A 286,875-nucleotide genomic window follows, 5' to 3' on the forward strand; every position below is an offset into this window, starting at 1 on the left:
TGAGTTTAAAATTCTTAATTCTAGGCAAAGCAAACTCTTTAAGAATAAAAGGTTCTGTGATACACACCTTACCATACTGTTCAAAAGGAAAGAACATATTGCTGGAATGTCAAAGATGTAGACTTAATCCAGCTGTTAACATGAATTCACTATATCATTACACCGGACGAATTTGTACAAGTCACATAGCTTCTCTGGTTATCTGATAAATTTGCAAAATAAGGGAAATTTGCAATAACATTCCTAATATCCACTCAGACTTCAAATAATCTAAAATCCTATTGTTCTATGATCAGTCTCTAAGCGTACCACTCTTTATGACTATCCAGATGCCACTATTAACTGATTACATTTACCAGAATAAACAGTAGCAATGAAGAGTATCTTAATTCGAATAGCTATGGCAGACTTTTCAAATTAAAAAGAAAAAACTATTGAGTGAAACTGAAAGAATCCTACAAAACAACCTTCTAATAGATGAGAATATAATTGCATGCTGCAATTATATACATAACAGCATTTCAGCTGAACACCTTAAAATCATTTGATTCTCTAAAATAGACTAAGTCAATAAATCTAGTTTTTCCTGGAAATTTTATTTATTTTGTACCAAGTGTTAAATTGCCATATCCCAGTAGTCTGAAAAATACATTATTAAACAGTATAAATCTGCCCAGTGCCTTAAAAAGAGTGATAAAAATTAACTCCATTTGACCTTATGATGTTGCATAGAGTTCTTGGAATCCAAGAATTTAATTCCACTGGCATGTGCAGTCTATAGGTTCCTGGAGAGTGTGCAGGACTTCAGTGCCATTGCCTGAGCAATACAGCGGCACAGTCAAGTTGCGCACCCCATTTTCACGACAACACTTACAGAATCTTAGTTGGCTCTCAATATTGATGTTAAATATGGTAGCTGATGGGCATCTTCCATCGCAAGATGCAACATTTATCTGTAAGAAGAGATGAGAAAATTGTTTAAAAAATTTTAAGACAGTGATATTGATTCCACTAAGGTAGCATATTGTTTGTCCAAGATGGCAATCTGACATAACTCAAAGTATGAAATGTGCACACAAAACTAGACAGATCTATGGAATATAGTAATCACAATCTAATGATTCTATTGTAACCTGTATTGTATCACAACTAAGTAGACTATAGAATCAGACAGGTCTTATTAAAGTGGGAAAAGTTAGAACTAAGACTATTTTTGCTGATTAAAATTACACACTTAAGACAATATGTGGTCAAATATATTTAGGTTTAAATTTCCATCTCTCTGTATTGCAATTAACATTCAGAACTGTTGATTATTTATGCCAAGAATAATTCATACTTCTTCACAAACAGAATATTTTAATATTAGAATGTAGGAATAATCTCCAGAAGTTAAATATTTTAAGTGTTGGCATTTTGTTGGCTTACAAACTTACCAGTGCTGTGACACATATACTTCTGGAAAGACACATACGCTTTATGTAACAAATGATATTTTTCCACTTACAGAGGTTTGACTTATACAGTCCTGTTTCCTTATGATTGATCTAATAATCACTTTCTGGCATATTCTTTCGTCTCGTTTGCCTGATAAAATACAGAATATATTTATTCATCAAAAGTCCATATCAAATTGTTTCTTAATTCAATTAAACATATGAATATATTTATAATTGAAAACTGATATATTTATATAAAACATATTTCTATAATAAGAGATAGTGAGAATTTTACTCTTACATAGTGTATGTTAATATTTATTTTCAACTTCTTTTCTCATATATTTTCTAGCTTTATATTTATCTCTTTATCTTATTGTCTTAGAATAATTATCATAATCATAAATCAAACATATTCCACACATGGAGTAATGCTAACATCAACCTGTGTCAGGTGTATATTTATTATTATATTTAATGTAATATTTATACATTATATTTTAATGTAATACATATTTACCTGTACATGTACAGGTAAATATACATGTACATAATTAAGACATACATACATATATATAAATCAATTTTAAAATATAAACTGATAGATTTAAAATCACATTATCTTAATGGATATTAATGTAAAATTCAAGAATGTAACTGAATTATTATCAACCATGTTGAAATGTATGGATGACTCATACTTGATTTTATGGCTCTGAAATGATGTCACAATTTCTAATGAAAACACTTTTATTAATTAATCTATTAATATGCTTCTGTGTGCATGATGTATTATCACTTGATAATACACCCAATAATATATAGTTAATGCTGTATGATAGAGAATGTAATCCCTGAATCAGGATACAAAACAACCAAGGTTCTCATCTCACTCTGTTACTAATTTGTTCTGTCATTTTAGGAAAAAGACTCAATCATTCTGAGTTTCCTTGTTTGCAAAAAACTGGAATTAGAGCTCCAATCTTCAAATGAGTTCAGTCGCAAAATCTTTATTTAAAATAAATGCTTGAGGGCTTCCCTGGTGGCGCAGTGGTTGAGAGTCTGTCTGCCGATGCAGGGGACAAGGATTCGTGCCCCAGTCCGGGAAGATCCCGCATGTCACGTATCGGCTAGGCCCGTGAGCCATGGCCGCTGAGCCTGCGCGTCCAGAGCCTGTGCTCTGCGACGGGAGAGGCCACAACAGTGAGAGGCCCGCGTACCGCAAAATAAATAAAATAAAATAAAATAAATGCTTGTATGAAATCCCAACATGTGAAGTATATAAAAGTTAAGCCACTCTGGTTGAAGCAGAGATGGGTAGCAAAGACTGCCTGAAATTAAACTGTTCTTGTCAAGGTCATCCATGACTTTCAATTACTATTTTCAAAGATCACATCTCAGTTCTCATCCTACTTGACTTCTCAGCAGTGTTTGACTCAGTCCATCACTCTCTCCTCCTGGATACACTTTCTGCACTTGGCTTCCAGAGCGTACTCTTTGCTCTGCCTCCCATCTCTTTGTGGCTCCTCCTCAATCTCCTATGCTTGTTTTTTCTCCTTTCCCCGACCTCCCAAATACGGTGTGGACTGAGGCTCAGTGTTGGTGGCAGAGGGCAGGCTATTTTGTTCCTTATGATGCTTTCACCCAGTGGTTACTGCATTAGCCCTTCTATTCTCATAAGTTTTAAAACAAAGAATAGTCAAGAAGGAAACCATCTTTGACATGACCTATAAGGTCCTTATCTCCTTCTATCACTTTCATCCCTGTGCTGTGACTGTACTTTGCCATTTCCTCCACCTTGAACACTCTTCACTCTACCTGGCTGGCTCCCAAGGACATTCAGTCCCTATTCAAATGACACCTCATCACAGAGGCACTCTCTAATCACCCACTTAAATGAACAACCCAATTTCCCTCCCTCTCCATCACTTTTATTCTGTGCTATTGTTCTTTATACCATTCATCACTACCTGACATAATAATGTATATTTACCTCTTATTGTTTCTTCCCCTTCTTGATAACATACACTATGCATGCAGATATTGTTTCATCCTCTATCATGGTCCCAGTGCCTAAAAGGGTATCTGGTAACGTGAGAGGCACTCAGTAAAAATCTGTTTGTGTTAACTCATTCAATGAATGAAACTGGGACAACATAAATGTATTGTTAGTTGGCTGGATTTGTTCGTGCCAAGAGCCATTTCCTATTTATTCCTCAGAGACTTTATTGTAACACATTTTGTTTAGCGTAGCACCTGCAACAATACACAATATCCACAGTCTCTCTGATAAAGCCTGGTCACCCAAAAGCAAAGACTACAGACAGGGGTTCTCTAATGCCAAAGCAGAAACTACTTCACAAGGGCTTATACATCAGATGAGAGAAAATGAGGAGGCTTGTTATTATTCTGTACTTCAAAGAGCTTGGCAAAATTGAAATATCCTGAGGCCAGGCAATGGAGAGGCCTAAATCTATTGAGTGTTATTGACTAGTGTGATACACTTTTCTGAACCTTCATTTCCTCACCTGTAGGGAAACCATACCTACCTCCCCACCTACCTTCCAGAACTGTAGTGAAGATTCATTGCAGTACTGTCTGCTATGGGTTTAATAGAGTGTTGACACGTGATGGACAATCAATAGTAGCAATACGGTCAAGTCTGACAGATCTTCCCCTGTCTGCCCTCAGATAACATAAATACACTCACTTCTCTAATAATTAAAATGGGGTTACAGAATTCAAGGTGTTTACATTGCAATGTGATTCTATTCCTATATCTCATACCTATGGAAGAGTCTAGAATCTAAAGAAGCAGAAGGAAAAAGACATGAGAGCATAAAAATATAAACTTCCTTAGATTCTGGAGCCTAAATTTCACTCATTGAGTTCTTGATACAATGACTATTTGATACACATTAGTTTACATTTGATTCAGAGAAAACAATGAAAAACTGCTCATTTCTAATGAGCAAAAATTTTCATTAGTATGTGTCTAAGAGCCCCAGTAATTAAAAAGCATTAAGTGGTACTCTATTACCCACTAAAATGCTGGCAATATAGCTGTTATGGGTTGACTTCTGTCTTCCAAATACTCCTATGTGCCTCAGAATGTTACCTTATTTGGAGATAGGGTTTTTTTCGGAGGTAATCAAGTGAAAAAGAGGTCATTAGGGTGGGCCCTAATTCATATGACTGGTGTCCTTATGACTGGAAATTTGGAAACAGATCCACTTACAAGGAGAACACCATGTGAACGTGAAGATGGCCGTCTAACAAGCCAAGAAGAGAGGCCTGGAGGAGACCCTTCCCTCACAGCCCTCAGAGGGTATCAACCCTGCTGACACCTTTGTTTTAGACTTCTAACCTCCAGAACTTTGAGACAATCAATTTCTGCTAAGTCACCCAGTTTCTGGTATTTTGTTAACAGCAGCCCCAGCAAATGAATACAAGAACAAATTGGACATCAGAATGTTTGTTGTGGGTGGGTATGAATGTGTTGGATTTTACTTTTCACACCTCATGTAAATAGACTCTGTCGTTCCAGCCCTGCACTGATGAGCAGACATCATCAGTCGGCCTCTGCCCTCTCCTAAAACTTATACTGATGATGTTCCAGAATATTACTAGCGGTTAAGAAGCAGGCTGTGAGATCAGGCCTGGAGGGAAATCCCACAAGAGGTATGACTTAGATGAGTTACTTAAACTCTCTAAACTGAAAATCAGGATAAATGCAGAACCCATCATTGGAATTTTGTGAGAAATAAATTGTCAGTAGAAAACAGGTGAGTTTCTGATTTATAAGCTGTTATTATGTTCAATAATATATATTTTACTTATGTTTCATCAAAATATTAATTTATTTTATTTTTTTAAAGATAATTATTTTATTTTATTTTTAATTAATTAATTTATTTTTCACTGCATTGGGTCTTCGTTGCTGCGCACTGGCTTTCTCTAGTTGCAGTGAGCGGGGGCTACTCTTCGTTGAGGTGCACGGGCTTCTCATTGCGGTGGCTTCTCTTGTTGTGGAGCACAGGCTCTAGGCACGCGGGCTTCAGTAGTTGTGCCTCGCGGATTCTAGAGCGCAGGCTCTGTAGTTATGGCAAACAGGCTTAGTTGCTCCGCGGCATGTGGGATCTTCCCGGACGAGGGATCAAACCCGTGTCCCCTGCATTGGCAGGCAGATTCTTAACCACTGTGCCACCAGGTAAGTCCCTAATACCTTTTAATATTGTTTTCAATATGACTAACACCTCTAAATAGACAAGACTATTCTTACATATTTATGGGATTTAGCCCTTCATGAAAGAAGTTCAGAAATCTCCCTTGAGAGGCATGATAATTTGTGTCGAAAAATCCAACCCTACACAGTGGCATTATTAACCTGAATTGTGTTGTAGACTTTTTTCCCAAAAGCTTCTCTAAACAATGTTAAAATTACTATTTATGCCAAGTTTCCTAAAACTTTTTTCTTTTTTTTTGTTTTAGTATTTTCATTGGATTTTAATAACTTTATTATATGTGAGATTGAACATTTTTTTCTATTATTAAATGAAATTTGCATTAAAATAAAACTAACCATTTTTAAATACACAATTTAGTAGCATTTAATACATGCAGAATGTTGTACATCTACCACCTTATCCAATATCAGAACATTTTCATCACCCCAGAAAGAAACCCCATACCCATGAAGCAGCACTCCTCCGCTCCCCTCTAAAACGTTTTTCTTGACATAAATTCATGAACACAAAAAATAAAATCATAAACACATAAATAAAAATGGTTGCATGAATACCCCTTTATTCTATTTCAGTCCTTAAAATCATTAAAACACACTATAAAATAAACCTTATAATTCAAATAAATATATTGCATGCACATAATTTTGTCAGAATAATTATGGGAAGTTTTATATATATGATTTAAATATAATTGACTAAATTGGTATTTCTCAAATGTATTATACAGAACCATAGATTTGTTCAAATAGGTTTGGAAAATATCACACTTTCTATATCCTTATTGACGTCTCATCATAACCTACTTTGTGTAGTTCAGCCTCTTCAAAGCACATTTCACCATAGGGCACTTTCAAACTTAAAACCTACTGAAATCCTGTGCAATACCTTTTGAAAAATGCAACAATAAATTTCTAATATTTAAATTAAAATTCATCTCAATTAAAAACTTATGCTCCAGAAGATAAAATTACAAAATAATCAACCGCATAACAAAAACATTTAAATAATAAACATTATAAAATTTGTTTCCCTCATTGCAACATAGGAACTGAATTTTATGTGAAAAAATAATAATCATGAGCAATTAAAACTAATCAAATTAATGTATGTAATTTGTCTTCACTTACAGATCTTGCAACAGCCTTCATTATAAAGCTTTACAATCCCTTCATTCTAGGAAGAAAAAAGGAATAATGTTAAAATTCAGTGTTTTGTCATTTCATCCTAAACTAGAAATAAAAAACCAACTTTCTCAATATTTTTACTAAACATCACAAAGACTTTATAGAAAGATGACTGAAATTTAACAATTTCTAATAAGAATTTTTGTTTGTAAAATTAGGAGCAGATATTTTGTTTAAAATTTGTTATTTCTTCATTAGTAATATGAAAAAGTGCAAAAGGATTAACTTACTTAAAAGAACCCATTTTAAATACCACAAAAGATTTTCTTACCAAATCAAAGTACTAATAGGGACTCTAAATAGAGGCCATTATATCTTTTAAACTCCTTGAAACAAACTGAACTACTTTTTTGAGACTAGACTGAGTTCCTGAATATAACTGAATGTTAAAATGATGTCTCTTTTTCTTTAATGTTTTATTATTCAAAAAAATTCCCCAATTCAGGATGTCTCTTGACAAAGGCTAAATTAAGAAAATTTCATCTATTTTGGAATTCTTACAGTAAGTTGCTAATTGCTTTTAGTAACTTGCTAATTGTAATTCAAATAAAAGAATTTATTCTATAAAAATGAATCTGTGAAATAAGATGATGCCTAAGATTCCTTCAAGAGCTGAAATTCTATTACTTTAGTACATATTGTATCTCACTAGCCAGCCAACTAGCTAACCATCATCACTAAAATGGCACATCATGAAAAAAAAGTGAAACTGTGCTATTTCTCCACACTTAAAGAAAAATATTGCCTCGCACAACAGAATAAAGCTTACTTTTCATTAGGGATTATTATCTCCTAAATAATTAAGGCTACAAAGAATCTTTTTTTAAAAACTGTTTGACTTTCGAAAATCTACTCTCCCAATAGGCTCTTCTACGAGAGAAAAGGGAATTGGAAGAGCAAAACTAAAGAATCAGCAATGCTCTGGCATGTGCTGAGTTTCACAGTGGCCCATGCTCAGAGAAACTATGACAAATTTCACTTAGGCTAGTATGCTTTAAACAGAGAATGACAGCATAAATCTGCTGTGTGTTTAAGAAAGAGAAATTTGACCAAGTTCTGATTGATTCGTTTATTAATCCATATGGAAAGAAGAGGCTAAGTTGGCTGATCAAAGGATTTTTCAATAATCCTTTGGTCTACATATTAAAAACCCAGACATAGCATCATGTCCATTCAGGGAGACTCAAAATTATTTGGAATGCCATATATAACTCAGTGTCAAACTGAGAAAATATAATAGAGCTTTTATGTATACATGAAAATAAAACATTTAGCAAAATAAATAAGCCATAATGTATGTATGTATGACCTTCGAAAACATATTAATGTGATTTTCTAAATTATATTTAATGCCAAATTTTCTTAGCTATAACAAAGTACAAACCATTTTGCATTCAGTCTCATTAAAAGGGGGACAGACCATACTGTACTTCAGAATTGTCGTCCCTTCATCAGTTTTAACACATTCAAATGTGGTACAATTATAGTTCCAGGTACTGCCCTCCTAAAAATAAAAGAGAAAGTTACTGTTTGCTTATTAAAATCTGCTATATTTCTTAAGTATAATGTTTCCTATCCTACTGAATCAAAAGTCTAGATTCAGAGAGCTTCTTGTAACATAAAATGTCCATCTGGCAATGTCCCCAAACTTATCTAAAATAATTAAAAATACATATATGTGGTATGTGTGTGGGGGGGTGTTTTGGTTTCATACTAGAACCAAGATGTAAATGTGAAACAAAGCAACAGAGAGGAAAGAAGCAAATAGGTATCTTTTTCTACTACAAAATTAATTATCTAACGTGGCCAAGTGTCAAAGGTCTTGCTCTAATATTCCCTTACTAATTATAAAACAACAAGTCATAATACTTAGTACACCTCCTCTCTTGAGGTTTATTTTTCCTTCTACTCCCTTATCACCAAAAAATTTAAAAATCTTTGGATGATAGTGATTATTCACCTGTGGTTCTAGTTTTCTATACCTTCTGGTTATTTTTAAACATATCCCTATTCTTTTAACAACTTTTTCAACATACTAAGTGTTTACTTCATTCTTTTTTAAAAATTTTATTTATTTTTGGCTGCATTGGGTCTTTTTTGCTGTGCATGGGCTTTCTCTAGTTGTGGCGAGCAGGGCTACTCTTTGTTGTGGTGCGCGGGCTTCTCATTGTGGTGGCTTGTCTTGTTGCGGAGCACAGGCTCTAGGTGCCTGGGCTTCAGTAGTTGTGCCACTCAGGCTCAGTAGTTGTGGCACAAGGGCTTAGTTGTTCCGTGGTATGTGGGGTCTTCCTGGACCAGGGCTCGAACCCAAGTCCCCTGCGTTGGCAGGCAGATTCCTAACCACTGTGCCACCAGGGAAGTCCCTAAGTGTTTATTTCATTCTTGATTTCAGAATTCCTATTTAGAAACAAAATCAGCTGAAAATAACTATTATATAATTATTAGGCTGTAATTGTTGATATATTTTTTTATTTTATAACCTGCATTTTAAAATGCTAGTCAGACTCTGACTTGAAGATTCCTTGTGAACCAGCAAAGAATTCTGACAAACTTTATTTTCTGTAGATTCTATTTTAATGTATAAATATCATCAGGTCTTCTATGAATCTCAACTGGAAAAGATCTACAAGTCCAGGTATAAAAGAAGATAAAACATTCAAATTTGAATATTAATTCTAATATTCAATTCAAATAGTACTAATTTATCTGAAATCAAAAATTACTTGTTCCATAAGAATTAGATTTCTAGATAACTAAAGCTTATCTTTGAAAGAGCCAAGAGTTAACAATCTTCATATATGTTTACCTATATTACATTACTTGTTGTGTTCTCAAAAAATATTCTAAACATAATTTAATCTTTCATTTAAATTTCAGGGCTATCACAGGATTACTGACATCTATAGAGTTTATGTTGCTCTTTTACTAAATCCCCACATGACTGTATATTTTCAAGTAGTCTCTGATTCATTTTCTTTCACACCTATGTCTCCTCATTTTATAAGCTTCCTTTTTCAAGTCTCCCTCTTTAAAATGATATAATATGAAACAAATATTGCTATGATTAAACAAATAAACAATATCAACAACATTATTTAAATCAATAACACTATTTTTCACATAATTATAAAACAATAGACTATGAAACAATAAGATAATTGTTCACTTTTCTTATTTAATAAAATGCACAGGATTGGAGAAATCTCTTTTTCTTTTGGGTCTATGAGTAATCCCTTGTACTTAAGAACAACATAAATAAGACCTCCATATAATTAAACTACTAATGGAAAAAATTTAAGGATAGCAATAATAAATTGGAACTACCTTCAGGTAATGTAAATTATAAACAGAATTTGTGAGCCTCCTAAATCTGATGACATCACTAACAACTGTACTAATACATGGTTCCATTCTTCTATTCTAAAAAAGGAAAGGAGTAGGTCAGTCTTCAAACCTCCATAGAGTTATTATGAGATAACAGAAGAATTCTGAATAATAATTTTATTGTTTTGGGCAGAAAGATGTGGTATAGCATTCATTACTCTTGGGATCTTCTTTTTAAAAGTTTTTTCAAATATTCTTAACCTTTTGTCATATTTACCCACTGAAATCTTTGATACCTGAAATAATAAAGTGCTAACAACTTAAGTTTCAGATTTCCATCAAAATGTTTCATTTCAAATGAGTGAATAAAATAACATTGTTCTTTTCCTTTGTTCTAATTATTAGAAATCAACATTTCTCAAAGTCCATTCCTAACATCTGGGGAAAAAAGTAAGGATCTATGATAAAATAAGTTTGAGAAACCATTTTAACATGCTCCTTTACAACAGAAATCAGATACTTTAAAATGTAACTATGTCTTGTGTGTTGTAAGCATGCTGTATATGGGTGTGCTTATTGTATGTAGAACACTACGTGTGTGTGTGAGTGATATTTTTCAAATTTATGGAACAGCTTCTTTAGAAAATAGCACAGACAGCTACCCGTGGAGCACATTTTAGGAACGAAGAAATTCATACCTCATATATAACTGATGTTCCATTTTCCATTTGAAATTTGCAGGATACATTTTTGCAGGTACCACAACAATCATAATCACTTGGCGATGGAGTGTATACCTGGTGCTGTGCATAATAATAATTTGAATTAGCCAATAACAATACTGATATTTTTAATGAATTCATTCTGAAAGTGCTTCCCAATACAACCTATGCTGTCTCAGAGCACCTGTAAAGCATTTCTGAGGTTGAATTTGAAGCACTTCAAAAAATAACTGACTTTATATAGCTGTATTAGAAGTGAAGTAGATGTTAACCTTTACATCTAGCAGCCAAGATTCATCAAGTAGATTTAACAAGCTCAGGTCAAACAAGCTGTATAGGTAATAAGATTCCTGAAGCTCAAGGTTATACACAGGAAAAGGAAACTGCATTATGTAGATAAGTTACAAATTAACAGATTATTAAAGAACTATTCAAGTGTATATTTTTAACTTATGGAGTATTCACTCATTCATATTCTACAGCTGCCATTTAAAGATTAATTAACTCTCACCAGAATGACTTACAAAGAATACTTACAACATCACATTCTTTTGAACAATTCAACATTGTAAAATTCAAAGTGTGGAAGCCTGTAAGGTTATCTTTCTCTTCTAGACACTCTACCATGTAACAAAAGTCCCCTTCCAAATACTTTATCATAGATTGGCCAGGATTCAATACTGATACTTCTTGAAACACACACACATCATCCTTTTCTAAGAAAACAAAAAAAGTCAACAAAAAGTACTATATTAAGTTTTTTATTAACTGATCATTTGAACTTTTAAGTTTATGTTTTTATTGTGATATGCAATTTTTTCAAAACCAGTAAAGATCTTTACCTTTATATATTGTTAACAGCTCGAGTTCACTTAATAATGAATGTAGCATTTATTCCTTAACACAGAGTAAGAAATTGATTCCTAAACTCAACTGCTATACACTGTTTGAACTGCCTCTAAAAACTATACTTTATAGCAGATTCCAGAATTTTAGCCCAAAGTGATCATCAAGCTACTTGCTGTTCCCTCTTCTGGAAACATAACATGACAATTTTGGGGAGTGGATATAAATGGAGGCAAAATCTAAATCAATAACAGTAGGTCTCTTCATGAAGGGATTGTGTAACATTTCATGTTTTTTGTTATTTTGAGAGAAATTTTTCAATTTTTTGTGTTGCAAAATAAAGTCATATAAATGATACTTTATGATGAAGGTAGGTGATATAATGTGCTATCACATCATTAAAAGTGGCTTATAGTAGGCTAGAATAGTGATGAAGAATGCAGCTCAGAAGCTCTTTGTGCCTTGCGAACGTAGGATTGAACTCTTCTCTCATATAAAAATACAAAAGTTTTAAGCTATTAAACAAAAGTTTATTTTCTATTAACCTACTAATACTTAATATGAAGATTTGTTATTTCATAGAAAAATCAACCTTATGCTTTGCAGTGTTAACATCAATAATAATAAAACAGTGAGCAAAAATCTCTTTTAGATGTTGTCTAATTTTAAATTAAATTATATACACTAAAAAGAACCCTGGCATCAACTTTAAATTCTGTGAAGCCTCTGAAAATGAATCATTTTTATGTCCTGTTACCAAGTTTCTCAGAACATTTAGGAATATTACAAAAGAGGAAATTGAAAAATAAAAAGTACACTTTTTATACTTAAAAACTGGCCAATGGCTTAAAATGTGTAGTACATCTCAAAACTTATTTTTAATTTATTCATAGTAAACAACAGATATCAATAATATTCATTATCATTTAAAAGTTTCAAAAAACATAGTTACCACAGAGATACTGTACACATCCACAGTCACTCTGAAAGTTGAGGTCTATTGCATGAAATTCTCCCTATTAGAAAGATATTATTATATGACTTATCAATATGGCTTATTATATTACCATTGTAAAAAAATGCACAATATAACATCTAATAAGTTTCCTACCCCACAGCCACATAGCAAGTTCATAAAAATATTTGACAGTGAACAAGCTTTGATTAACCCAGTGGTCATTTAATTAGTAGCCTATAGAAAATACTCACAATAAAAATGTGATCATAGACCACTCAATCTCTCTAAACTTAAATTTCCTTATCTATTAAATGAGTGAAGGTGGATAAGATGATCTTTATGATTTGTTCTAACTTTAAAATTATATTGTTAGATTCTGAGCTTCTAGTGGGCAATTAGAGATAAAAGGATGCTTGCTAACCCTAGAAAATTCTCTTGATGAAAATGTTCTTGATCTGCTCTGTAGAGCTGGTCCAGAACCCTGATGTCTGCATCAGAGCAAGGCTTCTTTAGCATATAAAACAAGAGCAGAAGAGTGTAGTACAATGATTAGTAGCACAGGCACAGGAACAAGACTGCCCTTGTGCCAATCATGCTCTGCTACTTAATAGCTCTGTCATCTAGGGCAGATTACTTAGCCAGTCTGCTCCTCACCTTCCTCATCTGTAAAATGGGGATAATAATACCGTCTGCCTCAGAATTGTTGAAAGAAATAAATGGATCAACATATGTAAAGAGCTTAAAACAAGCTGATGTACAGAAAGTGCTGTAACCTTTAGCTGTTAGTAAATTGCTGTTATGACCAATGCTTAAACTTTTCCCTACTAGGGAAATGGTATAGGTTCTTCTCAAGTGTAGGACTCAGGCTTAAAGTTTCAAGGATTGTATTTTAAACATCAACTTTTCCTGGGTGTGTTTAATTTTCATATGACATCAGTAATAAAAACTAATTTGATTCTTGACACAAAAAAACCCTCAAATTCATAGTAATATATAAAAGGCATTTTTCTCCATAAGCTAATAATATCTCACTTTTTATAGTGCTTTATGAGATGTAAAGTAGTTTCATAGACATTAACGCCTTTGTTGTTTTATGACTTTTAGTCATTATACAATTCTAATGGGATTGGAAATAAAATATTGGAATACAGAGTTAAAAATAGTAATAAATCAAACTCCCCCACTGCATAAATTACTCCAAAAGATTAGATAGTACTTTTTAAAAATATATCATCTTAGGGACTTCCCTGGTGGTGCAGTTGTTGGGAATCCACCTGCCAATGCAGGGGACACGGTTTCGATCCCTGGCCCGGGAGGATCCCACATGCCGCGGAGCAGCTAAGCCCGTGCGCCACAACTACTGAGCCTGTGCTCTAGAGCCCGCGAGCCACAACTGCTGGGGCCCGCGCGCCTGGAACCTGTGCTCCGCAGCGAGAGGCCACCGCAATGAGAAGCCTGCATACTGCGGCGAGGAGTGGCCCCCACTCTCTGCAACTAGAGAGGGCCCACACAGCAATGAAGACCCAATGCAGCCAAAAATAAATAAATAAATAATAAATTTAAAAAATATATATATCATCTTAGACACTGAAACAAATATTTAGCAATTTCAGGAACAATGGGTCAGGTCAATACCTTTGTAGAACAAGGAATGTTAAAAATAAATTGCCTTACATGGGCGTTTAGACACAACCCTTGGTCTAATTCCCGAAGATCTCAGTCTATCATTTACTCTCTCTAGACCTCAGTTTTCTTACTTATAAAATGAGCTAAATATATCTACTTTGTAAAGATTCAATGAAATAATATACAAAACTTGTTATGTAAACTGTGAAGAACTTGAGAAAAATACAATATCAGAATTCCACTCTTTTCTGTAGGTTATGTATATAGTGTATACACAAAATAATCCAAGAGAATTTTTATGAAAGTTAATTGTAAAGCTTAAACATTGTATGCAAATCACAGATGGTAACTCATCATTAGAGTAAATGTTAGATTAATGCTTTTTTTTTGCGGTACACGGGCCTCTCACTGTTGTGGCCTCTCCCATTGCGGAGCACAGGCTCCGGATGCACAGGCACAGCGGCCATGGCTCACTGGCCCAACCGCTCTGCGGCATGTGGGATCCTCCCAGATTGGGGCACAAACCCATGTCCCCTGCATTGACAGGCGGACTCTCAACCACTGCGCCACCAGGGAAGCCCAATGCTTTTTTAAAATACAATTTAATTAATTTATTTGACATACAAAAAGCTGTACATAATTGATGTATACAACTTGACATATTTGGAGATAAGTATACATCATGAAATATCACCGTGCCATAGACCTATCCATTAATTCCAAAAGTTTCCTCCCACTCTCTTATTTATTATTATTATTATATTGTGGTAAGAACACTTAGCAAATTTTGAAGTCTACAATACAGTGCTGTTAACTATAGTCACTATGCTGTACAACAGTTCTCCCAGCACGTATTCATCCCGCATAACTGAAACTTTGCACCCTGCTTTTTAAATGAAACAATGGTATCCTAAGAAGGGTTCTGTTACTTTAAAAACTGCCTCATTTATTCCCCTGAATATAGCCTTTGCCTGAAAAGTCTGAATGAGTTTCTAATGATACACATTGTTTGAGAAGGAAAAGAAAAAGAAAATCTTTGTGAAAGAAAACATGTCTTCTTTGATAAATAAGGCCAGGAATATATTATCTTTCTCAAGTCTTAGAGGCATACCATGGAGGTAAATATTTAAAGAAAAAAAAAAAAGACTTGTAAAGCACCATAACCTCCATCTAATGGTTAAATAAGTGATACCAGAGTCATAATTATTATTTCTAAAAATTAAATTTTTGGAATTTCTGTAAGGTTTGCATGTTCATACATAACCCCTAACAAGGTACAGACAGTTACATGTTTATACCCCCTCCTCCTCTGAAACAGATGCATTGTTAGTGCACTTTCTTAAAGAATCATTGGAAAACCTTTCATTATTGAGGTAATATATTTTCAATACTGTGCTTATTTTAAGACTAGTGAACTTACGTAGATATAAGACTGGTAGATTCAGTCACCAGTGGAAAAAAAAAAACATATTGATTGTACTTTCCTGTCTCAAGTATAATTTAAAATGTTGACTGCTCCCTAAATATCAGAGAAGATTTAATCTACTTCAGTACAACTTAAAGAGAATAATTCCATTAACTCTGAAAAGAAATCAGAAATGAAAGCAATAAAGGAAGAATAAACTGATTTAAATTATATTAAAATTCAATAAAAATATGTGTTCTTACCACTTCACAAGTTGGCACAACAAGACTTTCACAGCTACATTCTAAAAGGCAAAAACCAATGTATTTATATTGATCGTATATATTAATACATTCTAGTAAAACTTTAAAATATGAAAATTAGTTACCACAGTGCCATGTTGGACAACATTGACCAGATACATTTTCTTTCACAAGTTTCATATCTTGTGCACAGTCGAGTAGTGGCGCAGGACAGAGATTTGGCTCACACACTAAATAGAAAAATAACATGAGTAAAGATTAACTTCACGTAGTTGCTAGTTTTCACTAGCTACCATTTAGTTCACCGCCATTACTGATGTGATACATGGACTTGGATCTCCCCAGAGCTGCCTCTTCCACCACCCAATTGCAGTGTGTTGGTAAGGACCGAACAAATGACTCACAAGCACATACAACAACAGTAGTAGAAGAACTAGGACACACTTATCAGGTTAAGAGCCCTGAGAAATGGCAGGGGGGCAAGAAGAGAAAGGAGGTGAAGAGGGTATGGAATCACGTGTATATCTAGAAAGTCTAGGATGATGAGAAAAGTCATAGCTAATCTATTTTGGGGAGGTAACAATACTGTCCAAGAAGCACTCTTAGATGTATGAAAACATTACATGTATTTAATATGCTAGAACTCAACTAAGGTCTCATATAACAGTACAATTAACATGCACTGGCCTTCTTAAATATTGAACATATCTAGATAATTTAATTAGTTAAAATATACTTACCACAGTAATACTGAGGACAACAGAACTGTGTAGTATTAAGATCCACAGTGAGAAATTCTCCGTCAGTACATAGTGGAATAGGTTCAGTGCAGGATTTGCAAACTAAAGGTGAAACAAAAAGGCAAAGTCACAGCTGAGCTAAAAACAAACTAGTTATCAGTTCAGATTACTGTACACATATAAAATCAAAATCAAAATACATTATGTAAAACAAAATAGGAAGCAAGGAAAATAAGGATTTAATAAACGGATCTCCTTATTTAGTCATAAAAACAATAATACTATCTGAGTGTATTGCTTTATACTTTCCAAAGCACAGTGACACAGAAGAGCCATCTTACCAGAAATATAAGGAGTATATTTTGAAATATTATTTTTTTAAATTATTATTATTTATATTAATTATATATTAATATAAATTATATATTAATTATTATTATTTATAATAATAAATTATTTTTTAAAAATTATTTTTAAAATAATATTATTTTTATTTTTAAATATAAGGAGTGTACTCCTGAACAAATTCAGGAGTAATTTGTTCTTACTAGAATCAAAATACCATTGATATACTTATTTTTCTTAATTCACTACTCTGGATCACTCCCATGAATGAACAATGTAGTAGGCACCTGTTCTTCTGAGCTCTTAGCATCCCTCTTCCAACTTTGATAACAACTCTCTTAATGCACTTGAGGAAATGCCTCACCTACGCAGCCTTGGAGTGACTCTTAATAAAGGTGCCTCACTCTTACCAGGCCCATGTGTAGGAAAAACCCACTTTAGACGAATGAGAATGTCTTTCTATAGCATTTGAGTCATAAATAGAGGCACATCGAGACAAGAAACGGATGTTGCTGACTCAATCATTAGTGACTGACACCTAGAGAAGCTGGTTTCCCTTATTCCCAGGGCTTGGCTGAATGCTTCATCTTGATTCTACAAAATCTTGATTCCCCAATTCTCCCAATAATTGGTTGTGCTTAAGCTAGCCAGAATCACTCAGTTGTTGCCACTGCAGTCAAAGAACCTTAAATGATACAAAAAGAAGTGTTTTGATCTACATAGGTTTATCTGAAACCTACATTAATCAACAGCCTTTGATATGATAATTCCTCAGTGAAATGGTAAAGAGACTTCTTTATTTTTCAAAGTCTAGTTCGTCAGAATATTTAGCTCAAATTCAGTCATTTCCCAGGCACCTTTCATTTATTTCTACCATTCTCTTTTCAAGATCATCTGCTTACACAGGATATACAGGAGATGAAGTTTTAAAGAGGTGAGCTGCTTAGCCGTCGTTTATTTCGTTGGTTATTCAGGAAAGCCAGGGCTAAATTTTTCTCTAAAAAGAACTAGGTGCTAGCCTTATTTTTTTTTTTTTTGATTATATTACCTTGATCATATTTTCAATGATATACATAGTCTTTGTCGATAGGGAAAAGTAGTACTAATTGAAATAATTGTCAAGAATCATTTAAAATGCTGTACTTTCTTTTCTGCTATTCTTGTTCAGTTGAATTTTAAGAGTATATCAGCAGAATATTGGTTACCATTGAGTCCCATGAAATTCACATGAAATGAGAGATTTTCCCTAGATCCTCCCTCTTCTTCCAGGAAATGACCTCACAGAATGCTTACCACAGGCAGGAGGAAAGCAGCAAGTCTCTTCCTCTTGAACCTGAAGCATGAACTGGTCTTCTCTGCATTCTGGCACTGCAATTTCGGGGCATTTGAGTGGGTCACATTCTGCAGAAACATTCCAGAGATATTTGGAAATGTGTATAGAGTGAGACAATAAATAAATGAAATAGTGTGGCTCAGTTCTCTTTGAATTTAGTGATAATTAGCTCATTAAAACAATCTTAATCTTAGCGGAAATATATAGGAAATAGCAGGTTATTTATATATAAAATAAATACTTTTACATATAAAATATATGTAAATAGACATTTAAAAAATATATATAACATTCTATTAATCATATATATGATTAATCATCTGTATGTATGTATGTGTGTGTATATATATATACATATATATATATACACACACACATATATGTATATATATATGTGTATATATATATACATATATATGTGTGTGTATATATATATATATGCTAAGATTTTATGGCAGGAGATATATATATAGGATATATGCTATATCTATATATGCTATATGCTATATATATATGTGCTATATATATATGCTATATATATATAGCATATATATATATAGGATATATGCTATATGCTAAGATTTTATGACAGGAGATATATATATATATATATCTCCTGTCATAAAATCTTAGCAGAAATATATAGGAAATGGCAAATTATTTACATTTAAAATATACAAATATATACATTCAAAATACATATTTCCACTGAAATTAAGGTTTTTAGAATGAGTTAATTATATATATATAATAAATAGGTTTAAAGTTCATATATATACATATTTATAAAGAAATTGCAGGTTTTTAAAAAGCTACCTTTAGCAAGACAGCTCTGCAAACAATCTTTTATAATAAATTTCCTTGTAGACACAAAAATGAGAATTTAATCCACTACTCTGAACAGTGAACCTCATTCTTACTTTTCCTAATTAATTACTCACCACATTGGTACTGTGGACAGCAAGAAAGAGGGCTATAGCCAACGATCAATTTTTGACTATTTGTACATGTTGGAATGGCAGTTTCACACAAAGTCATGTCACAGCCTGGAAATAAACAGAAGTATTAAAAAATTTGTGAACACAATTAAAATCCTGTGTTTCTAACTCAAAGCAGGGAAATGATTCTCACTATGCATGTTTTTACACTACAATTAAACCATTCAGCTCATAGAATGGTCATATGTGAAAAGGCAGCAGAGTTAAGGTCACCTATTGTTGTCTTTGACCCCTGATTGTCATAAGTCAAAGATTCCCAGATCTTTTATCTTCACGTATTTCTGAATATTATTATTTGATAATAGCCAGAGTTTTGCATGTCTATTTGCAAAATCAACAAAACTATAATGAGGTAAAACTTGCTTTGAGAAAGTGTAGGTGACATTTATGGCAATACTTTCATTGTTACTTTAACCCCATACATTTTTTTTTTTTTTTTTTTTTTGCAGTATGGGGGCCTCTCACTGTTGTGGCCTCTCCCGTTGCAGAGCACAGGCTCTGGACGCGCAGGCTCAGCGGCCATGGCTCACGGGCCCAGCTGCTCCGCGGCATGTGGGATCTTCCCGGACCGGGGTACGAACCCGTGTCCCCTGCATCGGCAGGCGGACTCTCAACCACTGTGCCACCAGGAAAGCCCCAAACCCCACACATTTTTTTTTAACACCAAGCATCATGCCTGCCCTGCTTTTTCACAAAGAGTATCAACATATTTTGTGGCATTAACAGACTGTTAAGGCTTCAGCCTGCATACATACCGCAAACTTCCTTTGAACAGCAGGTCCACTTATCAATGAAACCCAGGACGACTTCAGCTTCTCGTTCACAAATTGGCGAGGGCTCTTCATCACAATCAGGTTCTATGGGAATAATGCTTCCATTCTCCAAACATTTGTACAGGGCACATTCGTCAATGCCCCCATTCCAAACTTCCCCAGCAGTTCGAGGCTGGTCTTCACTATCAGTGCACGCTTAAAAAGATGGTCAATGTTATATCACTTAGAACCTGGGCACGAAAATAAACCAAGCTGTGATGTTTTGATTTCAGACTGTGACTTGGCCCAGTGACACAGGTAACATGTCACATTATCTACCCTTTCTCAGCTTCTTCTTTTTGTTCATCAGCTACTAGCTTACATTTTTCTTTAATGAAATTTTTATATTCCACAGAAAATATTTTTCCCTTCTACAACTATCTGTAAATTTGCATGTCCTCTTCTATAAATAAGATGATTTGTTAATTTTTTTAATTCATTTTAAGTCTTGTTAATACAATTTATTTAGCTTGAACAAACTTGGTAACATAAATTTTAATTGGTTTTAAAATATCAACTGTTAAAACTGGTATTAGAAAACAAGGTAGTCTCTACCTCACATTAACATGTTTGTCATATCAAAATTCAAAACATTTCAGCTTTAAAATCTAAATGTAGAGAGTAGGCAGTCAAGCAAAATATTATTTAGTGACTCTATTACTTTTATTATGAATGTTTTACATAATGATAAATATGGCCCTCTAGTAGTTCTTTTAAGGAATAATAAAGATAAACGAAGTGACCACCATATTCCCAGCCTCCAGTGAATTTCTCTTACTTTATTTACTACCAAACCAATCTCACAGGTCCCTAAAAACAAATATAACCATGTATATTCTCAAATTCTTCCACAAATACTTTCTTCAGTGGCAAACACAAACTTTTTTCTGAAACAATATATGCATTTCACTTCTACTTGCCTTTCCCTTGAATTACTAGCGTTACTTCTGACCATAACAATGAGCCCTATGATAGATAAAGTACTGCACTGCAGTTTTCTCAGTTGGGCCCTTTTTCATCCACAACCACCACGGAGACAATGTGTCAGGATAAAATGGTTTGAAAATGAAAGTAGAAATACTCAATGTTTTCTCCCAGATAACAACACTTTCTGAAATTTCTTGAGTGTTTATTTTTCTCTAGGCATTGTTACAAAACTCTTTCTATTATTTTATGTATCCCCACACTAACCTTGTGGGATAAGTCCTATTATTTTCCCCATTTTGCAGATGCATAACCTCAGGCTCATAGAGGTAAAGCTGAATCATTAATACGTGAAATAATTGAACTTTCAATTCAGTCCACACACTATTCTCTTCATTCTTAATTTGCCATATTCTTTTCCAGTTATTATAAGCATAAGTAGAGATTAAAACATATCACCACCGAAGTCCCTAATTCTGGTAACTTCAACTGAAATCATATTAAAATCAAATTACCTACTCTCTTCCTTTCCAACACTTAAGGTGACCTTTAATCAGTCTTTCTCAGCACATCTCTCCAAGTTCTAAAAAAGTATTATTTATTTGCTGGGTCCCTAAGATGTCATTTTGTACTTCTCTGCTTACCACATTCTTTCTCTGGAATGCACTGAGTTGACTCTGGCCTGTGAAGAATGGTTCCGTTTTTGCACACACAGTCTTCTCTTAAATCCAGACATGAAGAGTGTCCATAGAACCATCTGTTCAGACATGTTCTTGCTTCACAAGGTCGCACGCAGGGTTGATATTCCTTCCCCTCTGGGCAACTCAAAGCTATAAATAATAGAGGATTTGTGGAATTTGCTAATGATAAAAGTGACCTACTTGAATTCTAGTAAAAGGAAGAAATGTTAGTTTTCTTTCTGAAAATAAATTTTGCACATTTTCAGTCTCCTCAAAGTCCACTTTTCATGTATTACTTAACTATAAATTAGAAACAAAACAATCAATGAATATTTTTGAGCATCTTCCAGGTGTCCAGCTAGTATTATGTTATAGCAGGAAAAATTCATCTGATTTATATCAAATAAATATGACCAAAACACAGCCCAAATTTGGTTGGCATAAATATAGAGTCAACTATTATGAAGTTACTGCTCTGTGCAGTAGGAGGAGATACAACAGTCCACACAGAATAAGCACAGAAACATGTTTTAAATATGCAACTCAACCAAGTCATAGAAACAAAAAATCCCGCGTATTTAGGCTTAATCCTTCACTGTCAAAAGAAACTACCATTGCTGAGCAGTTTCTAAATTATGTTTCAGAAAATTCTTGTTGATTTTCAGTGATCTTAAAAAGTCATACTGTTAAAAAATGAACATGCAGCTGGTGGAGGTGTAAATTGGTAACATCTCAGCAGAGAACGATTGTAATAGTAAAACTGAAGATGTCATATGTTCCCAGTGAATCAAGTAACCCCACTCTTGAATAGTGAGTACCTCTGGGGGAGTAGAGAGAGGAAAGGGACAAGAGAGGGTACACCATGAGCTGCTTTATTTCTGAAGCGGAGTCATGTAGCTGGTGTCTGTGATATATTATTCTTTATCTGTGCATTTTATTCTTTTGGGGGGGGATGAAAACCTTTTATTTTGAGCATTTTAGTAACATTCATTTTGAAAACCTTTTACCATTGAATGGCTATAATTAAATTAACAATATTTTCTGTAAAATGTGCCCAAGATTGTTGAAAAGTTTAATAAAAAATTTGTATGAAGTTATAACTTGATGAGAAAGCTTGAGCCCTATGTATAAAAATGGGCAAAGGATAAATATAAAAGAAAAAGGAAATACAAACATGTATCTGGAAAAATATTGAACCTAGATATTAATCAAAGAAAGCCAGAAAGACTGGTTTCTAGGAAGTAGATATTATGTTAGGAAGAAGGAAAAGGGGGAAGAAAAATCTCCAACCTCTCCACATACAACATGTAAGGACAAGCATGGGAAAGAGAGGCAGGTTGAATGAGGACCAGCAAAGTGTGCTGTAGGATATAAGATTAAAATCCCCTTCAAACCTCTGTGATTTCTTAAACATTTCAATCTATTTTGCTAACTAACATTTGTGGACTAGGTTTCCTTTTGGGAGAATTGAGGCCTACTTTAAATCCATTCATTCATTTATTCGAATTGAAATATGGTTGACGTACAATATTACATTAGTTTCAGGTATACTGCATAGTGATTTGACACTTGCATACATTACGAAATAATCACCACAATAAGTCTAGCAACCATCTGTCCACATACAAAGTTATTACAATATTATTGACCATATTCCTTATGCTGTATATTAAACCGCCTAGGCTTATTTACTTTATAACTGGAGGTTTGTATCTCTTAATCCCTATCACCTATTTCACCCCTCCCCTCTGGCAACCACCCATTTGTTCTCTATTATCTAAGAATCTATTTTTGTTTTGTTTTTTGGTTTTGTTTTTTAGATTCCATATTGAGATCATACAGTATTTGTCTTTCTTTGTCTGACATATTTCACTTAGCGTAATTCCTTCTAGAGCCACCCATGTTGTCGCAAATGGCCATATTTCATTTTTTATGGCTGTGTAGTATTTCACTGTGTATATACCACATCTTCTTTATCCATTCATCTATAGATGGGCACTTAGGTTGTTTCCATTTCATGGCTATTGTAAATAATGCTGCAATGAACATAGGGGTGCATATTTCTTTTTGAGTTAGTATTTCTGTTTACTTCAGGTAAATACTCAAAAGTGAAATTTCTGGACCATATGCTATTTCTAGTTTTTTGAGGAAACTCCATACTATTTTCAATAGTGGCTGTACCAGTTTACAAACCCACAAACAGTGCAGGAGGGTTGCCTTTTCTCCACACCCTCACCAACACTTGTTATTTTTGTCTTTTTGATGACAGCCTTTCTGACAGGTGTGAGGTGGTATGTCATTGTGGTTTTGATTTATATTCCTCTGATGGTTAGTGATATTGAGCACCTTTTCATGTGTCTGTTGGTCACCTGTATGCCTTCTTTGGAAAAAATGTCTATTTAGATATGCTACACGTTTTTTAATTGGGTTGTTTGTTTTTTGATGTTGAATTATATGAGTATTTTGGATATTTTGGTTATTAACCCCTTAGCAGACATATATTTTGCAAACATCTTCTCCCATTCACTAAGATGCATTTCCATTTTGTTGATAGTTTCCTTTGCTGTGCAAAAGCTTTTTAGTTTCATTTAGTCCCATTGTTTATTTTTGTTTTTATTTCCCTTGCCTGAGGAGACATATTCAAAAAAATATTGCTAAGACTGATGATGTCAAAAAAGCATACTGCCTATATTTTTGTCTAATTTTATGGTTTCACAGCCTACATTTAAGTCTTTAGTTGTTTTGAGTTTATTTTTGTATATGGTTTGAGAAAGTAGTCCAGTTTGATTCTTTTGCATGCTGCTGTCCAGTTTCACCAACACCATTTATTGAAGAGGCTTTCTTTCCCCAAATACATCTTGCTTCCTGTCATAGGTTAATTGACCATGTAAGTGTGGTTTTATTTCTGGGCTCTTTATTCTGTTCTGTTGATCTATGTGTCTGTTTTTGTGCCAGTAGCATACTATTCTGATTACTATAGCTTGTAGTATAGTTTGAAATCAGGGAAGGTGATATGTCCAGCTTTTTCTTTCTCAAGATTACTTTGGCTATTTGAGGTCTTTTGTGTTTCCATACAATTTTAGAATTATTTGTTCTAGTCCTGTAAAAAATTTCTTAGGTACTTTGATAGGGTTAGCATTGAATCTCTAGATTTTGGGTAAATGATAATTTTAACAATATTAATTCTTCCAATCCATGAGCATGGCATGTTTCCATTTGTTTATGTCATCTTCAATTTCTCTTATCAATGTCTTATAGTTTTCCAAGTACAAGTCTTTTACTTCTTTGGTTAGATTTATTCCTAGGTATTTTGTTATTTTTGATACAGCTGTAAGTGGGATTGTTTTCTTAATTTCTCTTTCTAGTAGTTTGTTATTAGTGTACAGAAACACAACAGATTTATGTATATTAATTTTGTACCCTGCAACTTTACTGAATTCATTTATTAGTTCTAATAGATTTTGGTGGTGTCTTTAGGATCTCTATGTATAGTATTATGTCATCTGTTCCTTTCCAATTTGGACACCTTTATCTCTTTTTCTTGTCTGACTGCTGTGCCTAGGACTTCTGATACTATGCTGAATAAAAGTGGTGAGAGTGGGTGTCCTTGTTTTTTCCTGATCTTAGAGGAAATCCTTTAGCTTTTCACTACTGAGTATGATGTTGGCTGTAGTTTTCTTATATGTGGTCTTTATTATATTGAGGTATGCTCCCTCTGTACCCACTTTATTGAGAGATTTTTATCATAAGTGGATGCTGAATTTTGTCAGAAACTGTTTTTGCACCTATTGAAATGATTTATATTCTTCAATTTGGTAATGTGGTTTATCACACTGACTGACTGGCAGATACTGAACCATCATTGGCATCCCTGGGATAAATCGCACTTCATCATGACATATGATCCTTTTAATGTGTTGCTGAATTCAGTTTACTAATGTTTTGTTGAGGACTTTTGTTATCTATGTTCCTCAGTGGTACTGGCCTGTAATTTTCTTTTCTTTGGTGTCTTGCTCTGGTTTTTGTTATGAGGGCACACTCCTCTCTAGTCACCAGAGCTGCATGCTCTAGGAGTGCCCCCTATGTAGGCTGTGTGCACGCTTCTGTTGTGGCAGTGCCAACTAATGTGGGTGCGCTGGTAGGCAGGGCTGGCCCCTGGCCTGGTTAGCTGCAATGCCGCAGTGACTAGGGGCCCCTGGAGGGTGGAGCAGGCTTTCTGCATGGCTGTCTGCACAGCCTGGAGGGCTTGCAGCTGGTGCTGACCCACTGGAGGGCAGAGAATCCCTTGGAACTAATAGGCTAGTGGGAGGATCCCAAAACAGTCTTTTGCCAGCGCCAGTGTTATTGCAATAGAATAAGCTCCCAAAAATGGATGCCTCCAGCATCTCCATCCCCAGGGCGAGTCTCAGTTGCCTCCTGCCTCTCCAGTGGGCTCTCCAAGATCAGCAAGTGGTTCTGACCCAGTGACCTTTCAAACTACTTCCTCTGCCCTGGGACTTGGAGCATGGGAGAATTTGTGCACGCCCTTTAAGAGCAGAGTCTGTTTCCTATAGCCCTCCAGTTCTCCCAAACATAAGCCCTACTGGTTTTCAAAGCCAGAAGTTCTGAGGACTCATCTTCCTGGTGCAGGACTTTTAGGCTGGGGAGGACAATGTGGGGCTTGGACCCCTCACTTCTTAGGAAGGACTTCTACAATTGTGATATACCTCCTGTTTATAGGTCACTGACCAAAGGGTGTGGGTCCTGACTATACCGCATCTCTGCCCTTCCTACCCATCTTGGTGTTGTTCCTTCTTTATGACTTTTGCTGTGGAATATCTTTTCTGCTAGTGTTCAGGTCATTCTCATAGATGGTTTCCCTGTAAGTAACTGTAATTTTGGTACGTCTGTTGGAGGAGGTGAGTTCAAGGTCTTCCTACTCCACGACCCCCACCCTTGCTTTAAATTTAGACCAGGATAAAAACAGAAGCTGCTTAAGTGGGAGACCTAACTATAGGTTACACTTACATTCGTTTTATTCTTACAAAATTATTTTGTGGACTTCCCTGGTGGCGCAGTGGTTAAGAGTCCGCCTGCCAATGCAGGGGACACAGGTTCGATCCCTGGTCCGGGAAGATCCCACATGCCGTGGAGCAACTAAGCCCGTGTGCCACAACTACTGAGCCTGTGCTCTAGAGCCCACGAGCCACACAACTACTGAAGCCCACATGCCTAGAACCCATGCTCCGCAACAAGAGAAGCCACTGCAATGAGAAGCCCACGCACCGCCACGAAGAGTAGCCCCCGCTCGCCGCAACTAGAGAAAAGCACGCGTGCAGCAATGAAGTCCCAACACAGCCAAAAATAAATAAATAAATGAATTTTAAAAAATTATTTTGTGCTGTAAAGGAAAAGAAAGAAGTAAATGCAAAAAACTGGACTGTTATTTGAGTGTTGGAAAATATTGTTTGAAGTGTACTACTTACAGCAGTAATCAGGTGTTCTCCATGGAATGCAAATGTCAAACTTGTTACATAGAGCCACATATGCAGAAAGGGCATCACATTCATAGTTCCAAAAATAGGTGTAATTGATCCACATCTTTTCACAAAAGTCTTGTGGTGAAACCTAGAGATACATTGTGCCTTGGGATAAGTTATGTTGTTTTATTTCTCTGAAGGCCCTAAGCTAGACTAAACTATCTGGAGAATCAAAAGGTAGCAAGTTAATATTCATTATAGTTCCTCTTTGACCTTAGATTTTCAAAGCTTCGTAATATTAGATGTCACTTCTGAATTTATAATTTTTTAAACACACAGTTTTAGATAAGATAAATATTGTCTGTACTAATGTACATAAATCTATCTTATAAAGATGGAAAAGAAACAGAGTACGTGGATCTAGCAAAAACCTATTTCTGATATTACATTTTGGGTTACAATCATGTTTTCTATATACTGAATAAGACTTTGATCTATTACAGATAAAACTGGAAACTCCTAAAGCTTTCTGTAATGATACATGGCACTGCCCATTAAATGAGGTTATAAATGCTTCTCAAAAAATTGTGTACTAATATTGAACATTAGTCAAATAAGTTATATAATTTGTCATGCCTCAACTTAATTAGAAACTCATTTTTTCTACAGATTATGTTTCATTTTGATCTAGAGATACCTGAAATCTAAATAATTTAACTTGAAACAACATTCACTCCAATTTTTCTCTGCTCATTTATTCAGCAAACATACTAAGCAACTACATTCAGATGTTAAATTTGGACACAGGTCAAAGTGTCAGATAAAAATACTTAATATTTTTCATATCCTATCATTTTTTCTTCAAGGTCCATATCTATAAAAACTAAGATATTACTTCCTTTTTAGTCTCCTCTGTTGAATCTCCTCAGTTTCCAACCATTTTACTTTTCATGGAATACTTGCTATGATCAACAAGAGCCCCCTACTTGTCAAATCCAGGGAACACCCTGATATTCTAAACCCTCGCCAACCTCTCAGAGGCGTATGATGCCATGCACGGCCTCTGTGTCTTAAAAGCCTCTCCCTTGACTTTGAGAGCACCACACTGGTGCCTTTCCATCTGTTCATTGCTGTCTCCTCTTCCTGATTCATTCTGAGTATTTGTCTAGACCCCTTCCTTGATCGCCCTGTCTACTCACTACAAACGCTCTTCCTGGGCTCACCCATTCCCACAGTTTCTACCGCCATCTTGGGCATTTACATCTTCACCTTGGTTTCTTCATAAGTTAAATAGAGTTAATAATAAACCTACTACTACTTTAGATTGCTGTGAGCTAATATATGGAAAGTATAGAGAGCAGACTCTGGCACATCATACATGAGTTACTGTTATTTTTTAAAACTCCATATACTAATAACTCCCCAAACTTGACCTCTGGCTTCAACTGGTCTCCTCTGAGATCTAGAATAGCTTCAAATTTTTTCTGGGTATTTTTGCCTTGAAGTCCCACATGACTTAATTTTTCCAATATAAAAATAATTGTAACCCTTCTCTACTGAACCCACAAAAGCTGATTCTCCTGTATCCTCCATTCACTTATGCATCCTTTCACGGTTTATTGAGCACCTAACTACTTATCAGGCACCGTACTATTCATGAGGAATATAAAGGTGACTAAAACAGACCTGTTCTCTGCCTTGTGGATCTCATAGTTAAAGCCTATGTGTTGAATCAAGAGGAGTCACCATGCTAAAATAGATCAGAGGAGGGAAGTATTCTAGCTTAGGACACTCCAAGCATAAAAGCCCATTTGCAATAGTGCAACAGTTGAAAGGAGACTGGAATGCCTGGAGCTTAGCCAGTAAGAAAAGTGTAGCACAAGAGGAAGCTGGAAAAGTAGGCAGGCCAAAGCACAGAGGAAATTATAAGCCCTGATAAATTTAGAGCGTATTCTAAGGGTAAGTGAAAGACACCGAAGGATTTTAGGTAGAGAAATAATCCAATTGTGTTTCCATTTTCAAAAGATCATCTGCCTGCTATGTGGAGATTTGCAAATGAGGATGAAGATTAGAAGCGGAAAAACGAAATGTCAAGCATTCCTTCCTTTTGCCATCAGATTCACTGGGAGGAACCTAAGGGAAAGCTGGAGCTATCATAGACTAAATGGTACCCTATGTTGCCTCACTATGCCTTGAATAGTCAAGCTGAAAAGTTTCCTGATGTAATCAACCTTCTAAGTTACCAGTTAAAAATGCAATTTTTGAAGGTCCTTATGCTTTAAAAAGAGATTACAATGACACTGAAATGAGTTAAAAAGTATTTGATTTTTTTTTCATTTTTATATGCATGCATTTTAAAATGTAAACATTTAAAACTTACTTTGTTGCAAATCTCTGAGCAAAACTGAAGCTCCAGAAAGATACACCATTTTTATCCCATGACTTCATATCCTTTGTCTTTTCCCTCAGAGAACTCATAGAGGGCAGGCTGAGAACTATGGCGTCTACGCTTGATGGCCGAACACAGAAAGTCCTAGAGTGAACTCCTTCTGCTTTGACAATTCACTCACTCTCCTTCCCAGACTTCGCCCCTCCGTAAGTCTTGCACTAAGCTATTTCAGTGTTTTCCTAACATGGCCTTTTCCAGCAACCCTGCTCTTGTCATACTGTTTTCTTGGCCTAGGTCTCCCTTCCTCCCTCTTCTCTCCTGGCAAACTCATCCTTCTAAATAATTAAGATGTCTGAAACCCTGGGAAGTCTTCTCCCGACTTGGGTGCCTATGCATCTCCATATTGTATATGTTGATTAATCTGTTCACAGACTTGCCTTCCTTCTAGACTCTTCGAGAGCAAGGAGAGGGTCTTACTCATCTTTGTATCATAGGAGTTTAACACAGTGCCTAGTAGGTACTTGATCTCACTAACTTTTCATTTAATGATACACGAAATGCTGTATTTGTCTGTCTTTTGTCTCTAACAACAGATCTTTTTTTAACGATGCAGATTATTTAAAATATCTACTAGTCACCTAAAGTCAGAAAGTTAGAGACTAATAAAGAACAATTAAATTGTTCTCCTAAGAGGCCAGGAATTGATTAAAGCCTCACTGTCTTGGTTTCTATACTGGGTTATCAAATGGCATTCATCTCTTTCTCCTAGAGGCATTTATTCATAGGACAAAATTTCACTTTTCTTGAAAGCTGTAGATATAGTTCAGAAAAAAAAACATGGGGGGAAAAAGATAATTATCCTTCCTGTTCTATAAGTCAATAAACAGTAAATGATTTTGAATTCCAAAGCGTACTGAGAGGACGTTTGGGGATATACTATTCTCAGTAGAAGAACATCACGGCAAGAACAAGAAGTTATTGGCTTTTCCTCTCAACATGTCTAACATGACAGTTCTGATTTATGGTTGCTTTCAACTTACTTCATTATGGCATGGGATGAAAACTCTTCTATTTAATAACTCAATGCAGTGACTGCAGTCGTGCTCAGTACAATTTCTAAAAGGCCTCCTCGTTGTTACTTCAAATGATTTCTCAATTTCCCAGCTCTCAATAAATAATTCTATGTCTTCCATATTCGTAATGATTGTGCCATTTTGCATCCTTAGATCATCATCTGGATCTTCATTGCAAGTTCCTAAAAAGATGTGTGACATTTAGAAGGAAAAATTTTTTTCCCTTAAACCAAATATAGGCAGCAGAAGTAAATCATCTCAATAACTGATTTAAAATGAATAAATTATTTACTGAATCAGGCACCAAATTTATGTCCTTTGACTTTAACATTGATTGATTTTTTTTTAATTATGTGTCTGATTCTTTGATAAAATAGTATAGAACTGTCTTAACCAGATAAGAAAGAAATTATAATCCTAGAAGTCAAGATATGTTGAAAGATCATAGAAGAAGAAAGAGGAGATTGATTCTGTCCCTACACTCTTCCACTATTACCACTATCTCATAATTTAAGAACTAGTTCTTAAATCTGACAGGGTATTCCCCAGAATAGTAGACATTTTGTGATTGCCTCCTAAGCATCTATTCCCCCAGGAAAACCCTGCCTGAAAACATTAAATTTTTCTCTTCAGGAACTATCTCTGCCCCATTACCTAGCACATGACGCCACTCCAGCAGAGGGCCCTGGTAAGCATAAAGGTAAGCCTTACTCCCTTTCATTAACAACTGTTACAGGTAATCCAGGCATAAACCAGTCAGCTTGTGGCAGTCACTTAGACACACAGATTTGTTCAACATTAGAACAACCATTGTTAAGCTCAGGATTTGACCTGGGGAATTCTAGGACATAGACAATCTCTCTTCCTTGCAATGACATGGCCGATTGATGGCTGTGATGCTGTGACCTGCTATAGCCTCTAGCTTCCTTCAGGGAAGCCAAACTGAGGACAGAGCTTACTTTTTATCTAGTGAAGTGAAAAGCCAAGGGAAGTACAGAGAAATGGGCCTAGGACCCTGATCATACCTTACCTGAATCCCACCCTACTTTAAGACATAATTTTTTCTTAATTCCCAAGGCTCCTAGCTATAAAAGATACGAGTTAAACATTTTTTTCAGGTATCAAATCTTAATCCTCAAGCAGTTATAACAAGATCAATAAAGGTTTCTGCTGCCATAGTTGCCCCACACTTGTAAATATACAGGAGACTGAGTACAGTACAAATAAATAAATAAAGCTCAAGCTAAGTGAGCTATACTGTAAAGCAGCTATGTTTAAAGTCTAAACTCTTCTGGGAAGAGGTATTGGTAGTAAAAATATGTTTTCATTGCAACTCTAGCCACCACTCCTGTGACTTCACAGTGCTATGGAGAACAAGTTGTCAATATAGACCTCCCATTCTGGTGTCCATACTCAGTTTGGGTCACACTCTTGTCCACTACAACTCAATCAGCCAGCACCCTGATTTCCTTTTAACAAACCACCGCTCTCCCATTGTGGAGGTCAGGAAGTTTAGGGGGTGACCCTTGTTAGCAAAAAGGTGACCCTAGCCCCTTCTCTATAGTGACTAGTTAAGAATCCAGTTAGCAGACTGTCTCCATAAAAGCATGAGCTGACAGTAGAGGAAAAGAACCAAACAAACATGAAAATCAAGCAGAAGTTATAGCACACAGAAGTGATAAATCAGAAGAGAAAATATGCATTCTCCAAATCCCTGAGTTATTACTCAATAATATCTATTGGGTTATTATGTATACCCAATACCATGTATATACAATAACTATTTCCACAATGATAACCTAAGTCACCACAGAAGTCTGTGCTGTGTTTAGCATGCTCTAAACAGGCAAGGAAATTGTAAACCATTTTAGCCAAACTTTCCACTAAATGCTTTACATTTTTGAAGAAGAAATTTGGGTATCTCATATAATTTGTTGAGAGCAAGGACTTGGTCTATTTGTTTTGAGTTGTCAGCACCAAGCATAATGCCAGACACTCAGAAGCTGATCCATTAACTTTTACTCAATTAATATTTAGTGAGTTTAAAATAGATGTATTTGTACTAAGCTAATATTTATTGACTGTATTAAGCAATGTGTTAAGTGTTTTACGTTAACTTTCACATTCAATTCTAACAACAATTTTGAAGGTAGATTTTACTATTCCCATTTTAAAGATAAGGAAACTGATGTTCACTTAACCATCTGTAAACGGGATAGCTCTGGCAGACACCAGAGCCAGAATTGTTCTTTTTATTTTGTTATGTACCTAGAGATATTTCTAATTTGTTTCCTTTGGCTTATCACTATGTATCTATGTAACATATTGTGATAAGGAAGTGTAAGATGTACCTTTACACTTAGGTTACACTTATGGAACCTAAGTGTAAAGGTACGTCTAGGCTTTACACTTCCTAAGAAAACTGGGACTAATATTCAGAACACTGTGTTCCCTGTATATAACTTTCAAGATGACTTAACTAAATTTTCTTTGATTTCAAACTTAAAAAAATAAGAAACAAAGTTATTTAAGTCTTTAATCATTCTATGCCTAATTTTTATCACTTATAAATTAACACTAGTGCCTACTTATTGAGGCTACTGTTAGAATTAAATGAGTTAAAGTATGTAAAATAATGCCTGACACTTCATTAATGCGTAATAAAGATGAGCTAGTAGGAATACAAACAGTATTGTAGAAACAGTGGTAAGCATATATTTCCATAAAATACCCAAGTTGAACTGTTATTTCTTGCTTCTAAGTCCATTTACGGAAAGACATTGCTTCCTTCACTATTCACATGGGGAACTGAAAGTTAACATCACTTCTCCAACCCAAAAAATGGGGCAAGAGGGGTCAAGACGGTGTAATGTGAACAGAAAAAAAAAAGAAGAAATAGAGATTTGAAAAGCAGTGCTCACCACAAAGTCCTTCTGTGTAGGATGACAAGTTAAATTGAGAGCCAAAATGAATGTCTATGATCCCTGTAAGATGAGCCCATTTTATGATTAGTCCAGCTGGAGTAGTAATCACATACACTGAACCAGAATCCTCTATGGACAGATCTTGATTTGAAAAAGGCAAAGGTACAGCAATAGAATCCACTTCTACCTAAAATTACATAATGCATTTACACCTATTAGAACAATGTTTATGTTTTAATATACACTCATAAAAATTAGGAAAATTCAGATTATTCCATTTCTTCTGATTTAACGTAAACTATTTTTAAATGCTTAAAAAGCTACTTCTCTGCTGCTGCCACAGTTTCTCACAACTCCTAAGTTCTTTTATTGTTCTTTTGCTGTCTTGCTATAGTCAATATTTGTTCTAACCTCATTGCCCTTTATTTTCTTCAAAACCTAACTTTCTTCTAAGTTATATATGCTTTTTTATGTTTCCCCCAATATATGTTGATTATACCATTACCTCCTAATATAAATTAAAGATAATAAAGTTTTTTTCAGGATGTTTTCTTTAATCTGGGTCCTCTATTTGATCTTCTAAATCAGTGTTTGTTTAATTATAATGTTCATAATAACCATCTGTGAAGCTTGGTAAAGATTAAGATTACCAGAAATTCTACTTCCAAGGTTTGGATTGGATCCTAGATCTTATATTTTTAACACGTTTTCTTGGTAATACTAATATAAGGAATCCAAGGATTTTTACTTTGAAAACAGTGCTTTAAATAACAATGATGACATGGAACCATGAGCTGTAACTAGCAGTAAATTTCTCAGAGTTCTATCTGACTAACCATCCAATTTCTCATCTTTATATCTTCCTCCTCTTGCCACCCTCAAGCTGAAACAGCCTTCTTTGCCTGGTTAATTTCTACTCATTCTTTAACATTTATCTTAGGTGTCACCTCCTCCAAAAATATCCACTTGACCCTCCTATAAACTGCATTTTTCAATGACCTGTATCTCTGTTTCCATGATATCTTGGTCATCACTCTATCACTATAGCTCCTACTGCCTTTTAATTGGCAGATAATGACATTTATGCACCCCACACACAACTGCAAGTTACTTGAGATCAGGACCTGTGTCATTTTATCACATAAACTCACTAAATGATTTTTTAAGTTAACAAGTTTTCAACTGAATACATGACCAGCCATCAGTTCAGCTGAGGCCAAAAATAAGCCCTTCCAACCAAATGTTCACAACAACAGCACGGACCAGGTTTGAGTTTAATTTCCCACCCACTTCCTGTTAATATACCAACCTCATTAAAATCAAAGGTATATATAGAAATTCTCATGTCCAAAAAAGTAACACATTCATATATTTTAAGTTTGACTTAAAGTTAAACTTTCTGATATCTTACTGCATTTTAGGCTTGCTTTAACACTGTTTCCAGTCTAGAATGTATGGCCTGTGCTAACAGAATTATTTCCAGAAAGCATATAACATCTCAGCCATTTTGAGCAAAATCTTTATAAATTTTTTTTTTTATGTTTTTGAGAGACCATGTAGACCTGAGTGAAGCATCCAGCTTATAACTCACTCCTATTTGGTAAATATAATTCCTTTGGATAAAGGTTTTTCCTGTAAAATCAAATGGCTCCTTTCCAACTTTTTAATGGTGCATTGCTCTTCTTCAGTTCATTTCAACAAATTTAAATATTCCTTCATTTTTTTAAGCTATCAGTTAATGGTGTCAACATTTCAAAACTACTCTTTCCCTCTGTTTTTCTCTCAGTAGTCTTCCTTCGGGTGTTCTTGGCTGCTACCCTTTGCAACCTTAGGATCCTCTCTTTCACATCATTTCCACTTTGTCTAATCTGAAACACTAAACATTAACTCTGACACTAAGAAGCTTGGCCACTCATATGATCCAAGAGAGCTGTAGCATGTTTAACATGGCTGTTTCAGTTAACCTCAAAAGGGGAGAAACATTTGCAACAGTTGGCATGTTATGGTAGGAGACATATAACAGTATGAAACACATTTTCAACTGTCCATGAAAAGAATGATTAGACATCATAGCAATGAAATTCCACTGATGTGTTTAATTTCCCCTCTTTTTGGAAATAACTGTGCTTATGGAATTTCTCAATTTCATCCATTATGAGGATATGCTTTACTTTGTGTTCCTACCTTTCTTGCTGCCCGATTGACAAGTACGTTATGTAGAGGTGTGGTCAAATTTAACTTCTTAAAACAAAGTGCAGAGATTCTTCCAGAGGAAGCCTTAATTTGAAAGAAAATTGCAACTTTATGTAGTTAAACATAATTTTAGCAATAAACATAAGTAATTCACTAGACATTTTGCAGATACTCACTAGCTTTTTAAATGAGTTTCCATTCTGAAAGAAAAAACATTTAAAAAAAATACATTACTTGACTTTTAAAAACACTATTTGGATTAATACTATATGCCTCTAAATATATTCACATGAAACACGTTTTGTTTTAAGTACCAGAAGATAAACCTCAGTGAGTTGTTGAGTCCTTTCTTACTCTGGGAATACCTAATGTTGCAACATACTTCTGCTACTAGATTTATGAAGAAATGACAAAAGAACAGATTATGACTTACCTGATTCATGGAACATTTTTCAATATGAGCAACTATAACTTCTCCAGGAATTCTTACTAAGATATAAGAAGCCATACTATACAATGCTGCATTATTTCCATCAAATGTAATAATGCTGAGCTCTGACAACATGGAACACCGACCTAAAAAGTGGTAGAGAGTAGATTTAGTCTATTAACTAATTATTTGTATTACAGTAATAACTGCTCCTTTAAAAACATCTTTTAAATTAGTCTCCTTATGTTTGACAAAAAGCAACTCTAAAAGTTACTGGGAATCAAAATCATAAATCAAATGAAGAAAGTTCAACAATAACTTTGTCTTGATGAGGTGATTGCTTCAAAAAAAAATAATAATCTCCCCCGATTAAAAATTCATTGCCATGTAAGGAATGCAGACTTACACGGACATTCCCACTCAGGGCAGCAAATATCTCTGTTCACTTGAACAGCTCTTCCCCGGAAACCACAGTCAGGCATTTCTATGTCCTTTGGGCAATTAAGAGACCAGTTGTACAATTTCCATTCCATATCAAGGCATATATATTGGGTACAATTATAAACAGGATCAAATTCTTGAGGCTGTTAATAAAAAAGAAAATTAATGCATATTTTTCCATTTTCAACTAATGTTTTAAGTTTCCCATTCACATTGCTTATAGTGTACATTTCCTAAATACAAAAGCTTTTGAAAGATGAACAACTAAAATCTCACTACAGCTTTTTGTTGAGGTATCCTCTCTGAAATATTCAGTATGAACTTCATTTAAACTTTACCTTAATATTGATTTGACTATCAGAATTGTCCAGATACCCAACTTCTGAGCAAACTGAAGTCTTGTCCTAAATTGCCTAGATTAGTGCTTTGCAAGCAGACTTATACAGTGGCAGTCAACCTTTCGTATTATGTTGTATAAAGCTAGTATATGATTAAGACTTCTGTTGAGGTCAGTTTTAAAAAAATTACAACTTAATATTATCCATATATTCCATTAAAACTCAAATGTGATATCAGTTTGACAGCACCTGGGTAGAATCATAAATTACTTTTTATATATAGCTCACAGACTTCTAGATAAATAAATAAAAAAATAAATAAGTGGTAGATTTTTTTATAAATTACATTCTATATAAATTATAGTAATAACTATAGCAATGATAAATAATATAACACTTATTACGCTCCAGACGTTGTTCTAATTAGTCTATTTTATTCCCGCAAAAACACCCTCTGAGGTAGGAGCTAATATTTTTCCCTATTTCTCAGATAGAAAATCAGGTTTAAGGTCAAATTAACTTGCCCTGAGTTTCACAGCTAGTAGAGTCAGAACTTAAATTCAGGCATTGTTGCTCTGAAGACCAGGGCTCTTAACTACTACTCTATACTGCATCTCAGGGGATGGAGGAAGAAAAATTAACATCTATTTAGCACCTATTATATATCATGCACTAATAAAGTAGCTTTTTTCATTTAATTCTCCCTGAATTTTGTGGGTCAGTTTATATCATTCCAGTGTTATACATGATAAAAAACAAGAATAAGAGAGGGTAAATAGTTTTCTAAATAGTGAGACTATTAAGAGAGGACTTCTCAATTTAAAAGCCAAAAGTAGGCAAATAGTCAAGTTCAGTCTCGCAAAATTTTCTGTGTATAAGTTGTATCAACTCCCAGAAAATGAAAGGAGATAGAGGAAAACTGAAACGCCTAAACAACACCTAAACCACCTAAAGAATCTATACCTTCCACTCTACTGAAAGAATCTTTAACAAGGTCACCAATGAACTCCACATTGCTAAATTCAATGATCAATTCTCAGACCTCATCTGGTTGACCTGTTAACATATTTAGTATAGCTTATTACTCCATCTTGCTTAATATTTTCTTTTCTTGGCTTCCAGATCACCTACAATCTCCTCCATTTTCTCCTAGCTCAGTGGTTAATATCCTTTGCATGTTTGTCATTGTTTCTCAATCTGTTGAAGTTGTAGTGGCCCTTCTCTCTTCCCTGTCTTCACTCAATCCCTTTGTGATCTCATCTAATCCCACAATTTTAAATACCCTTCATCCACTGAGAATTACAAAAATTTCATCTTAACTTGATTTCTACCCTAAACTCCACTTGTGTTCACCAGATCTGTGTACCCATAGCTTTTTGATGTCTAAGAGGAATCTTAATCTTTACGTGGCAAAACTGAACTCCTGACTCTACCCACCCCAGACCTTCACTTCCCACAGTTTCCCCATCCTGATCAATGCCCACTTTAAACTTCAGTTGTTCAAGGCAAAACTCTTAGAATCCTTAATGCCTCTTTTTCATTCACACCTCACATCTAATTCTTCAGTAATTTCTGTAGCCTCTACCTTCAGAACAGATCCAGAACCCAGACATTTCTCACCATCTCCAATGCTATCACCTGGTCCAGATCACCATCAGTCTCTTGCCTAAACTCCTGCAATAGCCTCCTAACTGGTTCTATTGTCTCTTTACACCGTACTCTCAACACAGCAGCTAAAATGATCCTGAAACAGATCAGATGATATAATTCCTCTGCTCAGAAATCTCCCTTTTCTCTTCCTGTGTCATTTAGAATGAAAGCCACAGTCTTCACAATCATCCACAAGGCCTTACATAATCTAGTTTATTTCCTACTATTATTACATAATCTAATTTACTTCCTACTATTTTACTCCATACTATTTTACTCCTTGCTATTCTTTTATTGTTTTAAGATGTTAGGTACATTCTCAGCTCAGGGCCTTTGCACTTGGTTGGCCCCTCTGCCTGGAATGCTGTTGCCCTGGTTCTTTGCGTGGTTCACTCTTTCACTTCTTCAGATTTTCTGCTCTAAAGTAACAGTCACTTTCTCAGTGAGGTTCAGTGAGGATCATTTCATTGAAAATAGTTTTATTTTTCTCCTGAGCAGCAATCTCTAGCGTTTTACATAACTTGGTAATTTATTTTGCTTATTGGCTGCTTCAGAATCCAATAAAATGTAAACTCCATAAAAGCAGGAAATTTGCCTGCTTTTATATTGCTTTATTTATGGTACCTGAATAGTTCCTAGCCAGAAATAGTGCTAAATAAAAATTGGTTGAATAAATCATTGGTTTATCAGAACAAGTAGCATATTTGGAGTAAGGAGATAATTTCTCAAGTTTCAGCCAAGACAATTACTAGCTCTGGGATTCAATGACCTTATCTTTTTTTGCTTACTAGTATATATTTGTCATCTTGCACAGTGCCCGGCATATAGCAGCTGCTTAATAAATATTTTTGAATGCCCGAAGAGAAGCCCACAATATGCTCTTTATTATTATAAAGAATTGTTATTATTAAAGAATTATTAAAGAAACATAATTATTATTAAGTTAATAAATTATCCAATAAATAAATCAATAAATAAAAGTATTAAATTATCACACGTAATTATTATTACACCTATCACACAATTACTACTATTAAGGAATCATCCTTAAGACTTCATTTGCATTTTATTTGTTTTTCTTAGTGTGACCAGAGTCTAATTACTAAGAAATATCTGACAGTTAAGGAAATAAAATTGCTAAAATGTAATGCTTATTTAATTTAGCAAAGAAAGACTAGAGAGCATACCAAAAGAAGTTTAATAGCATCTGGATAAGTGATACAGAAACATGAATAGACACAATAAGGAAATGACAAACAGCTGAAGAGATGACTCAGTCATACCTCACATTCCAAACCTGGCGTAGGTGTTAGCTTGTCAATCGCAGTGAAGTCTGATGGAGTAATCATTTCTGAAGGAAATGAAGAGGTCCCCTGCATTAGTGGAGTGGTATTGATCATATATAAAATTCATTTGTGATAGAGACCATGCTAAGAAATTTTAGATAGATTATTTCATTTAATTCTAACAAGAACCCTGTGAAGTAGATAATAATATTATTGTCATTTTACAGATAATGAGACTAAGGTTGTAGAGAGGTAAGCTGGTAAGTGTCAGAGGCAGAATTCGAACTTGGCAATTTTGATTCCAGAGCACTGGCTTTTAAGCACCATCCTAGAAACATCTTCAGTGCCTTGTTGGTGTCAACACAATTGTTTGAACAGGTAGAAATATCAATAGTATCACTAAAGATTGCTCAGGAGTTACAAATTTTGTTGCATTTCTAAAATGAGTAGTGAGGTTGATTCATTTCCCTGGTGAATCTCTAAAATGTTTTCCTTGCAAGCAGAATAGTTGATGCTGTGGATCATTGGAGACCTCAGTTGGGTGTGGCGAAGGAGTTACCCATGGAAAGGGAAAACACAACTGGTAAACACATTTGTAAGAGTTCTTCCAAAGCTTTTTGTTAGTACTAAAGGTATCTCTAAAATATTCAAAATCTGAAGGACTGTAGAAGAGTGAAAATGAATGGCTGAAATTTTGTCTAGCTGTAACTGCAGTGTCCATTGTTGATACCATCTAAAAATGACTATATTAGTTTCCTATAACTGCTGTAAACAAATTATTACAAATTTAGTGTTTTGAAACATCACCAAATTATTATCTTGTGGTTCTGGAAGTCCGAAGTCCTAAAATCAAGATATCAGCAAGGGCTGTACTCCTTCTGGAGCCCCTATGGAAGACTCTGTTTCCTTGCCTTTTCCAACTATGGATTGCCTGAATACTTTGACTCATGGTCCCTTCTTCCAACTTCAAAGCCACAGAATAATATCTTCAAATCTCAATTTCTCTCTCTCTCTCTTTCTCTCCCTCCCTCCCTTTCTCCTTCCCTGCTGATTCTGACATCTGACATGTGACACCTTCTCTGACTCTGACCCTCCTCCTTCTCTTTTATAAGGACCCTATGATTACATTGGGCTCACATGAATAATCCAGGATAACTTCCCCATCTCAAAATTGTTAACTTTATCACATCTGCAAAGTCCCTTTAGCATGTAAGGTCCCATATTTATAAATTCTGGGCATTAAGACATGGACATCTTTGGAGGGCCATTATTCAGCCTACCACAATGACATTAGACAAAACTTTTATTTTTTTGTTAAATAAATTCCATAAATAACCTTAATTTTGTACTTATTTTATGGCTTCTAACTTACAAAATAAATGAAGTAGAATAAAAATTCCCATTGCTTGGTCCTATAAACAGTGTTCATGGTATATTAGATGTTGTATCTTCTAGAGAATATGAAATTTTTACAGACTTAAATACCTTCATTTCCATCATCATAAATGTTTGAGCAAAGTAATAGGAGACAAAGTTCCAGGCCAGAGCAAGCACAGAGTCATGAAAAATTCTGATAACTGGGGGTCTGAGTGGTCTCAGCGATAAAGTAGTCCATTGTTTTCTAAAATCATCAATGGGTTATAAGCACTGTCTTGGGGTAGAATTATAATAATCAAGCTTGTCATAATAACTATAGCTTTGTAGTAAGTTTTAAATTGCAAAGTATGAGTCCTACAACTCTGTCCTTTTTCAAGATTATTTTGGCTATTCTAGGTTCCCTGCATTTCCATATGAATGTAGGGTCACTTTGTCAATTTCTGCAAAGAAGTAACTGGGATTTTGATAGGTATTGCATTAAATCTGTAAATAAAATTGGGGAGCATTGTCATTTTAGCAATATTAAGTCTCCCAGGAACATGAGACGGCTTTCCATTTATTCTGATCTTCCTAAATCCTTCAATAACATTTTGTAGTCTTCATTGTACAAGTCATATACTTCTTTTGCCAAATGTATTCCTACATATTTTATGCTACTGTAAATAGAATTGCTTTCTTCATTTCATTTTTAGATTGTTCATTGCTAGTACATAGAAATACAATTGATTTTAGTCACTGGTCTTTTTTTTCTGTAAGCTTGTTGATGTATTACTATTTGCCCATTAATTAGTGCTAACAGGTTTTAGTGGATACTTTAGAATAATCTGTATACAGGATCATATCATCTACAAATAAAAATAATTTTACAGGGTAGTTTTCTTACTTCTGAGGGTCATGGAGTAAAATCTATCTCCCCAATATAGTGACCACGGTACTTTAAATTGTTTTAGATGTTTAAAATATACAATGACTATTGATTTGGGGGGATATTACAGAATGCAAAGTAGACAGCAGTACTTAGAGGAATTAACAGTGTATGTCCCAGATTTAGTACATGCAGTGTTATTCTAAACTTATTCACTCCGTAGATTATACAACACAGGGAAAGTACTACCAGCCCCTCTCAAAATATGCTTTAAACTATACTAAATTCACTGATGCCTAAAATTTTACAGCAGTAGAGTAATTCCTCATCTCTACAGTGCTAATAATAAGACCTCTCTCTTAGCTTTCTCATAAAGATTAAATACATGCAAAGTCCGTACTCCAATGCCTGACACATAGTAAGTACTCAGTAAATGGTAGCTATTAAGAATAGGAGTAATGAGTTGGGGAGGAACCAAGATGGCGGAGTAGAAGGACGTGCTCTCACTCCCTCTTGCGAGAACACCAGAATCACAACTAGCTGCTGGACAATCATCGACAGGAAGACACTGGAACTCACCAAAAAAGACACCCCACATCCAAAGACAAAGGAGAAGCCACAATGAGACAGTAGGAGGGGCGCAATCACAGTAAAATCAAATCCCATAACTGGTGGGTGGGTGACTCACAGACTGGAGAACACTTATACCACAGAAGTCCACCCACTGGAGTGAAGGTTCTGAGTCCCACGTCAGGCTTCCCAATCTGGGGGTCCGGCAACGGGAGGAGGAATTCCTAAAGAATCAGACTTTAAAGCCTAGTGGGAATTGATTGCAGGACTTCGACAGGACTGGGAGAAACAGAGACTCCACTCCTGGAGGGCACACACAAAGTAGTGTGCACATCGGGACGCAGGGGAAGGAGCTGTGACCCTGGGGTGACTGAACCACACCTACCTGCTAGTGTTGGAAGGTCTCCTGCAGAGGTGGGGGTGGCTCTGGTTCAATGTGGGGACAAGGACACTGGCAGCAGAAGTTCTGGGAAGTACTCCTTGGCGTGAGCCCTCCCAGAGTCCCCCATTAGCTCCAACAAAGAGCCCAGGTAGGTTCCAGTGTTGGGTTGCCTCAGGCCAAACAACCAACAGGGAGGGAACCCAGCCCCACCCATCAGCAGACAAGCGGATTAAAGTTTTACTGAGCTCTGCCCACCACAGCAACAGTCAGCTCTACCCACCACCAGTCCCTCCCATCAAGCCTCTTAGATCTAGCCTCATCCACAAGAGGGCAGATAGCAGAAGCAAGAAGAACTACAATCCTGCAGCCTGGCATGATATACAGTGGCATGATATACTCTACCCGGCAAGGATCTCATTCAGATTCGATGGAGAAATCGAAAGTTTTACAGACAAGCAAAAGCTAAGAGAATTCAGCACCACCAAATCAGCTCTAAAACAAATGCTAAAGGAATTTCTCTAAGTGGGAAACACAAGAGAAGAAAAGGACCTACAAAAACAAACCCCCCCAAAATTAAGAAAATGGTATTAGGAACATACATATTGATAATTACCTTAAATGTGAATGGATTAAATGCTCCAACTAAAAGACACAGTCTTGCTGAATGGATACAAAAACAAGACCCATATATATATGCTGTCTACAAGAGACCCACTTCAGACCTAGGGACACATACAGACTGAAAGTGAGGGGATGGAAAAAGATATTCCATGCAAATGAAAATCAAAAGAAAGCTGGAGTAGCAATACTCATATCAGATAAAATAGACTTTAAAATAAAGAATGTGACAAGAGACAAGGAAGGACACTAAAAAATGATCAAGGGATCAATCCAAGAAGAAGCTATAACAATTATAAATATATATGTACCCAACATAGGAGCACCTCAATACATAAGGCAACTGCTAACAGCTATAAAAGAGGAAATCAACAGTAACACAATAACAGTGGGGGACTTTAACACCTCACTTACAGCAATGGACAGACCATCCAGACAGAAAATTAATAAGGAAACACAAGCTTTAAATGACACAATAGGTCAGATAGATTTAATTCATGTTTATAGGACATTCCATCCAAAAACAGCAGATTACACTTTCTTCTCAAGTGTGCATGGAACATCCTCCAGGATAGATCACATCTTGGGTCACAAATCAAGCCTCAGTAAATTTAAGAAAATTGAAATCATATCAAGCATCTTTTCTGACCACAACGCTATGAGATTAGAAATGAATTACAGGGAAAAAAACATAAAAAACAAAAACACATGGAGGTTAAACAATACGTTACTAAATAACCAAGAGATCACTGAAGAAATCAAAGAGGAAATCAAAAAATACCTAGAGACAAATGACAATGAAAACACGACGATCCAAAACCTATGGGATGCAGCAAAAGCGGTTCTAAGAGGGAAGTTTATAGCTATAAAAGCCTACCTCAAGAAACAAGAAAAATCTCAAGTAAACAATCCAACCTTACACCTAAAGGAACTAGAGAAAGAAGAACAAAAAAAACCCAAAGTTAGCAGAAGGAAAGAAATCATAAAGATCAGAGCAGAAATAAATGAAATAAAACAAAGAAAACAAGAGCAAAGATCAATAAAACTAAAAGCTGGTTCTTTGAGAAGATAAACAAAATTGATAAACCATTAGCCAGACTCATCAAGAAAAACAGGGAGAGGACTCAAATCAATAAAATTAGAAATGAAAAAGGAGAAGTTACAACAGACACCGCAGAAATACAAAGCATCCTAAGAGACTACTACAAGCAACTCTATGCCAATAGAATGGACAACCTGGAAGAAATGGACAAATTCTTAGAAAGGTATAACCTTCCCAGACTGAATCAGGAAGAAATAGAAACTATAAACAGCCAAATCACAAGTAATGAAATTGAAACTGTGATTAAAAATCTTCCAACAAACACAAGTCCAGGACCAGATGGCTACACAGGTGAATTCTACCAAACATTTAGAGAAGAGCTAACACCCATCCTTCTCAAACTCTTCCAAAAAATTGCAGAGGAAGGAACACCCTCAAACTCATTCTATGAGGCCACCATCACCCTGATACCAAAACCAGACAAAGATACTACAAAAAAAGAAAATTACAGACCAATATCACTGATGAATATAGATGCAAAAATCCTCAACAAAATACTAGCAAACAGAATCCAACAACACATTAAAAGGATCATACACCACGATCAAGTGGGATTTATCCCAGGGATGCAAGGATTCTTCAATATACACAAATCAATCAATGCAATGCACTATTTTAACAAATTGAAGAATAAAAACCATATGATCGGCTTTCCCTGGTGGCGCAGTGGTTGAGAGTCCACTGCCGTTGCAGGGGACATGGGTTCGTGCCCCGATCTGTGAAGATTCCACATGCTGCGGAGCTGCTAGGCCCGTGAGCCATGGCCGCTGAGCCTGTGCGTCCGAAGCCTGTGCTCCGCAACGGGAGAGGCCAAAACAGTGAGAAGCCCGCATACCACAAAAAAAAAAACCATATGATCATCTCAGTAGATGCAGAAAAAGCTTTTGACAAAATTCAATACCCATTTAAGATAAAAACTCTCCAGAAAGTGGGCATAGAGGGAACCTACCTCAACATAATAAAGGCCATTTACGACAAACCCACAGCAAACAACATTCTCAATGGTGAAAACCTGAAAGCATTTCCTCTAAGATCAGGAACGAGACAAGGATGTCCACTCTCACCACTATTATTCAACATAGTTTTGGAAGTCCTAGCCACGGCAATCAGAGACAAAAAGAAATAAAAGGAATACAAATTGTAAAAGAAGAAGTAAAACTGTCACTGTTTGCAGATGACATGATACTATACATAGAGAATCCTAAAAATGCCACCAGAAAACTACTAGAGCTAATCAATGAATTTAGTAAAGTTGCAGGATACAAAATTAATGCACAGAAATCTCTTGCATTCCTATACACTAATGATGAAAAATCTGAAAGAGAAATTATGGAAACACTCCCATTTACCATGGCAAGAAAAAGAATAAAATACCTAGGAATAAACCTACCTAGGGAGACAAAAGACCTGTATGCACAAAACTATAAGACACTGATGAAAGATATTAAAGATGATACAAACAGATGGAGAGATATACCATGTTCTTGGATTGGAAGAATCAATATTGTGAAAATGACTATAGTACCCAAAGCAATCTACAGATTCAATGCAATCCCTATCAAATTACCAATGGCATTTTTTACAGAACTAGAACAAAAAATCTTAAAATTTGTATGGAGACACAAAAGACCCCAAATAGCCAAAGCAATCTTGAGGGAAAAAAAAACAGAGCTGGAGGAATCAGACTCCCTGACTTCAAACTCTACTACAAAGCTACAGTAATCAAGACAATATGGTAATGTCACAAAAACAGAAACATAGATCAATGGAACAAGATAGAAATCCCAGAGATAAACCCACGCACCTATGGTCAACTGATCTATCACAAAGGAGGCAAGGATATACAATGGAGAAAAGACAGTCTCTTCAGTAAGTGTTGTTGGGAACACTGGACAGCTACATGTAGAAGAATGACATTAGAGTGGCTTCCCTGGTGGCGCAGTGGTTAAGAATCTGCCTGCTGGTGCAGGAGACACAGGTTTGAGCCCTGGTCCGGGAAGATCCCACATGCCGTGGAGCAGCTGGGCCCGTGTGCCACGACTGCTGAGCCCATGTGCCACAACTACTGAAGCCCATGAGCCTGGAGCCCGTGATCCGCAACAAGAGAAGCCACCACAATAAGCATGCACACTGCAACTAAGAGTAGCCCACACTCTCCACAACTAGAGAAGGCCCGCACACACCAACGAAGACCCAACATAGCCAAAAATAAATAAAATAAATAAATTATTTTTTTACAAAAAAGGAATGAAATTAGAACACTCCCTAACACAATACACAGAAATAAACTCAAAATGGATTTGAGAACTAAATGTAAGACCAGACACAATAAAACACTTAGAGGAAAACAAAGGAAGAACACTGAAATAAATCACAGCAAGATCTTTTTTGACCCACCTCCTAGAGTAATGGAAATAGAAACAAAAATAAACAAATGGGACCTAATGAAACTTTAAAGCTTTGGCACAGCAAAGGAAACCATAAATAAGATGAAAAGACAACCCTCAGAATGGGAGAAAATATTTGCAATGAATCAATGGACAAAGAAGTAATCTCCAAAATATATAAACAGCTCATGCAGCTCAATATTAAAGAAACAAACAACCCAATCAAAAAATGGGCAGAAGATCTAAATAGACATTTCTCCAAAGAAGACATACAGATGGCCAAGAAGCACATGAAAAGCTGCTCAACATCACTAATTATTAGAGAAATTCAAATCAAAACTACAATGAGGTATCACCTCACACTGGTTAGAATGGGCATCATCAGAAAATCTACAAACAACAAATGCTGGAGAGGGTGTGGAGAAAAGGGAACCCTCTTGCACTGTTGGTGGGAATGTAAACTGATACAGCCACTATGGAGAACAGTACGGAGGTTCCTGAAAAAACTAAAAATAGAATTACCATATGATCCAGCAATCCCACTACTGGGCATATACCCAGCGAAAACCATAATTCAAAAAGACACATGCAGGGCTTCCCTGGTGGCACAGTGGTTGAGAGTCCACCCGCCGATGCAGGGGACATGGGTTCATGCCTCGGTCCGGGAAGATCCCACATGCCACGGAGTGGCTGGGCCTGTGAACCATGGCCGCTGAGCCTGCACGTCCGGAGCCTGTGCTCCACAACAGGAGAGGCCACAACAGTGAGAGGCCCGTGTGCCACAAAAAAAAAGATTGATGACTAATAAGAACCTGCTGTATAAAAAAAACAAACAAACAAAAAGAGAAACAACTAATACTAAACTTTCTTTGGGTTATTTGTATGGAAATATGTTAATATAAATGATTCAGACATTACATGAAATTTCTAAAAATCTTATATGTTCTGGTATAATGTTATGTCATAATTCTAGTTATTACTTTAAAATGTATATCTCAGAAATAACTAAATTTCCTTGTCAATTGCATTATTATGAACTTTCATCAAATCTTTAACCGTGGTAATTTTTAAGTCTTTTGTCATTTACAGACAGTTCTGGGTGTACTCTGATGCTTTTGCAAAAATGTTCCTATAAAAGGGTTTCATCCTCAAGGAATTCATGGAAAAGACTCTGACAAGTACAGGTTTCTGGTAACTGACTATACTGCTGAACTGAATGAATAAGCATTTTCAGAACTCTAATGGAAAACTGATGAATTCATAAAAGTCCTAACAAAAGATCAAGATGAAAAGAAAATTAATTACATGGGACTGAGTGAACTGGTGAGGATGATTATAATCTTTGTGACTTTCTGTTTGAATAAAAAAAAAAATCCCACAAGGACTCAGAGACAAAAACTATATAAATCAATTTTCACTGCAAAGTAAAGGAGCTGTTACAGTGGAGGATTACTGGACTGAATGTCAATATTATGACATAGTATGAGCGTGTTTTGTGTTTGGTAATTGCAATCATTGTTGCTTTTGTTGTGGTCATGCATTTACAATGCTTGGTGTCAGTTTATTTATCTCTTGTAAAAATAAAATACAGTGTGTGTGTGTGAAAAAAATAAAAATAAAATAATAAATATCATAATTAAAAAAAAGAATAGTAGTAATAGCGATGATTGTAGCGAGACTATTATTTGGAAGATGTCACAGGACTTATTAAAATCCTCCAGTGATTCGCCATGGCCTTCAGAAAAAAACACAAACCCAACAACTTTCCTCATGGGCCGTTTGTGATCTGGCCTCTAAACATCTCTTCCAGACCATCTCTTGGCACAATTCCCCCACACCACACTCTCAGGGTGCGATGACCTGCTTGAAGCCCCTGTGTGACGGGTTCCCTCTCGGCTGCAGGCCTTTGCACGTGCACACACTTCCTCCTTCTAGCTATCCACCTCTGACCTTCTGTTAGCCAACTGAGACCACACGTCCAGAATAAGACCCCTCCTGCTTACCGCTTGGACTTACTCCTACCGTAATATCACAACAGCCTATGGACTATTCGCTGTTTCAGGGTTGGAGCTGTGACTTGTTCACCATTCTCCCTTCCTCCCCCCTCCCCACCCCCAGTGTCAGGACAGTACCTGGCAGTGTTGACACTCAATGAAAGCTTGTCAAACATATTTAAAGAATAAATATCTGAATTTTTCTAAATTATAACCCCAGGAGATATAATACATTAGGTTTGTCAAGCCTCACTGTGAGTGGATTTATTCAATCCTTTCCTGAGGCAAGTTTCACAGTGAGGGAGCGAAGTGAGGGTTTGAGCCCAGAATGCCTCCTCCAGAGGCTGTGAGAGGACACAGGAATGAGAATAAAAGTGCTTAAAGGATGACTTCATTTGCCTTAAAGTCTCTTCAGCGTCAACTTAGTCACTGTGAAAATTTAATCAGGATTTAGCAAAAGCTAAATTCTAGGCAAAAACGTGAGGGAAGTTCTTATTATCTATACTAACTGAAATGGGACAGGGGTGGACCAAATGTAGAAGCCATTCTGAAAATGTGGCTTGTTGATCCAGTGAACAGCTACTTAGTGAGACCAAAGTGACTGCTGGGTTCTCTCATGGATGGGATAGTACTAACAACACCAGTAGCTGTTTAGGAGTGCCAAGATTTAAATTACATGATGCTAAGTTTAGTGTCTAAAGTTGTAACGATACCTGTAAACATGGGTAGAGATGGCTTACCTGGAGAAATTAATGCTGGTTCTGTGGGAATCAGAGGTACGCCTACAAAGAAGCAAAGATACTCTTCTTTAATCTGTTTTGCTTAAAGTGAAGCCCACATAGTTCATATAAGGATGTTTAGCTTTAAGGAAAATACTTTGGGAGAGAGGTTGCAGAAGGAATGTGAGAGCAAAGACTTACATGGTTTAGAAAGTAATTCAGAATCCAAAAACTTTGAAAAGGACAATGAATAAGAATCTCATGAAGGTTTATTGTCTGTCTAAAACTTCTGTTTATAGTCACTTGCCATCATATAAAAAATATTCAAGTATTTTACTTTTCAGAATAAGCGAAGTAAGGTTCACACTTACAGTCTTCTGGGTAAACACATTTGAGAGTGACTTCATCAAGGATCATAGTTTTAGGGCAGTAGGGCAAGCATCCTTCAACCCTTTAGATAAAAAACAATTAAAGTAAGAAAAAAAATTAATATAAAAATATATTACATTTAATATAGGAAACTAAGATACAGTTTTCCTAAAATTCTTCTATTCTCCTTGTCAAGCACTAAGCAGTGCTCTGCTTGCTGTTATTCCATCATACCTCATTGTATGAAATCACAAGCTAGTGGATGATAAAGAAATATTCATGATTGAGGCAGAATCTGAACACAGAATTTTCAAAACATACACTTATGTTTGGGACACACTACGGCCATGTTCTATAATTGTGATTTTACTCTATGTTCATCATATCGTTACTTTCCTATACTCCCCAACATATAAGCAGAGAGACACACTCTTTGAATATCCATAAGGATGTTGGTAGAACAAAAACAGAATGTTCAGGGGCTCTCCCTGCTTATTATTAAGCCCTGAAGTCATTGAAAAGTAGTTAGAAATCTCTGGGTGGCAGAGATGGAGGTGGGACATGGTTGCTCTTCTCTGAGAACAGGGAAGGGGGATGGCAGAGGCTGCAGTTCTCAAGAGCCTCAGGGCCTGTGCCCAAAATAGTGGCCGTGCTCTGGGAGGAGGTGGTTGTATATGAGCCTAAGGAGACTGAATTTGAAGCCCCAAAACGTCTGGTCTTGTGTGTGGCACATGAAATCAGGAGGCCCACATTTCAAGAAGCATGGGCTTGGGAATCGGGGACCAAAAACAGGCAGGACCATCCTGAGTGCTTATCCTCTAAGGGAATGAAACCAAGATAATGACTGAGGTAAAGTCTTCCTTCTCGTCCAGTTGGGGCTCAGAGTCCAATTTATTCTGATGCAAAAGAAATATATCCTTCATGTACAACCAATTATTAGATTCATACCTACTAGAGAGAATTACTGTACATATAGTTTTCAAAAGGCTTGCTTATCTGCCTCTCAAATACACCAGCAGGCTATGATACTATTTTTAATATTTTAAAACATTTCCATTTGCCTTATCTATAAAGTAAAAGATTTGGACCAAAATTCCAATTCCAATTCACTTTCCAATTCACTTGACACTAGAGGCACGTGTTGCCACCAGAGGGCACTCTTTCATGGAAGGAAATCCAAAACCAAGAAAAGCTAATTTCTCTTTTTAACAGAGACCCTTTGGCCATCTCTTGGATACTTCCTTCACAAATTTTTTAAAAAAACATTAACAGCTCAGCTTATAAGACCAATTATTTATTTCATAAAGTGAACTTAAATAATAAAATTTTAACCAGTATATGATATTCCTATCCTACTCTAAACTCTGTCAAGCAAAAAAGAAAAAGTTACTAGATTACTGAAAATACTAGGGCCGGTTGATTATCCTCACATTAAATAAACATCATTTTTTATGCAACTCAATTATTCTGCAGTTGCTTTATGCAAGTCAAAACCACAGCTATCGTTTTAAAATCATCTTCCAAAACCCAGTAACTTGTTCCTTTAAAATGTCATCATGGGACTTCCCTGGTGGCACAGCGGTGAAGACTCCAGTCTCCCAATGCAGGGGTCCAGGGTTTGATCCCTGGTCGGGGAACTAGATCCCACATGCATGCCGCAACTAAGACCCGGCAAAACCAAATAAATAAATCTTTAAAAAAAAAAAAAAAAAAAAAAAAAAAAAAAAAAAAAATGTCATCATGGTTGCACACAGCAGGGTCCTCTTTATTTTGTCATACGACTGGTAATCTAGTCAACTTCTGACTGATAAATATGCCTCAGATGTAGAACAGTTCTTATAATAGGTATATTATGTAATAGGGATAGCTCTGCTTACATATGGGCTCTGTGGTATGCTAGTTGGCATCTTTTCTCATAAAAGTTCTCATTTCCACTAGATATTTTTATTTTCAACACTTGCTATGTGCCAGAAACCGAAATCATCTAGAACAAGCAGGGTGGTTCTGCTGGGGACTTGAAGGAGGCGTGCAGGGCTATGTTGACACGCCAACTCAGTACTTGAGTCTCCCCTCAGGACGGCAAGTACCAGGGGGAGCCATAATGAGGTGCCTCAGCCCAGGGAACCGGAAGAAGTAGAAAGAAGTAGTGGTGAAGACAGAGATGAGAAACAGTTTGGCAGGGGTGAAGTTTCATGCCGAGTCTCTTCTCTGCGTTCTAACTATACCAAAAAAGAAACTTCGGGGGAGCTACAGACCAAACAATGGAAGCACTGAGGATCTGGGTTCAACCACCCTGGAGACTGGGTATGCCACAAGAAATAAACTAGCCAAATGCCCCTTCAAAATATAGCTCCATTTCCTCCCCAGTGCCAGGGCTGGCCTTGCCCCTCTCTCTTTCTTCCTTCCTCCCCCACGTGCTCTCCTTCCTATGGGGCCCCTGCTATTTCCCCTCCTCCCGATGGCTCCCAGAAGAGACAGGAAATAGGTTTGTGAATGTGGGAGGTCCAAGTGAATGGTGAAGACTTCTTTTCAGAAAGAACTGGTTGTTTTTATTTTTAAGAAAATAAACAGAAATATCATTTCCTTCTCTCTGTTCCCATAGCACCTGTTACCCAACAGGATGTAGTTGTTCAAACTCTGGCTCTGCTGCCTGCAAACTGTGTGGTCTGAGGCAAGTTGCTTAACTTCTCTGTGCCTCGGTTTGTTTTCTCTTCTGAAAATGGGAATAATGAGATTACCAATTGTACAGCACTTAGCACAGAATGTGTCATGCTGTAAATACTTCAATGTGCTTGTTGTTGTGGTGGTTATTCCTCTAGCCCTCTTTCCCCTGTATTGTCAATTATTTGCTATTGTTCCTGTCTTCTTCCTAAAGACTGTGAGCTCCTTGAAATAAGGGCTACATCTCATTTACTCATATGTCAGAACCTTTTCTAGTGCCAGTGTTTGTTGTAGAGCAGAAGCTCATAAATGACTAATAGAAAATGATTCTTTCAAAAATATTCCCTCCTACTACTGTTGCATTTCTCTGTTCTCCTTTACAACAAAACTCCTTAAAAAAAAAAGTTGTTACATTGCTTATCTCCATTTTGCCTCTTCCTATTCTCCAGATCACCAAATCCAACGAACAATTTTCAGTTTGAAATTTAAAATCCTCAGAACCAAATTCCTGGCTTTTCCTCCAAACTGCTCCTCCTAACATCTTCCTTATCTTAGTAAATGGCAACTCAGCCCTTCCGTTAAATTGAAATCATTCGAGTTTGTTGATATTTGACCAGTTTTGACCACAAAAATGGTGATTTCATATGATTCTGAAACCTACAAAATGCTGAGACCTTAACTGGAGTCCTTAACTCCTCTTTCTCTCATAACTGACCTTGACTCTATCAGCATCCCTTATGGCCCTAAGTTCAAAATATATCCAGAATCTGTTCATTTCCCACATAACCTCCAGGGCTACCAACCTAGTCAAATCCCCTTCATGTCTGTATTACTGCCCAGTTCTGCCCCTGTTCTTCCCCTCACCAAAAGTCAGTGCAATAGCCAGTATAAACATTTTAAAAGATCCTGTCACTCCTCTGCCCAAAATACAACAGGACGTTACTCACAAAAAGAGTCCTCAGGGCTTCCCTGGTGGTGCAGTGGTGAGAGTCTGTCTGCCGATTCAGGGGACACGAGTTCATGCCCCGGTCTGGGAAGATCCCACATGCCGCTGAGCGGCTGGGCCCTTGAGCCATGGCTGCTGAGCCTGTGCGTCTGGAGCCTGTGCTCCGCGACGGGAGAGGCCACAACAGTGAGAGGCCCGCGTACCACAAAAAAAAAAAAAAAAAAAAAGAGTCCTCACAACAGGCTACAAGGCCCTATACGATTCACCCACCACTATGATTCTCTGCTCTCTTCTCCTACCTCTCAATTCTGTTCACTTTGCTCCAATTAACTGGCCTCCTTGCTCATCCTCAAGCACACCAAACACATTCCCATCTCAGGACCTTTACACTTTTCTCAGATTGAAAGGCTCTTTCCCCAGATATCTACATGGCTAGTCCCCTCACTTCCTTCACATCTCTTACTAGATGTCACCTTGTCAGCCTATTCTTCCCTGACCACCCTACATTAATGAGCAAACACACACACACCTGCCTTATGCTCCCTTACCTTCCTTTATTTTTCTCCAGAATACATAAGTCCATCTAACAATATATTAAATTATATATTTACATTTTTATTTTTTATTCTCTGCCTCAATGCAACAAAATGTTTAAGCTGCGGAAAGGTAAATACTTTGTTCAATACTGTATCCCTAACAGCTAGAAGAATTGCTGGCATATAGCAGACCCTCAATAACTACTGCTTGAATAAAACAAAATAAATTCGTGAATGAGTATCTAGAACAAATTATTGTTAAGAATTTTTTTAATCTAAGAAAAAAAAATCACTGACAGCAGAATCTACTAATGCTAGAATCTGTTCATGAATGGTTAAACATGACTTACGGTGGAAGAAATTTACATGCTAGAGCTGCAGGGTCACTACACGTTTTAAAACAGGGAGTGGCACAAGGTTCATATCTCCATTCACACATCCTCCTGTAAGGCACTGCTGCCTGGATTTCTGGGGAAAAATGAAATTTAGATTGTGTACGAAAATGGACAGCTTGAAAAATAATGTTTTATGATAGTAAACCTTTAGGGTTTGACCTTTCTTTGATTTTAATGCTGTGGAAAAGACAGGGCCTATGGGGAATAAAAAGCATTGTAATTGCTTGCTGATCAAAGCATTTCATACTCAGGTTGAATATCAAAATGTTAGTTTATCTTCCAAACATTTAAAAAAGCAAGAGGTGCAGGAGGCCAAGGAAAATTCTAAATCTTCTTCCTTTCTTTATGTTTAGTGGGTGTTCATTGATCTATGTATCATGATAATAGCATACACTTGTTTGGAATTTTATTTTTTGCAAAATAATTTTTTGTCCATAATTTTATTTTATCCTTGCAACAATCCTGTTGAGTGGGTATCACCTCCATTTTATAAATGAAGGAATTGAGGCTAAGAGGAGCCAAGTGACTTGCCAAATTCAAACAACTGGAAAAATGACAAGACCAAAGATATTTATTGCCTGACATCAGACGTAAGGAAAACACTCCATCTTTGTTCTTCTCATAGAATTTAGCTCATTGCCTTGTACACGGTAAGTATTATCTAATGACAAAAATGAATGAATAAGTTTTAATAATACATGCTTGTAGCTAGAAAAACCTTCCTTGACTGAAGATTTTTCTCCTGCACACTCTGCTAATATTTTCCCCTTCCCACATCATAGACCAGTCCTTCTGCAGCAGTCCAGAACTATCTCTGAAGGAGACAGCTCCATAAGGGAGAAAGTTCAGGAAGCAGGTTATGTTTCTTGGACTTCAGATATGGAATTCAATTCCAAGGTATGAGAAGGAAAATAAGGCTTTCTGGAAGGCATCTATGCATCTAAATATTAAAATACTCATTAGACCTGGGTTACTAGGATCATGGGGCATGAGAGAGGGTTGGTTCCAAGACTAGAATAAACCCCTAGTGTATCCTAGGTTTGGGAAGCCCACAAAGATGAGTTTCTGAGATTTTGATGATGCCATTGGCTGCAGTTGTCCAAAGCTCAGGTAAGGCCACTGGGTCTGGTTCTAATGCAGCAGATTTGTGTATTGGAGAGGAAATAAAGGCTTGCAAAATTCAACTTTTAAGTAAATTCAAGTAAAAATATCACGCTCACTCTACAGAATGTTGTATAGCCATGTCAGTGACTCTTTTTCTCATGAGTCCAGGAGCCCCATTCAATAGGCAAAAATTTGAAGCTTAGTTTGAATTTGCTAAAATCCAAAGAGATTTATAGAAATGTATCCACAACAAAAAAAGGCAAATGATTAGCTCTCTTAGACTGACTTAGAAGAGTCTGTTAGAATGAAAAAAATTTGTTTGGGAGACCCAAGGCAGATATCGAGCTCTTAGGTTTTGAAAATAAAGCATGACTTTTAAACACTGGATAAGGCAGTAAGGATTCCTCTCTGAAATTTAGAAAATTCAATAGCTATAGAACAGCAAGGATCTCTAGAAATAAGACCAGGATTCTGCTGAACCAGAAAAATCTTCTAGAGGTCAGTGGAACCAGACTCCATAGTATTCAAAGAACAGAGATAAACACATTGTCTTTATCATTAAGAATCAAACTATATGAGAAGTTGCCTTCTAATGAAGGAAAAGGTAGATACAAAACTGGACAACAAGGAGACATGGGTAAGTTCTGTTTCCAAAGCCCAGACAGCACTGAAAGTAATCATTGAGGCAATCATAAAAATAACATCATTTAAGGCTATTCTAAACAATTTACCACATTAACTTATGTGATACTATAACCCTATGAAGTAGGTATTATTATTTCTCCCATTTTACAGATGCATAAACTGAGAGGCAGAGAGGTTAAGAAACTTACTAAGGTCATGCAACTAATTAAAAATGATTTTTAAATTAAAACCTAATAAATATTCTGTCATTATTTAAGTTATCTACTTAATCTGTATTTGAAGATCTCAGGAAACATACCTTCTATGCTGAAGCTACTTAAATGTTTAAATTCTTCAGAATCATCATATTTTGATGCTTTGGCACTAGAATCTGTCAATATGATGAAAAAGCCTTTCTTGCTGCATAACTCAAAAGCACTGTAACCAGGAATCCAGAGGCCCTGATGGTGAAAAAATGTGGCTCTCCGACGAAAGGCTGAATTCACCTCCCACAGTTTCAGAATAAGAGTGTCATCATCATGGACATAGAGAAAGTAGTTTGGCCTTTCAGCAGATTCCAAGGAAACAAGTGCCAATGCTGTAAAACAGAGCAGTGTTTGACAACCCCCTGGGTTCTCTGGAGAAGGCAGATCATCAGCACTGGCATCATAAAATTCATTTATAAAGCTGACAAAAACAGAACTGCACAATTGTCATACATAGTTAATGCCAATCTCAAAGATTTCAGAAATGATTTATAAGATCTCTAAAGGAAAAAATAGTATTTTAATGCAATGCATAAAGTGACAGCTCCAAAAATAATCAGTCTTTGATAAGTTCCATTTTTTAAATAATTGATCATGTCTTTGGGAGAAAGAAAGAAGTATCAACTTAGGACCCCAGAATGTGCGATTCCATACAAATAGTTGAACAGTTAATTGGACACACATTTGTACTTGCAAGCTTTAACATTTTCAAATGTACAAAATCTACCAATGGTTAATTGGATGGTAGAAAAGAAAACGAGAATAGAGAAACAGATCAATTTAAACATGGTGCTGCATTTCAATATCACTGGATTCTTAATGAGCAAATGTTCTTGCAAGTGATTTTACTGCATTAAGAAAAGACTATTTGCTCAACATTATTGTCTATTTCCCAAGAGATGACGAGAAAGCTAACGAACAACTACAAAGCATTTGAGAAGTGCCATGCTTTTTTGTTATGCACTTTAAAAGTTTCCCTTATATTTATAAAACCCATGGCATAAGTTTCTTCATTGAGATTTTAGATTTAATCTCTTAAACCTTAATTTCTTTAGGTCTTAATTCCTTAATTTAAATGTACTAGGATTTTTCTATTAAAAAAATTATTTTTGTAAATCATACAATGAAGAGCTCTCTCAAATCCAATAAACGATTCCAAAGGCATTTATTGTGTCCTAAAACTTACAAACCCCTCTGCTGAGCATTGGAAGATGCAAAGAAAAATAAAAGATATTTTTATAAGAGAAAAAATATATAACTAATATATAAATTAGAACTTTAGACTGTGATAGGTGTTTTCACAGATTAAAAAGAATTAAAGGACCTTTTTTTACAAGAATGGAGCAATTTATTTTAACTGGAAAATCAGGATATTTCTCTGAATTAAGTGAAACTTCAGTCGGATTCATTCATTCAATAAATATTTCCTAAGTTTATAGAACACACCATGCATGGTTCTAAGCAGGGTAAGAATAGTAACAATGTAGCCTGAACATCATGGATCAGAAGGGGACACTAACCACCAGGCAGAACAGGTGCCAAGTGGATACGACCAGTATAGATCTACAGGGGCAGACCAGTAAGTGTGGTGCCAGGTACCACGACAGACAAGGCCACGTAAGAAAAACAGACCGTCTCAATGACTATCTAGACTTTGATTTACGGTCTTAATTTAACTTGCTTGATATTAAATCACAACTTTTTTTCTTTTACTTTAATCTGGCATTAAAATCTTTCACATGTTAATTATCAGCAGACTATTTTTCAAAAATTTCAAATTAAGTTCTGTGATTAATGCTATGAAAACTGAAGCTGTGCTTTATTTGGGACCAAAAACTCAACAAACAATTGCAATTCTAATTGCATCTATATATGCCAATAGATAAACAAAGAAATGATTTTATATACAAAAGAGAGAGCTAGTTCATATACCAGTGTCTTATTTTATTTCAAATCCTTTAGAGCACCTAGAAAAATGTCATAAACATATTAGATTCCCCAATTAATATTTACTGCATGAATAAATGAAAAAAGGTCAATGGAAAACTAAATTCTTACTTTCAGTTGGAAATTATACTTACATGATGCCTTATCTTTGAAAAGGCCTGGAGTGATCATAAAAGTAAAAAATAAATTGCCATGAATACTACTTCTTGGCAGAGAGAAAATGTTTCTACTGGTCATATTGACCCCCAGCATAAGGCCAGTCTGCCCATAACTTGCCAGCATATATGGTCCTTCTCCAAGCCCTAGTTAAATGCAAATGAGAGAATCATAAGTTGGCATAGGATTTTTACATTTCAAGCCGTCATTTCAATGGAATAAATTCTAATACCAAAAAACACTCCGAAAATTATTGAGCATTTAAACATTCATCAGTAACAAAATAACAACTCTTTTCAAAAAGAATATATTATATTGATTTGGAATATATACATATTTAGAATATGCAGTTTAGAATATATATATACATGACTGCGTATGTATATATGTATATGTACATGTATACCTAGTGGTGATGGATAAAAGGTTGACTTAAGCTTTCTAGACCTCAAATTTTCTCACCTATTTGAAGATGTTTGTCTAGGTAACCTTTCACTCTAATATTCCAAGACTCTAATCTACTCTCAATAAACTTAAGCTTAGTTCTATCAATGGTAAGGTATTTTGATAGTCTTCTAAAAATCATCTCTCCTTAATAGGTTGCATTACATTAACACAGAATTCACAGACATGATATACAATATTTTACTATTTTGGGGATTACTGAATTTCATCAGTGAGGTATGTCTATAAAGAAGAAAATAAGATGATGCTGAACAGAGAAGTCAAATGTCACTTTACTTATGCTATCATTTCCATACACTTCAATGGTTTCATATAAAGTGAAAAATATATACTATAGTAAAAAAACTACTTAGTGTAGAGCCAAACCTGAAACTCAGTCAAAGTAGTATTCCTACAAACTTCATCTTATAAAGAAAACTATATAAATTAATTTTAAAATTCACTAATATTAAAAATAAATTGATGCGTTAAGTTTTGTGATAATAACGTCAGTTTACCTTCAACCCAATCTCTACGACGTTTAATGTTATAAAGTAAGTGAGGTACTATAAAACTTTGAGGTTTCTTCTGAATTATCTAAATTACATAATTATTAGCTGCGTACTTTTACAGATATATGTAGATATTTACGTTGTAGGTTATGTAAAATGCTAATATAGGTGCAATAGGTGGTTTCAGAAAAGAACAATCTGGTTGCTCTCAGTGAATTTCACTTTTCCTCTTTTCTCCAATTTTTATCTCAAGGACAGTCTTCCTTTCCCAGACTACTCTTAAGGTGGATGGGAAAAAATTCAAAGAAACCCACAACCTGGGCTTTTTCCCCTTCAGGATGAAGACCAAGCCTAAGAGAAGGGGAGAAGATAATTGGATTAGAGGGTTACAAAGTCTTCCAAACAGGAAGGAGAGCAAGAACCAAAATTTCCATCATGAGGAACAGGAGGAGGTAGGGATTATAGGATGAATCTTCAAGTGCTGTCCCATCCACTGAGTCATCAGCTGAGACACTTCATCACTGAGCAGCTAGGGACACCTCTAAGCCATGGGGAAGGAGCTTTAGGCGGGACTCAGACACCCTGAGTGCACATGGAGCTTTGAAAACCTCTGCCCCCCACACCAAGATGGAACTGAGCAGATGCAGTGAAGAATTTCACTATGGGCCTGGCAGCAATGGACTCCCCACCACTGTTACAAATATATACCCTGCACAGTTTCTCTATGAGCCAAAGTCTACAACACCCAAGAAAACCATATCATTAGTCTCCACCACCTACTAGCTCATTTTCTAGGGAAGACAAGAGCAACATAAACTTCCAAGATGAAAATATACACCAATTTAGATTTGTGTGAATATGTAAATAATGTACAAATAGGTATATAAACATGTAAATCATGAGATTCAATTCAAAATGAAGACGACATATACAACTACAGCTTGTGGGCTTCAAGCACCCTCACAGATGTCCAAGAGAAGAACAGGAGAAAGGAGATAGACCACTAAACAAAATATTCTCCCCCTACTGCACAAGTACCTTCCTACAGCAACCTGAAGAGACAGCTTCATCTGAGAAATCCATTTGTATAAAAATCGAAAGCTCCTGAATTGATTCCCAGTCGATGGATATCTTGTGTCTGAATTGTTTACCTGCATTTTCACTAGCAATTGAGGGACAAAAGTCACTGCCTTTATCATTAATTTTCTGCAGGGAGAATTATAATTTCACTGTCTACTAAAAGCAATCATTTCCTGTAGTTATTATTTAAGCACAGTATTAAGAATATCTGATCTAATAAATCACTCTGAACTTAAAATTTGAACAGCAATTTTTAGCAGGATCTTGAAGTCTTAACTCCCTACAGCAATGGAACCTTTATATTTTTAGCAAATGCCATAAAAATGAAGATACTAGAGACAGTCATTGTGTGAAGGATTATTGAACTTATCTCAGTAGTAATCTCTGAATTTTCCTACTTAAAAAATTTTTTTCCTCCTACAGAATCACAATCATTTATCTCTGCATTTGCTTTGAATAATTTAAGTATTTTAATAACATAGTGTCCAGAGAAAAATGCCAGCTATGAATGTCCAAAGAAGACTAGGTAAGTTTACAATAGTTGTGAAATTATTTGAGATGAAACAAATTAAGAATGCTCATTTAAAACTTTTTTTCTTTTTATTACTATCAACAACTTCCACAATTCTTTATTCCCGTTCAATTATCTACCTTGATCACGTTACTTTCACAACTCTTCCTCTCCTTGGCAGGTTGACTCTGTTCCCTATTACTTTGATCATAGGAAACAGAATCTCTGTCTTTCGTGGGTCTCATGAAGGCCGAACGCCCCGTGTTCACCCTCTGAATACTACCAATACAGTATTACACATGAAACTAGAGGAACTGGTTTGAAGAATCTTGTAACACATTAGGGAAACAAACCATCAGTAGAAGTGCAGCAGACTTATTGACAAAAAGCAAAATGTACCAAGCAGCAAGAGGTAGAAATTCAATATTCATAGAAAATTCTGCTTCTGTTTCCAAGGGCCTGCAGAAGGAACGCCAGAAAGTACAAAGGCACAGATGGAGATTTTCACAGCAGAACTGTGTGAGGAAGGAATTCTTAAGCGAGGAAGTTATTGGAGCGTTTCCTCAACTTGCTGTCTGTGTACGTTGTGTAGAGCATATGATAACGATGTGCGGTGATCATTCCTAGACTAGGATGTGCTAACCATAACTAGGCAGTGTAGCATGGAGATCAAGCTCGTGGGTTCTGAACTTAGATTGTTTATAAATCCATTTACCACATTTTAGCTAAACGACTTTGACCAAGTTATTTAATTCACCTATGCCTCAATTTCCTCCTTTGTAAGTGTTAATAATGATAATAATAATGTTATGTCTTTCAGGCATATTTTGAAGCTTAAATTATATGATATAGGTATAGTTGACACAACAAAAGCTATTTTTATTATTAGGTACTTAATATTAGGCAATCAGTCTCATCTTAAGCATGGAATCCAGGATTGATGTGGAGTGGGTGTGGTGCGGGAAATACGTTTGGTTTAGATTTTCTTTAACAAACACAGAATTTTTTTAATGTGGGATTTTTCTCCTCTTCAAACTTCCAAAGATATAACAGAAACAACCAAAGACTAAAATGTCCATTTCCTTTTTAATTCGTCATCTCTAGTTTACTAAAATTTTCTGGCTTTCTTTGTACTTTTACAGCTGCCAGATTTCTTCCTGGCTCAATAAGTCATGGAAATTACTTTGCATTGGTTGTTTGGTTTTTTTCTTTAATGGATCAGCTTTCCTATAACTATTACTCTAACCTACTCATCATGGGTTTTTGTCCAGTTACCGTCAAAGTGGACACTTCCCTGGATCATCTTATTTGTCTGAATTAGGTTTAAGTGGCTATGCCTTCCTCATTAAATAGGTTTGACAAAAAGCAGGCTTCAATTCCGCTAATGTCTGGCATTTTCATTGAGGATATAATTCTCTGTCTCTTACATCTATGCCTTAGTTTAGGCAGCACCTCCTCTTAGACTTCCCATTGCAAATCTGAATGCTTGGGAGACAGGAGATTTTCATTATTACTAAATCAGTAAGTTCTCATTCTGATAAGATATAAATAATTATTTCGCCTAAAATGATGGCTAAATAAATTCCTATATTATAGTTTGTTTCTTTGATTTCCACAACGTAATAAAAGTATGAATAATGTCCATATTTATTCATAATGGTAAAAGGTATACATTTGGTATATATCTTTCATCCTTTTAACCTAAAAAATTAGCTAGCTTTACTCATTCATTCATTCACGTTATTCAAAAACTACTGAGAGCCTCCTAGGTGCTGAGAACTTAGTTACAACACTTTTATTTTACAGGGAATAAATTTTAGCACAAATACTTAGAAATTTAGATACATTTTAGAAGGCAATGGCTTTCATTGAGTCATACAGTTGGCACTTGAACAACATGGGTTTGAACCGTGCAAGTCCACGTATACGCAGATTTGTTTCAAGAGTAAATACTACAGTAGTACACAATCCATGGTTGGTTGAATCTGAAGATGCAGAATTGCAGATACACAGCGTGACTATAAACCATACGTGGATTTTCATTTTTTTTTTTTTAGTTATCATAACAGCACCATTTAATAAGGCTTTATTTTGTTCCAGCAGTATAGGTGACATACAGTGTCTCATCTAAGCTCACAACAAACATAGAAATAAACAAAATAATTAAACTTAAATGACTTAACCAGGTTCACAATGTTTATACCTGACAGAGAGTGGACTCTAATCCAGATCTGACTTCAGCTGCAGTTAATGACAACCACACTATAGCTTTTGGTTCCCAGCAAAGGTAGTGCGTTATTAGAAGACCACTAAATCTCCATTCAGAAAGTCCTGGAAACTGTCCTGTGACTCAGCCCAGGGGACTCAGCTCTACCTCAGTTTCCTTCTTACGTCTCTAATCCTTCCTGGATCACTTGCCATTCCCTAAATGTATACGTTCCCAACTTCCTACCTTCAGACTGCATCCTCTTCTCCTGAAAATCATCTTTTCCTCTCTATACAGCCATACATGGATTTTCAATTGCACAAAGGGTTGGCGCCCCTAGCCCCCTCCTTGTTCAAGGGTTAACTGTATGCCAAATTATGAACTCTTCATACCTTGTTCCCAGCAAACTTGTTCAAGAACTTTGAATCTGAAGATATATTTAACAGAATACTATAGTGATATTCTTTAAATGTCACATACCTTCATTGTAATAGTCACAATCGAGTGCTAAAAGGAAAAAAGAAGAAATGTTAAACTAAATAAGGATCTCACCACTTATCTGAATACATGCAAGATATGGTTTATCAATGACAAAGTGAAAGCACTCAGAATGACATCATTATTTGGGAGTTTTCTCTGAGCAAAGAGGATTCTTTAAGAGTACTCTGTAATAATTCATTAAATTTCCTAAGATTATTTTATAGGTAGGCAAATATATCTGCCAATTTATAGATGTCCACTGAAAGTGTTAAAATCATAAGCTGTTCATCAGATGACTTACTATCTACACAAGCAAATGAAAAGTTTAGAGTCAAATCTGAACGCATATTCAAAATGATGTTTTTAAAACTATGTCTCTTATCATTAGAACAGTGGAATTTCATAGCCATAAGAGAAATAGTCATAAACAGTATCTCTGAAGATGGTATGTAAATAATTTGTAGTTCAAATGTTACAGTCATAACAGTCTAACACAGAACAGAAAAACTTACTTCAAAGTTTCTTTTATAAATCCTTTAGCTATACTACAATTTATCTGCATTGTCAAAAGAATATAAAATTTATTCATCTTAAAGAAATTCTATTTCCATGGTATCGCTTCTAAGATAAGACAATATGAATCTCTTCATAAGGTTCCCACCTAATGATGATGCCCTGAGAGGATACTTACAACAAATAGTAGATGATCTCCAGTGAACAGAAACCCCTTCCTGACAACACCTGTACGCATACGCTGCTACACTTGTGCATAAACATTCACAATCCCCACCAAGGTTACAGTTACACGTGTCTTCATGACAATTTTTGGCAAAAGAAGTAACATCAATCTGAAAATGAAGTGAAAGATAAATTTCAAAAAGTACTAACTACAACTGATTAAAATTCAACCTTCTAAAAGAAAACTAACTGGTAGATTTTCAAAATTTGCTATTATCAGCTTAACACTGCCACCTAGAGAGTTCTCAATATCTCAAACTTCTACTCATCCAAAGGAATTTATTAGGCAAGTGTAAGATCAAAGAACTAGCAACACAGGTAACGGGACTAACAAATATAACTTCAACATCTGCAATACAACAGATTAATATCTGTAGAAGCTCATTGTTTCTTTATTGACATATTCGCATGGCATTAAAAGAATGTTCTACTTACAAATGTACTTTTGCTTAGTTTTTAATAATATCTTCAACTATTTTTAAAACTTCTATTGGAACCTAAAATTATTATGTTGGAAAGACATTTAAAAAGTTAAATTTCTAAATAAATTACATTTAATCTTGGGATGTGCTTCTAAAACCATTTTAAATGTGTCACTAATAATACTTTTAAACTATACTTTGGGTTAAGGAGAAGAATGCCCATTTGGTAGTGTCCTCTGAAGAAAAATAAGCATTTATGGCTTTGATCAGTCATTTATGGCTTTGATGATGGACGTAAAAATGTTTCATAAACTGAAACAGATCATTAACAAGCATTATATACGCTGTTAAATAAGATGGAGTCAGGAAGAATGTAAATCAACTAAATGTGTCAGTGCCACAGAAAAACAAACTCCCAAATTTGTCTTCCTAACAAGGGTTAGGTAGTATACCTGAAAAGCCAATGGGTAGCTAAATTATTTGTCCTGTTCATCTCAATATTATAAATACAGCAGTACTTGTTTAAATTGGAAAGTTTAGTAAAGCATTCATTTACCACATTGCGACAAGGAGCAAAAACATCACTGTACAAAATGGAGCATTCTTTCTTGGCATAAGGAAATTTGTTTTGATGTGCCTCACAGGGTTTAAATAATTCACTTGGGGGTTCACACTGTGGAAAAAGAGAAAAGAATGTTTTTAAGGGGTGATTTCTGAAGCTGAAACCAGAGTAACCTAATCTGACTTCATCTACCACAATCATACCTAATATATTCTCATTCTTTTAGACAGACTTTACCAAAAGCACCTGTGCTCAGCCAACTCAGTGTTAATAGTATATATTATTTTTGAAAGCAACTAAATTTACTATTAAAATCATGAAAATATTAGAGAGTGAAGGTAAATCTTTTTTAAACTGTCAAGTGCAGCATTACATGACTAAAAAAATTGCCTAAGCAAATTATTCTTTCCTTTAATTTTCACGTCCTTCATTTCTGTCACAAGCCATCCTCTGAGGAGTTGCATACACTCAAGGGTCTACAGGCTCACCTCCCACATACTAAACAATTCGGTCTCTGCCTCTTCTAATCCACCTCCCTGAAACTGGCCTGGAGAAGGCCATCATTGATCTCGTTACTAAAAATAAAGGCAACTTTTCCGGCTTCATCTCACTTGCCCTTTCGCTGTCTTTGATTCTGTTTCATACTTTACCCTTCTTACATGTCTCTCATGTGTTTCCAGTGGCACCACTAGGGTTTCCTCCTAGTTCATTTGCTGCCACTCTTCATCTTCCTTCCACCTCCCTTCTCTGCAAGACTTGATCTTCAAATCTCTATTTTTTTCATTCTATACACTTCTCATGCCTTTAGCAACCTGAATATGATAGTAACTACCAAATCCATATTTCCAGCCCATATCTCTTTTCTGAGATCTCAAAAACTGGGACATTTCCACATAAATATCTGTCACTTCTCTCTCAACACATTCTAAAATGTACTTATCTTACACCATTGTCCTGTCCCCACTGTTCCCTACCACCCACTTTCCTCTGTGCCCTGTCTCCTGGAAGAGCACCAGTGTCTATGCAATAAGCCAGGAAGATGGGAGGCATTGCTGAATTCTCCAAATTCATCTTTCCTTATGCAGTCCTTTCAACAGATGCTGATGTTTCAGATGTCTCTCAGACTTAGATAGTTTTCTAAATCTTCACTGATTTAACATTTCTCAGCTGGATTATACGAGCCTAAGTAATTTAGGGCCTTCGAGTCCAGATCCTAGCACACATATCTTGCAGCTTCATATTTTGCATTCCAGCCATTCCCTACTTCAAACCTTCCACCACAGTCATATTGAACTTCTTAAAATTCCTGTTAAGCACCATACCCACTCCAGTCTTCCTGACACGTTCTAAAGGAATGCTCCCTCCTTTGCTGCTGTACTCTGTCCCATCATCTTCACTTGTATAGCTCTTATGAGTCTTGTAGGAGTCAGCTCAATGGCACCTTCTTGGGGAACCTTCCTTTGACCATCACGAACTCCATGTTGTATACACCTCTATCCAAGCACCTGTCTCGTATTTCCATTGTTAAAGTTTTTGTACCTCGTCTGCTAAACTAGACACTAAATTCCTAAGGGCAGTGGCTATATTTTAATAATATTATGTGTTCATATATCCTGGAAAACATTAAGTGCTAAATAGAACTTACTGAATGAATTTTTTTTTTATTTTCAGCTTTGTCCATTAGGTATTAATGAGTCTAAAATTCTTTGATGAGTCCAAATATTTAAGTATTATTATAAATTAGGTATTCCTTAATTCATTTTATATTTTAAAAAATAAAATCTTTATACTTTCCAACATAGACCACAATGAAATATACTGCTTAAATTTTACTAAATTGGATGAATGTTTAACCCCAATCCCCTTTTATTTTTATAAAAAGATTTAGATATATTAGTAAATTAGGCAAAATAGTAAGGCAACTAACCAAACAGTAACCAACCAGGAAATTGTAGTTGCAGATACTACTTTCGGTTAGAAAAAAAATAGGTTAAAAAAAAAGTAGAAGAAAAGAGTAGAACAAATTTCCAGTTTGACTGTTTTCTGAGTTCAGCATTTCTCAGGTTGTGTCCCATAGAAAACTATTTCCTTGATAACTAATACACAAAAATGTAAGCTCTGTGTCAGTCAGTTTGGGAATCCCTTCAAACATATCCCTCCCTTAGAGGAATATAATGCCTCAAGAAATCCTTCAAAAAAGAAATATGCCTGACTTAATTTATTCTAACTGCTCCCAAAGGTAAGTTGGCCACAAATCCACTCCCTACCCCTCCCCATCCCACATCCAGCCATGTCTGGAGAGCAAATGTTAAGAAATACTGCCTTCATTTATTCATTACTTTGAGTTGACAAAAGATACATCATTAGAAATACAAATAAAGAGAATTTTGCAGTGAAAGGAAAAGCATGAGATTAGAAGATGTGAATTCGAAAGTCACTCCAGTGGCTTTCTGGATATATAATATTAGACAAGTCATTTAACCTTCCTGAGTCTCAATTTCTTCATCTATAATATGGAGTCAACACCCTTTACATTACAAGACTGTCACAGGATTATGTGAGAAATTAAATGTGAAAGTAGTTTGAGTTTGTCAACTATGAATTACTGCACAAATATTACATAAAATAGTATTACCCAAATAAATTTTTCTGCAAGGATAAAATGTTTTAGTGGATAAATACAACAAAAAATATTTGTTTAGTTCTAAAATACATATATTCCACTTACCTGTCCTAATGCCCAACTATCTCCAAATACCTGGGCATTTCTCACTTCTAAGTTATTGGATGTGGTCATATCATTTGAAGTACATTTGTCAAAGTTTCCACATAATCCTGATAATTTGCCCTAAAGTAAAAGAAAATTATCATGAAATATTCTATATTCATTTTAACATTTAAGGACTAATATTCACTGAAATTTTCAAGAGATTTAAAATAGACATTTTAAGAATTTCCACAATTACCATTTTAAAAATGTTTCAAGAAGGTGGAATTTCATGTCTATTTAATTATATATAACTGTTATTTTAGATTCTCAAAAATGTTTTTCCATCCCCCAAAGTTTATCTATTCACACTTACCATTGTATTAGCATTGGTATAACTAATAATACAAGTAACTTGGAAAAGTATAATACAAACACTACAGTATTTGTACAATACAAACATTACAGTATATGTCTGAGTGTGTATATACAAATATGTGTATATATATACATATTCTGTGTATATTTACATATTTACATTTTAATGATGAAAGACCCACTTCCTATTATGTTTAAGGTTTTCTAAGACTATAAATGTTGAAACCATAGAAATAATTTATCTTTCTTTAGGTCGTACTTTGAAAAGTCAAAACATTCAAAGCATAACTTTTAAAGAAAACGTTAACTCTATATTCATATACCACGCCACCATGAGACACAATAAATGAAATCCACATCTTACCTAATTTTTATAAAGTTTGTTATGGGTTATGCAGTGGTTACTGCAAGTGCCGTATGGATTATCCACATCAACAATGTCCACTGCATTTTCTCAAATAATGTGAAAAACTTTTCTCTTGGGGAGGGAGGTGGATTAAGAGTACAGAGAAGAATGAGATTCCAAAAGCAATGAAAATCCTCCTTAAGCTTTGAAATTAAACAGACTGACCTCTCCCCTCATGTACTGAAGAATGGAACGCAGCCCTTTGTTAATGGTAAAGTTGGCTGCCCATGCCTCCAGCAAAGCTGACAATAACCTTGGGATTGCAACTGCCAAGGCCACTGCTTACCATGGTGCCTCTGCTCGCAGAAGCTGCAATACCTATTCAAAGACAGTGGCCTCTTCTGCTACTGCTCACCCCAAAATTTAAGGCAGCAGTAAAAGTAAGGGAAGATGTAGAAGAATAAATGGTTAATTTGTTTTCAAGAAAGTAAGGAAGGGAGGATACATGGTAGACAATGGCAGAAAACATAGCTGAAGAAGTATGGCAATGACTAAATTACTTCATCTTCATCAAAGAAATGCAAGATGCCAGCAAACACCTAGGAATAGATTTGGGGGCTTTATTTTGCTTAGGGCTGAAAGAAAATGACTTCAATGTACAATCATATCTTAAGTTTATAACATTTTAAAATATTTTAAAATATGTATATTTTCTAGTTTTATAAGAATTTGTTATTACTATCCCCATTTTCCCCTAACTTGCCACAGATTATATCCATGAGTCTCAATTTCAATTTCAGATAAAGTGGATTTTTAAAACTATATCAACGTTTCAAAAACAACCTTAACATATAAATTTAAAATGTTTAATAAAATTTTAAATATCTAAAATAAAAATATTTAATAATATCTAGTACAATATTTAACAGTAAACAATAGTTAAAACAATGTAAAATATAAATTGACAAAAATTGCAAACAACCCAGATTGAATCTTCAACCATTAATGGATAATACAAACTAATACATCCATACAACAGAGTACCACTTAGCAGTGTATAGGAACAAACAATTAATTCATTCAACAATATGGATGAATCTTGAATGTATTTTACCAAGTCAAAGAAGCCAGACCCAAAAGGCTATAGATTGCATGATTTCATTTCTACTGTATCCAGAAATAGATCAATGGTTGCCAAGGGTGAGGGGTTGGAAGTAGGAGTTGACAACAAAGAGACAACATGTGAGAAATTTGGGAATTGATGGATCTGTTCTATCTAGAACTGTGGTGGTGGATACACAACTCCACGCATTTGTTAAAATCCATAGAACTGCAGACCACAAAAGTAAATTATTTTACATGTTTTTTAGAATTTTACTGTATGTAAACTTAAAAAAAATATCCAGAATATGGAGGAAAAGATGGAATGCAAACTGTAATAAATGAATCTAACTCTACTACAAACATATCAAATAACCATGCTGCAGGGAATGGGAAAAAAAGAACCTGACCTAAGTAACTTTGAAAAACTGGATACTGTAAGGTTGAAGTAAAAAAGAACTGTATATAGCACTTGGTAAAGTTGTTCTTCTCTGGGGTCTGAGTTAGTAATTCTGAAAATATAACTTATTTCTTAAAGGAAAGCATCAATCATTTTATTTCTGCAAAACATCAAAAGGTAAATGTAATTTCATTTTTTGCACCTCATTTGGATTGACCTACCAAATAGGCTGACTTACCCTCCACTGTGGTCCAACTTTGATATGGATGGTTGTCTTTTTATCCCAAAGAATAGTGATGTCTTTCTCTGGAAAGTATACTACTATGTAGTACCCTGCCTTCCAAAGCTGGTATGTTGGTTTATTTTCCAGAAAAAAACCTGATCGTTTCTTTAAAAAAAAAAAAAAAGAAAATAAAAAGCATAATAAAGAAAAAAATGAATTTCTTGTTTTCTCACCAAAATGTAAACATTAATTATATCCATCAATAATTATCTACGTACTAGTGTTTCTGCTTAGCCCTGTCTTTCCTGAATTTTGTAGTGAAAGACAGAACAAGTGCATAAAATAGGAAAATCATAAAATTGGTAACAAGATACACACTGCTAGATAGGCTCAACATGGATAAATGAGCAAAGGGAAAAAGGTATTTCAGTTATAGAGAAGAGCACAAACAAGGCGTGGACATAGAGTACATTAGGGGGATATATCTGCTGACCCAGAAATTCTATATTGATGGTGAATAAATATGATTGAGTACTAAAAATGTATGACTTTACCTGAATAATTGAAAAACAAAAGCACAAAGTGTGTGTGTGTGTGTATGTGTGTGTGTGTGTGTGTGTGTGTGTGTGTCTATAGAGAGAAAGAGGTGTTAAGGAGGACAGGGAGATGAATTTCCATAAAAGGAACTTAGGAAGGCTCTTTGCAAGAGGTGGAACATATATACTGATATGTAAGAAGCCATGATAGGAAGATATAAAGGGCTGGAAAAGAGAATGAGGAAGAAATCATCCCAAGAAAAGGGAATCAGTTTGAACAAAGGCTTAGGGGCAGGAAGTTTAAGATTGTTCAGTACTAAGGAGAGCACCAGAGAGCTACAGCATGGATTCCATGACAAGCATAGTCTGAGACCCTTTACCATCAAGTTACCCATCACAATCAATGGCTGTTATTCCATGTGCAAAATGTCCTCGATAAAGGCTTTTGAATAGTAAAATGACAGACCATGTTTGTATATTAAAAGAAAATAATGTGTGCGCTAGAAAGGATAATAGGGAGAAACTAGAGACGGAACCCACTGGGAAAATTTAGAGTACCTTTAACCTAAAGTGAGAATATGCAATGTTCTTTATGGGCAAGGGCTATACCCTATAAAAGATTATGCTGAATCTGACATTGAAATTAACTCACATAAAAACTTTAAAAGTACATGGTTAAATCAAAGTAAATAAAACAAATTTAACCAGAAGCAAAATAAAAATTGTGAAGGAGATATGAATTCCTTTGGTTATTTTTCTCCCCAAGTGAGAACAAAAGCATAGTTTGGAAACACTGTACTATAGTGTACCGTTTTATAAATATTTCATAGGGCAAATTAAATAAACTCAGTCACATCCATAAGAAGTTTTCAGTCTCCTAGATCAAGGTCATACTTATAAGCGCTCGGTATATTGTATAGGACAGTATGAATTGTTAATGGACTCTACCTAACCTCATTTCCTTCTACTTCCAAGTGCCAAGTTGGAGTTACAGGGCAATGCCCTCAGTACCTGTGAGGGTCTGCACTCAACCTGGAGGTACCCTGTGCCTAAGTGAGCAAGGCATTAAATAATAAAGAAAAAACACCATGGCAGGTAAAGAAAGACTAAAAAACAAAGGAAAAAAATTTTCCCTGTTTGATCAAGGGCTCTACATTTTCATTTTTCACTAGGTCCATAAAATGTGTAGCCTGCCAGGCCCCCATATCACCCTCTGCTATAGAACCTATTTTTATCATTTTGATTACACTTTTCAGGACCTTTCTATTATCTGATTTGTCTTTGGCATTATTATCTGTCTTCCCCCCTACATGAACGTTAGCTCCTAGAAGGATGCACTTTGTCAAGTTCATGGCAGTATCTGCAGCTTCTAGATCAAGGGTAACATATATTTTTAACGCCTTCCTGCACTGGCCTGTTCTTAGTTCTCAGCTTCCAGCCTGAACAGCAATAATCAAAGTAAGTAAGTGCAATGTTTGTAGCTTATAGCTCCTTTTCAATCCATGAAATACCTTCTTCATGTATTTTCCTATTAAACTTCCCTCAGACTGGTTGACATATCACTGGAACATAAAATAAATTTTTGGATAAGATTATTGGACTTCCTTCAGGTTGGCTTTGTATTAGTTATCCTGATGTAAAAGCACATCCTCTCTATTTGCCTGTAGAGCTAAATCCTTCATTTTTATTAGACAAGGCAGTTTGCTACAAGAGAACAATGGTCAAAAGGAGATGATGTACTCCTTACTTTTCAGATTAGGAAGTAAAGATGTTTCTCCTTATAAGGTTGAGGTATTATGAATTGGACCTCCACTTCAGGGGAGAATTACTGCACTTTAAATAAACTCTAGTGATGTTAGAAAAGTAAGTTATAAAAAGCAGAGAATTAAAACTTTTAAAATACAGCTTCAACTCATAAAATGTTTATATGCTACATATTTGATAAAATTAGAGTGGTACATTTATTGAAAAAAAATAACAGGTTTTTTTCCTTCCCCTGAATGAGCGATCCATCTGCCATAAAACAAATGGTACTTATTTTCAATTTTGATGCTCAAGAAAAAATATTAGCCAGAGATTTGTTAGGGTCAAACTATCTTCATGATTTTTCTTCATCTTACTTTATACTTCACAACTTATATGAAGGAGATTCATCAGCACCTGCGTTCAGGTGAAAATTGGAAGATGAACATTACACAGAACTGCAATTACCACTTCAAACATGTGTCAAACAGTCTTTATAAAAGCATTTACTATTTTCAGTTTTTCTTTTTTTAACACATCCTTTCTCTTAGAGAGAACCTTCACCTATAAATGAATATCCAGCTGATGGCTACACCAAACTGCAGTAATTACTTCAAAAATATGTTAGCACGACTTGTACAAACTCTGTTTTGCTCAAATCTTGATTGCTGCCTGGTTGGTCTCAACATTTCTTACTGAGACATGAGCTAAGATCTAGGGCACCGATTCTCAAACTTTAGTGTGCAGAATTTGGGGAAACCATTGAAATATTGATTGTCATCAACTTCAGCCATTCTAATTCCTGAGGTGGAATCCAGGAACCAGCTCTTATAATAAATATTCTAGATGATTCTAATGCAGAAGTTTTGCAAACCAAACTGAGAAACGCTAGTCTAAAAACTCAAAAATAGGCCACTTTATAAAGGCCATATGTCACATCATATCACTTAATTCCAAAATTTCTTCCTTGTAGAGTAAGTTCAAATATTATATTACACAGCCTCCTTGTCTACTGCCCTTGTCCCCAAGCTTCCTGCATGAAAGTCAATCTGGACGCTCCTCCCTGAATCTCTTTGCCTCACCCTCTCTCCACTATCCCCATCCACATCAACCAAACTAAACTGCTTGCAGTTCTCCAAACGTGCCATTTTATATTTGAACTCTGCTCCTTTCAACATGACTGTTCCTCTGTACTGATTGCCTTTCTACTCTCTCTCTTCACCTGCCTAATACCTACTCACCCCTTAAGACTCAGTTCAAACCATTTCCCCCAAAGCATGTCTTCTGAGCCTTCAAAAATAAGGAGGGTGAAGGAGAGGAGGAGAGCCATTTCCCGAAATTCATTCTTTCATTTAATCCTCATGTGAACTTAGGAAGTAGATTCCATAATCATCCCAAATTTACAAATGGGAAAGCTGCAGCTGGGAGGGGTTAAATAAAGTTGCCCAAAGTGACACAGTTAGCAGGTGACAGAACAGAGGTTCTAAGTGAGTACTAACTGACGCCAGTCTATGCTCTTCACAACTACCCTGAACATCCCAGGTTGGCTTAGGTCTTCTTCTTAGGGATTCTCCTGATTTCCTAAACACACTCCTACCATAGCACACCACACTGCACAGCCTCATTTACTTGAAACGTGTCCCTCACCTCAGTATAAGTTCCTTAAAAGCAAGCACAATGAGTGTCTTTTCACTGTTGTAGTCCCAATAATTAATACATAACTTTGTACAAAGTAGATATTATGAATAAATGATTGAATGAATGAATTTTATTCATTCTTTCAAACTGCACAGGCTCCAAGTTTACAAGAATAAACAAATAAGACAGCGGTCTCAATCCTCACAGAACTCACAGACAAATAGAAAAGACACAGACCACCACACAGGGGTCCCCAACCCCCAGGCTTTGGCCTGGTACCGGTCTGTGGCCTCTTAGGAACCAGGCCACACAGCAGGAGGTGAGCAGTGGGCGAGAGAGAGAAGCTTCATCTGTATTTACAGTCGCTCTCCATCACTTGCATTATCACCTGAGCTCCGCCTCCTGTCAGATCAGCGGCAGCATTAGATTCTCATAGGAGCGTGAGCCCTACTATGAACTGCGCATGTGAGAGATCTAGGTTGCCCGCTCCTTAGGAGAATCTAATGCCTGATGATCTGAGGTGGAGCTGAGGCAGTGATGCTAGCGCTGGGGAGTGGCTGAAAATACAGATTGTCATTAGCAGAGAGGTTTGACTGTGCGGAGACCATAATAAATCAATTGCTTGCAGACTCATATCAAAATCCTATCAGTGAGTGGCAAGTGAAAACAAGCTCAGGACTCCCAGTGATTCTGTATTATGGCGAGTTGTATAATTATTTCATTATATATTACAATGTAATAATAATAGAAATAAAGTGCACAATAAATGTGATGCACTTGAATCATCCCTAAACCATCCCCCACCCCCCTAGTCCCTGGAAAAACTGTCCAGTCCCTGGTGCCAAAACCAGTGTCTGGTGCCAAAAAGGTTGGGAACCACTGCCACCACACAAGTAATTTCACTAAAGTGTGATGCATGTCCTGACAGGGAGCTTGAGGGCAAGAGGAGGAACTCCTTGAAGGAGATAAGATGAGACTTATCGCATAAGAATAAGTTAAATGGAAAGGCTGATCCAGGTAGGAGCAATGACATTCATGAAGAACCAGAGGTGAGAGAAAGAATATAGAGCATTTGAAGAACTGATAAAAGCTCCAACTTCTGGAACACGGGCTTGAAGCAGAAAGCGATGAGAGGTACAGCAGGAGAGGCAGCAATGGCCAGATTGGTGAGGCCGTGTAAGGGCAATGGGAGGTCACTTGAAAGCTTTGAAGCACTAAGGTGTCAGGAGATTACATTTCCGTTTTAGGAAAACCACTCTGGCTGCAGCGTGGCAGGATGGGTCAGAGGGGAAAAACTAAGACAGGAGGCCAGGTGTCTAGCTTGGAGAATGTTGAAGTACTCCAGGTAACAGGTGACAAGGAAAGAATCAGCAAATGGAGAAGTGGAGTATAAACAAAAGAGACAAATCACGTATGATTTACTGAAGCTACATAAAATGACAAAGAAAAAAATTCAAACCTAGTAACCACTTATAAAGAAAAGTACCCCCACAATGTTTCTATTTTATTTTCAGTATCCTCAGGACAAGTTAAAATGATTTACGAGAAATAATTCACTAACCTGTTTGTAAGGAGTATCATTCAGGTAAATGTCAGTGTCCCCAACTGAAATCAAAACACTTTTAGAACAAACAATATCGTTGTCAAAGCATTTCTTGTTCTGGCCAATGACAGATATATCTGAATCATCTGTACTCTGAAATGTCAAAAATATTATATTAATACAAATGTATATTATATATAACTTTTACTTATTTTTCATTAACAAATCTTAAAGAAGTCCAAGATTTACAATGAATTGTATTGAAATTGAAATACAACTTACCTCTAAAATAAAAATCATTTTGATCTAATAATGTGAAGAATTTAATAAAAGTATACCAAGATAGCTCAATCTTTAAACATTTATCTATAATATCTCCTGTTAAAATGTTGTTCCAACAAGGATTTTTTTCCATTTTATTATTACAGCTCAAATTTATCAACCAGTTTCTTCTTGTCAAATACCCAACAAGACATGTCATGTAGGGGAATTTTAAAAGAAATATTTTCATTTTAGACAACATCTTTTGTTTTATTTTAAGCCAGTTTTCTGGCTAAATAATTATCTGCCTACAAGATAAAATTGCAATAAATATAAAACTTTGACACTGTATTAGTAAATAAAATGATGCATATCATTTGAGGGCTTCCTTCCAACTTTACATGCATTGTCTCATTTAATTCTTATGATAATTCTTGAATTATGTATTATCTCCATTTTACAGATCAAGAAACAGAGGTTAAGAAGGATTAAATGAATGTCCAAAGTCACTTAGGGAAATAAGGGCAGAGACAGAGTTCAAAACCCTCTTTTTTAATGCCACTTGCAGAGCAATTAGGAAGAGTTTAGTAACGGTTGAGGAGAAAATTCAGTTGTAGGTTATAGGAAATCCTTAGTTCCAGAGACTATTATTTAGTCCCACACACTCTCAATCTAACCTTTTCACCAGTTACCTCACCCTCACCTTCCTTCAGCCACTCCTCTCTCCATCCACTAAGAACTCTCTCTCTGGAAACAGGGTTTTTAATTTTTATCCCAGTTTAATAGATGGGCTTCAATAGTTCTACAGACTCTGGAATTTCATTGTAAAATGTTGTTTTTGAGTATCTGTATTTTTCTAGGAAGAAAGTCTATTATTTTCATCAAATTTTTGAAGTGGTCTTTTTCACCCCAAAAGTTAAAGCCATACTGCCCTGAGTCCTTCCACTACCTAGTGGAAGGTGGGAATTTCATCGGAAGGAAAGTGACAATTCTCTTAGAACTCAAATTCCAATTTTCAAAGGCTCACATACATTTCCTGAATCCTTTTCATTTTTAGATATAAGGGGCAGTGTTTATTTTCAAAGTGAGAAGAGTCCTTAAATGTTTGGAAATCATATAGGTCTTGATGTAAATTCTCCATACTTAGTTTTTTATACCACCAACAATATGAACACTAGCTCAATATAATTCTTGGTTTGGCCAAATTCTTCCTGTCTTATTAGTAATCACTATAACACAGTGCCTAGAGGATAGGTTTTCAATGAATGCTGTTGACAGAGTAATTAATTTGTTCCTCTGTGACCCAATTTTCCTTACTTCATAGGAACCGAGAGCTTTTTCTTCTTAAACAATTGTTTTCCAAAGCATTGCCTAAACTTTGAAAAGGAGAATAATAAGGGTCATCAAGATGATTACGGCATTGTATTACTCAAAAAATAATGCCACACTTTTCTGCCTTTATGAACAATTTTCAAAGAAGAAATATACATATAATTTAGGGTTTTGTTTTCCTCTTCCTCTTGGAAAGAGTTATTTAGATTAAGGGATGTGAAAAGCTGGCTGAAAGGATTCCTATTGCCATTACATTTCTATTACTATTAATTAAAGTGCCTCAATGTTAGCTTTAGTCTTTATATTAATTCAGAAATGCCAAGAAATATTCTATATTGTATCGTCTGCCTGGTAATATCATGCTATGCTGACAGTAACTTGAAACTATCAAGTCCTAAGAGTCACATTTCTCCAATTTCCGTTTCTAATATATATTTCAAGTTAATATTAGGTTTGGAGATAATGCTACAGAGTTGCTAAGCAACACAGTAAGTAACACAAAGCTAGAGGAAAAAGGTCAACAGCAATGTGCCACATAGATTCCTCAAACCCTTTATGCTCAGGTACTGAAAACACTGATAGAGAATATTCTCCCAAGTGATTCCAAAACATAAAATGTCAGCACCTCTCAAGGTAGTATATTATTTTACTTGCTATGTCAGTCTAAGACCTGTCATAGTCCCAGCCCCTTTTAACAGTAACTATCCCACAGGAAGTCCCTGCTGATACAGTAGCCTCAGGCAGCCATGGTTTATGTTCCACAGCTGAATGGCCCCAAAGCAGCACATTCTTTGATGGGCCAAGGGATTTTTTAATGCAGGCAAAAAAAAAAAAAAAAAAAAAAGACAACTCTAGACAATTAGATTATCTCCCACATCTGAACCAAAAGGAATGGAATGTAAACAAAAGATAGTATACTTATCATTTTTTAAAAGAAATGCTTATTATCTCAACTCTATAATGTATCTTGGGCTTTAATTTTTTCCTTAATTTTACCATTTCCTTTTTCACTTACTTTTATTCCCTTAACATACATTTAAATTCTTATTAGTTAATTCCATCATCTCTTTCATAACTTCTGGAAGGCAGAAAATATTTTTATTTTATGGGGAGTAAATTTTATTCAGAGTGAAATCTTCATCTAATTTTTACATGTTACTTCTTTCTTTCCTTCTTTCTTCTCTATCTCTCTTTCTTTTTTTCCTGAAGTGCCACACCATTGTATAATTACTATGCCATTAATTTGCATTTTACTCTTATTTGACAGAGAAAGCTCTATCTAGCTCTATCTAGATCTTTACATTTGCCTAAATAGGGTGTAATGATTTCCTTTGACTTCTTTTCCTCTCTGTTTTCACTTCCTGTGGATGGATGGACAGATGGATGGATGGATGGATAAATACATACCTACGTACATACATAAATGCATACAGGGTTTATCCTTCAAGATATTATGAGATTACAAGCAACTAAGAGTTTTATAGAGGAGATAGGCATGAAAATATGGAACTTGTGAGTCCCAGTGTTGTAAGAAACTCTTGGAGAAAGAAGCCACCAGAGGAGACTGAGGAGTGGTCAAAGACCAGCAGAAGCAGTAGAATTACCTCAGAGAAGACAAAGCAAGAACCACTTCAAAAAAGGAAGATAAAAATTTAAAAGGTTTAGGGGCTTCCCTGGTGGCGCAGTGGTTGAGAGTCCGCCTGCCGATGCAGGGGACACAGGTTCGTGCCCCGGTCCGGGAAGATCCCACATGCCGCGGAGTGGCTAGGCCCGTGAGCCATAGCCGCTGAGCCTGTGCATCCAGAGCCTGTGCTCCGCAATGGGAGAGGCCACAACAGTGAGAGGCCCGCATACAGCAAAAAAAAAAAAAAAAAAATTTAAAAGGTTTAATTGGATTTTGCATAGGTCATCATTAACTTTTACAGTGGCAATTTTATATGAATTTTGTGATTCGGTGATTAATAACCACCAGCCTAAGTTTCAAAGGACCCTAAACTGATATCTATGTTTGCACATTCTGTACCTCCACTTCTCAGTATAGGGCCTGACACACAGAAATCACACAAGAAATATTGACATGAAAAATGATGATATGATACAAGGTATAAAAATTTGAGAGCGATGAAATTAGAAGGGTTTTCAGAGACTTAAGGAGAGCACCAAACATTTGAGCTATCAACTGAACAGAATGTTGAAAAACCTAATCTAGAACAAGTTACAGGAAGAAACCTAGCAGTGACAGGGGCCTGTCATAGATAATGGAAGTAGAGTTTGGCTCTGAAATCCGGGAGTTGGAATATTAAATTTACCACTTTTGCTGAAAACATCCAGTGTCCTCTCTTTCTTTGAGCTTATAGCAAGTCAAGTTGCTGTTTGGTTTCTCAACTCCTTTTACTCTTAAAAAAGTCTTACCTCAGGAAATACAATACACACTTAAAAAATAATGTGCTATATTCCTTGTGCTATTTAAAGTATAGCATAAACAGCCTCCAAAATGAATAAAATATCAGAGAACTTGAATTTTTAAAGTTCTTTTTTTTTTTTTTTTTTTTTGCGGTACGCGTGCCTCTCACTGCTGGGGCCTCTCCTGTCGCGGAGCACAGGCTCCAGACGCGCAGGCCCAGCGGCCATGGCCCACGGGCCCAGCTGCTCCGCGGCATGTGGGATTCTCGCGGACCGGGGCACGAACCCGAACCCGCGTCCCCTGCCTCGACAGGCGGACTCTCAACCAATGCGCCACCAGGGAAGCTCGAATTTTTAAAGTTTGATAAACATCAACAAAGATAGGGTAAGTATTCGCTGGAATCAGATTACATTTAAAACTCCACAATCCGGGGACTTCCCTGGTGGTCCAGTGGTTAAGATTTTGCCTTTCAATGCAGAGGGTGCAGGTTTGATCCCTAGTCAGGGAGCTAAGACCACACATGCCTTGTGGACAAAAAAAAAACATAAAACAGAAGCGATATTGTAACAAATTCAGTGAAGACTTTAAAAATGGTCCACATTAAAAAACAAAAAAGCTCCACAATCCAGAGATTAAAAAGAAAAAAAAAACCTTTACAATTCCTTCAATATATCAGAGTCAAGTAACATTATACTTTCAAGATAAAGCTGAGTAAGTATTAATTTTTTAAAGTCCCATTGGCAAATAAAAGGGAAATTTTTATGAATTTGATTACTAGATCCTTCACAGGGCCCAAAAAAATAAATGATGTTTTACCAGATAAAAATGCATTACAAATGACAAAGTCTAGAATTTGTAATCAAGACAGGGAGGAAAGAGAGCTGCTTGACAAGGAAGAAGGAATTAAATATGATATTCACAGAAGTGATTCTTGTCTATGAAAAAGCAGCAAGCAAATGAATGGTGCTGGTAGCCATTCTATCCTTCTCAAAGGAAATGCTGATTCTTAAAAAATAAATTAATTAATTAAAATTGCAGCAGAAAATCTCCAAGTGTTGAGAAATTTACTATCTGGAATGATAATATTTCAAAACCATGACTATTAGGTTTCATTGGTTAATTACTAATTTGTCTTTGGTATGAAATAATTACTCCATGGTCAAATAAAATATTTCTTGGCTTATCAAGTATATGTTGGTCATGCTGGAGAGGGTGTGGAGAAAAGGGAACCCTCTTGCACTGTTGGTGGGAATGTAAATTGATACAGCCACTATGGAGAACAGTATGGAGTTTCCTTAAAAAACTAAAAATAGAACTACCATACAACCCAGCAATCCCACTACTGGGCATATACCCTGAGAAAACCATAATTCAAAAAGAGTCATGTACCACAACGTTCATTGCAGCACTATTTACAACAGCAAGGACATGGAAGCAAACTAAGTGTCCATCAACAGATGAATGGATAAAAAAGATGTGGCACATATATATATATACAATGGAATATTACTCAGCCATAAAAAAGAAATGAAATTGAGTTATCTGTAGTGAGGTGGATGGACCTAGAGTCTGTCATACAGAGTGAAGTAAGTCAGAAAGACAAAAACGAATACCATATGCTAACACATATATATGGAATCTAAAAAAAAAAAAAGTGGTTCTGAAGAACCTAGGGGCAGGACAGGAATAAAGATGCAGACATAGAGAATGGACTTGAGGACATGGGGAGGGGGAAGGGTAAGCTGGGACAAAGTGAGAGAGTGGCATGGACTTATATACACTACCAAAAGTAAAATCGATAGCTAGTGGGAAGCAGCTGCATAGCACAGGGAGATCAGCTCCGTGCTTCGTGACCACCTAGCGGGGTGGGATAGGGAGGGTGGGAGGGAGATGAAAGAAGGAGGAGATGTGGGGATATATGTATATGTATAGCTGATTCACTTTGTTATACAGCAGAAACTAACACACCATTGTAAAGCAATTATACTCCAATAAAGGTGTTTAAAAAAAAGGCATATACAATTCTAAAACTTGAAGCTTTAGACTTTTAATATTCTTTATATCTTATTTTTACCACATGAACCCTAATGACAGATCTTAACCCAGATATTTAGTTAGGTACTCAAATGTTGGAATAACATTTCCTGTAACATGTCTTTTCATATACAGGTTTGCATGTCTCATTAAAATCTGAGACTGGGGCTTCCCTGGTGGCGCAGTGGTTGAGAATCCGCCTGCCGATGCAGGGGACACGGGTTCGTGCCCTGGACCGGGAAGATCCCACGTGCCCCGGAGCAGCTGGGCCTGTGAGCCATGCCCGCTGGGCCTGAGCGTCCTAAGCCTGTGCTCCTTAACGGAAGAGGCCACAGCAGTGAGAGGCCCGTGTACCACAAAAAAAAAAAAAAAAAATCTGAGACTGAACATTATGTATGCATTTTTACAGAAGGATATAGTAGAAAATTAAAGTGATGATAGGAAATCAGGTTTATAAAATCTAAAAGCCAAACCTTAATGGCTCTTGCCTGCTAAATAAAATGGCACTGTTATATTGCAGCACCAATAAAAAAAGACTGCTACCATCATTCAGGATCAAACAGAAGAAGATACTTTCATTTTGTCAGGAATCAGAGTTGAGACAAATATTCTACTTTCTGCACAATCACTTTTCTGTACACTTGAAGGTAACACAACATTGTAAATTAACTATGCTTCAATTAAAAAAAACAATAATTGTTTGAAAATTCAGTGGTAAATACTATGATTTCTCTACTGCAAAGACAAATGAGGAGTTAAGGAAAAGCCAGGTAGATCAAATAAGTAGTTGCTAAGAGTCCACCAAATGCCCAGCATTTTGCAAAATGACTGGGGGGAGGAAAAAAGAAATGTAGGTCCTGATCCTTGTTTCAAAACTTCAGAATTTTCTTGCAAAATTCTATCTTAATAAATAGAGAAGGTGTGTTTTTGTTAACACAGCTTACATTTAATAGGCCCTAAAAATTGTTTATTAAATGAATGAAATGATAATGCATGAGCAAAGACCACTGTCACACATTGGAAAATGTTTGCAAAGACGGTGATACATGAACAAGGTTTAAAATGTTTTTAGTAAATACTTGTAAATAATTTTTTCCCTACACAAAATGAAAACAAAGTTTGGCAGAATTTTTGTTTTGCTACTTAAAATGAAAGCATAAAAAGCATCATTAATTAACCTCAATGACATATCCAATGGGAACATGTCATGTTTGATACAATATTGTCAATGATACTTTGTTTTTTCTAGATGTGACAAAGTTTACTATTCAGAAGAAGAGAATTTCAAAAATAGTTAAAATTCATTTTTTAAAGAAGAGAATGCTTTACATCTGCTATTCAAAGAGTGGACTATGGACATGAAACATCAGGGTAGTTTATTAAAAATTGCGGAATCCAAGATACTGCTCCAAACACATAAAATCAGAATCTATATTGTAACAAGATTTCCAGGTGATGTGCATACATATTAAAGTTTAAGAAGCACTGTTCTATATACTTCATGTTAAAGGCATATTATGAGTTTATAACAAAGATTACTAATTAAGTGTAAGCTTGTGATTTCTACCCTCTAAAAAAATGGTTAAAAAACTGAGCAAGTAATTTTTCAGCTCTTATAGTACAACCATAATTGTGTTAGCCCTTATGAGGAACCCAAAAGCAGTATAACGCAGAGCTCTGATATAAAATGATACACAATCTAACTGAGCACACATAAAATAATCAGAATATAATGGGCTGCTTACTTTTGACATGATGACTATTAAATACAATAGGATGTGGAAGAACAGAACAGATAAATGTGAACTAGAAAAGTTATTTTGAGGGAGTAGAGGCAATCAGGTACAGGAAAATACCCTGAGAAAAGACATAAAGGAGGAGTGGAGCTAACTGAGACCCTTGAAAGATTATCAAAGGGTCTCAAGGGAAGTTTGATTTTATGGAAGCTGGTAATTGGGAGTCAACCGTAGTTCTTAGAAAGCAATGACATGATAGCAATGTGAGTCTTAGAAAGATTAACAGAATGAAAAAAGTGTATTATTATAGGGATGAACTTGAGTCAGAAGAGCCTAGAAGTTGAAGGTCAGAGCTGTCCATGTCAATTTGGAACTCATCAGCTTGTAGATGAGGTTGAGACTGTAGAGAGGGATGATCATACCAAGCATTAGGAGAAAAGGGCAGAGAGCCAAGAACAGACATCCAGTTCAGTCAACATGCAGTGGACAACTATGTTCCCAGCACAATGCTCTACACTGGTAAAACAATGGTGACTAAGGTTTGGTCCTTGCCCTGAAGGAGCCAACTCAGTCATCTATGGTCTGGGACTTATGCTAAAAGAAAAGGCAACAAAGAGACAATGGAGAAACCAGAAGAGACACTGAAGGGCTCCAACAGCATAATATCCAGAAAGTCAAAGGAAGAGGGATCTTAAGGAATGTCAGAGACACCTAAATATCAAGAGAAGTAAGGATTTGGTATAAAATCAGTCTGATGCATTTTGAGAAAAAAAGTATCTGTTTATGTATTCAAATCTCTAAATTTTTATTTACTTTTCCAAGCTTCTCAATTTACAACCTAAACTTCAGGGGACAAGAAAATTCTCATGTAAAATTGTTTGCTAAATAAGCCTCGTTCTAAGAGGACAAATACTCATAGAATGTATATGTATCACTGTGCTTTTCCTATGCTCCAAATAGTATCAAAACCACACACACACACACACACACACACACACACACACACACACACACTATAGGCAACCCCTATAGGCAACTTGTCATCTTCTATAATTATCTCACTGCCAAATCCAATCCCAGGGATTTATTCTTTAAGAAACTTAAAATTGTTCATAAAGAAGGCTAAAAATAGCGCTGAAAGGGAAACTCAGTGGTTTCCACTGAGGCTATAGATTTTACTGTTTGTGTTTTATTTAATATAACTAATACAAAATGGGAATATGTCTACTTTCTTGACATATGCTTAAAGAACAGGATCATACATGAAGCTCTAAAAACATAAAAGCCTTACCCAGAAAAAAATCACAAATTCAAGATAATCACATGTTACCTTGCTGGAGAAAAGATGTTATTTTGCTTATTTTTGTGCAACTTCTTCCTAAAGCTTACATTTTTCATTTAGAAATTTAATTCTGGGATCAATGATATCTAAATAAAATTTAGGGTTACAGAAAATCCGAATGCATTAAAGATATGAGAAATTTTAAGGATTTTATCAGATATACAGAGCCCAGGGTTTACCAAAGCATATCATCAAAATAGCATGTCTAGAATTGAGAACCATGTCGTTTTGATTGCTACAACTATAAACAATACATGGTCCAAAACATGATTTAATGTCTTATATTTGTATTCACCAAACTAAACCAATAAAAATTAAAACGGCTGACATTTATTAAGCAGTTACTAAATAGCAAGCACTCTCTGAAAGTTTTACATATATTTATTTCATTCAATCCTAAGAACTACCCCAGGAGATAGGTACAATTATTATCCTCATTTTACAAATGAGAAAACAGAGGCACAGAAAGTTTACGAATTAGCCCATTACTTATACATAATAAAACTTTACAGTGAGTCAAGGAAATTAATTTTAAATTGCTATAACTTTTATAGGTTTTACTAATGATACATGGATTTGATATGCCATGGTCCACCATACTTGTTTTTTACATTGTATTTACATAATTGTAAGTAAAAGGAAGTAATTGTGCCGTACCTTTATCAAAAATACCTGGCAATCACTGATATAATCATATTCCAGTCCATCAAAAGAATGATAATGACGGTCCCCATATATTGTGCACACTGCTGGGCATGGATAATATGTGCAGTTGAACATTCCTCGTCGACAAACACTATTAGAAAATAATACAAACACTGTTACCTTTCCAAGAAACCTGGCTCTAATTAATATTTTTCAAGCAGCATAAATATTGGAAGGTTTGTATTCAAAAGCATTCACTGAGCCAATAGCCCTTGTAAATACGGCCAATTCGTTCTGATAACATTTTATTACAATGATAGATAAGGCATATATTTACCACTTTGTCTAAATAAATTATCAGACATCACAGCCAATCCTGGAAATTGTGCCTGGGTCACACAGAAAACAGGTGATGGAATGAAAAATTAAACATACGCCTGCTGGTGGCTAAAAGACCACAATGCCATCTCATCTACTGGAGTCCATTTAAATACCTTAGACAGGACTTGTTCATGAACTTAGAATTTTTATCCACATTTCAAGGAAACTGTATTTCAATTTTACTTTATGGCTTATTTCCAAACAGAAAACTTTCCATCAAATGTGACCTTATCTTTGGAACACTCATCACTTTCTTATAAACTTGAGATATGTTTTTCCTATTAAATTTTCAAATTGTCATAGTTCATTTTTTTCTCCTGGGTTGAACAAATAGGAGTAAAAATAATGATCTCCCTGAAGGTAGTAGCTCCCAACCAACTCCTGAAAGCCTTTAAAATCTTATTTACTCAGACTTGGTTTGCTTTTTTGCTGAAATCAGTCACATTAAGTAAATACAAGATGACTGAAACTAATACAATTTCTTAGGAAAATTGTGAAATAAACAGATCTCATTACCAGGTATAACATGGTGTAGCAATCACTTCTCCTGAGAGGTACTCCCAATCTTTCCAGATACACGGACAGCTTTCAGGAACATAACACTTTCCTTTGTGCTCTGCCATTCTTTCAAGTGAAGAAGTAAATGTTATTTAATATAAACTACTAATTTCAGTTTTTTAAAAAATCAGCAATCTTGTCATATTCAAAACCATCTATATTTGTTACAGCTGTCGTAAGAATGTTCTATCTGACCTGTGGAGGGATCGAATCCAGTCTTTCTCCCCTATTTTACACACAGTACCTTTCACATCACAGAAATAAATAAATGCCAGGCAAATGACTGGATGCAAAATTTTAAACTTTCTGTTATCACTTAGTACAATAAAAGGGAGACAGAAGCCTAAATTTCCGGGTAAAGTGAGATATTCTGAAAAAACAATTAAAGAGGAAGTAAGTCTCCCTTTCTTTAATATTTGCTACTTGATAGAAGAGTCTGTGAGTCTAAGAATTTTTTTACAAAATAGTGAAGTATGAGCTGGATAACATTTTCTATTACAGGATAGAGAGAGTAATCAAAAGCTTCTTTTGTTAGTGCTTAAAGTTAAAAACCATGAGACTTTAGGTGTGTCTTGAATAAGAAACCATTATATCGAGTGTTTCACATTTTATTATTAACTTATCAGGTTTTGAATGTTGGTTTCTTCAAAGTGTAATTTCCTTCATGAAAGATTACCCCATAAGAAAGTATCTTAAAATACCTCTGAATACAAAAATTAAAACAAAATCATTATTCATAATCTCAAGGAAAAATCAATTTGGGTGTATTATCAAAATATTTTGATATGAAGATAAAATAAATACATATTATATATAATAAATATTTCAATACCCTTAATATAAATATGTACATACATTTTTCAATATTCCTAAAATCTTTTCTCAAAAATAGCTTCCATAAATAATAATAAAATGCTAATAAATAATACATACAATAATTTAAATATATAATAGTATAATATAATAAAAGTAAAATAATAAATAATGGATAATAAAATAGTAATAGCAACATTCAAATCTAGCTAGTAAAAATAGATAAAATACATAGTTCTTTTCTGAACTTGCTTTAAAATGTGAGAATTCCATGTTGTCAAAATTAACATAGAAGTCAGGATTCCTGACTTCTTGCTTCTTCTCTAAAAAAGAAATAATCACATATGTTCCTTTAGTGCTCTGCTTCCTAGCTCATAGTTTATCTAATGTGTATGTTATCCATTTGACTTTAAGTTTCACTCCGGAAGACCATGAATATCTTGTTAATGGTTGTGTTTCAATGCCTAGCACATAGCACACACTCAATTGTTGAGTAAAGGTGAAGAAATGAAACTATTTATATAAATGATGCATCAACTCATTCAGATTTCTTTCTTTCAGACAACAGTGCCCTAGAGTCCATAATTTCTCCCCTCAACCTTTCCAAACTTCTAGCCACTTTCCCTGAGCATTGCATCTCTCTTCTGCCTAGAAAACTAAAAGATTTTTTTCTCATCACTCAAGACTCAATTTAGTGCAATCTTTTATATACCACACTCCCTATATATAGCAATCTGTACAAACCTTTACTGGAGGATTTACCACAATGAACTGCAAGTAATTCATGAAACGTCTTACAGAGAAAATAAGAACAATAACAAAAACTAGTATTTTTGAGTGTTAACTATGGCCCAGCCACTGTTCCACCCACTTTAAATACATCATTGACTCATCTAATCCTAGTGACAATTCCATAAGGTAGATTCTATTGTTATCTTATATATATTTATTTTAGCACCATCATCCCTGTGTCTTAACACAATGTCCCAGATATTAGGTGCTTCATTAACATTGGCTGCTGAATTGTTTAGATAAGGGATGCCTCACGGAAATGAACCACAATTCTTTTTTTTTCAATTCTCATTTCTTTTATTTTTTAAAATATTATTCATATGTTTAATTTTTAATTGAAGTATAGTTAATTTATAATATTATATTAGCTTCTGGTGTACAGCATAGTGATTCAGTATTTTTACAGATTATACTCCATTAAATGTTGTAAGCACAATTCTTAAATAACCAGCCAAATTAGTGGTTTTAAATGGTTACACTGATGAGTGATGAGTTTTTCATAACTAATCAAAACTGGAAGAAGGAAGAAGAGAGCCGTAAATCACTGTGAATTGTCTGCTTTAAGCAGGTTTGGGAAGTGGAGTTAATAATAAAATAAACATTTACTGAGCACCTACCATATGACTATTGTGCTGCATATACTCAACCATCTATGAAGTAGATATTATTACACCCGTTTTAAAAAGATAAAGTTGAGACTCCAAGTGGTTAAGATTTGTCCCGAGGTACTTTACCTAATAAGAAAGAGGGCCAACATTTTAACCCATTTCTATATGACTCTTTCCACTATATGACTTTCTATTTCCTTAACCCACAATGATTTCTGAGCTAAGGTATGTGGTCCATTTGTAGTCGATGAACTGCTGGCACTATAAGGAGCCCCATGAAAACAAGTGACACCAGGCTTATTGTCCTAAAATAAGTCAGCCAAGGTCATGTGGAAGTCAGTACAAATCATACTACCAAAAACAACTTTATAATAGAAAGTTCCATGTAACAAAATTATTTCCAAACAGTGAGAGGCCTCTTAGTCAATTCCAACTATACTTATTTCAATAAAATAAGAGAAGGTGGGAGGAAATTACTTTAAGTTTTTGTAATAAAATTTGACCAGTAAATTAATAAATCACTGTTGAACTAAAAGTCAAAGGTGACCGCAAATAGATATTTTTTTAAATAATAGCATCAACCACAAGCACATGAAACAAAATTAGGATGTAGATTTATTTAATCAGCCATGCATCCCTGAGTCATAATCAAATCAAACAAATCAAGCAATGTTGTAGGGTTCAGTTATTTTACTATAATAAAGGTTTTATTTCCCTTGTCCTTTTTACTAAAATGTCTTCCTTGCTCAGCTGCTGTATGACCTGATTTCTACCTGCCTTTATTTTCCCAGGCAAGGCCTTGTTCTTTCACACTCCTTCTATGTCCTTTCTTTCTAAAGAGATTGATACAGTCCCATTACTTGGCTCTTCAGCCTATTCCAGATGGGGACCATTCAGACAAATGTGACTCTCCTGGGAAACAGACCACAAAACCTCTCTCTTCTTTGCTCCCGGTTTATATGAATAGAGCCCAGGAATCGCTTTGTGTGAGTACGTTCATCGAGAAAGAATGGGTGACCTCTTTGCCTTAGGTGGCCCTCCCTCTGTGCACTGCCTCTATTCACTACCAGAAGAAGGAAGGCCAGTGAGGCCACATTCCACGTGTGCCTGCAAGGAAGCAAATAGCCACCAGATTCTGTATTTACCTTCCATGTATACTAGGCATTTCTGCTACTAAAGAAAATTTACAAAGATAAGAGTAAATTATGCTGCCATAAAGTAGTGGCCCATACTTATTGAGTGTATACACACACACACACACACACACACACACACCACATTTCACAATGCCTAACTGAGAGTTTAAAGGAACTTGCAGAAAAATCATACAGCTGATACCGGCAGGGCTGGGATTTGAAACAGGTGTGTCTGAAGCCAGAGCTCCCACTGTTAGCCACTGCCCTAAGTAGCCTCAACACACCATTTTCTGTAACATCCATTAGGTAGATAAGTTGGCATTAATAATATAACTTAAAATCAACAACAGTAACAGCACAACAGAGTATACAAAAGATATGTACTTCAAGTGTTTTGAATACAGAGTGGCTCACTATCATTTTCCCAAAATTGCAGTTGAATCAGGAGGTAAATGCCAAGTCCATCTTGAAGTGAGTTCTCTCCTCGATTCACTGCATTACTTTAATTATATTGTATACATAACATATTGTGACATTATTTAGTCATGTGTTATATGTGATATGCATCTCACACAAAACATATGTGATATGTTCCATGAGCACAGAAAAATAATTACAACAGTAATTATCAACTTTGAGTTGGTGCCAACTCAAAGTGAACCACTAGTCAGAACACAATTTTGGCTATTCCTATAAATAATGTTTTTAAGTGCTCTTGTGTTTTCTATCAAATTCTAAACGTTCAAGAAAAAGAGGCTTACCCTGGAGCACAAACACAGCCACTTATGCAGGGTGATGATGGGGCACAAGTGAAGTTCATAGCCAGGTTTGCACATGTAGTTTCACAATTTACACCACCAGCTGGTAATTCAGGGTCAGGAAACCTACAGTCGAAATACTGTTTTCCCTCGGGGCAGATGTGAACTTCAGGGACAAGGCACAGGTAAAATACCCTTAACTTTGTATTTGCTCTATACATTTAATCTTATTGACATGCATTTGTCATCAAAACACAATTCACCATAGAATACAGTATATTTAACAGTAATAACTGATCTTACTCTGTGATGTTTGGTTCATGAGCTTACAAGCATTCCCTAGACAGATTTCCTTTAATCACCTAAATTTCCAAAATCTATTTTGAGTTTGAAAACTTTAGCTGCCTTCCATAAAGCAGTAACTAAACAACTAGTATATAATTTTCTGAGATCAAGAACCAGGGTATTTTGATTAATCCAAACATACATTATCAATTTTTGAGGACGGACAGTACAGTATATTTAAACTTTACAAAGTTGTATGTTTACAACAAACACATGATACTTTTAGATCTTGCTTCACCTCTGAGTCATTATTTACATTAGTCCTCACTATAATGTAGAAGTGCAGAAAATGGACATAATTACAGGCAGGCTAGGGCTTACATATTGCTCCAGAAACTTTTGAGCTCAGAGGGATTAAATAACACCCCTTATCTGGGGCCAGAAGGAATCTTGGGGATTCCTCTGTGAGAAGTCTGGCCACCTGGGCATCCTTCTCTTCAATGCTGAGCCACCCTGACGCAAATGGGGCAAGGAGGGAGGGCCTAGTAGCTACTGAATATGTGTGTGGTCCATGAACATACACTGTAAAGAAGCCCTAGACAGCCTGAATCCTCATAAATTGAATCTAGGGCATTTAATTTAAAGCTAATTTATAAAATATATTACATAATTGTGCAAATAAATAACAAAGCAATAGCTCACAATTAGTTTTAGCAGCCTACACTCTTCCTGCCCATTAAAATCAACAAAAGGTAGTTTTGTTTAGTATTTGCCTAGAATTTCTCCACAGTGACCAAAAATTTGAGGCTTTTTGTGTGGTGAAAATAAATAATATAAAGGGCCTCCTAATATATAAGATCTTCAGGAATGATATGCAATCATAAGGTGATATTCTCAAGAGAGATGGCAGTCGATGTCATTTTACATGCCATTTCTAATTGATGGCTGCTAGTACTAAAGCTTTGCTACTTATAATGTAGCCCAGGACCCAGTAGCATTAGCATCACTTCAGCCATCAACAGAAATGTTGCAGGCATCACCCCTGACCTACTGAATCAGAATCAGCATTTTAGCAAGATCCCCAGGTGACTGTGTGTACATTAGAATCTGCTGGTCTGGAGTAGGGTTTCCTAACTGCTGTTGCACAAGTGAGTTCCGACAGGTGTCTGGATACATATCCCTAAAGCCTTTGGGGCACCTGGGGTGGTGCTGGGATAGGCAGCATCAAGGCAGCATCCCTGGGTCGATCAGCTCTGCCCCTAAGCAGCCTTATATGTCCACCCCACACTGTCCTACAAATATTATAATTCCGAATGTGAAAAAAGTTAGGAAGCACCAGAGTACCATGTTGAGAAACATTCTAAGGCTATTCCTCCATGCACATTGGCAAGGAGGGCTGTGACGGATTAATAACTTCTGCCCTAAAAGCAGGAGCAGTACTAGAGGCACATTCTCTTTAAGGAAAAATCTATCTAGATCTTACCAGCAGAGGGTGTTGCTAATTCATCACATTTCACAGTCCCATTTGAACACTGGCTGGTAGAAGTAAACAAATAGTTAATTCACGAAACCAAACCTCAAGTTTTTTCTGTATTTCAAAAACAATATAACATGCAAGAATTGACAAATACGATTTTTCCTTTTAACAAATAAGTTATTGGTGTAGGTCTAATTCGAAGAGAGCTATTTCAGTTCAACACATTTTTATCAAACGCTCATATATGTGTGGGGCACTGTGACAGGCATGGGGAATTCAAAGACCAAAATTCATAGTCTTTAGCCAAGTGCCTACTATATTCTAGTAGGAGAGAAAGACATACAAATAAATAATTTAGCCAGTGTGACATGCAACATAGAAACGTTTAAGACATAGAAGTAAAGCACCAAAAAATGTTTAAAAATCTGTTAGCAATTGACATCAGGGCAGTCAAAGAAGATAAAGTCGGGAAAATTTTGAAGAAGGGATGAAGGTTACGATATAGATTAAAGTAGGAAGGCTGTCACACTGACTGGAGATGTAGTACAAAGCCATGTAGGGGTAGGACAGCTTTCCATGCGACAGAGTGCCATGTGGGAAGTGACAGGGGATGCAGATGGCAAAGAGTCAAAGGCCAGCCTCCTATTAAGACACTAAGAATTTATCCGTGAAGTGAGTCACTAAAGACCTTAAACACAGATGTGATATGGTTGGTTTGAAGTCTAGAAAAGTCATTCTGGCAGCAGTGTGGAAGATAGAGTGAAGTCCAATCTTGCAACCTGAGTTCGAAAGTCAGGGCATAAGGCAAAAACCAAATTCAGGCAATGTGAATCTTGAAAAATCCCTTAAGAAGATATCATGATAAGGAAAAACACACCAGTTCTCAATAAGCCAGTGGATAAACCACAAAACTAAAACCCCTCAGTAACTTACAGTATTTGAACACTCATCTCATCCTTAACTTTTATTTGAGAATCAAACTGATCAAAGGCCTTTCATTTCACTATTTGAAACTTCAATTCATAGCTCTTTTCTGCAGTTATGAGCACAAGACTTAGGCACTCCATGTTGAAATGTAATATATACATGTGGTTTATATATATATATATATATATATATATATATATATATATATATATATTAGGGTTTAATATATATAAATGTAATATATATGGTTTAAAAGTGTATATATTAAGGTTATCTGTATTTTTCAAATTATAGGTGTCATATATCAATTTATGGTTTTGGTTAAGAAGTTATATGATTACATGTTATTTGTCAAGAACAATCACCATCACTGAAATCTACCATAAGCCTGAGAGTGTTGGGATGAGCTCCCCAGGTTGGTAAATGCTGCCTCTGTAATGACACCGACAGTGAAATCTGCAAGGAAAAGAAAGGGTTAAATTAACAAAATAGGATATAAATTAAAAAAAAAAACACTGAAATTCAAGCAGACCATATGCTCTGTACTGGTAATTTTTATGCACAGTCTAACAATGACATTACTCCATGAGATCCCATGCAATTCTGTTATACAAATGTGAAGCCTTGTGCAGCTTTAGATTTTGTTTTCTAAATTCAAGCTCTGTATTGTTTTAGTGACAGAACAGACTGTGTAGTTTCTGTCACCAAATAAAAAGTCCCTGAAGGCACTTCAGAGAAACACAACTGGTATATCATTTAGCCTTATGTAGACAACAAAAGTCTTAATGTCATATGAGATTTGAGAAATTTCTGAGCGCTGAGAGACATTAAAATCCTGCTACTAAAATCTGCCACATGACCGTGAAACATAAACCTTGTTATCATTATTGATATGGCAAAAGCAAGTGGGAATAAACTTCAGGATTAACCATCAGATTCCTCAGCTCTTTCTATAGAGATTTTGTGAACACATACAGGGTTAACAAATAAATAAATAAAGGTAAAGACATTAAGAACTATTAAAGAAACAACTCACAAGCAGATCTTTGCATATATGCACACTTAGTTCATGGAAAAAGTGACTGTTTAATAGTGGAAAAAATTTATGGTGCTGAGTCAATTAGATAAAAAACAGAAAGAAAGGAAAGAGGCATGATAGCCCATTTATCCTGTAAGGGAGAAAAGAGATAAAAACTGGACGCTGTCAACCCACTCCTGTGACGTACATGGGCACACAAAAGCTAAGTGTGTCTTCATAGTATTTGCCTTCGGGACAGTTGCAGCCTTCAGCACAGTCATCAGGACACTGTTCTGGGGAAGAGAGAGAGATGCAGGAGCGGCGACAGAAGGAGGAGCAGTGATGGTACATCATGCCTTTCTGGCACACCACCCCTGGGGACGAAGAAGCATCAGTTGAGAAAGATCTCCACAGGGCCGAGAAGCATTTTATGCTGGGTTATAAGTCTATGATAGACATAAATCATGAAAAAAGAAGATATCTTACATCAATAAACCTAGAACATTACAGAATCCTATATCATAAATAAATAAATAAAATAATTCTTTGCCTCAGTGTAACAGAAGAACAAAATTTCTGTGTGAAATATATTTAAGGGTGACATTCCATAACATTCTTTAACAGTCTGTGCTATAATTTTTTTTTTTTTTTTTTTTTTTTGCGGTATGCGGGCCTCTCTGTTGTGGCCTCTCCCGTTGCGGAGCACAGGCTCCGGACGTGCACGCTCCGCGGCCATGGCTCACGGGTCCAGCACTCCGCGGCATGTGGGATCTTCTCGGACTGGGGCACGAACCCATGTCCCCTGCATAGGCAGGCGGACTCTCAACCACTGCGCCACCAGGGAAGCCCTGTGCTATAATTTTTTAAAAATATTTTTAAGCCATTTTATCCGTCTAAATAAACTTCCCTTCCTCACATTTTAAATTTATTTACTGCTATACTGACACCACCTTCTTCTTTGACATTATTTAATTCTAAGTAAACTTTTAGTCCTCTACAAATAGCACAAAACTTGACTTTATCAATCTGTACTCACAACTCCTGTTTTTTGCCTTTTTAATCATGTTTGCTAAACCCTCTGATTTCTTTTTAGAACAAACTGAACTGATTACAGTAGGCAAACTAAAATAATCTAAAAATACACTTATACAAACAAAAATGCTGGATAAAACACAACTGAAATAATGTTAAATGTATAATTGATATTGTGAGAAAAAAATGGGGGTGGAAGGTAACTTCTCCATACGCCAGAAGTAAAGAGAGAAATAAAATTCAGAACTTTAAGCAGAGGAAGGGAGGATGGGTCCCAGTAATCTTGGACCTGATATTTAACTCTTAAGGAAATGGAAAATGAAAGTTGGTCCTTTTCAGGGCAAGGAATTGGGAGACGCTTAACTTGGACCTCCAAAACAATCTCCATCGTCAGTTGAAAAGATGGACTACAGCAGAGGTCAGCAAACTTTTTTTGTAAAGAGCTAAATGGTAAATCGTTTCAACTTTTCTGGCCATACAGTCTCTGTCACAACTGCTCAACTCCACCCTTGTAGCTCAAAAGCAGTCATAGACAATATGCAAACATATGGGCAGTAAACTTTATTTTCAAAAACATGGGAAGCCCAAGGGTGTAATTTGCCAACTTCTGGACTAGAAGAAATCTGCTCATAGTACAGGGAGATGCCAGGAAAGCTTCTCTAACTCTGTGGGGTCTCTGATGAAATAAAGTATCCTCTGAGAAATCAAATTCCTGCACAGGTTTGGTATATGAATTTACATTACTTTTATATTTACATTATTTTTGTCTTAGAAAGCCCAAGCTGAGAAATTAACATCAAAACTGGCCAGTGTTACTCCTGGAATAATAGGAAGAAGTTTTTTGAAACCACTGAGGGACGAAGAGATGGAGAGAATGATGCTCCTGAAACCGAGGTCACAGAAGATTCTAACGGGGGTAAGGGGAACGGGCAGTCTTGATAAAGAAAGATTAAATCATAAAAGAAATTATAGAACAGTAAGGAAAGGAAACAATCTACTATGCATGATAACAACAGACATCATAACCAGGAAGATTCAAGCCCTAAGAACTTGAGATAATAATTGTCTGTTGCGTAATTTACCTATTTACTTACAAATCTGTGTCACTATACCACATAATGCTTTCTCATACGTTCCAATATTTAGAACATTTCTATAAGAATTTTTTCAAATTATTTCTGTTGCATATTTCAAACCATACAACTACACTCTAATTTTGCTTATGGTAAAAATAGTCAAAAGCCATTGGTCTTATCCAACAGAGCTCCAATTTTAAGAAATAAAGTATTTCACTTTTTTTCATGTTTACACATTATAATAAGTCAAATAACTTAAGCAAATATTGACTTTTTATTTTAAAAAATAGCGGTAATTACAAATACAAAAATCTCTAAAGTGTTATTTGATCATCTCTATCAGTGACAATGCCATCATACTCACCACAGAATGAAATCTGAGCTCTGAAATCGATGGGAACACCACGCTGGCCACAGAGGTAGGCATAGTGGGCAAGAGCATTGCATAGGCAGGCGCTTCCGCACTTGCATGCATCATGGCGGCATAGCTGATAGTACAGCCCAGGGCTAATATAGATGTGGCAAGGAGCAAAGAGCTCTTGGTGGATAACATCACAGTGTGCTGCATATCCAACTAACAGACAAAGAACCCCGTTAGCACTTCATTTACTAGTCTAGCTAGTATCAAATACCCCTAAAGTATCAAATTCCAGCACTATCCAAGCATCTTGCTTTCCTAGAAATACACTATACTGCATATCATTTTCAGTAAGAGCCAATATTTTCAGCTTATACTTCTTTTGGTAATATTGGTAACAGCACTTAATCCATATTTAATATTCTTCTAGCAAAAAAAAAAAAAAAAAAGAGTATTGTGTTACACCTGAATAAGTTGAGCAACAGAACGGTTAACTGACAGAAGTGGCCTCAATTACCCCATCACCTGAGGACCATCTTAGGAAATCACCCTAATTCTGCTATAAAGAACTGATGAATATTAGAAGGTTTACCTCCCAACATCCACACACAATAAAAGCAGTGCCAATTGTGGATGTTATGGCAATTCCCTGGGATACACAATTATCCAGGAAGGACTAGGGATCATCTCACTCCAATGGAGTCTCTGAGGTAAATGGTAATGAGGTAGATGCCACATAGTCATTAAATGCAATATCTGTGCAAGGCATAGTGCACAATGTCTGGTAAATATTAGGAGATCAATAATGTTTGATAAATGAATCTATGACAAATATGTGAGTAAATGAATAATGAACAGAAATTGGTAATGGAACATATGCTAAAGGCTATGAGCTATCACTACCAAGCCATTTGAGGGGATGTGTATAATAAGTTCTTGAAATGTGTTGACTTTTCCTTGAGAATGACTGCTCAGATATAATTCTTTATGGGAGTAACCAAGTTTGACAAAACAATCTGGATTTCATCTTTCTGAAAAAGCCTCATCCTGTGATTTCTTGGTGCAATGGACCTTGATTGCATTGATTTCTTCACAGATAAAATTAATCAATCTTTGAGTTGTCATTGTCTTTGAGAGACAAGATGAGCTGCTAGAGATAGAATGTTTTCATTACTGAGGAATTATACTGAACTTTTTTTGCTGAGCATTTTAAATATATTTATTATTGGAAACACATGGTAATTATCTAAGTAATTACCTGAGTATTATATATTTTTGCATTGTTATGCACATAATATATGAAATCAAATGACAGACTATAACAGCATACTATTAGCATATATACTCCTAATTCCCAGGATCTCCAAGCAATAGCTTTTATTGCGTGCCCTAAAGATTTGTAGATCAAAAAACATTCCTAGTGACATTAAGTGAAAGGGTGACTCAGAAAATCCTTGTTTAAAAATATCCTTCAGAATCCATATCAGAGTTGACTTTCATCTATTTATTTTCCTTTCTTTAGGGATCTTTTTGAATTTACCTATTTGAAATTAAAAAATAATAGTTCATGGCAAAGGTGAAGAAAAACAATATCTAAAATATATATGTCATAGAAGACATAAGATATGGGGACAAAAATATATATATAAAAAAAATGGTAGGGAATAAAGGAGGTCATTAAAGAAACAGCCAGAGAAAATTGGAGTAAAGTCCAATTGATAAATTAGAAGTTGGCCTAGATTAAAAAAAAAAAAATCACTAAAAGCAAGATTATCTTGTTTTCTTTCCAGGACACTAAAACTATAAGTCAATAATAAGGACCATAGACCAATAAACAGAATCCTTCCAAACAACCACTACAAATCCAGAAACTCTACTAACTTCTCATGGGTACTCAATCAATATTAATAATGAATTTTTAAAACTACACAAAAACAGTAAACCAACCAAAATGAAGGAATAAATTTAAATTATAAAAATATCTATGTAAGCATGCACATTAATTTTCTTTCACAAAGTGATTTTGCAAAAAAAAAAAATACGCCTTCTTTTATTGAACAGTAAAATAGCCTTTCACGCGGTCTGCTGTGGCTTTAGTAAAAAAAAAAATACAGCCAAAAATTCTTGGCATGTGAGTTGCACTGTCATTGTAAATTGGAACTCTATGACAATCTCAAATTGTTACACACCTGACGGCACAAAGCTTCTCTGGATCACTGGCTTCCTGCTTGTGAAGCCATAATATGTTCTGTGAGTAGGAACTCGTAGTGTGACATCAATAAACAGGAGAATTCACACGCACTGTCACACTATGGAATGGAAGTTGAATATCCCAAGACCATACGAGCATTATTAGAATACTTCCAGAGATTTTTCTTTAGCATTTAAATAATCTGAAATACCCAAAATGCTAGCTCACATTTGGGAACAGTTGAGGGATTTCTGAACACCTAAAAATGAGTAAATTTATGAATGCAGAGTAGTAAATAAAAGAGTCATTTTCTGGAGTTCTTTTTTAAAGTAACCTAGATTACATAAAGAGGCATATGTATTAAATAAAAATACATAAATAATGGCATCGATTTTATCATAATGAAGAAAATCAGAATTTAAAATCACTATCTAATTTTACAAAATTACTGTAATAGAGAGAACTTTTTCTTAGGTTTACATGCAGAAAGACTTACTGTTTTGTTGATTAATGTTGCAGGGGTCCATCATAGGAACATGAACAGGCGCAAAACAAGTGGAGGAAACTCTCCATGCATTTGCATGAAGTTGTGGGGTACCTTCTATCATGCCTGATGGAGAACTAGAAAGCAAATATAATATTCTCTTAGCCTCTCCCATTCATTTCCTTCCTTCAGAGTCTTCAAATATTGAAAAAAGAGAATACTACTTTTTTAATTTACAAAGAAATCTTAGAGCTTGAAATGTTTTATTACATTTTTAAATATACACGGTGTTAGCTTTCTATTATTAAGATTTTACAATGTGTCAAATTGTGGACATACGTGGTTCTATTTAATAATCATTTCAGCCTTGTGAAGGACACACCATTATCCCCATTTTAGAGAGAAGGCAAAGCAGAAGCTTAGAGAAATATTAATGTTTGCTCAGCTGCTAAGTGTCAGAGGTGAGATTCAAACGTAGTGCACACCACTTTGATGAAATATCACACAACCAAAGCATGAATGCGTGTGGTTTAGGGAGGTGGAGGTAGGGAGCTCACATGATTCTTTTCAGGGTAAAGACAAATGTCCTAAAGAAGAAATAGTCTACACTGCTGGTTCAGTATTTCAATTTTCATTATGAGGCCTGACATACTGAGGTTCCACTGTGAGGTTGGGCAAACAAACCAAGTGAAAATTAAGGAGAAATGGTATGAGGCACTCTTCACCCACGTTTTCTCACTTCTTCAGTTCCCTCAGCAAACCAAAGTGGAAGAGAAATATCTATCCTTCAGGCTTATAAACCACAACAATGTTTAAGAGCCAGACACTAAAATGCCCCCTCCAGAAGTCATCAAGGTTTAGTAACTCATCAGCCAATAGTGAGTGACAATCCCTGTTGGAGCTGTGCCAGACACTGTCAGAACTACTTAGAGAATCAGGTTGGACTAGGTTTCCTGTAGGAAGCTTTGACCAAGCAAAACTTCACTAACGCAAGCCATAACTGCATGAATTGCTACAACACGGCCAAATAACAGAGTAGCATTTATCTTCACTCTCTTAGTGTCCAAATAAACATAACTACTTTGCCTACCATTTATCTCAATCACCAATATGAAGCTATATGGAGCTTCTCACCACAAAGACAGGAGTAAAAGAGGGAGCCACACAAGCTACTCCACCATGCTCATCCCTTGTAGCCACCCTTTCCTTCTTTTTTCTATTCCTCAAAATGAAACTATTCTAGAAATGTATAGAATTATAACAAACACCCAATCCAAAATATAATTTTGCTCCAATGAGAACACGAAGACTCACAGAAATTGCATGACTTGCACTAGCTCTTCTCATTCTTTCCCTCTCCATCCCTCTTTATCCCTACAAAGCACAATAAAATAGGTCAAGGTGATAGGTGTACTCAGGATTCCCAGGAGGAACTGACTCAGAGCTTGGCTCTCTTATTTCATTTAATTCACTTAAAACAATAAATACCAAAAAAAGAAGCTGAAATGTAGACCAATTTATTTATTGCATTCATTTTATAAAATAGGCTTTCAGTTCACCGTAGTGAACTTACTAAAACAAGGCGTACAAAATAAATTTTCAAGTAATTAATATTTTCCACTCATTATGTTTGCAGATTCACATTAACTTTGTGATGCAAGGAATTTTAACTGCTTATGCTGGAAAGCTAAACAATGTTTGAAAATTATCTCTGACTCTGAAATAGTATCCTGCACTGTTATCAGGCCTGAATGTTTATACATGGAGGAGACTGGTGCCTTAGAAAGAGGCAGACAGATCTGCCATCTGTTAAACATTGACTACTAACCCATTCTGACAAACAGGAAGAGAAAAGGCTTAATGTCTCCTCTGCACATCTTAACCAAGTCACTTAATATAGTTTCTGTTTCACAAATTGATAAGAAATCAATATTCTGATCTACCAATAAATGCAACGAACAAACAAAACCCGTAAATGACCTAAAAGCAAATTAATTACACAGGAGAAAAGAAACTCTCTTTTAAATTAAAAAATTTAAATGCCCTTTCTCCTTGCTGATCCAAATTCTCTTCTTGGTGCCACATCAAAAGTCCTACCTCCGTTCAGTTCAACTGTCTAGTGCATATAAGGTACTCTGCTAGTTCTTAAGAATAGAAGGATTAAGGACACGGTCTTTATTCTCAAAGCCTTTGCAGTTTTGTTTTTTTTGCGGTACACGGGCCTCTCACTGTTGTGGCCTCTCCCGCTGCAGAGCACAGGCTCCAGACGCGCAGGCCCAGCGGCCATGGCTCACGGGCCCAGCCGCTCCGCGGCATGTGGGATCTTCCCAGACCGGGGCACGAACCCGCGTCCCCTCCATCGGCAGGCGGACTCCCAACCACTGCGCCACCAGGGAAGCCCGCCTTTGCAGTTTTAAGTGGAAACCAGACAGATAAACGACAGATTTTCATAGATAAAAGAGTCAAAATTAACTTTGGTGGGATACAAACTCACTTTTTGAAGCAAATAATGACCGAGTTGGTTTGAAAAATAAATAGGAGTTAATGGGGAAGATTAGGGAGGGGACAGAACCCAAAGCAGGAAGAATATGCAGAAGTGTTTTTTTAATGGCATTTGGAGAATGGCTTCTCCAGGAAACGCTCCCCGCCTACCCAGCCCACCCTGACCTACTCAAAATTTTGCTGTGCTTCTAGCCACAACCACACAAGTTAACACTTAACTTTTTGAATTCACCTCAGTATTTTTATACATATTGTGATTAATACCTCACCTAGAACAAATTATTTCTGAAAGACGGTTGTCCCTTCCCAATCCACAAGATAAGCTCCTTGAGGATGGGAACCATGTCCTACTGCCTCTATTGTCCCACAGTGCTTAGCACAATAACAGGTGCTCAAAGCATTTACACTAAGTTATACACCATGTCTTATCACATGTAGGTGAAAGTGCTTTGTCAATACAAGGGGTGTAAATGTATTTTATTGCTTTTTCTCCTAATGAAACACCAACCATCACAAAATCCAATTAACTTAGATGCCACAGTGTTGCTTTGGAGATATCATTCATACCAAATGATATCAATATTATTAAAGTATAATTTACTATCATTCATACCAAATGATTCTAAGACTTTTTAAAGGCAGCAAAATTTTTTTTACATAAAATACCATTAAGCTTGATAGGATAGGTGGCAGAGAGAGAATAACGGGAAGTTATTCTGTGGGTAGCCTTCAGGCTCTTGAGTCTCGCTACCTAAACCCAAAGTCCAGCTCCACTGTATTTGAGCTATGTGACTGAGCTATTTATTTGTCACTTTGGTGCCTCAGTTAGCTTCCTTATCTATAAAACAGAGATACTAATCAGGGGATTGCTACAAAATTTAAATACAGTAATCCATGTAAAGCTCTTGGAACAGTGAGTACTAAGCTATTATTAGTTAAGTAAACATTTTTAATGTAAGAATTTATATCCTCTAAATTACTAGTCATTAAATTATGTTAGCTATACAGAGATCATACTTACAGAAAATCATCCCTTATGTTCCCATTAAACGTGCCACACAGACCTAACGTTCTTCTTTTCCACGCACTAGTGAGCTGAATATAAACTCTTTCCCCATCTATAGCAAACAGCATCTTTAAACCAAACGTGGTTTTTAGAAGAATAAATAAGGATGACAGAGTCTGAATTTCAACAATTCCTGCAGGAAAAGAACATACATAAATCAGCTTTGAGACTCACAGGCAGTGTTCTGAAATTAGCGCTAATGTACAACATCGGGAGTCTTCTTCCAAAAGACTTCTTCCCAGTTCCTGCTCCTGTGCTCCGGGGCCAATTTTCACCACCTTGTGCCTGCTTTCTTTTCTTCCATTTCCCTCTGGGTCTTCAGCAGATATTTTTAATAGATTGTCAGGTGCACATGTAATTTCAGTTGGCAAGCATCTCATGGTGGGGGTGGACAGTCCTTAGACATTTGAAATCTGATCTCTTTTCCTTAACGTGTGTGTGTGTGTGTGTGTGTGTGTGTGTGTGTGTGTGTGTGTTCCCACGAATTGGTCATGATTCAATACGGAAGGGGCACTTTTTCAAAAACTCCCCATTCCTTTGAAACTGTCAGCAAAAAGGGGAGCACAGCACTAGAGAAGCACCATTTTATGAGACATCTTTAGAGAAGAGAAACTTGTGCTCAAGACTGAATTTGACTTTTGCAACCAGAAGAGTTGCTCCTGCATCTCTATCACAATTTCTGCCATCAGTCTGGTCACCAAACCGAGAAATCTGAGAATCATTCTTTGATCACTTCATCCCCCTTGTTGTCCTTCCCCAACCAACCCCAATCCAATCCATCACCGAGTTGACAGCACTTTTTTTCTAAATAAAATTTCAATCTGTTTTCCTCTCTCCATCTCTACTGTCACTGTCTTGGATCAGTTCCTCCTCATTCCTTGTACGCCCTCCTCAAATAATATCCTAACCATTATCTGTGCCTCCTGTCTAACATTTCTCAAAGCCATTTCCATAGTGTTGTTATAGTAGTCTACCAAGAAAAAAAAGACAAAGTTAGTCTCCTCATTAAAACTCATTGCTTATTTGGTTGAAGCATATGAGATTGTCATCTTTGTACATAAAAATGGTCAAATAATAACAATTGCATATTCAATTCCATATCAAGTTCAATCAACATCCCGGCACGACATTGACTGTGACCATGTAATTTATAACACAATTCAAGACATTTCTGAAAGCAAAACAGACTGTTATTAGCAACTATACTGGAACACAGGCATGAACAGGGCCTCCCAGGAAAACCACAAAGTATGATGCCCTGTATATAAGGCATTCCCCATGGAATTAAGAGATACAAACTACTATGTATAAAACAGATAAGCAAGAAGGATATATTGTACAGCACAGGAAATAACAATCATTGTTTTGAAATAACTTTAAATGAAGTACAATCTATCAAAATATTGAATCACTATGTTGTATAACTAAAACTAATATAATATTGTAAGTCAACTGTACTTCAATTTAAAAAATAAGGTCTTTCCCATTCTCACCCCCATCTCTTTCCCTCTTCTCATCTCTGGACATTCTACACCTACCCTCTTCATGCTGCAGCAATGCCAAAGTAGTTACAGTTCCCCCTAAACATACTGCATAGTTCTCCTCTTTGTTATGCCTAGAACACTTCCCCCATCTCCTTCATCCGGGCAATTCCTCAGCTGTAAATGCTCAATGAGATAGTCCTTTCCTTAAGAAAATTTCCTGACCATACCTGCAGGGTTGAGTGAGTTGTACCTAATCATTTAGACCCCCAAAGTCCCTATACATATCTTTGGGTTTATCATATTTTTAAGTGGCTGTTTACTCGTATCTCTCCTCTTCCAAACTCTAGTCCACTTGAGATAAACACTAGATCCCATAAACATGGCAGTCTCAACTAAGTCCGGCTGAGGAGCTGGCAACATATAGTCACTCAATAAATGTTAGGTTAGTTGGCTAATGGGAAAAGACTCCATTGAAGTTGTGCTGCTGTTGTTGTTCATGTAAGAAAACTACACCATCAGCATTGCTTCTTACCATTCAGACTGAAGCCCTGGTTAGGACTGGTGAGGATCTGTCCTCCCCTACTAAGGGTCACTTGTTTGTTGAAATCATCCTCCAGAATTAGAGTTACAGACTGAAGGCAGACCAAGCCAAGGTTCTGCATAAAAATCAAATTATCAATTAAAAGAGTGAGAGAGAGAGAAAGACATAGAAAGGGACAGGACCAATGGGAGAAGGAAATGGGAGAAGATGAGGGAGAGAAAGGAGAAAAGAAAGGAGAGAGCACACATGGATAAAAACTTATGGTATATAGAAAACTTGAGAATAAGCAATATAATAGTTATTATTACATCTTATTGTGAATATAATGTAGCCCCATTACTAATAAAATATATCTTTATGTAGTACATTAAATATACCATATACATACATACAGTTTACACAGATTATTAAATAGAAATTTTTTCAATAAAGTGCCAATAATTATGTTTTCCATAGTGCATAATTAAAGGATCTTTCCAAATTCATTTGTGGTATATTAAATATTTTAAAAATTCAATGTAGAAAAGAACAAAGAGAATTACTGTTCCATGCAGAAGGTTAACTGAGACCTGACATATTGCAAAAGAAAAAATAAAAATCAAACTAAAAAAAAACCTAACAAAGTAGACTGGAATTTTGTTGGAAACAACCATTTTATGTTCGAATGAAAATAGAAAAAAAGATTTTGGCAAAATTTTGACTACTTGATTTAGAAAGAGATGAATGAAAATCTGGGTTTCTTTGTTTACAAATTATTGATGTGCTTATTTCAAGAAAATGTCTTTAAAATAAATATTCCAGAATGCTAAAAAATCCATCATATCTATTTAGAATGATGTGAAACTTGTTAAATTCTGTCAAAAATCACCTTTAAGATAGCAGTTTGTAAAAACAGAACTACCATCTGACCCAGCAATCCCACTACTGGGCATATACCCTGAGAAAACCATAATTCAAAAAGAGTCATGTACCAGAATGTTCATTGCAGCTCTACTTACAATAGCCAGGACATGGAAGCAACCTAAGTGCCCATCGACAGATGAATGCATAAAGAAGATGTGGCACATATATACAACGGAATATTACTCAGCCATAAAAAGAAATGAAATTGAGTTATTTGTAGTGAGGTGGATGGACCTAGAGTCTGTCATACAGAGTGAAGTAAGTCAGAAAGAGAAAAACAAATACCGTATGCTAACACATATATATGGAATCTTAAAACAAAATAAATGGTTCTGAAGAACCTAGGGGCAGGACAGGAATAAAGACATAGAGAATGGACTTGAGGACACAGGGAGGGGGAAGGGTAAGCTGGGATGAAGTGAGAGAGTGGCATGGACATATATACACTACCAAATGTAAAATAGATAGCTAGTGGGAAGCAGCCACATAGCACAGAGAGATCAGCTCAGTGCTTTGGGACCACCTAGAGGGGTGGGATAGGGAAAGTGGGAGGGAAATGCAAGAGGGAGGAGATATGGGGATATATGTATATGTATAGCTGATTTACTTTGTTATACAGCAGAAACTAACACACCATTGTAAAGCAATTAACATCCAATAAAGATGTTAGAAAAAAAAGAGAGAGCAGTTTGGAAGTAACAAAAAGCTTATTGTCTATTGTGCAGTCATGAAATGTTCCAAAAACCTATACATAAACAAATACCATTTTTAAGAAAGAAAGTACAATAAATATGCACTATTTAATCTGATATTTTAAAATATATTTTAATATCTCTGAATTTATTTTAATATCTTATATTTTAATAGATATTTAGATTTTTAGATATTTAATATCTCTGAAATCAGGATACATGATATTAATAGTATAACAGATTAATCATCAACATGCTTTCTTTCTTTGTAGTATATAGAATAATGATGCATCTTAACAATCAGTGGCGTTTTATTTTTGAAGAAAATAACTATACCCATTCATGTTACCATTCTTAACCGAGATAAGAAGTTTGAGTCAAAAAAATGAACATTCCTCTGGTCATTTTGAAATGTTCTTACCTGCTCACAGTGAGCTTTCTGTAAAGTAATTGTGAATTTATCTTTTCCAGTTCCTTTTACAAGGATGTATTGGCACATTCCAATGAAAGAATAATGTCGACCATCAAAAGTAGTAAAATGAGAATCACCTACAACAGAGCATTGAACTACCAAAAAAGAAGAAGAAGAAGGAGGAGGAGGAGGAGGAGGAGGTGGGGGGGTGGAAGAGGAGAAGGAGGAGAAGGGGGAGAAAGGGGAGCAAAGGGGAGTAAAGGGGAGCAAGGAGAAGAGGAAGAAGAGGAAGGAGAAGAAGGAGAAGGAGAAGTAGAAGAAGAAGAGGAAGAAGAAGAAGTAGAGGAGGAAGAAGAGGAAGAGGAAGAGGAAGAAAAGAAGGAGGGGGAGGAGGAGGCGGAGGGGGAGGGGAGGGAGAGAGGGGGAGGAGGAGGAGAAGGAGAAAAGGAGAAGGAGGAAGAAATTATGTTTATTCTTAAAAAGAAGTAGGTCAACTTAGGATAAATTTTTAGGTATCAAAAAGAATAACTAAAGTCTTTAAAATTCATTAGTTTGACAAACTTACTAAATTATGTTATTCAATTTAACTTAAAATTTATTAAATGATAGCTGTCCCACATATTTTTTAGAATATTTCTACTATTTTAGTAAATTTTTCCCAAAGCTGTCTGCTCAGAGCTATCATTTATTCAATTTTCCACTATCCTCTTAATATCTGGATTTAGAAATCATTGCATTTATATGAGATGACCTTACAAAAATCAGTGCTAGCTTCCTCCTCAATTTCATGAAAATCAAGACATTGTCTTTAAAAACATTTTAAAAGATTACCTGGGCAGTCATGCTCAGTGCAGTTCCAAACTCCACCAACACATACACTAAATGAAATGATAAAAATATTCATCTAATTGTATAGAGAAACTGTATGAATATTTGCAATAACGTATTGGTAAATGTAACCAAAATGTATCATGTTTTTTAGGTTCGCAATAATCTGACTTGAAAAATATCTCTCCAAAAGTTCAATTAACTGATAAATTTGGACTGGCAAGCACCTAAATTATTATTTATTGCATTAGTCAAGAACAAAAACACTAAGCAGAGAACTTCTGTTTCTGTCCTTCCCTCATTGATTAAACCAAAAAAGGTCACACACAATAAAGTATTTACCCACATCATTAGAGAAATATATAGAGAGAGGTTAAGATTAATAAGTTAACTCATCTACTAAAAATTTTAACAGTTGGCTTTGAGCATCATCAGACCTTAAGGAGAGAGAAAAGATATTCCCTTTGTAAGATAAATTCTGCCTTCTACCATCAAACAGGTATGAATTTTGGAGGACAGAAGCAGTCTCAGAATGGCCGGAACTCAAATCAGTATCTAAGAACAGGGTTAGTTTTCAATTGCATTTCAGTTATATACACAGACACCTAAGGGAAAATTGCCTAATGACATTTACACCTCTGTTTCTTTTTAGATTGCCCTGAAGGGATTCAATCTTTGGCTATAATAGTTTTAGTTAGCTAATTTAAGAAGAATTTCTAAAAGTCTCTAATCATGGCCAAAAACTGGATAGTCACTTTTTAAGGTACTCAATAGAGAAGGCCAAGAGAACCATCAAGTTCTAAGGGTAAAAGTTTGTGCAAATTGGTGATTATGAATAACAAGACAATTCAACAGTTCATCACATGGAAATAAGATTTTATAGAACTACCAAGGGAAGTGAGGAGAATTACATCATAGAAGAAAATATAGATGTTTCCCCCATCACCCTGTCCCTGTAAGGCTTTAAATAAAAGGAAAACTGTGTCTTGGAATTTTTGGAAGAAAAATTAATAAAAAGTATATTTCTTTAAACATATGTCATGGTAAAATGGTCAACTAGTCAAGTATCCAGAAATAATTAGCTGTACATTAATCACATACCATTCAGTACATTCTTGTTCAATTTTTGAACCAACTGAATAAGTTAATCCATGAAAATTGCATGGGCAATTTTCCAAGGAGATGCAAGTCCCATTTTCCATTATGAGGCCTATTTAAGAAAAACACATATCAAATTCACAAAATAAATAATAAAGATTGTATTCTTTGAATATAATAATTCAACCAACTTTTATTGAACACTTGCTTACACTATGTGCTGGAAATAACAAGTTTCTTTACTTTCAAGGAGGTTACCAACAGCCTTGCTCTGTCTCAATCAGCAGCTACCTTATAAGGGTCTATTTCAGTGGTTTTCAACTTTCTTAGCCCATGACTTGCCATCAGAAATTCAAGATTCACAGTACAGAATTAGGGCAACTAATGTCTCTTTGCTTTTGAGGGAAGAGGGGAGGAGAAGAGGGAGAAAGTATATTCTTGGTTTTATTTCTGTTTATGTCAAAGTGAGAGATTTACACTATCATCACACAGATAATAAAGAGCCAAGCAGTGCTTCTCAAAGGGCTAGTACAGTAGAACTGCATTTAGTACTTCTCTCTAATGAGGAAAGGTGGTTGAACCAGTGTTACTAAGCACACTGTTTGATTCAGCTGATCTGTTTTTCAGAGTAAGACTCTCTAGATGAAGGAAGCATTGACTTATATTTTGGTGCACGGATTTATATTCTGGTGCAAACTCCTTATCTCATCACTGGCTGGTAACAGTTTAGGCCTGGCACGGGTCCAAAGCACTTAGAGTAGCACTGACAGAACAATGGACTGAGGTCAACAGATCTGATTCCAAGTAGTCCTCAGTCATATTAAGTGTATGACAGTGGGAAAATCACTTAACATCTCTGGGATTCTATTTTTTTTTAATCTGTAAAAATAAAAGGGTTTGAGTAAATCCTCAATGTTCTTATAAATGTCTATCAGTATAGCAGATTTAAATCCCGTTTCTATCACTTACTACGTTACTTCTAATTTCAAATATTAAAACTACATCAGGACTAAAATCTTGTACTGCCAAAATGTGAAGGTTTTTTTTTCTGAACTTGATTTCATCTTTAAAAAATTAAAGTATATAAATTATTAAATATCTTTAAATACTCAAGAGAACAAAAGATCTGCCATGGGTGACTTCAAGACAAAGTTCCAAACTTCCAAGGAAATTTACAAAGGAATAAGGCTTTTACTAAAGAAAAGCAGCCATTCCTTCTAGTCACTTCAAGGATCAAATCCTACAAGGATAGAAAATCACAACAGCCCTATCATCCTGAGAGATGACATTAAGACATGATTCTTGGATCACAGGGGTACTAGTTTCCACGAGTGCAGACATGGTTTCTTTCATGAAGCACTTACCATCCGCGCAGTAACATCCGTCAAGACAATGGAGATTACTCCCAAGACATTGTTCCTCAAATGTGCAGGTTGGTGGGCAACAACTGATACAATCCCGATGGACAAAGCTGTCATCACATTTATCAACTAAAATGGGCAAACAGGCAAGCTGTAAATCAACTTTATTCAACACTCAAAAAGATTACAGTGGGTTTTTTGGGGTTTTTTAAAATTTTTATTGAAGTATAGTTGATTTACAATATTGTATACATTTCAGGTGTACAGCACAGTGATTCAGAGATATATATTATATATATATACATATATATATACATATTCTTTTTCAGATTCTTTTCCCTTATAGGTTATTACATAATATTGAGTATAGTTCCCTGTGCTATAGTAGATCCCTGTTGGTTATCTATTTTATACATAGTAGTGTATATATGTTAATCCCAGCCTCCTAATTTATCCCTCCCCCACTTCCATTTCCCCTTTGGTAACCATAAGTTTGTTTTCTGTGTCTGTGACTCTCTTTCTGTTTTGGAATAAGTTCATTTGTATCTTTTTTTTTCTTTTAGATTCCACATATAATCAACATCATATGATATTTGTCTTAAGGAGATGTGGTATATACACACACACACACACACACAATGGAATATTAGTCATAAAAAAGAATGAAATAATGCCATTTGCAGCAATATGGATTGACCTAGAGATTATCATACTAAGTGAAGTAAGGCAGACACAGAAAGACAGAGATTACAGTGTTTTAAAAGTATGCAAAAGTTTACCAACATTATTGCATCAATAACAAGTATTTGCAATTCATTAGTTTTGAGCACTAGGGTAAGTTTTGAGTACTAGGATAAGCCTAAAATTAATAGAAGTGCAGAGGGCTGGAAAATAATGAAACATACTGCATGCTGGAAAGTCATCTCTCCAGTCTTGAATAGGGTAGCCAGCATGGGAACAGGCTCTAGCATACTCGGTGGCTGCTCGACAATAGGTCTCATCGTCGTGAGTTCTGAAAAGTGAAAAGACAGATCCAATATCACACAGGAAATATTGACAGAAACCATACCTTTGAGCTCCTGATCTCAAGAAATGCTGAGTATGTGGTGAATATTCTAATATTAGCTGATGTCAGCTTGTATATAATATATTATATTATGTTATGTACAATAATGCAGAAAACAGATAAACATGGGATCCCAGCTAAAAAGGCCTAGGTAAATTGTTTCATCTAAGTCTTTCAATAATTTGGCCACTTTTCATTTGATTCAAGGGAGTACCTGTACTGAAAAAGATTTCTATTTTAATTATGATGTTCTTCCCAGAATCCTTGTATTTTTTTGTTCCCACACAAAGCATCCTAGATCTTTCAGAATTTAACAAATCCTATTAGAACAGATAAAATTCTATCACAGCAAAAACAACAAATATGAAAATTATTTCTAAGATACCATGCTCTTGATAGTATACATGCTGGAATAAAACCAATACTAATAACCTGCAGAACTTCTGAAAGATTAAATAAATAGCATTTAATTTAAGATTTAAAAGAAGATTTTTAATTCTTTCAGGTTTAAATTACTAAATCTAGTTACTTTTATAATGCTGCCAAGAGTGAATAATCTCTAAGTATTTTCTTATAATCGCCTTAGAAACTCCTCCAAACAAATATAAGAGGTCTGCCAATTCCCAAAGCAGATTAACAAGGCATCTATAAAATAAACAGGGTTTATAAGGTAGTGGGCTTGTTTTTCAACCCAACTGAAACTCAAAATTAAATAGTTAAATATCTTTCAAGATAATGACCTTACGAACGTTGTATTTTGTGAGCCTTAGCATTTTCAGTATCTCTGTTGTAGAAGCCAAAGCCACCCGTCTCAAATTGCACTTATCCTGTGCTACTGTAATTGAATCATGAAGCTTATCTAGTCCAATTAACTGAGCTTTAGAAGGAAAAAAAAGGACTGAGCATATAAACTTCAGAAACTCAGAAAATATTCTAAACCTCCGAATAAGAAAAGTCTCTGAAAAACAAGGTAAGTTAAAACTGTTGAATTCCTAGAAAGACATTAAAATCTATGATTTACTTTAAATATGTGCATTGTTTCCTACAATTAATGGAGGCTCTGAAAACTAACAAAGTAACTGAATATTGGCTTTCAACCCAATGCAACTATTATTCAAATAGCTACTATTTACTGTGACTATGTTATGCTAGGAACTGTACTGGGCATATTACATTTGGCATTGCATAAAAACAACAATCGGGCAAGAAAGAAATTATTATTGCAATTTACTGAGGGGAACATAAGCTTATTTTTCCATTTTGGATGTGAACTTTAATAGGGAAAATGAACATTAAATAATAGTTGTTTTTATCAATAAATCAATAGATTTGGGTGTGGCAAAATTAGAAGCATTTCCTTGCTGCTCAGTTTAGCATTCTTAGAAGCAGAAACACGACAAGTTCAAGAACTGGTAATGTATCATCCTTCAAATTCCAACTCAGCTGTCGTCTCCTCTAGGCACTACCTGATAAAGTTAGTAGTTCTCTGCTCCACATTCATTGCACTTTGCATTTAAAGCATGTATAATTGCTGAAGGTCTGTTTCTCTGCCCCATTAGAATCTGAGTTCCTAGGACAGGGACTATTTCTAAATTGTTTTTTGTTTTGATGGCCAACAGACATATGAAAAGATGCTCACCATAACTAATCATCAGGGAAATGCAAATCAAAACCACAATGAGATTATCACTTCACACCTGTCAGAATGGCTGTTGTCAAAAAAAATAACAAACGTTGGAGAAGATGTGGAGAAAAGGGAACTCTAGTAAACTGTTGGTGGGAATGTAAATTGGGGCAGTCACTATGCAAAAGAGAATGAAAGTTCTCTAAAAAAACTGAAAATAGAAATGCCCTATGACCCAGCAATTCCACTCCTGGGTATATATGTGAAGAAAACAAAAGCACTAATTCAAAAAGATATATGCACATCAATGTTGACAGCAGCATTGTTTTTTTTCATCAGTAGAAGGCATTCCTTTTTTTCAGCAACATTTATCAAGATCAGGGCCAGCTTTATGGGAATGTGACCTGTGTAGTCAGTCACACAAGGCCCTGCTCTTAAAAAGGCCCTTCACTTAGCTGGACCCCGTACTCGGTTTCACGCTCTGCTGTCACTATCTTGAAATTCTCTCAACAATGTTTTTAACAGGGGGCCTTGCATTTTCATTTTATACTACCCCCTCCCCCCAGATTTATTATATCCCAAATGAACTAACTGACATTCTGACATAATTCAGGCTAAAGCACAGTCAGTCTACCCAGAATAAGCAGAGTAGGGTAAGAGATAAGGCAAAGGGCAAATTCAGATCTGCTGAGAATAGTCAAGTTGTATGAAATAAGATCAAGCAAAAATTCATACTCCTTACTATGAGCCCTAAGACTCTAGGTAATCTAGACTCTGCCTCCTTCTCTAACTTCATCTCCTCTCTCTCTCCCATTCACCATGCTCCAGCAACACTTTTTTGTGTTCTGTAAACACCCCGAATTTGTTTTGCCATAGTAGCATTACTTACAATAGCCAAGATACGGAAGCAGCCTAAGCTTCCAGCAAAGATGAATGAATAAAGAAGATATTATGGAATATTATAAATGGAACATTACACAGCCATAAAAAGGAATAAAATTTTGCCATTTGCAAAAACGTGGATGGACCTGAAGGGTATTATGCTGAGTGAAATAAGACAGAAAAATAAAATACTGTGTGTTTTCACTTATATGTGGAATCTAAAAAAATAAAAGAAATGGGGCTTCCCTGGTGGCTCATTGGTTGAGAGTCCGCCTGCCGATGCAGGGGACATGGGTTCGTGCCCCGGTCCGGGAAGATCCCACATGCCGCGGAGCGGCTGGTCCCGTGAGCCATGGCCGCTGAGCCTGCTCGTCCGGAGCCTGTGTTCCGCAACGGGAGAGGCCACAACAGTGAGAGGCACGCGTACGGCAAAAATAAATAAATAAAAATAAAAGGAATGAATATAACAAAACAGAAACAGATTCACAGAGAACAAACTAGTGGCTACCACTGGGGAGAGGGATGAGGGGCAGGGCAAGATAGGAGAAGGGAATTAAGAGGTATAAACTACTAGGTATAAAATAAATAAGATACAAGGATGTAATGTACAGCATAGAGAATATGGTCAATATTTTATAATAATGCTAAATGGAGTATAATTTATAAACATATTGAATCACTATGTTGTACACCTGAAACTAATATAATATTGTAAATCAACTATACTTCAACAAAAAATTTAAAAATAAAATAAAATAAATTAAAAATCAACATAATAGGTCTTCCCTGGTGGCACAGTGGTTGAGAGTCTGCCTGCTAGTGCAGGGGACACGGGTTCGAGCCCTGCTCTGGGAGGATCCCACATGCTGCAGAGCAACTGGGCCTGTTAGCAACAACTACTGAGCCTGCGCATCTGGAGCCTATGCTCCACAACAAGAGAGGCCGCGTTAGTGAGAGGCCCGTGTGCTGCGATGAGGAGTGGCCCCCACTTGCCGCAACTAGAGAAAGCCCTCGCACAGAAATGAAGACCCAACACAGCAAAAATAAATAAATAAACAAATGTGGGTTTAAAAAAAAATTTTTTTAAATCAACATAATAAACTGTTTCTATTTCACCAAGATGTGGCACAATGCTCAACTCGGAATAAACACTCAGAAAATGTGTTGAATTGAATTCAATACACTATCATAATCCAAGCAGGAAATTAATCTGTGTTCAGCAGATTCACAATTATATAATCATGGTATAGGATCCCTGGAGGCAGTCCCTTAACATAAGAAATGAAGAGAATCTCCTTTAGGGGAAAAAGAACGTAGGTAGGTATAGTCCGGGGTGAAATATTGAGGGGAGTGAAAGGCTAACCCTGGTACCTTCTCACTTCCATTTTATCAATGCCCACTTATTCCATTATAAAGCCCTTTCTTTGGTATTACCTGCCTGCTCTGCCCTGCCTCTTCACCTCAGATACGTATCTTAAGGTGTCAGCTGATTTCAACCAGTAAAAGGTGTTTCACAACCCTGCTGTTTTTATTTGCCCTAAAGAAAGCAATTAGGTTTTGAAATCCAAAGCCTAAATACATCAAAATTTCAAAAGACAAAAATGTTAACTTCTTAATGGTGAAATTTCAGATGAAGTAGCTGCTTCATCTACTGGCCAGCTACTTTTCATGCCCAGTTCCCTCTTCTTTTTAGTATTAGAACTGCAAGTTTTTGCTAGGCATATGGCTGCCCAGCCAAGGACAACATTTCTCAGCTGTCCTTACTTCTAGGTATGGCCCATGTTTCTAAGTTCTGGCCAAAGGGTTAAAAGTGAGAATGTGCATGAAACTTCCACATCACATCCTTAAAAATGCTGACAGCCCTCTATTTCCTTTTCTCCCTTCCTAAGGGTTAAAATATGAACATGGCAGTGGTGAGCCAGTTTTGACGATGAAATTGAAAATAATACCCTAGGCCCTGGGGGATGACATAGCAATAGTGTCACTGAGTCAATGGAGAAATATAAGCATTCAATTGAATCGAAGCCACTGATGCTTTTGAAGCAACCAAACAATATCCCAACTAATAAATGGCGACTGACTTTTCTGGATCTGCCAAGTGATCCTTCACTTCAGGCTACTTGAGAAACGAGTGCTAAAGATGATAAGACAAGTGAGAAGACTGTTGGAGAATGGTCCCAGAATGAGTCATCATGGAATAAGAACAATTGTTAATTCCATATAGATGGCTAAATAAGGACAATGGACTACCTACAGAGATTCTCAAAAAAGAGACTAAGTGATAGAACAGAGATAGAACAATATAGCACTTAAATGAAAAATAAAACCAAATAGAGGACAGAATGTTGTAAAATATAAAGGTCAGTACTCAATATTTTAGGCAGAGGGAATGCTCTTTCAAAGCTCCTGCATTAGTTCAGAAATCCCTGAGACTATACATACAAATAAAGGTATAACTTTACTTTATTCAAAATTAAGAAGTTTCCCAAACAATCTCATTTTAATATCTGGAAAATATTATTACATTCATTATTTTTATAATAATCTTAAGTTAATTAAAGCAGAGTGATTATAAATAACTTCACACTACCTCAACCTTTCCTCTCTGTTTTCACTTTTGATAAACTTAGACCTCTTAACAAGCTACCCAAGATATAATTTCAGTGGTTTTACTCAACCAAAAATTAGTTTGGTCCCTTTACAGCAATGTTCCCATGTACCATTTAAACTTGGGATACTTAAAAGATGCAAACATAAAAATTTCTTGAGATATTCTCGAACATTCAAGATAGCTAATCACATACACTTGGTAATTTTTTTTTAACTGAAGTATAGTTGATTTACATGTTGTGTTAGTTTCTGGTGTACAGCAAAGTGATTCAGTTATACATATATATACATATTATTTTTCATATTCTTTTCCATTATGGTTTATTATAGGATATTAAATATAGTTCCCTGCTCTGTATAGGACCTTGTTGTTTATTTTATATACAGTATTTTGTATCTGCTAATCACAAACTCCTAATTTATTCCTCCCCACCCCCTTTCCCCTTTGGTAACCACAAGTTTGTTTTCTATGTCTTTGCTTCTGTTTTGTAAATAAGTTAACCTGTGTCATATTTTAGATTCCACAATAAGTGATACCATATAGTATTTGTCTTTCTCTTTCTGACTTACTTCACTTAGTCTGATAATCTCTAGATCCATCCATGTTGCTGCAAATGGCATTATTTCATTCTTTTTATGGCTAGTATTCCATTGTATATAAATACCACATCTTCTTTATGCATTCATCTGTCGATGGACACTTAGGTTGCTTCCATGTCTTGGCGATTGTTAATAGTGCTGCTATGAATATCAGGGTGCATGTATCTTTCACTTGGTAGACTTTTGAAAAACTAAAATAAAAAGGACTTCACCTCAAAAATGGGTAATTTATAAGTTCTACATTGATGAACACATTATGATGAGTCTCACTGAATTTGTTCCCTAGACAACCACCTTAGTCTACGTGTTCTTAAGCAGGGAGTGAAGACAAGAGTCTGTGCCCTTGGATGTAAAAAATACTACATGTTTATTTTTGCTAGTCTCCAGCTGATATTTAGCACTTCTTTCAATTACATACATGGGCAACACATCACAATGTTCTTAGCAGAATCTGTAACTTTGTCATCAATGTAACTCACATCTCATTTTTCCATATTTTCATTTCTCATTTAATTGTTGCAGATATCTCAAAATATTGTTTATACTCATCACTATATCAAACTACATTAGTTATTAGACCTGAAATGCGTATAAAAGAGGACGTGGATCAGAAATTCATTTCTTTTACTATTTCAGTAATTCTATTTCAGTATAATTAGTTCCTTTGTAATCTTATATGTTTTATTTTGTGCATTTCAAAACACTATTTTGAAAAGAGCCTATAGCCTCTCTGGATTCCCAAAAGGGATCAGTGGCACAAAAAGTGTATAAGAACTAATGTATTCTGTTCATGCTGTTAATATAAAACATTCAGACTGTACCTGTTATCCAGTAAGATTTTAATAGCTGTTAGCACAGTTTATGTTTTACATTTCCCATTACATTTTCTGAACTGCTGAGATGATGAAGTTACACAATGGTTTTTGCTCTTCTTTTTGGATAAAGAAAATTTTATTGCAAATAAAATCATTTCACTTACTTGCAAAGGTCATTAACACAGCTGGCAATATATAAATATGGATCAATATATTCATGGCAGCTCAAAAAGGGAAACTGCAACAGTATCTGACACTTGAAGAAGATTGCCTATGCAGAAAAAGATGGCGGTCAGCAGAACATACTGAATGATATGCTTGTACTCTCATTTTTTTCTACTGATCTGTTTGCAAGACACTCTGTTCTTACTAGAAAAGAGAAAGTATGTAGGCTTATAAATTTTAAACAACATTTTTCTAACTACATATTTTTATAATGAGTACTACTTTTATGAAACTCATTGTATTCACCATTTTTGAAATAATCATAAAGTTATTCTTGTTGCATTACATTTCCTGATTTTAACAGTGTTTATGTAGTATTTACGCTAAAAATGCTTAGTGTTAATTATACAGATACAGTATATGTGTGGTGTATCCAACATGCCTAAATTTTTACCGTCATAGTTACCTCAAATGCTGGCATTCCACTGGAGCATGGATTTGGAAAATCTGAGGGTGTGGGTACACATTTGGTGTCATCTGGAGTTTGCACCAACCAACTATTTGCAAACATAGCAATGTCTTCTGTATAGTCCTCTATTTCACACAAACACATACAAAAAAAATATGTATAATAGGATCACTCTCCACAAAGACACAGTTCACCAACATAAACTTCCTGGTCAAAAAGTTAAACTTTATAATTACCAATGATATTAGACTATAACATTACTTCAGCATAATAAAAATAAATTGAACCAAGTTTAAGTACCAAATAAAAGTTAATACCATTGGAGAGAGAAAGCAAACTTCATTGAAGCAAAATGGGGAAGGGTTGAAAAGTGAGTGGTACAAAATGAATACCAGTAAAGCCTGCAGTTTATAATGCAGAGAGGAGAAAAAATATGCATAAAATTAAGAAACATAAGTCAAAGTTTGGTATGAAAATTTTCAGACAGCCCTCTCATTCTATTTGACATAAGTCAGAACCTTACTAAAATTGTAGCTCCATTTTTGGGGTACCTAGAGCCCTTGTGGAGATTTCAGAGGATGGTCATACAGACAACGAAAAAATGGAAAAGACACCTGGAGAAGAGGGTACTAAGAAGTGAATTCATTCCATTGGAATATGATGAATAGTGTTTCTAAAGATGCTCGGGACAGATTAGGAATCCTGATACCATCCCAGCATTATTCAGAGGCAAGATTCAGGAGCTACTATGCGGCAGCAACAAACAGGCAGTTGGTGGTGAGCACTCTGGGCCTTCTATCTGGCCTGAGGACAAGTTCAGGGTCTGACATGAAAATTAATCCTGCCCCACGTTCGGACAAGGGCTGAATCTGAAATCTCAAGGACTCCGCAGACCCAAACAAGATGACATCTCAAAGTTCCATCTGACAGCCTTCATGTTTGCGTGTTAGCATCTCTACCACTGAGATTTACACAGCCACAGGTCCACCAGCGATGACAAGCTACTGCACCACTAGAACCATTCTATCTCAGCATCTTCAAGATAGGAAGATGTCTACTTACTACTACCAATTTTGGGGAAGATTGTAAAAGTTCATCTATAAGAACGCTTTGCGCTCTTAGTATAAAATCCCAAGTTTTACAGGGGCCTGGAAGACTTTTTTGATCTGGCCTCTGCACTCCCCCAACTCCCCACCTGTTTCACCCACTCTACCCCACCCTATCCCTCCTACATCTTCCACTCCTATATTCGCTCAGCCTACTCCAGTCATACAAGCTTTATAATGTCCTTCACTCAAGCTCAGTTCCACCCTGCTCCTGCTTTTGCTCTTGCATCTCCTCCTTCGAAATCACTCTTCCCCCACCCCAATCTTCCCTCTGCTGTCTCCCTTACTTCATGTGGACATCTATTTAATATGACCTCCTCAGAGAAGCCTTCTCCGGCACATGATCTAGACCCACCAAACATACACCGTTCTATCACTTAGTCTCCTTTTCCCCCTTTTTTAATGGCTGCTATTGCTCACAAAAATTATATTTTAATTTGTCTATTTATTTTGCCTTCTACTACATGAAGGGAGAGAGCTTGTCTAAGCTGTCCTATTGCTGGATCCCTAGTTTACTATCTGGTATAGAGTAGGTGCTCAAAATATATTGGCTAAATAAGCTTATAAATAATAAGCCCTAGATGTTTGGTCCACTTTATTATCTCTGATATTGTTGGAAATGCTATACCCTGAACCAAGCATGGGTCTGGTCTAATATACTTATTTTTATTTTATTTATTTATTTATTTATTTTGTGGTACACGGGCCCCTCACTGTTGCGGCCTCACCCATTGCAGAACACAGGCTCCGGACGCGCAGGCTCAGTGGCCATGGCTCACGGGCCCAGCCGCTCCGCGGCATGTGGGATATTCCCGGACCGGGGCACAAACCTGTGTCCCCTGCATTGGCAGGCGGACTCTCAACCACTGTGCCACCAGGGAAGCCAAATATACTTATTTTTAAAAGGAAAAACTGATGTTCCTTTTAAGTAAATTTATAGTCACATTTCATTTCAAAGCATCATCATACTTTTAAGGTCTGCAGAATCAAAAAAATTTCCTAAAGGCCCACCTATTTCCATATTTATGCACAAATTTTAATGTAACTAAACAACCTGGGCAATCCCTTAGAGTTCACTTTAATTCCAGCTTTTAACCACATATTTAGCTGTTTTCACTACATTGCATTAACAAAAAAGTCACAAATGTTGGTTACTATGAGACTTTAAATCCATATCAGTTGGTGGTCTGGGAGCCTACAAAACTAAAATTAATATGTTTCATATAAAATGTACTACAAATGGAGCAATTTACTGTCCATATTGGAACACTTCTAAGAGTGAAAGAGAGGCAGTATTAATTATTATGCTGGGAAAAACAAGAGTAAATCAGGGCTTCTATGAGTAGCTAGCCATAGACATGAATTATGGAACCAGAATCTCAACTAGACAACAAATTTAAATATTTTTATATCTACAGAAATTCTGAAAAGGCTCATTTCTTTGTGAAGTCATGCCTGAAGAATGCATAGGAATACAGAGAGAAATACAATTTTAATCACTGTTAAGAAATTATTAATTCAATGGGATTCAATCAAACTACCTCTCTGCCTCTAAAGATTTATCTAATCAGCAAAGTACAGGCTGAGTTTCAAGAAAATACTAGGCATCTTTAAGCTAAAGGTAATACAGTTCACCTGTAGACATATTCTTGCATTATTACGGTATGAGAGAAAATCGGAAAGCAGGTTCTAGTCACATCTTTATAAATTATCATAAGTTAGTTTTTTTATCATTCTGCTTTACTCTGTGCACTAAATAAAATTATGAAAAAGCTGAAATCTCTCTTTAGGCTCCTTCCATATACTTTCCAGGGTCCTTCTTGTCTTCTGCCAGTTCAGCCGTAATTCAGTCAAATTGCCTCCTCCCAGTCTTCTCCCACAAATAATCTGCTAACACCTTTCTGCGTGCTGCCCAATTATCTCACTGTAAGCAACCATTTTATGTTCCAGGTTATCAAAGTCTGTCTGACTCTTACTGCAAATCCTAATCTGAGTCTCTCTGCCTCTAAACAAGAGCGGATGCTATTTTCTATCCCAACTTGTATACCATGTTCCCTAGATGTCCCCAGGGAAGTTGCCCATGGCAGTCTTTAACTCTAACATTGAGAATTGAATTGAGTATTATTTTTTTCATAAAGCCTTGATACAGAAGAAAAAGAAATCAATAGCTGCCATCTGATTGGTTCTGCCTACGTCCAAAACCCTACTTCCTAATATAGTCTCAAGATTCCAAGTTTGTGAACTCTCTCATTCTAAATACCCAACTGGATGCAAAACACCATTTCGTGATGAAATGTACAATACTGTACATTTGTACTGTGCTCACAGACTTTTAAACACTTTCACTTACATTTTCTCATTAGATTCTCAGAGGCTGGGAAGCTCTAAGGGTCATTATTATTATCTCCATTTTGCATGTAAGAAAATTGACTCCTTGAAGCCCTGCTCTTTAGCTACTAGTAAACTAATACTGATGAAGCATTATGCATCCTGGGAAAATGTTTGCATTTTGACAAGGGCCTCTTAAAGCAGTGTCTTTAATCAAACATTTTCACGTTAGCTCCATTATAGGCTCATTGAGAACACTTGGAGATGATAATAAATTAGCTAAAATGTATTCAGTATTAACTATGTGCCAAGCGAGACACTGTACTAAGTATTTTACAGGGATTACCTCATTTAATCCTTGCAACTCTATGAAGTATACACTACTAGTATATCATTAAACTTAGAAAGTTTAACAAGTGGCAGAGCAGAATATGAATCCCACATTCTGACTCCAGAACCCACACTCTAAGTAGGCTTTTCATTCCCTTAAAACACAACATATGGGCAACTCTTCTCTATTAATTTTATAATGTAAAACAAACAGTATTATATAGCGCTTTACAGATTAAAAGTCAATTTCTCTCACATTTATCTAAGAATAGAATTGGGAGCCAGTTGGATCTGTTAACTCAACTCTGATAACACCATTTACAAGCTGTGTTACATTGGGCACATCACCTTGTGTCCTCATTGTAAAATTAAGAAAATACACCCACTTTACAGGATGTTGTAAGAGTTGGGAATAATATAGCTATGTACTCATATTAACTATTACTAAATGGTATCAAGCTATGCTATTATTATTAACAATGCTCTGTGTTCCAAATTATTTTAATCTCTATTTTACAGCTGAAGAAACTGAGTATCAGAGAGATTAATTGAGATGCCTCAAATTACAAAACTTGTAAGAGCTGAACAAGATTCAAAGCCAGGTAGGTCTTCTGGTACTAAGAACAGTATTCTTTTTTATTGCACATTTATATGTGGACCTAAATCATGATCGTGTCCTGTAATTCTCTTATTTTGTTGCCACTGCAAACTAGTACCCATATTGAAACAAAGCCCATTATTAACAGCTCATTGGGACCAGTTTCATGACTTAGAATAGATGAATGAATGATATGTACATCATTATACATGATAAAAACCATTTCAAGTTATTACTCAACTTTTATCAATTCTGCTCACATTTTATTGTATTTACAAAACTATTACATGGACGTCATTTAATTTATTCCTATCAAGACTGGAAGCAAAATATCTGTTGCCCAAAAGTAGACAAGTTTGCCCCAAATGGGTCTGAATCACTAAAATGTTGATATAAGCCCCAAGAAGGGAGAAGCTTTTTTTTTTTCACTGATATATCCCAAGCTCCTACAACAGTGCCAGACACAAAGTAAATGCTCAGTTAGTATTTGTTACATGAGTAAGACCTGACTTGTATTAATTTAGCAAATGTAAGCTAGCTCATGGCTTTCAAGAATGACACAAAAATATTTTCGTGTTCAAGCTTCACTTAAAATCACATAAGCAGGCAAGCGATAGCTACCATTTTTACCCAACCTAGGACAAGTTGTACCCTTCTGGGTATAAACAGAGTGATCAGTGAAGGAAGAAGAGCTCAGAAGTACCCACCCATTTCTTCTGCTCCACTTACCTTGCTGAATGATGAAATCATCAGATTGAATGTCATTGTAGTTTGCACATAGGCCACATGATTTCCCTTTATGCTCCTCAGACAGCTTCAGGTAAATTCCAGATATTCCATCCCAAGCCAATGAAAAACCAAAGGTTGTTTTCACCAGAATATAGTCAGCTAGTTTCTCAATGAAAACTTGTCCAATTGTCTGAGGCAATGTTAAACTTGAAAAATAGAACAAAGGCAATCTAAGAATTATGATGAAACATCAATTACAGATGATCTATTTCTTTCTTGAAGTGAATGAGAATTAAATAAAAGATAATTATTATTCAAAATTATTGAATAAACTATGTGGTTAGATTTTCAACATTTTTGAAATTTTAATATTGAAATAAAAAGACAGTAAAAATGATACCTATTTTCACATACTGATTAAGATTTTATACTTATAATTGGATGCTTCTTTCGACCAACCAAAAGCACACTTCTGCTAAATGTCAGTGATTTTTAAAATCTGGAAAATAACCTTGTCTATTTAGAATAATGAGAGCTGAATGTATTTATATTTTTATCTAGAGAGTTTAAGATAATCTAAAAATGCTACTCAACAATTTTGAAGTAAGAACAAACAATACTCAAAGTATGTAAACACATTTTTGATTTTGTTTAATTTTGTTTTAAACTTGGCTGTAAAGAAATAAGAGCTTCTATCCCCAAAATGTCACCTTGGTACAAGTCATTGTTTTCCAAAAGAAAAAGCCATGTTAATTATAATTTATATTTTTAATGCTGCAAAGTATATTATTAGGAATAAAAAATACTTTCCATACAGTATTCGTAAGGATTATATTCATAATTTTTAAGTTGCATACAATTTGGTCTATTTAAGCAAGGGTCACATTGAATATTTAAACTCCTGATCCAATGTCTAATCTTTCCATTTTTCACAAGCATGTACACATACAGAGGAAGTGAGAGACATAAGAGGACAGAAGAAAACTAGCCAGGCTAAGTGAATAATGTGAGGTGAGAGGTTAGTAGGTACATTCATACATTTCTCTCAAAAACTTCAAATTAGTGAGTTCCTTTCCAGTAAGAACATGGCTACATGAAATAAAAACTATAAAATTAAACATACTCATTAACATAGGGATAGTCCCTAAAGAAACAATTCAAAATATCTGTAATCATTTCCACAAGTATGTGTGCAGATAATTTTTTAGTCATAAGATTTATAAGAATAGGAAAATAACTAAAATTTACACCAGAGAATAAATGACTTTACTGTCATAAACTATTATTAAAAATTATAAACATAAGAAATTCATCTTCAATTCCTAGTAAAAGTATGAATAATATTGTTTAAGTTTGCAAGTTTATAAAAGCTATACTTGAAAAAAGTGAGCCATGTTTTATAAAGATATTCCATAGCAATGGGATGTTCACTGCGGCAAGGTATAGTTTTTCTTTTGCAGGTATTCCTTGGTTTGGTCATTTGTCACTTGATCTCTTTCATAGTAATTTGAATAAATACACAATTTTTGAAAACAAAACGTGCATAACTGTGATTATCCAAATGTCTATACATTAAAAGATGCTAGTAGAGATGGGTGATGATACTAGAAGTTAGATAATCTCCCATAAATTTAAGAAAACCTCCACGCAACTTGAAACATTAATAATGCAAACTAAACTGAATGTACAGATTAATACTGAAAAGTATTCACAGGTTCATATGTACCAAAACCCTGCATTTCACAGGGGAGAGAACTGAAGTCCAGAAAGGTAAAGTATGATGTGCAGAGCCAAACACATTTGACTTCATTTTGGTAAACGTTTATCTAGCGTCTGCTATGAGATAGGCCCTAGGCCCAGTATAGCATTATTATAAGCAATTTAGCTGAGTAATACGAACCACCTTCTTTCTATTATACAAATGGAAATCTTCAAAGAAATATTTTTTCTGAGTTAAAATTTAAATATTATGTCCTATATTTAACAAAGGGTTAGTAGTCTTGAAAATCTACTTAAATGGCGTTTTTGTTTTACAAAACAATAATTTTTAAGTGCCCACTATGTTACCCCAAATCCCATATAAAAATCCTAAACCACTGTTTAAATTCAGCTCCAAGAAACACATATGTAAGTGCATTACCTTCCCATTCAAATGGATAATCTTTCTTTTATAAGAAAATGAAAAGTACAGAACCCAATTGATGAAGAAAATAAGCCCAAGAGAGGCAGAGGGGCTGCTTGGGGTTGCCTGACTATGACAAAATCTGGCTCAGTGCCTGGCTCCCCTGGTGCTTCATCCAAAGCCCTTCCTGCTATCATCTGCTGCCTCTTGAGGAATCTAAACTGAAAAAAAAGTACATAGGTTGGTACAGCCATTGCCCTGGAAAAAATCCCCATGGTTCAAACACTTGCTGGCGAATTCTGAATGATGGATAGAATTGTGCTATCGCAATTTACTTTTCTCAGCATAAGTCAGCCAAAACACAAAAAATACCTGCCCTCATGAAATATATCCCATTAGAGGAAGACAGTTAATAAAATTTATGATGAAATGTAACTAAAATATGTACTATGCTAGATGACATGAAGGAGAAATATTAAACAGAGAAAAGGGATAGAGAGTGTGTCAAGGATGGGGGGGGCAACTTAAAATTGAGTATTTCTATATTTATTTAGATTGGATGGTAGATTACTCCACAGTACTTCTAGTTTAAAATGTATGAAACCTTCCACCAAATAAATAAACATCCGCTTCCCCTAAAGTTTCAGTTCTACAAGTGGGCCCCTCTCTTAGCTATTCAAGAAGACCAGTTATTTATTGACTCTCAACTCTTCGTCAGAACACTAACAGAAAATCCTGACACCCAAACCTCATTCACACAAATTTGGAAAGGATTTTCAGAGGTTAAGTTTTATTTTGATTTACTGTTTAAAAAAAAAGAAGAAAAGATTTAAGAAAGGGGGCAAAAATAATTTGAGTTGAACTATAAGGATTTCTCCTGAATCTCTCTTACAAGTAGATGTAATAATCTTACCTCCACCTATATATTTGTATCCTGCAAAAACATTAGGGAGACTAAACTGTTAGATTCCTGGCCACCTGGTTGGCTTTGGAGCCTACTGAAATTTTTATGTCTGTATGCTATAACTTAAAGGTTACTGTTGAAGAAATCCTCTCCCTTCTCTCCACATTCACTTCCAGAGTGAGATGTTTAGAAATTCTGTTAATCCGTTGTATTACTTTCATTATATCATTTATCATATCTTACCTGATTCCATTCTTTTTTATTTCATGCCCATAAATTCGAATTTCCTCTTGGTCTGAAAAGAACAAGCTGATCGACCGATAACAGTAATACACTGAACCAAGGCATTTAGGGCTATTATGAACCTTAAAGGGAGAAAAACAAGAGAAAGCATAGAAACCAACAACAATACACAAACTTGCCTTCATCTGAGTTAACTAAATCCACAATGCACGTCTACAGCTCTATAGCATCATTAGTCCCATGACACTTCACAAAACTATAACTACAGTTAGGATTTTCAAGAGAAAAAAAGAAATTTGCTTCAGAAATTGGACAACAGAAGTAACTTCATAAAGTACAGGTTAATTTAGCATATTTATTTAAATGATCTGAATCTTTACATACAGGATGTTAATATTCTAAAACTATGTGGTGTGATTGCCAGGACACGGAAGCAACCTAAGTGTCCATCGACAGATGAATGGATAAAGAAGATGTGGCACATATATACAATGGAATATTACTCAGCCATGAAAAGAAACGAAATTGAGTTATTTGTAGTGAGGTGGATGGACCTAGAGTCTGTCATACAGAGTGAAGTAAGTCAGAAAGAGAAAAACAAATACCGTATGCTAACACATATATATGGAATCTAAAAAAAAAAAAAGTCGTTATGAAGAACCTAGGGGCAGGATGGGACTAAAGACGCAGACCTACTAGAGAATGGACTTGAGGACACAGAGAGAGGGAAGGGTAAGCTGGGACGAAGTGAGAGAGTGGCATGGACTTATATATACTACCAAATGTAAAATAGATAGCTAGTGGGAAGCAGCCGCATAGCACAGGGAGAACAGCTCGGTGCTTTGTGAACACCTAGAGGGGTGGGATAGGGAGAGTGGGAGAGAGGGAGACACAAGAGGGAAGAGATATAAGGATATATATATAGCTGATTCACTTTGTTATAAAGCAGAAACTAACACACCATTGTAAAGCAGTTATACTCCAATAAAGATGCTAAAAATATATATATTACACAAAGTAATATTTAAAGGTTGCAAAAGTAACTATAACTCTAAAAATAAAATTGTCCAAACACTTTAGGGAAGAGAGGTTATTTCTCAAAAAACTGGTGGGAAAATTAGTTTACTAGTAAAAATAAAAATGAAAGCAAGGAAGAAAAGAGAAAAGTAAGAAAGGAGAAGAGGAATGTTAGTTTCTCTTACCCTACCACCAAAATAAAGTTTAAAAGGTCCAAATAATGACAGCAGAAAATAGCTGAAAGAAAATATATATAACTATATAGATGGAAAAGAACTTTCAAAGCATAAAAGTGATAAGAAAAATCACCAATGATAAGGTAGATTTTTAATACTGCAAGAATGTAATATATAATTTAGTGATTAATCAGCAAATTTTATTGATCACTTATTATGTACCAGGCACTGTTCTAGATTCTGGAGATGTAGAAGTCAACAAAATAGACAAAAATACCTGCCCTCACGAACCTTATATTCCATTAGAGAAAAACAGTTAATAAAAAAAATATAACTATATGTAACTAAAATATGCACCATGCTACATGACATGAAGAAATATTAAGTGGAGAAAAGAGATAGACAGCATGTGTATCGAGGGTTGTTGAGGGGTTGGGGGCTGTTTTAGACTGAATGGCCAACAAAAGCCTCGCTGAGAAGGGGAAATTCTAGTAAAGATGAAGGAGGGATAAGAGCAAGCCATATGGATATTTAGACCATTCTAGGCAAAGGGAATAGCAAATGCAAAAAGCCTAAAGTAGGAATATAACTAAAATGTTCTCAGTATCCAGGAATCCAGACATATGACCCCAGGCAGGATACTGGAGGAGGTTTCCTTGAAGAAACAAAATTGAAAAAGATGTACAGATACTAATATTGGGGGCTTATTTAATGAAACCAGAGACTCCCTGCTCAATCTCCCACTAGACAAGCAAGCCCCCGTCCATGTATTCAGATCTTCCAACCAGCTTTTAGAGCCTAATTCTCAAATGTGAATAAACATTCATGGATCATTTGATAAAAGCCTGCAATGTGAAAGGCAGGTGCCAAATAAACAAAAGAAAGGAGATCAAAGGAATCAAAAACAAGTCAGAAAAATAAACTTCCAAGAATCCATAATTGATATCTTCAGGGAGAACAGTGAGAAAAGGCCATTCATGAAACAAGAATAAAATGATGTTAAAAGTGAAATTCAAGGAATAAAAATAGGTGATTGGATATTGACAGTACGATAGGAAAAACTTATAACTGAAATAGAACTCCTGGAAGATAAATATTTAAGGTTGGAAAGAAATCTCCCAAAATGTAAAACAAAAAAGCAAAAAGATGGAAAAGAGAAATAAATCAATGAGAAAATTAAGGAATCTGTCACTTAGTTCAGGCGCTCCAATATCTGAATTACAGAATTTCTGAAAGAGAGGAAATTAAGAAAGAAATATTATTCCAAAAGTGAAGGAGTTGGATTGCTAGAAAGAGCCTATCAAGTACCTAGCACGATAAATGGGAAAAAAAGAAAAAAAAAAATTCACATAATGACATCTCAGAACATTGGGGATAAAGAGAACTAAAAATTTCTATAAAGAGAGGGGAGGGCTTCCCTGGTGGCGCAGCGGTTGAGAATCTGCCTGCCAATGTAGGGCACACGGATTCGAGCCCTGGTCTGGGAAGATCCCACATGCCACGGAGCAATGAGGCCCGTGAGCCACAACTACTGAGCCTGCGCGTCTGGAGCCTGTGCTCCGCAACAAGAGAGGCCACGACAGTGAGAGGCCCACGTACGGCGATGAAGAGTGGCCCCCGCTTGCCGCAACTAGAGAAAGCCCTCGCACAGAAACGAAGACCCAACTGAGCCAAAAATAAATAAATAAATAAAAATTTTAAAAAAAAAAGAGAGGGGAAATTTTAAAAGACCATATGCAAAATGATCAGAAATCAGAATGAATTGAATTTCAACATTCTGAAAGTGATTTCCAAACTATAATCAAGACTTCAAATTTCTCCCTCCTGTGCACTCTTGAAACATGGGTAATCATTAGTCAAATCCATTTCACCTGCCTTCACTAACCAAGGTCGTTTTAATTGTTGCTACCAAAGATTTGCATGTACCCCAAGCAACATGTAACCTAAACAATTAAGATGTTTGCCCGAGTTGTTTTCCAGGAACTTGGTGTCAGGGGTGTCTAGTTTGAGTTAGCTGGTTAAGACTGGAGAGGACCCCTTCCATTCCAACTTGCTCCAATGTGCAAGTGTGGTGACCTTTTGACGTCAGAGGGCTGAAAACACCCTCAGATCATGCTAAGTGCCTCCATTTTGGAACGATTCCCCACACCTTTTTCCAGTCACCTTTCCCCAAGCTTCCACGCCTCAGGCCACCCTGCTTTTTTATTCTTTATCCAATAAACACCCCAAGACCCTTGCCTTCAGGGAGATGGATCTGAGATTTGTTCTCCTGTATCCTCGCTTGGCTGCCTAATAAACCCTCTCTTTGCTGCAAACCCCGGCACCTCAGCATTTTGGCTTGCTGCAAGATGGGCAAAATGAACCTAGTTCGGTAACACTCTTTCCAGGAAAATATCTTCCCTTTCCAGAAAGCACTATAAACAAGCACTGCCCACATGATCAGAGCATCCAATAAGCTTTTTAGAGCCTATCTCTCAAGTATGAACAAAATTCAAGGACTGCTGGACACTTCACGGGACCTAAGAAACAGGGAAACCAGTACAGGAGAGAGAAGAATGAAATTCTCCAGGAAGATGGTGAATAAAATCCTAAGTGCTAGGTGTACAGTAGGCGCAAAAACAACCACTCTCAGTTGGAACAGGAAAATGAAGAACTGAGGAAGGGACATCTCATGGGAATGAAAGAGAAACTGAGAGATTGTCTCATGTATCTGACCATATTGAGAACAGTTGTTTAGAGATACTTTGAAGGAAAAAATGATTGAAGTATAGAAAATGCAGCAAATGAAAAATGGGATAACTGTTAATTCTATAAAATTGTACAGAGAAATAAAATCACAATAACATATTAGGCTCGGCTCTCAACAATATTTATATAAATATTTTTCATATATGTACAATATGTAAACGACAATAGTATAAAAACCACATATTTAACCAATAACGGTGATATAACTATTAGGAGGAGAAAAGGAAAGTGTGTGTATTTGTGTGTGTGTGTGTGTGTGTGTGTGTGTGTGTGTGTGTTAGGGGCACAGAGGATAACGTAACAGATGACTTCCCATTTTCCATAGTAAGAAGTGAAGAAATAAGTCCTAACTTTGATAAATAAAGAAATAATAGCACATTTTGACATGTTAGGTAAAAGCCAGAAGAAACAGATAAAATAATTGAAGTAATTGCCTTTGGGGCATCAGACTTCAGCTGGGGTCAAGGAGCGAAGGAAAGAGGGGCTATTTTTTGGCTTCATATATCTTGAAGAAATCTTTTAAACTAAGTACATGTATTATTTTCATTAAAATAAAATTGAATTTAAAGAAGAAAAAGAAAAGAATCAAGAGCATAAAAAGATATATGCATAAAGATATTTATTAACACACATCTTTTAAAATACTGAAAATATTTTTTAAATCTAAATTTCTAAAACAGGGTACAATTAAATAATTTCAGTATTCCATAGTTGGAACAAATACAGCTAACAAAATCTGTGTTTGTCAAGAACATTTGACGTGGAAAAAAAGTTCTGGATATAATATTAGGTGAAAATGCGGGAAATAAAATTATGCATAGTAAAATTTCAAATTTATGTGTATAAAATCCGGAGGAAAAAATTAGAAGGAAATATATGAAGCCATTAGCACTGATAAGCCTTGACTGATCATTCTGATAGTACTTTTTAGACTTCTTTGAATTTTTTCAAATTTTCTACAAAAGAGGTGAACAACTTTTACAATCGGGGAAAGATGACATTTAAAGTAAATGGATTTGTTAATGTGAAAGCAAATTCCACCAACCAAACAGGGCCAAGTAAAAACAATTGTCTATTAACTCCGGAAGCACAGTTGAACATTGTGTGTTAGGATCACACAATTATCTACTTGACACCTTAGCCCTCAAAAGGATCAGACACTGGACAAGAACATTTCAATGAGACAGTCAGAAGATGTTTGAGTGATAAACCCAGCAACTCGTTCCTAGAGTGGATGAGTAAAGGACAATAGGGGACTGAGCCCTGTATGAACTAAAAACGCATGCCACTAACTTCCTTACCTAAAGAGACCTCCAATGTTTTAGCCTTATGTCCCATAAGTTAACTTTCAATAGACTTCATTTCCTTTTGAGGGCACAAGGATTTGTTGCTGTTGAAAAGCTTTAGGGCCTACTTTTGAATATTTGCCTCGTCTAAGAGAGGAGGAAAATTTAGGCAACTCCAACATAAGTCGGAGGGATTCAACAACAGAGATTCAAACAAATGATAGTTATGGAGGGTTTTAGCTTTAGAACAGGACAGCACTGCAGTTTTCTAGCTGTGTTTTGAGATACCGGAAAATTCAGAGGAAGACAACAGCAGGGAAGGAGGTCCCTACTTCCTTACTTCTACCAGAGCTACTCTGCAGCTGCATTTTGAGATGTCTCCTATGAATTCTTTTGAAGGAAGAACTCTGCAATTAAGAACTAACTCTCTGAGCTCAATCATATAGTATCAGTCTACCTAGAAATTAGCTGCCTGTCTCCACATCCTTTAGCCTGTGTTTATATAATTCATACACTCCATTTAATAAATTCCAGCCCCCAGATTAGACCGAGGTATGTGATTTTAAAACATCCAGATGGCCATCACACTGGACATGTCAAGAAGGAAACATACACGAGTAATATGATTGATGCCTGAACCTACCCTCTCTTCAACATGATCAAATAAAACGTGAAGAATGTCAGCTGGAGTTGATATTAGGACATCCATGATATAGACATTCCTGTGTTGCCTACATGTCCCTACCATATGGATGCAAACCTTTCTTCTCCCAGTCCTAGGCTCCATCTTGATAGAAATATACTCACAATAGCTACAAATTTGGCCCATCCCATTCAGAACCAGCCCCTCTCCTTCCCTAGTCAGGGCCCTAAGTAGTCATGCTATGATTACTATATATTTTCCATGATTTGTCCAATACTTTAAAAATACAGACTTGGCCAGAAATAATTTTTAAGTTAATTATGTCCTAGAATCACCTACCCATACAGTGTACCGAGGCTCCAAATTACCACAGTCCTTCGCAAAAATGTAAGAACAGTTTCCTGGGAAATAATAGTAGATGCCATCAAAAGTTTCAAAGTGGTACTGTCCCCAGCTTTTGCAAATCCCATCTCTGCCACTGCCCATGTTTGGCACTGAAAAGAAATAGGATAATATTTAGTAGAATAAAACAAATTATACCTGTTTCTGGCAAGGTTCAGTCATGCTAGGTAATTCTAATTTTCATTAAAATAAATGTTTTCTTCTTTGGCGGACAATATCACAGGGAAAAATACCTAACAAAATTACCAACTGCTCTCAAAACTATCAAACTCTTCTGAAGAAAAACATGGTCTCCAAGTTGTTTTGAAGAAAGGATTTATGTTAGAAACTTCCTTAATTTTTGCTTCCAAACAAAGACTCTGGAAGAGAGGAAGAGAGGAGATAATGATAAAGTAAAAGAAGGTGATAGTGATAAAGCAAATATAATGGCTCAGAAAGAAAGAAATGTCACCACTAAGTGTTCTAAAAATTAACACTGACAGTGTTCTAGTCTCTGTAATTCTTTCAAAAATAATAGCATCCACAGAGAAAATTAACCACTGACCAAAAAGTCATGTTTAGAAGCCTGGGACCTGGGGATGGGGAGCATTAGTCATCCAAAGTATGCTGGAATTTAGGAATTCATGACTTCAAACTGGTCACATTGTAAGCAGTGTTTGTCTTAAAGCATACAACTTTATCTCCTGTTGCTTTCATGCCTATCTCCCTTTACACCTTTGTGGGTCACCTTCCGTTCCATTTTGATTTTGTGGACCCTTCCTTCTAGATTAATATGAAAATCAGTGACATTTATGGAGCACTCAAAACGTGTAATACATATTGGTTAAGACATTAAAATGTGTTAATATACTCTATAAAGAGCATAAAGATAAGGCACAATCATTTTATCTTTTCTTTTTGTAATTTACCTAAATGTATTAGGCTTGGCCAACTTTGGCCTTTTCAAGAAAAAACAGAGTTATTCATTATTCAGGCAGTCTTCTCTGATAGTATGCCTTACCTCTGTTGCATATTTTCATAAAATCTTGCACTTCCCTTTACAGAACGTCACAAGTGTAATTACTGTGCATCTGTTATGTGTTGGTCCCCCTCCTCTAGACTGTAACCTCCAAGAGGGCAGAAACTTGTCTATATTACTCACTCTTCCCAGTGCCCGGCCTGGGATCGAGTAGATGCTCAATAAATACTCATTAAACAAATGAATGCTTTTTAGTCATTATTGATGTAGGGTCCTAACCTAGACATCATGGATAAAAATATTTTTAAGAACCTTCTGCCTTTGAAGAGCTCTCAACACTATTTCTCTTTTATGTAGAGAATGTTCCATTAATTCAAAGTCAAAAAGAATGAGTGGCTCCAAATAACAAATCTAATTTATAAAGCAAAAGAGAGATGAATTGGAAACCTGGTTTTAATGGGCCAGTTCCATTTAAAATGGAAAAAACACTTGAATCGCATCAAAAACAAAATAAAATACTTAGGAATAAACCTGACCAAGGAGGTGAAAGACTCATACACTGAGAACTATAAAACATTGATAAAGGAAATTGAAGATGATTTAAAGAAATGGAAAAATACCCCATGCTCTTGGGTTGGAAGAATTCATAGTGTTAAAATGGCCATACTACCCAAAGCAATATACAGATTTAATGTGATTCCTATTAAATTACCCATGACATTTTCCACAGAACTAGAACAAATAATCCTAAAATTTTTATGGAACCATAAAAGACCCAGAATTGCCAAAGTAATCCTGAGGAAAGAGAACAAAGCAGGAGGCATAACCCTCCCAGACTTCAGTCAATACTACAAAGCTACAGTAATCAAAACAGCATGGTACTGGCACAAAACCAGACATATGGATCAATGGAACAGAATAGAGAGCACAGAAACAAACCCACACACCTACGGTCAATTAACCTTTGACAAAGGAGGCAAGAATACACAATGGATAAAAAGATAGTCTCTTCAGCAAGTGGTGTCAGGAAAGTTGGACAGCCACATGTAAATCAATGAAGTTAGAACGCAACCTCACAAAAATGGCTTAAAGACTTAAATATAAGATAGGACACCATGAAACTACTAGAAGAGAACAAAGGCAAAACAATCTCTGACATAAACCATACCAATGTTTTCTTAGGTCAGTCTATCAAGGGAATAGAAATAACACAAAAATAAACAAATGGGACCTAATAAAACATAAGCTTTTGCATAGCAAAGGAAATCATAAACAAAATGAAAAGACAACCTACGGACTGAGAGGAAATATTTGCAAATGATGCGACTAACAAGGCCTTAATTTCCAAAATATACAAACAGCTCATACAACTCAATAACAGAAGAAAAAAAAAATCAAAGAATGGGCAGAAGACCTAAATAGACATTTCTCCAAAGAAGACATACATATGGCCAACAGGCACATGAAAAGATGCTCAACATTGCTAATTATTAGAGAAATACAAATCAAAACTTCAATGAGGGGGCTTCCCTGGTGGTGCAGTGGTTAAGAGTCCGCCTGCCAATGCAGGGGACACAGGCTCCAGCCCTGGTCCAGGAAGATCCCACATGCTGTGGGATCTAAGCATCTAAGTAGTTGTGTGCCACAACTACTGAGCGTGCACTCTAGAGCCCATGAGCCACAACTACTGAGCCCATGTGCCACAACTACTAAAGCCCGTGTGCCTAGAGCCCATGCTCCACAACAAGAGAAGCCACAGCACTGAGAAGCCTGTGCACTGCAACGAAGAGTAGCCTCCGCTTGCCGCAACTAGAGAAAGTCCGCACGCAGCAACGAAGACCCAATGTAGCCAAAAATAAATAAATAAAATAGATACAACAATAAGGAAATTTTTTAAAATGTTTAAAAAAAAAAACTTCAATGAGGTACTACCTCATACCTGTCAGAATGGCCATCATTAAAAAAAATCTACAAATAACAAATGCCAGAGAGGGTGTGGAGAAAAGGGAACCTTCCTACACTGTTCGTGGGAATGTAAATTGGTGCGGCCACTATGGAAAACAGTATGGAGGTTCCTCAAAAAACTGAAAATAGAGTTTCCATAGGATCCAGCAGTCACACTCCTGGGCATATACCCAGACAAAACTATGGTTCGAAAAGATATACATGCACCCCTATGTTCATAGCAGCACTATTCACAATAGCCAAGACATGGAAACAACCTAAATATCCATCGACAGATGAATGGATAAAAATGTGGAACACACACAAACACAAACATACACACACACACAATGAAATATTACTCAACCATAAAAAGGAGAATGAAATAATGCCATTTGCAGGTACGTGGATGGACCTAGAAATTAACAAATTAAGTGAAGTAAGTTAGAAAGAGAAAGACAAATACCATATGATATCACTCATACGTAGAATCTAAAACATGACACAAATGAACCTATCTATGAAACAGAAACAGGCTCAGAGACATAGAAAACAGATGTGGTTGCCAAGGGGGAGGGGGGCAGGGGAGGGTAGGATTGGGAGTTTGGGACTAGCAGATGCAAACCATTGTATATAGAACGGATAAACAACAAGGTCCTATTGTATAGCACAGGGAACTATATTCAATATTCTGTAATAAGCCATAATGGAAAAGAATATGAAAAAATAATAATATTGTAAATCAACTCTAATTTTAAAATTAAATAAAAATTTAAAAATAGAAAAGAAAAAACACTTGAGGAAATAGAGTTCAGTGAGAAGTTAAAGTGGGCATACTCATTTTCTTTCACATTGTTTCAAAATTACTGAAAATAAATTGTGGATACTCTAGTTAATACACAACATTATTGTACCAACTCCCAAAGAATGAACACTAATACAGCAAATTATGCCTTCATGTTCTCCACGGCATCTCATAAGTATCCCTGAAACTTACCAATCTGGCACCGTGTCCCAAGTGCCTGAAATATTTGACAGTCACATGTACCAGCCTTAGAACAGAAAGCTCCGTTAAGGCATTCATGAGGACAAGAACCTGAAGGGCAAAAAAATAAGTTATCTTCTGGTGTGCATCAGTTTTTACAAACATAAACCTGTCAAGATTTACCTTGGACTAACAGTAACCTCTGTTAACTAAAACAGAACCCTGGGCCTATTGCCTTGATGAGCTAAAGACTTAAGCCCCTTAAGTCTCTATCTAGTTCATTTCATTATGTGTGCCGTGAAACAAGAAAGACAGGCTTTCACATCTCAAACTACCCTGAGAGCAAAGGTTAGCCTCCTTCAAGCAATTGAAAGGTCAAGTTCCCATGTAAGGAATCCCTGTCCCAGATGATGAGAACCAGAAATACACAAGCTGCAGATGATTCCCTTGACGGAATTTGGCACGTCTGATCAGCTACTTCTCCAGGAGCAAGTGTTGTATTAAAGAAAAACGTCCATCATTAGCTCAAGGGATCAGGCACAATATATAATAGAACTCACAAGGAAACTACTTTATTAAGAGAATGATTAAACATTCCATTTGAAGTTTGTGTATTAATCCTCAGGCTTAATTACAAATGGATGCATTCTTTCTGACCCATAGTTAATTTTAACGGGGCAGAAGCCAACGTCACTGCTGGTTGTCACCAAAAATATTCTTTCTTTCATGGAAAGAAAAATCACCCCGAAGAATTATGTTTAAAAGAGGAAGAAAGAAACTATGACCTCCTTAGTGAGTTTTAAAACTGCAGATGAAACACAGTGAAAATTTTTCCTGTAATAAGGAGAACACAAGAGACAACTGGCAAAACTCAAGCAGAAAGGATTTAAGTAACACATCAATAGAATTAGAGAACATCTCTGAGTGACCATAAAGTGTTTACTAAAGATTGGCCTTCTGCGGAATACGGTCAGGTCATGAAAGGCACTTATCTAATTGCGGTATTTTAACCACAGCTCTGCAGAAGGCAAGAATTTTAAAACTCTACTATCCTTTCACCTTAAAATTCATTGATCTAAAATGTCTCTACATTTAAAGACATACAACTCTCTAAGTATATCATAACTGAGGAGAAATGAGCTGCTTTAACTTTAATCATAAATATAGATTAAAATTATGTTTTTCATAAATTTAAATGCAGTTTTCTTTTTCTAGGGGGGCATATATATCTTCAAATTTTATCTTAGGCTACAATCTTGTATTTTTCCAATCAATAAGTGTCAAAGTAATTATGTAAGCAAACGTATCTCCTTCAAAAATTTAGTTACAACCCTGTGTATTCTCCTGAAAACAGATATCAAAACAAAACTAGTCATAAATCCCTGCTATTTTAAATGCAACAAAAAATTCAAATTGAATTTCAAACTACCATTAGCATTCTGCTAAATGGAAATGCAAAATTGGTAAGCAAAAATAGCAATGTCAGGATTCCCCAGTGGCACAGTGGTTGAGAGTCCGCCTGCCAATGCAGGGGACACAGGTTCGTGCCCTGGTCCAGGAAGATCCCACATGGTGCGGAGCGGCTGGGCCCGTGAGCCATGGCCGCTGAGCCTGCACGTCCGGAGCCTGTGCTCCACAACGGGAGAGGCCACAACAGTGAGAGGCCCTCATACCGAAAAAAAAAAAAAAGCAATGTCAAAGAATCAAGGAGCCAGTAATTGATTCAGGAAAAAAGCTCCTGATACCCAGTGATATCTTTCCTGGTCATACAGTTATCAGCTTTGTCTAACTGCTTAACCTTGTGTATTTCCAAATATAATTCAAATTTCTATATGAAGTAAACAAACTATTACTAAGTACTATTACCACCCTGGCTCAGTTTCCTTCATGCATTATGTGGAAATCATTGAGAGTTGATTCACTATATCCCCAAAAGGGTCTTTTGAGAAAACAAATACAAAAACGTAGATGTAGCACTAACCTTTTATTTTACTCTCACCCCAATTAATAGCTTCATGGAAGAAATATCTTGGAGAAGTTGCTTCAAACTTTAAAAGAAAGAAATCAGAATTCAAGAGAATTAAATTATTTAATTCAAGACAAACATACAATTGGAAAATCTGGAAAACAGCTACAAACACAGAAACTATAGAGAGCTGACTCCATATTTCCTTGGGTTATTGAGGCAAAATCTTGGAGAGGCAGAAAGGGCTCCTCTAAGGTTGTAGTTAGATCTGATTTCAAGGTTGATTTTGCTTCTTACCTGAATTTGACAAGTCCTTTATGCTCTCTGACCTCAGTTCTGCCTCCCTGCCCTCCTTGGAAAAGAGCCTGATCAGAATCTAATCTTTGCATTAACTGACTGCTTTCCCTGCAGGAGTAGCAGTTTTTTAATACTTTCAAGTGCAGACGGGTCTGGAGAAAATGCATGGGACCAAAGGACCAACAGACAGTGATGTACCCACTTCCTGCAGCCCCATCTGTGCAGACACCATCCACAGAAGCCTCTGCTGCTGAAGTGTGAGTGTGACACCCTCAGTCTCCAAAGAGCTGACACTTTAAAGTTCATAGAAATTTAAATGTATCTGTTTATAGAGCCCAAGGCACTTCAGGGTAATCATTAAGATCATGAATTATAGACTCAAACAGATCTGGATTAGAGTCCTGATTCTGGCATTACTAAGGCAAGTTTCTTAACTGCTTAGTGCCTCCTTTTACTTGTCTGTAAAATGGGAACAATGACACATATATACTTCACTGAGTAGTTCAAACAATAAATAAAATAATGTATATAAAGATTCCAGCATAATGCCTCACACATAAAAAATTAGCAAGAAAGAGATTTACATTAATCTAAGCAACCCAGATAAAACCCTAGGATTTTTAGAGGTTAATATGGAATAGTAGCAAATAGCTGTGGATTATTAAAACTAATCAATTATGGATTTTTACTCCAACTTAATGCGAATTTAGTGTATCATCTTGGGCAATGTCCTTTCCAACAGCATTTTTACATTCACCAGAATACACATTCCCAAAATTTGCCTCATAATTGTCAAATTGAGGACCAGATGATGTTAGAAAAACTGGAAAGAGTGAAGGATAAGAAAAAAGGGTGATAACTATTATTCAACATAGTTTTGGAAGTTTTAGCCATAGCAATCAGAGAAGAAAAGGAAATAAATCCAAATAAGAAAAGAAGAAGTAAAGCTGTTACTGTTTGTAGATGACATGATACTATACAGAGAATCCTAAAGATGCTACCAGAAAACTACTAAAGCTAATCAATTAATTTGGTAAAGTAGCAGGATACAAAATTAATGCACAGAAATCTCTTGCATTCCTATACACTAATGATGAAAAATCTGAAAGAGAAATTAAGGAAACACTCCCATTTACCATGGCAACAAAAAGAATAAAATACCTAGGAATAAACCTACCTAAGGAGACAAAAGACCTGTATGCACAAAACTATAAGACACTGATGAAAGAAATTAAAGATGATACAAACAGACGGAGAGATATACCATGTTCTTGGATTGGAAGAATCAATATTGTGAAAATGACTATACTACCCAAAGCAATCTACAGATTCAATGCAATCCCTATCAAACTACCAATGGCATTTTTCACAAAACTAGAACAAAACATTTCACAATTTGTATGGAAACACAAAAGACCCCAAATAGCCAAAGCAATCTTGAGAAAGAAAAACGGAGCTGGAGGAATCAGGCTCCCCAACTTCAGACTATACCACAGAGCGACAGTAATCAAGACAGTATGGTACTGGCACAAAAACAGAAATATAGATCAATGGAACAGGATAGAAAGCCCAGAGATAAACTCATGCACATATGGTCACTTTATCTTTGATAAAGGAGGCAAGAATATACAGTGGAGAAAAGACAGCCTCTTCAATAAGTGGTGCTGGAAAAACTGGACAGCTACATGGAAAAGAATGAAATTAGAACACTCCCTAACACCATACACAAAAATAAACTCAAAACGGATTAAAGACCTAAATGTAAGGCCAGACACTATCAAACTCTTAGAGGAAAACATGGGCAGAACACTCTATGACATAAATCACAGCAAGATCCTTTTTGACCCACCTCCTAGAGAAATGGAAATAAAAACAAAAATAAACAAATGGGACCTAATGAAACCTAAAAGCTTTTGCACAGCAAAGGAAACCATAACCAAGATGAAAAGACAACCCTCAGAATGGGAGAAAACATTTGCAAATGAAGCAACTGACAAAGGATTAATCTCCAAAATTTAGAAGCAGCTCATGCAGCTCAATATCAAAAGAACAAACAACCCAATCCAAAAATGGGCAGAAGACCTAAATAGACATTTCTTCAGAGAAGATATACAGATTGCCAACAAACACATGAAAGGATGCTCAACATCACTAATCACTAGAAAAATGCAAATCAAAACTACAATGAGGTATCACCTCACACCAGTCAGAATGGCCATCATCAAAAAATCTACAAACAATAAATGGTGGAGAGGGTGTGGAGAAAAGGAACTCTCTTGCACTGTTGGTGGGAATGTAAATTGATACAGCCACTATGGAAAACAGTACGGAGGTTCCTTAAAAAACTAAAAATAGAACTACCATATGACCCAGCAATCCCACCACTGGGCATATACCCTGAGAAAACCATAATTCAAAAAGAGTCATGTACCACAATGTTCATTGCAGCTCTATTTACAATAGCCAGGACATGGAAGCAAACTAAGTGCCCATCGACAGATGAATGCATAAAGAAGATGTGGCACATATATACAACGGAACATTACTCAGCCATAAAAAGAAACAAAATTGAGTTATTTGTAGTGAGGTGGATGGACCTAGAGTCTGTCATACTGAGTGAAGTAAGTCAGAAAGAGAAAAACAAATACCGTATGCTAACACATATATATGGAATATTAAAAAAAAAAAAAAAAGGTTCTCAAGAACCTAGGGGCAGGACAGGAATAAAGACGCAGACATAGAGAATGGACTTGAGGACACAGGGAGGGGGAAGGGTAAGCTGGGACGAAGTGAGAGAATGGCATGGACATATATACACTACCAAACGTAAAATAGACAGCTAGTGGGAAGCAGCCGCATAGCACAGGGAGATCAGCTCAGTGCTTTGTGACCACCTAGAGGGGTGGGATAGGGAGGGTGGGAGGGAGACGCAAGAGGGAGGAGATACAGGGATACATGTATATGTATAGCTGATTCACTTTGTTATAAAGCAGAAACTAACACAGCATTGTAAATCAATTATACTCCAATAAAGATGTTTTAAAAAAAGGGTGGTATAGAACGTGACTTCAGGTACAATCCTCTTTTCAACAGATTCCGGTCTCCTTCCTACATGGTAAAAGTTTTATTTTGGCAATTTGCACTGTAGTACTTTTTCTTTTAAAGGGCAAACCTGCCCCATGGCAGACAAAAGGATTCCCACACTCTCTCACCACTTCAAGGCTCTTTTCTAAAGTCCTTGGCCCACATCATGTCTCCAAGTTCATTGTCTCCTGCTTTCATTCCTCCAAGGTTTTGTCCTCACTGTTCAATCTCCTCTTTTTTCCCTTTCCTCCCTCTTCAAACTAAGTCAGACTCACAAAAGTCTATGACTTGGATTTCCTCAAGACAAGTCTTATCCTCTCTTTAGCTATATTGTCTGCAACTGCCTAAATCTAACACAACAACCAATATTACTGGGCACCAAATTCTTCTTACTTTGGTGCTAATGAATCATCACTGGTGCTCACTAAAAGTGTATAGTGACTTCAACTCTGTCTCATACAGGCTTATAAAGTAGAACAAATTATTTAACCTGTTCAGTTTCCCAATCTGTAAAACAGAATAACAATAACTGCCTCACGGAATTGTGAGGATTAAATGAAATGGGATAAGTAAATCACCAAAAATAGTGCAAGGCACATAAGTGTTGTAAACATGTTACCTACTTTTATTATTAAGCAAAAACTGAATACACTTGACAACATTAGACCAAGGCAAAAACATATAATTTGTTTTTCACTCCATATCCTCTTACCCAACTCAGGCTATACCTCCTCCATGAAAATCACAATAAGTACTTAGCACACCAGCCTCCTGGTTACCACAGCATCCTAATCTCTGCAGCATTCCACTCATCATACTATAACATTTCATGTTAAGACATGACACACAGCTTTTATTTTTATAACAGATCTGAACTCAGAATGGCCCATCTTACATTTATAATTGGGAGCTCTTTCATTTTTTTATATCATACAAATAATGGCAAAAATTGGTGGTGTCTTAGATTCAATGAACAAGTTACACAGAAATGACTTCTTTACAGCTCTGCCTCCACTAGACATTGAATTTCTAGAGAACAAACACCGCTGTTCATGGTTATACCTCTAGCATGGTCCCTTGTGTGTTGTCAACAAATACCAACTGAACCAGAAATAGATATTATGCAAATAGGAATGATTTGCCTCCCAAAGCTGTTTAGAACCATGACTATAAAATATTCTGTTGATGCCCCCCCACATATCCTCTCAGCTCACCTCGGATTTCACCTGTGTCTGGGTTTCTGTGCACACAGAGACCCTCAAGCACCGGCTTCTTTTTGTCTCTGCCTTAGGGTAGAGTCCAAGCAGGACAGACAAGAGAAATGACTTTCAGGGGATTTAAGTTCCCCCAGAAACTGCCCTCAAGGAATGAGAGGCAGGTGTTGGTGGATAAGTATACCAGCTCCCCCATCCCTTGGAGAAACAATTCTAAAACACTGTACACAGTTCCTCAGAGGGATGCCAGCAAGACTGAGCCCCAGATGCCTAAAGCAGGAAGGCCCCTCATTAACAGAGCTGTGCTGGATTTTCTCCCTTCCTAGTCTCCCTTTCCTCTCTCCCTCACTCCTGCACATACAAACTGTATGCAACCTCTAATAAATAATCTGCTTTCAGGAGAAGAATTTTGAAATGTGATGCAAATGCAAAACAATTCCAAGCAGTGGGTGCATATATTCACATAACCGATGAAAGAGGACAACCCATTCTTCCTCCGTGCTGATTACATCTCCACAGGAGGGTGAGAAGCACAGAGAAATACAGTCTTTAGATGAGAAATCACTGTAGCGCACAATTACACCATTGACAGAAGTCTGTGTCTACCCTTTCTCTGGTCATTGTTATCTCATTGCCAACATATTCCTGAGTCCTTATGTGCACATTTATCTGTCCATCAGTGCTCCGTCTTCCTAGAGCAGGGGAGTGAATCTGTGGACAAGAATGGCCTCATAACAGATGAAATTTCAGTCCTAAACAGTGAAACTCATGATTGCGACCTCACTGCCCTTCTTTAACATTTCTTCCCTTAAAATTTGTTCAGATGTTAAGTAATGTTGGTGCATGTTCTCTAGCTGCAGGAAAGAGAAGGGCAAGTGTCCAGCTATTCATTCTCTCTAAAAGGGAAATCAAGGCAAGTGTGTTCCTCACTTATTAACAAAAGGGAGGTATTAAGATAATTCTAGGGGGGTAAATTATACAAATTCTAAAAACATCCAAATGGTCAACAGTAGAAGCCCATCCACAGGCTGTTTCCCGTGACACCTGTGGGGTTACATTTCACAGGTTCTTCATCTAGTGGGTTCTACCAGAATGCAGTTTTTCTCAAAATTGGATTTGCTGCTGAGTCACGTTGATATCTTTTTGTGGCTAATATGGTCTACTGGCCAACTCGACACTTCTCAGAGAAAAATCATTTTAACCACTTCACATGATACATAGGTACTTAAGTACACAAAATACTCTGGTTAAGAAAAAAAGTGTTTCCCTTCCATAGACAATCCTTCGCCCATTCTAGTGCAAAGAAAGAGTTCCACTCTTGATAAGAATAAATTAGTTCTGCCTTCTGAATCATCACAACAGCATATCAAATCTGCCCTCTATTTTTTTTCAATTCTCTTTAAGTTCACAAAATATTTAAAAAAAACCAGGCATCCATCATAAAATGCTAATAGAAATTGACTGCAATTCAGCATTTGACAAAGACCTTGACTATCTAAGCTGTTTGCTACATAAATACTCAAATCATATTACTTTCCAAAGAAATGTCTTAATATTGAGTTAGGATTCTCTATCTTACCATCCATCTTTAACGGAGAAATATTTTTTAAAATCCACCCATTTAAACATTCCAACCATAATTTGAAGATATTGCAATTATGTTATCCAATATCCTTTATATAGAGGGACCCAAGCAAAAAGGCCTCCTCAAATTCAGTGCTACCCCACCCCTCTAAAAACAGAAATGTTACCTCTTCATCAATGCCTGTAATTTAGATTTATTAGATAATATAAAACCTATTTGTCAGGACACTAAGACACCTCTGATGCCCTTTTGTGGTACTTTACTCAGATCACGTACACCTTTCTCGCCCCTGTTTGCTTGTATTTGTCCTATTAACATTGTGCTTAATTTTAAAACCAATTAAAATGTTTTGGCAAGTAGTGAGATTAAATCTCCCACAAATTCTGGGAGCCTATCAGTAGGGAACCGAGGTGAATAGCAAAAAGCATCTGACCACAAACAAGTAAATGTGAGCTAAGCCTGAGCTGGAGGGTCACAGAACAGCACTAGAGAAGTTACTTTGCCTCTTCCTCCTCTTTCCTGTCTTGTTTTTAGCATTTTATTTGCCTCCACAAAGGTCTCATTGTTGAAGTGACAGCAGAGGCCCAAAGCAGGATGGATTGTTTCTCTGCCTCTCTCTCCATCTGAGGCATAACCTACCTGGGCTGCTAAAAGAGCTCTTTTCTGTTGATTTTCATTAAACCCGTTTCTGGAAGAAAACAAAAAGAACTTGTATAGTCAAAGGCCCCTAGGCAACCTGAACAAGCCTTTCCCAAGAGAGAGCTGGTGTTTTCCTCCTGATTTCCATCGCTTTATCAAAGAGGTCTTTCTTGCTTTAACATTGAAAAGGTCCCCCTCCCCGCTTTGGAGGGGTTAGATTTGGGTGGTGGCACTGTCTCATTTTACAAAATTTGGGAGTGTCCCCAGATCTCTCCAGTCTCTGATGTAAACTGCATTTTAGGAAGGAACTTTGAGATAGAGAAATAAACAAAATAGTGTAACAGTGTAGCACTAACATGCATGATAATTTCCCCACATGCCTTCATAAAACTGGTGAGATAAGTATTCGACAAGTGCAGGTTCACGTTTTTCAAACATAATACTCGATTCTCTCTCTTTCCATGTCTTAAAGGGCCGATTAACATTCATGAGCATAAGCACATCAAACTGTGGGTTATCAAAATCAAACAGTAGAATTTTTGAGTAGAATTCCATTTTTCATTAAGATCAGTTTAGTCCAAAAAATGATTTTCATTATTTACTGCTAGAAACATTTTATTCTTTTATCATTAAAAACGTTTACTCTATGTTAAGAATACAGCACACTTCTAATCAACAATGTACATTAATAATAATATGAAATAGGAAATTACTGAATATAACTTCTTTTCAAATCTTTGAAGTGAAAAATGTCCCCTTAGTATCTACAGTCATTGGACACCACCAAAAACTCCTCTTGTAATTAAAATGAAAGGAAATATTTTTGTTTCATAAATAAGGAACTGAATGCCTAGTAATTTTTAATTTGTGGAAATGTTTTAAAGAACTAAATCTCATGCCCTTATTTTGTAAAATATTTAATTTATTTTTCAAAAGCAGATACACTGACCTGCTGAGCTTTGCTCATTCCAATTATCTTTATGTTTTAGAGGACACAAAGAACAAGAAATACTCACTTTGATGTTCTCGTCAAGATGGATGAAGTACAAATATAACCTGCCAGAGATAAATATATATGTATATATGAAAAAAAGTATCCAAATATCTTGATCACATGATCTGATTATAAAACAGATCATTTAAACCTAAATTCTGAAACTTAGACTGAGTTTTGCTATTAGTTATTTTACATTTTCTAGAGAATTTTGACCAGCAAATTCCCTGTGAGACATCAGGGTGACCAGTAATTCAGAAAGAATGGGCAGTGTACCTTGATTTATACAGAGACATGATACAGTGGAATAAGCACTAGTCCTGAAGTCAGAGATCCAAGTTTTAGTCCCAGTCCTACAACTTAGTAAATGCCAAACTTAAGCAAACCATCACAAAATAACAGTGGTAGCCAAGTTGATCTTCAAAGTCCCCTCCAGCTCTCGCTGCTCTAAGACATTTTCTCCTTGGAGTTTCAGTCACTACTAGGATTGGAAGATAGTGTCTGTGACCTCGCTGGTCTTCTACACTTCAGTAATTTCTCCCACTTCCTCTACAAGCCCCAAAATACACAGCCCTTTTCAGGGACTAAAAATTAATAACTGAATGTAAATAAATGCTTTCTGCCATAAAAATATTTTATAAAAATTAATTTATAAATATTGCTATAATATAATTGAAAATCAATGCTTAGTCTCAAACATTAAAGTCCTTCTTAAAACATTCCTTTACCATTCTTTGGGTTGATGGCATCAAGAAAGTTTAAGTACTCAATGTCTCCTTATCTTTTATAGAATTTCAAATGTTTAAATTACACAACTGCTTAAAATCATTATTTAGAAGAGAAAAAGTTAGAATCAGAGCTTCTTCCAGTACAGCTGCATATCATGATAAAATCATGATTTTAACATTTAAAAAAGAGACTCAGAAAATGAAAACTAAAAGTTCCAAATTATCTATATTATTAAAAATTTTCCCAAAAAATGATCTGGGTGTCATTTAGTATATACCCATCCTAATGACTTGGAAATGTTTTACAGTATAAGAGGAAACAGTTTCTACAATTTACAAGGAAGACTAAAATACAATAAAATAAGGTAAAAGTTTAACATGAGTTCTTACCTTGTAATGAAAACAGCAGTATATGAAGCAAGAATATACTCCAAGGTATCATTAAATTGAGTTTTCTCACAATGTTCATTTCAGTATAGCCTTTCTCCCTGAAATGTAACCAAATTGTTGGTCTTTACTAAGATGGCATCTTAGAAGTATGAGTACTTGTAGAGTGCTCAAATTCTTATAAATATAGCTTTGTAATAAAGTAATTCAAAAAGGAATTCCAGGATTTCTAACCACATACAGCATCTGAAGCTTTAGAACTTGCAGGCAACCCTTTGGCTGAATCTCTCATTAGCAATGCATGGCAGCTTCTTACTGAGCCGGTATTAGTTACACCCTACCCGACTCCTGCACATCATACGCCTTGTTAGCCTATATTAGCCTTTTATGACTTCTAAAGTCAGTAGCATCAAACAAACAAACAAAAAACCCTGTTATCTCCTGATGTTATAAGAGATAAGCATTATTCCTAATTAGTGATGTATTCCATGTTTTATTCATAAAATAATTACTGTCCTTTGAAAGAAGACTGTTTTATTCATAAAATAATTACTGTCCTTTGAAATAAAATCCTATCAAGCATTCCTAGAATGTCTAGATGTTTTCATAAACTTTTCTTTAAGAATTATAAGTAAACTAAAATTATGTGCATATATTTTCAACTCCAGTCCCATTACAGTGTAGTTTAGGTTGACATATTCATGTGCCCACAGATCTTTCTGTTAAACATTCTGCAATAGAAGCAGAAAATAACACAAAAAGATGATATTCTAATATTTGACTTTAAAAAGAAAATAAAGTAACTCACCTAAATCCTGAAAACCCTCCTTCACACCCTGTTTTTCCATCCTCTGGGACAAGTACCCAATTAGACAACAAAAAAGAACTTCTTAATCCAACACTAAATGCACTCTTCTCTGGTAGCAATTGACTACCTGGATTGGCATTAGAGAACAGCTCTAATATTTCGTAATGAACTCCATAGAGATGATCTAAGCCCCATAAATGAGCGAAGGCCATGATTATATAATGGGTGCACATTTCCTACAGCAGATCCCATCAGTTACCTGCAAAGTATCAGACTCACTTAACAGATGGGGGCACAGTGGTAAGGAATATCTAACTACACAGGAACTACCTTATGAGACAAAAACACACAGCAGTTCTTAATACCTTGTTGTACTCAGACACTTTTTGCACGGTGACTTCCTGGTCTTTTCTGTGAAAATATCCTTAACATCCTGATGTATTGCATGCCCAACATCTACTATATATACAGTTTATTTTCTGTGTCTCAAACTCAATAATCTTTTACTCTTGCTTTACATGATTTTAATGCCTTTCCATTGCCTACATAATTGCCAATTCTATGAGCCAAGAGAAGATGTTTGCCTATAAATTCATTTTTAAAGCAGGAAAACCACACCAACTCCCCCAAGGTATAAGTAGCTATATGCCTACACACACACACACACATGTACATGTACACTCATTTTTAAATTTTGATGGATTAGATTAAATAATTTAAGTATAATATGTGTCTAATAAATATTTATTGAAAGGTTATTGGTCATTACCCAAACTAACCAGACAATAAATTAATATAAGTCTAAACAGATAGGTCTATTTATAGTTACATTCTAATTATTGGTCTAAAAATTATGTATCTACTCAACCACAATCAAAATTAAAATATTCTAGATACTTAAGATGTGAATACAGAATAAATTTAAAAGTTAAGCTTGCCAGGGGCAGGACAGGAATAAAGACGCAGACGTAGAGAATGGACTTGAGGACACGGGGAGAGGGAAGGGTAAGCTGGGACGAAGTGAGAGAGTGGCATGGACATATATACACTACCAAATGTAAAATAGATAGCTAGTGGGAAGCAGCCGCATGGCACAGGGAGATCAGCTCCGTGCTTTGTAACCACCTAGCGGCGTGGGATAGGGAGGGTGGGAGGGAGACACAAGAGGGAGGAGATATAGGGATATATGTATACGTATAGCTGATTCACTTTGTTATACAGCAGAAACTAACACAACATTGTAAAGCAATTATACCCCAATAAAGATGTTAAAATAAAAAGTTAAGCCTGAAATTTGTTTAGAGAGCAATAATTTTCCTCCAAAGAATTTTTAAAATTAAAGGCACCAAACTGATTTACATAGAATGCTCATTAACTCTTTCTGAAAAACATGGAAATGTACATAACAAATATACATTACTAAGTCCCCTCCTTAATTTACAACAGTTTCTCTTATCTTCATAATTTCCCATAAAAGTCGACCTAAAATATGAAGATTCTATAAATCATATTTTAGGATTTTTTTTCCCCAATCTGGTAGCTGCTTGACTTAAAATTTGTCACAAGTGACATACCTATGGAAAAATCCCAAATGGAAACCAAAGTTAAATTTCATGGTTCAAAAAAGAAACATTTTGATAACGCTTATAGCTATTTCTAAATACTACCAGATCTTGGTGGAAAAGGACTAGTAAACAGCAATATAAAGCCTGTGAAAAGTACTTCTTTCTAATATAAACTTGGATATTTTACATTCTTAATTCAAATGTAATAACTCTCAACTTTTCATCTCAGATTTCATACAGTATCTTTAAACATCTGATTCAAAAGCATCACAGCCATTTTCACTGGTTAAAGTTGAAAACTCCAAGGTTATGTCACCTGGCATATTTATTACTGTTATTCTATTTTGAACTCTATGTATTTAAAACCTATAAATTATTTTGTCTGGTAAAGAAAATAGAAGAAATTATAATGGGAATTCTCAGGGTGACCATTCTTTTATAGCTAGAGGTTTAGCATATGCTGGCTTTCTATTCCTCCTCCATCCAGGTTTAGAGTGGGTCCGAGATTAATAAAGGAGAATGAACAATGGCAGAGAAAACAATACCAGAAATTCCAAGTTCTTTTTCAACTAACTACATTATGAATTCATTACATTAAATGGTAGCCTGCATGAAAATAGGTAAAATAGACTTCCATGAATAGCTACAGTAGAATAGAGAGTTTAGATGAAAGATTAGACCCAGAACCACAAAAAAAGGAATTTATGACTGTTGCTACATGTAGTTATTACTGTCAAAATTTAGTTGACAGCTTTTACATTTCATTCTACCCTGACAAAGGAACTCTGGCAAAAAGTGAGTCAGTCACCAGCTTGTGAAGAGATATTAAGTTCATAAGAAGTCTGAGGCAACTACATAATGCATGAGATAAACAGTTCCCTTTCTGATACAAGAACACGGCACATTTTCCCACATGGAATATGATCTTTAGAAAGTTGACACCTGACAGCCTATTGGCCTCAACACACCACATTAAAAACAACTGTCAGGAATGGGAAATTGCTGGGCTTATAGTTCATACGTCAATAATAAAGAAAGGGGTATCTTTAATGAAGTTCATCATCTTTAAGAAAAATTCATTTCTATGGTGATTTATATAACACTCATTCTTCATTCATTGAAATCAAATCTAAAATAGATAACATTTGATTCCCATCATATCACATTCTACTAGTGAAATGCAACTATTCCTCACTTGCCTTACTAAACCTAACGTATTTCAGGTTCAGTGATTTTATCTAGAATTTTTGTTATCATTGAGCAGCAAAAAGAATCCTGTATCTTTGACGTGATTTTAAGCGCTCTGAATTTAGCTGCCTTATTATAAGGTAGTTTTGCAGTATATTCTATTTATGCTTTCGGGAGGTGTGCTGCTTAGCACTTTCTGGAATGCTTCATTTAATGTAATTTGTAAATGACATCTATCTTAGCTTTTCTGAATACAGACTGTGTGTCATAAGTGGTATCTATGCTGGTCATGATTTCAATTTAAAGCTCACCCACAGAAGTTAATGTGTTGTGTTTTATAGGGACATTCATTTTTCAAGTTGCTATGGTGTCACTGATTTGCAATATCTTTCATCTTGAAAGAAGTAATGTTCCTACAACTAAAGTTTTGTCTTGTCAACACTTTAGCATCAAGTTCTTGATATAAAACCAATATTTCCTACAGTTCTCTTTATTTTCTAAACTACTGTAGCACTTACATACTATAGCACATTACATGTGCATTTATAATATATAGTGTAATATACAATGTACTACACATATAGCAATATAAATTATGTTGGTTTCTCATGTTTTCAATTCCATTTTATATCTTCAGTCACTTTAGATTTACTTATTTTAGAGTTGCTGAGGGATAATATTACTTGAATTTCTCAGGAGGAGGAGGGTTCTAACCCTGTCACTTGCTGGGCTAGCTTCTCACACTTAGGGTGGATTACCGCATAGGTTTTATAATTTTGAATTTTGGTTTCCCGTCTGGTAGAACATTTTCTGTGGTAATTCTTTACTGCCAGCATTGAAGTTATGCCTCTCCAAAAAAGAGTTTGCATTTACTTCTGCCAATTGCTCCAAGGAATTTCATGTTAATTTCTCAATTTGAGGGTTCCCAGCATACTGACTATAAATTCAAATCCCAAACTCAAAGTGAGGGAATGCCAAATCTAGTTTCTGCTTTGTCTTTGGCCTTTGGTGATATTCCTTACTTCTATTCAACCACTTAAATAGATGAATATTTTATTTTATTCAGCATGCCCAACTATTTTATAGCTGACAAATTTTTAGATCATCTCATCTGTTGCACTGCCAAAAACAGAACCATCAACTATCAAAACTTATACGCTCTCATTTTCTAGGTTACTACTTTATGTATTTGCAACATACTTTCTCAACTGAATTACAAACTTGTGATATGGAGCCATCTATGATTCACAGGTAAGTACTTATTTAACTCTTCTAATAATTATATCCAAGTTATTCAAAACAAACAACTATACATTTATAAAGAAGGCATATTAAAGCATCTCATACTTGGATCAAATTATTTAAAATATAAAAGAAAACCTGTCAGATCCCTAAGTGTGATGGTTCAGATGACTTCATATAACACCAAGATTCCAATTCAGACACCTGACAATGATTTATGACAATAGCCACTGCAACCTGCAGCCTAGAGTGTCAAACATCAGCTTATCATCTTCTACCTTTTCTAAGTTGGCAAGGTTAATACAGAAAAACTGCCTTTAGAGACGTGGCACCATTGTGGTTTTCAGCAGAGCACAAATCAGTATGAAAACATAACTCAGAAAAAACTAAGCCCTTCATTGTGATTTGAGAGTCACATGAAGGTCGGATCAGCCCTAAAAAGTGTTTCCCCCTTATCTTGACATGACCTCTTCCCTGGCTTCCAGCCTGAATTAGAGTGTTACTGAGTTACATGCAAAATTGTTATCATTATCTCCCAAAAGCTGCAGTGAAAACACACTAGTTCCTTTGGAAAGTTTTTTTCAGTCTTCTCTTCTAACAAGATAAGTTTATCAGCTTTACCTTAGAATACAGAGGTGGTTCTCAAACTTTGGTGTATGCAAGAATCACCTAGGGAGTATATTAAAAGCACAGATCCCCAACACCACCTCCATCACATCCAGTGTTTTCTGATCCATGAGTCTAAGGGGGTTAGGCATCTGTGTTGTAATAGAGACTCTAGCTTCGGGAAAATTAAATACCAAACTAGTCTATTCTAGTACAAAAAAAGGAATGCAAGTGCATTACAAATATGGAGGAATTGATAGATCCCATTGGAGGAGAAAGCAGCAGAGGTCGGAAAAATTAAGTGGAGGTTGAGGGCCAGTCTCACTACCTACTAGTAAACAGTTCCTTGTTTGGGAAGATGAAGTGTATCTGTTATTTAATTTGCCTACTCTTTCCACACTTTTTTTTTTTTTTTAACATCTTTATTGGGGTATAATTGCTTTACAATGGTTTGTTAGTTTCTGCTTTATAACAAAGTTAATCAGTTATACATATACATATGTTCCTATATGTCTTCCCTCTTGCGTCTCCCTCCCTCCCACTCTCCCTATCCCACCCCTCCAGGCTGTCATAAAGCACCGAGCTAATATCCCTGTGCCATGTGGCTGCTTCCCACTAGCTATCTACCTTACTACGTTTGTTAGTGTGTATATGTCCATGACTCTCTCTCACCCTGTCAAAGTTCACCCTTCCCCCTCCCCATATCCTCAAGTCCGTTCTCCAGTAGGTCTGTGTCTTTATTCCTGTCTTACCCCTAGGTTCTTCATGACATTTTTTTTCTTAAATTCCATATATATGTGTTAGCATACGGTATTTGTCTTTTTCTTTCTGACTTACTTCACTCTGTATGACAGACTCTAGGTCTATCCATCTCATTACAAATAGCTCAATTTCGTTTCTTTTTAAGGCTGAGTAATATTCCATTGTATATATGTGCCACATCTTCTTTATTTCCACACTTCTTATGCAGAGAAACTCCTCCCAGAGGCAACATAGCTTCTGCTCCATTGGCATTACATCTTTACAACTCTATGATAGGTGGAATAATCGCTCCCCAAAGACAACCACATCCTAATTCCCAGAACTTGTGAATTTTGCCTTACACGGCAGAAGAGATTTATGGATGTAATTGTTAACAACTCCTCTAACTTAATTCCTGGTGGGCCCAATAGAACCATAGAGTCCTTATCAGTGAAAGCAGGAGTCAGAAGGATTGGAGTGGAAGAGAGAGTCAAAGATGGAGGAAGCAGCCACCAGCCAAGGATTTCAAGGAGCTTCTAGAAGCAGGCAATGGAATGGATTCTCTCCTAAAGCCTCCAGAAGGAATGCAGTTCTGCCAACATCTTGATTCTAGCCCAGTGAAACTGATTTCAGATTTCTGATCTCCGGAACCATAAAATAACAAATTTTTGTTTTAAGCCATGAAGTTTGTGGTGATTTGTTACAGCAGCAATAGGAAGTAAGGCACTTACATTCTCTGGCCACTAGGGATAGGCACTTGACGCTAAACGAAATAATGTATGGTGGTCCTAGCAATGGATCCAATTCTCTTTCTCAGGCATTGAAACATAAATCATAGAGATGAAAGGCACATGTAGTCATAAGTCTGTGGGCCCTGGGGCTTTGTGGTCACACAGAATTAGAGATGGCAGCTATTTTCCAATCATGTACATGTTGTTAAATAGGAAAGAATTCTGCAAAAAGAAATAGAATGGAACAGATGTTCAGAAGGAAGCAAAGAAACAAGTGACAGAGAAGATGTTTCACCACATTTTGGTTTCTATTTATCCAATCACTTCCTTTTTACTTGAGTTAACTTGGTTAGAATTTTATTCCTTGACATGCAGTGATCCATGACTGAGACAGAGGAACTGAGAAAAAGGAGGATGACTTACTGTGATGGTTGATTTTATATGTTAACTTGACAGGAGCCCAGACATTTGGTTAAACGGTATTTTGAATGTGTCTGTGAAGGTGTTTCTGGATGAGATTAACATGTGAACCGGTAGACTGAACAAAGCAGATTGCCCTCCGCAGTGTGGGTGGGCCTCCTCCAATCCACTGGAGGACTGCATGGAACAAAAAGGCAAGTAAGCAAGGATTCGCTGCCTCTGCCTTACTGTCTTTGAGCTGGGATATTGGTCTTCTGCCTTCAGACTCAGACTTGGACAAGAACTATACCATCGGCTCTCCTGGGTCTCTAGCTTGCCAACTACTGATTTTGGGACAACGACCTTCTAGTAAGAGATACCATAAACTAGATGGGGTTTACTATTCCAAGATTCCCAAATCATCTGTTTAGACACAGGAAAAACTTAGAAAACTAGGATTTATATATACCCAAAGATGTTACATTTTCCCAGAAAAATCTTCTTGAAAGGTATAGAGGGGAGATGAAAGTTGTGATGAGAACCCCAAGAGAAAAAGAAATGAGGCACTGTGAAATCATCTCTTTATCACCAAGCACTGTGCTGAATACAGCTACTCTTCTGCTACCCGAGAGTCAGATCCAGGAGAACCTCTAGGTTAGACTTCTCTTACAGTACCCCACTGCTCGGAGTTGGGGCAACTTCAGTGACACAGTGAAGTTGTGACAAGACTGGGGGTTTGGGAGACATTTTTCAGCACTGAGTGGCTTGGAGATGAAGGCTTTCATCTAAGAATTATGTGGTAGTATGCAGACAACAGGCAGGAAAACACTTGGATAGATTATTGCTTCCAGTTGTTCATTCATATTCTCCTTGTTATAGAACCACGTCTTCCCTTTTCTGTGTGCTTTTGCAATACCTCCCATTGGAGTAGTAGAAGTATACTTCACTTCCCCATTGATGTTTGAATTGGTCACATGACTCTTCTGGCCAATGTAATGTTAACAGACACAACTCCAGCAGGGGTTTACCTGTGTTTCAGAGTTTTGGATTGTTCTCTTGCACTTCTGCTATCCCTCGGAAGAATAATACGTCCGGGGTTGCCACTAGTCCAAGGAGAATGAGGAAACATGTGGAAAAGATTGCAGTGTAAAATAGCCTCAGAGTTGATTCACATGGTCCAGAAAAATAAATGTGTAGTATGCCATTAAGATTTGGGGTTGTTAGTTATATGCAACAATATTGTAGCATCAACTTTCCTTATTAGAAGAATTAGTAAGGTCAGTGCTTCGGTAGAGCAGTTAGAGGTGGTGATATGGCCCTTCCCTGGCTGGCACTTGGGAGGGCTTTCTCTTCAGAGTGGTCTTCACTAGGTCTGAAAGAAAGCATCTAGTTCTACTTTTTTTCACAGGTTATGCCTAAGAACTACCACTTCTGGTAAAACAGATAGGAAAATACACAGGATTAGACAAGGGGACTTAATATCCACTCTTTTCTGGTAAAGCAAAGCTAGTTCTTGAACTTTTTTTGTTTTGGCCGCACCACACGGCTTGTGCGATCTTAGTTCCCTGACCAGGGATTGAACCTGGGCCCTTGGCAATGAGAGCGCAGAGTCCTAGCCACTGGACAGCCAGGGAATTCCCCAAGCTAATTCTTGCTCATCTTCTATATTAAATTTAAACATCACCCCTGCTGTGTAACCCTTCTCCAATAACAAGGTGCTCAGTCCTTCGTGTGATTGCATCATCCATACCACTGTCATTGCTCTCAGAACAATGTATTATATATTTACTGGTCTGTCTCACCTACTGTGGGTTTTTGAGGGCATGGGACACATTTTAATCACTTCCTTTCCTCACTGTCTCAAAAATATTTGTTAATTGAATAAATTAATATATGCCTCTGCTATAAGACTCTTGGGGAAGTAGAGTTTTCAAAGCCTCTTATTTGGTATTTGAAGGCATGGCCTCAACCAGTGGACCAGGTTAACTCCTCCATGTGAATGAATCCAAGCACTGCTCTCCACAGGCTAATACATTTGAATTTGTAAAGTTAGTAAGCCAAGGGCTCAAGGAGAGCTGGATGAGGGCCATTGGTCATTGACAGACATCTGTTCCTTTGTATCCTGAATTCAGATTGAATTACAATAGTTTTGAAGATGAGGAAGAAGGAAGACTACACAAAGCAGTGGACAAATCATAGGGCTTACCTTCAAAGAGACGGGCAGAACATTAAATATCTCCTCCCTACCTTTCCTTGATTCCCAAAAGTCACATTGACTTGTGGAAACATAAACCTAAAGCAGAGCACTAGTGGCATCTCAGGAAATTGCTCTTCTGCTCTCAACCACTCTTTGGCACTTGCTATTTAACTATCTTTTATGAGTATATCTGTCACTTCGACTAGATTAATAGGTGACTGAGAGCTGTGATCCTGAGTTAAACATCTTTGTATGTCCCCACGGGCCCTCACGCAGTGTTTGGTGTAAACTAATTCTTAATAAACATTGTTAGTGGTGATGGTAATAATGATGATCATCTCCCTTTCCTGACACGTGGGCTTGGTGGGCAGGATTGGAGGGCGGGGTGGAGTGAGATGGGAAATGAAGCTAGAGGGAGGCGAAGTCCAGACCGTGGAAAGCCTTATGTTCCATGCTAAATATAATGGACTTGGAGGCATTCTGGAGGCAACTGTGATCCATTAGAAGTTCCAGTGGCATTTTTTTAAAAGGTCTCTGATAGCAAACTGCTACACGAAGCTGAATTCAACATTTCAGAATCTAACACCTGGCTTACTTCTTGGTTTGAGTTTGATTGCTTTGATCTTCACAGAAATATCTCAGAAAGAACTCTCCTTTTCCTACAGATGAGGAAACAGAAGGAGGCGGGGGGGAAAATAGAGAAAATAAAAATTATAACTATTTATTGGTATAAGTTCTAGGACATTTACTATGGGTGAACACTATGTTAAGTAGTATGACGATAAAACACATAAAGATAAAACATTCAAATCATCTCAAACTAACTGAATGGGTACTATAATTATAGGCAAAAAAAATCGAGAAATGAATATGATAGCCTCTTTCCTCAGTGAGGTAAACAACATTAAAATAATTATGAAGTAAATTATTTAATTGCAATTGTGATATGTGCCCTTAAAGAAAGTACAAGATGCCTTCAGAGAGTCTTGCAGGAAAGGGGAAGGTCAGAAGGGACTTCCAAGAGAAGGTTACTTTTAAACTGAGAACTGGAATTAACCAGAGAGAACCAAGGTTTTACCAGGCAGAGAAAACAGCTTCTGTAGATGCCTTAAGAAGGAGAGAGCAAGTAGGTTTGAAGAAATAAAAGCTGGTGCAGCTGGAGCAGAGTGAGCCGGGAGAGAACAGTGCCAAGGCTGGGATGTGGGAACAGCAAAGGAAGGTCATTCAAGTGCTTTGGGCCATTGTAAGAATTTTGGACTTTACCCTCAGAAGAATAGAAACTAGTGGAGAGTTTGAAGCAAAGGAGTAACATAAACAGGATTTTATATGTGTATGTGTGTGTGTGTGTATACATACACATATGCATGTATGTATACACACACATATACATGCATTATATGTATATAGGCACATATATCAATATATGCACATAAATATACACACATGCATATGATAAATTATATATCAATATATTTTTTATCATATAAGGTATCTATTTTTTATCATTATCCTAATTTTATTTTATTTTGTTTAATTTTTTTTAACATCTTAATTGGAGTATAATTGCTTTACAATGTTGTATTAGTTTCTGCTGTATAACAAAGTGAATCATCTATACGTATACCTATATGCCCATATCCCCTCCCTCTTGCATCTCCCTCCCACCTTCCCTATCCCACCCCTCTAGGTGGTCACAAAGCACTGAGCTTATCTCCCTGTGCTATGTGGCTGCCTCCCACTAGCTATCTGTTTTACATTTGGTAGTGTATATATGTCCATGCCACTCTCTCACTTTGTCCCTGCTTACCCTCCCCCCTCCCCGTGTCCTCAAGTCCATTCTCTACATCTGCATCTTTATTCCTGTCCTGTCCCTACGTTCTTCAGAACCATTTTTTTGTTTTTTAGATTCCATATATATGTGTTAGCACATGGTATTTGTTTTTCTTTTTCTGACTTACTTCACTCTGTATGACAGACTCTAGGTCCATCCACCTCACTACAAATAACTCAATTTCATTTCTTTTTATGGCTGAGTAATATTCCATTGTATAAATGTGCCACATCTTCTTTATCCATTCATCTGTTGACGGACATTTAGGTTGCTTCCATGTCCTGGCTATTGTAAATAGTGCTGCAATGAACATTGTGGTACATGACTCTTTTTGAATTATGGTTTTCTCAGGGTATATGCTCAGTAGTGGGATTGCTGGGTCAGACGGTAGCTCTATTTTTAGTTTTTTAAGGAACCTCCATACTGTTTTCCATAGTGGCTGTATCAATTTACATTCCCACCAATGGTGCAAGAGGGTTGCCTTTTCTCCACACCCTCTCCACCATTCATTGTTTGTAGATTTTTTGATGATGGTCATTCTGACCGGGTGTGAGGTGATACTTCATTGTAGTTTTGATTTGCATTTCTCTAATGATTAGTGATGTTGAGCATCCTTTCATGTGTTTGTTGGCAATCTGTATGTCTTCTTTGGAGAAATGCCTATTTAGGTCTTCTGCCTATTTTTGGATTGGGTTGTTTGTTTCTTTGATATTGAGCTGCATGAGCTGCTTGTATATTTTGGAGATTAATCCTATGTCAGTTGCTTTGTTTGCAAATTCAAAGAGAGAGAACAGGTCTTGAACAGTAGGAGAGCCTTCTATCATGGAGAGTATAACCCAGAGGGTGAGCAAAGTTACATGTATGTAATGGGGATAGTTAATATGTTTTTTCTCTTTTGCAATTTTATGTGTATGATCTTCTCCAAGTTAGAATGAGGCGTATATCTGCATTTAGGATTTCATATTATTCAGAGGAAAAACGGAAAATATAATATTCAGCTTCAAAACTACAAAATAGGATATTTTGCCTACAAAAAGATAATAAATTTAAAAGCCACGCTTTTCCAACGGTATTTCCAAAATCTCCAAAGAAGGAGATTTTCTATACTACTTCTCTCCCCCTCATATATTAAGAGGCAGGACTTAGGAATTAGGTCTTAGAGTTTTCTATGGAGTTCTCAGTGAGGTAAGGAGGAAGAAGGAGTTAAAGGTCATCACACACAGCCAGAAAGACTGTGGGGAGGAGAAAGAATCAAAGGTAGGAAAGAAGGTGGCTCCACAAAGGACATGTGGAAGGTAGAAGCAAAGGATGGATTAAGCAAAGGGAGGACCTGAGTGCAGCTCTCCTGGCAGCCCTCAGATGTCACTTGACAGATGAGACCATGCTTCCATAGGAATGCTATGGAAGGTTGTTGAGAGTCTGACTTCAGAGCTCACCAGAGGGCAGCTATCTGAAGAAAGAAGCACCTCCGACACAGAAGTCTGGTGGCTGGATGCATGGCCAAGGATTCACAGACTTCAAAGGGTTCCACAAAGCCAGTGAGAGCTGAAGGAGAGCCCCAAATCATCAGAAAATAACCAGAAGAACAAAGCAAGAGTTACAGCAGCTTCCATCAGCAGTTGCAAACATCAGCAAAACACGAGGGATACGAACAACTGTAGAGCAAAGGTCACCAACCCACAGAGAAGTCCAGACCAGCCACTCCCAGCGGAGACCAGCACTAGTTCAGAGAACACTGTACAGACTCAGAACCAGTGTTCCAAAGACAGTCAAGGACAGTGACACCTCCACACGCAGATGCCAGCCGGGGAAGGGGCTAGAACTGTGAAGGACATTTACCGAAGCCAACCAAATAGAGCTGTGGATGGTGATCATAATAAGGTCAGCTACAGAAAAAAATAAAGAACCTAATTTTTCATTGCACATCTGCATGTGGTGTTCATAAATCTGAGGCCCCACCACATTTATAAATAACAATATTATTACATCGACAATGACAGATGCCATGTGAGGTGTGAAGCTGAAAGGACATAGCATTTTAGAAGGCACAGCTGAGACATAGGTTAACCTTGCCTGAGACAATCTCAATTACTATAACCTGTGAAAGACCAGGGGGGAGAAAATAAACAATAGGTACAGAGAGAGGGGCTGCAGCCCAGTGCTCACAGACACATCAAGGCCTGCGCTCACTGCCTCATCCACACACGTTCCCCTGCACACCAAACCCCAAGGGCGACTCCAGAGCCCACCTCCAGATCCCACCTACTTGTCGGTGAAGAAACAGCCAGACTGAGCTCCCAATATCTAAGACACTGGAACCAAACCTTCAAGTATGACTTTTTGTGCACTCAGCCAGCCTGGACAGAGGCAGGCATGAACAGGCATGAAAATGGTGTGAGATGGCACAATTCTTAAGAAAATCCCCTTTTTGTTATATCCAGAGATGTGCTGGTAAATGTTTAACAACCAGCTCAGGGGAAAGGGGAGTGCCCAGATTTAGAGTGTTTGCAGATTTCCATGGTGTAAATATTCCCACCATGGCCAATTTTGAGCTACAAATGTGATTCCAACTGACTCATTAAATTCTGCAAACTTAATAACAGGCTTTCACGAGCCAGTACGAGCTGGCTCCAGCCCCAGTGCACGGCAACCCAGTTAAAGCCACAGTAGGGCACCACCTACATCAAAATCTAAGAGTGGACCCCATAATCTGGTGAGGTTTTACCTGCACTTCTACCTGATTAACACACATTGTGACCTTCAAAAGGATGTTACACTAAAAAGACAAATTTTAGGTTGAATTAAATCATATGAATTTCAATCTACTAACCAGCTTTTCTTTTTATTTAATAAGGTAGCTCATATCTAGGAAATTGATTTCCTTTTAATATGAGTTTATATTTCATAAGGTAATTTTTCCTCAATTGTGCTATGAATATGCCATTAACAAGGCACTTGTAGCAAGCCCAGGAAAGCCCTCTGCTGGCTTGCTTTTGAAAGCCAACGTGCCTGCTCTCAGGCTTTGGAGCATTCTTTTCCCCTGCTTTGCAAGCTGAGCCAAAATGCAAATTTTGCCTTAAAATGTCATTAAGATAAGAATGGTCTAACTGTTTCCAGTAGATTTCATTGTTAAAACACGAGACCTGTCAGCTTATAAATCATATCCTACTGCGTTATTCCAAAGATTAGTTATAATAGCCTAAGAAACTTTTATAAACATCAAACTCCTTTTTAAAAATTATATTTTGAGATACCGTGGGTGGGAGTGAGTGATTACTTGCTGGGTATATTAAAAGAAATTACATTAAAAAGAAAAAGGAGGTTTTTGTACACATTTTCTACATAGCAGGGTTAAGCTAAATGCTTTTGAGAAAGAATTTGAATGAGGAAAGAAATTTCAACAGTCATAGTATTTCATTGTTATTTTAGTCTGACTCACATAATTCTATAGCTTATTGTTTGTACTACTTTACCAGTTTGGAGAATTTTTTCCTCATTTCTAATAGGAAAAGAAGCAACAGTTTATTCATTTTATATAATTTTTAGATTTAGGAAAAAAATCTGAGCAAAATAAATCAGTATTACTTTTATCATCAGAAAAGATTGTAAATGCTACCTTAAATATAATTTTAGAGTGTTCTCTAGCATAATATTATATAACGGAAAACTTTTCTTATTGAGGCAACAAATGTTTATTACAATAGCATTGTCAGATTAATCTGACTAGAATTCAAAATTTGGAATTGTTCAAAAGATCTAGAACATAGTATTCTGATTATATTTCTGGTCAGGGCAATTAGAAGAGTATTTTTATTTTTCCTGTATGAATCAGTCTTAAATTACTCTTGGTGACCTAAGGCAGCTCTGCTGGGTGATTTAAATTTGTAATAAGAAGGTCTTGCTTCATTGTTGGGTGGATGGTAGTTGCTGGAATCACAAGGTTCTTTAGTTGCAAGTATCAGAAACTAACTCTGGCCAACTTAAGCAAAAGGGGAATTATCAGGTTATTGGAGATCTCATAGAACTAATAGGAAGGTTGAAGAATCATGCTTGGAATTTGCAATGAATACATATATCAAAACATTACATCGTACACCTTAAACTTACACAATACTATAAGTCAACTATATCTCAGTAAAGCTGGGGGGAAAAAAGAATCATGTTTAGTCAAATGAATATTAGGTTATAAAATTACCTAAGATAAATGAATTCCAACTCTTTCCTATCTTCTTACAAAAACTCTGCTCAAGATTTAAAGTCCCTGGAAAACTGATTGGGTCACATACCTAACCCTTGGCTATACAGAAGGAATTTCATGGGACACGTCAGATTCCACTGTAAGATTCCATACACTTTGGGGAATATAATTCCCAAAAGAAAATCAGTGTTTTTAGGAAGAGGGACTGGATGCTAGACATCTAAAACCACAAAGCTTCACCATACTACTTAGTCAATTTTGTCTGTGACATCACTAACTGCATCAGCATAAAAGAAAGACATCTACTTCTCAGATTCTCTTTTTATTCTTTTGCAAAATGAGAAGAATGCATTAGATGACTTCAAACTTCCTTTCTGTATTTCACATTCCTGATTACTTCTTCGGTAGACACTGAAGCTACCTTTGGAGAATGCTTCCATCTAGCAAAGGGACTTTTCCTAACCCTTGTAGCTCTTAGCCTCCACCATCCCTCCCTCTCACTTATACTCAAGTCTTTAGAGAACATCTGCAGCTTTTCTGGCTCTTGCACATGCCACAGCAAGTCTCCAGGACCCAGTGAATCTCACTTGGATAATTAAAAATCAAACACATTTTACTCCAGCACATGCAAGGATAAGCTGTCTGAAATATAACATTTCCTTCATCAAATAGTACATGTTCCGGGTAATACATGCCAAAGTTAAGAATAGGTTCTTTATTTTCTGTTTAAAATGAAGTTCTGAAGTTCCTTTCACAAAATTAAGACTTATTTATCTTAACAAAGAGAAGTCCTGGTGCTCCATCTAGAGGACATTTTGTATTTTCCAGATAAGGGAGTTAGAGGGTCCATTACAGATATCCAATTCTCTCAACCTTGCTGTGATAACTCTACCAATAATTTTCTAAAGCTCAACAGATATGTTTTAAAAAACATTTTGAATAAGCCCATACTGTGTAACAGTGAAGAGGACATTTTCTCCAATTTCAACTGATTGTCTAAGTAATAACTTTCTTTTTCTTCATGAAATATTTGGATACATACTATGGACTCACTGTGCTTACTTTTAGGAGTTTCATGGTTAACAATTTTTAAATATAATTTCTAACAACCACTTACTAGGTTTTAATTATTTTCATCAATTATCAGAAGCTTTTAATTTGACACCTATTTCCCCTCATTTAAAATGTAATAATACATTGGACAAAAATATACATGTCCTTTTTCACTTAGAATTACACAGCATTTTCCTTCAAAAAGACCTGTCTGTTAAGAGAACATGCTATTTTTATTTTTAGTGACAAGAGTTTCAGTCGGATAATGCTTCACAGAATCTTGGAGAAACTTCCTTTTTATGTAAAATCCAGGACCTTATTTTAGAGAAAGCAACATTTCCTGCATGGAAATTCACTTTTAACCAACACATAGCCTCTATTTTCCCATAAAATTCTGTGAGAAAGTAAGGTCTTATGGTGAAGCAAAGAAGGGACTAGGAATAAGGATCTGAGAGAGAATTCTGGTTGGTGGGGGGGAGGTGACTGGCTGATCTTGGACTGAGTCCATCTCAGTCAGGGCAATGCAGCAACCATGACGGGACAAGCAGGCTGGGGCCCTCACATTACTGCACTAGTTTTGCTGGAGGTACGAAACCAGCCGCATAGCAACTTCTGTGAGGACAGAGACATTCGCCAAGCAGAAAGTTTTGCTCTGGGCTCTGACTTGTCACACTAGTTTCATCAAAAAGTCTACCATATGTGCTGAGGGTATCTAAGAGAGACAAAATAATGTATCAGAACTTCCAAGATACACAGTCCAGGGAAACAGATTTTTCCCATAGGAGGAAAGAGCAAATGGGGGGTAGGGGGTGGCGGGGGTCCATCTTGATGTCCCTTACACAAATAATTTGCTATATATTCTTGAGTATAAACTAGTTCTTCTAAGGGATGATTAAAGTAATAATTTACACACAGAGATGAATTTCTTGAAAGCAAATCTGTATAGAATTTCATTTTAGAATTTCTTCATTGAAATGTAAATAGTGTTTAAGTGCACCATAGTATTTAAAGCTGGTGTAGCAGTCCCTCTGCCCTCTCTCCCCCTGTGAACAAAGATCAAGGTAATTTGCTCAATGTCACAGAGCTAGTGAGTAGTGAAGCCGGCACCAGAACTCACTCACACTAGCTGGCCCTGAGCATTACTCTTTTACGTCACTTTGTTACAATAGAATCATTATAAACTATTTTAACACCAAAGCCTTTAAAGAACCAATTGTCAAAAAACTTTTAATGTCCCTTCTAAGTAAGTGGTTAACTGTTTGGATGTGGCATTCTTATTTTAAAAGAGAAATAACAAACAGAACAAAACTTTATAAATCGATACCATATTTGGTTCTCTTGAGAAAAATTTACATGTATTAAGAAACACATTAAGTGGTTTTTTTTAAAAAATTCACTTAGCCCTTCCTGCCTTGTTCTAAAATAGTAGGTATCCGGCAATATCCAATATTTTTAAAGCCACGATATAAAAATAAACTTAAAGTATGTCTTATGGCCAGAACAGATCTCTCCTAGAAAGTAAAGAGATAGTGACCTCACGCCTACACATGAAACTACCCTCATCTCCTCCCAGCACACTCCCTTATGCTAACAGAAAGCCTTCTGACCAGAGAACTGGTGTGCCTTAGGTGGAGAGCTGTCCTTTCCCTGTTTGCTGCAGCCTTACCAGGCTCTTCCGAACCAGCCTGGGAAAAGCACAAACTACAAAGTAAAAGAAGAACTATTTTTAAAGAGGAACCAGTAAGGATACTAACACTAAACGGAACTTGGATTAATTCTCATAACGAGCTACAAGGATTCACTTTGCCCATGGTTTTGGCATAAGATAAACTCATGAATAGATTCTTCCCAAACTGCGAACATTGACTTGATATTCGTGATACCTTGTTGTCCGGAAGAAAAAGTAGACATCAGCTTTAACTATTTTTTAAACTTCTTTGAATTTCTTTTTATTACTTCTAAGCATTAAGATATTTAAAAATTGTACTAGTTGAAGTATGCATTTACTGGACTGGGGAGGCTCATGGTCACTTAAGATGCAGGGTACATCCTGTTCCCAAATAGCTCAGTAAATATCAGTGTGTGCATAGAGCAGCCTACTAAGTCACATCCAAATACAATTTCAGTGAAGATATTTGCTATTAATACCTTTATGTGCCAAAATAAATCATAACAACAACAGCATTATTATACATCCAAATTAAAGAGGCAGAGTCTATATAGTATTTCAACCTGCTATAAAAACGGTGCCAGAGGAGCTGTGGCCAGCTCCGGCAGAAGCCATGGTCAGGAAACCCTGTCAATCTATATTCCATACTTCCAACCACCTAAGCTTTACTGGAGAATTAGTCAAATCTCAGGAAAAAGTAGAAACCAGTTTTTAGTGAGTCTTTCCACTACATTCAGCTGTTTTCCATCCCTCCTGAGCCTCCTTCCATATTGCTACCTGATTTCTTAGCTTCACTTAAAATGATTCCTAAGAAGACCACCCTAGCAGAAAGACTGGAATCCATAGGCTCATTGCCCCTGTGGAATAAGGTGCATCAACTAGTAGTTCTCAAACCCGGCCTGCATGTTTAGAATTATGTTAGAGATCCCCGCCCTGACCAAAGAAATTCTACTTTCTGGGTGTGGGACCCAGGCATTAGTATTTCATTTTTAAGCTCCCCAGGTGATCCTAACACAGCTTTGTGTATAGAGACACTCTCTGGCCAGCATTCAATGGTAACAGTTTTGGGACTTCCCTGGTGGCACAGTGCTTAAGAATCTGCCTGCCGATGCAGGGGACATGGGTTCGAGCCCAGTCTGGGAAGATACCACATGCTGCGGAGCAGCTAAGCCCCTGCGGCACAACTACTGACCCTGTGTTCTAGAGCCCGCAAGGCACAACTACTGAGCCCACGCGCCACCACTACTGAAGCCCTGCACTCCACAACAAGAGAAGCCACCACAATGAGAAGTCCACACGCCGCAACGAAGAGTTGCCCCTGCTCGCCGCAACTAGAGAAAGCCCGTGCGCAGCAACGAAGACCCAGCACAGCCAAAAATAAATTAATTAATTTTAAAAATGATAAGACTTTTGTGATCAATCCCTTTTGGTCTTCTAGACAAACATATTCTAGTTTCAGAAGCCTCTTAGAAATTCATTTCTTCCATGAAATGAAATAACGCTAAACAATTTCTGCTAAAGAGGGCAGGAGAGGTTAAAGAAAAGAGAAAAGCAAAAAGAAGCTAATTTCACTTTTATGAGGCAACTAATTTCCCAGCTAGTGGGTCTTGTTTGGTCAATTGGTCAAAGATTGGATTCTCTTTGTTTTACTAAGAAACATGATTGCTATCCATCCTTCAAAGAAAATAAACATCAAGTTGAAGACAGTGTTGAGTAAAAAGATTATTCAACTGGGATTCACAAAATCTGGATCATGTTTAGCCGTTAATAGTTGTGGTACGTGGGACCTTGAACTTATCACTTTATGTCTCATTTTCCCATCAGAAAAATGGAATAATATACTTCTGTCTTCCAAACTCTCTCTTAATGTCTGAGCATCTATTTGTGATCCATTCAGCAAAATACCCTAAAGGATTCATTTTTTCTTCACATTGCCCGAAGTGGTGGGGTAGACTTTTTCCTTACGTACCCACAAAAAACATTAGATTAGACAGACCAAATTATAAAATCCTTAGATTAAAAACAGATAAAATAATTAAAGCAGTGCTGTGGGAAAGCTTTACTCAAACTAACATACTGCAAATTCTGGGGAGGATCGATTGTTTATGATCCTGTTCTCTAGAGACTGAAATTCTTGGGATACAACAGATGGTTTTATTTATGTAGCAAAAGTTCAGCTCTAGTGAGGTGCAGCTGGCAAATTCACACAGAAATAACAGAAACTGTGTTTATGGCTATGTACATATCCTTGCTCACAAGAGGGATCTTCCATTGTTTCTCACGGGACATTTGAACTAATTTTAAATTTACTGTGTTAAGGAGAAGGCCCACCACATTGGAAAGGAACAGCAGCCTCCCAAGACAGGAAGGTAATCCACAACCTAAAATTTAACATGGAAAAGTGGCAGACCTTTGTGGATCTCCTCTATCCAAATGCAAGACAAATCTCATTTAATTTACTCTTTGATGTTCACATCCAATCTTATCTCTTCAAATAGCATTACTGAAAGTGAAAAAGAACGCAACCCTCTCTCCATCTGAATATTTCAAGCTGCATCCTGTGTCTACTCCTGGCACTGAGTCAGCCTTGTCAGCCCAATTTAGAACACATGGCAGTGATCCAGCTCATTGTGGCTGTTTGTGGTCCCCAGATCAGGTTTCAAAAAAGAAGGGGCAGCAATCCAGTGACCTTCTCAAGATAGTAAAGAACAACTCTGGTCATGACTGACACATGATCTTTCTGCTAACATTAGCTCCTAATCAAAGATGGTGCCAAGATTGCATCAGGCACCAGCCCACAACATTTCCGTCCTCCTCCAAGAGGTGCGGAGCATCCTGTCAACCGCTGAGTTTCAGTTTTAGAATGCCTTTCCCTTTCAGATCCAAGGAAGTTTGGTTTTATTGACATCTGAGATAAAGCTCAAGGCCTGTCTTAATTGAGATTTCCTGTTCTTTATAGTGCATACTTATCTACTATTCATTGTCTTTATGCCTAGAGAGGTTCAATGTGATTCATAACAAAGACATGGTTATAAAGCTCTAAAATTCACAGCCTTGGACGTTCATATTATAATCAAGAGACCTCATGCACTTGGGATGTTTTTCCTGTGCATCTATCATCCTGTCATCCCTTCTTTAAAATGTGGCCATCATCCTTACTGGACTGAGTCATCCTTCCTCTCTACTTCTGCTGGGTCTTCGAGACTGGCTCAGGTGGAGTCACAAACTACGAACCCAGCAAGGTCCTACAGAAGTACTCTTTATCAATAAGGGCTTACTGTATAGCACAAGGAATTCTATTAAATACTCTGTAATGACCTATATGGGAATAGAATCTAAAAAAGAGTGGATATATATATAACTGGCTTTGCTGTACAGCAGAAACTAACACAACATTGTAAACCAACTATACTCCAATAAAAAAAACTAATTAAAATTAAAAAAATTAATTAAAATAAATTTTAAAAAAAAGGAAGAAGTACTCTTTATCTTCTAGGTCAGGTACATTATTTCTTACTTGACCAAATGCCAAGCATCAGTGTGAAAAACCACCTTGCTACTTGCCTCAGTATCCCTTTAATCTGGAGGCTGCCCTTTAACCTTACAAAGTCTTGAGGGAATATATGTCCTTGGATCATCCCCTAGCTTTTACATAAAAGTCTATGTTAAAGCCTGAATATTCTTACGGTTCTGGAAATGTTCAAAGTACTATTGGCTTTACTCCAGCTCTGAGTTTACATATATGATTTGTATCAGTAGAGATCCAAGTTTTCTATACAGAATTCTATCTTCTATCTCCCTAAACAATCTTTGAAGCTAGATAAAATGAAAAAAGAGTATGGAATTATTTCACCCTGCCTTATTTGTTTCCACGAGGGTTCGAACCAAAAGGAAAAGATGAGTCATTCAGCATCATTCCCTATTTGGTGGTTTGGACTCTAGGCTACTGTAAACAAAAGGGGGCAGCACTCCATGGGTTTTCAATTCACAAAAAGGAAAACTAGTTTTTACTTGAACTCTCTACCTTAAGCAAGGCACTCCACTCTGTGTTTCATGGAACACAGAGACGATTAATACACTGCTCTAAACATGCAGGAACAAGGAAAGAAGAAAGCACTGGGGTAGCAGTTAGAACACAGCTATGTGTTGGAACATGGTAAAAGATTAATCTGGAAATAAAAAGTGGGATTAGATTATGAGGATCCCTTGTACCTCAGGTGTTTATCCTTTATTTGGAATGCATTAGGGAGCCACTCAAAGTTTTCGAGCGAGTGGGTAATAGGATTATACCTCTGTTTGGAGCAGCTACTGATACATCTGATAAAGATGTATTAGAGGGACTGAAATAGGGTGAGATCAAACGGCAGAGGGAAAAACAGATAGGAAAATAATATAAAGGACATCCAAGAAGTGATGAAGATCTAAACCAAAGGGATGGCGGTGAGAATGGAAAGGTGAGATCTGATGGGACAGGCACTGCAAAGGAGGAAAACATGTCCTTAATGGAGTCGATATAGGGAGAAAGGGACCAAGATATGCCCAAAGTTTTACTTCTGAGAGTTGGGCATATGGTAGAACACTTAACCAAAATTGGGAAGACAGGAGAAAAGAACTTTTTGAAAACATTTTCTCTTCAGAGAGAGTGAAACACTACTCCCTTGTCAAGATGCAAGGAGTGCAGGGTGGAAATACATGAATGGCATGAACCCAGAAACTATCTTGGAAAGAAGAATTAGCCAAAATGTATACTCCACCTTTTAAAATTTGTTCAGCTGAATATATGACCACTTGCAGATATTGTGTTGTACTTTATGGCATGTGTTGCTGTGTCCTCTTGGCTTTCTATGACTCAACTTATTTGTCCTTTTATTCTAATCTCTTTATATTTGTATCTAATGATAGTGCCACATCAAAGCCCTTTGTGAATAAATTAGAATAAGCATCAATTAATCAATTATAGTTACAACATTTTTCTATACATACTGTAAAGACACACATATCGACAGCAAGCACATAGATTCCTTATGCAAAATGCACATCACTAGCATTTGCTAAAAACAAATGCGGTAGGTACTAAATTAAAAGTTTTATACATATCACTTCATTTAATCCTATGATTAATAAAACAACTCTGTGAGGTCATTCCATTATTATCCCATTTTACAGATGAGGAAATTGACCCAATAAGGAGAATTAACGTGTTAATATAGCAAGTAAGAGGCAGAGCTTGCATTATAACCCAGGCAATCTGATCTCAAAGTCCCTAATCACTTCACTCTCTGCCTCTCTGTCCAGATTGCCCTTATTATTGTGTTATCCCCATTTTGCTGGTTCTTCTCTATACGTGCCATGTTCCACTTTGGGATGTCACTTTCTCACATTGAAGGAACACTGGCCTCCAGAGCCAGTGTATTCAATCAGGAAGCTTTGTTGCCTCTATATATAGAATATGAACTAGCAGATTCAAGAAAAGGCACATTGCTTCATTTCTCTAAAACTGAATTAAATCTGTCTCTGAGTCCCCACACATCAGGGTAGAAGGATGACAATCCAATACCAGTTGTTTGGGAGACTCAATTTCTCCCTGTATGAAATCATACAAGAACCCTGTCACAATATTAGAAAAAATGGGAGGAAGAGACAAGGAGCCATGCTTACTTTCGGTTCTTTCAGCCATCTAATTTCCTGTAATTAAGCATGACATATTCCCATGTCTTTTATGACTGCCAATATGTTGGTGACTATCAAGTCTGTGACTTCAATCTACTTTTTTGTCTTGAGCTACAGATTAGTATATCTAATTTCCTACAGGTAAGTCGAAAAATACTACAAATTTAGTATGTCTAAAGCTAAACCAAACTATCATTTCCCAATATACCCCTCCAACCACCACCCTGTTTCTTCTTTTAGTGCCCATTTTTTGGATGACATAATTATCCTCCCATTTCCCAAGGGACAGGGCAGGATTGGAGATTTCTTAAGAGTCCTACCACTTTTTCAAATTTTACATCTGGAATTGCGAGTCTGAGTGACCACAGATCACCAAGCCCTTGGATTATATCAACTTAGATTGCTGCTATTGGCCTTGATAGATGATAGATATGCACGTTTGTATAGTCTGTGCTCTGCTCACTCACCACACTTAAGATTGTTGATGAAGGTACCATTTACTTTATGGGCATTACAGATTTATATGTTTTTTATAAAAGTTTCTCACTTCACATTAAAACATCTATTATAATCAGTGATATGAATATTTTCCAATAAATAAAGTACCTTAAGAAAGGATACCATTATCTAATTTGCATAAAAGTTCCACATGAGCTAACTGTAGCCTTGGGCCTCCCGGCTTCCAGACATTTCCTCTAAGTCATTCATGTACTGCTGTAATACTGACCTTTCCAAATGCAAACTTTATCATGATTTTCTTTCAGTGGAGCACAAAGGTCTCCACTATCTGCTTTAGCCTAACTGCTGATGTGAACGTTCTGCTTCAACCATCCTGAGCTTCTTACAATTATTTAAATGCACTATCGCACATCTTTGCATGTGTAATTCTTTCAGCTTACAATACCAAACCAACCCATCCCCACTCCAGCAGTTTTCCACCTGGGAAACTTCTAATCTTCCTTCCAGACCAGCTCAAGTGTTCCCTTCTCTTTAAACCCTTCTCTACCCTAGAAAAGATGATTACACTTTCTTTTGTCTACCAATCACAATTATTTTTTTTTAACTGATATACTAAATCAGGAGCTCCTTGGTTTAGTATAACCATGTACTATTTAACTTTTCTTTTCCAATGGTGATGCAAATTGGTATAAAGGGAATGTACTGGATCAAACAACTGGCTAACTGGCTCTACTGCTTGTTGTCTAGCATATTCTTTGAGCTATGCTGCTGCCTGCTGGCAAGCTTGCACTTTGAGCTGTGCTGCTTTGTGCTGCATTTGCTGAGTCTTACTGAGCCTCTGTCATAGATTTAACTGACCTAATTAGAAAGTTTTGAAAACTAACATTTAGAGACAGGAGTATAAGATTGGGGTCCTACTTAAAAAGTGACCCTGGGTCATGTGCCGTAGGATAGGACCAGACCTATCTGTGTATCTCAGATTGAATCATGAGTTTGATTCCAGCATAAGCTGTGACTAACTCTAAGCTCTTACCCTGTGACCACTGGTTGTATGACTCAACCAGGCATTGGCCCTAATTCTAGATAGAGCTCAGGAGAAAGGCTGATACACTGTGGAATATACAGGCCCACTCATGTTGTATACAGACTACTTATGGTCGGTCACTTATGTGAGGAAGACTAGTCACTGTGGTACATGCTGCTGTCACGTTCCTAAAAGCAACTCTATCCCGCCACTGTCAAGAAACAGCTATCAACTCTCTAAGCAACCACAGCACTAAAACAAGCTCAACATCTTTTAGGCCTAGTTAGGTTCTGATGGCAACATATTCATTAAAATTTTTCTTAATCCCATTTATGTTGTTTATCACAAGTTTACCCACCTTGAATGAGACTCCCCACAATAAAGGGCTCTAGAATCTGTCTGAATTACAATACTATAGCACTCTCCTTAGTGTTCCCCCAGAGTCTCCTCCATGTTGAGGCTTTAGCAACTCCCTCTAATGCCTGTTGAAGTCTATGGACCCTCCATGATGGCCACAAGTTGCCCATGGACTTCTGAGGTAAAAAACTGCCCTCCTCGGCCACATTAGATTGCCCCATTAAAGGGACAATCACTGACTGTACACTGGGTCATCCTGGAAGCCAAAAGCTCTCACAGGCCTTGACCATGATCCTCCATACCCATCATGCCTTGGGTTATGAAAGCAGCACCCTGCAAGCTCAGCAAGACCCCCAAGGCCTCTTTGCTAAAATAGAAATGGTACCCACAGGAAAGAGACAAACCTCGCCTTTCTGGCATATCTTACTTACAGGAGGGGGTGGTCTCCCCTTCGGTACCTTGCCAAATGTCTTATTTCTGGAGGAAGTCAGCCCTCTCAAAGACCCCTTGGCTATCTGAGAAGCCCCTTGGGAACAGCTGAGTGAATAGCAACGGGAGGGTTTTTTGGTTTTTTTTTTTTTTGTATTTTATGTATTTAATGAAAAGTATTATGAACTGTACTTTATGAACACCAACATGTGATGGATGCTCACTCAAGAGCTGCTGCTTTAACTAGGATATCCCAAACTATGGATGGGATCCAAGGGCCAACACAATCCAAAACTTCACGCACTGGATGCCCTGGCCAAATTTTGGCACCATTTGCACATTTTTAAATACTGTTAAGCCACTGTTATTTGTCCATCTAGTCCAGCAAGAACAATTTCTTACTCTAGGTTCTTTTCTCTTTTTTTTTGCAGTACGCGGGCCTCTCACTGTTGTGGCCTCTCCCATTGCGGAGCATAGGCTTTGGACGCACAGGCTCAGTGGCCGTGGCTCACGGGCCCAGCCGCTCCACGGCATGTGGGATCTTCCCAGACCAGGGCACGAACCCGTGTCCCCTGCATCGGCAGGCGGACTCTTAACCACTGCGCCACCAAGGAAGCCCTATGTTCTTTATTTAGAGTAAAGAGATCCGGAAATCTCTTGCCTCATATATACCCAAAATATAAACCAAGATCTCACACGTTTCTGCACATACTAAAAGCCACAATGCAAGGCCTCACTCCCTATCCCCTTCAGAGTTCTAAACATGACTGAAAGTGATCAAGATGCTCATTTCACTTCTCAAAATACACAATGTTGGGCTCTTGCAAAAGGCTTGCAAAATGAAGCTTTCACCTCCCTTACTGATCTCAGGCTACAAGACCTATATAGAGCCATAAGGACTTACTTAAACAAGGTCAAATTCAATTAAATGAAACATGACCCATTTCAGTCATCAGTCAAATATCAGGGTGAGTTGTAAATTATGAGTCTGACTCCATTTTTGATGTTTGACTGTTGACAGCTTTCAAGCCTCACCACTCCCACTTCTTCTTCTGTCCCACATGTGGGCAAGCTGATAAGAGAGCTCTCCTCTGGCTCCAGCACAAGTTCAAACCATATAAGCCTGCTCCAGCGAGCAGCCCCACCCCCCAGTCACAATAAAAGCCAAGCCAGTCTCCTTTTCCCTGCTCTCTCAAGCCATTTTCAGACCTACTTGGGTGCCTGCTTTGCTTTCCTTAGAAAGCCTCATCGTGTGAGTAATAAGCCTTCAAATGCACAACATTTTCTATATTATATCTCAGTTCTCTACTGGGATTCAAGTCTTACCTGAAACTTCCACCTCAAAAGCAGTAGTTAAAACTAAAAACTCATAATTTACATACTAGGTACAGAGAAATAACTTTCAAAATAAAAGTGTACAAATGCAAAAAGATAAGGGTAGAAAGAAGATTTTAAAAGTAGTATTACTTCTGTTTCTGGCAAAATTGGAGTAACAGAGACCAGGTATAACTTCCCAACTGAAACAACTAAACACCTGTACAAAATATATGAAACAATGGTTTTCAGATGCTGGATGTCAGGCAACACTGGACAGTGATCACTGAGCGAAACAGTGTGGTGAGCACTTCAATTGCCCCAGTCTAGTGTCTGAGTAGAAATGGGGATCCCAGGCATAGACTGGTAATCTCTCTGAGTTGAGGAGACAAGCTGAGAGATGCAGCAGGCCAAGAAAGCCAGAGTTGGCAAGGCAGAGTTCTGAAGAATGGAGACATTCCTGAGATCTGCAGAAAGCCCCCCTTAAATATGCAGTTGAGTATTGGTTAGTACACGCATGCAAGTAGAAACTATCTGCTGCTGGCAAAAACAACAACAAATAAAACCCACCTAGGGCTAGGACTAGTTCATGTTCCCATGAGACTCAGTGGAAAACCTTGTAATCCACAGGGTATTGGGTAAAGTATTCAGAAGAGTACTACTTTGGTAGTGAAGCAAATAAACCTAGGCTAAAGATTGCTCTGATTTATTCTAACAAAGCTTAAGAGAAACCTCAAAGAACAAATATAATATGTGTAAGACCTGTACTTCAAAACACTGTGCAAAAATTTAAAAAGACCTAAGTAAGTGGAGACATACCATATTCATGGATCAGAAGACTCAATATTGTTCAGATGTCATTTTTCCCCAAATTGATCTATAGGTTAAATGCAATCCCAAACAAAATCTCAACAGGTTTTTCTGTAAAAATTCAAAGTACAGAGAATAACAGAAATGACTTTGATAAAGAATGTAGTTGAGGGATCTATACTTTTGATTTCAAGGTCTATTGTAAAGTTACAATAAATAATACAATGGAGTATTATCAAAAACATAGACAATGAGCTCAGTAAAATGAAATAGAGAATCCAGAAATAGACCAGTACACATATGATCAATTCGTTTTCTACAAATGTGCTAAGGCAATTCAATGGGGAAATGAGAATCTTCTTAACAAATGTTGCTGGAACAACTGGATAACCACATGGTTAGGGAACATATACAAAATTAACTTGAAATAGGTCATGGACCTTAAATTAAGATCTAAAATTTCCAGCAGAAAACTTAGAAGATCTTCATTACCTTGTTTTTGCAAAGATTTCTTAATATAATACAAAAGACACAAATATAAAATCATCACATTTATTTCATTAAATTTAAAAACGTTTACTCTTCTAAAACTATTGGGAGAAAATATTTGAAAAACATTTTTCTGAAAAAGGACATTGATCCAGAATGAATATATACACACACACACACACACACACACACACACATATTTCTTATAATTCAATAAGACAAACAACCCAATTTTTAAAAATGGACTAAACAGACACTTCACCAAGGAAGATAAAGGAAGTCATAGGAAGACATGGATGGCAAATAAGCACGTCAAAAGATGCTCAACATCATTAGTCACTAGGGAAAGAGATTAACATTAAAATGACTGATCGTATCATTTCTTGGCAATGATGGAGAACAACTAGAATTTTCATACACTGCTACTAGAAATGTAAAATGGTACAGTCACTTTGGAAAACAGTTTGACGATTTCTTAAAAAGGTAAATATATACCTACTACATGACCCAACAGTTCTATTCCCAGCTTTTACTAAAGAGATATAAAAGTATCAATTCACACATAAACTTATACATGGGTGTCTATGAAATTTAGACTTATTTGTAATAGCCAGAAACTAAAAACAACCCAAATGTCTACCAGTAGGTGACTGGATCAACAAATTGAAGTATATCCATACAATGGATTACTACTCAGCAACAAAAGGAAAAAGAATTGATACCTGCCAAGTACATGGACAGATCTCAAAAAAGTATGCTGAATGAAAAAAGCATACTTCTTTCGAAGTACCAAAAAGAAAATACTCTGATATTCCATTTTTGTAAAAGTCTGGAAAATACAAACTAATCCATAATGACAGAAAGCAGATAAGTTGTTGCCTAGGGAGGGGGAAGAGGGTTCTGAAGAGAATGGGACAGATTATAAAAAGGCACAAGAAAACATTCAGAGATGATTGAAATATTCATTATTTTTGTTTGTGGTGGTGGCATGATAGGTTTATACATATGTTAAAATTTACCAAATTGTATGCTTTAAATATACTTAGTTTAATAAATGTCAATAAAATTGTTTTAAAAAATGATACCAGAGTTTGGCAAAAGGTATTATATATATATAATGGTGCTTCAGCAAATGCAGCAAACTCTGAAAATTTCCAAAACTAAGACTCTGAATATTTCTATTAGAAGATGAACAACAGCTGCTCAATTTTGGGCAGAAATTACAGCAGAGTAAAAAACTGGGACTGCTCCTTGTTTTCTAGCCACCCATGGCTAAAATGTTTTTCTCTCCTCTAATGAAGAGTGATTACTGAGTATACATATTGTAATTGATCACTTACAAGCCTACATTTACTATTTTAAAACTTACCTTTAAATTACTGATAGCTTTGTGTCTTCAGAATCAACCTCAATTATTCCAAAGTCTTATTTTAAAGAACTTCATTTGGCCATTTTTAAAATAGATACATATGTCTGGGTTGTTGAAATGAAACTTCAGTCTTCATCTTGGTATAGAAAAGAGCTAACTGAGCAAGCCAGGATAATAGTCACCCTGGCTTGCTGGTAGGCTCCATCACTATCCCAAGACAAGAACCACACCCGAAGTAGAGTTGCCAAGATACCCAGTCTGACACAGGATATGAAAGAAGAGCTCAATGTGAAAAAAAACTTAGAGGCAGAACCTAAGGGTGCATGAAAAGAAGGATTTGCTTTCCTAGATAAAGGAATACAAGTTCCCCTGATTAAAAATGTGAATCATGCTTATTCCTTTCAGCTCTATAAATCTCTCTGAAGAATCTTAATCTGGGAGGCTTCTAATAGAGTAAGGCAATGCTCAAGGTAACTTGAATTAAGTCTTCTTGAACCAACACTGATTCACTTTTAGAAATACAGTTCAGCACATTTTCCTGAATAAGAAACTTTTCTTTTATATAATATAATTTTCTGAGTCATTTTAGTATGCCAATACAATTTTCAACTTGTATTCATCTGAGAGATTCATACCTAAAAATGAGATATTTGTATCTAACACTTTGATGATAGGTGCATTTTGAAAGGCTTAATTTTCATAAATAGATATTAAGCACTGCATATCACCTAATTCTACCATATAGATCTATATGAGTGACTTAGATATTTCCTTGTTTTTTATTTCCATTGAGAATGTCTTTGGAGAATAGAAAATAGGCTTGCCAACTTTGTAGAAGACTGTATTGTTCTTCTTTCATGTGTTCTATGCATTTGGAGCTAAATTTGCATTTCTTTTTTTATTGTTTTTATACAGCGGGTTCTTATTAGTTATCTATTTTATACATATTAGTGTATATATGTCAGTCCCAATCTCCCAACTAATCCCACCACCACCCCCCCTCCACATTCCCCCCTTGGTGTCCATACGTTTCTTCTCTATATCTATGTATCTATTTCTGCCTTGCAAACTGGTTCATCTGTACCATTTTTCTAGATTCCACATATATGCGTTAATATACGGTATTTGTTTTTCTCTTTCTGACTTACTTCACTCTGCATGACAGACGCTAGGTCCATCTACATCTGTACAAATGACCCAATTTTGTTCATTTTTATGGCTGAATAATATTCCACTGTATATATGTACCACATCTTCTTTATCCATTCGTCTGTTGATGGACACTTAGGTTGCTTCCATGACCTGGCTATTGTAAATAGTGCTGCAATGAACATCGGGGTGCATGTGCCTTTTTGAATTATGGTTTTCTCTGGGTATATGCCCAGTAGTGGAATTGCTGGGTCATATGGTAATTCTACTTTTAGTTTTTTTTTTTTTTTTTTTTTTATGCGTTACGCGGGCCTCTCACTGTTGTGGCCTCTCCCGCTGCGGAGGACAGGCTCCGGACGCGCAGGCTCAGCGGCCATGGCTCACGGGCCCAGCCGCTCCGCGGCATGTGGGATCTTCCCAGACCGGGGCACGAACCCGTGTCCCCTGCATCGGCAGGCGGACTCTCAACCACTGCGCCACCAGGGAAGCCCTACTTTTAGTTTTTTAAGGAACCTCCATACTGTTCTCCATAGTGGCTGTATCAATTTACATTCCAACCAACAGTGCAAGAGGGTTCTCTTTTCTCCACACACTCTCCAGCATTTGTTGTTTGTAGATTTTCTGATGATGCCCATTCTAACCGGTGTGAGGTGATACCTCATTGTACTTTTGATTTGCATTTCTCTAATAATTAGTGATGTTGAGCAGCTTTTCACATGCTTCTTGGCCATCTGTATGTCTTCTTTGGAGAAATGTCTATTTAGGTCTTCTGCCCATTTTTTGATTGGGTTTGTTTTTTTAATACTGAGCTGCATGAGCAGTTCATATATTTTGGAGATTAATCTTTTGTCCATTGATTTGTTTGCAAATAGTTTCTCCCATTCTGAGGGTTGTCTTTTCATCTTGTTTATAGTTTCCTTTGCTGTGCAAAAGCTTTTAAGTTTCATTAGGTCCCATTTGTTTATTTTTGTTTTTATTTTCATTACTCTAGGAGGTGGGTCAAAAAAGATCTTGCTGTGATTTATGTCAAAGAGTGTTCTTCCTGTGTTTTCCTCTAAGGGTTTTACAGTGTCCATTCTTACATTTAGGTCTTCAATGCATTTTGAGTTTATTTTTGTGTATGGTGTTAGGGAGTGTACTAATTTCATTCTTTTACATGTAGCTGTCCAGTTTTCCCAGCACCACTTATTAGAGAGACTGTCTTTTCTCCATTGTATATCCTTGCCTCCTTTGTCATAGGTTAGTTGACCAAAGGAGTGTGGGTTTATCTCTGAGCTTCCTATCCTGTTCTACTGATCTATATTTCTGTTTTGGGGCCAGTACCATATTGTCTTGATTAGTGTAGCTTTGCAGTATAGTCTGAAGTCAGGAAGTCTGAGTCCTCCAGCTCCATTTTTTTCCCTCAAGATTGCTTTGGCTATTCGAGGTCTTTTGTGTCTCCATGCAAATTTTAAGATTTTTTGTTCCAGTGCTGTAAAAAAAATGTCACTGGTAATTTGATAGGGATTGCCTTGAATATGTAGATTGCTTTAGGTACTACAGTCATTTTCACAATGTTGATTCTTCCAATCCAGAACATAGTATATCTCTACATCTGTTTGTGTCATCTTTGACATCTTTTATCAGTGTCTCAGAGTTTTCTGAGTACAGGTCTTTTACCTCCTTAGGTAGGTTTATTCCTATGTATTTTATTCTTTTTGTTGCAGTGGTGAATGGGATTGTTTCCTTAATTTCTCTTTCTGATTTTTCATTGTTGGTGTATAGGAATGCAAGAGACTTCTGTGCATTAATTTTGTATTCTGCAACTTTACTAAATTCATTGATTAGCTCTAGTAGTTTTCTGGTGGCATCTTTAGGATTATCTATGTATAGTATCATGTCATCTGCAAATAGTGCCAGTTTTACTTCTTTTTTTCCAGTTTGGATTCCTTTTATTTCTTTTTCTTCTCTGATTGCCGTGGCTAGGACTTCCAGAAGTATGTTGAATAATAGTGGCGAGAGTGGACATCCTTGTCTTGTTCCTGATCTTAGAGGAAATAGTTTCAGTTTTTCACCATTAAGGATGATGTTTGCTGTGGGGTTTTCCTATATGGCCTTTATTATGTTGAGGTAGGTTCCCTCTATGCCCACTTTCTGGAGAGTTTTTATCATAAATGGGTGTTGAATTTTGTCAAAAGCTATTTCTGCATCTATTGAGATGATCATATGGTTTTTATTCTTCAATTTGTTAATATGGTTAATATCACATTGATTTATTTGCATATACTGAAGAATTCTTGCATCCCTGGGATAAATCGCACTTGATCATGGTGTGTGATCCTTTTAATGCGTTGTTGGATTCTGTTTGCTAGTATCATGTTGAGGATTTTTGCATCTATATTCATCAGTCATATTGGTCTGTAATTTTCTTTTTCTCTAGTATCTTTGTCTGGTTTTGGTATCAGGGTGATGGTGGCCTCACAGAATGAGTTTGGGAGTGTTCCTTCCTCTGCAATATTTTGGAAGAGTTTCAGAAGGATTGGTGGTAGCTCTTCTCTAAACATTTGATAGAATTCACCTGTGAAGCCATCTGGTCCTGGACTTTTGTTTGTTGGAAGATTTTTAATCTTTCAATTTCAATACTTGTGATTGTCTGTTCATATTTTCTATTTCTTTCTGGTTCAGTCTTGGAAGGTTATATCTTTCTAATAATATGCCCATTTCTTCAAGGTTGTCCATTTTATTGGCATAGAGTTGCTTGTAGTAGTCTCATATGATGTTTTGTATTTCTGTGGTGTCCATTGTAACTCCTCTGTTTTCATTTCTAATTTTATTGATTTGAGTCCTCTCCCTCTTTTTCTTGATGAGTGTGGATAATGGTTTATCAATTTTGTTTATCTTCTCAAAGAACCAGCTTTTAGTTTTATTGATCTTTGCCATTGTTTTCTTTGTTTCTATTTCATTTATTTCTGCTCTGATCTTTATGATTTCTTTCCTTCTACTAACTTTGGGGGTTTTTTGTTCTTCTTTCTCTAGTTCCTTTAGGTTTAAGGTTAGATTATTTGAGATTTTTCTTGTTTCTTGAGGTAGAATTGTATTGCTATAAACTTCCCTCTTAGAACTGCTTTTGCTGCATCCCATAGGTTTTGGATCGTCGTGTTTTCATTGTCATTTGTCCCTAGGTATTTTTTGATTTCCTCTTTGATTTCTTCAGTGATCTCTTGGTTTTTTAGTAAAGTATTGTTTAGCCTTCATGTGTTTGTGTTGTTCACGTTGTTTTCCCTGTAATTGATTTCTAATCTCATAGCATTCTGGTTGGAAAAGATGTATGATACGATTTCAATTTTCTTAAATTTACTGAGGCTTGATTTGTGACCCAAGATGTGATCTATGCTGGAGAATGTTCCATGTGCACTTGAGAAGGAAGTGTAATCTGCTGTTTTTGGATGGAATGTCCTATAAATATGAATTAAATCTATCTGATCTATTGTGTCATTTAACGCTTGTGTTTCTTTGTTAATTTTCTGTCTGCATGATCTGTCCATTGGTGTGAGTTGTGAAAGTCCCCCACTAGTATTGTGTTACTGTCGATTTCCTCTTTTATGGCTGTTAGCAGTTGCCTTATGTATTGAGGTGCTCCTATGTTGGGTGCATATATATTTATAATTGTTATATCTTCTTCTTGGATTGATCCCTTGATCATTATGTAGTGTCCTTCCTTGTCTCTTGTCACATTCTTTATTTTAAAGTCTATTTTATCTGATATGAGTATTGCTACTCCAGCTTTCTTTTGATTTCCATTTGCATGGAATATCTTTTTCCATCCCCTCACTTTCAGTCTGTATGTGTCCCTAGGTCTGAAGCGGGTCTCTTGTAGACAGTATATATATATGGGTCTTGTTTTTGTATCCATTCAGTGAGCCTGTGTCTTTTGGTTGGAGCATTTAATCTATTTACATTTAAGGTGATTACTGATATGTATGTTCCTATGACCATTTTCTTAATTGTTTTGGGTTTGTTTTTGTAGGTCCTTTTCTTCTTTTGTGTTTCCCACTTAGAGAAGTTCCTTTAGCATTTGCTATAGAGCTGGTTTGGTAGTGCTGAATTCTCTTAGCTTTTGCTTCTCTGTAAAGCTCTTGATTTCTCTGTCGAATCTGAATGAGATCCTTGCCGGGTAGAGTAATCTTGGTTGTAGGTTCTTCCCTTTCATCACTTTAAATATATCATGCCACTCCCTTCTGGCTTGTAGAGTTTCTGCTGCGAAATCAGCTGTTAACCTTATGGGAGTTCCCTTGTATATTATTTGTCATTTTTCCCTTGTTGCTTTTAATAATTTTTCTTTGTCTTTAATTTTTACCAATTTGATTACTCTGTGTCTCGGCCTGTTTCTCCTTGGGTTTATCCTGCCTGGGACTCTCTGCTCTTCCTGGACTTGGGTGGCTACTTCCTTTCCCATGTTAGGGAAGTTTTAGACTATAATCTCTTCAAATATTTTATTGGGTCCTCTCTCTCTCTCTTCTCCTTCTGTGACCCCTATAATGTGAATGTTGGTGCATTTAATGTTGTCCCAGAGGTGTCTTGAGGTGTCTTTGGCTGTCTTCACTTCTTTTCATTCTTTTTTCTTTATTCTGTTCTGTGGCAGTGAATTCTACCATTCTGCCTTCCAAGTAACTTATCTGTTCTTCTGCCTCAGTTATTCTGCTATTGATTCCTTCTAGTGTTTTTGTTTGTTTGTTTTGCGGTATGTGACCTCTCACTGTTGTGGCCTCTCCCGTTGTGGAGCACAGGCTCCGGACGTGCAGGCTCATTGGCCATGGCTCATGGGCCCAGCCGCTCTGCGGCATGTAGGATCTTCCCGGACCGGGGCACGAACCCGTGTCCCCTGTATCGGCAGGCAGACTCTCAACCACTGCGCCACCAGGGAAGCCCCTTCTAGTGTATTTTTCATTTCAATTATTGTATTTTTCATCTCTGTTTGTTCTTTAATTCTTCTAGGTGTTTGTTCTTCTAGGCCTTTGTTAAACATTTCTTGTATCTTCTTGATCTTTGCCTCCATTCTTTTTCCAAGGTCCTGAATCACCTTCACTATCATTATTCTGAATTCTTTTTCTGGAAGGTTGTCTATCTCCACTTCACTTAGTTGTTTTTCTGGGATTTTTATCTTGATCCTTCATGTGGTACATAGTCCTCTGCCTTTTCATTTTGTCTGTCTTTCTGTGAATGTGGTTTTCCTTCCACAGGCTGCAGGGTTGTAGTTCTTCTTGCTTCTGCTGTCTGCCCTCTGGTGGATGAGGCTGTCTAAGAGGCTTGTGCAAGCTTCCTGATGGGAGGGACTGGTGGTGGGTAGTGCTGGGTGTTGCTCTGGTGGGCAGAGCTCAGTAAAACTTTAATCCACTTGTCTGCTGATGGGTCAGGCTGAGTTCCCTCCCTGTTGGTTGTTTGGCCTGAGGCAACTCAGCACTGGAGGCTGCAGGTTCTTTGGTGGGGCTAATGGAGGACTCTAGGAGGGTTCATGCCAAGGAGTACTTCCCAGAGCTTCTGCTGCCAGTGTCCTTGTCCCCACAGTGAGCCACAGTCACCCCCCACCTCTGCAGGAGACCCTCCAACACTAGCTGGTGGGTGTGGTTCAGTCTCCTATGGGAACACTGCTCCTTCCCCCTGGGTCCTGATGTGCATACTACTTTGTGTGTGCTCTCCAAGAATGGAGTCTCTGTTTCCCCCAGTCCTGTCAAAGTCCTGTAATCAAATCTCACTAGCCTTCAAAGTCTGATTCTCTAGGAATTCCTCCTCCCGTTGCCAGGCCCCCAGGTTGGGAAGCCTGACGTGGGGCTCAGAACCTTCACTCCAGTGGGTGGACTTCTGTGGTATAAGTGTTCTCCAGTTTGTGAGTCATCCACCCAGCAGTTATGGGATTTGATTTTATTGTGATTGCGCTCCTCCTACCATCTCACTGCGGCTTCTCCTTTGTCTTTGGATGCAGGGTATCTTTTTTGGTGAGTTCCAGTGTCTTCCTGTCAATGATTGCTCAGAAGTTAGTTGTGAATCCGGTGCTCTCACAAGAGGGAGTCCAAATTTGTATTCCTAATAAGACATCCTTCTGCATTCTTTGCCTCAACAGGTTGGCAAATCTGATTAGATTTCTTCATTATGAAACTTTTCCAGGTATTCTACCTGTTGGTTTTTTTGTTGTTGTTGTTACCATGTCTTAATTGTATTCATTCATTTTCAATTTTATTCATTAACTGAGGATGAATTAAATATCCAGCACCATGGTAAGTAATGTTAAGTGGGAAACACATGAATAAAAAAGATTAATTAATTTACGCTCTCAAGAAATATTCTAATCTAGTAGATATATGTATACAAACAACATTATATGTGATGAAGTGCCTTTCCTTCTGCTCACCGTAATCAATGCAGAAGAGAAAAGAAACACAGAAATTTGGAAAAGGTAATTAGACATGGTATCCTCCAAGATAAAACTAATAGAGTTGGGAGATACATAAAAGAGAGCATATGAATCTTATAAGGTAGCTATTGATAAGAACTCAACATGAATGATGCCTTTTTAAAATACTCAGGAAATGTAGAAAAAATAACACAGAAGGAAAAACGCAAGTCAGTGTAGGAGGCAATCCAGTGCCCTTCCCCACCTCTTAAGCCAACATCATACCTCTCCAGGGACCACCCTGAGAAGAACAATGACTCACACTGCCAAATCTTCATCCCTATGATTTGGGTTTTTTTTCCAGCTTTATTTATATTTTTATTAAAGTATAGTTGATTTACAATGTTGTGTTAGTTTCAGGTGTACAGCAAAGTGTTTCAGTTATACATACATATATATCTATTTTTTTCAGATTCTTTTCCCTTACAGGTTATTACAAAATATTGAGTATAGTTCCCTGTGCTGCACAGTAGGTCTTTGTTGGTTATCTATTTTATATACAGTAGTGTATGATTTGAAAGATATAAGATAAGGCAAGGGCCTTGCTAACTGCTGGGAGAAGGGCTGTAATTTGGAACAGGAGGGAAGATAGAGACTTGGAGCCAGAGAAAAGAAGGAATAAAAAGGACAAAAGCAGAGTGTACTGAAGGGAAGGGCAGTGGTAGAGGAAGAAAGAGAAGACTTGAAGAAAGAAAATGGATCCTTATTTGGTACACGGGGATGAGTTAGACTACGGGTGCAACACATAATTTTTCACAAACATGCCCAATGTGTACATTCTAGATTTTCATCACTGGAAGCATTGAGCAAAGAACTGTTCAACCATTCTTCAGCATTCTGGGTGTAAGTTTAGCTGGCAAAGAAGAATTATTAGTTGCTGCCTCTACCACCACCACCTATTTAGGTATATCGGCACCTGTAGGAGTAATCAAGTACATAATGAAACCATTCAGGGAAATACTGCAATCCAAAAATCTGGAAAACTGTTTCCTCTGACCATTGTTTGCCTTACCCAGAGTAAAGTTACCAATGCTCCTCTGCAGCCAAAGAAAATGGGTTATAGTAGGCAGTAACTATAAGGAAATAGTTATTAAATGACATTAGCAAAGTATAATATACTTTGGGAGCTCAAAGAAGGGATATCACTTCCCTGGGAAGTGATCAGGGAAGGCTTCATGGAGTATATGACATTTGAAGAGGATAAGTAAGACTGATAGATTGAACTAAGAAAAAGGACAGTCACAGTAACAGTAACATCAGAAGTGAAGGAACAAAAGCATAAAATCAAACAAGTATGTCTACAACACAAGGTACATGAGGGAAGTCTTAGAAGATGAGGCTGCAAAGGAAGGTTGGATTAGAAAATATTTTGCACTAAATAAAAATGAAAATAAATAAAATATATCAAAGTTTGTGAGATGGTACCAAAGCATTTCTTAGAGAAAAGCTTACAGCATTAGATGCCTATCTTGGAAAAGAAGAAAGGTCTAATCTCCACCTTAAGAGACTAGAAGAGCAAACTAAACCTAAAGCAAGCAGAAGAAAGGAAATGATAAAGAGTAGAAAGCAATGAAATTGAAAAGTGAAAAACAATGCAAGACATTTATAGAACAACAAGATGGTTCTTTGAAAAGATCAATAAAATTGATAAACTGACAAAGAATAAAAGAGAGAAACACAAACCATTAATATAAATAATGAAAGAGGGGCTGTTAAGTACAGCCCTCACTGACCTTGAAAGGATAGTAAAGGAATACTGTGAACAAGTTTATGCCTTAAAATTGGACAACTTAGATAAAATGAGCCAATTTCTTAAAATAAGAAATCTACTAAAACTCACTCAAAAAGAAATAGCTAGCCTGGATAGTCATATATCTATTAAAGAAATCAAATTTAAAAACATTCCAACAAAGCAAATTCCAGGCCCAAGTAGTTTCACTGCCAAATTCTACCAAACTTTTGAAGAATAAATAATACCAATTCTACACAATCTTTTCCAGAAAATAAAAGTAGAGATAAGACTTTCAAGCTAATTTTAGTGGGCCAGCATTATTCTTAAACCAAACGAAGTACAAGAAAATAAAATTACAGATCTATAAACCTCATGAATGTACAATAGATACAAAAATCTTCGAGAAAACATTAGGAAATTGAATCTAGGAATATTTCAAAAAGATCATTACTGAGTGGGGTTTATCCTGGGAATTCAATGCTGGATCAACATTCAAAAATCAATGTAATGCATCTTATTAACACACTAAAGAAGGACGACCACATGATCATATCAATAAATGCAGGAAAGGCTTCAACAAATTTCAAACTTTATTCATGATTTTAAAAAACTTTAAACAGTAGAGATAGAAGGAAAGTTCCTTAATTTGATTAGGGAATCTGCAAAATACCAAGTAATATAATACTTAATGGTGAAAAACTGAATCTGAATGTTCCCTTTAAGATAGGGAACAATGCAAAGATGTCTGCTCTCACCATTCCTTTTCAATATTCCTGGAGATTCCAGCCATAGCAAAAAAGCAGGAGAATAAAAAGCAAAAGGTATTCACTTAGTTTGTAAAGGAAGAAATAAAACCACCTCTATTAGCAGTGGACGTGATTTTCTATATAGAAAATTCCAAGGTATATTCCAAGAAAGCTCCTGGAACTAATGAGTGAGTTTAGCAGTGCACAGGATAAAATATCAATATAAAAATTCATCCCTGTTTCTATATACTATAAATGTACAAATAAAAACTAAAATATTTAGAAGTACTATTTACAACAACTCCAAAGAGGATTAAATACTGAGGTGTAAATCTGACAGATACATGCATAATACATACGCTGAGAACTTCAAAACACAGATGAAAGAAACTGAAGAAGATCTGAAAAAAAATAAAGAGATATATTCATGCATTAGAAGACAGAATATTGTTAAGATGTCAATTCTCCCTTAATTGATCTGTAGATTTAATGAAATCCCAATCAAAAACCCAGAAGAAGCATGATTCTTCTTCCCAGAAAATATAAACAAGCTGATTCTACAAGCTTTTGACAAAGTAAAAGAATTACAATAACCAAAACAACTAAAAGCTCAATTAAAAGAAGATCAAAGTTGGAGGAATCACAGTATCTGAATTTTCACACTTACTATAAAGCTTCAATGATCAAAACAGGGTGATGTTAGTGAAAGAACAAAGGTCAGTGAAACAGAAAATAAACACAAATATAGTCAGCTGGTATTTGGCAATGTGCTAAAGAAATTCAATGGAGGAAAAAAAAAAAAGACCTTAACCTGTACTTCTCACTTTATACAAAAAAACACCTCAAAATGGATCATCGACCTAAATGTAAAATATAAAACTGTGAAAGTGTGAAAGAAAACAAGGAGGGGAGGGAAGGGAAGATGATGACAGAGCCTAACCAACGTCTGCTACAGATACATATTCAGTTTCCTAATTGCTTAAAGATGGTCTATTTACCAAACTAAAGACGGGCTTCTCAACAACTCTTTCTCTGTCCACTGAAAGAAGAGATGATAACTTCCAAGATAACACACTCAGCATTGAGGTTCATGATGAAGATGCCCTATTAGGAACACTCAGAAAAATCTATTAAATTATATCCTCCAAGTCGGCCAGAAGTCACTGCCAAAATAAAGTTACCTATTACCTTCCAGAGTATTTCATATTTTTCTAGGACAAACTTACCTTAGTCTTTGCTCCATTCTTTTAACTTCATACTTTTATAGCTATGATTCTTGTTGATGTCATGGGGCAAATTGATCAAGAACATTAATTGCCGTCACTTATCATTTTCATATCTTAATTTCCCAGTATAGTTACTCTGAGACCCCTCTCAAAAAAATTAGTACAACTTAATAAAACATGACATACCCTGGTTGGCCTATATTTGAACTAGTTGTCTTCAAGGATGCTTACTTGATTAGGTAAATCAATGTTTACTCCTTACAGCCTATTTTTTTAACTCTCAGAGTCAAAGGCTGTTGCTAAGTCAACAAATGAGAAAACTACACTAGAGTAAGTTAACCACTCATGTGGTTGAGGAGCCTTCTCCTTATTAGGGCTGAGAGAGCTTGTAAAGTATTATGAGAGGCAATTCCTGAGTGACTGGGAGATGACTTTCAATTGCTCAGGCTTTTTGCACTTATTTTGTATGTGTATGTGCATGTATGTGTATGTGCGTGTTTTTCACTAGGTGGTGACGTGCTAAACAAAATCAACTCTGAGGTTTCCTGCTGTTGATTTTTTTGAGAACATATAAAGCAATGTTCATCAGATAGGGCATTATGGGGTGAAGGTGTAACATTGCACTTCCCATCATTTTATACTTTAACTAAAGTAAAATATTAAAAGGCGGAAAATAAGATGATTTTTCTTTTAAAAATCTTGGACAAGAGCATGCCTTGAAGAAAAAAATTAATTATATAATTAGTAAGAGAAACTTTTAATTAAAAATATAAGATCATATTACTTCCAATACCATATCTATCATTACTGCTTTTATTTAGACTTTTAATATTTATCTTGTTTGATGAAACCAACTGTTAATTTTTTGCCACGTTCAAGTCTTGCCTCCTCCACTGAATTCTCTATAAAGAGATCTTCCAAAAATTAAATCTGATTTTACCACTCTTAATCTTTAAAAAAGACATCCAAAAACTCATTTAAAAAATCAAAACCAAAATTTCTAGCCTGTTAGCCACGTCACAATCCAGCAGTAGCCATATCTTTGGACAGTCTCCACCTCCCCACCGCTGACACCAACTCACACCCTTCACTCTACAAAGCCTAAATTGTCATCTTTCACTGGAAAAGTATACCTTTTCCAACTCCATGACTGTTACAGGAAAAGGACCAGGGTGAGAAGAGCAAGGCAGTTGCTTCAAACACAGAGTTTAAAGGGGCACCAAAAACACTCAAAAATCAAGACAAATATTTTAAGTAATACTTTTAAAAATCTAAGTCAATGTAAAAAAATGTATAATAAACAAACTACCATAATTTTGAATTAAAGAAAGTTACCACTGCCTGAATTTCATTCTGCTTAGGAAAGTCTTACTTATATTTAAAGACTAACTTAGGGACTTCCCTGGTGGTCCAGTGGCTAAGACTCTGCGCTCCCAATGCGGGGTTCTGGGTTCGATCCCTGGTCAGGGAACTAGATCCCGCATGCCACAACTAAAGATACCACATAAAGATCCCGCATGCCGCAATGAAGATCCCACATGCTGCAACAAAGGTCCTGTGTGCCACAACTAAGACCCAGCGCAGCCAAATATATAAAAATAAATAAATATTTTTTAAAAAAATAAAGACTCACTTAAATGTTAGCTCTCTGAGGGTATTCTCACATCTTCCCAGAGGATGGCACATTTACTTTTCTGTGCCTCTAACTCTACTGCCATTAATTCTTCTCCAATTGGTGTTGTGCTTATCTCTCCACTTACACACCATTTCCAGTGATCTGCGAGGATTTTTAAACAATCTCTGTATCCCAGTGATTGATACATATTAGGAGTTCCACAAATACGTGCTACACGAATAAATAGGTTATGGTAAGCAGAAAGTGAGACACAAAACTTAGAGTCAGAAACAGGAATTTTCAATTCCACCTGCACAACTCATATATTTTTCAATTTTATGATGCTGGGCATATCTCCGAGCATCAGTTTCCCTATCTTTGTAATGGGAAAAACTTTACTTCCATAGGACTTTGGTAAGCTAGGTCCTTATTGAATTTTTTGAAAGAGAGGTCAAGTAAAGAGACTAGACATTTATTCACTCACTTGAAGTGAAGAAGGTGACAGGAGAGAAAGGAGAACATGGTTTACCCAGCTAAAAGAACTACACATTTGAAAACAGAGGTAGGAAAAAGCATTAAATACACTGAGGAACTGCAGGTGGTTCAGCCTGGCCCCATGTTAACAGTGACTGAACATCAGAGGATGAGACAGGAAACAAAGTAGGCAGAATCCAGACCCTGGGGGAGGCTGTTGTCTGATACTCCATTCAGGAATATATGGCATAACTGTGTTAACCTTGAATTAACAAGAATGAGTTTCTGCCAAAATTGTACATGGGGTTCATGAGCTAAGTTGAGTTTGGCCATGGAGAAAAAATTAAATCAAGCCATTATACACTCAGGTCTATTTCAAATGCCCCATAGAATAAGATTTTAAGAAGAATGTGTAATAGAAATAGAAACAAAGAAATCAATTCTTGAGATATTGTAGAAGTAATATACATAAAATTTGGCAACAGACTGCAAGGGGGCAGGGAGGTTATTGAGAGTGAGGTATTTAGTTGGAAGTATGTCATGAGAAAGTATAATGCATAAATAGAAACACCAGCATTTAAAATTTTCCTAATGTAAAATGGGGACCAAATTGTCTGGTTTTAGTGCTATCCTCTTTCCTTAAAACACCAGCTCTATAGTTTTGTGCAAACATTGCTTAGATTTCAAATATTGTCTCTCTTGTCTTCCTACACATAGCAAGTAAACAGAAAGAAAGAAAGAAAGAAGAAAAAGTGGGAGAGGGAGGGTGGAAGGAAGGAAGGAAAGGTAAAGGAAGGGAGGGAAAAAGCCACTATACCACACAGTACATGCTGTCCTCAGTATCTCAGAGAAGACAAATAGCCCTGATGAAAGCATTTTCCAAGCAAAAAGGCAAATGTATGAAATATATATTTAAAAAATAGGGTATCACTAATCCAGCAAAGCTTCCTTTTGGAAAGAAAGCACATTAGCACCACCTGTCTCTCAATTCCCATATTGATCTTACAGTGGGAAGGTGTATCAGTGAGGGTCCTGAGGGAACACAGATGGCATAATCAGAAGAAGTGATTGAAGAAGGTTTAGTGAAGGGGTATCTACAGAGGTGTGGGTGGATTAAGGGAAACCACCAAGTACTGATGAAGCATCTAAGGACTAGTAACACTGAAAAGCTATTACCAGCTTAGGCTAAAGGGGTAAGAAGGAGCAGTTACCAGAACTCAGGGGAAGCTGGATCCGTAGCTCTAGGAAAGGGTACAGGAGCCATGACTTTTAGGAGTGTAGGCAATGCCAATTGTCAAGACTGCAGGGCAGGAACCAAACTCTCATCTACCAGTCTGTAACCTCCTGCTGGTGGTTCACTGACTGAACTCCAATGGAAGCCAGAAGGCAACAGAGGCCAGCCTGAGACACAGTGCAGGGAGAAAAGAGTGGAGATTATCGGGGGTGGAGGCAAATGGAGAATATGCAGCTCCCTGATAGCAGAAACACTTTGCATATGTCTCTGTAAACACATCCCACCACCACTACTCCACGAACTCTACTCGGCGTCAGACACAGTGCCTTGCACAGAGCTGGCCATCAATAATGGCTTTATGAATAAAAAAAAAAAATGCCACATCCATTCTTAGCAAGGATTAGAAAAAGCAGTGAGAAAAGATCAGAAGACAGGAGAGAAGCAAACCACATCTAAGTCCAGCCTCCTTGGGCCCTCTCTCCATTTTTACAAATTTCTAAAAAGTCCTGGGAGAGGAAAAGGGAGGGACCAGATGGAAGTGAGAGAAGAGATATTTTTCAAAATTTTTTAAGGACCCACGTGGGACAGGCCTCTTTCTCTAGTCTCCCACATGGGGGAAAACACTGTAATGAGACGATCTTCTAAATGTGTTCACTTTGACATCACCCCACATTTTGTTTCATCCCCCCTACCCTTGGAATACCCTCTCCAGTCCCCTCCATTAATCCTCATTGAATATCCTCTTCGGGCCAAGAAAATTTTCCCTCATTTTGTTCCTCTTCTACGTTATGCACTAACATACATTAGTATATTATGTGTTTATTTGCTTTATAATGGCCTTCTTGGTTTTTAGGGATGTACACCCTGAAATTGCTCTGAAAAAGAGGGAAGAGACCTAACATAAGTTCAAAATATACTGCATAACAAATGTTTTAGAAGTGCTCCCTCTTTATTGTTCACAATTATCCAGTAATACAGATATCGTTAATCCCTGCTCACAGATAAAGAAACTGAGGACAGCCAGATTTCTCAAAGCAATGCAGTAAAGTCAAGATCGCATGTACCTTATTCTTGGCAAAAAAAAGTCACAAACTCCCACCCTCTATCTCGCACTCCCCAACATTCATCACTTGCAGTAGTTTAAAGCCCCAATTCTTCATAATCTGCCCCTCCATATCCACGGCCTTTGCCATGTAACTTCACAGCTCCTTTCACTGAAGAGGGGGAATATACCCCACCACTTCACCTTGGGCTCAGCCCTTTGACTTCACCAATGGAATATAAGCAACATGACATAACCAAAAGCTTGAAAGAGCTTGCACAGTTGGGCTTGCTCTCCTGCTCCTCTGTCATTGCCATGAGAACATACCCAAGTTTGCCAGGAGAAAAATGAGAGACACAGTGAGCAAATTCAAATCAAAGTCAGGCACAGCCTAGCTCAGCTGATTTCCAGATATGTGAGCAGAGGCCAGACAATCTCAACAGAGCCACCAACCAAGTCCAGCTGAGAGCAGCCAATCCTCAGTTGACCTACAGATCTGCAGAATTAATGATTACTGTTTAAAAAAACAGCAACAACAAAAACTCTGATTTCAGAACGCCTGCTCTTCCACTACACCACATTACTAACTTGGTCCTATGATCTCAGAAACATTGACATCTTTGACCCTCAATTCTCCATTGTAAAAGGAGGAACTAAACTTTTCTCTTACAAGGATCTTCAGTCTCTAGGTTATAATGTTCTATGATTTCATTTTAATTCTATTTACAGGGCATTCTATTATTCCATTTTTTTATTTCCTCTTCCTTATTCTTCTCCCCAAATGATAATCCAATGTTATATAATAATGTCATTTGTTCATTAGTTTATTTATTCATTTGACAAACTTACTACATGTCAAACACAAGACAAAGTCCTGTCAGCAGAAACTTATAATTAAGTAAATAAATGTTAATTAAGACAAATGCCTTAAATAAAATAAAATAACCTCTCAAAAATTTTTTCATATCAAAGTTATTGCTTTTACTCATAGGCAGACAATTATGTTGTATCCAGGGTCCAAGTTCTTGGAGATAATATCTTCATTCTAAAAGTAAAGAGGACTCGGTGAGCAAATATTAATCTTTCAATTATTATTAATTTTCCTCCTTGAAAGAGCTGTGACAGCTGACCAACCAGGAGATCCTTACATCTGCTTTGCTGCTAGCTAGCTTTCTACCTAGTTCTCAAGAAACTCCATAGTCTTTCTCTATATTAAAGTGGGACCTAGGGGCACTTGAGTCATAGGAACATACCTTACTTATGAGGAGGTGTTGCTATGGATTGAATTGTGTCCCCAAACAAAGACATGCTGGACCCTTAACCCTCAGTACCTCAAAATGTGACCTTATTTGGAGATAGGGTTTTTAAGAGGTAATCAAATTAAAATGAGATCAAAAGAGTATGCTCTAGTCCAATATGACTGATGTCCTTATAAAAGGGGAAATTCGGACACAGACAGACATGCATTAGATGGCCATCTACAAGCCATGGAGAGAGGTCTGGAACAAATCCTTCCCTCACAGACCTCAAGTGGAACCAACCCTGCTTACACCTTGATTTGGACTTCTAGCCTCCAAAACTGTGAGACAATAAATTTCTATTGTTTAGGCCACTCCATCTTTGGTATTTTGCTATGGCAGCTCTAGCAAACTCATACAGGTGTCTTTGTGTACACTTACCACAGTTAATACCACTCCAGCCACAAGGAGACCCACTTAATGAAAAGGAGCTAGTTGTAAATTTGAAGACTGCTTGCCTTTAAGCAAGGCACTTTCTCTATAATTAGAGAAGTGCATCTGTTTCTATGACACTGCAGTTTCAGTGGTACTTGAGCAATGATGAAATATGATTGTGGTTTTGTAATGACATTTCACAAAAAAAGGAGATAAATGTCCACTTTGTAAACTACTTTTGAAGAATAAGAATTTTCATATCATCTTAAAATGGTAATTCCAAATTCACAAGAAGTAAAAACCATGAAAATCACTTTGGAATTTTTTCATAATTATGTGTTCATTGAATTTGTAATTCTGGAACTGTGGCATAGTTGCTGGGGAAATGAATAGCTAATATAAGAATAGAAATTTCTAGTTTTACTTAAAGTATATTTATTTAAATTCTTGCATTGGCAAGGCTTTTGTTTTGAAGAGCTTTACGAAAGCAAATCCATCAGTTCTGCAGTCAGATTTCTACATGTTAATTTCAAATGAAGAACATACTCGAAATTGCTTTTCTCAAAATCTCACGAATCCATAAATGAATCTAGCAAAATTGATATTTACTTTCCATCTTCATAAACATTCTATCATTTCCAGATGGCTTTAATATTTGAGTCTCTCAGTATGTCATGACTTAAACATACTGTCTTCCACACAAACTTGCTCCTCCTCCTGCCTGGCGTACATCTGCTAATGGCAGCACTATTCTTTCAATTGCCCAGGCAAGAACTTAATTATTCTAGATACCCTTCTGTAGTAGTCAAGATTCTCCAGAGAAACAGAACCAATAGGATATATAAAGGTATAAAGAAAGAGATCAATTATAGAGACTGAAAAGTCCACAATCTGCCGTCTGTAAACTGGAGAGCCAGGAAAGTCAGTGGTGTAGTCAATTCAAACCCAAAGGTCTGAGAAACAAGACAGCAGGTAAGTCCTAGCCCAAGTCTGAAGGCCTAAGGATCAGGAGCGCAAATGTCCAAGGGCAGGAGAAGATGGATGTTCTAGGTCAAGCAGAGAGCAGATTTGCCCTTCCTTGGTCTTTTTGTTCTAGCCAATCTTCAATGGATTGGCGAGGGCAATCTTCTATGCTCAGTCTACTGATTCAAATACTAACCTCTTCTGGAAATAATCCTCACAGAAATAATGTTTTACCAGCTATCTGGGCATCCCTTAGCCCAGTCAAATTGACACATAAAAATAACCATCACACTTTCTCTTCCTCCATATCCAGTTAATTATCAAGTCCTGTAGATTCTGTATTTGTACTTTGTTTGGCACGCCACTACCTCACTTCAATTGCACTTACTCATCCTATTAAAGTTGCCTGTTAAATGTATCTCCGTTTCCAAAAGGTTTTTTCTTTATGCCAACCTACCTATTTTAATGTTCCTTTAAGCATAATGCTATTTAAGTTACTCTTCTGCTCAAAACTCTTCAAGGGTTCTCTATTTCTTAACAATAAAATCCAACATTTGAAGATTCTTTTTATAATTTGTATCCTACTTATTCTTTTTTCCTCCTCCTACTTACTATTTTTCACATTCACCTCATTTTTCCTTTTTTTCCACTCTTTTCTTTATAACTGCCTTTTTACTCAGAATTCCCCATCTCCTCTCTCTCCCATTCTTCAAAGCCATTTCAACTTTTTCTTTTTCTGAAATCCGATACAGCCATACAATCCCCTGTTCCAAACCCTTGGGTCCAATGAATTTCTGAATTCAGAATTTTGGGGAGTGTATACAGAGAATATATGCACATACCATTTATTACATAACATTCCCAGTGGAGCCTGATCAGTCTTCTGAGATCAAGCACATCTATTTTATGCAATAAAACATAAATAAAATCACCCTAAGTAGGATAAATAAATAATTCATGTCAGTTCAAGTCAGAATTTGCAATCAAACTTATTTGCCACAAACTTATTTTTGAAACACTCAAGTTCTCAGAGATTTTATAGATTTTGGAATTATGGATAAGGATGCTGTGGGTTTTTTCCTTATACTTAAAATGCTTACACATCTACTAATTTCTACTTGGTTTATACTGGTTTATACCTACCATATAAGGAGAACATACTATTGCCCAGGCACTAGACTAAATATTTTATATACATGCATCAATAAAGAACCTACCAGAAAAGCAGAAACAGTGTTAAGAATTTACAACAGAGAAATTAATTTAGGGAATTGGTTGTACAAGTGACTGGAGGAACTGAGACCCAAACAGGGAAGAGTGAGGTAAGCCAGAGAGCAGCAGCGGTGGGAAGCCACTGTAACCCACAGGATAGAGAGACAAAAGGAGGAGGGAGCCCAGAGGCTGGGGACACCTGAAGGAAGTAGGAAGCCAGGTGGGTCTGTCCAGCAGGAGCTGGTGCCGTGAAGAAGATCTAGTTGTTGCCCAAGAATATCCCTGGAGTAGAGAGGGAGGGGGGAAGTGCCCTGACGTCTCCCTTTTTTCTGCCCCCTCAATTTTTCACCAGCCAGAAGTCTGTTGACACGGGAGCCTGAGGAAATGCAGCTCAGAGGAGTCAGCCCCTCGACACAAAGTATTGCTGGGGAAGGGCAAGGAATGGATCTGAACACAAACAATCCCCAAACTAGCCTGATATTGTACAGTGTGTTCCTTAACTCTTACACCTCTGTAAGGAAGGCACTATTATTTTCTTTCACAGATAAAAAACTGAGATACAAAGAGGTTAAGAACAGTGGAACCACAATGGCAACATAGTTCTATATCCAGAGCCTATTTTCCTAAACATCACCATGTCACAGAATTTAATAGATGCTCAAGATGTTTGTTTATTGAGCACTTTTTAGGTAGAGTCTGGAGATACAAATGTGAATGAAAGCCTGTTTTAGAACACTATTCAGCTCAACCGATATTTCAGAGAGCATAAAAAAACAACTGTTGACCCTCCATAATTTTGACAGTAGTTCCAATGAAGAGCACATTCATAAACTCCATCTTCATGTTACATTTAGACGTAACGGTGAATCCTTATTCCATGTGAGAAAAATTGCCAGATAAGTAGCAGAAATTTCTGAGGAGCATATTAATTTCTCACTCAAAGGCCAGCATTAATTTATGGGTAGCTATAAGAAAAACCTTATTTCCCATCTATAAAATACAAGTCTCTGAGAATGAATACGATTTAGGAAGGTCAAACAAGCCCTCCTCTAATCCCTTAAAGTCTAACTTCCTTCTCTTTACAATAAAAGGAGGAAGAAAGAATACCAATGAGAAAAAGAACTGAGAGAAAAATAGACAAACTCACTTCTTGAGCTAGGTCATATATATAACGAAAAAGACGAAATAGAATGGAGTCTTATTACTAAATGATCCACCATTACATGGAGTTTTCTAGGAAAGTACAATCACACTACGTGGTCCAAAATTAAAAGATATACAAATATGTTGAAGACTCGTTATGACTATTATTATCCTAGTCCCAGCAACAGTCAGGGGGCTGTAATTCAACTAATATTAAGAACACCCAAGTGCGACTCTTTCTTTTCTTCCCTCTTCGCCCCCATAGGTCCTCTGTCTTCCCTTGGCATTTAAGAGTCATGGAGGGCTTCCCTGGTGGTGCAGTGGTTGAGAGTCCGCCTGCAGTTGCAGGGTACACGGGTTCGTGCCCCGGTCCGGGAAGATCCCACCTGCCGCGGAGTGGCTGGGCCCGTGAGCCATGGCCGCTGAACCTGCGCGTCCGGAGCCTGTGCTCCACAACGGGAGAGGCCACAACAGTGAGAGGCCCGCGTACCGCAAAAAAAAAAAAAGAGCCATGGAAAGATAGAGCAGGGAGCAGAAATCCAACTGTCTCTTACAAGGATTTAAGGAGAAAAAAAAAAGTGCTATTTAAGGAGAAAAAAAGTTTGCAACTTCTATAGTTGCAAAACTATATAGCCTTAATTGTTGCATTTTTACAACCATCAGCTAAAGTACCTTTTCACCTACATACTGCTTTTCTTTGGGGGAATATCTCCCAAAGACTCTATCAAAATTCTTTCTCTGATTCTGATAGTTTTTCAGGTTGACTGAAAGGAGTGAAATAAAAGAACTTAAAAGTTTCAATTCAAAGCCATTCCATGCTTCTATAAAATTTCTAGAGAACCATTTCTAGTTTGGCAGGACAGAAAAGAAATAAACATACACTTTCCTGTAATCCTCATTCAAAAACTATCATTCCTATTTAGAATAAGTACATAAAACATCATCTCTTAAATTACCTGAAAGAAGAAACTAATTTTGTTCGTCAACTATGTTATGGGTTTTGGGTATTGGTCTGTGATTTTATTTTCTTAAACTAGTGGTGTTTAACTTATAATAGACTAAAGTCCTGAATAGGCAGGCTGCTAGGTTTATAAGGATTCTTGTGGAACCTCTGGGTATTGGTTGAGCTTTCTGGAAATCTAGTAAAATCAACTTGAAAAGTCAAAAACATAATCATGTCATAATGTCTAACAGTAGATACTCAATGAACATTTGTGAATTGATTTTTTTTTTTTTTTTTTTTTTTTTTTGCGGTACGCAGGCCTCTCACTGCTGTGGCCTCTCCCGTTGCGGAACACAGGTTCTAGACGCGCAGGCTCAGCGGCCATGGCTCACGGGTCCAGCCGCTCCGCGGCATGTGGGATCTTCCCGGACCGGGGCACGAACCCGTGTACCCTGCATCGGCAGGAGGACTCTCAACCACTGCGCCACCAGGGAAGCCCTGTGAATTGATTTCTTAAAGTAGAAATAAAAACAAATCAGTGACAAAAGTTGAATTTTTTGTAACAGGGAACTAGATTTGTTACCTGTCCTCAAACTCTAGGAACACTCAAGGGTCATCTGTGACTATAAATTGTCTTAGACCCACAGACTATTTTACTCTTGAGTTCCTTCAGGACCCTTGGATGAGTGCCCTCCAGTTCCAGCTATTTATTTGCATCTACTTTGTCATTAGGTTTAGAACATACTGTGCCTTGGTCATTATCTGTTCTAGTACCTCTGACCTTTCAGCTTCAAACTGGAATTTGGGAGGGAAAATCTTCTTAGCATCTTCCTTAGCAAAGAATGAAGCACAAGGTTGATTGGACCTCTGCTTTTTATTTTATTTTATTTTTCTCATTCCTAAAGACATCTTTCACTTCATTACCAAACTCTGCTATGTTGGAGTAGGCTGAGAGAAATGAGAAGTAAGGATTCTATTTTCTATGTTCTTTGCTACCAAACTCCCAAACCCCAAGAGCCATTATTCTCTATCTACCATGCCCCACCGTTCCATGCTCCTCTACAACAAGGAGCCTAGCACACTCATGTGACCCTGGTTCTTCCTGCCCTAGAAGAAATCAGTCTCATTTTACAAATTCTCACTGATAGTGATAACCAGACCAACACTTGTCAGTGCCAGGTGACTCTGACGTGGAATGTATTGTTCTTGATGGAGTCAAAAGGAAGCAAATCAGAAACTTGGATTGAAGCCCCAGATCTATCACAACTAGGATTTGGGGGCAAGTTATCTGACCACTCTGACCTTCATTTCCTCATCCAAAATATAAGAATGGTAATAATAATTACAATACATGGTTGTAAAGAGAATAAAATATGATAATAGCTATGAAAAGTACCCATAAAATGAATTTCAAGGCCCTAGAAAGTTAACATTTAGATAGTATTGTTGGACTCTATAAGGCACTGAATTCAAGATGCTCTTTAGTTAACAATAATTCTTTAATGTCTTTTAAGTTGAAGAGCCATTCACAGTGATATTACCAACTGGTTAACTGCTTCCCCTACCTCTCATCCCCATTATTCCCTCCACTGGAGCACTTACAATCCACAAAAAGCCCATCTAAAGGCGACAGTGAATATGTAAAGGTCCAAGTCCATGCTGCAGAATATTTAAAGGTCCAATAATAATAATTCAGGTATGAATAAGGTGGCTCTACTCCCACAGAGTCTTTTTGGATAGAATTCTTCATTTAGTGTCTACAGATAAACTGACATTTTAGACCTTGGAAAAATCTCAAGATGGTTTGTCCTGTCAGGATTTTGAAATTAATCTTATTGATTCCTACTATCTATTATTTCAGCCACATACAATTCCAGAATTAAATAACTGAACGTTACCTTTTCTTAGTAATTTCAAGATACAGATACAAACAAAGCATTATTTTCCAGAAACAGATTTTAAAAGTTTAAAAAAAAATAAGAACATATATTTATACTTGCTTTCTATGCTTTTCCCTTTCTAGACTTTGGGGTACAGACACAGGCTTCAGGGAATCCATACGCTTACACCTAAATTATATAAAGTTGTTTGTGCATGCTTCTTTCTCGGGAAAGGGTCCTTACTCTTCTGTGATGATCATGACTCAACATAGGCCAATAATTACTGCTCTGTATGGTCTCTGACTGAAAACCAATCACAGTGGATGTCTGTGAACTTAAGGCCTACTTTTGAGTTTTCTTTTATCAACCACAAGGCTTCAGGTCTTTTCTCCAGTAACTGTAATATTTGTTTGCTGCCTTAGAAACAGCAAAAGGCTAACGACTGGCACATCACTCGCTGCCCAGATGAAAGATAAATGCAAATGGATGAGTCCTGAATGTTACCCTTTGATCTCCCAGCTTGCTGGAGTGTCTCTCTGGAGTTCCCTTTGCAGGGCAATTTGGAAGTTTCTTTTGAACAGCTTCATTTTTTCATTTTTATTGGATAAGAAATTACTCTGCATTCTGTTCAGCAAGGAACACATTATTCTGTCAGAGCTGCATAGAAAGAGAAGCATTTTCAAAATGAGTATTACATAGAGGAGAGATATAATTCTTGAAAGTCTGGCTCAGTAAGATAAACAGAAAAAAATAATCTGGAGAGATTTGTGGGGAACAAAGACTTCTGGCCATGCAGGACTCTCTATCTGAGAGAGAGCAAACTCCTTTCTATAGTTTGCATCAGACATTATATAAAGAAAGATACAAAATATCAGAACATTGTGGATGCCTCTGAATACACAGAAGAGATATACACATCTCTCTGGCCATGGAAGTTATTCCCTGAGTATGTATTAGCCCCATCTAATCACTTATATGTGGAATCTAAACTATGACACAAATGAACTTATCTACGAAACAGAAACAGACTCACAGACATAGAGAACAGACGTTTGGTTGCCAAGGGGCAGAGGGGGTGGGGGAGGAATGGATTTAGAGTTTGGGATTAACAGATGCAAGCTATTATATATAGAATGGATAAACAATAAGGTCCTACTGTATAGCACAGGGAACTATATTCAAGATCCTGTGATAAAACATAATGGAAAAGAATATGAAAAAGAATGCATATATATATGTGCGTGTGTATATATATATGTGTGTGCGTATATATATATATACGCACACATATATATATATATAACTGAATCACTTTGCTGTACAGCAGAAATTAACACAACATTGTAAATCAACTGTACTTCAATAAAGTTTTTTTAAAAACACATAAATCAGCCCCTTCTAGAGTACCGTTAACTCTCTTAGATGAAAGAATCTCTAGATTTAGATGGTATACCTGAATAGCATACTCCATGAGCTGTTACTCTTCCAATAGGATCAGAATCACTATGCTATATATAAAATAGTAACTGATGTGTAACGTGAAGCACATATTTACTGCCCATGTTCTGCCTTCTACATGCTTCAAGATCAAGCAACACACTCAGTTAAACATAACCAACGTGAGTCAAACAATCTCTTCTTTTGCTCCAAATAAAACTCTGAGGTGAAGTTCTGATTAACAGCATCTTTTACTTTGAGACTTAAGAGTTTCTCCCAACTACCTAACAATCCTAGAATTTTATGTGGAGAACTATACACAACCCTATAGGACTTCAGGAGGTAGAGGACAAACAACAAGGAATGAAAGATATGAAGGCTGGTAAGGGAAAGAGAGAGAACATTTGCTGTCACCAGGGGAGAAGGGGTGTGTCTATCAGCAGAGAGCTGACAAGTCAAGCACTGACCTCTGGGCTGTGGTGTAAAGTGTTTTAGGAAAGCTTTTCCCATTCCTCCTCTCTCCACCCACACCCTACCTCCAATCCAAATTCAGGTCCACAGTCCCTTACTGGAAACTCAAGAGGCCAGCTGGAATTTGGAATTCTAAAATTTGGGGACTTCAATAGAGTGTATATATCTTATATTATGTCACACCCCATTGTGGGGTCTGAGGGAGCACCCCATTATTATATATACTAATATTCCTGCTACAAAATGTATGAATAGTCACCCTAAATGTGAAAACAAATACTATGAATAATGTTATGTCAATTCATGCTAGGTTTGTACCCAAACCCAAAACTGTAGTATACTGTTGACCTGTACTGTAGTTCAGGTCAACAAATTATTTTCGTAAGATAGAATATGTTATGTTATGTTATGTTATGTTATGTTATGTTATGTTATGTTATGTTGTTATGTTATGTTACGTTATGTTACGTTATGTTATGTTATGTTATGTTATGTTATGTTATACTATGTTAATTCATCCTAGGTAGCCTTTCCCAGATCTCACACCTATGCCTGCCCATAAAAATTACTAGTTTCTTGAATGGTCCCAAGTTCTCCAAATTCAATTTTAATACTTGAATAAAAATGAGTCAAGTTCCCATCCAATGCAGACTGGCAACCCCCTGTTCTGCCCTCCTGCCATATCTCCAAGCCTTCTCTGATTTGCCTTTTCTGTTGGGTTCTCATCTCACTCACATCTGTCTCCTGACGGCTATTTTATGTTCTCTGCTTTGTGTAACCCAAATGTGGAACACAGCCCCTGTTCTTTTTAGTGTACAGTGTAAACAAAGCAAAGTGGAGACAGAAAGGAGGAGAGGAATATAGGAGATGTTAAGGCTGTAGAATGAATGAGACTTGGCTTTATTAGGCTTCTGGAAATGAGGGAGACACATTATGCCCCTGGCTTGGGTGAATACTTAATAGTATTCCTGCCAATACAGATAAAAATAAATTTCACAAAAAAAATTCTATACACAATAATAGAATTTTACTGAAGATACAGGGATGATGGAGAGGGGGTTGCATCTTGGCATAACACAGAAAATGAATTAAAATTTTTACTTTAAGAACCCTCAAACGGTGTGGAGAAAAGGGAACCCTCTTGCACTGTTGATTGGAATGTAAATTGATACAGCCACTATGGAGAACAGTATGGAGGTTCCTTAAAAAACTAAAAATAGAACTACCATACGACCCAGCAATCCCACTAATGGGCATATACACTGAGAAAATCATAATTAAGAAAGAGTCATGTACCACAATGTTCACTGCAGCACTATTTACAATAGCCAGGACATGGAAGCAACCTAAATGTCCATCAACAGATGAATGGATAAAGAAGATGTGGCACATATATACAATTGAATATTACTCAGCCATAAAAAGAAATGAAATTGAGTTATTTGTAGTGAGGTGGATGGACCTAGAGTCTGTCATACAGAGTGAAGTAAGTCAGAAAAAGAAAAACAAATACTGTATGCTAACACATATATGTGGAATCTAAAAAACAAAAAAATGGTTCTGAAGAACCTAGGGGCAGGACAGGAATAAAGACACAGACGTAGAGAATGGACTTGAGGACACGGGGAGGGGGAAGGGTAAGCTGGGACAATGTGAGAGAGTGACATGGACATATAGGCACTACCAAACGTAAAATAGATAGCTAGTGGGAAGCAGCCACATAGCACAGGGATATCAGCTCGGTGGTTTGTGACCACCTAGAGGGGTGGGATAGGGAGGGTGGGAGGGAGGGAGACGCAAGAGGGAAGAGATATGGGGACATATGTATATGTATAACTGATTCACTTTGTTATAAAGCAGAAACTAACACACCATTGTAAAGCAAATATACTCTAATAAAGATGTTATAAATAAATAAATAATTTGCAAAATAAAAAAGAACCCTCATCCATTCCCACCGCTCAGAACTATAATGATGCTGGGGCTCTTGTCACTGTATTTGTGATGCCCAATACAGTAACCACTAGCCACATGTGGCCACTGAACTCTTGAAATTTGGCTAGTCCAAATTGGGACAGGCTGTTAATGTAAAATATATTACTAAAATTAATTTCACCTGTTTCTTTTTCTTTCTAAACCTTGCTACGGGAAATTTTAAATTATATATCTGTATGACACATTATGTTTTATTGGACAGTGCTGGTCTAAATCTTTCTCATATATTCCTCCCTCTTAAAGAGTTTCTCTCCTTGTCTCTCTTGATTTTCTTTCAGAAACACAAAAGTTCTCCCATTCTATACGAAGCAAGCAATACTGTTCCCTCCTGACCTCAGTCAATCCTACCTTGGCCAAGCCCACATGAGAAAGAAGGAGGAGAGGGTGAGGAGGGAGTGTCGGGGACAGTTTCGCTTATCCTTCTCAAAGTAGCTATTATGGTACATTCTTAAAGAGAGTCTATCCTCACCCAAAAACAAATTCTGCTGCTGACCGTAAAATATAAAAATATTCTTTCTACTACAGATATACATATAGAAAAATATATTTATCAGTCATTAACTCTGAATATTCTATGTAGAATATGAGCAGCCTGAAATTGACCTTTACGTCCCTTTGTTGAACTGACATAAAAAATCTTGAATGGTGGCTGATCCTTTATTTGAGTCTCAGAGATCCTAGGAACAGGACTGGAGAAGGAAAGCAAAAGGAAGTTGACATCCTTCAGAAAGATTTCATCCATGGAATGGCAAGGCCTGATATAATAAGTCTGCCTGTTATTAGAGAACTTCACCTCTTTGTTCACTCAGTGAATCTGTACTGAGCACCTGCAAGAGTGGAGCAGGGTGCTCAGAACCCCCAAGTTCTCTGTAGGCAGCATTCTTCTCCCCTGAACACCAAATGCCAGTAAAGAAATGCCTGATTTCCTATATATCCATACATGAACATTGTCACCTTCGGATGATATACCTTGATGCTCAAAAAATGAATCATTAATAGTCACCTTTCCATCAGAGGAGAAAAATAAAGATAAGATACTGTAGATGTTAATGTTCCACAAATTAGACTAAAGGACAAAAAAAGAGAAAACTCATTCCACAGCCTAATTTTATTTCTATAGCTAATAAAAAATATCTTGCCTTTCTTCCCTTGAAATCACCACCCTACTTTATATAATTTAAAAACTCAGGAAATGTGACAGAGTATTAATTACCTACTTCTTCATTTTAAAAAAGGGTATGAGAATAAAAAGATCATTAAGTTCCAATAAACATCTGCAAGAGCTACAGAAATATCACTGCTTCCTTATGACTCTTGTGGAGCGAACTACTTTATATTAACAATTATCTGGATAATTTAATCTGTGTACACTGCTTTTTTAAGTGAACTCAAAAAAAGTTTTATTTTATGTATGTTTATTTCACAAACGTGGAGAAAAATTACTCAATTACTAAAATCCCTGAAGTCCACATACATTCCCAGAAATATTAGTTGTTCTGTCCTAACTAGTCAGAATTTCATACCATTTAGATACTTTAAAAGCGCAAGGGACTTCCCTGGTGGTGCAGTGGTTAAGAATCCACCTGCCAATGCAGGACACGGGTACGATCCCTGGCCCGGGAAGATCCCACATGCCACAGAGCAACTGAGCCCGTGTGCCACAACTACTGAGCCTGCGCTCTAGAGCCCGCGAGCAACAACTACTGAAGCCTGCACACCTAGAGCCCTTGCTCCGCAGCAAGAGAAGCCACCACAATGAGAAGCCCGCGCACCCCAACGAAGAGTAGACCTGCTCGCCGCAACTTGAGAAAGCCCGCGGGCAGCAACGAAGACCTAACACAGCCAAAAATTTTTAAATATATAATAAATTTATTTTTTAAAAAGCTCATGTTGTGGCCTCTCCCGTTGCGGAGCACAGGCTCCAGACGCACAGGCTCAGCGGCCATGGCTCACGGGGCCCAGCCGCTCCGCGGCATGTGGGATCTTCCCGGACCGGGGCACGAATCCGTGTCCCCTGCATCGGCAGGCGGACTCCCAACCACCGCGCCAGGGAAGCCCTCAAATTCACATTTAATAAATAGGAAAGATAACAGCTGATGCCATATGTGTACTACAAGCGAGGCACCATTCTAAGTACTTTATGTATACTGACTATTCAGTCCTTACAACAACATTCAGAAGAAGATATTATCCACATTTTCCAGATGAGGAAACTGATGCACAGAGAGATTAAGGAACTGGCCGAAGGTCACCAGGCTGTTAGTGGCAGAGCTTGGGTGATCCCAACCCAGTTAGTCTGACTCCATGTCCTCACTTTTCAACACTGTACTCTGCTTCTTAACAAAATAATAACAATGATAATAATAGATGACACTTGATGTGATTTGTTTAGTTAACGATGGTAAGACTGTCTGAAAACTTACATCTTGCGGGCAAAACTGGGCACAAATAGTTAACAAAGCAGACATCAAAATCAGCCTTACAACTGGACTCTAGGTATAGTCTCTCAAAATGATCCATATAAGCCAGTAATTTAACTCTGAACTTCACAGGTTGCATTGACACTAAAGTTGAAATAAAGAAAATCGTGGTAAAGCTGAAAAATAACTCAAAAAATGTGATAGAGTTGCTCCATGAAGACCAGTCTGTGATGGGGAAGGAAAGGCAGGGTTAAGGGTATAAATGATGAATTCAGTTTGGGAAATGTTTGTCTTAGGTTGTGAGTAGAACATTCAGATGTAAATATTCATTAAGTGCCTACTATACCTAAGAAACTACGATAAGCACTGTGGAAATTCAAAAAGGCCTTGAAGCATATTTTAATTTTATACCTCCTCAAAAAACCTGCATTCAGAGTAAGAAGACTAACTCAAAACCAAGACAGAATATTACAAAAACCATAACACAAACACAAAACCTTCTAGTGGATCAAATAAAGTCCATTAGCTGGGGAGATCAGAAAATATTTACGAAAGGAAGTAGCATTTGACCAAGGCAAGATGAAAAAAGATGAGAAGGATGAAGTTGGGGCACTGGAGGTAGAAGGAACCACTAGTCAAGTCTTAGTTGCAGAGGACAGAATCCATATTGACTTCTTTAAGGGATTGCTATAAATCCCAGGTGTTGAAAGGTTCACAGAGTAAATGGGACTACTAAATGAATAAACTCTGGCAGAGTGTTCAGGAACAACTCCCAAGTTCCCAATGCAGGAATGGACTGCCAAGACAGCTGCTTCCCCTATCACAATCAAGGAGCACCCACTTTCAAGGCCAGCCCCAGTGCCATCCACCCCTACAACAGTCTCAACCAGAAAAATGGATACTTCTTGCTCTTCTTTTCATGGCATAATTCAGGTCAAATTCAAAGCTCACATGAGTTCACCTGACTGACAAGACCTAAATCATATCTGGTACCCTCACTATTAAAGAAGTCTGGGAGATAAGGTTTTTAGCTTTCCGATCTCTGCAATACAAAAGGACACACTAAAAGAAAGTTGGAAAAGATGTGGGTAAGACAATCTATATGTCTGCCACACTTGACATTTTCAGAGACTTGTGGTTAGGCTAGGAACCAACCACCCACCCATTGACTCATTCACCCAAAAAACATTTCTGTGTTAACGATGTGACACTAATCAATATTAGTTTTACATTCCTACATTCACTCTAACTTCTATTCTCTGAGAACACATCAATTAACTATTCAACTATAGTCTGTTATTATACTCTTGCCATTTTTTTAATCTAAGTAAAAATGACTTAATATTTTCTTGACATTTGTTTTTATCACTTTAAAATGCTAATGTAGCTGTTGGCTTTCCATGTTGGAGTCATTTGACTACTAAAGTAGTTGATGATGTTCTTATCTTGCATCTGGTAGCAAAAGCTCTCATAGCCAGTCTTTGAAATATAGAAGATAAAAAGAATTCCTCACTATCCCCATCGTACTCATCTGGAAAACATATGTTCCCATCTTCATTTAATAATCATCATCATTTAATAATGGTAATAATGAGAAGGAGGAAGATGAGAAGAATGACAACACTAACAATACGTAGTACTTGTCATGTGCGAAGCACTGTGCCAAACACTCGATTTTATTTAATTCTTATAACAACTTTATTAGAGAGATTCTACAATGATCACTATTTAACAGATGAGAAAACTAAGAATATGAAAGAATAAGAAGATAATCTTATCAAACAGCTGGCAGTTTCAGCCAAGTATAATTACACTTCTAAGCCCCTCCTTCTAACACAAGAAAGGAGTCCTTGCCCAAAGACAAGATGCAGTAAGAATCCCCTATACCCCAGAAGGAACTCATGCATTTTGATTCACAACAAGCTACTCCACATATGTATAACTGTGTATGTGGTTGCCTAGAGAAGTGATACCTAACTTAACTCTACCCTCTTGGAGAAGGAAATTCTAACTCTACTTATAAACCATAATACTCCATTGTACTAGCATCAGAACACGTGGAGCTCTATATTTCCATTAAGCCTTTTATTTGAGCCCCTCTATCTAAAAGGCTGGTAAACACCAAAATGATACTTCTTCCCGAAGAACAGAAATACACATTAGAGCTTCATTTTTTATCAACGTGAACCAAGTCTTGTTCCAGACCCTGAATTTTAACAGGGAAGTCTCCAGTCATCATGGCAGCACCCCCAGAAGATAAATTATGTTCCTTAGGCCTGGATTATCCTGGCATCAGATCATGACATTAATAAGCTTAGAAACATGAGACAAAAATGCCTGCCACAAAGTCCCAGTAGGCTGTTAATTTGTGAGGCAGCTTTAAATAAGTCATTTAACTTCTTCCCCATTTGCTCATCTGTAAAATCAGGATTAAAAATAAATTCTCAGAATTTGGTTGGCATTAATGTTTTGAAAGCATATTAAGGTATAAGCAGTGAGTAGAATAATGTTAAAACATCCAAAACAGTGTCCTGATGTGTCCTGGGTCAAATATCTAATTTGGCAAGAGATTTTGATCACTGCCTTTTCTCACCAGTTCATCAAAGGACTGTCAAGGCAGGTTAAAGTGATCCGTGTGAAACACCACACCAATGTCTTTCATTGGATAAACACAAAAATAAGTATTCACAATTGATCGTGCCAGAAGCATGGCGAACCAGATTGTAATTGAATTTTCAGTAGATATCAATTCAGTGACATTTTTTTATTTGCTGCCTAGAAATTCCTTTCTAACATGAAATTATAGTAACCACTGGCATTTCATTATAAATTGGACATCTACAATCGACTTAATAGGATTAAATTTGAGAGATTAAATATTTCTTGTTGGTTATATTTTAAGCAATCCTGTCTTGTTGCCCTAAAGGAAAATAGCCTTTTGCATTAATAAGATTTCAGTTCTGAAACTGACCAAAAATGTGCACTTTTTTCCTCTGGTTGGGAACATTAACCCAGCTAACAAATACCCGTTTAACATTATCATGTGCCACGCGATATTCCTGCTGTTGGGATTTGGATAGTAAAGTAAACGCATCAAGATCCTTATCCTGTGAAGCTTACATTCTCATGGAATGGAGGAGAGACAGAAAAGTAAGAAATAAACATCAATAAATAAAATACATAGTATGTCAGAGGCTAATAAATGCTATGTAAAAAACAAAACAGGAGAAAAATTACAGGGAATGATGAGATATTGGGAAGGGTTAGAGTAGGGTGAAGACGGCAACTGTAAACAGGACGGTCAGAAAAAGCCTCCCTGATAGGGGACATTTAAACAAAGACCCATAGCTTCCCCTGTGGCTGTCTGGAGAAAATCTGGTACAGGTAGAGGGATGAGCAAGTCGGAAAGCCTGAAGCATTCCTGGAATGTTTGAAAACCAGCTAAGCACTAGCAACCGAGTAACAGAAGAGATGAAAAATATATTATGTGGTATACCTCATGAGGTCAAAAAGGTATCTTATTACTCTCTATGTGGAGGCAGGGAGACTGGGTAGGAGGCAATTATACGAATCCTGGTAGGAGGCAATTATACTAATCCTGGTAGGAGGCAGTTATACTAAGTATCCTCCTGGTAGGAGGGATACTGGCTGTGGCCAGAGTAATGGTGATGAAGGTGACTGGACTCAGTTAAATATATTTGAACTGTAAAACTAAAAGAATTTACCAAATGATTTGAAATAGAATTGAAAGGAAGAGAAAAGAAGGATGGTGTTAAGATTTTTAGACTAAGCATCCAGGATAGAATTGCCATCAACAGAGACTGGAAAGACTTCAAGAAGAGCATGCTCTGGGGAAAAGCAAGAGTTTATTTTCAGGCAGGTTTGATTTGAAAATGTTGGTAAATATCCAAATTGAGGCATAGAGAAGACACTGCATATACAAGATTGGAATTCAAGGGAGAAGTCCAGGGTAAAGAAACAAATTCAAGCCTCACCAACGTATACACAGAGAATGTTTAAAGCCATGAGGTTTTATAAGATTGCATGAGAGTGAAAATAGCAACAAAGTAGACAAAATAATTCTTTTGCTAAAAAGTAAATGCTTACCTAATTATAAAAACATCCATAACTTCCGAAAAGCATCAAAGATTCAGACTGCAAATCATTTGAGTAATCCAGAAAATCTCAAAGCTGACACTGAATTAAGGTGACACTAGATTGCTAGTGCCCTCAAGAACTTGGTAAAAACTATCAGTCTATATTGAGGAATATAATATATATGTAGGCCTCAAGGTATTTCTACAACCGACCTCAAATATAATATCTGATATACAATCAAAGATAATAAAGTATACAAGGAGATATGGCAGAAACAGCAGACAACAGAGAGATCCATAGGGGCTCTAGATGTTGGAATTTCCATAATTAGACTTTAAGACAACCATGTTTACTTTATTCATGGAAAGCTGACAACTGAAAACTATAAAAAGAAATCACAGCAAATTTGAAAAGAGCTAAAAATATAATTACCAAGATTAAGAAATCATGGAAGGATTTAAAAGAAAATTATATCAGGCTAAAAAGAAAAATAGGGAACTGGAAAAGGTCAGAAAAAAGTAATCCAGAGAAGAAAAATCAAGGCATGTGACAAGAGGGCTAGAGTGCACTGTGAAGTCTAACATATATAACTGGATTTACAAAAAGAAGGGGACAGAAGCAATATTTGAAGAGATGATAACCAATAATTTTCCAAACCTAATGAAATATATCAATCCATAGATTCTGGAAGATCAAAAGTTCCAAGTAGAATAAAGAAACAATAGAGTATTTTCACTGACTAAACGCTGGAGAACTTCAATATTTAGAAGTTGGAGATATCGACAGACGAATGAATAAAGGAGATGTGTGTGTATAATATATAATATATATTTATATACATTTATATATATACATACATACATATATATACATATTTCCTTCATGAGAAAAAAGGGAAATCCTGCCATTTTGACAACACAGATGGACCTTGAGGGCATTATACTTGGTGAGATAAGCCAGACAGAGAAAGAAAAATGTTGTATATGACCCATATGTGGAATCTAAAAAAGCCGAACTTGTAGAAACAGAAAGCAGAATGGTGGTTACCAGGGATTGAGTCGTGGGAGAATTGGGGAGATGATAAAGTCCAAAGGAAAAATGAGAGCTCATCATCTGGGAGGAAGACAGCAGGTCTCTAAAGAAAGTGGCATTTGAGATGGATATTGAAGGGCAGACAGAATTTCAATAAATGGAGATAGACTACTTATCTGGACTTTATTTGAAGAATGGTTTAAAACAGGAAGATTAATCTGATGTGGTACATAAAATGAGTTGAGAGGAAAAGAAACTAAAGGTTGGAAGACTTTTCTCAGTGGTCTATAGCAATACTCCACGTGAATAATAAAAGAAAAAGGATGGTGGCATTGAGAATGGAAGGGAAAGAAAGGAACTGATTTTATCAGTAGCTATTGCTGTAATAATGCTATTTAACAAACAACACTGAAATTCAGTGGCTCTAAAAAGCAATATTTTTTCTTGACCACACATCTGTGCATTGTCTAGGGATTGACTGATCTAGCCTGGGCTTGACTGGGTTTAGGTCCAAGCTGTAAGTTGGGTCCAGGCATGCTCCATGTGCCTCTCATCTTCCTTGGACTACTGGGATATGAAGAAATGACAGAAATGAAAAATATTTTTACTCTGGGTAACAAAAAATAAAGAAAAAATTACAAACCAATTAAAAATTGATTGAATGATTAGGCTGTGGAGAGACCAAGGACAGGTGATCACAGACTCTGTAAAAGCTACATTAATTTTCAGGTAAATTCCATGTGTAAGCATCTCCAATATGTATCATAAAGTGAAGAATTTAAAAATTCAGGAGAGATATAATGATACTTCATTGATTTCAAACATATACTTTCATTCATATATTGAATAAACATTGATTAAACACTTACTATACATCAGGTGCTAGTATAGGCAGTTACACCAAAAAAAGTAAGATAATGAGCATTTTTTGAAAAGTCCATAGTCTAGGAGAAAAAGTAGACATGTAAATAAATAATTATGATATAATATGACAATATAGATAAACGTAAAATGCTGCAGTAACACAGAAGATCAAATATTTAACTTTGACTTGGGTGGAGGGATGAGAGAAACATGGAATTCTTAAAAGAGTGCTTTGTGTGGTTGAAGTATGTGTGAAGAGTTTAGGTTGGGTCGAAGAGAAAAGACATTCCTAGAAGAGGAATCACCACAAGCAAAATTAAAAAAAAAAAAAAAAAGCAAGAGAGCATATGTTCCAAAATCAATAGCGTGAGCGGGGATGGGGGTGAGAGGGGGGAACTGGTTATAAAGTTGGTAAGGTAAGAAAGAGCTGCCTGGGCCTCCCTGGTGGTGCAGTGATTGAGAGTCCGCCTGCCGATGCAGGGGACATGGGTTCGTGCCCCGGTCCGGGAAGGTCCCACATGCCGCGGAGCGTCTGGGCCCGTGAGCCATGGCTGCTGAGCCTGCGCACCCAGAGCCTGTGCTCCGCCATGGGAGAGACCACAACAGTGAGAGGCCCGTGTACCGCAAAAAAAAAAAGAGCCATTTTGTAGAAGTCAGAGAGGTCTATGCTGGTATTTGATCTTTTTACTAGAAATAATGAGGAACCATTAACAGGTTTTAAGTACAGGGGAGTAATGTCCATGTCGTGGCCGAGTTGAAACTTATCTGAGAGTCATCCTTGATTCTCCTTTCTCACTCACCCTCACTACTAAATAGCATATCCTAAAGATTTTAATTCCTTTGGGTTTCTTACGTCCATATATTTCTCTCCATCTCTATAGCTACCAGTCCAGTTTAGATTTTCTTTGTACTATTTTTGTAAACAGCCCTTCAGTTGCTGCATTAGTTATCTGTTGCTACATAATATACTATCCCCCAAATTAGGAGCTTAAACTAACAATAAACAGAATTTCTTTAGTTCTGAAAACATCAATCTATTTCTTTCTTTTTTGTTGCCTTTGCTTAAGATTACCCCTGGGTTCAGAATGTCCTTTTCCTCTAGCACCCGTGCCCAGCCCGACCTTCATCTTCCTCCTAAATTATCTTCTTTCATCTTTCAAAATGCCTTTCAGGAATTATTTTGCCCAGAAAGTCTTTCCTAAACCTCTCTGCCCACTCACTGCCCAAGGCTCATACTTTTCCTTAGTATTTCCTTAATACTGTGCATATACTTTTATCTTTTTACCTATTACATTCTGTAATAATTGTCCAATTATACATCTGCCTCCTCTGCCAAATAGGAAACATTTTGAGGTTTTAACCCTGGTCATATTCACACAAGTATTCACAGCACAAAGCATCTGGAAAAACAGTAGACACGCAATAAATTTTTGCTGAATTAATCACCAACTAGGTTTGCATGTTGGAAAGATTATTTTGATAGTGATAAAAATATACGTGCACTAAAGACTGGAAAAAATGAGGTCACAGAGACAAGTTAAGAGTTCATTTAGATACTTAGGCTGAAAGATGAGTAAGTCAGTGATGATAGAGTGGTAAGGATAGATTTAAGGGAGGTTTATGAAGCTGAGTCAGTAGAACTAGGTGACACATTGTGTAGAGAATGAAAGTCCAGTAGAAAGATGATGGTTGAACCAGTGGGAGTAGGAAAGATTACCATGAATAAAACAGACTGAAAAAAGAATCTGAGAAGTGAGTACAGTTCCTGGGACAGAGTAAATGCTCAACAAATGTTTGTTGGCTTTTCCTTTCTTTTTTAGTAATCAAAGTGGAGCCAGAAGCTGTGGAAGGAGGCAGGGAGGATGGAAGAGGAGAGACAGAGGAAAAAGAAAGAAAATCTTTTTATTAAGCAAATTTTAAATACAGAAGCAAGATCCAAGTGATAAACATTAGGGTGTTTCCTTAAAGATACAAGAAAAAGAAATAACTAAAACCTAATCTAGGCAATTTAAACTAGTTTAGTCACTTTACTTGTATTTTAAACTCAAAGATCAGATTAAATGAATTGAATTAGACTCAAGTAAAGTGCACTTTTATTATAAATGTAACAGGAGAGATGCATAAACAAAAGGGAAAGTAATTATTCATTTTGCCATTTCTGTCTCATTTCCCTGTTGAAAATGGGAGAGGGGCTTCCCTGGTGGCACAGTGGTTAAGAATCCGCCTGCCAACGTAGGGGACACGGGTTCGATCCCTGGTCTGGGAAGATCCCACATGCCTTGGAGCAACTAAGCCCATGTGCCACAACTACTGAGCCTGCGCTCTAGAGCCCTCGCGCCTAGAGCCCATGCTTCACAACAAGAGAAGCTACCGCAATGAGAAGCCTACGCACCGCAGCGAAGAGTAGCCCCTGCTTGCTGCAACTATAGAAAGCCCATGTGGAGCAACGAAGACCCAACACAGCCAAAAATAAATAAATAAACAAATAAATAAATTTTAAAAAAGAAAATAGGAGAAAACATTCATAAATCCTAACATTATCTTTGAAACCACCTCCATAAGGTTCAATCTGCTTGATACAGGTGAGATGAACAGGGCAGGAAACTTTCATTCATTTGGAATAGATACCTGGTCCTCTGATGGCTAAAATGACCAGCAGACAATCATTATGTTTTAGAGAAGAGATGAACATTTAACTCAGGTATCATCAAATCTTGAGCATCTGGGCAGATTTCCAATGAATCCCAGGCAAGCTTGAGAGATGTAGAATCATAATTGGTATGTTGATATCCTTACTGACGCTCCAGCAAAAGGTAGAAGAGAAGGCAATGCAAAATCAATGACTAAAACATTTAGCTCCTCTGGCAAAGGGCATGATGTGGCAGAGATAAACCTTGCCTGCATGGATTAAGTTGTGTTTCTCATTCTGTTTCCCTCCCAGTAGATACAAAATGTCCAGGACCCTGGGAAAGTAGACCTGAGGCTTATTCTGAAATACAGTAACTGGCATTCACATAAGTACACTGTACATATATTTTTGTATTTTTAATGTGAGACCTCATTCACCAAGAGCAGCCTCCAAGAATATACAGGATAAATTAAAAATAGGAATTGGAAAATATAAGAGAAAATTCAAATACAATTTAAATGATGGCATATAATAGAATACAATACATAGACAACAGGCGTTCAGCATGACTTATATAGGTGTAGAGCCACATAAAGACATAGACAGTGAGAGAGAAGACAGGTTAGCAGTTCTCAAGCCTTAACATGTATCAGAATCATCCAGGTCTTTTTTGTTTAAAAGAGATTTGGGGGTCCCACTTCTAGAGTTTCTGACGTACTGAATGTACTTCAAGACCTATTGAATGTAGGTCTGTTATGGGGCCTGAGAAACTGCATTTCAAACAAGTTCCCAAGTGATACTGAGAAACCGAAGTAGTTAATGAAGAAAGAGGTGAAATGCTTATTGAAATTGTATGTTCATTCAAACTTTATTCTTGCAATTTAAGCAATGCAATATAGTAAAAGGACTTTGGAATCAGATTGAAAGACTTTCGAGTTCCAGCTCTACACTTACCTGTTGTGAAACTTTGGGAAAATTAAAACTTCTCTAACCAACAGCGTCATCATCTGTAAAATGGCCAAAACAATGAGACCTATCTCACATGGTCGTTATGAGGATTAAATGAAATAATGTATGTAAATCACTTCATTTCATGCATGGCACAATAAAGCTAAATAAAATACAGCTGTTATTGTTATCTTTATTACAAGAGAAAGTATTCTGCACAGTACCTAACACTCAGTAAGTGTGAGGTTAATGCCAGTTGCTCTCTCCTGGTTCGTCCCACATTAGACTAAATAAAACATGAAGCTGATTCTCATAGGACACCATCCACTGGTAATGAAACAGTTGATCAATATCATCCTTTAAAAAATTATTTAGTACATGCTGTGTGCAGAGTCCTTTTTTGAGTGCTAGAATACAAAGATAAGGTTTCTGCCCGCAAGGTCTTCACATCTTCTTAAGAAAAACGATATATAGAAACGGAATTAACTGTTGAGGACTACACACCAAATGAGTGGCAGAGGGGGAAAAAAAAGCTTTAAGGAGCAGCAGCGGTCACTTTGAGCTGGGTTACGTAGGGACAATTAGTGGAGGAAGTTGATAGTGGGAATTTATCATTTGGGTGCTCTCCAGCAACTGACCCTCCTTTTCCTAGCAATATTCACTCTTTTGAGGGGAAAAGCCCCCACTGTGTATGCTCTTGGTTGGAGCCACTATTCTCTGTACACTATGAAAACAGAGATCAAACTGGGCCAAACAAGTGGACCTGTGACTTAGTCTGCGTCAACTGGATGCTCTATACCAGGTCTTGGAATTCTGAGGGGGATGCAATGATAAGGGATAGTTGGAGGTCAAGGTCATGGCAGCAGCAATGGCAGTGATAGAGTCCTTACCAGGCTATTCTTGCCGTGAGATGCTCGCTATGTCTCCTGCTTCTTGACCTTCCACAGTTTCCTTCGTTCCAGCTGTCCCAGTCTTTATCACCTAGCCTTCTGTGGTTTCTTCTAGTAAATTCTAACTCCCCATCCATTTTGGGTGGGAGAGGAAGGGACAGCTTAAGTTAGCCATCGTTCACTTTCATTTCTTTGAAGAAAGAACTAACTGATAGCAGATAAAACACTCGTGAAATTTAAAGGAAAGGTAGAATTCATGAAAGCAGAGAAGAAAGATCATGGCATGACAGAGAATATGGCAGAGATGTGAGAATGGGCTGGGGAACAATTATTACATTCATTTGGTTAAAACAATAGGTTCATGTAAAGGAATTCATGGAAGAATCACCCTCCAGCAAATCAGCCTAGGAAATCCTTAGTCTCTTTCTTTAGACTCTTCCTAAGGCCATTCAGAACAACTGTACTCAGTAAGCAAAAGTCACAGCAGAAACTATAGAACTCAGTTTGACCACTCCCCCTTCATCTCCACATCATCTCTAGTAGCGTAAGAACCAAAATTTATTCAACCTAGTCCATTGATTGGCTATTTCCTTTGAACGCCTGCCATAACATCTACCCTCATCCGTCCTCAGACTGGCCTGTGCTTTCTGGTTTAAAGCCCCTAATATTCTTCAACACATTTCTGCATAGACTACACTTCACCCTTTAAATTGGCTTTGATTGCACAGCCCTAACCTCTATCCTATGCAATCCAACTCCAAGCTTCAGACTAAATTGGCCTACCTCAGTTCCTACGTCCAAGACAACCACTGACGTGTTTTCCCTGCATCTTCACTGTTAGTATTTGTCTAGTTTTAAGGGAAACACATCATCAGAACAGATGCATTCCCAACTGGCTTGAATCCAGCCACTTCCAAGCACAGAGCATAATGCAGTGACTTGTCAAAAAAAGTGTTTGGGGGGAAAAAATCTAGCAGTAGCTTAGTAACAGTTGGAATGAGGAAAAACTGAATACAAAGAGGCCAGTTAAGAAGAACAAGCATGACACAGAACTTGGACAAGGGTGATAACAGTGCGATCTGGAGGGGAAAAAAGGAGATAGAACATTACAAAAGATAAACAGATAAGACTTAGTAGAAAAGAGATGGAGATGAGTACAAAATAACTTTATGGTTCTAAGCCATGACCAAACTAGAGAAATTGAGAATATCTGCTGGTTTTGAGAATCAGTTTTATATAACGTTACAGAAGTTAAGAGAACAAAGGAAGAGTTTAAGGCAGTGACGGCAATCAACAAGGCAAATGTTACAGAAAGGTCCAAAAAATGAGTCAGTTTTAAAAAGTCTTTACGTAGGTTTTCTAAAAGGTTACTGGTGACTATGAAGAAAATTTTAGGAGAGTAGTGGGGCCGAATTCAGACCACAAGGAAACAAAGAATAAATAGGAAGGAAACAGAGGTGACAAATATAAAATATTTTAAGGAAGTTTGGAAGTAAAAGAAAAGCAAAAAATGAGACAATGATTCAAAATATTAAAGCTGAGGAAGGGCCATACCACTCTCATTATAAAGCTATAAGGAAACTGTAAAATAGTCTTTTCTACTAGTATAATAAGTCAAGATTGTTAACCATAAAGGTCAATACATCCTAAAAGCAACTGGCACAGTTTCTTGCTGTTAACACCTGTTGGCTTGGCAGGTTATGACATAATACTTGATTATATAGAAGCTGTTCCAGAAACATAGGAAAATATACTTAAAACACAAAAAGACTGAGGTACTGACAAGTCTTATTCACACCCTTCTACTCTCTAAATGAACTTGGTTTTGTTTGATGTGAAAGCAAGACACAGAGAAAAGGATTTTTAATTCAAAGCTTACACTCTCTTCCAAGAGCATGTCTAAAACTAATTGCTTTTAAAGTCCAGAGTGCAAGCAGGGACTTGAGTTGCAGGGCAACTACATGGATTTCCACGTTTGGAAACTTGGTCTTTCCAAGTCACAGAAATGGAAACAAAGCATATATGAAAAATGACTGTCCTGCTCTTATTTGAGTGTTTGCATACTGTTTCCCGTAAAGGAGCAGAAACCCAATGTCAGCCTTGTACATACTCAGAAAGGTAAAGGATAACATCTCTGGAATGAGACAGGAGAAATGTGACATCCCTTTTGTTCCTTGCCAAGCTTACCTTGACATTTACTTCTATAAACATAGTCAGCAAAGATTATGCAAAGAAATTATCTTCTGAATCTACATCTGGATTTCTTCTCCACTGCCACATCTTGACCAGCTAGGAAAGTTTTGCCCTCTTCCATTAAATAATCGTGCTAAAAATTACCAACGCAATGTACATAGTATTGTCCCTTACTTCCAAACTCCTCTTTGCCTGCTAGTCTCATTTTAGCTTTGCCATAGCCCTGTGAAATAAACAAGGACAATCATTTTTGCCCTCCATTGATTATCAAGGTATGTCATGATGGCCATGCAGAGGGAACACAGAGGCACTTAAGTGTTGGGTAACAGTGCATTTTTTCTCCTTTGTTGTGGGAATGTTATCTTAGAACTAAGTTCATAAGGTAGAAGTGTGTCTGTATATCAATCTTAAACATGATCTCAAGTACTTTTTTTTCTTTTTAGCTACCTACACAACTCAAAAGAATGGTTTTTGACAACTGTTTGTTTGGTTGTTTGTTTGAATCAATCTAAAATGACTTAAATAAGCTCATTTGAGTCTCAGATGAATTTCTGGCCTGAGTTATTTATATTAGCTGTATGATGATTTTGCAGTTATGTCTTTTTTACGTTTATAAAACCATGTTCTGAAACTAAGTACAAACTGTAAGTGTGTGTCACCCCATATATTCTCTGTGCATTTCTTGCAGACTTACACCTCAGCAACTCAGGCAAACCTCTAATTACTGCAACTCAATACTAATTGTTCCTGTTTAAGATTAGTGAGGGATAAAAGGATTGGCCACTAGTCCCACATAAACCCACAGAGAACCTCCCACTATGGATATATATTACACTATCATCCTTATAATGTCAGCTAAGTTCCCTTAGTCTAGATATCATAATATTAGACCATCTACAAGATACAATGCAAAGAGTTTTCGTGTCAATTATTCTATTTACTTGGTTTTGGTTTAGAAAACCAAACAATATCATTCAAGTTGCTGCAATGATTCTTTTTTCTTACCTAAACTGGTTGAACTCACTCTGTGTTGTATAGATTCTTCCCTGTAGGGAGGGATGAGAGACTTTTATAAGATGGTTTCCAAGGATGAGGAGGCTGCTGCAGATATTTAACACCTATACTATGTTCAAGTCAAGAGTTTCTCTTCTAGAATATCTGATGGAAGTGCTTAAGGAGCAACAGTCTGGTTTAAAAGTAGGCCCAGGAGTCTCCACCATAAAGCTTCATACACATAGAAATCATTCTGGCTTTGTTTAGATCAAGTGTCTACTTGGTGGTGGCTTTAAAGGTTGTCATGAGTTGGTTCCTAAGCCAAAGATTTACATACACGTGGTTTATTGTGGCAGTATTCTAAAGAACAACACTTGTAAGGGAGTAAGGGAAGCAGTATAGGGCAGAGGGAGAAGTTGAACTGCAATGCAGTTGCAACAGAGGCCTCAACCCATCCCACGGACTTCTCTGAAGTCAGAATGGCCCCTCAGGTACGACCTGAATTGAAACAAGGAACTGGGCCTTTGTGCCCTTCCCACTCCCCACTCCCACTCACCCTGTCTATCCCCACCAACTAGTCATAGGAAATATATAGGCCCCAGGAATGGGATGTAACCTTGGGCAGCCAAAGTATTTTTTTAGGGAAGGAATCAGTTGTGACCCTCAACAGCCCACACTCCCGGCCCTTAAAGGAATGAGGGTCTTGGTAGTGAGGGCAGGATCTGGAGAATGAACAAAAGTATCCACTACAGGGCTTCCCTGGTGGCGCAGTGGTTGAGAGTCCGCCTGTTGATGCAGGGGACATGGGTTCATGCCCCGGTCCAGGAAGATCCCACATGCCGCGGAGCGGCTGGGCCCGTGAGCCATGGCCGCTGAGCCTGCGCATCCGGAGCCTGTGCTCCGCAACGGGAGAGGCCACAACAGTGAGAGGCCCGCGTACCGCAAAAAAAAAAAAAGTATCCACTACAGGGGTGGATAACAAAGATTTGGGAGTTTTAAAGGCCATCTCCTTTCCTTAGCCTCAAATAATCCTTTGTTCTGCCACCACTGCCTAAGGACCGCAGAGTCCAAGAACAAATCTGTGAATTTGTTATTTTGGAAAATGCATTCATTCATTATTTTTTTTAACGTTTTTATTTATGTTACTGCCAGGTACTGTCTTGGTGAGCAAAATAGACAATCTCTATCATTTCAGTTATAACACTAGCAGCAAACTGTAGGATGAACTGAAGCCAGGTGAATCTGATGGCAATGGGACCAGCTAAGAAGCTGTTGCATGTATCCTGTGGAGAAATGATGATGAGGAGAGAACAGATTTAAGAGATAGTCAGGAGAGAGTCCTGTATTCTTCACAAAACTCAGAATCATGTTTTATTTGCCTTAGGAAGATGCGCCCCTGATGCACTGCAGTCGTAATTCTAAAATCTTGGACTCTTTGGCTGTCAGCTGAGCCAAAAGGTCAGTCCCTCGATGCTGTTTCCTCTCTTCTTCCCACTGGCTTTTCTGGAGTCTAAACAATCATGCTCCTCACATTCCCATCAGATACGAAATTGTGATTCCAGGGAAATGGGCCAAAATTAGCCAGCTTCCTCCTTATAAGCAGGCCTCTTCTCAATAAATAAAATTCTATTTACTTTGAAACCAAAAACCTTGTTTAACATCCAATATCAATATCAAGAAGCAATCTTGTTCCTTTTCTTAAGATGACTGAAAAACCAGATCTAAGTTAAACACTTCTTAAGACAAGCGTTTTAGGATCTCTCTCAGTCAGAATCTGCCTGATAAAAATAACTTTTCCAGGTTACTACTTTTAGCCATTATCTTTTTCCTACCAAAATATACTCTCACTAGTACAAAATGTTAGCTTATATGCAATAAGTCATTTCTCCCCAATTTTGTTGTTAGTAAAAATAACTCCACCCAAATAAAGCAAATGATATGAGTATATGAAACTGTGTCAAACAATCTTTTACATCACTCTAAAGGGCTGTGGTAGAGATTTATTGGCTGAGTTATTGTTTACTACATTTTGTAAATGTAACTGAATTTAGGGTTTGTTTATAATTAAACATTTTTGGCTCATGAGATTCAATGTCCCCTTCACCTTCCTAAGCCATCAGGAGAAAGAAGACATTTATTCTGACCCTTTCCCAGTCCTGCCAGATTATCCCAAACAGCAGATACATAGTTTACTGTCTTTGCAAAATTGGTCAGCATCAATCTGACTCAATCATGCTTCATAGCCTGGTGGAAGCTGAGAAAGACCTCTCTATAGACTTGCATGATCAAGGAGCTCAATCTAGGATTACAGAACATGGTATCTTTGCAGCATAATCACCTCCAATTTTCTTCATCTGAGCCTGCAAAGTTCACCTCTTCCCTCCCTTGGGCTAAGCTCTTAACTAGACAGCAACTCAGGGTGTGGTACAGATAATACAATAGGCACATGTATACACACACACACACACACACACACACACACACACACACACACGCTGCCCCCACCACATACACACTTGTCCTTAAAGGAAGGTAAAAAATAGCCCAAATAAGAAATGAAGAACACCCAGGCAAGAGACTGGTTACTGGTGGTGACAAAAACAGCAGGCTTGGGCTCCCCTGGTGGCGCAGTGGTTGAGAGTCCGCCTGCCGATGCAAGGGACACGGGTTCGTGCCCTGGTCCGGGAAGATCCCACATGCCGCAGAGCGGCTGGGCCCGTGAGCCATGGCCACTGAGCCTGCGCGTCGGGAGCCTGTGCTCTGCAACGGGAGAGGCCACAACAGTGAGAAGCCCACATACCGCAAAAAAAAACAAAACCAGCAGGCTTGATGATACTGCCAGATCTTCCTGAAGGAAATAATTTTAAAGATGTGCTCTGAAGGAAGGTGAATATTTTGAAAAAGAGCAGTAGTAGAAAGAGCATAAGGCATTTAAGATCGAGGGAAATATTCTCCAAAGAAGACATACAGATGGCCAACAGGCACATGAAAAGATGTTCAAAATCGCTGATTATTAGAGGAATGCAAACCAGAACTACAAAGAGGTATCACCTCGCATCAGTCAGAATGGCCAAAATGTCTACAAAATGTCTACAAATAATAAATGCTGGGGGCTTCCCTGGTGGCGCAGTGGTTGAGAATCTGCCTGCTAATGCAGGGGACACGGGTTCGAGCCCTGGTCTGGGAAGATCCCACATGCCGCAGAGCAACTTAACCCGTGCGCCACAACTATTGAATCTGCGCTCTGTCTGGAGCCTGTGCTCCACAACAAGAGAGGCCGCGACAGTCAGAGGCCCGCGCACCGCGATGAAGAGTGGCCCCCGCTCGCCGCAACTAGAGAAAGCCCACACACAGAAACGAAGACCCAACACAGCCAAAAATAAACAAATAAATAAAGACCTCACCTCAATCAAATAAATAAATAAATAAATGCTGGAGAGGGTGTGGAGAAAAGGGAACCCTCCTACACTGTTGGTGGGAATGTAAATTAGGGATTAACAGATACATACTACTATATATAAAATAGATAAACAACAAGGACTTACTGTATAGCACAGGGAACTATATTCAGTATCTTATAATAACCTATAATGGAAAAGAATCTGAAAAAGAATATATATATATTTATTTATATATATAAATATATATATCCGAATCATTTTGCTGTATACCTGAAACTAACACAATATTGTAAATCAACTATGCTTCAATTTAAAAAAAAAAAGATTGAGGGAAATATGAGCAAGGAATAACATCAAGAAAGTACAGTATGTCCAAGAAATTCAATTTGGTTGCAGTTGGGTACATGGATACTAGTGAAACAGAACCAGGTAGATAATGCAGGTTTAATTAATTTGTGGATTGTTCTATACCCTACAGAAAGAAGGTTAAATTTAATTTGGTAGAATTTTGGAAGCAATTGATGTATAAAGAAAAAACATTATCAGATGTTTTAGGAAGATTATTCTGGCAAGCTGTTTTCAGAGTGAACAAGAGAAAGAAGAGGTGGGAAGAACAGAAAACATCGGGTGGCTATTTCAGGCAAAATGTGCTCAGCCTGAGTTAAAATGACATTGGAAATGGAAATTACATAACAGATTCAAGAGCCATTGTGGAGTTAGATTCTACATGACTAGGCTTTTAACTGTCATTTCATAGTAAGAAGAAGCAGCAGTCACAGATGACTCCAAGGTCTTAAACCTAAATAAGAAAATTCAAATGCCATTAATGAAAAAATCAGAGTCAGAAAAAGTACTTGTTTTAGAGAAGACATGATGAGTTCTATTGCATATATATATATGTGTGTGTGTGTGTGTGTGTGTGTGTGTATATATATATATGCATGCCACCTACAGATAATTATTATTGCCTCTATTTTACAGACAGTAATTAAGACGATAACTAAGATTCAGAGGTAAAAGTGATTATGTCAGACACTTCATATGTTTCACCACAGATATTCACAGCCCCATTTGTCTTTGGGGTCCCTGTCCAATTGGTCCACCTGAGCCTTCACTTTGACGACCAACTCTATATGAATTCCAATAGTTTTACGCAACAGCATCTGACCATTCGTGCCAATGAATAATCTTTCATCTCCTATCCCAGGGCTTCCCTGTTGCCACTGAAGCATAAGATACTGCCCCACTTGCCCAAACCACACACATGCAAACCCACAGTGCAGAGAAGCTAACATTTTATGGAGCAACCCTTTGAGCAACGGAAGATGAGAACTGAGGGATAATTTCTTCTTCCCAAGATGGACCAGCCAGGGATGTAATTTAACATGGTCTATTGTAAGGAGGCCTTTCAAAAGTGAGAAATCAGTTGCACTCGATACCAGGTGATACTATGGCCAGCTCAGAATATATCCTCCTTTGGCTTTCACTACTTCTCTGCCTCATTCTCCTTTTCACTCACACCAGCTTCCCAGTATTCCCTAATTAAAAGTTTCACATATGCTTTTGCCTCAGGCTTTGCTTTCTTGGCAAAAACTAATCTAAGAGAATAGCTAAAGCCTTAACAAAGTTTGATTGGCTGTATATTTTATAAGCATTTTTGGTCACTGAGATTGATGTTTTTGTCATCAGTGATATTCCAGTTATCCTTCTAGGCCTGTAGTAGATTTCCACTTCTCTCATCCCTTGAAATTGGGGGTGACCAATCAGGTGTTTTTCTGGCCAATAATGAAATGAGGATTGAAAGGATGTGGGTCAACTCAGGCTTTAAAAGCTTGAAAAGACATTTTATAGTTTTCTGTGTCCCCACAGAATAATGAGGTCTTAAATCCAAATTTGTCTAAACATCTTTTTAAAAAATCATATGGAGGGTTTCCCTGGTGGCATAGTGGTTGAGAGTCCGCCTGCCAATGCAGGGGACACGGGTTGGTGCCCTGGTCCGGGAAGATCCCACATGCTGCGGAGCAGCTAGGCCCGTGAGCCGCGGCTGCTGAACCTGCGCGTCCGGAGCCTGTGCTCTGCAACGGGAGAGGCCACAACAGTGAGAGGCCCGCGTACCGCAAAAAAAAAAAAAAATCATATGGATCAATAAGGATAGCAAATAAAACTTCTCACAATGCATGTTTACAGCATAACTCAGAGACATAAAATACTATGAACTTAAAATTGCACAATAAAGCAAATAAATAAATATATTAATGTTTGGGGAACCAGAGTTTTCACTGAGGGAGAGAGAAATGCAAGTGTGGAATGGAAGACGTTAAGGAAGAACCCTATTTTGATTGATTTAAGATATAGGTATCAATACGAACTCATTTTTTAATTTTAATATATTTCTGGTTCTGACCTCTGCGAGGGCCTAGAAGCAACAGCCTAGTAGCAATGAAAATACTTAGTGTTAGATTTTTGTTTCTAAACACCTTTCCACACTCAGTCTCCTCAAAGAAATTAATGGTTCCAGATCTGGGGCAGAAAGAGTACAAGATGAGCCTGGAGTATTTTATCATGGTATGAAGCAGAGAAAGCCTCAGAGACTGATAGAGACAAGTCAGAGGACACGAGAGCTATCCTAAAGCTAAATAAAGAGAAAAATGATGATACTGAATTATTTTTAAAAACTCATTTATCCAAAGTAATACTAAGAAAAGAGGAGTGGAAGAGAACTTCTTTATAGAAAAATGCCAGCTAATAAATGTAGAATGAGTGCTAGAATTAGAAAAACACCTTTGTGGGAATTCCCTGGTGGTCCAGTGGGTAGGACTCCACGTTTCCACTGCTGGGGGCCCGGGTTCAATCCCTGGTGGAGGAACTAAGATCCTGCAAGCTGCGCGGCACAGCCAAAAGAAAAAGAAAAGGAAAAGAAAAAAGAAAAGCACCTTTGTGCAACCACCAAGGTAATAATTGATTTAAGCAAAATCATCAGTGGATGCCAAAACCATTGGGTGGAAGTTTGTTGAAAAGGATATTTACATATTCTCATAGCATTTCTCACGTAGATTGCTATGGTTTGCAACAAGGAGAAAAAGTAACTTAACAATGGAAAAACCTAGCAAATGCCACTTTAGCCAAGAGATCAAATTTCATACCACCAATTACGGGACAAACTGGCAATATGTGTGCATCCTGATATGATTCACAGTGCTTAGAATAATTTGTATTAAGAAAACTGGATATGACTCCACCTACTTGCCACTACAAAATGAAAAAGTATTCAAAATTATTGCAGAATAATAAATCAGAATTACTGTAAAGTTCAAATGATATAATGTATCTGAAAGGAAAGCACATCAATATGCCAAAAATAAAATTTTCTAAAGCCAGTTCACTGAAAGTCAATCAGCTAAATGACTAAATCTTAAAAGTCCATTTGCCAGCGTCTGAATATTAGCAATTTACAAAGGGTAAGTTTCTTTTACTACTGGCATAACATTTCACTAAATTTGACGTAATTTTTTAAGGCAACAATAGGAAACTAATACAGTCATTCTACAGTCTACATTGTACAGTCTACATCCAAGCTGTCCTCTGAGCTCAGACACTTATGCAAATCCAGCCAACATCAGCCAGATACTAAACCACCCTACCCATTATAAATTGCTATAAAATTTATAAATAATTAAAAGATAATTAAAATTAAATATTTTAAATTAAAATAATTATTTTAATTATAAATAATTATTTGTAAATTGAAGCACTTGATAAATTTGTCAAATTGGTAATTCAACACAATTTTTAGCAATTTCACTGAAGTAAAACAAAATGCTTCAAAAACATTATTTTTCACTATGTAGAATGATAGAAACTACAAATAAGAGTTTAATGCTCACTATTGTATTGCCTTCTGTACAGTAATGATTAAAATCAAACATAGCCAAAGAAGTTACAAAATAAGGAATGACTCAATCCTAAGCATCATACCTAATAAGTACTAGTGAGGCATGGACAACAGAATTCTGTGTGTTTGGCAGTGGGGGTGGGAATTGTACATGTGAATATGCATGTGCATATGTGTCTTCCACAAGATTGCTACAAAATCTTTATACCCTGTAGGATAGGTGCCAGTTGCTTGAAAATCTGAGAGTGTGCATCAGCTGAAGACATATATGTAGAAGAAGAGAAAAGGAATTAGTAAAAACATATGGAGAAAAGAAGAGGAAAGATAAAGGAAAGGGAAATAAAGAAGATGGACATTCAATCTCTGCAGAGATAAAATAAACACAAAGGTGGTCATCAATCCACTGGGTAAGAAACCTAAACCAGATTACTAGTGTAATGATAGGGGACCCTGGACATAGTCTGTGAAGACCATAAAGAAACAATGGTGTCAGCAAGAGGTGGTTCCTGGTAATGTAAAGACCATTCTGTCCCAAAAGAAGACAGGAAGAAATGATGATATCATAAAAAGATGAAGCTGCCAAGAGCTGAAGAATCTTTCTTCATTGGCTCATGTGTAAATTTTGCCACACACAGACAGTGACTGAAGACATCTGAATCTAACAACTGACAGGACACCACAGCCTCAGAGGCAGCAAATGTTTTCATTAATATACCCCAGCAGTTAAAATTTGCATCCATCCATCATTATGGGTCTTGAAATGATTCTTTTATTTTTAATGATATGATAAGATATTTGGTCTTATGACTAACTCTGAACACATCCAAAAAACAGTCTGCTCATATTCTGATGGAAATATTTTTATCTGCAAATGGTTAATGTTATTTTTCCCAGTACCTTTTGGAACCAAGCCAGTCATGATTTCCATTGTCAATACCCTCATGTATTTACAGCAAAGTTCCAGTGCTTTGTAAACTTTTCCATAAGTCATTTTCAGAAATAGTTATTTAAATGCAGTCATGCCAGGGATATCAATTTACCACTTCTTATCCAGAATCATAAAGTCTGGGTAAAAAAGGCAGGGGTGGTAAGGAGAGACAAGATTTGGGGAATAGGAAAGAAAACGTTATTATCAATTTTTACTTTTTGTATTAAAATAAAGTTTCACGATACTTGTAATTCCTGATATATATTCAAACATTTTTATAGGCTGGGCTAAAAACATTAATAGTTTTACTACTTTTACTCTCCAGATTGAAAAAGTCTTAATTAGAAAAATCTGATTACTGTCTAAGAACAATAAAAATATGCAGTGCAAAGATAAAATTTGTGGGATGTCTTGAAATAACGCCTTCTGAATTGATATCACCATTTCCATTTCCTTTAGAAATTTAGCTGGTCTTTGAGAAACCTTCCCAAAATAGCTAGCTGTGTGACCTTAGACAAGTAACCTGACTTCTCTTTAAAATGAAGGATGGGGCTTCCCTAGTGGTGCAGTGGTTGCGAGTCCACCTGCCAATGCAGGGGACACAGGTTCGTGCCTCGGTCCAGGAAGATCCCACATGCCGCGGAGCAGCTGGGCCCGTGAGCCATGGCCGCTGAGCCTGCGCGTCCGGAGCCTGTGCTCCGCAACGGGAGAGGCCACAGCAGTGAAAGGACTGCGTACCGCAAAAAAAAAAAAAAAAAAAAAAAAAAAAAAAACAATAACATGAACCACCCCAGGATGTCTTCTACCTCTAGCATTTTATAACTGAGTGAAAATTAAATTTATTTTGACGTGACTTCCTCTCCACAGATGTTTTAAACCCAGTTACCTCTACTTCATATGTTCTTAGAATAGTTCTAAATAAATAAATTGTACCCTAAGATAGGAAATTTCTGATTTAGTCACAACTTTTTTTCTCAGCGTATTTTCTTAATTTTAGCTTTATTTTCTAACATTCTTTGCTCATAATTTTAAATTTTATGAATTCACCAGATTTCTTAAAAGATTCTTGATACACAATTATTACTAAAGACTTTGTGTGACATAATCCATGGACACCTAAAACAATGCCTTGCCTTTAAGATGTGCTTGACCAGACAGCTCCCCTCAACCCCACCCACAACCCTGCTCTCACCTCCCTGATCCAAGGTTTGCCTGCTTGAAGGAATAAGGAAGGCAATGAAGAATTAAGACACTGTGGTCACTTTACTATTAAGGGTATCCTTGGTCCCAACTAGCTGACAGAGTTAGGTCTTTCCCCAAGTTAGGTAAGTGCTCGATGCCATAATTAGCATAGAATACGCCTCTCTTGGCATCTGAATTTAACTGGTCATGACTGTGGCCCAAGTATCAATTTGTTGGAACTCCCAGGAGATTCCAGTGAGCAGCAAATGTTGAGAAATGGAAGAACTACATGCTCGTGGCTTTTCTGAGCACCCCCTTACAGAGTCCAGATCAGGGGAGGGCTGTGGAGCTGTGACGGTTCTTCGTGGGCAGAGATTGGCCTTGAGCTTTCACAAGGTATATCTATCTTGTGCCCCATTTAAAGGAGGCCAGTTACCATGATATCAAAGGGATGGCATTATAAACATTCAGCAAGTATTTATTTATTGCATTCACACTTAATGTAGGAACTGTTTCGTTTATAAAATAATCCTGTCTTATGGTGCCTTCCTGCCAGGACATGGTGTCATATGTAGGATTTAGAATATTATTGTCAGCCACAAAACACTGATCCCGAAAACATCTGGGTAACTATGCAAGTCACATGGGGAGCTTTTTAAAAAGTCAGAATCCTAGTCCCACCACAAAGTTACTGAATCTGGATATTCAAGTGCTTCAGAGGGTCCAAACAACTTACTCTCTCAAGGCTGTGTCCTTGAAATTTTGTCCACAGCTCTGGCTATGGGAATGGTGGGTGGAAGGTACATTCCAAGGACAGGGTTGGGCATTAGGAGCTTCCAACTGCCCCAGTCCAGCTCATGGGTCAATCGGCAGTCACATCTTCTTGATGACCTCTTCTAACACTACTGGTGTTGAGACCATCTGGATTGTATATGTTACCAAACCCAGTTAAGGCCTCTACTATATGAACTTTTAAGATTCTGGTGGGCAGATGCAGAGATACATTTATCTCGCAGCCAACAAAGACAAGCCCCATATGTAAATTCCCTTGCTTATTAAAACTGCCACCTACCAATCTGGAGTTGCCCGCCTCTTTCTTTGGTCTCTCTTTGCCCTCTGTGTTTGTGGGCCAGTTTGTGAACTGAAGTAGATTCACAGGTCTGGAATTAATAGAAGTCTGGTTTGGATACATTGTTACATCAGAGAACATAAGGTTGTGTTGCAAAGTTAAGAACATTACAGATGACCCTTGAACAACACAGGTTTGAACTGCATGGGTCCACTTATATAAAGATTTTTTTCAATAAATATATTGGAAATTTGGGGGGAGATTTGCAGCAACTTGAAAAAACTCACAGACAAACCACATAGCCTAAAAATACCCCCCAAAAATAATAAAAAGATATGTCATGAATGCATAAAATATATATAGATACTATTTTATCATTTACTACCATAAAATATACACAGATCTATTACAAATAGTTCAAATTTACCAAAACTTACCCACACACTTACAGGCTGTACATGGCGCCATCAATTACACCAGGCTACCACAGAGCAATCATATTGCTGCTTCTTCATTATCAAGGCGTGACTCGTTTGTTACAGCTGTAAATAAATATGAATTTCCTTTTCACATTATCTTTTCATTCCATTTCTTTTCATTTTTTTTTTTTTTTTTTTTTTTTTAAGGTATGCGGGCCTCTCACTGTTGCGGCCTCTCCCGTTGCAGAGCACAGGCTCGGGACGCGCAGGCTCAGCGGCCATGGCTCACGGGCCCAGCCGCTCAGCGGCATGTGGGATCCTCCCAGACTGGGGCACGAACCCGCATCCCCTGCATCGGCAGGCGGACTCTCAACCACTGCGCCACCAGGGAAGCCCATTTCTTTTCATTTTTGATGTCCAGTGTTATTAATATGTATAACATGGTATTTTGTATCATACAAGATAATACTGATGTAGGTACTGACACAATTTATCTTGCAAACAGACAAGATTCAATTTTATTTATGGAATCAATAAATATAGTACAATATTTTAAATGTATTTTCTCTTCTTTATGATTTTCTTAATAACATTTTCTTTTCTCTAGCTTACATTATTGTAAGAATACAGTATATGATACATATAATAGGTATTAATCGACTGTTTATGTTATTGGTAAGGCTTCCAGTCAGCGGTAAGCTATTAGTAGTTAAGTTTTGGATGAGTCAAAATTATATAGGGGGGTATACAAATTATATATTGTAAATGATAATTACACAAGACTTATCAAATGCATGGGGGGTTGGTGACCCTAACCCCCACGTTGTTCAAGCATCAACTGTACTTGATTTCAGTTTGTCCCTGGAGACCAAATACCCTTTCTCCAGAACAAAAAAATTTGAAATGGAGCAGATTAATTTTGGAGCCCTTCCCAAATGACTTTCTGTTAAACTGCACTGAAGATATCAATACCACATCATTTTACGTATAACAGTTCCTCCTTTACATGTACAGTATGGGACTCAGATAAACATGTACTCCAACCTCAAGTTTCCCTTATAACTAGCTCTGTGCCCTTGGAAAGCTGCTTTACCAGTGTGAGACTCAGTTTTTTCATCTATTAGATGTCGATTTTTTTTTAACTGCTTCCACACTTATAATGATTAGATGATGTAACAAATATACAGAATCAGACACTAGTTTTTAAAACCATTCCTTTTTACACTCTCTCTCCACATGGCCTCCTGATGAATATGTTATACCAAGACCATAAATAATTATTTTTCTTCTTTTATATAAACAGAATTATAATGCAACTGTACGAAAGCATAGACTGTAAAAGAGGGGTGAAAACAGTCTCTACTCAGCCTTTTGTTTTTGGAGAACATCCAAGAGCCTGAACATCAGAAAGGAGAACATTGTTGGGAAGGGGTGGTGAGAAGGAGTTCTAAAATGGGGAGGCATTGTGATTACCTTAATTCTTACACTAAAATATTCAAAGTACTTAGAATTCTCTGTGTTAAGAAAACCGGATATGTATTCCACCCACTTACCACCACAAAAAGAACTAGAGGCATTCAGCCTGTACTGACCTGTTCCACACCATTCTATTTGAACTCCTGTGGAAACATCAACCTTTCGCGTAGGAGGAGCAAGTAGGATTTGTTAAAATGAGAGAGCAAGAGATTCTGCAGGAACTTCTTAAGTGCTTTTAAAGAAAACATTTGAATCACAGCAAGAGACACTTTTTTAAATTGAGACTTTCCATTTTGCCATTCATTGGATGTTTATTCATAAGTATGCAGGAATTATAAAATTTTCTTCAAGCTCTTGTTTAATGCTTTATCGGTGCCAACTCTGAACCTAGTGCTACAGAAATATATTCCTATGTAAAGAAAATGGAATAATTACTGAATGTCAAGGAGCTTCCGTACTGGAGAGAAAAGTTTAAAAAAAGTTGCCTTGGTAACCGAAAAGAATTTTTTTTTATGTACTATTATTTTCTCCATTTGAAATGGGAAACAGCCACAGAGGGAAAAAGTGAAAGTAGAGGAACTGGAAAAACAAAAGTAGGAAAGGATTTATTCATCTTAGCACAATGACTACAGTCAGACTGAATCATTCTTCCTTTGCATAAACATTTTAGAGTTGTAAGAATGGCTCACCAACACCAGCTTGAAGGAGAAAGAAAAAGAGGTTAACTTCTGTAAAATAATGAGCTTGTTAACTAGTTTCCCATAACACTCGAACACAGGTTAACATAGTGAATTCAGTCAGGCACTTTCTAGCAGTTTGAAAAACCACGTTTTTTCTTAATGTTGAAATCAACTATAGGAGTCTATATGGGACTTCACTACTAAGTTTAGTATAAACAATATTTTTAAATTAACTATAGGGCTTCCCTGGTGGCTCAGTGGTTAAGAATCCGCCTGCCAATGCAGGGGACATGGGTTTGAGCCCTGGTCCAGGAAGATCCCACATGCCCCCGAGCAACTAAGCCCAAGCGCCACAACTACTGAGCCTGCACTCTAGAGCCCGTGAGCCACAACTACTGAGCCCGCGTGCCACAACTACTGAAGCCCGCATGCCTGGAGCCTGTGCTCCACAACAAGAGAAGCCACCACAATGAGAAGCCCACGCACTGCAACAAAGAGTAGCCCCCGCTCACCACAACTAGAGAAAGCCCGTGTGCAGCAACGAAGACTCAACACAGCCAAAAATAAATATATAAATAAATTTTTTAAAATAAATTAATTAATTAAATAAAATAAAATTAACTGTAGTGCTACCAATAGGGCAGCTAAAAGTCCTGAGTTCTTAAACTTTGAGAGTGTCAACCTGTCAAGGGATCCCTACTTGCCAGACTTGGGAAGCAGGGAAATTTAGTCCAAGAAAAAAAGGAAATTGGCAGGAGGCAGGTGTAACTGACCCTTTGAGAACTGAGTTTTAATTAATGAATTATTCCCATTCATGTAGAAGCAACAGCAACAATGGCCACTGAGCACAGGTCCACAAGTAGACCTGTCAGAATTGCCAGTTTCCTTTCTGGAAGGTGACTGGAACCAAACCACTGATACTTCCAACTGAGTGAGCCCCAGGGGTTCTTAGATTTATCAAAGGCAGGATTATCCTACAGAGGAAAAAATAAAAGTCATTCTTAAACTACTGATTTTAATAATAATTTTATCCTAGCTTGTTGTAGGATATATTGTAAATGCTTCATAAAATCTCCCATTTCCATTAAAGCATTTTGAGTAGAGCAGTCACCTACCATGACTTCTAGGTTTCCTCTCGTATAACCACATCAGCCTCCGTCCCCCTGCTCCCCGCCCCCATGTTTTATCAGGAAGTTACCAGCTGCGGCTTTATCCCTTAAGGGTTATATTTCTAGAGATCCTTTAACCTGAAGGTCTAAGAGCCCTACAAGAAAAATATCCTTATATAATTTCTACAGAAAAGGAAAAGAACAGTGGCGAATCACTTAATATATCAAACAGTGGGTATAAATCACTCAGTACCTCATCCCCTTTTTGCTGATGTAAAGTCCATTTCCATGGAAACAGGGATTAGAAATAGCAACCTATGAGAAACACTGGGTTTATTGGAGCACATGGAAGCTTTAGTTTGGTTTTCAGCCAAATCTTGAAAAAGCAAATCTTTGACTAATACCTACATGCTATTTTTATCACTTTTGAGAAGCAATGTTTGACTTACGGATTAAGAGGAAATCATTTTTTTCCACTTAAAGACAATAAAAACAACATAAACTAATTTGCGTATTGGGAAGCATTATAAGATTTGAAAGGCTCTCCTTGGTCACCACAGTTTTCTATCTCTCCTCTGCCTAATGTAGATATATGACAACAAAATAGTAACAGTAATCTGTCCTGATTTGCAGATATAGTTGCAGCTGGATCCAGGGTTTTTAAGTGATATCCATCCCCAAGTGTGAAATCTCCAGACTATTTTCATTCACAGACAAAAAAAGTTAGATATAGACAGCCATCTAACAGTACTTTATTCTGTAAATTAGGTGCCTCCCTGTGTTTGATAATTAAACTGCTTCTTTAAAAAACAGGAAATTGTAAAGCTCCAAGATTCATCCTGGGAGACAGCATGGTATCCTAGAGTAGGCAACCAATCTGTGGTCAGGAAGTTAAGAGGGAAACTGAAACTAGACCCCATAAAGTCTGGCATCTCTCCCCACCCCACCTCTCGCACCTTCATTCGCTCATCCTGCGAAGTCTACCTCAAAACTCCCCTCTTCTATGAAGTCCGTTCTCCAAATTCACAATATACATTATTCACAGATTCAGTATTTGCAAATTCACCTACAGTACTGGCTAAAATTTACTTGTAACCCTGAAATCAATACTTGCGGTGCTTTCAGTCATTTATGACATATACAGAGTAGCATGTTCCCAGCTATAGTCAAACAAGGCAATGCTCTACCTGTTGTTTCAGCTGTTCTATTGTAAACAAGTCCCTTTTGTCATCTATTTAATGCCATGTTTGTTGCCTGTTTGTGTTTCTGTTGGTGATTTTACCATTTAAAATGACCCCTAAGCACAGTGCTGAAAAGCTGTCTAGTATTCCTAAGCATAAGAAAGCTGTGTTGTCTTACAGAGAGAACACGTGTTACATTATCTTCATTCAGATATGAGTTATAGTGCTATTGGCTGTGAGGTCAATGTTCATGAATCAACAATATATATTAAATGAGGTGGAAACTGTGCCCCACAGAGTTAACAGAAGCTGATAACTAATGGAAATTTGTGAGCTTGTCTTACAGGACACCAGATAAGGAAACAGCTTGTTAAAACCCCTTTACTCATAAATTGCCTTCATTGATTAAGCTCACTTTATTATTTTTTTTTTTTCCTTTCTTTCCTTTTTCCCTCTCTTTAACTGCATACCTTCACAGCTTCACAAAGCCCAGTTGTTTTGCAGGAACTTAGAGTCAGCTCCTGCCTAGTGCCAGCTGGCTGGGGCTGGTTGGGACCGGAGACCCTCGAACAGGCCTACAAGGGTGTCCAATGACTGGCCTTCTGACAAGAGGGCCAGAAAACTCCACCCTCCAATTGTGCTAAGTGCCTCCGATTTAAAATATGCAGAAACATGTAACCCAGTTGTGCCTGCGCAGAAGACCGATTACCTCACCTTTTTCCTACCTTCAATCACCGTTCCCCACGCCTAGGTCCACCCAGCTTATCCCATAAAAATCCTACTCTCTCACCTTCAGGGAGGCGGATCTGAGACTTGTTGGCCAAATGGACCTGGTTTGGTAATAAGGTGTCTTTTTTTTTAACATTCTACTTTATTTTATATATATATATATATATATATTTTTTTTTTTTTTTTTTTTTTTTTTTTTAGCGGTACGCGGGCCTCTCACTGCCGTGGCCTCTCCCGCCGCGGAGCACAGGCTCCGGACGCGCAGGCCCAGCGGCATGGCTCACGGGCCCAGCCGCTCCGCGGCACGTGGGATCTCCCCGGACTGGGGCACGAACCCGTGTCCCCGCATCGGCAGGCGGACTCCCAACCACTGTGCCACCAGGGAAGCCCTATTTTATATTTTTGATTTTATATTTTATATATAAATTTTTTAACAGATTACATAATACTATCTACCGTGGAATTGATATCTACTTGTTGGTCCTTGGTGAGGATGTTGGTTGTTTCATCCTGTCTGGGTTTTTTTAATTTATTTTTTATTGAGGTAGCACTGGTTTATAACGTTATATAAGGTTCTTGTGTATAACATTGTATTTCTACTTCTGTACACAGTACTGTGTGCTCATCACCAAAAATTTAGTTTCTGTTCAACAATTATACAGTTGATCCAATTTACCCATTTCACCCTCCCACTCCTGCACACTCCTTACCCTCTGAAGCCACTACTCTGTTCCCTATATCTACATGTTCATTTTTGTTTGGTTTGGTTTGTTCATTTATTTTTGTTTTTTATATTCCACATATGAGTGAAATCATATGGTATTTGTCTTTCTCTGACTTATTTCACTTAGTATAATACCCTCAAGTTCCATCCATGTTGTCACAAATGGCAAGATTTCATCTTTTTTTATGGCTGAGTAGTATCTCCATTGTATATATACATATACGACATCTTCTTTATCCATTCATCCCTTGATGGGCACTTAGGTTGTTTCCATATCTTGGCTATTGTAAATAATGCTGTGATGAACATAGTGAGATGTATACCTTTTCAGATTACTGTTTTCATATTCTTTGGATAAAGTACCCAGAGGTGGGACAGCTGGATCACATGGTAGTTCTGTTCTTAATTTTTTTAAGGAGTCTGCATACTGTTTCCCTAGTCAGCCCCTTACTATACAAAACCTTAGACTCTAATTGTTGGTATTATATTGGTTAGCTCTTTGTTATGTACTTTTTGATAAATAATAACCTAATAGTATCCGCTCTCAGTGACTGAGTGCCTACTCTGTGACAGACAAGGTACTGAGAGCTTTACAAACATTATCCCATTTGTGGGTGACTCATATCCCAAATTAGATGGTAAGCTCCTTTCAGTCAGGGACCTCATCATTTTTTACTGTATAATATTGTCTAGCACAGAGACAGGCTCATAAAACTTGCTGAAGACTTGGGGTTTTGCTCTCTTCATTCTGTCACACATTTCCTTGGATGAATATTTTTGAAAAGTGATTTCATCCAAGTAAATTTTCTATTATGGCTAATGATTAAATCATAATAATCATGTTTCTCATCCTTATCACATAGTGAGCCCTAACGATTTTTCAAACACTGTGTTTAGTGCTATATATAAATATATATATATAGTCCTATATAAACACTGTGTTTAGTGCACAATCTCATTTTATTCATTAAAACCACCCTATAGGAAAATTGATAAGAGAAAGTTTAAGTGACTTTCTAAGTCATAGCTCCTAAGGGATGTAGTTGGATTCTAATGCAGAGGTTCTTACCCATTCCAAGTATTTTCCCTCTTAAAATCAATAACTTTCTTAAAGTCCCTGTAGAAGATCAGATATAATAATAAAGAAAACTTAAGTGCTTATTCTGAGCAAAGTGCTGTCTGTCTAAGCAACTAGTATAGATCAACTCATTTAAGGCTCACAACATCTTACAAAATCAATGATATCTTTCTTTTACAGTTAAAGACACTGAGCTTTAAAGAAACGAAATAACTTGCCCAGTGTCACCAACCCAGAGAGTAAGTAGCAAAGTCAGGATTTAAATGCCAAGGATTCTGTCTCCAGAACCTGGGCTCTTAACCATTTCACAATTCTGCCTTCAACCCATGAGTATACTCTTTCAATCTGTTGCTATATAACAACAAAAGGGAACTCTGAATTTATAAAAGAAAGAAGTTTCTCTCCCATTAATCATAAAATCAGCCATATACGTTTGAAAAATAGGAGTAACTGAATGTGAGAGATATGTTGCTTAGTCTATGGGCATGTGACCAAACACAGTCCTGGTCCCGCCACCACTGGCTGAGATGTGCTTCACACTGAACAGACCTGCAGAACCAGAACAGCTGACCACAGTTATTACCACTGCATGATTCTTGAGTCAGACCCATGCTTGACTTTCAACTCCTCTATTTACTAGCTACTAGTAAATGTTAGACAAATAAATCACCTTCCTGAGTCTCATTTTTCCACCCCTCTCCTCAAAATAATGATAATAGCATCCAGCTCACAGACTTCCTGTAAGAAGATAAGGAACATAGCACAATAAATAATAGGCAACCAATAAATGCAGGTTCCTTACCTCCAGGAAACCCCTACTCCTTTTCCACTAGAATAGGCACTTAGAGATCAAGGCCAGCTCAGGTCAGAGAAGAGTTCATCCTTTGAACCCTGAGATTTGGACTGCTATCCACTGTCATAGCCACATTTCCATAGAAACTGTTCCTGTCCAAGTAGAGAAAAAAAGCACCACCCAAAAAACCAGAACCAAAAGCCCAGTGAGGTAGCATGCTGTGCTGTGTTAAGAACCTAATTTTGGAATTAAGACAGCTGAGTTTTAATTCAAAACATAGTTCTGGCTGGCTTTGTGACCTTGTGCTAATTACATAATTGACCTGATCCTCCTTTTTTTTAATGTCTGCAAAATAGAGTTACTGTAATGATTATTAAGCTAATGTTTCCACAGTCCTGGAACATGGCAGGAGCTCTAGGCAGATGGTCGTGTTTATTAACAGTGGCTGTGTGCCTGCCATTGCCTGGGTTCTGTCCACTTTCAACCTGAACAGGGAGGAGCGTTCTCCCTTCACATGCGTCTACATCCCCATCCTCTCTCAGGGGGCTTTCAGGACTGTTGGACAGCAGGATATCCACAGGTGATCCATACTTCAGAAAAGGTGCACTCTATTCCTTGGTCCTCACCAGCCCCGGGAACTCCTTCTCCTTCTTATGTTTCTAACTCCGCTCCCTTCACACCCTCCTTTCTCCAGTTGCATCTACAGGCCTCTGGTCCCTTCCCCCCACCTCATGTCTAATTTTTGGAGGTGAAAATAATGGTTCTGTACGCGACTGGCAAAATCTTTCTGTCTCATACTTAGGCTATAAGCTTCTTTGAGTTTGTTTCTAAACCAGGGGTACTCTCAGGTACCAATGAGAGAGTAAAGAAGGACATAAATCTACAGAAAACAAAGAGATATATGCCTTTCACACTTATGTATGCGTTTATGTGTCACACATATACATTATATATTATATATTTATATACTTATGAGTATATATTTACTATAATTATATTCTACATATATTCATTCATTGAATCACATATATTGTCTGAGAGACTGCTATGTGCTGGCCATAATTTTAGATGCTGAGATACAGTCCCCACTTTCAAGGAGCTTATAGTCTAATGGGAAGAACAGATAGTAATCAAGGAAACAAATAATGTATTTATTTCCTTGTCTGTTGTCTCTCCCACAAGAATAAATAACATGTAGATAATATATAATTTATTTTTATAGAAAGAAAATATGATGGTGTGTCACCTCCCTCACAGGAAAAAATAATAGGCACCTTCCATTATATTTGACCTTTCCTGTGTGCTCACTCTAATGGTGCTTACAGAACCCAGAGAAGTCAACCAGGAATTGGATTGTCTTCTTAGTGGTAGGAGGTGCAGATATAATCATTTGTCCTTTACTTTGGAGGGGATGTCCCAGCCTGACCCTGACCATTAGGCCTCTAACAGTTTCAGTGATGTGGAAGCCCCCTGAATCTTTTTACCTCCCACCCTCCTGAATGCATGAGTCTTACTAAGGCCTCCAGTCCACTTGCCACTTTTGACTCACCCAGTCTAATCAGTTTGCTCATCTAACTGAATTAGCTTGATGTTGTCAATGTAGTGAACCATGAAGATGTCTGGTAGAAGGTCCGGATGACCCAGTTCCCTTTGGACTATATTAAGAGAGAGGATGAGAGAGTCAATATAGCCCTGGGAAAAGACCATAAATCTATACTTTTATACAGGATCAGAGTTTACTTTTATAAACAGAAAAAAATATATAACACTTTTAATATGACAGTCATGTCTTGCCCTCCTTTCTATTCCATCACCTTCAAAAGTTAACACATAGGTTTAAAAAAAAAAAAAAAAAAAAAGACCCTAACTAAGAACATAGAGTGCTTTGGTTTGATTTTTCTTTCTTACCATTTCGTTTGTTTAAAAACACACACTCACCAGCAAAGAATGGACATGATGTCCTACTTGTTTATTTCCATCCCTGAATTCTGAGACAATTCAAAGTTACTTTGTTGATATACTATATTCAGTGCTTTCAATGCCTTATTTAGTTGTTTGGTTGATCTTGAGAATTCTTTGTTAGACTGTGTGATATATATGCATTCCAGGTTTGCTTTTGGCATCCAACATTGCAGTGCTTCTGGTTAATGTTCAGGCAAAGGGATAGTTCACCAAATAGCTAATAGTTCATTGTGTCCAAAGTTAATGTTCAAAAAATGTAAAATTTTAGCAAAATGTTAGAATAGATTTATTAAAAAATAGTTGCTTCATTTAATTCTCTGTGTAACTCTGACTTGTCAAATTTATGTAGTAGTTCTCTTTTATTAAGAGTTAGTATTCTCAATTACTGCAAATGTAGTAAATAGGAGGAATGAATACCATTTTATATACTTCACTGGCAATGATGTTTTCAGTACTTCAATCTAAGAAGTAATATATGGAGGCCTTATTTAAGCTACTAACCATGAAAAAAATGCAAATTGAGAAGGGGGTCACTAAGGGGATAGAAAAATATTTTTACGTGCCCATATTGGTCTGACCAGTGAACTATTTTAGAAAGCTTCTCAGCCTGGAGTCAGAAGTACAGGCTCAGATTGCAAGGATTCAAATTCCAGCTCAGTCATTCACTGACCATGTGACCTCAGGCAAGCTACTCTACTTCTTTATCTGCAAAATGGGATAATAATAGAACATAATCACAGGGTTATTGTGTGGATTAACACAACGCCTTTAGCCTGGTGCCTGTTATTTGGTGACAAATCAATAAATGTTAGTTGCTGCTAGTTAGTAATGCTTCCTTGTCGATAATGATATTGAAATTGTTGCTGCTTTTTGTTGTGTGTTGATTTTTTTAATTGGATCTTATCAGGAATATTTCTCTCAGTGGTAATATCAATCTAGCAATAAACTAAAAATATTAGTTAGAAGTCTAATTTTCTGACCCAATTTTTCTTTTTCTTTTTTCCCGCTTAGACAAATAAAGTCTACAATGATCCTAATAGAAAATCAAGACTTTAATATCTTACTCAGTGTTTCAGAGAGAGTACTAAAGATTCATTTTAGTGTATTTGTTTACTCTTGGTTTACTCTAGAAATGCAGTAATAGGGATCAGAACCTTAACAAGTTTTTAAAATCTTTAAGAATTATGGTGCCTGTGCTATCTTGAAATATCTAGTACCTCCTTTTGAAACTACCATAATATTACATTAGTGTATTTGTAATCATTTAGAAAATCACATTAGCTGTAATGTGTCCCTAGCCAGCAACATTTTTTCCAGGAAATCTGTTTCACACATTTTTTTTTCCTTCAAAGTATGCATTCTTTCCCTGCTCCCTTATACCTTAACCGCTGTCAGGTATGTTTTCATAAATTTTTATAAAAAGAGTTTAAAGGACATCTATAGTCTCTGAGGGAAAAATCCTATAAATCATTGCTTTTCAAATTGATCCTTGGGAGTTTTTTCAAGGGTCTGAAAGAGCTCTATGGATTTTTTCTTTAATGCCACATTTTTAGTTTGATGTTAAAATAGCACAATTAAAAAGAGATTGTGGAACATGTGAATGATCTTATAAACTCAATACTTCCACTCAACTTAACTGCCTGTGTTTGTGCTTATATTTATGACTACATTATCAACAAAGAGTACTGCTTTAATTGTTACTATTTAATGAAAAAAGAACAGAGATTAACTTAATACCTAAATGATCAATCTGTGCCAAGTGAAGACCAAGTGATATCATGGCAGGCTGTACAAAGATCTCTTTAGAGTCCAACTTGTAAAACATGGTGGCAAAACTGAGTCATCATAAAACATATTACAGGCATACCAAGCTCAAAAGATCCTATCCTTTAATAGTCAGTATTCACATAACAAGTGACAATTTCCTTTCAGCAAAACACATTAAATTAATGTCACTAATTTACATTTTATTGGTTTTGTAGTTTTGGGCATGTGTGTTAGTTTTACTGTCATTTAAGAACCATAAGCATTGAGAGATTAAATAAAGCTTAATGTTTAGACATATTTAATTAATATAATAAAAATAAATTGTCAATACCAGGCAGTCCTTAGAATATACTTTGAAATGCTGTTATAAAGCTTTCTAATTTCTGTATCTATTTATCTTTTTATTATTTCACTTGTATTAACTTTAAAATGTCTTTTTCAGGCACTTCCCTGGTGGTCCAGTGGTTAAGATCCGTGCCCCCAATGCAGGGGGCCCGGGGTTCGATCCCTGGTCAGGGAACTAAGATCCCACATACCCCCGTGCGCCACAATTACTGAGCCTGCGCGCTCTAGAGCCCACGCGCCACAACTAGAGAAGCCCATACACCGCAATGAAGAGCCCACAGTGAAGACCCAATGCAGCCAAAAAAAAAAAATCCTAGCAAGTTATTTTTTTTTTAAATGTCTTTTTCAAACCTATTTTTCCCACTCAGACTTTTCTATAAAATGCTGAAAATATCCAGCATTCCCTATGATAATAATAATAGTTAACACTCATAGTGTTTATTATATGCCAAGCACCATTCTAATTACTTTTCATGTATTAACTTGTTTGTTCAACACAACAATCCTTTGAGGTAAGTTAACCCCATTGCACAGATGAAGAAACTGAGGTAGAGCAAAAATAAGAAAGCTGCTCAAGATCATACAGCAAGTAAGCGGAAGAGTGGGGCATTCAATCCCAGGCATTCTACAGAGCCCATATGCTTAGCTACTGAATTATACAGCCTCTGTAATTTATATATCATTTATAATCTATGATTCCCCTGAAGTTATTCAAATATGAAAAATTACTCTCCCACAATTTTACCTTTTAATGGTATTTAAGGTAAAACAACACGTTTGATTATTCTATAAAAAGTCCATTAGTCTTACTTTTCAGGAATAATTTGTCTCCAACTTCCTAGCATTTCCTAAAATTGCTCCCTGAAAATAAAAGTACTGATTTTTTTTTTTTTTTTTTTTTTTTTGCAGTATGCGGGCCTCTCACTGTTGTGGCCTCTCCCGTTGCGGAGCACAGGCTCCGGGCGCGCAGGCTCAGCGGCCATGGCTCACGGGCCCAGCCGCTTCGCGGCATGTGGGATCTTCCCGAACCGGGGCAAGAACCCGTGTCCCCTGCATCAGCAGGCAGACTCTCAAACACTGCACCACCAGGGAAGCCCACTACTTATTTTTTAAATGACCACTTATTTGAGCACTTCCTTACTTCAACAATGTCCATCTATAGTGCCCTGGGATGTTGAGCCCAAAACATTCTGAAGATAAAGAAGATTAAAAGTTAAAGGGATTTCAGAGTCAATTATAAGTACTTTAGTAAAAGCTGGGACTGAATGGAGGGAAAATGCAAGCATTGAGTGCATTAGATATCTAATAAATATACATTTGTACTCAGGTTCATTAGTTGGAGGAATTTATGGTGACAAGCAAATTCAGAATCCTTACAGAGAAGATTTGGAGTGCCATACATGCAGCTAATGTGGTGACTGTCCGTCAGGACCACATCAGGGAGAGGAGAGCACACTCAAATTAGGCAATCTTTAGAGAGAGTTTAATAAAGGGACCCTTTCCAAAGGAGTGGATGGGGTCCAGGGAAAGCACAAGGGATGGCATGGTACCTATAGCTAATAACAGGAGGACATGTTTACCATCTTAAGCCAGAAAGTATGGGGAAGGAGCAGTTATCAGAGGCAAAAGGATAGGGTCTTATGGAGGGAGATACCTGATGGAGGTCACAACCTGGGGTAGAGGGAAGCACCCAGCCCGTGGAGACCCCTCAGGGAAGCCACAAGGCAATAAATACCTGACCTCTCTCTCCTCCCTCCTTTCTGCTCTTGCTGAGGCTCCCATTGGCCAAACCAAACCAGAAGCCAAAGGACAAGGACACTAAAGTATACACTCTCAAGCTCCTAGGGCACAGAGGAGACTGGAGAATAGTAGACAATGGATCTGGAGGGGTAAAAAGAAAATAGCCAGTACAAACACTGCAGTTGATATAAATATTTTATATCTAATCATCAACGCAAGCTGATTCATCTCCAAACAGTATTTTTATATAGGGCTCCATACGTAGAAATTTTCTTTAATTTCACATGGCAAAAAAAATTTTTTTCCCTTAATTCCTTCAGATCTTTACCCAAGTAAATTTTCACCTGTCCAGTGAAAATTCTCCCAACTACCCTATCAAAAATTGCAAACCCTCAATACTCTTTATTGTCTTCTGTTTTATTCACTTCTGTACCCTAGTGCTTAGGATAGTGCCTGGCACAAAAAAGGTTTTGCAAATGTTTTATTAACTAATTGTTTACTAGTTGTGTGGCCTTGGAAAAACTACTTAACTTCTCTGTGAATCAATTTTCTCATCTTAAAATGAGGATAATAAATAACTACCCCATAGGTCTGTGATGAGGATTAAATGAATTAAAATATGGAAAGTGCTTTAAAGTACCTGGCATATAATAAACATACAAATGTTGGTAATTATTTAACTGAAAACTACTGCATTAGAATATTTAATTTATGTTTGAGGATATTTAAAAGTAAGAGTGGTTAATTTGTCTCCAAGAAAATAAAAACTTAAGTTTTATTGATTCTAATATTTTCTTCCTGATGTTTTAGTGAATCTGACATCAAAATACACATATGATGTATTCACAGCATATATATCACGTTGAGTGTCAAACATGCATTTTTCCATATGCATACAAATTTGTGTATTTTTTTAACATCTTTATTGGAGTATAATTGCTTTACAATGGTGTGCTAGTTTCTGCTTTATAACAAAGTCAAATTTGTGTATTTTTAGCCATGGTGGAAACAAATAAAGCAAACAGGAAGAATGCCTGCTTTCCTCATTCCTTAGAGGTGTAATGAAAGCAGAAATTTGTCAAGCAGAATCTGTCTCCTGCAATTATAATTATTTAAGCAAATTTGACTTTTGATGGTGTTCTCTCCCATCATGTAAAAATTAGTAATGATAATGAGCACACAGTTACATATTTTTCTTAATTTGTTCTTGCTTAGAATTAGGCACTGTTTATATTTTTAAAAACAAAATTTTAAAGGCAATCCAAAAAGATACAGTTTGGCAAAACTAATAATCTGTTTTCTCAGCCAAAAGTAATATTACCCAAACTTAATACAGTGTGTCTAATCCTCAAGAATTGAAAGCTTTAACCACTGCAGGGTTATAAGAGATTTAATATGGAGATAGCTTATATCAATGCTGAAACCTTACCTTTTTATCCTTAGTAAGACAGACTTACAGATGATTAACACATATGATACAAGAAAAGCACAAATAAATTATCTCTTTTTCAATGATTCAATGATTTCTTTTTTGCTGAACTATATACATTTATAAAAGCTGAACTGTTATCCTGACCTATTAAAAATAAATTACATTCTTAAATTAAATAAGGTATTTGAGTATCATAAGCTAAGGATAACAAAACATCACCATTGTTCTTAGAAATATTTGGGTGAATATATAACTGCAAAGGAGTGAATTTGTTCCTTCTCCTCACAGAGACATAAATTGACAAAAATTTTACATTAATATTATATTTGGTATTCGTTCAAAAAGTAATTTGAAATAGCATTCACAAAATTTCCTAAAGGTTGAATAATCATTATTTTTAATTCCAGTAAATCACAGAATGTTCATCCTTTCTTTTCAGTTATGACAAATTTACAACAAATTGACATTTTATTGCAGGGTTGTTTTTTCTTTTTCTTTTCTTTTTCTTTCTTTCTTTCTTTTTTTTTTGCTAGTAAGCACATTACAGTTAATAAAACAAATTGATGAAATTATTATAACATTAACATCTTTAGGACTTTTTCTTAAAGCCTCTTTTCATTTCTCTGTTCCTACATCCCTTTCTCAGCTTCATTATGACTACAGACACAAACTTTAAGGACCATTAGTTGAATAACGTCATTCATGATACACTTAGACCACTTTGTACCCTTATGTAAGGTTTCTGTCAATCCTGTCCAGTTTAATCCTGCCCTAAGATCACTCATTATGCATTCACTCATTCATTGCAAAGCACTGTTCCAGGTAGGGGAGATCCAAGGGAAAATGACAGACACCTTACCTCCCATTCTCACTGCTACGTCTTCTTTCTTCCCTGCTGTCTCAGTGAAAATAACAATAATCACCATTTATTGAGTAATTATTAGGTAGAGTTCATGGTGATGTGTTTTCACTAGAATTATAGTTAATTCTCACAACCTGCCCTGGCATGTAAGAGACAATATAGTATACAGTCCAGTTCAGCTCCTAGCTCTGTCATTTACTACCTGTGTTCCTTGGGAAAGTAACTTAATGTCATTTTCGCTAGGCCTCAATTTCTCTTTCTGGTAAAACTGGAATAATAATAGTATCTTCCCTTTATCTGTAAATCAGGAATCATAATATAATATTACCTAGCAGAAATAATTATTATAAATATTAAGTGTTAATGTATATAAAGTATGTAGACTAGTGCCTGGGTTAATCAATATGAGCCATTATTAGTTACTATTTTATCAGTGAGGAATCTGATAGATTTAAGTTACCTGAACATAAAGACACAACAATAAAAAGACTGAGCCAGGATCTTTAAACACTGGTCTGATTCTATGGATATCCAAGTGACGTTTTAACTGTACCAACTACCAATGTGAAACAGATTTTGCCCTGTCAGGAAGATTGAAATATAAAAAGAAGAAAACCTTGCCCTATGAATAGAACTAAAAAGCTCTTCTAAACAGTCTAGTCTTGTCTAGGACAATAGTGGAGAGAGATATTAAAGATTTTCAAATAACTTATGGAAAAGAGGAGAGGGAATAAAAATTACAGTTTTACCATAACTGAACAATTCAGTGGCACAAAAAAAAATTCCTTTTATTTGCTATTTACTCACTCCTCAGAACACAGGTAATATTAGACACTTGTCACATGATGCAAAAGGAAAAGGGCAAACTTCATGGGACTGATCATCAGACACAAGCAATTCATTCTAGACTAAAACAAACATAGTCAATGCATAACTCTTGCTTTTTTTGCCAGTATGGCTGCCTTAAGCCAGTATTTTAGCATTTAAAAAACTAATCAAACATTAAATCAATTCATGATTTCTTACTTCCTACCAGTTTGTGGAATGTGTGTAAATGTGCATTTGTGTAAATGTGAATATTAAGCTTAGTTTTAAAAGGTGAAAAGTGCCTTTACTTCTAAAGACGTATTTTTCCTCATCATTTATATAGAAAAATAATGCATGGAACTGTGGATGTTGGCTGCACCGTATTAAATCACAATGCCTCTATACTAAGTTAAAGCATTCATTCTTAAGAAAAGATTATTTTTTCCAACGTGTTTAAAGATCACAAACTACACATTTCTAAAGTACTGAGAAACTACTTAATATTACATATCTATTAAGTAAGTCCTACAAACAAATAAACAGAAAAATGTGACCAGTAACGAGAATGAAAATGAAGGGCATAATTATCTTACATCCTATTTTTCTTATTTAAGGTTTATACAGTACACAATTACATTTTAAGAAAATTTTTCAAATCTGTTTGATAAAGTTTGTCATATTTATGTTCCTTCCTAGATATATATGTGCATGTAAGTATATATATGTATTTGTGACAATGATGTGTTTTTTAAAAACAATAAAGATTTGAATAAAAAATAAGTCCTAGAGATCTAACGTACAGATTAGCAAATATAGACAATAATATTGAATGATAATCATCAAACTTACAAAAGGACTAGATCTTAACTATTTCCACCACAAAAAGAGAGAAATGATAATTATGTAATGTGATAGAGGTGCTAACTATCACTGCAATGGCAATCATATTACAATGTGTAAATGTATCAAATCAACATGTACACCATAAATTTACACAATGTTATATATCAAATATACTTCTATAAAAAATATATTATGTACCTATCTATGTATCTACTTATTTATCCCATGAAAGAAGATGAACTCAACAAGTGCAGTCCTCACTTGATAAAATGGGTAGAAGAGACAGCCAGAGCATATGAGTGAGGCAAACAAGAGAAACTAAATATGTCAGCCAAACACATGAGGATATTATTTGGGGCATTTTTGCTTGCATATGTTCACATAACATTTCAGCTGGGTAACGCCAGGCTTTAACTTATGCACATCTGTGGGATAGAGGAATCTCTCAAAGAATGAAGAGGCTTTATTCAAAAGTGTACAGTGAAAATTAGTGCTCACAATGGGCTTCCTTTACAGAAAACCATTGGGTTAGCAGCATGTTTTCCATCACACATGAATTTCTAGGGTTTGATTCAGCTGGTCCAAGCTGGAATAACAATTAGAGCACTGTGCAATAATAACTGCTTGCTGTGGCACTAATCACTTGCTGTGGCACTAACTGAAGCAAAATCCACGCCCTCCCTTTAACAGGGAAAATGTTTAAGTAAAGGATGTGACTATGATATCTTTGACTACCATGTCCATGAACAGTGTTTAAGCATGGGCAAATGAAAGGCAGCCACATTTGGAGCAACATAACAATGTAGTGACTTCTAGTTGATGCGCGCATGGTTTTTGGATAAAGAGAAAAATGAGAACAAAGCACATCTGAAAAGAAGTTTACTCAGACCAAGATTCCATTTTTGGGGTCAATAAAGGAGATAAAAATTGTACCAATATAATAATAAATGTGGATCTTGGAACAGACAACAGTATCCTTCATACATATATAAATCCTGCATGAAGAGTACATGTAAGGGATATGATCAATAAACAAAGAAAACCTTTCTATTCTACTGGGAAGATAATGGGCTTATTTTGAGCATATAGGATATGAAGTAGTCAATCGTTAAGATAAAATCAGTTAGGAAAATCATTTGTCAGTGTCTATGAAAACCAACATAAGCATGCCCCATGACCTGTGATTCTACTCCTTGGTTTATAGCCAACAGAAATGCACATATTGTCCATTGAAAGATGTATACAAGAACTTTCATAGCATCACTATTTGTTATAGAAAAAAAATATTAGAAGCAACCCCAAAGTCCATTCAAGAGCAGATGGACAAATAGTGGTGTATCTACACAATGAAGTACTAAAAGGTAATCATGTAATAACAATGAATGAGTTTTTCACACACACAACTTAATGAATGAGTCTTACACATATCCTGTATGATTCCATGATCCATTTATATGAAGTTGAAAAACAAGTAAAATATCTATGGTGTTAAAAGTCTAGATATTGGTTACCCCCTGTGGGGGGTGTAGTGATGATATGAGGGGGATTTGGGGGTGCTAGGAACATTCTGCTTCTTGATCTGTTTTCTGGTTACAGAGATGTGTGTTCACTTTGTGAAAGTTTATCAAGCTATTCATTTTTCTATTTGTATATTAGACTTCATTAAGAAGTTTAGTTAAAATAGTACAAAGCAGACTCTGGATTCAAGTCCTGACTCCATGTCTGACAAGATGCATTCTCTTAAGCAAGTTACATAACCTCTTTTAGCCTCAATTTTCCAATCTGTACAGCATGCATAATAATAGTACCTACCTCAAAAAATATTTATAATTACATAGCTAATGGACCAGGCACAAAATATGTGTTTAATAAATTAGTGCATGTCATGAGGCAGGCTGATCCCTTAGTAGTGAGCTACAGAAGAAAACAACCTGAGAGTTAAAAGTTACATCGCTGGAGAGAAGACTCATGGCAGATAAGGAAGAAGACCATTTCAAAGCAAGGGCCATGGACAATGTCAAGTACTGCAGAGAGGTCAAGGAAGATAAGGAGAGAAAAGATTTGCCAATATGGAAGTCACTGGTGACCTTTATCTGAGCAGACAACCGAGTTAGGTGCAGAAGTTAGACTGTAGTGAGTTAAAGCACAGATGAGAGGTGAGGAAATGGAGATATCTAAGTAACTCTTTAGAGAAGTTTAGCTGTGAAGGAAAAATAGAGAGAGAAGGCACCATAGACAGAGGAGGTGGATATGAAATTGAGAAGCTTATTTATAATGCAAGAGACTACATATGAAGAACCAATAGAAAGAGACTGATAACACAGGAGACAGGAAGATCAACAGAGCAAGGTCCACAAGGAGATAAAGAAAATGGAAACCAAAGCACAATATAGAGTTATCTTGAGGAAGAGGAAAAAACCTCTTCCTGTGCTGTCCCAAGAGAAAAAAAAGAAAGGATGAGCGCAGATGCTGAACCATTGGTAGGTAGAGAGACATTCTCACCAGGTGGAATTAACAGGATAGAGGATATAATGAGATTTTTTAATAAAATAAAAATAAAATTACTGAGAAGAATGGGAGAGACCCTAACCAGACACACACACACACACACACACACACACACACACACACACACACAAACAAAAGTTTTACCAAGCAGTGTCGAAGTCCCAACTGGGCTGTGAACCATGACTGTTTCATGGCACCAGCCTACAAGCTCATGTGATCTCCAGCAGTACTTTACATTTCTGAGGTATTCTTACAATGACTCTACAATTATTTTTAAGATCCCAGGTATACAGAGATGACAGGTGGTTGGACTGATCCAGGTATGAGTTTTTTGCAGGGTTGGTCCACTAGCAAGGCTCATGGTTTCAAATGACAGAAACTCAACTCAAGCTAGCTCAACTTAAACCTATTTAAAAAAAAAAAAGTGATCAGGCTGTATAAATGGAAACTTTAAAGTATATGTGGTTCCAGGGGGTTAACCGCTGTCAATTGCAATGTCTTTTTCTCCATTTCTTGACTCTGCTTCACTCTCTGTTGTTTTCAGGCAAACTCTTCATTGATTGCAAAAGAGAATACTTGAATCTTAATACATTGTTGCACTAGCCCTCCTCCCAAAAACGAGAGCACATCTTTCCCATTAGTTTCAGAAATTATTATAGGAATGGCTCCTTTTGTATCTTCTTGGATCACAGGCCCAGTCCTAAATCAATCCTGTGGCCCAGGAAATGGAGAACTCTGATTGGCTATCCTTGGAGCTGATGGGTGGGGTCAGTTCTACTGAAACTACATGAACCATCAGTGTAGGAGGGAGTCCTTCTCCAAAAGGAAGAGATGCAGGGATGGAAAAACAGAAAAAAATGGAAAAACTCAGAAGCACATTACTTGTTCTCATTCATTTTACTGTCCAGTGTCTCCCTCGCATTCAGACTAACCATGTTTTTCAATGCCCAGACCTAACATTATACTTTTTACATTTTTGAATACCCAAACTCAGTCTCATATTTTTCACCTTCTCCTCTATACACCCCCATCTTACTGTTCCTTGCTTCTCACCTTTTATTCATCTACATTCAAAATACGTATTAATCTTCACTTTCTTAAATACTTCACTGACCAAGATTGTTTCAGCACTTAAAAAGCAAAGCCATTTATACTTTTTCAATGAATTTCAATGACTTCAATTTAATTGATTTAATCTTCCTCAAAATGGTGGTAACAAAATTCATTTTCAAAATATCTCCCTATATTTAAGAACATGGTATGAAGTAAAATGTGCTGATGTCCTGTACACATATATTATTCCACACATATTTCAGTACATATATATTGGCAGTCTAAATTTAATTGACATTAATCTGAGGAGTCAATACAAATTGCATCTTGCCGCCCTCTGCTTAGAACACTTTAATATTTTCTATTGCTCTGAAGGGAAAGACCAAACAACTTAGCATGGCATGTGGAGCTCAGCACAGTCCAGCTCCTGCTATCCCACATCATGTTATATCCGCCTTGTGCTCGCTCCACTTCAGCCTCCCTGGTCTTCCCTCAGTTATTCCTACATACTAGGCAACCTCCCACCACAGAGTTGTCACACAGGCTCTCATTTTTGCCTGGCAAGTTTTTCTGTTTTCATTCTTCAGAGCTCTGCTCAAAGATCTCATCGTCAGAGAAGGAGAAACTTTTCCTGACCTCCTTGACCACATCAATCCACCCATTAGATTAATTTTCAATTTTCCTGGAACTGTACTGGGTACCTCTCCCTTGACATCTTTTGACACAGTTGTAGCTTTACAATTGTTTGTATGGTCACTTCATTATAGTCTATCACATTTGCTGTATTATAAATGCCAAGGTAGAGACTGTCTAGTTTTGCTCACTCTTGTATCACTAATACCCAATCCATGTCTTGCACATTCTTGGTACTCAATAAAATGAATACATGTGGAATGAACCAATCAATTTATTTATAAATTCTTGATATAAAAAAATAATCAACTCCTTTCAGTTGATCCCTTGGCTTCTGAAGAAAGAAAGAAGACTATATGAGAACCTAAAAGAATTTTAACTGAGCTCAGGATTTCACTTTGGGGGTAAGAAAAATTATAACTATATATTTACTAACATTTATTTTCTAAACATTGGTTGTTTGTAGGTGTTCCAACTAGATTTTTTCCAAGCCATTTTTCAAGAGACAAAATGCTAAGTGATATGCTTCTCTTCTGTCTGCTATCACCAGGGAGTTACAAAAATAAAAATTCATGCATAATAAAAATTTTAGACCTTGACCACTGCTTAGCATTGTCTAATTATATGCGGTATAGTTGCCTGTTTGATAGCAGATGCTATATGTATCTTGGCATCAACATTATTGTTTACATATTACTAATTCTCCATGAAAAACATCTCTTCACTTTGTACCCCAGAGGACTCATTATCTCTCCAGAGGCAGATGGAGATTTATATATATAAATTGATAACAGCCCTCTTTACAAAATTAAAGATGTTGGCCAACTCCTTCTTTGGCAGCTATCCAATTTGCATAATTGCATTTGCCTTTCTAAATTACCCCTGAAGCTTCAGTTGAATAAGGTATTCTTTTATATTTGCATTTTGAAAAGGCCTAATCTAATCGTGCTATGGTAAACAGCTGCCCCCAGCTGCCCCTGCCCCCAGCTGCAGTCTCAGACCTGGCTGGTATTGGTGAACTTTCTGTGTGTTGGCAAATCACTTTGAGAATTTTCCAATCAAAGGAAAGCCATTAGTATTCATGAACTTATGTGAGCAAAGTGTTTAGATTTTGTACAATGTCAACTAGCTATAGTGAACATTTCTAAGGTAACTTTCCTACAACTCTGCTCAGAGTTAACAGCATATTCAATAGGTCTTGCTTACTAAAAATTGTACTTAGAATGGCACTAACATAACAGTCAGGGAAGAGAAGTATGGATGGGTTTTATTTCTCTGATATCCACCGAAGACTCTAATCTAATGTCATCTAATCTCAAACGTAAATAAACAAGGAGTCTGAAACTGGAGAAGTGACTCTCATTCTCCAGGACATGCTATACCCATAGTTACCTTCTGAAAAAGCAACCACATGTAACTCCTAATGCAAGATTGGCTGAGGTTGGTTGCTTGTGATTAGACTACACAGACTTCAACCAACTTCCTCCCCAGAAGCAACTGACTGACTGAACCAAGAGCCTCTTAGGTAGCCTGAAACAAAAAATTGGTATGATGGACTCTACATTGGATGGTGGCTAACAATCCTATCAGATGCTCTAGCTTCAGACATTTACATTCATTCAAATTGTATGTATTGAGGACATACTCTGGGTCAGTCAGGGCATCCAAGTGCTGCGTATATTGAAGAATGGACAGTTGTTTTCTATGCTCATGGAACTTACTAATGGGGAAGTCAAATATTAGTCAGATAATCACATGAATGAGCATACATTTATATTCTAACACATGTGCTATGAGGAAGTAAAACAATGCTATGAAAACCTGACCCAACATGAGAGGCTCAAGGAAGACTTATCTGAAAAAAAAGTGGCTTGAGCTGAGAAATGAAGGTGAAATAGAGGTAACAAGCTGAAGAATGGGAGAAGAATATTACTAGTAGAGAGAACAATAGTATTGTGAGACTCTTGTGAGCCCACTAGAAAATCAATCAATCAATCAATGCCACTGGAATGCAGGGATTGAGGAAAAGAGTAGAGTGAGGTTAAGCTGGAGACATAGATAGAAGCCAAACCACAGAAGCCCTTGAGGGCTATGTTCATTATTTTGGTCTCTATTAAAACAACAATGGTAAGTGCCTGAAGGGATGGGAGTTGGGCACAGAGAGGAGGGAACGTACTCAAAACTGTATAAAATATTTCTCTGGCTGCACAAGAGCCACAACAAGAGAAGCCGCCACAATGAGAAGCCCATGCACCACAATGAAGAGTAGCTCCCGCTCATCACAACTAGAGAAAACCTGCATGCAGCAATGAAGACCCAATGCAGCCAAAAATTAATTATTTTTTTAAAAAAAAAGAGAGGAAAAAAAAAAAAAAGAGTGAGTTAGAGATGAGAAAATGAACTCACCAAATAATGAAAACTCTTTAGATTTAAAGAAATGGAGAAGACTGAAAGGAGCTGGAGAGGGAACATGGGAGTCAAGAAAAGGTTGTTGCTTTTAAGATGGAAAATGCATGAACAGGTTTAAATGGAAATGGAAATAATCCAGTTGAGAAGGATATGCTGAATAAATAGCAGAGTGGAGCTGGAGAGGAGGAATTGATAATGTGAGACTTCTGATAAGGCATGAAGGGATGAGATTCAAAACACAGGTGAAGACATTGGCCCTAAATGATCAGAAGACTATATCCTATACTAACACAAGAAAGAAAGAGAAGAACATGGGTAGAGATGGAACTGTATGAATTTGGTAGCAGGAAGCTGAGGGAGTTCCCATCTGATGCCTTCTATTTTCTTCAGGAAGTAGGAGGTGAAGTCATCTGCTGAGAATGAGGAGTTAAGAATATTTAAAGTTTGACTAGAATGTAGAATGTTTAAAACAATTTTTGAAAATACAGGGAGAGAATTTACCAGGGAAACATGGAAGAATTGGCAGACTTAAAGAATCCAATGTGTTGGAACCAATCTGTCTGATAAGTGACTTTTTGGCAGTGCCAGGCTGTTCTGTTGTAGGTATAGAGAACGCACATAGATGCAGTCATCCAGAGTTGGGCTTTTGTCAGATAAATTTTAAAAATCAATGTTTAAGAGATGAAGGCACAAGGTAGTTAACAGTATTGGTGAGAGTGTCATTCAAATAAAGGACTGTGGGATCTAAATTAAACAATGATGGTGAAAAACTGAAAAAAGATAAGAAGGTGGGAGCTGATGGACTGGGAGAAAGTAAAGGGGCTACCACATTAGAGCAATACTTCTCAGATCTGAGGATCTTGTTAATATACAGAATATGATTCAAGTCTGGAGGGGGGAACTGAGATTCAGCATTTCTAACGAGTTCCAAGTTAATGTGATGCTGCTAGTCTAAGGACCAGACTTTGAGTAGCAAGGCATTAGAAGTTCAAAGAGGATCAAAAGTAGTTTTGAATTTGAGAATATGAGAAAGAGAGAATGAGTCACAAGAAAGCAGAAGCAATGGGAAAAAAGCAGTGGACAATGTATCAGAAAAAGAAAGAAGCAGAAACCAAGGAAAGCTGAGGCATTAAAATTTGAGAGGACCAATGGATGCCCACTTCTGTCGGTGGGCAAATGACAAGGTTACCAAAGATGCTATTAGATCACTAGAGCTACAGTAGCTGAACACCGAACAATGAAGAATGAGATTCCATGAAGGACACTCTGTACAGCTGCTAAGGAGGCTCCCTTTATTGCTGTTCATCTCCTCACATCTTTCCAGAATATCCCCATTCACATGACGTTGCCTAAATGACTCTGTCTTGGTCACCTGAGCAAATCTAACTAAAGGAGATGCATTGATGTCCTGGTCAGCTAGGTTGTAGTTCAGTGTGGGAAGGATACCCACACTATTACTAGGAAAGCAAAAAGGCAAGACTGGTCTTTAAAAACAACTACTTGAATTAGAATTTTAAGATGAAATTCCTAGAGTCCCAAAATATAGGGTAGGTGATTAAAAAGAAAAAAATTGGAGTGTTTTGGAGTTAAACATATGTGAACAGTTAAGGAAGGGAAAAAGAAACTGTTAGAACTTCTAGAAAGAAAGATCCTACTCTGACTTAAGAGAAGACTTTTAAATCTACAGGGTTCAAATGAGATTATCTAACCTTAGGCTCAGGTGATATAGATGGGTCCACAAAATCCATTTTTCTATCCCTGCCTATGAGCCAACTGTTCCCGAGAAACTGTAACTTGCCTTCTAAATAGTTCCTGAGTAAGCAGCTAAAGATTCCCTCAAATGCTGAGGGGAATCAACCACCTGGGCTTGTATTCAAACAACAACAAAATAATAAAAATGATAAATGAAAATAATATTTGTCATTCAAAGTGAATTGATCCAACTCAAGCTTAGGAGAAAAAACGAGGTCAGATTAAACAAATACTGATAATATTTCATTTTATTGTTAAAATGTGTACTTAATGTCTGATTTTCTTTAAATCTTGTTCTGTGTAATGACTCTTCCTTGGAAATGTGGTGATTAGATACTAGCAAATGTTTGTTCTGAAGACAGAGTTCTAACTTTTATGGAAGGGAAACAACAATTGAACAGATAAACATGCTACAACCATAACTTCAAACCATACTTCAAAACTTAAACTCTCTAGGTCACAAGCAAGCCCCCTTACATAGACACAGGTAAGTCACAGTGTATATAAGAAGCAGCAATGTCATAAGTTTTCCGGAAGAGTATTTAGGAAGTAGCGAGCAGCACTGTGTTAACTGCCCTTGCAAACCTGAAATCTCTAATGAGATGACAAATGGCACAAACATAAGAGGAGTTATTTGCTATTCAACATTAGCTTAATTGCATCAACCTGAATAAATGAGAAATATAGTCATTTCTGGCACCATGACCCACTGGTAAACATGGGAAGCAACAGGTTTTTCTGAAACTACAAATCACATAAGCTACACAAATGCCCATTCCCTGGTTAGTCTTGTACACCTGTACATTTTTGGACAGAAGTCACTATTTAATATAAACCAGAAATTTATTCCTCAATAAGTATAACAGTACTTGAAACTGGCCACAGATGATTCTGGGAAGAATATCTGTGGTAGCTGGGCAAAAAGGAGCTGATTACCTAGATTCTTGCATACATGAAACATTTGATTGTCGTAACTACTCAGCCCAACTTAGGAAGAAAAGCTTGTCAATATCATCAAGTGATTTAGTTCTTTGTTAAATTAGAGAGACCTTACCTTGGCAGAAGACTAGACACATGACATTCTCAGTGCTGCGTTAGTCATTGTGTAATGGCATCACTCATTTCCAGGGGATTCACTGATATAAAGTTTAATCCAAAAGAAAAAAAAAATTTAAGGGCAGAAGTCTACCCTAAAATGAAAAAGCTGCAGGTTTAGTAGGTTTGGGACACGAAGATACAGAAGAAAAAACTTACTGGCTCTCTCTCTTGCTCCATTTCTTACATATGATTCAAAATAATCACTATGCTTTTTGTTTGGTGGCTTTTGCTTTTTAACCTCTTAATAAATTACCTGATGCTTTAGCTCATCATGTACCCAAAATAGGGATCATAAATCAAAATATCTACAGGGGTTAGGCAGATAAAGCAAAGGAGTTAGGTCATTTTTCTGTCAAGTTTAAGAAAATATGCAGTGGTGAGAACTTGGCAACTTGTACAGTACATGACCCATTGAAGGGTCTTAGTATTTACTTACCTCCACTCAGTTGTCACATGCAGAAATGCAAGCTGAGTGTTGCCAGATGTTCCAACTTTTCAAGATAAACTGTAAATCTGAATTTTTATGTGCTGTCTCCTGGATATTAAATTTGGCAACAATTCGAACATTGTTTGGAAATGCATGCGGACTCCTAACTGAGATGGTTTAGTGAGTTCATAAATTACCACGCCCTCTTTGTTCCAAACCCTCAGCCATGATTGGAAATGCATAAAAAGGTAAAAGCATTAAGACATTAGCTGGGTGCAAAATCAAGATAAATATCTCCACAGGCCAGGAAGAGAACAGGAAGGCCATGCGGTAAGCAAGACTCAGGCAGATGAGCAGCCAGAGCCACGCACCCTGCCTGAGGCTGCAGCTGGGTGGGAAATACCACGCAGGTATAGGATGCTTAAAAAACAACTCACTTGCTGCTAGGGGCTGTGGTTTATTAGGAAGTATTGGATCTGAGAAAAGAGGAGAAAAAAGACACAGTCTTAAGACCAGAAACTGATTCAAAGACCCCCTAGTTCCATAACTATATTTGTACTATCCCCAATACTACTGTGGATCAGGAGTCCCAAAACAAAACAACTTTAGAGACTTTATCCATTTTGACTACCAAACCAATATGATAATGCCCTAATCACACAAGCTTTTTCGTTAATATACTCAATTATTTACTCAACAACTATTTATCGAGCAGCATGACATGCTAGGCAGTATTCTCGGTGCTGGAGACAAAGGAATGAACAAAACAAAGTCCCGGCATATTCTAACTGCAGGGGAGGGGGCGGTGTGGGAAACAGATGGCAAATACACAGAAGAATATATAATATGTCAGATGGTAAAAGTATTGTACTATGAAGAAAAAGTAAAGTAATGTAAGGAGGAAGAAGAGCACCAAAGTGGAAAGAAGTTCTTCTATAGAGAGTGCCAGAGAAGAACCAGTGAGAAGGTGAGATTTGAAGGAGTCAGCCATATAGATATGCAGGGGACAAGTGTCCAAGGCAGATGGCACAAGAAGTTCAAAGGCTTTAAGGCAGGAGCACATGTTCAAAGAACAGCAAGGAAACTAGTGTGACAAGAGTGGAGTGAGCAAAGAAGAGAGGTAAAAGCAAAGGTTGGAACTGGAGCAGAAGCCCAGTTAGATCACATAGAGCCTTCTATACCATTTAAGTTCTTTGGCTTTTACTCCCAAGTGAGATGAGAGGCCACTGGAGGATTTTGAGGAGATGGGGGATATAATGTGACTTATATATTGAAAAATCAGTACAACAGCCTTGTTGAGAAAAGACGAGTGAAATGTGAAACGAGGCAAGGAAACAAATTAGAAACCTATTCAAGTAATCCAGGCCAGAGATGATGATGGTTCAGACCAAGGTGAAAGCAGTGGAGCTGGTGATAAGTGGTTGAAATATGAATATATGTTGAATAGAGATAAGAGGATTGCTGTTAGATGGAATGGGGAGTGTAAAAGAAAGACGAAAGTCAAAAATGACTCCAGATTTTTTGGCCTCCTGGAAGCCAGCTGGAAGAATGATATTGCCATTTACTGAAACTGGAAAGTATGTGGAGAGGTTATGTCTGAGGTTGGCAGTTAGGTGAGAATAGAGCTGGAGGTTTGGGACATGTTAAGTCTGTGGTATAAAGAAGATATCCAAGTGGAAATTTCAAGTAGGAATCCCAAGTGAGAGGTGCAGGCTACAGACAGAAATCTAGGAGTCGTCAGAGGAATCCTGAAATTTGTATCCATGAGACTAGATGAGATCCGTGAAGGAGAGCATGTAGATTTATCCATCAGCTCATGCACCACACTCCAGCCATACAGTCTGAGAAGAGTTTAACAAAGGGTCTATTTTAATGGCATGGCAGATTTTAGGGTAAAGAACAAGGTATACTGCACTACCCTAATAGCAGGAAGCCTAAAGGGGTAAAGGGAGGGAGGAGTTACAGGGAACACAGAGGAGGCGGCTGAAGGGAAGGGGCCCCCTGACAAGAGCTGTAACCTTTAATCAAGGGAGGTTAACACAGCAGTTAGGAGGATAGAGGAATAAATACCCCAACTCCACTCTTTTCCCAACCTCCAAGAGGAAGAAAAGGGCCAGGGAATCTGTTGATACAGTGTACTCAAATCACCTCTTAGGGCACAAATCAAAGAAGAGGAGAAGGCAAATGTGGAGAGGCAAATGAAAGATATTCAGCACAACAGACAAAGAAGAGACCCAAGAACTGAGTCCTGAAGAATTCCCATTTGAGAGATCAAACAGATGAGTGTGGTAGGCATAATTGTAAAATAGCCCTTATGATTTCTTCCCCTTGGTGTTCATGCCCTGCATAATTCCCACTCCTTGAGTGTGGGACAAGACCTGTGACATATTTCTAGCCAATAGAATATGGCCACAGTCAAGGTATCTGAGATGTAATTAAGATCCAAAATCAATTTCTTTTGAGTTAATCAAAAGGGAGATCATCTGGTGGGTTTGACTTAATCAGATGAAAAGACATAAGGTGAAGGTGGCTGGGCTCTCCCTGAGGTCAGAGATTCTCCTTATGGTCTTGATGAAGTAAGCAGCCATGTTGGAGATGCCCATATGGCAAGGAATTCTGGGTGGTCTTCCAGCACCTGAGCATGCTCTTCAGCTGACAACCAGCAAAAAGCCATGATCTTCAATCATATAGCCAAGAAAGTGGCATCCCAGAAGTAAACTGAAGAAAATATTTCAAGAGAGTAATCCATTGTAAAAAAAAATGCTTCTGAGAGTTCATGTAAGATGATAACAGAGAGCTGATCATTAGAATTTAACAACATGGAGTTAACTGGTAGCTTTAGCACATAAGTGAGGACAAAAGCCTGATTGAAATGGTTCCAAGAGAGCATCGGGGGGGAAAGAAGTGAGCTGGTGACCATAAGTAAATTTTTCAATAAGTTTTGCTATTATGAGAAGCAAAGAAACATGGCAGTAGCTAGAGAAGACTGTGTAGTCTAGAGGAGGTGCTTTCACAATAAGAGCTGTTGTATCACTTTTGAATACTCACTTGGTATTATCAAATAAAAAGGATAAATTATTGATGTAGGGAAGAGAGGGAGACTGCTAGAATTATGTCCTTAAATAGGCAAGAAGGGATAGGAATTAATGCAAAAGTGGAATTAGACTTGGAGAGAAATAAGGACTGCATACAAAACAATGAGAGGACTCAGATTATTTGGGTTCAGATACGAAAACTAAAGATAGTATGAGAACAGAAAACAACAATCTCACTCATAAACATATATGCAAATATTCTAAATACTAGAAAGTTAAATCCAACCATGTATTCTTTAAACATTTTTGAGGAGATGTAATTCACATATCATAAAATTCACAATTTTAAGTGTAAAATTCAGTCGGTTTTAATATATTCACAAAGTTGTACAACCTCTACAACTTCTAGAACATTTTCATCACCCCAATAAGAAATCCCATATCATAAGCAGTCACTCCCAGCCCCTACTCCCAGCCCCTGGAAACCACTGATCTACTTTATATCTCTATGAATTTGCCTATTCTGGACATTCGCTACTATCCTTATGTGATTGTCTTCTCTCATTTAACATAATGTTTTCAAGCTTCATCCATTGCTACTGATACTTGATGCAGCAAGTATCTTTTCCTCTGCTGAATAATATTCTGTTATATGGTTATGCCACATTTGTTTATCCACTCCTCAGCTGATGAACATTTGGTTTGTTTCCACTTTGGGGCTATTATGAGTAATACTACTATGAACATTTATGAATGAATTTTTAGGTGGACATATGTTTTCAATGTCTATATACCTAGGAGTAAAACTGTTGAATCATATAGTAACTCTTATATATAACTTTTTGAGGACCAGCCAAACTCTTCTGCAAAGAGGCTGCACCATTTTACTTTCCCACTAGAAATGTGCAGGTGTTCAAGTTTCTCTGCATTCTCATCAACACTTATTATTGCTCATCTTTTCTATTATAGCCATCCTAGTGCACGTGAAGTGGTATTTCATTGTGGTTTGATTTGTATTTCTCTAATGACTAGTGATTTTTATCATCTTTCCATATGCTTTTTGGCCATTTGTATCTTCTTTAGAGAAATGTCTATTCAAATCTTATGCCCATTTTTTAATTGGGTCATCTGTCTCTTTAGTGTCGCTTTGTAAGCGTTCTTTTTTTTTAAATATTTATTTATTTGGTTGCACTGGGCCTTCACTGTGGCAGGAGGGCTCCTTAGTTGCATCTCGTGGGCTACTTAGCTGCAGCAGGTGGGCTCCTTTTGGTTGCAGCTCAAGGTATCCTTAGTTGCAGCTCACCAGCTCCTTAGTTGCAGCATGTGGACTCCTTAATTGTGGCATGTGGGCTCCTTAGTTGTGGCATGCAAACTCAGTTGCATCATGCACATGGGATCTAGTTCCCTAACCAGGAATTGAACCCGGGCTCCCTGCATTGGGAGTGTGGAGTCTTAACCACTGTGCCACCAGGGAATTCCCTATAAGCGTTCTTTATGTATTCTGAATACTAATCCCTTATTATAAATATAATTTACAAATATCTTCCTCCATTCTGTGGTTTATCTTATCACTTTCTCAAAAATGTCTTTTAAAGCTCAAAAGTTTTTAAGTTGATGCATTCCATTTTTTCTTTCATTGCTTATGTTTTGGTGTCAGGTCTAAGAAATCATTACCTAATTCAAGGTCACAATATTTATTTCTATGTTTTATTCTATGAGTTTTATGATTTTAGCTCTTATATGTAGATCACTGACTCATTTTTAATTTTTGTATATGTTGTAAGGTAGGGTTCCAATGTCGTTCTTTTACATGTGGATATCCACTTGTCACAGCAGCATCTGTTGAAAACACCATTCTTTCTTTATTGAGTTGCCTTGACACCCTTGTCAAAAATCAATTGATCCTAAATGGAAGGATTTATATCTATATTCTCAATTCTATTCCATTGATCTATATGTCTATCCTTATGCCAGTACCACACTGCCTTGAGTACTACAGTTTTGTAGTAAATTTTGAAATCAGGAAATGTGAGTCTCCAACTTTGTTCTTTTTCAAGATTGGCTTGGCTAGTCTGGGACCCTTATATTTATGCATAATTTTAGGATTAGTTTGTCAATTTCTTTTTTTAAAAAAGCAGCTGGAATTTTGATAAGGATTGTATTGAATCTGTGGATCAGATTTGGGGAGTATTCCCATCTTAATAAGTCCTCCAATCCTTGAGCAAAAGATAACTTTTCATTTACTTAGATATTCCTTAGTTTCTTTCAAAAATCCTTTATAGTATTCAGTGTATAAGTATTGAACTTCTTTTGTAAACTTTATTCCTAATTGTTTTATTCTTTTTGATGCTATTGTAAATGGAATTATTTTAATTCCCTTTTTAATTGTTCATTGCTGGGTATATAGAAATACAATTGATTTTTGTATATTGATCTTATACCCTGAAACCTTGCTGAACTCACTTATTAGCTCTAATAGGTTTTTTTCTTAGCGTTAATTCCTTAGGATTTCTGTATATAATATCATCATCTGCAGGTATAATTTTACCTCTTCCTTTCCAATCTGGATGCCTTTTATTTCTTTTGCCTAATTGCCCTGACTAGAACCTCCAGTACAGTATTGAATAGAAGTGAACCATGTATTTTTTTAATTAACTAATTAATTTTATTGAAGCATAGTTGACTTATAATGTTGTGTTAGTTTTAGGTGTACAGCAAAGTGATTCAGTTATACATACATATATTTTATTTTTTAGATTCTTTTCCCTTATAGTTTATTACAAAATATTGAGAATAGTTCCCTGTGCTATATAGTAGGTCTTTGTTGGTTATCTATTTTATATATAGTAGTGTGTACATGTTAATTCCAAACTCCTAATTTATCCCTCCCCCACTTTTCCTTTTGGTAACCATAAGTTTGTCTTCTATGTCTGTGGGTCTTTTTCTATTTTGTAGGAACTCATGTTCATTTGTATTATTTTTTTTTTAGATTCCACATATAAGTGACATCATATATTTGTCTTTGGCTTACTTCACTTAGTATGATAATCTCTAGGTCCATGGATGTTGCTGCAAATGGCATTATTTCATTCTTTCTTATGGCTGAGTAATATTCCATTGTAAAAAATTGCCACATCTTCTTTATCTATTCATCTGTCGATGGACATTTAGGTTGCTTCCATGTCTTGGTATTGTAAATAGTGTTGCAATGAACACTGGGGTGCACATATCTTTTCAAATTATGGTTTTCTGCAGATAGATGCCACGAGTGGTATTGCTGGATCATATGGTAGCTCTATTTTTAGTTTTTTAAGGAACCTCCATACTGTTGTCCATAGTGGCTATACCAATTTACATGCCCTTTAAAATTCACAATCAAACATGATTTATCTCAGGAACTTAAAGGCCATTACATATAATAATATAAATTAAAGTAATATATTGAATGAGAAATTTCAAATGACCAATTCAGTATATTTATATAAGGAACACAGTATCATGCTTGCTATGTGCCAGATGGTTGTAAGCACTTTACAAGTATTAACTCATTGAATCTTTACAATAACCCTATGATTAGGTGCTATCATCCCCTCTATTACACATGAGGAAATCAAGCCAGAGTTAATTTCTCCAATATAACACAGCAGTAAGTAACACAGCTAGAACTTAAACCCAGGCAGACTGGTCCAGAGCCCTATCTCGTAACCACCTGGAATGCTGACTCACACATATATTTATTCATCAAGTAGCTTAATGATGAAATTTGAGAAGCATTCTTTTAAATGTCAGGAAAAAGATAGGGATGCCAGCTATCACTGCTTCTACTGAACACTTCAGTGTAAGTTCTAGTAAATGCAAGTCAATAAAATTTTTTGGCATAATAATTGGAAAGAAAGAGATGTGTCATTACTTGTGGAAAATATGGTTGTCTACACAGAAAATTCAATAGCCTCTATATTCAGCCATTACAATTTTTAAAAGCCAGCAGATTTATGAATAAAAGAGTAACCTACAAAAGTTGATGACATGTTCCTAAGCACCAGTAATAATCCATTAGATAATATAACAAAAAGTATTCCATTCAAAACAAATACTATAAGATTTCTAAGAATAGATCTAACAAAAGTTAAACAAGTAGGGGAGTGAAGTGTTTGAGAAAAGAAAAGAATGTAACCTCATGTGACTATAGTATAGGGTTTCTGCAGGGGGAGTTCAGAAAGGGAACTTAGCCAGATTAAAAGAGGCTTCGATATACACTCCATAGAAAATTTCTGAGCAAGGAAGTGGCAAAATTAACGTAATAATTAGGGATATTTAATCTGACACCAGTTAAATGGAATCCATTGGTCTAAGCAGCCCAGAAAATGTGGTGCTGGTATTCATTTGTAACCACCTCCTCATGTGGAGATTTTTATAGTCAGACCATTCTCAGTGAAGAGCAACATATTGCCACTGGCCAAAATAAAAGGAAAACCAGTGCTTTGATTATGTTTTTCCTGTACAGTAAAATTGAAAAGCAGAAAAGACTGCTGCAGTGCTGCTTGTCAGACAAACTCTGTTTGGCCCTCATATTTTCAATATGAGGTCAAATGATGGAATCTTGAGTCATCCAGTAGCCTGGTTAATGATCAGGACTTCTATCTAATGACTAATTTTGGCTTTTAGGAAAAAAGACTAAAAATATTACTGTGATCATGGGCAGAATTTACTTATTTAAAAAAATGAGACTTCAGTCTGGTTTCATAAAAATGTAATGAAACTATGGTAAAATACAATAACTCTAATGGTTAAACCACAGAGTAAGAAGATTTCAACAACTAATTCTGATGTTAGTTTGGCATTAAATAGAGGGTCTAAGTCCCCAACTGACCTATTTTTGCTAATCCTAAATGAATATATTCAGGCCCTTATCTTTTCTGACTTCTCTATAACAATTTTCATTCACCACATAGTTATTGGGCACCTACTCTGTATCAGGCACAATGCTAAGTCCAGGGAATTGAGCCAAGAACGAAGTAGATGCAGCACCTGCCATCTCAAGGTTTACATTCCTGCCTAAGTCCACATTTCTGCACACTCCTCCTGGGTTTCCAGTAAACCACTCTCCAGAGTTTTCGCCTGCCTCTCTCATCCCCTCATCCCTGTCTCCTTTGCTGGCTCCTTTTTTTTTTTTTTTGCTTTTCTCTTAATATCAGTTCCCCTCAACCCTGGGCTTTCTTCTTTCCCAATATTCTCCCAGAATAATCTCACATACTCCCATTCTTCTATTTCATTTATTCTTAAAAATTATATATATATGGATTACTATAAATATGGATTTCATATATGAATTAATATACATGTGTATTACTATGTGTCAAACACTGTTCTAAGCATTTTGCAAATATCAACACATGTACTCCTCATAACAACCACTTAAGGTAAATACTATTATTTTATCCATTTTCCAGATGAGGATGCCAACACACAAACTGATTAAGAAAGTGGCAGACAGTCAGGATGTCCATCATTAAAAAGTCTACAAATAACAAATGCCGGAGAGAGTGTGGAGAAAAGGGAACCTTCCTACACTGTTGGTGGGAATGTAAGTTGGTGCAGCCACTATGGAAAACAGTATGGAGGTTCCTCAGAAAACTAAAAATAGAATTACCATATGATCCAGCAATCACATTCCTGGGCATATATCCAGACAAAACTATAATTCAAAAAGATACATGCGGGCTTCCCTGGTGGCGCAGTGGGAGTCCGCCTGCCAATGCAGGGGATGCGGGTTCGTGCCCCGGTCTGGGAAGATCCCACATGCTGCGGAGCAGCTGGGCCCATGAGCCATGGCCGCTGAGCCTGTGCGTCCAGAGCCTGTGCTCCGCAATGGGAGAGGCCACAACAGTGAGAGGCCCGCGTACTGCAAAAAAATAAAAAATAAAAAACAAAATACATGCACCCCTGTGTTCATAGCAGCACTATTCACAGTAGCCAAGACATGGAAACAACCTACATGTCCATCAACAGATGAATGGATAAGGAAGATATGGTACATATATATAATGGACTACACCTCGGCCATAAAAAAGAATGAAATAATGCCATTTGCAGCAAAATGGATGCAACTAAAGATTATCATACTAAGTGAAGTCAGAAAGACAAAGACAAATACCATATGATATCACTTATATGTGGAATCTAAAATATGGCACAAATGAACTTATCTATAAAACAGAAACAAAATCAGGGACATAGAGAATAGACTGGTAGTTGTCAAGGGGGAGGGGGATGGGAGATGGTAGCAGTGGGAGTTTGGGATTAGCAGATGCAAACTGGTATATATAGAATGGATAAACAACAAGGTCTTTCTGTATAGCACAGGGAACTATATTCAATAGCCTGTGATAAACCATAATGGAAAAGAACATGAAAAAGAATGTGTGTGTGTGTGTGCGTGTGTGTGTATATGTATAACTGAGTCACTTTGCTGTACAGCAGTAATTAACACAACATTGTAATTCAACTATACTTCAATAAAAAAGAATTTAAAAAAAAAGAAAGTCGCAGAACTAGAATTTAAAACAAGGAAGCCTATTCAGCGGTCCCCAACCTTTCTGGCACCAGGGACCGGTTTCATGGAAGACAATTTTTCCACGGACCTGGGGTGGGGGGGAAGGACGATTCAGGCGTTCAGGTGTTAATGCTAGAGATGGCGAGCTGCAGATGAAGCTTCCCTCGCTTGCCCGCCGCTCACCTCCTGCTGTGCGGCCAGGTTCCTAACAGGCCACGGACTGGTACCGGTCCGCGGCCCAGGGATTGGGGACCCCTGCCTTAAACCACTATGCTATGCACAGTCTGATGACTTCAACCTATGTGTGGACGCCTCCATTACACAGATCATTAAATCTGACTTTCTATACTCAGACTCATATTTTCTAAAGGCTACCATAAATCTGTACCTGAGCTATCCACAGACAACTTAGAATCAGTGTGCTCCATTTCTCAAATTGCTTTTCTTTCATGCTCTACATTCTGTGTTCAAGTCCCCTTCAATTTCCTCTTGTAACAGCTCTTAACAGGTCTCCCTACCTCAGCAGTTCTCACAGATGATCCAAGATCATTTGAGAGGTTTGGAGACCTTTTCCAGGGATCCACAAGGTCAAAATTATCTTCATAATACTACTAAGATGTTATTTGCCATTTTCACTGTGTTGACATTTGCACTAATGTTGCAAAAAACAATGGTGTACAACTGCTGGCAACTTAGCATGAATAAGTCAGTGGCAGCAAACTACACTAGAATATTATTGCACTTTTCACCACCATTATTTAAGAATATCTTTGATGAAGCAGTAAAAATTATTGATTTTTCAAAATTTTAACTCTTGGGTACGCACCTTTTAAATATTCTGTGGGATGAAATTAAAAGCACACATAAAGCTCTTCTGACATTGAAACAATGCTTGTCTCAAAGAAAAGCAATTATGTGAATGTTTGAGTTTCAAGTTGAATTTTTAAAACATGTTTTTCATGAATATTAGAAAAGTATAAAACTCATCTTAATTAGGACATTAGGAAAATCCAAATTTTGGAAAACTTATATCTGATTCTTTGAGCCTCATTGTTTCCCAATATTTAAAGATTTTTCTGTTGTGGTCAATAATGATATTAACAAATGTAATCTTTTATATTGTTTATGGAAATGTGTCAATATTTGGGAGGTTGACATAACCTAGGAAACCAGTATTTTTCAAAAGGTCAATATGTCACAAAATCATACATGGGTAAAGGATTCGTTCAAGATGCAAGATAACTGTAATGCAACATAATAAATACTGTTTCAGATTCTACATTGCAAATAAGCTCTATGAAACTACTATTTATTGAGTTCTGAGTTGTTATCAAAGAATATCAGGCATCCTAAGCTTGGAGTTCCTCAGCTATGACACAAGCCCACTGCATGAAGAACACCCACCTGGGCTCCTCTGCATTCCCCACCCCCACCCCGCTCCGGGGATTGAGGGAGTAAGAATAATGGATGCAAACATGAGGCTCACACTGCTTGCTGTTCTATGAGTAATAACCCAGGAATTTCAAGTCTTCTGCCAGCATCCACGAAACTGTGGCAGGCTAATTTGTTAGCTTCTAAGTGAGGTAAAAGCTCAGACTATTCACAGTTCTTGACGAACAATGAGTGAGGAGAAAATCTTAAACTAGGTGAAGTGATGGTGTGAGGCATGCCTGGGGAATAGATTAAAATGACTAGGATAGAGATAGTCTAAGGAGGACCACTTTACAGGTATAGGCAGCAACTGAGAGTGTTTACCATGAGTAAAACATGACAAAAGTGTTACTTTAATAAAATTAATCTGACTATGGTATGCCAATGGCCAATGCAGAGCTGGAACTAGACCCAAATAGTAACAGCCACAGTAACTAACATTTACTGAATGCTTAATCATGAAGAAGGTATTATAATATGAATCCTATTTAATTCCCTTTACAATTGAATAAGGTCATTACAATAAATATTAACACTTACATATTGCTCACTAAGTGAACAGCTTTAAATACATAAACTAACTCAACATGCATAACAACCTTATAAGATGATACTACTATTACTACCACTTTACAAATAAGGAACCAAGACATCCAAAGATTAAGTAACTTGCCCAAGGTCATGACAAACCACAAACAAGTAAATGGTGGAGGTAGGATTTGACCCTAGGAAGGCTTTCTCCCAGAAACTATGCTCTTAACCATTATTCTATACTTTCTCTATGGTAAGGCATATACAATCATTATACCCATTTTACAGCTATGTAAAGAAGTATAGCAAAATTGTCACCTATCCAAAGCAATAAAGCTAGTAAGAGGTGAAACCAGGAGTACTCTGCTAATTACAAAACTACAGAGACTATGTTGTCAGTTATATAAATTTCAATTTGCAGACTTATTTTGGTTCTTTCAACTAACCCTTTTCTTTTTTTTTTTTTTTTTTTTGGTTTGGTGCATTTATGTATTGTAATACGATTACTACCGTAGTGTTAGCTAACGCCTTTATCATGTCACGTAATTATCATTTCTTTTTTGTATTAAGAACAGTTAAAATCTAGTCTCTTAGCAACTTTGAAGTTTATAATACAGTACTGATGACTATAATCACTATGTTGTACACTAGATCTCCAGAACTTATTTATCCACTAGTTGCAAGTTTATACCCTTGAACATCTCCCCATTTCCCCAACCCCTAGCCCCTGCTAAACTCCATTCTGCTCTCTGTCTTTACAAATTCAGTTTTTTTAGATTCCACATATAAGTGACTCTGGGATAGTACTTAAAACATTCCAAGTTTTTTAATGTTTATATTACACTCTTACCAGAGCCAGTTTTTAAACTTAAAATATAGTATCTATTATTTTTTAAGCACTTGGTTTGGTGTTTTTATACATGTTCGCTAATTCAACAAAGTTAGTGTTTACACACACACACAGTTAAGATGATTGAAGAAGCTGAGGTCTAGAGAGATTAAGCAGTGTACCCAAGCTCATGACCCTTATATGCTGTGTAGGCAGAGTTCCCATCCAGGTCTGTCTGACTTTCAAGCCTACCTTAAGGCACTATTTGCCAAAAAAAAAAATCACATCCTAACTGGATCCCTAGCTATTACACAGTTAATGTTTCCTTTGTAAGACATTAGGGTACATTCAATCCAAGCAGAAATGTTCACCTCCTAACATTGTGACACTTTCCCCTCCACACATCCAGCATGGAATTTCCAAACATTCATAATCACCTTCATGTTAAGCTACTTGTTTAGAGAAGTCCTCATCTTGAACACTTTGGGCTGTCAAGAACTAGGACAAATTTGTGTTCTCATGGTCCAGAGATAATTTTCTAAAGTTATTTTCAGGAACAAAATCATCACAAAGATGCTGGACAGTAATGAGAAAAACTCTTTTTTGAAATTTTGTTTTCTCTACCAAAGAGATTTTCCTCATATATTCTAAAATCCTAATTTGGGTCAGAAATCAAACAAAGCCAGCTTCAGGAAAAAAAAAAAAAAAAAACCTAACTGTTAGACACATCACTTATGTGTCAACACCTCTCCTTCTGGAAGCCATGCCAGTACAGTCGCCAAGAAAGGCAAAAGAAAAAAAATCTTAACTGAGCCACATAAGTCCAGCAGGGATGACTAAAGAGAATGGCCAAATGGTGTTAGTATGCAGGTTAACTGTGGTTAACACAAAACTCTGCTTGCATTTCACAACGATGACTACGGAATCATGTGAGATAAAGTACAGTGGTTACCGAAAGCAAAGACATTTCTTTCTCTTTTTTTAACTATAGGATAAATTGAGTAAATACTGTCTGAATCCAATAAGATTATTTCACAGAAAGAAACAATTCCCTAAATTTTCCTCTGGGACTAAAAGGACCCAAGGAGTTTGGACAATGCATTTTTGGGTAATTGTTTTTCCCCCCTTCTTTTGTTTTCTAAAAGAAGTTGGAATGTACCAGCTGATGTCACTGACATATCTTGACACCGCTGAGAGAGAGGAGATAGAAACAAACAACAGGGAAATAAATTAGAATTGACATTCTCTTGACTTCACCAGCTGACTGAAAAAGTATTCTTCCTAACAAACTGGAGACAATTCACAGCCTAACTGTAACAGAAGGAAAGCCCTGTGATAGCTTGAATAAATGTACAAATAGCAATATATGTGTGATGGTTTTGGTATTGAATCCTTATATACTCTTGTTTATCTGAATATTCAAGTCCATAAAATAACATGTTGTCTGTATGCTGTGTACAAACATACATACTCTAATAACTTTAACAATAACCTTATGTATTTTGGAAGGAGGGAACTTATTTGTTTTATGTGTGGGTTTGGGTTTGAGATGTATGTGTGTATTTATAAAATATTCTTTAGGAGAAAAATTTTATGTATCCACACAACTGGATAACCTAGTTCCAAAGTGTATATATAAAAAAAACATAAAAGTACAGTTAGGATAATTCTGCAAAAAAGATATAAAGTGGAGGAAACAGCCTTATTAGATATTTAAAACATACTGTAAAGCTATGATAATTAAAACAATCTTTACTGCACACAACTAGACAGATCAACGGAACACTACAAAAAGAATTAGAGTCAAATACATACCAGAATTTAGTGTATAATTAAACTGACATCAAAAATTTGGAGAAAGATGGGTTAACAAATGGTATTGGAAAACTAGGTAGTCATCTGGAAAACAAGTTTATCTGTAGCACCTTTACACAAAATAAATTTCAGGTGGATAAATTATAAAAATGTAAAAAATAACTGTAAAAGTCGCAGAAGAAACCATTTTGGGTTTTTTAAAAATATAAACTTAGAGTTTAGGAGACTTCCTAAGTCTGATTAAAAACCTAAACACATAATACAAATAAACACAACTATAAGTAAAATTTTCTGCATAGCGAAAACCATCATGAGCACAATGAAAAGACAAATGACAGACTTGGAAAATACATTTCAACAAGTATCACAAAGGGCTGTAATAAGGGCTCACACAAGTCAAATAGCAAAGCCATCCATCCCATAGGAAAAGAAAAATAGGAAAAGAGTACAGACAGTTTATAAAAAGGAAATAAAAATGAGAGAAATGCAAATAAACTTCACACTGAAATGTCATTTTTCACCTATCAAATGGGCAAAGCTCTAAAGTTTTATGCATACTCCGTTGGCAAGTATATTGGGAACAGGCACTCTCATGCATGTTGATAGGAATAGGTATTGGTAAATCCTCTTTGGAGGGAATTACAGCAATGTCTATCAAAGTTACAAGTATGCATACTCTTTAGCCCAGCAAAGATTATCCCACAGATTTACTCACACATAGGTGTGAAATATGAAGGCATAAGATTATACACTGCAGCTTTTTTTAAATAGCAAACTATTGGAAACAGCTTAATATCATGAAATAGGGTCTGGCAAAATCAACGTTGGTACATCTATTTCATTGTGCTTACTTCATGCAACTCCAAACAACAACAAAAAAAGGCAAAACATAAGCACAGCATATTTATGATGACCCAAAATCCCGATTTCCAGGGCAGTCTGTGTTTATGCTTTTTGTCCTGGCATTCCATCCAATTAGCACCGCCTTCTACGCTCAAAAGTGTCCCTCTCTATAATGATAAATAATTTGGCCATCCTAAGTGTACTTTTGGGGAAAGAAGTGGGGTGAGTTGTGGAGCAGAGTATGAGGTTGGATGAAGGGAAAAAGAAGGAAAAGACAATTTAATGTTTCCCAGGCAACCTGATACTACTCAATTCTTCTCCTCTTAATGCTATCTAAACCATAAGTCTCTGGAGCCAGAGAGCCTGAGTTCAAATCTTGGCTTCACTACTGACAAGCTATATGATGTTAGTAAATTTCTTAATCTCTCTCTCTAGCTCAGTTTCCTCATCTGTAAAACAGGGGTAACTAGTAGACATCTCATAAGATTATTGCAAGGATTAGATGAGCTAACATATATATAGCATTTAACATAGTGTCTGACACCTGCGAAGCACTACAGATGTGTTACTCTTACTGTGATTCATAGTTTGACATAGTCAACACATAAAAGATTTAATGGCTAAAAGAAATCTAAGATCTAAATGTAAACTAGATTCACTTGTTCAACAATTTTTCATTGCGCACTTATATTTAAGGCTCTGAGCTAAGCTCTAGGGAAATAAAATTATATAAAACACAGTAGGAAGCTAAGATGAGCTGGTATATAGCCCACATGCATAAGAAGACACTCTTTGCTTTATTATAAGATTTACTGAGTATAGACTTAACTCAATTAAATTCAGCAAAAACAAATGGTCTAGTTTCCAGTAATTTGTTAATCTCTTGACTATCTGGCAATCTTAATAGAACTTCAAAATAGAATACAAACCTATTAATATAGACCAATTAGCTAATACCGAACAATAAATGAGGACTTAAATGTACTCTCATGGTCATGAACTAGACCTTTGGAACCAAGACATGCTTAGGCTTGAAACTGGTTCTGCCACCTTTTGTATGTGACCTTCGGCAAGATACCTAAACTTTCTATCCACTCATTCTACATATTTAAAATGAGTAACTCCAGCTACCTACTTCAAGTATAGTTATAAGGATTAAATGTAGGGCGTTTACCCAGTGTTCAGCACATAATAAATGCTTAATAAATATTTGCTAGCATCATTATTTTTATTTATCTAAATTTAAATAAACAGCAGTTATCTTTCTACCCATATTACATCTTCTCCACCTGATTTATCTCCACTTATCTCTAAGCAAATGAGACAAAAGATAATTTGTTCTTGTTAGATATTCAATATTTTAAAAATATATTTTCAAAAAACAATAACTTGCTGATATCTCTCATAGCAGGAGTATAAACTAACTCTTCTCTAGGGAGTCACATAGCCACGTCTTTGTTTAGGTTATTTCTAGATCTCCTATTTAGACAAGGCCCTCATCTAGAAGTCATAACGTCTTATATAATCCTGCTCTGATAACACAGCATGAGTGATAGAGCTATAAAGACTCTCTCCTCCTGCATGAACCATGTATCTATAGGATGTGGATTCAGTTAGTGGAAATTCACTTGTAAAAGACAACTGTGAACTATTACTTCTTTCTTCAACACACATCTTTGGCACCAAAACTTTTCAGCTGTACACCATCTCCCTTCCAATTAAGTTCTAAGCCAAAAGAAAAGTTGTCCTAAGTAATCCATGTTTGTAGATATTTGATTTGTCATTTTAGAGTACTAATATTGAAAGCAATTTAAAATTATTTGAAAAGAAAAGTTGATAAATTACTGACATAATTACTAAATTGCATCTTAGGAATTTTAATGTCATGTGTTCTAATGGGGGAAAAAAGTGTGTTTGAGAACTAAAAAGATTAACCAAGAACTGAGCTCAGAGGCAGGTATTTTTAGGAATCTTTGGTAGTGTTTTAACATCAGTTAGCTTAAGAAACAAAGTAAAATGTTTGTTTCTCATGGTTGCTAGGCTACATGTTGGGTTTGATTTGGTTTCCAGTCATTTTATAAAACAGTGCCGTGATTATAATAAAATAAGCAGCATCACATTTTTCTCAATTTAATATTAAAATACTTAAGAACAGTTGGCTTTAGAAGCCTATATTAATTAACAGATTTTTTTTCATTGTTTTCCATATCCTTCTCTTAGAATCCTGGAACCACATACTGTACTCTTAAAAGAATAACTTATGTTCCAACTGTGCGTTAGGCTGTATTTCTATTTTAAATTAGAAATCCACATAAAAACTAAGTTACTGAACTTTTTAACCTTTTGTCTGAGTTTCTACACACTCTAATCATCATATCCCTGAATCATCAAATATTCTCTTTTTAAGAAAGCAAGGGAGCAGCATGTACCTTAGAGAGATTTTCACTCAAAATAGTTGAAATGTTGCTGCTGAAGACGGATAAACTTCAGACATTTAAAAACAAACAACAAAACCCACTTCCACAAAAACTTAATACTCCAACCGAGCTGGAAATAAATATTTGTCCCTATTAATGTGTCTCCATGAGTTTTTTGTTTGTTTTTTTTTAAGATGTTGGGGGTAGGAGTTTATTAATTAATTTATTTAGTTTTAGTGTGTTAGGTCTTCGTTTCTGTGCGAGGGCTTTCTCTAGTTGTGGCAAGCAGGGTCCACTCTTTTTTTTTTTTTTTTTTGGTACGCGGGCCTCTCGCTGTCGTGGTCTCTCCCGTTGCAGAGCACAGGCTCCGAATGCGCAGGCTCAGCGGCCATGGCTCACGGGCCCAGCCGCTCCGCGGCATGTGGGATCTTCCCAGACCGGGGCACGAACCCGCGTCCCCTGCATCGGCAGGCGGACTCTCAACCACTGCGCCACCAGGGAAGTCCGGGGGCCACTCTTCATCGCGGTGCGCGGGCCTCTCACTATCACGGCCTCTCTTGTTGTGGAGCACAGGCTCCACACGCGCAGGCTCAGCAGTTGTGTCTCACAGGCCTAGTTGCTCTGCGGTATGTCTCGAATCCATGTCCCCTGCATTAGCAGGCAGATTCTCAACCACTGCGCCACCAGGGAAGCCCATGAGCTTTTAACATAGATGGTATTTTTTGTTTTCTTCTAACTATAATAAAATTTTAAATTAGTTTTTTAAAGTCAGACACGACAAAGGAGTACAAAATGAAAAGTAAATCCCTCTTCCTACCCTCTCCGCAAGTTCAATTCTACTCCCCAGGAAAAATCACTGCTCACACTTTCTTCTGAATATACGTTTTTAAATTCTGCTTGGAAACTGGCATTTTAGATTTTGACACCCAAATCATCTATTGTTAGAGCTTCAACACAATGTTACCACTTAACTAAGAGTTTTTTTTAAAAAACAGCAATTTTTTTCCAGCAAAACTATATTCCTGGACCTAAACCTTTCTCTTCTGACTCTTCTCTCATAGTACCTCATTCTTCCATTCCTGAACAATATGCACACTCAGTCCAAGGATTCAACTAACTAAACATATTGGATGGGAATTTCTGGGTGTACGTTTTTAAAAGGTTAATGTTCCTAAAGCAGTTTCCCAGTACTTAACGTAATCTAAGCTTAAAGTAGCAAACAATTTCTCCCTGCTTCCCTTCGGTCTCCTCCTCCCCTCCCCCTTTCTTACTCCTTCTCCCCCTCCTCCATCATTTCTTTATTTCTATTAACTTTCTTTTGTTTTTATTAGTTATTCTCATTTATACTTCACATAAAAGGCTGGAGGGCTAGAATGATCTAAGCCCCTTAGAGGTACAGGAAACCCATTCTAGGTACATGTATAAGCCAAAGCTGCACTAAGAAATTATTACGAGCTCTTGTCCCTCTCTCTCTCCCTCTCTCTCTCTCTCTCTCTCTCTCTCTCACACACACACACATACACACACACACACACACACACACACACACACACTGCCTCAGAAGGCTTTTCCTCCAGGTACTGTCCTCCTCCAGGTTCCAGTTTTCTGGACAGTCTAAACAATTTCCATCCTCCGGCCCTAGGACAACCTACTGTTCTTAGACCCATTTTTGGTATCTGCAAGACTAGTTTCCTTCCCGTTTAGGCCTGGTTTCTATAATGGGAATTCTGTATTCTCTCTCTCTCTCTTTCTCTCTCTCTCTCACACACACACACACACACCATTTGGAACCTCTGCCATAAGCTGTTTTTCCAAATGGTTTCTCAGCAACCACACTCTGAATTAAAATTGTCCTCGGTATTCAGCTTACTGCTTATCATCAACACACTTTAAGGTGCTTGCCCAGCTCATGCCCTCTTCTGAGAGCTGCCTCATCCGTCTACAGCTGTTTATATCACACGACCTCATTCCTCCGTGGCCAAGAGCTGATTGGATAAGGGTGGACATCTGACCCTTGTACTGGTCCCATCAGACCCTCTCACTTGAGAACTTGAATTAAGAACCCACGAACTGAGAGTCAGCTAGAGCTAAAAAGATACTGTAGTATCAGGAACAAGGGTGGCCATTCGGGTGTAATTATGCTGATGAGGAAGCAGAAAGAACCAAATTTCAGAGAGAAGAAAGCAAAATAACAGATTCAGAAACAGGCAGAGGCATGAGGCCATGTGACAAGAGAAAGCAAAAACGAGACAAAGAATATAAGAGAGAACAAATGTTTCTTAATTACTAATATCTTTCCATTTCTTCATGAAGCAACAGATGTATTTTCTGACCCTGGATCCTTTAAGACATCCCAGAATTCTTTTAATAATATTGCTTTAAGCTAGCTTGACTGGGCTTTTAAGTCTTATAGCAAAAAAAATTTTTTAAGTCCCTGATTATGATCTCTCTTACTCTTGTATGTCCTCTCTCTCTTTTTCTTTTCTTCCTTGGTTTTTTTTTGACCCATAGGATAATGCCATCTGGATATTTTCTCTTAATTTTTGAATCATGCCCAGAAATTGCATGGCAAATAGTCAATAAATGTTGATAGGTTTTTTCTTTTTGGCCGCATTGGGTCTTCGTTGCTGAGTGCAGGCTTTCTCTAGTTGCGGCAAGCGGGGGCTACTCTTCATTGCAGTGCGTGGGCTTCTCATTGTGGTGGCTTCTCTTTTTGTGAAACACAGGCTCTAGGCGCATGAGCTTCAGTAGTTGCAGAGTGTGGGCTCAGTAGTTGTGGCACACAGGCTTAGCTGCTCCATGGCACGTGGGATCTTTCCGGACCTGGGATCGAACCCACGTCCCCTGCATTGGCAGGCGTATTCTCAACCACTGTGCCACCAGGGAAGTCCAAGTTGATAGATTTTTATAGCATCAGGAACACAATGATAGGATGATAGAATCAATTTCACAATTCAAAATAACCTTCCATTTTGGGGGTAACTTTGAGGCACTGCATCAGGTACTGTATAGACATCAACTATTTTCTTAAAGCAACCATTCAAGGTGAGAGTTATTGGTCCCTTTTACAGATGAGAAAACAGGAGTCTGAGAACGATATAGAATAGTGCTACCCAAAAACACATGGCTAAAAAGCTAAAGAATCAGTGTTGTAACCCCAGTTTATCCAACTCCCAATAAACTCTATACTACAGTAAGTCCATACACTCCATATACTTTGTTTTTCAATACAATACACAGACTTAAAGAATCCCAGTCCTCACAAAAAATGAACAAGAAATGATGAAAGCACGAAGTCTTAAGCACTACTGGAGTCAAGGAAGCAATACTGCAACACAGATTATGGAATGAATGAGTTCTGTGCAGAGAAAAGCACAGCAATGACAAAATGGACATTTCTTTGCTCCCACCTCAGTGTCAAGGCAGAAAAGAAAAATTTCTCCCACTCTATCAGCATATCAGAGAACAAGCAGAACAAGGAGGGTGGGCAAGGAGAAACACACCTCAGACATCCCCAGAAGAAAGAGCAATGGTTACAGGCATTTTACAGAGCCTGTTGTACTCTCAAAGCTTCAAGACAGCAGGAATGCTGTGCTGCAGAACATGACACAGTACCTGGCACATAACAGGGGCTCAATAAATCCTGTTGAGTGAATGAGCTCCGACCTCTATAAGTTTCAGCAACTGCACAGATGCGGACATTCCTAAGTACAAAGAGAGCTGCAGAAGTACAACTGATGCTGAGGACAACTGAAGGATGAAATTTGAGCAAGTGTTGGTGGAAAGCTTGATAGATAATCCTCTGTAAGCAGGAGGGAGGGGGGGGATGTTCCCCAAAATGCAGAGTAACCATTCAGACACAAACAAGAATGGAGGAAGAACTAGCATTGGAACAGAATCAGTGAATGACTGAGAATCAGGGGAATTAACTTAAAAAGAATACAGAAAAAAAAAAATCAACAAATTTCTCCTAATGACACCTCCATGAGAATTTCACGAGCATTCTAGTGGGAACAGTTGGAAGTTAATACTATGAATATATAGTATATCATACAATAATGATAAGGATCATATATAATAATAATGATAATATAATAATATAGCTAAATTGTATTGAGAACTTACAAAGTATTTTAATGAACTCATTCATTCAAACTTTGAATTCTGACAACCCTCTTAGGTAGCTATTACTATAATTCCCATTTTTGCAGATAAAGAAACAGAAATTCAAAGAGGCAAAGTAATTTCCTCAAGATGAAAAAGTTTGTAAAAAAAAAAAAAAAAGATGAAAAAGTTTGTAAGTGATAAAACCAAGATTCTAGCCCAAGCTATATAGAACATTAGGGTCCATTTTCATAACCACTGAGTTATACTTTATAGTCAATGTAAACCATATGTAGTCTATTCCTCAGTGTGGTTTCAGTCATTCTCAATCCATTGTATTCTCATTATAAAGTTCTGAGTTTAAAAGAATGAACCCCGGGCTTCCCTGGCGGCGCAATGGTTGGGAGTCCGCCTGCCAATGCAGGGGACACGGGTTCGTGCCCCAGTCCGGGAGGATCCCACATGCCGCCGAGCGGCTGGGCCTGTGAGCCATGGCTGCTGGGCCTGTGCGTCCGGATCCTGTGTTCTGCAACGGGAGAGGCCACAGCAGTGAGAGGCCCGAGTACCGCAAAAAAAAAAAAAAAAAAAAAAGAATGAACCCCTTTCAAGCACTGCTATAGATCATATCTGGATCCAAGTCAGCTCCACTGGACATTTGTAGACTGATATGGTAGCCAGAGCATCTATCCATTCTTTGCCTTTAACTACTCAAAACTTGCCCCTCATTATGGAAAATATATTTTTTCTTTTCCTTTTCTTTTGTATCTATATGCGATGATGGATATTCACTAAACTTATTGTGATAATCATTTCATAAAGTCAAATCATGCTGTACATCTTAAACTTATATACTGCTGTATGTCAAATTATACCTCAATAAAACTGGAAAAAAGGTCTATGTTAAAAAAAAAAAAAAAGAACTTGCCCCTCACCCATGACCCACAGGAACTGAATATAAATCAAAGGCAAGAAGTCATTGCCTTTAAAGAACATTTAAAATTATTCTAGGCCTCCTTCTGGTCCTCTCTCATTGCCATTGATCACTATACCTCATTTTCAATTCATGCCTGTTTAAATCTTTCTAGACTCATGGATTTTAAAAGATACATAGGTAGATAGATGATAGATAGATAGATAGATAGATAGATAGCAACCGTCTAGTGTTTGGACTATCTTCTTAGTTTTGGCAACTGAAATTTTTGGCTCATGGATTTTAATTAGTAGTTAAGTTTCAATTCTATGCACTCTTCTAGTTTTGTTATAATCACCAACTTTGTATGTTTTTGTTGGTTTGATTTCATTTTTCCATACTTCCTGTTCACATATGACCCATTCTCCTATTAGGCAGCAGTTGAGGCAGTTCAGAACAAAGAACTGTAAACACTTTTTAACTTTTGAGTTTCTAGGACCTGAGCTATATAAAGAGTACCTTCAAAAGTAGCTAAATAAAGAGCTCAGGGCATAAATATATGCTATAAGTAATATCTTTGTGAGATCATATTATCAGTTAGAGGCAGCGTTTATGGCTCTCTTTGGAAATCAGGTCTGAGAAAGATAATGATTCAGAGAATGGAAGGAAAAGAATGTAGACTCTGGGTCTCTTCAGGAGTCCTGTGTCCTGACTTTTCCCACAGATGAAATCCAGGATTGGGGCAGGGGAACAGGGAAGATGGAGAATGACAGAGGCTTGGAGTTCCCATTCTCAGAAGATACTCAAGAAAACAGGGAGACTCTGAGATTCTAGGGTTCAGTAAAGTGCAGGACCAGTGAAATAGTATTGGCTGAAGGGACAGTGCAGGCAGAAAGAGGCTAAGTCAGCTCATAGGGATCATATAGTTCATAGAGGGGACAACTAGCAGCCAAAGATTTCTCCTTCTCACTAGACCATGAGCAAGAGACAGTTCAGCATCAACCTGCAAGGACTAACGAACAGGACCAGATAATATCCATCTCAGAACATTCCCATGTGAATTGTTTAAAACAATCCAGGGAAGATGTAAAAGCACCTCACTACTGCATTGATACTCTGTATATGGTGCTGCAAACTGGCCACAAGCTTGGGGAAAGGGGTGGTGAAACCCTGAATTGACTGAGGTGATGTTTCAGCCACTCCGTGTAACTAGTGCTCAAAATGCATATTAATTTCAATCACAGAAAAATTATACAAGTTATATTCCTTACACACATGTGTTTGTCAGCTGATACCACTACTCTGCTATAACTCAGCTTTTCATTTCATGCCTTTATGAACTGTGATTACTTTGGGCCACTATTCCTTCCACCCAACTTCTGGACTTACCACAATTCTAAGAGGAGCCTATTAATACTCTTAGTCTTAATTCTTTGAGTGTTCCTGATAATCTGGTATCCAAAAGAGGCCACCTATCCTATATCAACTTTAATATTAAGAATGTGTTCTAAAGAAAAAGAGAGAAAAGAATGAGCTTTTATTAAACTGCAAAACATCAAAAATATTTGCATTTTTCTGTATCTTGGACCTATAGCCATTATTTGCATTTAAAGGTATAAGAAGGAAGATACACAGAGGTTAAGAAAGTTTTCTGTGGTGACAAAGGTCAAAACTTTCAACAAGATGAAGATTTTTGCTTTTTTTGTTTGTTTGTTTGTTTGTTTTTCCGGTACGCGGGCCTCTCACTGCTGCAGCATCTCCCGTTGCGGAGCACAGGCTCCGGACGCACAGGCTCAGCGGCCATGGCTCACGGGCCCAGCTGCTCCACGGCATGTGGGATCTTCCCGGACTGGGGCACGAACCCGTGTCCCCTGCACCGGCAGGCGGACTCTCAACCACTGCGCCACCAGGGAAGCCAGATTTTTGCTTTTTATAAGAAATTCTGTGGATGTGTGGTATGCTCAGACAAAAGAAAGGACAATTAAAGCAGCATTCTGTAAAAGGTTAACTCGACTTACTACCAATAAGGTGGAATCAGAGCATGGGGTTTGCCTAGAGCAGGCCTGGGGGGATTAAGATGGCCTTGTTCAAAGCTGCGAGAGTAGTCTGGACTACTAAAAGTCAGTGGATTGTCTAAAATTGGAATTAAGATCAAGCCCACACACCAAATCCATACTTCTAATCCACATGCCACAGTCTAGGGAGCAATAGTATGGTCCTACAATAATACAAGTTGACAGAGCCGGGATTTGAAAAAGGAATCATCAGACTGGATTAGGGCCCACTCTAAAGGCCTCATTTTAACTCAGTCATTTCTCTAAAGGTCCCATCTGCTAATGCAGTCACATTCTGAAGTACTGGGGGTTAGGGCTTCCACATATGAATTTGTGGGGCAGGCTGGTGGGGGGACACAATTCAGCCTAGAACATTTGTCTTACCTAAAATTAGACTAACATTCAAAACTACAATGAGGGGCTTCCCTGGTGGCGCAGTGGTTGAGAGTCCACCTGCCGATGCAGGGGACACGGGTTCGTGCCCCAGTCTGGGAAGATCCCACATGCCGCGGAGCGGCTGGGCCTGTGAGCCATGGCTGCTGACCCTGCACGTCCGGAGTCTGTGCTCCGCAACGGGAGAGGCCACAACAGTGAGAGGCCCGTGTACCGCAAAAAAAAAACAAAAAAAACTACAATGAGGTACTATCTCACACCAGTCAGAATGGTCATCATCAAAAAGTCTACAAATAATAAGGGCTGAAAAGGGTGTGGATAAAAAGGAACCCTCCTACACTATTAGTGGGACTGTAAACTGGTGCAGCCACTATGGAAAATAATATGGGGGTTCCTAGAAAAGTAAATACAGAGTTACCATATGATCCTGCAATCCCACTCCTGGGCATATATCTGGAGAAAACTCTAATTCAAGAAGATACATATACCTCAATGTTCATAACAGCAATATTTACAATAGCCAAGACACGGAAGCAACCCAAACATCTATCAACAGATGAATAGATAAAGAAGATGTGGTACATATATACAATGGAATATTACTCAGCCATAAAAAGAATGAAATAATGCCATTTCCAGCAGCATGGATGGACCTAGAGATTGTAATACTATAAGTCAGACAGAAAAGACAAATATCATATGATATCACTTATACATGGAATCTAAAAAAATGATACAAATGAACTTATTTACAAAACAGAAATAGACTCACAGACATAGAAAACAAAAGGATGGTTACCAAAGGGGATAGCGGGGGCGGGGGGGGGGGCAGGTGCATGGGGGGATAAATTAGGAGTTTGGGATTAATATACACACACTACTATATATAAAATAGGTAAAAAACAAGGACCTACTATATAGCACAGGGACCTATATTCAGTATCTTGTAATACTCTATAATGGAAAAAAATCTGAAAAAGAATATATATATAAAATACACATATACATATATATGTATAACTGAATCACTTTGCTGTGATTCAGTAATCACTAACACAACATTGTAAATTAACTATACTTCAACTTAAAAAATAGTTTTAAAAATTTAGGCAGTTGCTCAAGTCTCAGTTTAGTTATTTTATTTTATTACTAACTGGGCCTTTTAAAGTATGCTCTGTGCATGCCAGGAGTTAGCAAGAGACAGGTGCTCTCCCTTCTGAGATTCCCCTTAAATTTTCCAGTAGTTCTTTCACCAAATTGTGTTCTCTGATTATTCAAATTTGAAAA

General features: G+C 36.9%; 1 protein-coding gene across 1 annotated transcript; it reads right to left on the bottom strand.

Annotated features, from left to right (window-relative positions):
* Positions 1-752: 752 nt before the first annotated feature.
* Positions 753-148,878, bottom strand: OTOGL (otogelin like). The gene is given in 59 exon segments (XM_065887244.1): positions 753-953; positions 1,508-1,587; positions 6,814-6,859; positions 8,255-8,374; positions 10,893-10,997; positions 11,454-11,632; positions 12,715-12,778; positions 16,015-16,055; positions 16,140-16,244; positions 16,755-16,856; positions 18,393-18,500; positions 19,374-19,478; positions 20,186-20,398; positions 21,811-21,996; positions 27,312-27,453; positions 30,735-30,949; positions 33,689-33,878; positions 35,876-35,968; positions 36,061-36,084; positions 36,318-36,460; positions 36,721-36,898; positions 40,027-40,094; positions 49,167-49,172; positions 50,038-50,106; positions 50,415-50,494; positions 54,906-55,023; positions 56,998-57,276; positions 59,026-59,193; positions 64,281-64,307; positions 64,972-65,128; positions 65,997-66,113; positions 68,731-68,850; positions 71,173-71,322; positions 76,636-76,770; positions 86,384-86,522; positions 87,269-87,376; positions 91,421-91,583; positions 93,186-93,238; positions 94,488-94,562; positions 95,333-95,498; positions 97,597-97,806; positions 100,278-100,402; positions 103,789-103,966; positions 105,850-105,973; positions 107,875-108,020; positions 108,697-108,743; positions 109,795-109,903; positions 111,156-111,281; positions 112,058-112,164; positions 118,914-119,020; positions 119,381-119,508; positions 124,475-124,680; positions 127,744-127,865; positions 133,953-134,107; positions 137,915-138,013; positions 139,884-139,950; positions 146,688-146,736; positions 147,704-147,743; positions 148,800-148,878. Coding segments are annotated over 59 exon segments (7,062 nt in total).
* Between the last annotated feature and the right edge of the window lie 137,997 nt (positions 148,879-286,875).

The sequence above is a fragment of the Phocoena phocoena genome, chromosome 11 (genome assembly GCF_963924675.1).
Source record: "Phocoena phocoena chromosome 11, mPhoPho1.1, whole genome shotgun sequence".
Taxonomy (NCBI): domain Eukaryota; kingdom Metazoa; phylum Chordata; class Mammalia; order Artiodactyla; family Phocoenidae; genus Phocoena; species Phocoena phocoena.